Genomic DNA, 288,358 nt, shown 5'->3' with positions numbered 1-288,358 from the left:
GAAGGTCTGATTTGTCCTCTGTTAAGAAAAGTATGTCATCACCATACCTTCTGCTGCTCTGATATCACATGTCTCCCCGTATAAGATATATTTCAAAGGAAGCACTTGATTAATATTAAGTGATAGCCTGCATCCCCTATTTTCTTCCATGTTGCATTGGAAAACGAAAAATGTTATTGTACCCTCTGAGTTTAAGTAATGAACAAACAGATGCAGTTAATCAAGCGTATTATTGCATTTTTCATGCTACTGCAGAATTTTCTAAAGATCATCATCATGCCAAATAGTCAGACTATAAGTTAATAAAATTAGAGCACTTTGTTATTTTCTGTATAATTTTCTTTGATCAAATAGATGATACTTGTGAAGGCTTTGATTGGGAAACGAATTTAAATATTTCCAACCAATGCATGCATGCTGTTTCCTATATTGACTCTGAGTACCTTATTTTTATGCTAGGATGCGCTGTTAGTTTCATTTTCTATTTTATTATAGGTCATCAGTGAAACCTGTTTTAAAGTATTCACTTCAGTATAAAACCAGATTAGACAATATCCTTTAACTGTATTCTACACGTGTTGTATTTGAATAAGTATAATCTGTTCATTGTCATCCTACATTTGTCGGATGTCATTAAAATATTCATAAAATGCTAAATGTGAAAAGTTGTTTGTCAAGTTTTACTGATCATATACTTATATCTTACATAGACTTTTGCAACGATTGCAGTGAAATGTTGACGATTTGACTAGTGAATTGGTTTCCAAATTCACCAGTCAAAGATATATATCAATGATAGCTACTCTGGACTTCATTTACTGTACAGTTTCTAAATATAAACTGCTGCTTATGAATAAGGATGTCATAACAGTAGTTAATTCGTTTAGTAACTTTAAGACTGATAGATATAATTTGCTTCATATTTCATGAACTGACTTACCGTTTAAGGACTTTATTGTGTGTGCATATAATTTCAGGACAAACATAAGTTATAGTTTGCATTTTACGTGGGTAAATTGGAGAATAAAAGACCACGAAATACATTATAATTAATCAAATGATCTCTGCCACCCACAGCCCAAAAATGATTCGACAGCAAGTGACAGACAATTACCACAAAACTCGTCCATTATCGGGGCTGGTAGTCAGCAATTAATTATCTCTTGTGTAACATCTCTTTGAGATAAAATGGTTCCTTGTAAATAGCCAACTAATTTCCTTCTCCTTACCCCAAGCGTTATGAAGGTTCGTGTGCTGCACCTCACAGCCGACAAACAGGCAATCAAGCACCGTGTCTAGAGAGAGAGATTTGCCGAAGAACAGGCCATTAATTACTGCTGATCGAGCCATTATTCATTCCTGTCGACTGAAGCAGACACAAACAGGTTAAAGTTCGAACAAAACGTGCGTTCTTTCTTTTCACTCTTACATTATGTACGGAAAAGGAATAAAAATCACCTCGACTTTTAACTTCGTCTCTACAGTTGAACGCTAACCTACCCGGTGATATAAAAATGCAAGATTGAACATTTACGAATTTGGTGGGCGGTTAAAAGTAATGCTCGACGCAGGGTGTGTAAAAAGAGTTTACCCCGTAAGAGTTAGGAATAAATTAAAGGACAGGCAAAACGTGCAGAAAGGTACAGACTCAGTCACTTATCTTAATCCAATACGTTTACGGAGTAATAGAGTAGAAGAGTTAATGCTAATACCTCCCTGTTAGGTGGAGCTGATCAAGGAATAGTTTGTGCTCGTTTTTTCCATTAAAGCATTTTAATGCTATTATACAAAGCAAAGTGCGACCCATCACTATCCAGTACCTTCCCGATAAATGATCACCATTCATTTTGTAAATTTCTTTACTCTTTTACCCAATTCAGTATCAATGTTTTCAATAAAATTATTACTTCATTTCAAATCAGGTATTCATACTTTCATGAAAATGACGCAATTATATCATTCAGTATTAATCTTCCAGAAAAATGATGGGTTCTCTCAACACAGTGTTGTTTTTTCTGAAATTTTACACCATCACTTAAATATTAATGTCTCCAGGAAAACTAGGTCATGATATCATTTCTATAAGTCAGGAAACTGATGTGTTCTCTCAACTCAGTATCATACTTTCAGCAAAAACGACACCGCCCCTTTCTTAAAATAAAACGTCTCTCGAGAAACCTGGCACTTAGATTAGCTATTAAGACGCTTCTAAGATATATTGACCTATAAAATTATTTCTGTGTAAACTGCCTCCAAGAGCTGGACACTGAACTAGAACTTAACATAAGTAAAAGCCACTAAGCGATATCAGTTTTAAATTACTGTTTGCTTAGAGTGCGTAGCAAATGACATTAGTATTTGTGTCATGGAGCGTGCTGCAGCTTTTTAGTCCAAAATGCGCTTAGCAAAATAAAAAATCTGTTTGCCACAAGTTTATTTATTAACGGCACGCATTTCGACCCGACATGATCAGGTTTTTAATTGATGACGGGAGATGATGCTGTCTCTTACGAATAACAAAACGTTAACTCTAGTGATGATTTCGAAATTTAAGGCTAAGCTAATGAAAAATGTCTTGTAGATCTATGGATAACATTCAGTTTTAAGACACGAGTGTATCAGCAGCCATTATTTTGATAATTTCTACAGATAACTGTTTTCTGTCAAATTTCATCTTAACGAAACAATTAAAGACAAGAATCATTCCCAATGGAATTTTTATAAACACGTCGAAGTAAACGTAAGTAAACTCAAAATACACACAGTGTGTGTGTGTAAAAAATTAAATAAAATACAACAGAAAACTTTGACATATTTATAAAAATCCCATTGGGAATGATTCTCGTCTTTAATTGTTTCTTTAAGATGAGAAAAAAAAAATTATTTTTTTAGTATTCAAACATTAAAGTGCTAACCAACATGATTTGGTTTCAGGATATCGATTACAAGTATTGTCAACAACATGAATAATAACATAGAATCACGTTTCAGTAAATGTATAATTTATTATCAGGAGTTTCTAAATTACTCACTGCATTTTGCCTTATTTCAATTTACTTTTATCTGTATTCTTTAAACTTATTTCCATTTCTCTTTCCTTCTGCTGTATTCTTTTTCATATACACATCTTATTTATATATAACAAAAATATTTGTGTGATTTTAAAATTTTCCTGTTTTTAAAATGAACTTGGGAATTTCTGAATAAGATTACATCTCTCCCCACTTTCAATAATAATTTTGTTTAGAAATAAAAAAAAAGAACCGCAAGGTAAAAATTTAGATCAAGTACAATTCATCAAGTACAATAAATCTCTTTTAGTGGGAGACTCTGATTAGTAGAGGTCAGGAGTGACATGAAGTTCGGTTTACGGATTATTATTAATATACGGTTGCCTCATGGAGACCGAAGACTCATCGCGGGAGATCCAATCTAGCCACACAATCTAATCTATCATACCTGACTCACTCTGGCAATTCCACTCATTCACAATTCTCCAAGCAAAAAATATAGTACTCGCACTCCTACTAACCATACAACTTCCAGAGATGACCCCTTGTTCTGGCCCCTCTAATCAAATGCTGAAACATTTCCCCTGCATCTGTCCTATAAAACCCTTTAAGCAACTTAAATGTTTTTGTCATATCCGCTCCTTTTCTCCTATCAACCAACTAATGCAATCCGCACGCCTTCAATCTCTCCTCATGGGGAACATTTCACAGGCCACTCACCATCTTGGTCCCTCACCTCTGAATCCTCTCCACTGCTTCTATATCCTCAAGAAACCCAGTGGACCAGATTTGAGTACAGTAATGTAGATGAGGGCGTATCAACGCCTTATAAGGAGGAATTACAACGCCCATATCTCTACTCGTTAATGTGTTCTTCATTACCCAAGTTATCTTACGTGCTACCTTAGCAATATATCCTCTAAACTCTAACTCTCTGTCTTCCACCATCTCTAAATCTCTATCTTCATCTATTTCCAGGAGTATAGTGCCATCAAACTAATTTACATTTCTCGACATTAAACTGACACCCATTATTTTTGCCCATACTGACAGCCTATTTAAATCGTCCAGCAAGCTATCCACATTGCCTTGATTAACTATTACTCTACCCAATTTCACATTATCAGCAAACAACTGAATATTTCCTTTCAGGTTATTTCCTATATCATTTATGTACAAATTAAACAGCAATGGTCCCAACACTGAACCTTGTGGCACGCCACTAGTCACCTGTTTTTGTCTCGATGCTACTCCATATACCATTTTTTATATCTGTCCAGCAGCCACCCTCTTATCCACTTAATCGGTTTCATATCCATCCTCATTTGTTCTAATTTGCGTAACAGCTCCATGTGGTATTCTGTTTCTGTCAAATTCCTTTGCAAAATCCAGCAAAATCATCGTTACTCTACCAAAGTTGATGTATCTGTTAATGTATTAATGCTAATGTATCTGTGCCCGTTAATGTATTTGTGTTGGTACCAACATAAATACATTAACGGGTATAGCCTTTCGTGGGTTTTATTCCCATAATAAAAATAATGTTTGTTTTTATTTCTCTTTGTGACAGATATAGGTAATAATTTAACTGTAAATTATTATCTAAACATATCTCCTCCCCTTTATGATTTCATTGTCGATGTTATGTTGTTCAATTCTCCCGAAATCAAAGGCTAGTTGAATTTCTTATCAGATATTACTAAAGAATCTCATTATGACTGAAGCCTCTGCTTGCAACATCTCATTTTTGCTTTAACGTGATGTATCTTCACTTCAGGCAGTCTGTCCATTTCTCAAAACTGGTCTTTTGGTATATGGTTTCAAGTCTCTTGCTAGTGTAACGATTCTTTTTGGTCTTTTTTTTGTCCATTCTATTAATATGTTGATTCCATTATCTTCTATTTTTTATCTATTCGATTATGGGTTTTAACTAATATTCTTCACAGATATTTGTTTTTAATCTGTCAAATTTTATTTTATTTCATTTACCGCCTTCGTCGTTTCATTTCACATGCATAAAATAGTATTGGTTGGATTATTGATTTATATAATCTTATTCTTGTTTCTTCTATTAGATCTTTATTTTTCCATATAGTTGAATTTAGACATCATATTTTATTAGCTTTTAAGGATTGTTTTTATTACTTCATTCTGTGTTATTTTTTCACTGCCAAATCAGTTCTGTTTCCACTGCTATTCCTATGTATTTAAATTTTATAACTTGTTCCTGTTTTTCCATTTAGTTCAATTTTGAATTTTATTGGCTCTTTTGAAATTGTTTCTGATTTCTCTGTTAAATTTCCACATTAAAATTTAATTTCTGTTTGTTAAATTCTGTTATTATTTCATCCTCATTTTTTTAGTATTTTTTTGTTATTTCGTTAAATAAACATGGAATTAAAGGATGGTTTTGTATGATCCTTACGGGAATTTTTTTTTGTGTGTGTATTTGTGTTTTAATAGCCTCCGTAGCTCAGTCGATATAGGCCTTTGACTCGGAAACTCGGGTTATTTCGTCCACCAGAACAGGCAAACCGACCTCTTGAACACAGACATCTACAGACATAGGACACACCGGGAGGCATATAGCTAATCATCTTATACTCGAGTTGCGGTTGCAAAGTTCAAGAACAGTTGGAAGGTCTTCGGCGCTTAAGTGCCTATTAGGTCCACTGACGATGATGATTTGTATGATATTTTATTACATTCATTTTTGTACACACATCCTTGATTATTTCGGTAACTTGCTGTGGTATATTCTTGATGTTGAATATCTAGAATACACCTTTGAATATACTTTCAGGACATTCTGCTATTTGATTCTCTCAGAAGCATTCTTTACGTCAATTTTATTTCTATTTTCGTTATTCTTTCAAATACATATTCCAATTCTTTTATTTCATTTTGAAAATCCTTATGTATTATTATTCTTAGATCTGCCTTAGATTTATATTGTTTCCCAACTCCAATGAAAAATATATGATTTATTTAATGATTGATTAAATAAATAATTTAAAATGATTTATTTAATTTGTATAATCATTCTCATTCCATGTTTTTATGTATCTGATATGCAAGCTACTTTTATATTTGGTTAATCCAGTTCTTCAAATAGTTCTGCTTGTTTTTGATTTAAGGGACGAAGGTTCCAGCTTCCAATCCTCAATTTGTTTCGCTTCAAAGACTTTTCGGTTAATCATTTCTTGTCGAATCCGTCTCGACACTTTAGCTATATTTTGTTCCGTTTTTATAAGTGTCTAGATTTCATATCATACAAGAGATTACTAGTCCTACTTGATAATGCTTCTCCACCCTGCTTTAACCAAGCATGGTGATGTATCCTTCGTACTTAGGGAGGTACTTTCGATAGGTTACATTACTGGCATACATCGTTCACATCGCCCGTTCACCTTCTTGCTACTTTGATAGCAGGTAGACTGTTGCTTGCAAGATATTTCTCATAATTATTAATTTTATCTGTATTCAGTATTGACAAACATATTCGGGAAAAGGACTCATTTTTTGGTAAGCCATGACTATTAAATTCTATACTATATTATAGTATACAACATATTATATTATACTACGGATATTATCCAAAGCACAATAGACCTAATGTGACCACAATAGATGAAAAAACTAGAAACAACTGAACGAAAACAGTTAACGTATTCGTTAGGAGTTCTTTCCATTTTGAAGAAGACTGCTAATCTCACATTTTTTATGGATTAAATCCAGTTGTTCACTTCATATGCTTCATACAAATATATGTTATGCATTCATAAAGATCAAACTTTCTATTACTATTTTTAAAATACAAATACTTAGAGTACTAAAAATCTCTCTCATCTCCGCTGATTTGGACAGACCTGTGGCAACGCCAATAAATGAACATTAGCTAAGAGGCAGGTTCGAATACTTAAGACCCAAACAATCTTCACGACATAATAAAAGTGCTCACTCAAAATATCTGTAATTGTTTATCACATATTACAAATTTATAAATCATCTCTGAATTACTATTACTAGAATCGCGAAAAATACAAGATGGTGAAACACAAAACCAACAAAATACAACTTGCGCTGCCTACTTATTTATTTACTGTAATGCTTCAGCGAAGAATTATCGTATTGGAATTTTATCCAAAACATTATTGGATAAAGAAAGCATGAATATAATGTGTTCTACTGATTTTGAATTGCTATATCGACTGTTAGAAATATCACAATTGTATGCTATTTTATGGTAAAAACTTGCAGTTTTTGTATTAAAATATTTATTCCGAAAAGCAATATCAGGTGCTGTTATTGACTCAAATTCATATTAGAATGAAACATGAAAGAAAATCTGTTGACAGATTTTACATAAAACCAATCAAATATATCGCCGAGTTCCATGTTAGGGAAAGAAAAAAGAAACTTTGGACTTTCCGTTTTGGTGTTTACAAGCAACAAATGATTTGTGCACAAAGAATATCTTTCTGAACAACAGGAATATGCCATTCAGATTGGTGATGCATTCAAAAACATCGAAATACTGAAGAGAAAAAAAAAAAGAATGTGTAAGGTTTAGAGTATTCAAAAAATATTCAAAAATATAGAATATGGAAAAGGAATCACATATACCAAAAACTTTTATTACTGCTCTCAAAGGATAAGAGAAAAATATTTCCGTTAACCCGAGACACAGTAAATGAATTCGAAAATAACAGAAAGAAAATAAAATAAAACCTACTGTTCTTCAACTCCGTCTAAATCTTAGCATCCCATGTTTTTCTGCTGGTAGATTGTCTGCCGATTTAGGCAATTTTGTTTTCGTCGTGCTGCCTTTCCTTTTAGCCTCAGACAGAGCAATATGATACTCTTAGAGAAAGAAGATAGAATGCATCATTTGGTCAAAGTGCATTTGATGGATATAATCCAAGAAAAGACAGTCGGACGAAGCTGCTCTGCACGACATTTGATGTCTTAGTCTATTTACATATTATGGTTGCTAGAAAAGTACTCTCGCCTTTTATTTCGGTAATGAGTTTGTGACGCACTAAAAACCTGAAGGAAAGTAACATTTTCTTTACCTCTGAAAGAAAAAGAGTGAACAAAAAAGGGAATTTGTGATGTTATTTACATTTCAAAAGACAATATCCAATTATTGCAGTAAAGTGAAATAATATTCAGCTGTTATCTTTCCGTGTTCATTTTAGTTAGAATTTTTTTTAATCACCAGAAATTCGATAAGAAAACTATTACTTGATGATGTCGTGTACTCTTGCCTTACTTGATGCGCAGATATATTTTAGGAGAATTATTTTAACGTTGATTTAGCCTTTTTAATAATCTTCCCCTAACTTTTAGTTTTATCCCCGACCACACAGAGGTCGGTTCATGAGAAAGGACTCCCAACGGATAATTTCAGTCGCATTCCTTTAGTTCCACAACAGTCAAACGCTTGAAGGAGGTCTTTTTCCCCCCCGTTCGCGTTCAATCTTTTTCCTTTGGTATTTGTTAAACTAACAACATAGTTACAGACTTATGTCCTAAACCTATTATTAGCTGTTATTGGCTATCGTTGAGTGCACTTTGGAGACACACTAAAGCACTTTTTTCTTTTCCGTCTGTCTCGTTCTTCGCCCACAAAGCAATCTGTTTTACTATTTAAATATAATGAAAATGCAGTGATAGACACTGCTGACATTGATAGCAAGCAAATCATGGGTCAGTCATGCTATTCTTTTAGATGACCTCCTGAGTTCATTTGATGTTATCCTCATGCCGACTAAAGAATACTAACAGAATAAAAAGTTTCTCGGTTGGTGATTTATCTTCGCCATTTCTCTAGAGGTCAAGAAGTAACACATGAGTCTTGTCTGCTGGTTATTATGTGCAACCTAAATGGACTCTAAGTTAAATCTAATGCTTTCTGCAATTATGAAGAAATGTGTGCAATAAGCCGTTGTATTGCAAGTCACCGAGAATTTGAGATAAAAATATTTATCCCGAGTGAAAGTAGCAGTTCAACTATAAAACGGTTGCGGGCATCGCCAAGTAGATATAAACAGTTTTAAGTTTAATCAAGCATGATAGGACAGTATGAATGATTTTATTTGCTCTTCTAGAAGGATGTCACATAATATTTCAATGATGATAATAAATACTAAAGTATGCTAACATTAATCACATAACTAAAACACCATTTGCTCTTTGAATATTATGGTAATCTACCACCATAAAACTCCATAACACCATTCAACAAATTCGTGTGAAGATGTAAATTACAGATAATTTGCTCTGATTATCAGAGATAATCTGTCTCTGATTATCAGAGATAATCAGAGAGATAATAAAAGATATTGAAGGCTTAATAATCGTGAATGTAAACAGGTGCCTGCTGAATTCAACGACTATTTTCTTTCTTGTCAGTGCACAGACCTTTCGTTCGTTCTATGAAATACAGAGTCCTATCATAAAACACTCGGAAGTTAGTGCCTTCTTCCTGATCTGCAACCGAATAGTTAACTATAGCACTTCTTGATTTCGCATCGGAGTGGCCCGTGATCAGACACAGTTGTTATGCTTTGTTTTACTGAGATTGTGGATAAAAATAAAAAACGATTCGCATCCAGTTGGTTAAATTCCCATTGTTTACATTGCTATACGGGCCAATCAATAAAAAATTTGTGCTATCGTATAACAGATTTATCAGATGAGCGCAGCTTTTTATATCGATCAAACTAGATCACTTTTAAACATTACGATAGCAACAGCTGTTTCAATCCCAAGCATTGTGTTGCAGTAGGAGTAGTGTTTCTAGTTCAGTGATTCATGCCACTAGGGATGAAGGGATGATTGCTAACTGCTACGTAAACACACTACACCCGTTCCACGAATGCATCATAGAAAGCAATGACTGCTATTTGCATGCTAGAGCCAAATTAGGGAATCTTTTCCCTGTCTTTAATCGAACTCCAGCCCAAATTCGGATTTAAAGGGGCAGAATATGTTCTTTTTTTTTTACTTGTATTCTCAAGGATGTTCTCAGTATGTTGACCGTAATTTGCAGTTTTCGTGCTTGGACTACCGCGCAATTTGACCAAGATTATCAGTCAACGTAATCTTCGTTAGAGTTGCACAAACCCACGATTAAAAAAAAAAAAAAAAGAGTTGTCAAAGGGAAGGCGATTGGTAGAAAACCTCTTCTCCTCCCTCTTTAAACTTGACATAATACTCTCAATTTCAAACATCCGTTTCTTGTCTAGATGGAATTTTAATTGCTTGAACAAAGTAAATGTTCGCTTGTATTCCTGATATATCTGCAACTTTGGTTCATGTCCGCAAAAAGGAAAAAAAAAAATAATAATAATAATTAAATAAATAGAAAAGTGCAGCTCCTTTAATTAGTTTCTTGTTATTTTTTTAAATTCGAATTTGTATTATATTTGTATTCTCCTATAAGTGTAATGTTCCCCATCGATGTTATTGATACCTGCCTTCAAACGCGTACAGGTTGGATGTTAATATATTTCCATATTACGTCGAAGTCTGAACAGCTTAGCAGAAAATCTCTGTTTTTATTTATTTTTTCTGTAATTTGCTGATCTCTGACTTTCTAATGGATTAAGTTAATTAGCTTTCTCCGTTTTGTAATGGGATGGGAAGAGGCACTTGCATTAACGTATCTTTTGAGCCGGAATGTCATCCCTTCCTTTTCGCTTTGTACCGGTACTTCCAGTACAGCTATAAGAGAAAGCAATTTGTTTACTTTTGCCGACGATATCTGAATGCTGAACAATAGAACTAGTCGAAGTACAATGGTCCAGAAGGTTTGTGGGTGGCCTGATCTCAAAGGAGGTTTGGAAGGAGGCGATGTCACGGAAACCTGCGCTCGAGATAATGGAGTAGCTAATGCCATTTTCTTATAAGGCAGCTGCGCATCGTCGTTGACCTGCAGACACAGTTCAAAAACATCACGTTGGACTTTGGTGTTGTTTCAGACATTTTCCCACAGGCGTCTGCTGGACGGAGAAACGCAGGTATCAAAGATCCGCCTTTGTGGAAAAGAATTTCAGTAATTATCAGTGGTATATTTTTTGCACTGGAAAAATTTTGGGATTTTCTTTTTCTTATTAAAGCAAAATATATATTTTAAGCTTGACGTTTCTTGAATTATTTTCCTTCATTTCTAAATGATATTTTTTTTCGTACGAAAAAAAAATTCTGTGAATTTTATGTATATGCTAGGGGGCTCTTCCCCCCCCCCCGGTGCCTACGGAGCTCAATCCCCCCCGTGTTACGGACTGGTTGGCCTGTTCTCCTTGAATTCCGATGATACGAATTTTGAAGACTCGATACCTAGGGTAGCCCCTGACTTTCAAAACGTTTCAAATAACTTGAAAAAACGTTACATAAAACGTTGCACAAAAACGTTACAGCCTATATCTGTTTCAAGCCGACGTCACATCCGTTTCCAATTTCAACTTATTTTATAGTATAGAGTAGATTTTTAGAATAATTATATCTTTAATATCGCCAGGCAGTTAAGCTTTACTTCATATTTTATTTCCATCTTCAGTCCTTGCCAAGTTAAAAATGACGAAGCGAAAAAAAAAAAACTCACTATACTTCTAAGCTATAGACTTAATCATTTTCCCTTTGAAATATCTCTGAAGGGAAGAGAATTAAAATATTATGTTCTGGCATAATCAACAATCAATTATATTTATATTTTTAATATCGCTTCCGCCCTTGAAATGTTGTAATCCTATTCCACACTAGTATCACAGGCAGGCTAAGAATGTTTTTCTATTTTTATTAATTTTTTTCAATTTCTTGTATTTTTAATAAATTTTACCTTCGCTATTTTTTTACCTGCTGTAGACACTGCATGCACACGTGGAACATCTTCAAGCTGCCATTAACAGGACAGTGGTCTCACACCGGGTCACTAAATTAATTTAAATGGCACTCAATTCAGAATTTCATGATGGTGAATTGGGAGGAAGGCAACTGCAAAGCAAATTGTAAACTGGATATACATTCGTTTTCATGTTTCTTGTTACCTTAAGACATGATTTGGATATTCTCATCTAAATCTTACCTTACGGTTTAGATTAGAATATCTATTATTGAAGTAGGTACGCTTTCTCAAGAGCATAGTCCGATAAATTTTGATTTTATCATCGGGGTGGGGGACTAGACGTGAATAGGAAGGCAACCACTTAGATTAGATATTTATCTATTCAGATTTGTAATATAATGTTAAAGTATAAAACACGATTGGGAAAAAAAAAAAAACACTAATGAAATTAGTTTGGATTAGCGGTATCACCACGAACAAGAAAACGAAAAATTAGAGGTAGAAAAATAGTTTTTTCTATAGATTTGGCGTAGCATTTTCGAACAGTGAATGAGTCTTCTATATACATTTTTTTCATCTCAGTGTCTCAATTTTTAAAAAAATTTCATAATCTTAACGTCTAAGAAATCAACTAACTGTTTAATTTCTCACTCTCTATGCTGTCTTTTCAGTTCCACAAACAGATCAAAGAACAAGAAACATTACAAAATAAAAGAAATTCTATTACAGACTTCCATCGTCTTATTTCGGTTCACTATCTTATATTAATGATATTTTGCCATCTCCTCTTGGACGTTACAAGATATAATTACTTTTCTTTTAGAGGGCTATGCTTTCATTCCCAACATTTACTTAGGGTTAATTTTTTTAAAAAAATCTTCATTATTATTATGAGGTGGGTTATTATTTAATTCCCTTATATAAGTAACTGACATCTCCACTACTTGGACAACTCCATATATCAACCCTTCTTGTGCAGTCCACCCAAACGTGATGATATCAGTGAGAGCAGCAACTTTTATTCACGTTAGAAACCAGATATATAAGGGTCATATTCTACATATGATCGTGATTGTTTTATCTATAAGGGGAAGTCAAAGAAAGAAAAAAAGTGATAAACAGAATATCTAAGATGATCTTTATAGAATGTACTTTGCACAAACAATGCTGGAAAAGACGATATCTCTTTTAATCAAGAAATCTTTAATTCAGGATTATTTACTGTTCTGTAATTCCAATGTTCATTTCGTTCTAAATGAGCACTAGGATTAAACCCCTCTTTTAACTGTTCACTAACGATGCAAGCGGAAATTCTTAGAGGTAGAATTTTTCAATATTCCAGTTTTGTTCCTTTTTCTCCCTAAACCTCTCATGATGTCAAAGAACTCTCTGGAGCGAATGGAACTTTGTGAATTAGTCATTGTGTTTATGAAATTTGACTTAGGTACTATGAAAGTACTTTTATTTGGCGTGATTCGTCCAGGACTAAAAATGATACAACTGAAGCAAAAATTGAAATTACTCAAAAGTGTCATTTCTCTCTATGTTCACTGGGCATCAACAGATGTCGTATGGTTACTCCGATGCTCGGTAATGCGCCACACCAGTCCTGTTTGCTTTTCTGCCGGTCTCTACTCTATGAACATTAGTCACTCCACACACCATCCATCTATCTCATTGATGGTCTACCCCTGTCTCTTTTTCGAGGAACTTTACCTTCTATTATTCTGAGAAGTTCCCCTTCCATCCTTTCTGTGTCCAAAATATTTTAACTTTCTTCTGTCAATATCCTTAAGGAGCCTTAAAGTTCTACTGATCTCTTTTAACACCCATTCATTTGTACCCCTTTCAGTATACGATATCCTATACAACCTTCTGTAACACCACATCTCAAAAGCAGATATCCGCTTCTTATCTGACTTTTTTAGGTTCCAAGTCTCGCATCCATAAGTTGCTGTTGGAAAAATAACTGCATCCAAAATCCTTAACTTTGTTTCCATGGAGTTAGATCCATCCTTTCAGATTTTTAGATAAAAAAATTGTTATAGAGATCATAAATTCTAAACAAAAATGGTGATTTTTTGAATCTGTTTACTGTCTGTATTTTCTTGATTCGTATGCTAGTCTTTTCGAAAGCTAAATTAATCTTGACCGTGTTTTAACGCAATCTAATTGCCGATCTAGAAGTTAGTCAAAATAAATTTAAAAATATATTCTAAAACCGGCTGCCTTCGCCATTAATAACCGTTTTGTGCGTGTTCAAGTTACGCGAAGTGTATACGACAAATAGTTTTAAAAGAATTCTGAATGATGTAAATAAATAAATATTAAACTACAGGAGTTTTTACCTCCCTTGGATTATTAACTGATGTTTTCTGGACGTTATTTCATTTGTCTGGCTAGGAAGATTTTGGTTTTGTTCAATTCAGTTACAATAAACGGTAGCTTCTATATTTTATTTAATGCATAATACAGTTTTAAGTGAATTCGTTATATACAAATATAAATAATAATTAACTTAAATAATAAAAATAATTTAGTAATTAAAGCCTTCTGAACTTGGATAAATTGTTGTTGCCGCTATTTTCATATGGAAAGTGTAAAAACATTTTCCCCCTCTCTCTATTTTCATATGGGAAGTGTAAAAACATTTCCCTCTCTCTCTTTTCAAATTTCGGTTAAAAACCAGAAATATAAATTTATTTAGTTGTATATTTATTAATTATTGAGAATCTAATACTATTCATTGAAAGAAAGTAAATTATTTTCACTGCAGAAAGCTGCTAAACTCCTCACGATGATCACGAGTGCCGGTCTTAGGTCTGTCTATCTCTGAATAGTCGATCCGTATAGGAACTACGCTCATATTACTTTCACGGTGCTCATAGTATATAAAAAGCACCAGGTGAATCTAGAGCGTCAGAAGGAGCTCTTGAGATGTTTTTCTCAGGATGCCATTTGTTCCAATTCCAACACTGGCTCTATCGGGAGCTGTACCGTATCTAATGAAATGGTCAGCACTGAGCTGGAAGTTATCTCAGAAGTGATTTTTCTCATGCATTTGACACATTAAGAGGATTATGGCTTGCTGAAGTATAGCAGATGAACTTTGAGAAATATTCAAAGCTCACTCTAGATGTTTCTATTATAGCAAGACAAGAACATCCAAGAAAGAAAACTCTTCTTCAAGAGTAGCTAGTCTCGACAGCTTTTGCCAGCAAAAAAGTGATTTTCATGGCGTCACATATTTGTTTTCTGTTTCTTTGTTTTCGTCACATATTTGTTTTCTGGTATACCATCTATTTCCTTCTAGTTTTTCGATAATTAATATTAAATTATTAATATTTAAATATCCTAATATTAAAATAGTGTTGTTGTTTTTTTGAATATTTTGTCTGCTTTATTCTCATGGCTGAATTTAATTTTGGTTCATGTTCCAATTGGCTTTCAATACCTTTTATGTTTAAGTGATTGTTCCCATAATTTTTAAAAATTCTCTGACTTCTTAATTCTTGAAACGTCACCTCAAAAGTTTTAAAAATCAACATTCTCAATAAACATTCTCAACGATGGTAGCTGGAGAGATGGCGAGACGCCTAACTATAAAATATTCTGTTCTATTTTTTTTAATGATCAAAACAGAATTGATGAATAAGTTATTGCTTTTATTAACGGTTTTAAAGAGAGAAAAAAAATCCGTAATATTTTATAGTTCATTTGGCAGACTAAGTGTGGACTTATTCTAGGTGGCTGTGTTAATGGATTGTGGCACTTTAGGCTGAGAGGTAAATTACACTTAAGACCGTAGTCAATCTAGTGACAACTACGCTTCTTTTATTGAATTTGTTCGGAACACTCGTGATAGACAAGGGTGGTCTTCTCTTCTTTTCACTTCAGATTTTAACTGACCCAAATGAAAAGGGTTGAAGCACATTTGTGGCTCCCTAACCTGCTGTTTTAAGTGTTCTTAATCTTCTGGTTTTTGTGTTGCCTGAAATAAACTGGAATAAACTTAGATTGGCAGTAGTATGTAGCTTCTATTAGACTGCCTCTTCTACTCATTTATCTATAAGTGATGCTGTTATTTATTCAGATTTGTCTGGCTAAACTGATTTTGATGAAATTTAGCATGAGATATGTCTGGTTTCATTTATCATTCTAACTGGATTAATATTGGGAATTTTAGCCGAAGGTAAAATACGCTTTGGAGTATTTTTCTTAATTTTAAATTTTCAACGGATTCTGTTTTCGCTAATATTTTTAGATTATCAAAACACAACTTTTAGGTTTCACACAAATTAAATAAGATTAATTATTTTAATTATTTTAGTAGATTTGTATATGCTAGCTCAATCAGTTTTCCCGAATCCCTTTGGTTGAAAGAGACCTATTTCTGAATCTATCTGGAATTCAGATTTTTTTAAGACTCCAACTGTGTATGAGATCTGAAAGCAAGTTATCAAATTCCATACACAGGGGTAAAGATTTCTTCTACTGGTAAATCTGGTTTTTGTCATGTAACTTGGCATACCGGCCAATCAAACAGACACAGTTTTTCAACAGAAAGATATATTTAGGACATAAGACTAAGCCAAAGATACTTGTCGTATTTTGAGCCTTCAAGACCTGCAAATATCATGATTTATTCTCATATTAATGCATCAAACAAAAAATCTTGTCAGTACATTTGAAAATGCACACTTCTATAAAAAAAATTAGTATACGCATAAATGTAGATAAAAGGGCAGATAATGCTAAACAAAAATCTTTCTGACCTATTTTGGATAATTGCAGATATTAATGCTCAAATTTATCTAGAGAAAGAGAGAGAGAGAGAGAGAGAGACCTGGCTGGCCACCTTTCCATGCCAAAATCTTCCCTGTTTCCGTTTCCTCCAAGTAAAGCTAATTGTACACCTCCGAATCAAAAATTAGAATAATCAAAGAAGATGTGTTGAATTAATTGTATACAAAATAATTATTAACAAATATGAATTAGCATCATACAAATCTAGATTGTAGATTGTATAACCATGCAAACACATAAAATTAATGCAATTTATAAGAAAAATGTTATATGAAAATATTCACAAAATTAGAATAATTTTTAACGTGGTTCAAAATATTAGAATAATGCGAAAATAAATGCACAAAACTTACAGTCAAAGGGGAACAACATGATAATTAATATTTTGTTGCATCCCCGTTAGCTTTTATGACCGTTCGTAAATGGTTGGACATACTATTTACCATCGGTTCGCAAGTCTTGTTTTCCTATCAAAACATGTCCATATGGTCTGCAGAATAGAAACGGGTTTATTTTTGTCTCTTGGAGCAACTTCCTGAAGATGTTCCTTCATAATTTCCCACAAATTCTCAGTGAGTAATGATGAGTTTGCCGTTCAAGGAATTACGTTGATTTGCCTTTTTTTGAGCCATCTACTAGTGTTCTTGGTAGTGCGACAAGAAACTGAATCTTGCTGAAAAAAAGAAATCAACATCACATAAATCTTCCGATGCCGTTAACATAGTGTTCAAGAATTAAGTGCTGAAGTGCCTTTGATGACCATGGGACACAAAACATACTTTTCTCGCTAAGAGGTACCTTTTTCTAGTCCTCTTGACCCCACAACAGTCTTTGTGTACGCCACGTCTTATGCACACGTGATTTTTAAATCACGTGTGCATAAGTTTTAATCACCCAATTTGTGAAGTTTGTTCAAATGTTGCAGATTTAGACATTCTGTTGAGTTCGCCTTGTTTGTATAGAGACACCATAGGAAACTTCGTAGCTTCCGATATGTCACTCTTTCGACCCATGTTTATCAAATGATTAACTGAAATCCACGCGTAAACGATTCCTCACACACGAGTCAGTCCCGCAGTTACTGAAATATGTGCTCTTTCTATGCCCTCCTCAAAACCAATTCGAAAAATTTGGAATATTCTAATATCTTGAACCACGTTCAAATTATTCTAATTTTATGAATGATTACAAATAGCAGTTTTCTTATAATTTATATTACATTTTCATGCGTTTACATGGTTATATAATCTACAGAGTACGTAGATTTAAATGATGCTAATTCATATTTCGTAATAACTATTTTCTATGCAATAATTTAGAATGGCGTGTAATTCAACACATTTTCTTTGATTATTCTAATTTTTTTTGATTCAGAGATGTATTTGTTAATTTTGATCTATAGAGACAAAACGTTTCTCTTATGGTTGGTATCCAGCTAGCTCATGCATGACAGACTACAACTCAATCAAGCCGACAAAAGATAATGACAACCATAATTGAATTAGCGAGCCACAGAAGGTGATTAATAAATTAGTATAATTACGTTAGTCATCAACCTTAGTTAGAATCCCATCTTCAGGACAGCTCTGAGATATAAATTACATCCTGATTAAGAGCATTCTAACATGGCGTAAGGGTCAATAACAGGAGACTTTCACATCTCATTTTGAATTTTACTGGATATTCTTGTTTTCTTATATATTGTATATATATTATTATATATTGAGAATCAAGATTAAAGGGAGATGCCATTAATGGTGTTCCTACTTTGCGAATTTATCTTAGTCTCATTTCGACAGTTCCGACAGTGTTGAGCATTTCTTAGGGTACCGTGAATAGGACTATGGAAAGTAGAAGAGAAAGTTTTAAGTCACTCAGTTTGTTAATCTAAATGACTTGTAGACTGCTCATATCTGTGTTGAAGCGGATGAAACGGTTCTGTTTTCGGCTGTAAGCGAAGATGGAAAACCACTCCTGAACAAGCACCTTAACAGGACTACGTTCCATCAGAAAAGCAGCTTCGTATATTAGAGATTTGATTTCAAATGAATTTTTAAGAAAATAAGCGTCTAATAGCTACTGCTTTTTTAAGGTTAATAGAAACACAAAGAGAAATGTTTTAATGTTTTCTACATTCTGAGACATAATTACGAACTCCCAGATAACACCTTTTTTTATCTATAAAAACAGAACTCTAGAAAATTAATTAACTGTTTGATTAATCAAGGTTTAAGCCGCTAAGGGGAAAGTATGGCGTTTAGTATTCCGGATGGATTTTTCAAATATTGTCTTGCTTCAATTAAAAACATTAATCATGAAGGTAAGAATGTTATTTGGCTTAATGAATGACTTAATTGACTCGTAGAATTCTTATATTTTTCATTTCTCGTGCTCAGTTCAATTTTTTTAAAGTAATTAAACTTAATTAAATTCAAGCTCTTTCTGGAAATCAGCGAGAAGGGAATGATTTCAATGTGCTCTTTTTGGTGGTTCTATTTAACTGTTTTATTTAACAATTATATTTAGTCAACAATACAGCCTGTGTAGTCTTGAACAATCAGCTTCTCTTTTCATCAGTTCAATAGTTTCCACTGGTAATAAACAATGCATATTATATTTATATTTCACTAGCCAATGCGTCAACTTTTTTGAATGTACAAGTTAAGTTTTATCAATTAAAACGAACTAATGCATCTTAAAAGGAAATTATATAAAAAAAAGTAATTCAATAATTTTCAAAACAGTCCAGTGTAATTAATGGCTAGCAGCTTATCCGGACTATGCTCTCTGTGAAAGAGTTTAGTTCATTGTTTCTTCCATGGTTATTGAGGTTTAAGGTGTCATAAAAATACTAAACTCTCAAAGACTAAAGTAACACTGAGAACCCGAATCAAAGTTTTAATATCTTTTAACATCCTACCTTGAATGAAAACCCTAGACCTTTCAGGTAACTTTTCAGTGGGAGTATTATTAATTGCTAATAAAAAGTAAAATAAAAAATAAAAAAACTCTTAAGAAATTTAATCACAAAAAACTATTTTTATTTTTTCAACAAGTACAGTTTATTTTAAAGCTGTCAATAACTTCATTTAAAAAAAATGTGTCACAATTTTCGTTTTAAAAACGTTAAGAAATTCATTTCAATATAAAATACAAAGTTTAATTTAAAGAATGTCGGCAATCACAAGGATAGAGAGAAGACTCCAAACACTTTTTTATTCTCTCTCTCTCTCTCTGTTTGTAGGCATATTTTATGATTATAATATATTAAGGGAATGAAACTTCTGGACTCTTTTAATATTAGTTTTGTGCGGAACTTCGAACTTTGTAATCCGATTCCGATACCAGAGGGTAAAACTCATCACTTCGCTATTCCACAACAAAGTTTTAGAAATATGGATTACGCTGCAGAAAACTCAAGTATTCTCCAAAGTATATATACTGAATATATTTTAAACGTAACCACCATTCCCTCCCCCTCTCAAAACACTTTCTTACATTGAAGTTCTTGTTTATCAGCCTTATTCCTCGAGATCAATGGACCGAAACGCTACTCTGTTTTCTCCTTCAAAGATAGAAGATTAAAGGCGAACGTAATTAACCCTGAACTCTCTCATTAGGCAGTCTTTGAAGCATGCTGTACACCTTTATCGGTATGTTTCCGAACTTATTAGGTGATACGAAATACAAACCCCTAGTCCCCAGTGCTAAAATCTTATTACGTGGGGTCGTATAGCAGCTGGTAGTCACTATGGAAACGGAAATTGTACAGTTACGACAGAGACCTGTACGGGGAAATGAACACGTTTGAGGAACGCTGGAGAACATCCCATTACACCTGAGCATTCCAATGGGTGATAGCGGGAAAGGACGCGGTGTGTTGATGTGGCTAAGGGTGTCCTGTGACACGATTGAATCGGTGCGTTCACTTTGAAGTGCAACATGTTTTGAAGTGGAGCGTGAAGTTGAACGATTCGATGCCTAAGATTCGATGACATTGCCGTCGAATTGATTTACGGCATCAAGGTGAATCGAAGAAGATATTGCTTTCAAAGTATGTGAAAGATTCATCTTTTTAAAATGAAATTTCTCTGTCCCAGTAAATTTAATAGCGCCAGACGAACTAATTTTTTAATTGTTTTCAGAAAACTTATCATTTCGTGCAAACACACAAAAAGTAGATTTATTTTAAGTCTTCACTGAGAAACGCATTCCGCTTGTTGACTTTACATTTCCGCTCGGGAGAGTCTGCATCTTAAGGTTCGAAAAGTGGCAAAATCATCACCAATTTGACGAGATGCTATACTTGTTCGATCGCTCTTTTCATTTCTTTGTCATTATTTTCTTCTCTCTCTCTTTATTGAAGAACTGGTTTGCAGAGTGAGTTGCGCACTCCAGCCAACAGGCTACTGGTTTTAATCGCGCCGATAAGGCACAGATATGTGTCGATAACCCTTCGGGAGGGAGAGGATATTTAATGCCGATATGAGACCACCACTACGCTTATTAGAGGTCTGAAGTGGCTTGAAAATAGTTGCATGATTAGTCTCTAGAGTAAGGTCTCCGGACCATTTTACATGTAATCCTATAGCAGAGACAACGGCACATGTGCTTGTCTCTGGATTATTGTCCATCACATGCAACACCTCCTCTTCCATGGCAGGATTTCGCGTCGATAGTGGTCGTCCACTACATGCCTGCGAACCCTGAATGATCCATAGTCACACAAATTCTGTGTGACTATGGATCATTCTTTCGGGTGGCATTTCCAGTCATGCTTTCCTATGTGAATATGGTTGATTTTGATGTTCGCCACCTCCCCTCAAAAGTTTTAAGTGGAATTTTCAACCACCCTACATATATATATATATATATATATATATATATATATATATATATATATATATTAAAGAAATAGGTTTTATCAATTTTCCCCTGGAGTACTGTTGTGCCAAAACGTCTTTAGTTTATATCTTGAGTTAAGGGTGGCCGTCATATTCCTCGACAAAGGAACGAAATATACATTGATATGAAACCTAAGAAGCAGTCAAGCAAAAATTCATCATCACAATTGGCTCGACATCCTTATGTGTGTGTGCTGCTCTTCTTCAGAAACTTGTGCCAGGTTCGTTCTCTTTTTGAATCCTAATGCTTTAATATCCTGAAACACTCCGTCTTCCAATCTCAGTTTAGCTCTTCCAATTTTCGTTTTTCTTCTGGCCTCACATTGACATTTTAACTACTCCATTATTATCCATGCCTATAATATGATCTGATCTGCCCAAATTCATCTGTTGATTTATTGTACTTCATAATGTTTTACATAATCATGGAGAAGACATTCGTCCAGCAGTGGGCAGAACCAAAACGTTGAAGAAGAAGAATGTTTTACTCATTAAACAATCTGTATAGTTCATATTTTTCTCCATATCCCGTTCTCTTTTACTGCTCCTGAAATATGTCTAAGAATCCTTCTTTCAAACAGATTTGACAATCTTTTATCGCCATTAATAATATCCAGTTTAAAGAGGAATAAATTAATACTAGCAGAATAAGCGTTTTGTACATCGTTATTTTGTTTTTATTAAGATCAAATGTGACTTTAAGAAGTCAATAGCAACATCTATTTGCAGAAAGTTTCTGAATCTTGCCACTGATATCATATTTCTAATCAACTTCTGACCCCAAGTATGTAAAGCTACTTACGGTTTCAAATTTACAGGAATCAATTTAAATTTGAAAAGGATCCTCATCACAATCTTTTCTTATTTTCTTATTATATATACATATTTGGTTAATCTGTAGATTCATCTGTTTTGCTGCCTTTTCTAAACTGACAATGTTTCTTTTCTAAACTGACAATGTTTTTGTGTTCTTCCTATAATATCGATATCATTCGCTAGAACTTATATTGACTTATAGAAGATAGGCCCCCTTGTATTAATACCAGTCTCTCTTAAAACGTTTTCAAGCGCTATATACAATAAGTAAAGTCATCCACTTATTGAATACCATTTTATATGATTTGCATCTGATATTGGGTGTTTCTGATTGCAGTCTTAGCTTAACTAAGGCTATAAGTTTCCGTTTTCAGTCATATGCATCTCTAAAATATATGAACACATGGTATGTTTCATTGAATTTTCATACGTAGTAAACTGATTCCTATAGATTGAGCAGATTATTACATAATCTTTCTTATGAATAGGACATATGATGCTCAGATTTCGCTCGTTTGAGACTGCCTAAATCCAGATTTTGGCAATAAGTTGACACAGCTGCCTAAAATATCTGTACCTGCATTTTTATTAATTCTGTTTGTATTATATTTATTACTGAGGACTTTTTGTTAAGTTTTGCAATAGTTGCTTCCACTTAAGCAATTATTGATATTGGTTCAACTACTACTAAATCTTCTGTTTGGCTCTCTATTTTATTCACGTCATCAAATATTACCGATCAGATATATTACTATTCAATGGGTCATCAAACTTCTCTGCTCATATTTCTAGTTTAATTTTATTCCCACTGAGGATTAGACTGTTCTTATTCCTACATAACGTTGTTCTTGGCTAGACGTCTTTTCGGCGCTATTTAACTTTTTGATAGAAGATCCTACTCTCATTTAGGTTTCAGAAATGTTCCAGTTTCCTAAGTTCGTCGTCATAGTAGTATTTCTTCTTTTTATTACTGTGCTCTCTTTTGTCTACCTTTCTGACAATAGATGTATGCCCTTTTTTTTTTTTTTTTAAAGTCGCACATTTACATTCTGCATCGAATAAGTGGTTGTATTCAGCTCAACCTACTTTCCCTTAACGCCATATCAGCTACTGCGGCTGTGACATCATTAAGAGTTTCCCCAAGAATTACTAATATTATCACTGTCAGCTAGTGGACATGCTTTCATTAATTTTTTCACTACCTGTGGCTTTGACTTCAGATTCCTCCATTCATGTATTATTAAACTGTCTAGCATGGGGTCTATAGAACTTCCTGGCATTTGATATTCGAAGATTTCATATAATTAGACAGCGGCCAGAGTCCATATTTATCCCTCTATGGATCTAACATACATTACAATAGACAAGTGTCGTGCATTTATTAGGAGGTGATCAACTTGGTTTCCATCGGATACTCTTCCGTCATTTCATGAACGTTTTTGTTAGTAAACATTGTACTACTAATAACCATGTTTCTTTAAGAAACAAAGTTGATCTACTTTATTCTATAATCACCGGACTCATAATGTAAGCTATATATCCCAATGGTTAGCCTGCATATGTATCTACCATCTTCTCATTCCGATATCTCACTATAGTAATTTTAATATTCCTTCTTGGGCATTCCCCATAGGTATTATCTAATTCTTTATAAAAGATTATTATTTTGTTCATTTGTAGCATGCCCGCAAATAAAACTGTAGTTATAAACTTTTTGATTTGTAATCACTGCAAAGCAAAATCACATTCTAGGTGATTTTGCATTGCAGTGCATACGATGTTTTATCCTCTTGTGTACAATGCTCCAAACGTGATCTTTCTTTTGGCAGCTATAAAATATATGATTATTCTTTTCAACGATCCTCTGCCCTGTCCATCTCATTTCTTCTTTAGTTGTACTAGCTACCTTGTATTTATCCAATTCCCCTAGTAGCATTCTATGATCCAGTCCGTTAAAGAGAAAGTACGTTCCATGATCCAATTCTCAAATCTTTAAAACATTTTCCATTTTGTCGTCGTTTTATCCTTCTGGCAGTTATTGTTTCCTCAAATTTCGTGACAAGGTAATTTTTCCATGGTAGGGTATTTCACGTATTAAAAGGATAGTTCCATGCCCTTATAATACTTAGGTAAGGCCATGGAACTACTCCAAATACGTAGAAATCTCCTCCAGGAGCCAAGACATGAACATGCATGCTATCAGACTTAGTATATGACATTCTCTGAATTTTAAAAGCATACATCTGTCAGAAATGTGTGTGCCCTCAAGACCACATGCAGCCTTCGATTCCGCAGGCAAATATTACCTCTAAATAATGCTGGGTTTCGATACTCTTGATGTAGAGCTCGCCGTATTTGGAGAGTAGATCGTTGAAATTCTTAATACTGGGTGAGCATGTTTGGGTATGGCGACTGTAAGGAAAACCTTACTATTGTCTATTTCATCAAGTGTCAGAAAGGTGGTTAAGATGCTTGAGATTTTACACCTGGTTGGCCAAGTAGACAGCCTACCTTTTCTCCACCAAGCTATGAACTAGCTTGAAAAAAAAAAATATATATATATGTCTAGCTTTAGAGGAGGGAACCTGCTATTCAAACCTTAGCGCGCTCATGTTTAAAATGCATCATGGGTTACAACTTTCAGTTGTGTGATTCGAACGGCAAAAAGGTTGGTGGAAGGTGGTTTTATGGCGAATCTTTTCTATTTTGGAATAGATAATTTTACCGTGATTCCAGTAAAAATGAAGACTGCGTTCTGGATAATTCTATGTACATTGAAAACGATAGAGACCCATAAGCCAAATTTACTCAAGAAATTAATTGCTGTAATAATGTTTTGGACTAATATACACACGCGCCACCACCACCACCAAAAGGAGAATTATCTAGTACTTGGGACAGTGCATCCTACAGTCCAATTTTGAAACCACATAGACTAATTATTTGTGTGTGCCCGTGCGTATTTTCGTCTACTGGTTTCATTTCTGTTATCGTATAGATAATTAAGGAAGAAGTGTTTAAGAAATTGAGTTCCGGATCTACTCAGTTGAGTGTCTTAGATCATTGCCTTGTTTTCTTTCTTCTTATTCATCCTATCATACGATTCGCTCAATTTCTCCCGACTTAGTTTAGCTAATGGCCTTTTGATGTTTACCACAAAGAATTCAGGAGGTGATTTAAGAGTGGCGTCACAACTGAGGTATTTGAACTTACCTTGTGTTAAGACGAGGACGTTTTGGAGGTGACTGTGTTAATTCGATCATTGTCATTTGTGATTGCCTTTCTCGCTTGGTCAATTGAAACAAATATGTAGCTTACCTTTTATTAAAGAAACAGTAGCTGACTTTTAAGGTGCGACATTCCATCAAAGGTTGAGTCACACACGTTGAAGAAACTTAATATTTTGATGTTTGAACATATGTACAATATAAAGTCATATTGGAAGACATCTACAATATACAGTATAAAAACTCAAATATGCGTTAATTGGATGACCTCTAGGCATCGTTTTATAAAATAAAAGTTACTTTTCTTATTAGATTTTCTTTTTAGAACTTCAAATGGATTCTGCTGAAAAATAATACCAACAAGAAAATATCCCTAAAATTCGTAACCAACCTTGTATATTTTCCCACTTTTTTTAAGCGCTACCTAACGTTAAGGCCGTTTAATTTTTTGTTTGCGGAAGGCAAATGGGCCATGAATACCTGTTAAGACAAGAAGACTTCGAAGAGAGGTAATAAATGAGTGTGCATTTTTTGTATCGTTTATATCCGAAAACTTAAAGAAATCTTTAAAAAAAATTACATTAAAATAATTTAAAGTAGCCTGTAATCTTTAAATCATGTAATGAATAATTAATAGTATTATTGGCATATATTTAAAGTCCATGTGCTTGTGTCATTATAGATTAGTAACATGAGGATTTCTCCTTATGTTAAAAGCCGGAGATTCAGATAGTTCGATCGAAGGGAGGTAAGGTACATCCTAAAAATTTCATGGAAATCAATATTTATTATTGACTTAATTTATTTAGTTTTACACTTACTTTCAAAACTTTAAACGAGTGTTTGGAATTCCAATAATATTTAGCATTGTTTTAATCAAAATTAATTAAAACAAACTGCCCAAGTTACTCTAGCTGTCTTTATTTTCTTCAGCTTTTCAAAGTGTATGTCTACTGTTAATTATGAACTTTAATGGCTAATTTATTACAAATCCACGCGCGTGCAATGATGTCGTTTGCAGCTGCACAACAATGAAATAATGAGTCTGCAGTCCTGGTAATTGTTTTCAAAAATAGCTTTAGTTTTGATTTTAGCAATAATCGCATTAAACTTTCAAAATTTAAAGAGTGCTTGCATTTGCAATTAATAAAGATTAAATATTACTGCGGTTTATCGGAGTGAATTCATCCAAATAAATATTTCACAATCGTAACGTTAAGTTCCAGTTCTCTTATAAGAACAGGAAAACAATAAATTCATTCTCAAGCGAAAAGTAGAAAGGTATAAGGATTCGACGCGTGTAATGTGCTTTCTCCCCCCCTCCCTTAGTAAAAATATACGAGATTTAAATCAACATCATAGATTCTTTAATGACATAAGTTGAAGTCGGGACTATGAGACGACACCATTCGACTTATAGTTTTAATAACTATGCTCTAACACGAGGAAGGGGGGAAAGCCAAATTTCTTTACGTGTCAAACACATTATAACTGTTTCACTACAACCGACAGGGAGATAATTCAAGCACACGAGCTCATTATCGTCTCCACGTCATTTCCTAGTTCACAGATAATTTATTACTACCGTAAACGATATTTCCGGTTGCATTCTTCTGTGTAACAATTGCACGCTGTATGTTTTACATCCCTAATTTGGTCAATTAATAAATAAAAAAAAGTTATAGCTAACTACGTCAAAGACGCAGATTGCAGTTAGGTCCTACACCATTCACGAAATATACAGGAGTTCATTATTTGAGTGTGCTTGTTTTAATTTGGCTCGTTATTATGTATCTTGGTGTGTTTAGGATTGATGCTTTTACCTACACAGTGCGGATAATCATTAATATAAAAGGCTTCAAGACAAAGTTAAGTGTAGAATGAGTAGGTTTGGTCGGAGACTATCCACGTGAATCTCCCGTCCAATTGTTTTCTTTGTAAGTTCTTTTGCCTGAGTGCACACTATGTTTCCACCTTGTTTAAAAGTTTCTTTCATTTTTTTTGTGAGGGCGAGATGAGAATTTTTACACAGAGTTTGAATTTTAATGACTGCATCTGCTTTTAAGCTTAAGACTAATTACACAACAGAATCAAGCAACCGTCTTTAATCAGCTTATCAACAACAAACAAACGCTTTATGTAGAGAACGAAAAAATAGATAATTACAAAAGTCTTTATGCATGACAGAAGAAAAATAAAGACACTTAATGACACATCCTCCGCAAGGTGAATGCTGAAGGATATTCAAATATCTTCAAGATGTGGTAAACAAGTAAAGGTAAACAAGGGAACGATCTCTTGATTTCATTGTCAGGCATGACTCTGATCTTCAACCTAATATCATGGATGACATGCTTCAATGACAGAGTCAAGTAAGAAACCATAAGTAAGGCATTGCATTTAAAAAAAAAAGGTGGGGATGAGGGGGTGTTTGCATTCAAAGAACTATTCAGAGGAGCACCTACAGTCGAACATTGTTTTACCAGGTTAAATCGTTGCGCTTTGATTTCGAACACTGTATACCATAGTATCGAACCAAATATATCAAAAAAAAAAATACTGTTATAAAAATAGCTTCGAAAGCTTTCATCGGTGTACAACTGTTTCAGGTATACGACTGAGAATTTTTTTCTAGAGCAGTTATTTATATTATTTAAAAACGTCAGTCCGAAATTTTTTATAGCCCTTGCTGACATTTGTAGCCAAAATTTTTCATATTGAAAACAACTTCATTTAAAATTCAAAATAATTTCTTTTAAAGATACCAAGCTATTTTAAACCGTGTTTTACTCCATTTCCCAAGTAAGCAAACAGACAAACAAGTCAAGTCTGCGCCTGCAAGTGTTGCAAGTCTAGCTGACCCCTGCACATAGTGCAAGACCAAGGCAACTCATAGTAAAAGTAGAATAAGTTCTGATCACTTATCGTAATATTTCCCCTTAATGCAAAGCACATCTCCTGGAGGAGATGTATTAAAGGCAAGGGGACACAACCCAGACCGGTTTCGACCTTAATTGAGGTTTCATCAGTGGGAGCCAGGCTAGAAATACCAAGATTTTAGTAATACAGAGCTTTTAAGTATTTTACCAGAACAAGTTACCATAAGGTGTTTTAACCTTATTAAATAAAAATCTCAGGAGGAGATATAAAGGTAGAAAGTATTTTACGTTGGGTATAATAAATGTTAAAGATACCAAGCTATTTTAAACCTGGTTTTACTCCATTTCCCAAGTAAACAAACAGACAAACAAGTCAAGTTTGCTCCTGCAAGTCTAGCTGGCCCTGCACGTAGTGCAAGACCAATGCAACTCATGGTAAAAGTAGAATAAGCTCTGATCACTAATCTTAATATTTCCCCTTAATGCAAAGCACATCTCCTGGAGGAGATGTATGATGCTTTGCATTAAAAGCAAGGGGCCACTACCCAGACCGGTTTCGACCTTGGTATCTTTAACATTTATTATACCCAAGGTAAAATACTTTCTACTCAAAATAATTTCATTCGAAATAACTTCAGTCATTACTTCTCTATGAAAAATATTTAAGCTACTTCGCCCATGTATTAAGTTAGTTCAAGGTAAATATTTTGTATCTATTAACTCTCTTTCTGCTGTACTAATATCAATGTCTTCTTTCAGATCATTGCGAAATCGCAAATTGAGCTATACTTCAAGTGTACCAGCATGATTTCGAAAATTTACAGCAGCATCTAGAGCGGAATTTTTTAAAGGTTAAACCGTTGAGGTTTACTTTCGAAAATTTGAGGTATGTTTACTTTTCCATTTATTGCTAGTGTCTGTATATTTAATAGTCACAAAGAAGGCCATAAAACCTATTTCGTTTATTATTAACAGAATTCTGAATAAACAATGGATAAGACTTGAGACCATGGAAACAAAAGTTGCTACTTTAAAATATCGAAACGCACGTCCTCTTCACAGGTGATACTCTGCAGGGCTGAGTTAATTTCTATGTTAGAAAACCATTAAACTGAATTGTACTTGTTACTACCATTCTCCTTATGTTGATTATTAATAAGAGAATCAGAATCAATTAAACTAATTAAATCAAATCTAAGAAAACTATTTTCTCAGACTAAGATAATGTAGTATATTATACCCCAGCTTTTAGTGCAATGACAGAAAAATCAATGACTACACCGAATAATACGTGTTTGAAATGTTTTTAAGAGTTTTTCAGCGCTTTGATCTACACATTTTGAACATTGCTGCGTGGAGTGTCGAACTAAACGGTATTCTTCTTAATTTGAAGATTTAGGGAAGAAGGAAAGTAAAAAATAAATTTAAAGATATTATTAGGAGAAATTAAATTTTAGAGACAAATCAAGCCCAGCAGCCACAGGCGAAAGCAAGTATAACACATTCATTAAACCATCTTCTTTATATACCCTCCATCCCCTAAAGAAAAAAAAAAACCTTAAAGTAAAGACGCAGAGCAAGCAATTACTACTTAAGTTTGATTTATATATTTATACTTGACTGAAATAGTGTTTAAATAAGTGCGATGAGGTCGTCCTTTCGAAAAATAAATGCATTCAATTCCTGTAATCGAAATGACTACAAATGAAAATTTTCAAGCTGTCGCTGTCACCATCTTTCTTTTAAATGGATTATTAATTTGGCTTATTAAGGGAATTTTGTTGTAGGCGTACTTTGAGGGAGGTAGGGATTACATTACATCTGATGTGCTACTGTTACAATCATTCAGCATGTGAAAGAATTTTCAACATAACTGAAAACAAATATTTCGGTGTTCGTGGTCTGTAAACAGGAATTTCAAGTGCCAAGTTGAATTCGTAATCTTAAATAAGCTTGGTATGCAAAATGTTTTTCGTACCTAGGAACATTTTTCCATCTTACTACGCAGAATTATATTGTTCCTAAGATCTCATCAGTATATCTCGGTTTTAACTTAATAAACTATACATGGGGTCAATTTATGTATTATAAGGTTTTTCAGAAATATTTGTAAAAATTCGAATTCATTTTAACGAATTTCTATATTTTTTCCGTATATTATATGATCGTTCCCTTTTTGCGTAGGAGAAAAAGTTTCATTATTACATTTCTGTTTCCATGGCAATGATTTCTGCTCAGTATCAGGGTTTAACTAATCAGCTAGTTTTTCGTTGTTAAATGTTGTTGTAAATTATGAATATATATGAAAATATTCAATTTCATTATTGTAATTTATGGCTTAAATTCCATCCGATGTTAAGCCATGTTAGTAAATTAGGCGTCAGGTTTGAAGCTCTCAGGATTTTCATTCACGCGAAAAAAAAAAAAAAAAAAAAAAAAAAAAACAGGTTTTTGTCATGCAAAAAGTCTAGGCATTTTTGCATGACGGCAGAAGATTACGCAATTATATTCTTCTTCAGCAATTATTCAAATCGGATTATCTTATGGTGAGTTATACATTACAGTTCAGTCAAATAATAACCCTATTCCCGTTATTTCGCAATCAGCTACACCTCACCAATTGTTGTATGGGTAGACATCTGTTAAATGATAGCAGTATCCAGGAAACGACCAGTATTGTAAAGTATTCAGAATAGCAGCCGACGGGCTACAAGGGCTCTTCATTGCTTGTGGTGAACGCACGTTATCATAACTGGTTGTTGTTGTTGTATTGTCCTTTGAAGAGTCTTCGATGTTTCCATGTGTCCTTGAGCTGCATTGGCAATGTCGATGATTTTGTTTGTATAGAGCTATTGTTCAGGGTTGGGATCTATTTCTTGCAAGGCTGCTGTAATTGCTGGACAAATAAAGATGTGAGTGGGAGTAAGTTCAGTATTGGGGCAGTTGTTGCAGTTTCTATGTTCTCGTATCATCTGTATTGATCTTGATTCCTCAATAATGTCCTGTTCGTAGTCTTGCTATCGTGGTGGAGGTCTTTCTGTCAGCATTTATTTCAGGAATTTGATGTTGTATCACTGATTTCAGTCGAATTATTTTAGCTTTTGCTAGGGCGTTAGCATCAGCAAGAGTTATGTGAGTTTCTTGGTTGAGTTGTCTGGCCTCTTTTGCTAATTTATCAGCTGCTTCATTGTAATCAATACCTACATGAGCAGGAATCCATTGTAAAATGCAATATTTTCCTAAACACTTTAGTTGATTTAAGAGTTTATGGATGTCATGTGAGAGCTTGGTATTGCCATTTTTGATTGTCTCCATAGCATAGCTGATCTTGAGTCACTGTAAATTATAATTCCCTCAGATTGTTGAGATGATGATAATTTTAAATAGGATTCGAGTGCTTTATATATTACATAAAGTTCGCTGGTAAAATTGGAAGCAATTCTCGCTCTTTTTTGGGTCAGTGAACCCAAAACCCACACATCCTCTCCATAAAAAACACTACACTAAAGCAAACCCTATTCCATATATCCAAGGCACATCTGATAAACTAACAAAAATCCTAAAAATATATAACCTTTCCACCACTTACAGATAATTAAAAAAAATTAGCAAGTGTGGATACGAATGATGTCTTCCTGGAAATCATTTCCTTATACTTCTCATGGTATAAGATGATTAATAAACCCTCGACAATAAACCCTGGAGACCGCAAGGTGTCGAGGGTTTATTAATCATCTGACCTCAATCCGTTCACAGGATAAGGTGGTCAGCCTTACACCCTGGTGTATCCTATATCAGTAGTGTTGAGATCTCAAGGCCAGTTTGCCTGCTTTGTGGGATGAAAAACCCCAGGATAAACTGGAGAAAAAACCCTACTGTCCACGCCCAAGAACGGCTAACTTGGCTATGGCTGAGGAAGATCCCTCAGCTCCTCACGTCACAGACGGGAATCGAACCTAGGACACATCTTCCCCAGGCATATGGTTGCGAAGCGCAAAGCCACTAGGCTAATCACGCGGACTTTCCTTCTACTTATAAATCGTATTCTGAATGCCACAGAGTACGTATCTATTGTGGCCGATCAGGCATATCCCATCATGGTGACTGTATTCCCTGATGCCACAGGAGTGTTCCAGTAGGAAAATAAGCTGCTTTCGTTCGATACTGGTTTGTTGACAACGATAGCAACTTCCAGGTAGTACCGTGGTTGCTATTTGAATCCCATTGCCCATCTTTTGGAATACGGGGATCTAGCGATCTGGTTGCCCTCCACACCGAAACGCGTAGCCGACATTAAAGAGATTATCCAACTAAATAGATCCTTTGTTAAATACCTTCAGTCCACGCCCATTCTTCAAGTAATTATTCCTTTTCATCTTCTCTCTCTCTCTCTTAGGATAAACGGTAAAAAAAATTTCCATTGTTACGTTGATATGCAAACCGTAATTTAAAGAAAGGATTGGTGTTCTATTATAAACATTTTTATAAAAAGTGAAATTTCTTTTGTGCTACTACCTTCCCTAGTATATAAATAAAATGTTTATTTACCTCGTTCTCACTATTTACCAACGAGAGAGAGAGAATATAAGTTAATGGAACTCAAACATATACATTTCAAACGAAGAGTAGTAAAAATCTACCTTATTTCATATTCCCAGCAGGAAATATGGTTTTTGCTAAATTCGACCTAAGACAACTCTGGAACGGAAATTGTATGCAGAAATACACCAAGTAATAATCAGAGAAATCTTTCTAATATCTTACGCCTTATCATTTGGTGTTTCAGTGTACCCTATAATTTATCAACGTCATAAGTTTTCACGAGGTGAAGTGGATTGGTGATGGAGTGGATATGAGAAAGGCTGAAGAGAACGAAGTAGTATATGGTTCATCGCATGTCCATTCCGGGAAAGAAATTGATGGCCGTGATAAATCCACAAGAAATTCTTTGGCTACACTGTTGATCACATTCATGAACCATAAAACCCATGCCACACTACTAAAGAAAAAAAAAAAAAAGTCGTTGTTTCATAATTGTTTGACATTAACAGTGAAAAAACTTTGAGCATATAAATTCAATTCTGTTATTAGTTTATTTTGTTTTCTTTAATCGTTTTTTGGTGGTTAGGAAAATTGGACCTCTATTCTCCTCGCAACAAAACATTTTTTTAAGTTGCTTAAGTGTTCAAAATTAAATCTAGAAACGCTTGCGTACTTGACAAGTATGATCACTGTAAACGCACTGGGATTGAAATTGAGATTCTGTGGCTGAAGGTTCGGAATCAATTTTCATTTTCGCTAAAACCCTCTTAGTGGAAAGAGTCATGTAGTGATCTGTGTAACACATTGAACTGCTAACCTTGGGGAGTAACAAAAGGAGGGAAAAAACACATCAAACTAATATTTCAAATCAACATTTGAAAACTGTACGTCGAATCTCATCTTTAGTAAGCACACATCTGAACCAATTATTCCACTGAATGAAATATTGCTACTCAGTTTTCATAAACTAAAGAGCGACCAGTTGTTCCAAAAACAAAACAACAAAAATAATAATAATTAAAATGATTTACCACGGGGATTTGAATCCGTTTTACTCGTTCTAATTAAATATTTTATATATAATAGAAAGGAAGGAAGGTATTTCCAAATTACTTTATTTAAATATTAATGAAAATTTTAAAATAGTTAATACATTCTAAAATTATATCAATTTATAAATTTCAATGACAATGTAGAACATTTTTTAAGCAATTTTAACGTATTTTTCTTTGCAGAATAAATATCACAGTGATGAGTTAAAACGCAGGAAATGTTACTATTGAAGAGGGATAAATTAATTTGTAATTATGAATGTTTATTGTATAATTAGTAAGAAAATTTAGAATGCTAGTTAGAAAAGAGTATTACTGCTTTTAATGTTTATATGGATATATGTCTTATAATCTAAGGACATGAATATTTATTTTCTAATATGACCTAATTGAATACACGGATACAATGGGCTTTGGAATAAACAACGCTGTAACCACCAACAAAGGAAAGTTTGGGAAATATCATCTGAATTAAGTGCATAGACAGCCATCTCTATAAGGCGGTGGATATCCATTACAAGTCCTTTCGCTAAAATAGCGTTCGTCGTCCATTCAGGAAGAAAGGGACAAACAATTCTTTCATGAGATTGAGAAGTTTCTAAAGCGATTTTTCGAACTGAATCAGTGAGTATAAAGGAATTTCTAGGTGCTCCTTTCTACTCTAATGTAAGACCTTTTTAAAGAGAAATTGGAACCTATATATTAACCACTAACGAATTTCAGTCAGGATAAGGTGTTTGGAAATTAACTTAGAGAATTGCGAGAGAAGATGCGAGATAAACTCCAAATCCCTTAAGGTTCAAACGAAGTGTCAGCTTAGCCTTATCGTCTATTGTCTCCAATTCCTTTTTCTGATTTTAGCACTTACTTTACAATGAAGTATAGAGAGTCTATGGGCTGTTTGCAATATTCTGTAATACCTCCCTGTAAAGTAACAATAATAATAAAACTCCTTATGTTCAGTTTAACTATGGTATGTCGATGTTTGGATGCCATTTGTTTTACATTTCACTATATTTTCGCATTTTGTCGTAATAAAGTTTTTTTTTCTCTTCTATGAATTTCGCTCAAAAATTAATAGCAATCTTTCCAAAGTTACATCATCCATCGTGTATACAATCGTAATGTAAAATTGTTTATCTACTCTGTTGAGCATTTGGATCTAGTATTCCCCACATTCCATAAATACACACGTCATAGTTATTCTGAAACGTTGTCAAGAATGTTACTAGTTGTTGATTATAAGTATTGACTGTTTTAAAGGAACTGCTCTGTGTGTGAGCGTGCACATCCACGTACGCAATTAAGTTTAACCCCCCCACATTATCTATCATCATTCTGGGATGCATTTTCTTTCTATGGTTATTTTGATCGTGGGATTGTAATTCCAGTTTGTTCCTCTGTTCGGGCATAGCGAACCTTTGATTTCTAGTAAGCAATGTAGATGTCATGAATTTCTTAATAATTATAACAGTTTCTATTAAGATGTACATAAAACTTAGTATTTAAAATCTTGGAAAATGCTACAAGATCATATAAATGTTATGAATGTGATGAATGTGATGAATAACTTTTAATTTGAAAATAGACAATTATGAACAGGTTACCTAGCCTCACGAATTAGTCTCCTAATTGCATGAAATGAGACATTCGGGCCTTAGAACCTATTTTATAAGTAAATTGTGGGGTGAATTGCTGGTTTGATTAGATTTGTATGCAATCCTCAACTCACATCCTCTCTTGTCACAAATATGTCGCATCAGTAGCTTCCTCAGCCTCTAAAATAACCAAGCATTATTTTCCGCCCAAGAAACTATTTTACATCTAGATAGTGACTAGTACTTTATAAATTACAAATCCGCTCATCCTTAGAGTACTAATCACACATTTGGAGTAGTGCATCTAAAAACTGAAAAGTTCTTGATGCTGTGCAGAGGAGAGCAACTATAGATGATACCTCACTCACAGGCTCACTTCACCTTCTATCTCACAGATTCTATGTTTCTGAGTCTCTCCTACAGATTATTAAACGGTCATTGCTAAATTGAACTAGCAATCATCATTCCATCACTCACTGATGGAACAGTTATAACTAGAGGGCAGCTTCCCTTTTTTTCATTTGTTCCATCTATCTCTGCCCTATGGAACAGCCTTCCTCATTTTTTTTTCCAAAATTTTCAACTTCCAGCTCTTTAAGAATGTCAAGAAATTTCTTCTTTCCCAATCCTTATCCACACTTCACACACAGCATTGATGTCTTGTAGGTTCTTGAACTTCTCACGTGTTGGATAAATATAAAAAACGATACTTAGAAATAGTTTTGTTTGTTCGAATAATGTATTTGACGTCTGAATTTCTTTCATATCCACGTAAATATTGTAGGCCACGTTCATTCTGCATGCCTTGTTGAATTGTATGGTCGCATATTTTTTACTACAGTCTTATCATAGGACCGAGTATCCAGTTATGTCCAGAACACGAAGAAGCTTTATAAGAACTTTAAAACCGAGGAATAGTTAACCAATCTTATAAGGAGGTGGCATAGCACTGTTTCAACGAACATGAAAAACGTTATATTCCTTTTCCGTTGTCTTCATGGAACCGAAGATATAAGGGCAAATTGTAAGAGGTATTATAATTTTTTTTTCTTTAACTTTTCCGATTGCTTATGAGTTCTCTTTGTACGCATTATAGCCTTGGGATTATGAGCAGACATAGCTTTCTTTATGACTAATTCACCAAGCGATACTGAATGTTTATTTGATAATGATTTGTTAGTCTCTAATGCGCTGTTTTGATATGTGTTATCAATTAGTATTCTTTTTCTCTGAACCCGATGGGAAATCAAAAATAGGAATTGACAGCATCACTGGGGATCCATTTCAGTTAATAATGTGTAATTTAAGATGCAAATATTCATTGTTTTCGCAGCTTTGAATGCACTTAGGTGTCATTAAGGCAAACAACATGTCTGATTACCCCAATACACAAATAAAAAAGCAAAAAAGCTTGTAAATGTGAGCTTGCGGTATTGAATAATTTTGCTTCTTTCAAAATGACTGTTATTTTAATTCGAGGTCAGAAAGGGAGATATCATCTTTCCCAAGAAAACGTATTCTTAAAACTTGTAATTTTGTTTATTGTACATCAGTGCTGTGTAAGCGATTATCTGAGTATGCATTATATTCTTATTAGAGAAAACAGCCTACGGAATAATTATATTTTATTTTGCGATTGTGTTATCCAGTTGATATTTTCTGCAGCAGACCTACCTGCCAACAAAACTAACCTGCATAGTGATCATTAAATTGAAACAGTCATCAAGTATATAGCGTAACTCATCACAGTAAAATGAAATTGCACAGACATTGTGCTGAAGTCGCCATCAGATGGCGCTACTGTATATTTGTTTCTTGTTCCCCATCATGTACAAAAGGGTAGCTACTGAATTAAAGAAGCATCATCATTTATGAATGACATAATAAAGGATTACTAGAAATTTGCTAGCAGTACACTGGTAGGCAAATTATAAACACAGATATCTCAGTATATGATTTGAACGGTTTCAAAAGGTTAATGAAAAACCATAAATCTCAGAGAAATCGTATGCACTGTTTATGTTATAATCACTGAGTGGAGTGTTATTGTTTGGCTTGAAAAGGCTTCGACATGGATCCAATAAGACTCAATTGGATTAGGTAGCTCATAGGCAAGTTCCTTAATCGCTATCACGTTTTGTTGTTCCTGTACACTAGTGGTGTTTTTAAAGGTCTATCTACTTTTTTTTTTTTTTTTTTTGAAAAAACACATTCTTCAAAGCACTCATTTCTGCTATTTTCCATGAATGTAAAAGGCAATTCGTTTCCACCTAGGAGTGTTAATTTCAAATTCTGCACAGAGCAGTTATGAAAAAAAAAGAAGAAATTACTATTCTGTGCGATGTAAAGAGAATCGTTGTTCTGTATAACCATTAAGAGAAATATTACAAACTCGCACTGTGCCCGATACGCAGCTGTTATATGGAGATGTCCATTCATCTCTTGTCAAGGCTCCAATATAGTTTATCCTTGTCTAGACACTTAGTTAAGCAAAGTTAATGACCTACGCCGAGTTGTTACCAAGATAGGGGATGCGATAGCACAAGAGAATCATCCAAACAGGATTTTGGTAATTTCTTTACCTTTCCGTTAGGTATTAAAATGAATAGAAGTACGTCTGGAAGTTGTTCCGTGCACTTTACATGAGGGACTTGTTCGAAGCAAAGTTGAAACGGAAACTGACTTTTACATTTATTAGAAGTGTGGGCGTCCTTTTTATCTTAAGATAAATTCACAGCTCCACTATTAAGCTGCAACTGACAGCGATATAACATTTATTACCATCGCCTGAGAACTGTGTGATTTCTTATTATACGTAATTAATGCTGAAGTAAAGTTAAGGAGATAATTCTAGTCTTAAGATGACAGAATAATGATAATAGAAATTATGACACATTCAGATGTTTTTTTTCCTCATCCATGGAGAAAAATTTATACAAAAAATTACGATAACAAGTTCCGATAGAAGTACTTTCTAATTAATGATGATATGCATGGAAAACGAGGGTATTAACATTGCTTGGAATGAGAAAACAGATTAATCTTAAATGCAGAATGCGATATAATACATCTCAGATATCAAATAAACGAAACGTGTCTCTATAGCAACACGCACTAACTAGAATTGTTAGAATTGTCACTGACAAGAACTTCGCGCGGTACGTACATATGTGAAAGGCGAGACTGTAGGAAATTTCAACCTTCATTTGATAATAAGGATTTTTATTTATTATTATTTACACTAGAAATTTTCATTGCAATAACAATGTGCTTCAATTTTCTTATCAAATGCATTTTAACATCATACGTATGATGTTAATTCACGTTCCTCTACATAAATAGCATGTTTCTATTTTAGCATGCGAAAAACATTTCGGAGGAGGGTGGTACGAACTATCTTTCAGCATTAGAAAGGTAATTTAAAATATGACCTTTTCATAATACCTTCGTCATTTAACAAAATAAAATCATTGTCATGATACATGACAATGGTCAATTAAGGGTCAAAGCTGTATAACTGAGAGGAGACCTCCACATAGCCTTTAAAGGAATGCGGAGAACCGACCAGGGCTTCTGACCTAATGTCCAATCCTCACCTTCTCGTGGTGCACCCTGTTGGGTATCTACTTTGATACTGAACGAACGAGGATGGGCTGGCAATTTGGGATTTAGCCAACCAAATTGTATTCTTATTGGTTAAACCAAAATAGAAAATGATGGTACAACATGACAAAATTTCATGCCGGCTGGGGCGTCGCCCGGTTAAACAAGGCCCCCGTTGTTTTCGCCAGGGAACCAGGGCGAACAGCGAAAAGTCAGCTACTGGAACAAATCTGAAAACAAACCCCAACTCAACATCACCAGAGTTAAAGATCGGTACTATCAACATAAGAAGCCTGAATGGCAAAGAAATGGAGCTAGCTGAGGAATTAGATAAGTACCAGATCGACATAATAGGGTTGACTGAAACAAAAAAGACCAAAACTGGTGAGATCTTTCTGAGCAATAAATACATAATGTTATATTCAGGCAATGACAATCAAGGAAAAGAAGGAGTAGCCATAGTATTCAACACAAAATACGAGGCTAATCTTCTTGAATGGCAGTCAGTCAGTCTCAAGTAGAGTAATGTGGGCAAATATGAGAATGGAGAACTGGACAATGAGACTTATTTGTGCCTATGGTCCCACAGAAGGTTCTACTAAGGTAGAAGTGGAGGAAGTTTTTGATGCTTTAGAAAAAGCAACTGACACAATGAAAAAGAAAAAGTTGGTCCTTGTTGGGGATCTAAATAGCAGAGTAGGAAATGATTGTGAGACATACAAAAATATTTTGGGAAAATTTGGAGAAAAGAGCAAAGCTAATAATAATGGCAAATATCTGTTGGATTTCTGCTCAGGACATGGACTTGTTATTACTAACACTATGTTCCAACATAAAAATGTGCACAAATTCACATGGAGAGAAGAGGCTAGGAATAAGAAAAGTCTCATTGACTATGTTATTGTTGATAGTGATGTTTTCTCCCTGGTGCAGGACACCCGAGTGTACAGAGGATTTGAAATTGGAAGTGATCACTATTTAGTCTTGAGCAGGATAAAATTGAATTTCATATTGAAAAGAAAAACATGTAAGAAAGTTTTAAAGCGAATACAAGTTGAGCATCTCTCAGATGTGAACTGTAGACTAAAATACACAAAGATTATTGAAGAAAAAATGAAAGAGTTTGAGAACAGGAATCAAACCTTGGAGATTCAGTGGCAAACTCTGAAGAAAACATTGATTGATTCTGCCAGAGAGGCATGTAGTGAGGTTGTGTGCAAGGATAAAAAAATCAGAACTCCCTGGTGGACACAGGAAGTTAAAGAGGCAGTGAAGGAAAAGAAGAAAGCATATCAAAAGTTCCTGGCAAATAAGTCAGCTTTTACTCTTACAGAATACAGAGACAAATGTAAGAAAGCTAAACAGTGTGTAAAACTAGCTAAACAAAAGTCATGGGAGGACTTTGGCAAGAATATAGAAAATAAATATCAAGAAGGTGGCAAAATATTCTGGAGGTTGTTGAAGAAGCTTAGGAATGGAGGAAAGAGTGCTGTAAAAGGAATTAGAGATTGATAAAGGTGACATGAAAACAGGAGGAAAAGATATCCTTGAAGTATGGAGTAATTACTTTGAAAAACTGCTAAATGAAACAAGCAGTGATGACAGCACAGTGATAAAAAACACTAACCAGGCATGCAGTCAGGAATACATATCCATACTTGAACTAGAAAAAGCCATCAAAGGCTTGAAATGTGGAAAGGCAGCAGGAGTAGATGATATTCGAACAGAAATGCTGAAGTATGGTGGTATAAGAGTCTTACAGTGGCTGCACTGCATAGTTCAGAAAGCCTGGACAGAGGGACGAATTCCTGATGATTGGAGTAGAGCTCTCATAGTACCCATATATAAAAAGGGAAATAAAACTGAATGTGAGAATTAGGGGTATTTCCCTACTGAGTGTTCCTGGCAAGATCTATGCAAGTATACTTGAGAAACGGTTGAGAAGAATTGTGGAAGAAAAGCTTGGTGAAGAACAAGCTGGATTCAGGCCAAATAGAGGCTGTCAGGATCAGATCTTCACTTTACGACAAATAGTCGAGAAAGCATGGGAATATAACAAAGATCTGTATTTAAGTTTTGTCGATTTGGAAAAGGCATATGACAAGGTGCCAAGAGAGAAGCTATTCAATACGCTGCAGTTATATGGTGTCAATGGGGCATTATATCAAGCAATACTTAGTCTTTATTTGAGTTGTAAGTCAGCAGTTAGAATTGAAGGAAGTACAGGAAGATGGTTTAATGTTAAATCTGGTGTGAGACAAGGATGTACATTATCCCCTCTGTTATTAATTATCTATATGGATCACATTATGAAGGAATGTGGTATTAAACCTGATATCAAAATTGGAGATGTTAATGTCAGCTCTTTGCTTTATGCGGATGATGTTATACTTCTAAATAAATCCGCTACAAGTCTGCAAGATTCTCTGACTAAATTGAATAGCTGTTATAATAGATATGGTATGAAGGTCAGCAATAAAAAGACAAAGACAATGAAATTAGGCAGAATCATTGAAAATGTCAACTGTGTTGTGAATGGAGAACCTGTGGAACAAGTAAAACATTTCAGCTACTTAGGCACGATTTTTACTGAAGATGGTAAATTAAATATAGAAATAGACAACAGAATCAGCAAAGCTGGTATGGTGGGAAGTCAATTGAATAAATTCATATGGAATAAAAAAGAAATTAGTCGGAACTCTAAATTAGCTGTATACAAGACAGTGTTCAAACCAGTTTTAACTTATGGATCTGAGAGCTGGGTCAGAAGTAAAACACTTAACCAAAGACTAGAGACCGCAGATATGAGAGTCCTGAGAAAGATTAGAGGCGTGAACAGATGGCATCAATGGCAATATCATATTAAAAATGAGGATATTAGGAAAGAACTTGACATTGTCAGCATCCAGGAATGTGTTAGCAGAGCTAATCTCAGGTGGTATGGTCACTTAAATAGAATGGGAGAGGAAAGATTAGCAAAACAAGTGTTCTCTGCCAGGTTGGCAGGAAAACGACCCAGAGGAAGACCAAGATATAGGTGGATTGATACGGTACAAAATGCCTTAGACGATAGAAATATAAGATCTGATAATATTGGAGTCTTGACAAGTAACAGACTGATTTGGAGGAAAATTGTAGATAGGAAGTTAGTAATGATGTAGTTTTATCATGTAGTACTGTCATATCCTGTACACCCCTTGAGGGTACATGACAGGAATTTGATGATGATGATGATACATATAGGTGATTTAATTGTTCTAAGATTCATTGTTGGCAATACGAGAAATGCAGAAGACGGAAAAAACTACAATGTAATCTCGCGAGTGGCGATCACGATTGAATTACAATGCAAAACACACAAAAAGAAACATTCCTTGTCGAGCAGTGTTTTCATTATTGCTTAGAAAGGGCTGTTTTAATTAAAATGCACACTAATATTTGGTTAAAACAGATATATTTTTTAAAAATTTAATATTAGAACGGAGAGGTATGACGTCATATTTTAAATATAATATGAAACAGAAGTCGGGGGTCCTAAAGTGTGCACCTCCTTGCCCATATATATTGTGAAAACAAACAAAAAAAACTATAAAAATATTTAAGAATAAACTTGACTTAAAATAGGCTACTAGAATGCTTAACATCATGTAACCAATTAAATACATAGATGCATAGGGAAACATTTTCTTAGTTTAATGCAGTCAAACCATATAAATTGTAAAACATTACCTTAAATTTTTTATCAGTCTTAACTCAATATAAACTATCAATATTATGGTTTAGTAAAATTTGCAATTTCTTATCTTGTGATAATATTCCTATAAATTAAAAAAAAGCCTATTTTCGTGAAATTTCCCTTTTAATTTACAACTGGGGTGTAGTCCCAAAATATTTATATACTACAGCCTTCGCTATTTTGGTAACACCTTTAAAACGTTAATTGAAATAAGTTTTATTTATCTAGGGTTTTTTTTAATAGAACCACGTTTTATAGTAAATAATGCATTAGACATTCATATTGTAAACGTATTAGAATTATTTATTCTAATGTTTTATCAATGCACATTCTATTTTTTTAACTCAAATAGCTTACAAAAGTCACGAACATCTGAATCAAATATAATCTTTTGTTTCCTCAACCAGTCTATTTAAATTTTTAAAATGTCCTCGCTTATTTAAAGCAATGTAAATATAATGGAAATCATTTAACCCAAACTCATTGTGTTCTTTACCGTCAGGCATTTAATACCCTTTTGTGCTGCTACTTCAAAAGCTCCTTTAGGCACCTGGAAAGAGGGAAAAAAATCGCTAAGAAACGAACGGGGTCGGATGACAAATATCATTCCGAATTCTTCATGAGAAAGAAACGCCTAGCGTTCATTTATTCTTCTTTTTACCATTCTGTGCGGAAATATCTTCTATCATAGGCGTCCCTATTTTATAGCTCGATCTCTCCCGGGGTTCTCTTGTGACTGCATACAAAACGATCTAGAAATAGAAGTCAGAAATACTGAGTTGCCTATCTTTGTCCGTTCCGAGAAAAAGTAGTTATTGTTTCAAAGATCACAATGACAAAAAAGAAAAGTGACATTTTGAAGTGACTGTCAGTTTGTTATCAAATTCAATTTATTATTATTTTTTTTTGAAATTGGAATCATCTTCCTAATTAAAAAAAAAACAAAAAAACTGAAAGATATGCAGACATTCATAAAAAGTTCATACTGTAATAGCATGAATGTATACGGAGGGGTACCGTTAATTCTAACCAGTAGCTGAAAGTAAAGCAGTTTTTAGCGACCACGCTCTAACCTAGAAATGAGTTAACAGCAAAAGAAGTATCCTACTTTAGAGAAACCACGTGACTGAATACACTTGGCGCCAACACTCGTTTAATTGTTTACATAAAAATATAGCTTCGGTTGCAAAGTTTTCATGAGTGAATTTCGATTGTCGTTTTTTAGTTCGATTTTGCAAATACTATTATGACATCGTTGACAAAGTTACGTCATTGGATTATTATTCATAGCACTAAATTCCTCATGGAATTTGCTCTTAATTTTCACTCCTCTCCCAATTGTGTTTTTCAAATTAATAATAGTGAATTTTAATCAACATGAAATGAACAATTATTATTGAAATTATTGAAATAAAGGCAGCCGCTATTTAAAATAATGTAATTTAGGATCACTGATCGTAATTTAAAGTATTTTCATATTTAACTTCGTTTCGTTCTTAAAATTTAAAAGAAATTCACCTTCGAATTTTTAGTTTTGAATTTTGTTAATTTATGTTAAATATGATATCCAAGAGGCCATGAACTGCATTTTGTTCTACTGAATAAATGTAAATAAACTTTAACTTCTCGGTCATTTATGTTCTGTTATTAGCGTCTAACTTATAAATGTCTCCGGACAATTGTTCGCACAGTAAAAAAAAATAATAATAATGAGTACAACAAGAAACATTGAACATAAAGCACAAGTGGTACGTTCCTCTCTACGAAACTTTGACTCAGCAAAACAGGCCAACCTATAGGAGAACAAATGCAATTAATAGAAATAATATGGTTGCTTAAGCAGTAATTCTAATCAATCAGGCTACCTAAACCTTTAGTATATGGATGACAAACCCGGAATTCTGCATTTCAGGAAAAGACAGAATGAACAAGTAAATGCCTTAACCGCAATTATAGCTAGTAAGCAAATACAACTTTAGAAATGTGTACACCACTTTAGAATAAACTAATTTTGAAGTTGTTTAACCTGACTGGCCGAGTAATTAGTGAATTCGTTCACGAGCCGATATGTCGGTTCTAATTTCACTGTGGCCACAGTTGGTAACACGGGGTGTAGGTTTTATTTTCTCATGGGCGAGATTCATATTAAGACAAATTAATACATTGAAAGTGACTATTCGGTAAGAAACTGACTGGGATGATTTAGATTTAAATTCAGTCCATTTCTTTAATGTAAATAAAACTCAATTTAAATCTAATTCTCAATTTTAAGCAAAATTCAGATGATCAAAAGTTCTATACTATTTTACCTCACATTAGAAGCTAAGCTAAATCATCGAAAATATTTTATCACAACGCGATAACTTATTTTCTTTCTGATTATTTACTCCGAAATAAATTTTACTGTTCATATCTAATAATTTCAACATAGCAAGTAGTTATTTCAGTTGTATATTATTAATACCATCCTGGAACATGCACTGTAATTCTAGAACTCCAACAGACATTATTAAGCAATACTGATGTTGTCTTCCAAAGTTCACGTACCTGTTTAATGACAGGAATTCCCTATTCCTATTACTCCAGCGAAATTAAACTTCGTTGTTGCTGATACCAGCTTCGGTTGCATCGCACGGTAATATCCTTAGAGGGACAAAAAATACTTCCATGCGATAAAATTCCATCTTCAATGGAACAGAAGTTAGTTCACACAGTCATCTTAACACGAATACCTGTGGAGCGGTAATGAGCACGTATAGCAAATTACCTCAAATGAGATATGATAATATTGGGGAAATTGCGTATTTTCATTTAATGGCTACTTAAAATGCACTAATGTGGTTAATTGGAACCATTTCCAAGGAGAGAACCAGTGTGAAAATTAGCCCTAATTACCTAGTAACTTGTGAGCGTTAATTAGATACTAATTGTTGAAAGTTGGTATCGTTCATAATCCATATGATCATTTAATGTAACACTGGCTGATGAAATGTGCTAATCTGTTGCGTTTTGTGCGAGAGAACCAACAGAGTATTACATTTAAACTGCATATCTTTGTGTTTTATATCCATTCATACTAACCGTTTATTCGCACATTTAATGTGGATCTGAATTAAACGTGCAGGTAGCCAACAGTGAGAAGGATTAAACTCGTTTAGTTAGTTCAGGAATAACATTAGAAAATAATACGGAAAAAAAGAAATTGGATTGCTACTTAAGAATATTGCAGAAACTTGATATATCTACTAATATATTTTATAAAACATTATACAAGTTAGTCTTTTTACTTTAAGTTAACATAAATAGTGAAATATTCTCTTAGTTTTTAATATAAATGAAAGACACCTTTTCAGAGTAAATATAAGGCTAGTAAACATAATGAATTAGCTTAGAGCAATAACAAGGGCCCTCGAATGCTCATCTAGAGCATAATAATACCATACCCTTGGAGGGTAATGGATAGCAATGCTGTAGCCAATGAAGTTCTAACTGAGGCTCGGCTATTGCTGTTACCCTCCTGCCATGATCAGAGTTTTAATAGCTCAATAACGCCTTATCACTACACTGTTCTATACAGATAACGGGGAAGATGAAAAGCATCTTTGTTTTGCCCCTTTAAGCCAGTCCTTATAAGGACTAAGCAATAACAAGAACCACAGTGGCACAGTATAAGAACTGTGTAAATTAGAAATCTATAATAAGGAATACAATGCATTGATATACATTATATAGTACATTAAAATTACCATTTCAATGTAATTTTTTACTATATGTATTGCTATTTAAAATAAAACTAAGGAATATGATTAAGGAAACTAGAAACTAGAAAATTCCCTTAATATTGCTATTAAGGGAGTTTTCTAGCCACTGACGCAATCATTCATTATTACCTTTTCTGTTTTTTATCCGAGTGCGATCAGGGCTTTGATTCGGACACACGTATTTCAAATGCTATTTCTCGTGCTATTTCCATTACGCGATCTTTTAAAGCGATAAAAGGCTAATATAAGTGTTAGCGAAAGGGATGCCCGTTCTGATACGTCAGAATGTCATGAGCCGCGTTGCATCACGACATGCAAGTTAAGAGTGTCGCCATGTTAGTTGGTTGAAATGACCTTCTAAAGGTTCACTGATCGTGGAGTCACACAAAACAACGCGGAGGTATTGTTGCTCAGGTTTTTTTACTAATTACTACCGATGTCGAGAGATTTCGGTCAGTTGGAGAGTGTAAGAAAAATCTGATAGGGAAAAACAAGTAAAGGAGACATGTTGCAGCGAACCATTCAACCCATAACAAGAAAAAATAGGTGTTCATCTTGGATTTATCTGAACATGGTAAACCCTTCCGAATACTCAAAAGGAATGTGGTGAATATATATGGGGTAAATGAATCGTGTTCCAACCCGAATACCAAACAACGAGTTCGTGCAAGAAAAGTGGTCCCAAGTCTCAGGATTAGTAACACCGGTGGTTACTTCCTGAAAGGTGATTAATCTTTCTGGTGCACAGAATGCTAATCTCTTAGAGGCAAAATACTTAAATAGGTGGCACTGATGTTGCTTCCAAAAGCTGAATTGCATATTACATTGTAGTACATGCATGTTTAAGTTACCTTTGCCCACGACTTTTTTTTATCCACGACTGTTGATGGTAAAAGTTGTTTCGTACTATAAAAATGTTTCACAAACTGTTCAAAACATTTACATAAAAATGTCTAACTTCATTAAATCGTATATGATTTCTTGGAAATGGCGTAGATTCCCAATCCTCTTAACCCTTTTTTATTTATTATAATAAGAAGAGAATAATTTTCAGTTTCTAATTTCTCTCAATTTGTACAGGGAACATTATATAATCATGTTTGTGTAATCATTCATGGTCTGCTTAAAATGCGGGGATAATGTTTTTCTTCGTACTAAATTGTTTCATTGTTTAGTCCCTCTGTAACGATATCGTTATATAAATCTTTTAGAACGATATCTGATCCACGCGATAAAAAGTCTCCTTCCCCTAATACCCAAATCCATAATTTTGGTGAATGATTGCATTACTTTGTGCAGCTGACATGATTAATGAAATTTCACAGAAGTACAGATGTGCCTTTGAAGTACTGGACAGCATTTGATCAAATTTACTTTGATCGGATACTATCAATTCTGTTGGAAAATGTGTCTGGAGGACGAGCAAAAAGGATTTGCCCTCTGATAAATGGTTTCCGCGTTAGAAATAGAAAGCCCTCGTTGAAGGCGACTCTTGGTGTCAGCTATGAAGCTGCAAAAGATATTGGAGATAAGCGATAGGTCGGTTCAGTAGGAAAATAGCTATGATATGCGAGAGAAATAGTACAGCTTCAAATTCAATACTATTAATACCAAAATACTAAAGAACTCTAAAGATGAGAAATTACTTTCGGATATATTGCATATTAAATTGTGATTATTTATTATCCTTTCTTTTAGTGTTGCACGGTGATCAGCATTCATTTTAGAAATTATGGACTTTACAACCGTGTTATAACTATTTTAATTTCTCGACGTTTCGACCTTCATATGAAGGTCATCATCTGGAGTATATACAAGAACAAGCTGAGTTACATTTCCCATAGTAAGCTAAACAATGATTTGATCACCGGTTATTCTACAGTCATGACCTCTAGTGAAAAAAAATACAGATAAAATTACAAATTAATTATTTAGAAACTACATCAAAGCTAAATTCTGTTTACGATGCCATGAGAGAAACATTCTTTCTTATAGATAGTTTTCTTACAGTAACAATGATGTCCTATTTTTAACATTACAATCATTATATTAGATTTAGGATTCTGGATTATCTACAGTCCTGTTTATAGTTAACTATTAGGAAGAAAGGTTCTGTGGGTAGAATACGTGCCCTCTATATGCTTTGGATTTTTAGGCCATCATTATTGTTCAGATTGGATTGGTTGATAAGAATCTCACAGGCTTCCTTAAATTTGCGTTTATACCATGTTTTGTTGTGATGCAAACAACTGGTGCTTTTCCAGTCAATTCCATGTAAAGTGTTCAGGGCATGATCAGAAAGGCCAGCTATTATATAAGTTATTATATTTAATGTATCATTTATTTTCCTTTTGTCTGATAGGAATTGTGCGTCCTGTTTCCCTTATATATGGCAGATTACAGATGCAATAAATGCGGTATACTCCAGGTGGGCCAGCGGAGGGAGTGGGTCTTTGGATGAGTTGAGTAAGCTTTTTAATTTTGCAGGAAGTTTAAGGTTCGCTCTGAGGTTGTATTTCTGTAGTATTCTGTTTATTTTATCTGATGTCCCTTTAAGTTAAGAAACGGTTATAGTCTTTAGAGAATCTGGAATGATTTTGTTTTACTTTACATCAGAGAGTGCAGATAAAATGGACTGTGTTTGCTATAAAATATATTCGTGGTACTTAGTGATGGATTTGAATTATTAAAATTCTGCAGCATATGTGCAAGATAAAAGGTGATGACTGCTGTTAAGTTTGAATGTGGATTACGCAGATTCTAGTCTTGGACCGTTTTTTTTTTGGAGCGGGCCACGTTGGCATATGTCGTTCGATGTTGAAGGTTCATCTTCTTTTTTTTGGGGGGGGGGCTCAGTTAATGGTGGGTGAGCACCTGGTTCCCTGTTTGAACTAGTGGTGGTGTGTGTGTGTGGGGGGGGGAAACTGAGGAGCTTGAATTTCAGGAGCTCTCGTTTTAGATCATTAGGTAGATTGACTGTTTGGCTCACTCCGTCTGTTTTTGGGGTGATAAATACATTCTCTATAGTTAGTAGGTGAGGGCCGCCGCAGTTAACACACTTAGCCGGGTGGTTCAAATATTTGTGGGATGGGTCTCGCCCCATTTTATGCATCTGTGCTAAGCTTTGCACAACTTCTGGCCATGGACAAACTTGTGGCACTGCCCAGAAGAAGCTGCTATTTTCAGTGCTTCGGGCGTAATTTTAAGCCCACAGATTGACTTTAAATTGTATATCTTTTTATAAATATTATGGATCTCCACAAGGACTAGAGGATTAGGGGTCTTGTTTGATCTATACTTTCTGCTAACCTTGATAGGAGGTAGATCTTGTAAGTTGAGGTCAATAGCTATTTTATCTGGGTCAATATCATCGGAAACTCCTCGTAGCACCACTTTCAAATATTTTCCCGACGTAAGTGAGAAGGTTTGATACTGAATACCTCTGCCGTCCATTTCCTTTGTTCAATTTCTGTAGTCTGTCTCCGTGGTGGGCTGAATTTTGATGCCCTCGTCTACATTTTTGGCCTTGGAATAGTTTATCTGCAGGTTAGCCATGGTGGTTCTTAAGGCTGTCCATCTCTGCTTTTCCCTTAGGATGATTGGGGAAGATAACTGAAGATAACTTACAGAAAGCTATTTTAAATCTAAATGAGATATCCAAAGATTATGGTATGATAATATCAACGCAAAAATCAAAAAACTATGGCCTTTAAAGGACAAGATCCAGCAAGAACTAAAATAGTAATAGATAACAAGATCTTAGAACAGGTGAACTTCATTTAACTACCTAGGATCTATGATCACATATAAAAAAGATATAAATCTAAAAATTGCAAAATATTTAAAACTAACAGGTGTAATTAACTCTATATTTAAACTAAACCTAGTTCAAAAACAAACCAGGCTAAAAGTATACAATACATTAGCCTTACCGGTCTTAATGTATGGAAGCGAAATCTGGACAATAAAACAAAAAGACAAAGATTAACAACAGCAGAAATGAAGTTTATGAGAAAAACTGCAAAGTATACCCTATTTGATCACAAAAGAAACGAAGATATTATGAAAGAATTAAACCAAGAACTGGTAATAGAAAAAATTAAAAAATATAAACATAAATGGATGGAACATGTTCAAAGAATGAAAACAGAAAGATTACCAAAACAAGCCTTAAAGTACAAGCCAGTAGGAAAAAGAAAACCAGGAACTCCTCTGAAACGATTCAACGATGACCTCTAATGCCGGAACAGGCCATACTAGGCCTAAATCCTTGATACGTATGATGATGATGATTGGGGGAGGCAGAAGAGTCTAAATTGGAAGTCTTCATCCATTCTAAACATCATTTGTTGGCTCCTAGGCAAGAGTTTTGGACTTCTTGCGTACGTGGATCTCTCCTTGATCAGAGGGTGTAGAGGTGGAGACCACTAGGTTAAGTTTTTCCTCCATTTGAGGAGTGTCCTCTTTCTCATAATCATCAGCTCAGGATAAGGGATATAAATTTAGGAAGCCGGCCATTCAAGCTCGAATTTTTTAAGAAGCTTTTTAAAAAAGCTAAATGCTAGCACTTGATCGAACGAGTCGATTATGTCTGGATCGATCACACTTGCAGGCCATTTAAGCTTGAACTTTTTTAATAGTTTGTTTAAGAAAATAAATGTCAGCTCTTGATCGAGCGAGTGTATGATGATGTTTGGGTCCGGCACGCTCATATTGATTGTTTTACGAATAAACTGAAGTAAAATCCCTCAGGTCTAGGTGCCTGCCAGCAAAGATTTTGTAGACTGAGGTAGTCTACTAGCAAAATTTGTGAGAAAGGATTAATACGTGTTGTGGGAAGAGACCGTGAACTTGTTTGGTTCAACTCGAATTACCCACCTCCCTAAACACCATACATCCACCACTGGTCCTCATCCCGGGTGAGGCCTACGCGGCCATTGACCTCATGCACGTTTCGGGGAGATAGTAGAAATTCGGGCAGGGTTAGGGCCAGTGCAATGCAAGATTCACGGAATGCCTCCGTAAGTGGTAAAATACAGCCTAAAAAAAGTGCAGTTTCTAGCAGTAGAAAGTAAACACGTCTCTCATTCTCCGTAATCATTATCGTCGAAAACCTTTTTTCCCCCATAAAGCTACAGTTTTATGAACTTTACTTATCATATAAAAATATGAACATATTAAAGGTGTATTGTGTTTTTTATAATTTTGAAAACATTTCAAAAGAGTTTAGAAAAGTATAAGATAATTTGCATGTTTATTAATAGTTTAAACTAAACTTTATATTTAGCAGTAAATTACATGTATGTGAAATATTGAATCATAAGACACCCATCTCCTAATAATAAAAAACTATTTTTAGATATGGGAAGTTTATCATCGTTATCCACATTGGAATGCATAAAATGAAGTTTCTTGCTCCATCACATCGTTATTCTCAAGTACTATGGTAAGTATTTCCGTTACATTTATTTTATGACATACAGAAACATCGTTTCTGTTTACACACTATGTAAATGTGTAAAAGTTGATACAAAAGAAAACCTTACATAAAGATGAAAAACACTTAGCCATTAAGAGAATTAAAATGGCCAATATTAGGAATAAAAGATGAAGTATCACTGACGCCTGCGCACATGTTTGTCAGTCTGTTACTCAGCCTGTTTTCAACAGCAAGTAAAGCGAATGTGGAACGTGAGGGACATTTGTGAAAAATGCCAATTGCTTTGTTTCCCCGCTGACACGATAAACCATTTGTTGAATTTTTCCAAGCAATTTTTATTTATTTTATTTTTTGTTTCTCGCGGTCTGCATTATTTCCATTGCTCTAAGGAGCAAGTTGCACATCATCTTTGAAAACGGACTAAATTGGGCATAAACTTTTCACGCCCAATTTAGTTTCTGCCTGGTTATGTGTTTTCTAAATGAGATATTTAGCTGAGTTATGTTGTGGTTCAAATAAAGGAAATAGAAGCTTAACTTGATTAAGAAAACTGAATTCAATGAATCCTCTTAGCTACTTTTACCCAAAGTAAACAATGAAAGGGAAAGCTAATTTAAATGTAACTAAGCCTCGCGTTTTAACAAATTTATTTCTATTATTGCTTAGTGATAAAGCTTATTTTGCTAGATATTTTAATGAGGTTGCTATCTAATATCTAATTGCTAATTATACCCTAATAATTAGGCATCAGCATTTTTGAAGGAGCTAATTAAATTGACAAATTTCCATTTGCTTTGGATTTTCTTTGGTCTTTCAAGGACATATGACAATTATTTATTCCTGAATGTTTTCTCAATCTCCTTTCAAAGATTTTAATAGAAATGGATTGCTTATTGGAGCAATATATTCCCTCTAATCCGTATAGATGACAGGAGATACTTTTAGTCGCTGTTCTCCGTGTTCACGACAGAACGATAGTACGCCTGGATGGGTTGAAATAATCGACGATGATGAATAGAAGGGAAAAATGAAATGAAAGGATAAGCGTTTGTGGATACAAATGTGATTGTGTGCTACCATGCATCGAAAGATAAGAATAAAAGGCATCGCTTAACGACCAAATTCGAATGATATTTCCAGGGTGTCTTTCATGCACGTTCTATAATCTTTATTGGAGTAGGCGGACTCTTATCATATTAGAGATCTGTTGCGTTAATTCTCCCTCTTATCCATAAACTCCCATCTGGAAACAACTGATCGGGTAACTAATTACATTAGGATTAAAGTAAAAATAACCATACAACTGTAAAGTCGGTTATTGGAGAATAAATGTTGTTTTCCCTTTATGAGCATTGTGGATAAAAGTTTCGTATACTGTGAATGACGCTCTCATTTATTTCGCCTTGTTTCAAAGGACCGCTTGAAAATCAACTGCCAATAGCATGCTCCGTTGATACCCCCATTGAAGTGGGACATTCTGATTAATTACTGGTTTAATCATGCCGTGGGCTGTAATGAGTAGACTAAAATCTACTTCGTGATATTGGGTTTCTTTATCGGATATTCCCGCCGTATTTAGACTAATCAATGTGCATCAGATGTTCATTACTTTATCTCAACAATTTAGTTTATCACAACTTATCGTATCCAAAATTCTAGTTTATCACAACTTATCGTACCCAAAATTTATTCATACAATATTTATTGTATGAATAAATTGTCAGTTTAGTAAGCTCTTCTGCCATCTTTGAACCGCTGATGATTATTATTTCTGATTTATATAATAAAAAAGAAATCACATTGCCTCCAACAAGCACTTATGATCTTAGCAAAAACTGTGATCGTATCTGGAGTTTTACAAAACATTGTGTTATGTCATTCTTGTAGAATACTTTTCGATGACATTGCGTATTTCTCTTATATTAATCAAGCATATTAGATTACAAATTCTACTGCGCATCCATACCATATATGGGTAAATTGTTAATACAGAAGCCTTGATGAATTCCTTAAAAATTTGAGGTTGTAACTTTTATAAAATACAGTGACAATATTCTAGATAGGTAGATGGAATTAAAAGAGCGGTTGTGGTAATATCTTGACTGTGGATATATCAGTCATAAGTATCTGCCCTTTCTACCCTTTATAACTTGATACATTTAGTCCAACAATGTTTCAAGACTTCAGGTATCCTGTTATATTTATTTGTATTAAATACGTGTGTATCAATTTCCTTACAGTCGGAATTTTGAAATTGTTATTTCATTTTCATCATACACTCTATCAATTTAAATTTCAGAAACTAGGACAACTGGAGATCTAATAAGACTAACAAGACATAACTTTTTTTTTGTCATTATGTCGTTTTGGGATCATGGTTGGTGTTTAATTTATTTTAAAATATTGGCATCCTTCAAACTGTTTTAATACTACAAACGTTTGAAAATGATTTATATATTTAGATATCCTAACATTGTAAATGAGAATATTTGAGATTTTTTTTTTCAGCTGAGTTGTGCCGTTTTCATTCAAAGGTTTATCATTCGGACAAAATCTAACATCAAAGGCCATTGAAAAATTCTCTGAATGACTGTGGGCTGTTGCATCCTGCAGACGAAACAGGTCAGCTATTTCACACTAATATAACAAAAGTCATTGAAGACAATTATTTCAGTTCTTCTAGCGTTAAAACGAGGAAGAAAAACCATTTAGGAAACTATTTCCAATAATTTTTTTAAGGAGACCAAATCATTAGTTTTTATATCAGCGTGTAAAAAAAAGGAGCTTAACAATATATTGTAAAAGAGGGATCGTTTCGCTGGTGATGCAAAGAAAAATACAGTTGTGTGTTTTACGTATAAGATAGCCAAGAGTGGGAGAAATGGGGAATTGTTATCTAGAAACCACCCAGTTTTAGAGGTTACTGAACCATGTGCATGCCTTCCATATATGAAAGGCACTGGTAGCGCCATCTAGTGAGAAAGCATTTTGACTTCTTTCTTTTAACATGGGAAAAGGCTATGCATTTCTTGTTAAATTTGATCATAGATTATTAAAGAAAAAACGACAGGTGTTACCTTCATGCGACTGATTCAAATCGCGTCTTCGCGAATAGAAATGTGTTCTCATTATCGGTAATCAGTAACGCTTTATTTAGGTGAATTACTACGACCCTGATTCATTAAAAAGATAAAGAGAAAGCCGTCTCTTCGGTGCGAAGAATAGCAAATAACACGATAAACAATGATTTTAAAAATTCCCTTCAAAATCTTGATATTTGCACTAGCTAAATGCATTTTAAGTACACTTCGGAAATCTTTGAATTCTCCTTGAATACAGAAAAACCCAACAGAGGCTATAAGATTAATTATGCTAATTAATGTCCATTAATTAGCATAATTAATCTAGTACAACTCTAGTGTTTTGCAATTTATTTTTAAATGCGAGGTTAGGTGCAGCTCGTTTAAAAAGACAACCGATTCGATCCATTTATGAAATGGCCTTTTTTAAAATATTATAGGCAGTAAGAGATTTCCCATGGTCGGTTTGAGACAAACGTTATGATCTAAAGAATCAACTGGCCTCTAGATCACGGTTACTGGAGATAATGTTCCTCGGTAATGTACTATAGATTTACGATATTTTGTAGGTAAGACTGATATAAAAAAGCTGAGAAATCCCATTCACAAAACTAAAAACTTTTCTCAGATGACAAAAAAAAAAAAAAAAATATTGAATGTATAAATAAATTAAAAACAGCGTCCAAAAAACATTAGTTTGCCATTCTCTTTAATTATATAGATTACATTTAATTAAAAACTTATTAAATTAATGGATAATGACGAAGATAGTTTCAAGTATCATAAACCGGAATTTTCGGGTATCAGCGATGCAAAACTAAAATATTTTATAGCTTTGTAAATAAAACAACTGGTAAAAATTAGGCTATCTAGAATGAGATTATTAATTTTTCTAGAATAATTTCGGAAACGCCTTAGAAAACAAAAGAAAGAAATTGCGATTGAAATTAGCAGAACTTGACACGAAGTTAAAAAGTGTTGTAACTGAACGAAACGAAACTTCGAAGACATTCTGCATTTAATTTTAATTAATTGTACGATTAAACATCGTCTATGACCTCATTAAAGCATTTCTGAAATCATTCGATGGCAATAATTCGATTTAACATCAACACCTCAATTCTAACAAACAAATATTCATTTTATATCCACTCTGACCATCAGAGCAATCATTAAAAACGTAGTACTTGCAAATTAACACATTTGGTCTGCACAGTTAAAGTAAGCAAACGAAATAGTACTAATTTCCACAACGACTTCCTTGGTCACGAACAGATACTAGCATGAAGTCGCTACTTCAAACGCTGCAAATTAACGGCTGTAATTATGAGTAGTTGAGAAAGAAAACAGTTTATTCTTAAAACTTACTTCTTCACAAGGCATAACTTACATGTTTTAAGGTCAGAAATAGTCTCTCTAAGAGTTTATTTTTTCTTCTACCGTTCGCGAAACCCTTTTGAAGATGAGTATATCCTTGCAGACTCTCTAATGACAACTCATTATCATGACTGTATATCCTTTACATTTAAGGTCAAAAGTATATACGAAACTTTTCACGTAAACGTCGAAGGATTGGGTGAGACAATATGAGTTTGCTTGACCTAATTAGATAAAAAAAATGACAAATATACTCCTTTTATTGCACGCTTTCATGTGTCCACTTGTTTTAACAGTGATGAAAACTACCTTCTGAATGCTATGCTGAAGGCGAAAAATTGATGAGTGATGAACATTGAGTGGATATATTTAAATGAGTTTCCATTAAAATATCCTTTCAAACCCCTATCCGTTCATTGGAAATTCTTTGTTTTGAGAACAGCATCCTACGCACTAAACTTGTTTTAGTGCGTAGGATGCACTAAAACGACTTGTTTTATGTCTGACATCTCAGTTATGTCCATAATTCAAGCTCATCTATTAGGTGAATTGAAGTTCATCTTTCTGTGCATCTTTTCGGTTCTTCTGGTTCCACCTTCTGATGTTCAGCATAATTGACCACAGTATATGTCATATATTGAAATGCGGTAGGAAGCCATTTATGTGCAATGGATATGATCGTCATCCCAATAGACGTTGCCACTGCTCAACGTGGTCTCAGAAAATCATAGTACATTCTTATTATAGAAATCAGGAAAGCGTATATGTCTTTAGTATTAAATGCAATTTAGTTCTAAAACGAGGCCTTTTATGTCTAATTTTGTTCTGTTCTCTGCCACTCCAACGCTTTAGTCTGTTTAGTTTGTACTGGCAGAAATGCCGACTCACTTGCACTTCCCTTATGAGCATTGCTCCATCTAACATGAGAGCTATTTCTTATACTTCATAACCATCTAATCCTCTAGATTCTGCGTAACTGAACATCTAAAAATGGAAGGAAATTACTCCTTATCTAATGAAATAACAAAAAAAAACCCATAAGTAGGAACTTGTTTATAATCCCCGTGCTGAGGAACTTGGGGGCTTCCACGACCTTTTGTCCACCGAACAGCTTTATCCAAGCAGGAGCCGGTTTGTTATACCTGAAGATATAACACAGAGTCGGTGTTAAGGTTCCGAACACGTGAGGCCTTTCGAGGGAAACACACAAGAGGTCACTTACCTTACTAAGGTACCTCAAGAGACACGTAAAAGAAAATGGTTGTTGGAGGAATCGGGATCCTTGTCCATGTGACACTTCAGTGCAAACTAAGTTGACCGAAGTGGTAGAAGTCACGACACTGAAAACAGATTGAACTCCATAGGAGATATTGTGAGATGAACGTCTCATTTTCTTAGAACGTCTTTGTGTAATAAGTAATAACCCTTCACTTAAATGTCCTGTTTTGTGTTCTCAATTGCTTGCCTGTATAAATACGAAGTCATTTCTTACAATAAAAATAGTTGTGGACACCTGCAGAAATTACTAAGTACATGGCGACAGAGGTGTTCGAATTTAAAGTAGTTCCACTGTAATAGTAGTAAAATATATTAAAATAAAACTTGAATCTAGAAGTTATCGTACTAGCCATTTGTTAAATTTGCTTTGTAGAAAGTAGTGAACACTATCCTTTTTAAAATATGTTTTAAAATATTCAGAAAATAATCCGTTTTCTTTGAAATCTCAGCGCACTCTCAAAAAGAATTATATGACAAATCATACTTGTCGCGTATTTTATTTCGTAATTTATCGAATGTCGCCATTCCAATATTACTCTAACCCATTCCTACTTAAAACACTCTAATTACGTACTTTAGCCAGAGCCGTTTCAGCCAAATAATGCTAGTTGCATAGGCATATTTGTTTACAGCATCCACTGTATAGATCAGGGTTGAAAAACCGGGTTCTGCTGAATCAAATGCATAAACATAAAGATATAATAATGTTTATGCAGGGGTTCGCCGAGACCTGAAAATTATTTCAAGAGTTCCAACAGGGTAAAAAGATTGAGAAAGGCTGATCTGAATAATAGATTCACTTAAATTCCTGCAAACGGTGTGGATTTTTGTCGAAGTAATTGGGGATTAGCTGCTAGTGACTCGCTATTATGAGTCACAAGCAGCATACATAGACCTTGTTGAGTCACCAAACATGCACCCAAAATTTCTCATTTGCATATGGGATGGCAAAAATTAGAGGGATAATGTTGTATTTTATATATAAAATTTCTTTTTGAAGCATATTAACATTACTGTTAGTTCAGCAGGTTTTTAGCGCATGAGCCGCTTCTGTTGTAGCAATCTCTGTAATTTGAATAGATCCTAGTTCAAATCTCAGAGACTGTACCCGGAAGCTGCTTATGTGTTGCAAAACTCGTTGGATCTAACAGAAAGGTGTAATGCTACATGCATTTTGAGTCACCATCCTATCCACCAGTCAACAATAAGCGCGAAACATCACAACAGAGTGTGCCACTGTCGCCTTTTATGCACGTGACTGGCCTTGTTCAAGTCTTTTTAATTCAGTCCTACGTTGAGCGTGTATCTTAAAAATGCCTTTTGATAATGTTAGCTTGAGCTGGCGAAACGTTATGTTGTAAATACTTAATTTAGTTATTAAATTAGTTATTTTCTTCCTGCTTATACTTAGTTTATTCCAGAAATTGTAACATGAATCTCTCTCTCTACCTCAACGAACAAGAGTCACCGGAAAGACCAGGTAGTAAGGAGTGATAACTCAAACCTTTAACTTTCAGTAAGGTAACTGCCTATTATTGATTGATACATTCACTCATTTCGTATCAGTATCGAGAGGGCACTTTATAAGCACTGAAAAGTTTAATATCTGATATTATGTAAATAGGAAAATATTTGATGAAATATTTTATTTCTACCGAGAACACCCACCGTCCGCGGTAGAAGTAATTCCTACAGAGGAATTACAGCCCATGAACTCTTGCGGTCCATATTTTTTCTTCATCATCAATGACTACGTTTTGAAACCTACTAACTTAACATTACTGCGAGTTTCCATAGCGGTCAGTTATGAAAACAGTTAGTTGTGAAGTCGTAAATGTTGTTTAGGTGATAGTTCATAAAGATGCTGTATGATTTTGAGCAGCATTGAAATCCTTAGTGAGTAGCACAGAAGGAAGAAGAAATTGTTTGAATTAAATACGAGGGATAAACTATTTTCCAGCACTGATAAATATGCATCAGGAGAGAGAGAGTGTTTGTGTGTGCTTTCGGTTTCTTTACCAGTGGGCAAAAGAATTACTGATTTCGTGGCATTAATTCTAAATCATGACTCTATGGAAAGGTATTTGATCTTCTCTTTAATAATATAAGAAATCATTTATTATTCGAACAGGGAACCCCCTTTATTTTCAATTATTCATTTAAGAAAGAAAATCATTTCGGGAATTAATCGAAAAGTTTATAAGACTTTCTAAATGCTAAACAAACAATGATATAAAAGTTTGAAGGAAAGAGTTCTTTCTTTTTTTTTTTTTTTTTCAGGAAAACAAAGTACTTCAACATTTGGAAAATCACAAGGCAAGAAGAAAATGTACCAATCTTCTTGTACCAAAATGTACTTCACCCCCCCCCTCATTCTTTTTTTCCAGCTGTGCTAATGAGCGTCTGCAAGCAACCAAGTTTAAAGCTATCTGGGCTATCACTTATTGTAGAATTAATTATAGTTTCCCACTGAAATCATAGTTGAGCTTTTTTTTTTCTGTTCATGCAGGATATTCACTGCACGCAACGAGAAGAAAAAACCAATATCAAGTCATTAATATTGTTTAAGCAAAGTTAAGTTACTTTGAATCTAATTCAAAGTAACTTAAGAAAGCTTTAGATTCACCATTCCGCGGAACAGACGAGATTAAATTCCATTGCTTTGGCGTAAGCCAAACAACCAAATTAGTTTCAGTTAATTTTAATTTCTTTGCTCTTAGATTTTAAAACATTCAGGCCTCGTCTGCGTTTCAAAAAGTTCCAGCATCAACTTGGACTGATGTACACGAAAATGGATATAGCAAATCAAATAATAAAGAAGCAGGCAGTAACATAAAATGATTACTAGTCTGACACCTAGGTGGCGCTAACATGAAAAAAGTAACAAATGCTTCTGCAAAATTATTTTAGCAGCTTAGTGACGCAGACAGTAAAGTTCAAGTGGGCAATAAAAAGAACCATTCTTTTCGAGAGTAAAGAATCAAACGATTCTTTAATCCCGAAAATGCTGTATTGATTTTGACTCAAGCTGAAAAATTAAGCCGAAGATGTAGAATACGAAGCAGCATAGGATTGTGCGTTGCCAGGGGAACGAATTACTTGAAATACTAAACTGAATTCTAAGATTTTGTTTTTTATTTTTCCAAACGAGAGAAATCATTCCTTTTAATAAGCTTACCGATTAAATGCCACTTACTGAGTTTTAGTTGTTTTTGTAGCCTATGATAACATCGACGTGACTTCCATAGATATTTTCCTTTAGTGAAGCGCCATCTATAGTCAATAATGGTAATAGCCATAATTGCAAATAATCAAAGCAATTGTTTGAAAATTACTGATAACTGCCCTACTGAAATATATATATATATATATATATATATATATATATAACCTTCTATACAGAATTCACAACGTAATTTTCCATATATGAACTGCAAACAATGATTTGCGAGCGTGACAGATGCCATCAACAATTGCAACCATTCCGAATAATACTTTGCACATTCGCAATCTCGTATAACTATACATCAGGAAGGAGAAAAAGAAGACGCACACAATGTATTATAAAACATTCCCTTAACTTATGCTACGTACGACACGATTTCCTCTTTTTAATATTTATTGCATAATTGAGATATTCTTGAATGATTTGTACCTTTAATTAGGAATAGCTCACTAAAATGATTTATTGTATTTGAATTTGATTAATATGTGCATATTTATGCAAAGTGGACTTGCTATGCTGACAAACTGAAAACAGATCAGCGTGATCTTTAAGGAAAAAGCTGGAGAACTCGGAGAACATTCTTATTTGTAATGAATTTAATATAAATATTTCGAATAAAATGGAATAATTCCCCTCATATATTGTTATTCAATTATCAAATTCCTGTAAGTCTTGAATACTCCATATTTGTTGGCTCTGTGGCATGGGCATTGTCATATTCTTAGTAACACGGGTCCGTTCCATAAAAACTCAATAGTGTAGGCAGCTCCTGGTTATCTAGAATATCAAGGTACTGAGCTGCCTTCATGGAAATGGACAACGACCAGTGGTCTCACTCCAAACCAATTGAATGCACCCCACACCATTACTCCTCCACCACCAAATTTTACTGTGGGTAAAATTTGTTCCTTAGGCTGCCTCCACACCCTGCCATCAGACTGGAAACAGGTGAACCTTGATTCATTGCTCCAGAGTACCGTTTTTCACTGGTCAATTGTCCCGTTCACACGCTCTTTGCACCAAAACAGAGCCGCTTTGTTAGTTGTTGTGAAGGTCGGCATGTGTGCCGATGCTCTTCGGTGGACACCCAGTAAATGGAGTTATTTTCATACAGTATTAGCGCTCACTAGGGTGCTACTAGCGCTCTGGATCTCATCACGGATTATCTGTGCTGCTTGTAGCCGAGTTTTGCTTGCCATCCGTCTTAACACCCTCCTGTCCCTGTGAGTCATATTTGGCTGCTGCACTGGTTGTTTTCCTGCACTAATGATGCCAGAACGTCTCCATTTGTTGATCACATCGCCAGCCATTGATTTTGGATGCTCCATTTGAACGGAAATCTCACATTTAGACATGTCACCAATGTGATAGCACACGATGACATCTCTTTCGAAGTCAATGAGTTAACTTCGTATTGCCATACCACCTGTATTTTACTGCTACGAGGAAATACTGCTTCCTGCTATCTGTACACTGGTTTTTATATTGTTAATAAACCTGAAATGTTCTTCCGAAACTTCAAATAACAGGGGTGTCCAGAAAATTATTGGTAGATAGTGCATATAATTGATAAAACGTCCTTGTTAAACATTCTAATAAAAATCCTTAGACCACTCACAGTACGAATGTGGTAGATATTTACAGAAAATCTTAAGTTAGTGGAAGTTGCATAAAAACAAAACTTGAAAAATTTATTCCTGAAACAACTTTTGATTTAATAACTCCGTTTGATAAGCGGATTAATAAGTGCAAACATTCTTTTCGTTTGCATAGCCTTGGTACAATCCTTCAAAACATTTGAGTATCTTAATTACATCCGTCCTTAAGAAAATTAATAATCGCTAATTGCTAATTAATTATTGTACTTAATCTTCATTTTATTCCTCTTTTTGTTTTAAGTGTGGTCGGGTCTCATATAAGATTGCATCCTGTGTGTGTGTGTGTGTGTGTGTGTGTTAATGCTCCGAACTGCAATAGATAGAAGATACATTGTCTGATATGCTACACTCAGCATATCAGAAAATGTCTTTTGTCACTTTGTTACCTCCTTAAATTAATAGAATGTTTGCTTTCTAGAAGTTCACTGACCGTGTTTTCTTAAGAGGATCCCCGTACGTTGGATGTGAACTGATGTTAACACCGAAATCTAATACTTTTCATTGCTGGTATACTTGCATGCAATGCAGGCTCTGGTGACCGGAAGACTCCTTTTCGATTTCACGCTAGTGGATAATAGCTGGTGAACTGGAGAAATCATAGTCATTATCTGTTTTCAGTGGTCTTTTGTTTCTTTATTCTTTTATCTTTGTGTTGGCATCTGTAAAATTGCGGAAAGATAAAATGAAAAAAAGACACGCTTTATTCTTCAGTGAAATATCTCGCATGTTAAACAATACCCGAGTTTCCATTTCAGCAAATCACACGTGAACGAGTCACGAGGCAACGATGTAACAGTGACACCGACCTCTGGATATATTATTTACTGTCAACTGCTCACATCACTTTGATCTCGATATTAGAAATAAAATGCAAGAAAGCATGATTATAGTTGAAATTATTTTTTCATTGTTATGTTGATTTCCAACAGGAGGATATCGATTGCACTTTCTCTAAGATTAGTGTCTTGAGAATTGACCTTGATCCGTAACTTCACCGAGTTATCAGGGAAAGTTGTATGATATTTCTGTGCTGTTGAATATTCTGATTATAAATTATCCCTGATGAAGAACGCAGTACTTCACAATCAGTGTCTGAAAGCCCTTTTTGCATAGTTTATCGTTGTATAATAATCATTGTTGTGGTTGAGCAGTTTATTCTTCTGAATTTTTCTGTAACCCAGAAATTTTCGGATAAATTTAAAAGTAGATCAGTTGTATGTTTCTGAAAGTAATATCTTTTCCCTCACAAATCGGATGAATCCCTAAGGACACGCAGTTACAATTAACTGCTGATATAAGAAATCTGACAACCCATGTAGTCTTGTACGGTACGCGGGTGAGTTTTGGGAAAAGGTTCATAATAAATGATAGACATCACAGTTTAAAAAGCATTTCTAACTTGGATACTTAATAAATTGAACTTTGGGATATTTGTTTATCATTAATGATCTGAATAATTTGGTCAACAATGAGAGTAGTGAGGGAGAAAACTGGAGTCTGACCAAAGGCACTCAATTTCTTCAATTAAGTTTTTCAAAAAAAAAACACTTGTTTTTAGATACATTTTTTGAAAGAAAATTGAGATTTGTCTATCGTTCCATATTGAATTTTCCAAACAAGATCATCAGAACTACCTTCGCATTGTTAAACTCTTTCAATACAGAATTAGTCAATTATTAACTAAAATATAAAAATATCCAACGTTTTTAGTTTATACAAATTTTTTGGATAAACTAAAACAATAAGCCCATAATATTATCAGTTAAAATATTAAATTGTAATATTTCATTGTATATTTTTACAATTAATCAACGTAAGTTTGATTCTGTTTAAAATTTCCAGGGTTCACTGACTGACTTAAATAAAGTATAAAGAAGTAATTAATTTTTCCACACGGCACAAGGTTATTAAATTAATCATAAAGGAATGATGCCGCAGTTAAGATTAATGTTTGTTTTGTGCACTTATGCGATATTTCTTCGTATCAGTTCAACAGTTGCTTCAGGGTTTATATTAAGATGAAAATGAAGGAACATTTGTTAATTCTGCGTGCTAGGAAGTGATATTTCATGCCATATAATATCAAAAACTATGTGACAGCATCCATTTACCTGACCATAGCGCGAGAATATTTGATTTCATCCTTTTCTCTCCCCCTTGCCCATTTATTTTCACTGTGAATCATCTGAAAAGTGTGATTCATAGTTGACATCCGGTATTGTGTAAACATGTCTAAGTGTAGAATACTGTAATTGGCTTTCCTAACAGTTCTTCGCATTGGATTAACAATGATCTATAAAAAGAATTTATTCACTTAGATAATTAAATCCTTGTTCCCCTTTAGTAAGTCAGGAATGTTTTTTCCCAAAGTTTTAGTTCATCTTAGGATTAATAGCATGTTATTAAGTGGAAACTGGTTTCATTCTTGCTTTTATTACTAACTATTGAAAGGGGGAAAAGGGAAGGGATTTCGTTGCTTTTCCGATGAGAGTGAAAACGCCTTTGATTACTCTAGTTGGAAATTTAAAACACAGACTTATAAAACTGTTCATCGTCTTAATTGTTGTTCCGTAAAGATGAATTAATACGTAAGGGAAAATAATCTTCAATAATCTTCTGAGCACGTTTGCGTGGGCGACTCGACGTTTGTCTTTCTGTTATAAATACTTGGATCGAATCCCTTTAGGTAGAATTATTTGTTAGGGTTTTATCGGCTGAAAGCAACAGGTAGGTTAGCTAGTCTCGTGAAAATTGCAGAATATTAAATGAAACTTGTTTTTCATCTACGAAAAAATACATAAATTACCCAGAAGAAAATGCGCAATTAACATACATAACGCACTGACTTTGGTTTGAAATTATGGAAGAAGCAATAAACTGAAATGAAATTAGGGAAATGAATAGTAGATGGCATTGTTGTTCACAATGTCAAACAACAGACTCGAATGTTTTCACTATGCATCTATTCACGGCTGTGAGCACACATTGCAGCAACAGCTTGCTGACTACTTGTCTCACTTTCCGGTCCATCCTGTGCGTATAAGCAATTCTACAAATTACTTATACACCTAGACACTTGTATCAGTACCAGCTAGTAGATCCAAAAATCTTATCTGCATTCCATAGCATATCTGGTAGCAACGATTGATGTCCTAGTACGAGTGGGACATTTATAAAGACGTTCGACTGTTAGCGTGAGTTATTCATGCTCATGTAGATAGTACCTAACCAGAGATGCATTCCCGAATTTGGAAGATAAAATATTAACATATTTCTTATATTACCATATACAAGGCTTATTTCTGGAAGAAGTACAGTAACCAAACATCTTTCGATACGCTCTTTTTAATTAATAAAAACACACTGTAATGTAACAGATGTAAGTTCTGTTAACTCTAATTTAGAAATTCTGGATAAAAAGTACTTCAGTCACCAGAGGATCTTGCCAATATCACACAATAACAGCAGTAACTACGACGCCGTACCCATTTCGTTTGCACAGCTTGTGAACTGCCCTTCTATTTATATCGGCTTGTTTTTAGTACTTTTAACAATCCAATATTTTTGCTCCGTCTTTACGAACATCAATGCACAGATGAAGCGGAGTTCTTCTCTTCCGCGTATTAACATGGTGGAAGAAATTTAATTTGTATACGGAAGCGCAGAAATTGCTGACAAGCAATTTTGTAACAGTACCAACCAAAGGAAGCAAATAAATCTTGTTCTGGGAGACGGATGAAAATGTTCAAGCAGCGCGAAATTAAACTACCAGGACACAATAGATTAGAAAGAGTATTTATTTAAACCTGAAAATGAATATTTTTAAAAACTTTCTTTTTTTTGCGTATTTGAATAATCTAGCTATTCAGTTACATTTTACTTCGCCGTCCGTTTCTGGCTAGTGAAACTTGTATTTTATACGTGGAATTGCTTTAAAAACAAATATTTTTGTAAAAACTTGTTACAGTAATCTAATAAATATTCAATATATAAAGCTACAAGGTTTTTTCTTTCTTTTTGGTTGGATATTTACTTGGATGGAAGAAATTGCCAACCCGATAGAAAATTAGAAAATATTTTAAAAATGACACAAGAAAGTGTCACAAAATTCCCTTTCTTAATTCGATTTCTGTATCGCAGTAAAATATAAGGGGTTTTATGGAGTTCTTCAGCAATGTTGATGACCAATATTTTGGGACATCTCTGAGCATAGTCAGAGAGGGCGAACGTGCTATCCAAGATAATCGTAAATATTCAAATATATCTGATAAAAATACGAGCTGGACAAATAATTGATAAAACAGAATCAAACGATTATTCAAACAAGTCATTTTAGTTGTTTTGTGATTATTTTATGTAACTCTCCCTCAGGGAAGGAGGATTTCAATTAAAAAATATTCTATATCCCTCCTTCTTTCAATATAATTTCAAAGTTTAAGCAGAATCTCAGTATTAGACTCGCATCAGTTGATGAAATTCATTTCCCACTTAAAACCATGCACAAACTTCCATGCTGACAGTGGGATGTGAATCCATGTTGGAGAATGGGGCGTCTGGATAGAGGGGGATATTTCATTTAGAATAATTTAGCCAAAACATCTAAAAGATGGTCTTTTAAACCGTCCCCTTTCTTTTAATTTTGACGTTCTGGTTTTCGTGCATGGTGAAATTGACGTAGCGATGACAGTGCGCTACAATTTTGTAAAAATTAAAAACGGGCAAGAAACAAGTAACTCCAAAAAGATGCATTTCCGTAATCAATTTTCGTGTTCTGTTGCAAAAACATCATTGTATATAGAAACAACTGAATTTGCTTCGCTGGTGGATATAATTTTGTTTTGTATATTTTTGAATTCGAAATGTAGTTTGGTTTATGACAGCTGTCTGAAACAAAAGTGTTTTCTGTATCCCTTGAAATGGATAAAATTGAGTATCGTGCGCTTATAAAATTCTTTGTAAAAGAAAGTTTAACGCCAAAAGAAATTCATTCAAAGTTCATTAAAGTTTATGGGCACTCTTCTCCTTCCTTTTCGACAATTAAGAAATGGGTTGTCGAGTTTACACGTGTCCGTACCAGCCTTGAAGATGATCCACGTGAAGGACGTCCAAAAAGTGTAACAACACCAGAAATCGTTGATCAGTGGACGATATGGTATTGGATGACTGGAGAGTCAAAGTGAGTGAAATTGCTAAGACTGTAGGCATTTCAAAATAACGTGTAGGATATACCGTATTTTCCGGTGTATAAGACGCACTTTTTTACCTTAAAATTCATCTTAAAAATGGGGTGCGTCTTATATAACGAAGGTAAAGATTGTTTCCTCTTTTCAAAGTCATACGCACTCCCTTTTATGTTCCAAGATCTTTGTAGGCGGTTAATGGTGCAATCAAACTGATGTATGACCTTCACGTGACTCTAGCGCGTCATTGGCTAAGAACGGGGAGTTCCTATTCAAGTTTCATAATATCTTATCCGATTAATCAGTTACCGATGTTTATCAGTATTGAGTTGACGTGTTGAGATATTTTGTGTTCAGTTTGATATTTCTCTTTAGATTTTAGTGAAGAAAAAAAAAAACAGGAGACATTCATGTACTTCAAGTTACAAATTGCAGGTTGTAAAATATGCGGAAGAACACGGAATAGGGAAGCTGAAAGACATTTTGGACCTCCGCCTACAGAAAATCATACTTTAAAGTTTAGGTTTTTTCCAGAAAATTGTATTAAATTTCTTGGGTGGGTGCGTCTTATACATAGGAGCGTCTTATACACTGGAAAATACGGTATTTTGCATGAAGAACTGCAAATGAAAAAGCCTTGCGCAAGATGGGTGCCGCGCTTGCTCACAGCAGATCAAAAACGCACTCGCATGAAAATCTCTGAACAGTGCTTGGAGCGTTTTAACAAGAATAAAAATTATTTTGTGCGTCGATTTATTACTATGGATGAGACTTGGATTCACCATTATACACTATAATCCAAAGAGCAGTCAAAACAGTGGACAGAAGCCGGTTGTTCAACGACAAAGAACATTTTCCATCAGCAGGAAAGATCATGACATCGGTGTTTTGGGATGCCAAAGGCATTTTGTTTATTAATTATCTTGAAAAGGGTAAAACAATAACCGGGGAATATTATTCTAATCTACCAGACTAGACAAAAAAATTCGTGAGAAAAAAACCGGTTTGCAGAAGAAGAAATCATCTTTCATCAGGACAATGCACCTGTCCACAACAGTGTATTGGCAACGGGAAAATTAGGGGATCAGCACTAAGAATTATTGGAAGATCCACCCTATTCCCCAGATTTGGCTCTCTCTGACTTCTAACTCTTCCCAAAACTAAAAGTCTTCCTCGCTGGTCCGCATTTTTCTTTGAATCAAGAGGTGATTGCAACTGTAGAGGGGTATTTTGCAGATCTTACTGAGAACTACTACAGGGACCAGATAATGGTGCTGGAGCATCGTTTGAATAAATTTATTAGTCTTAAGGGAGATTTCGTTGAAAAATAAAAATAATTTTGAAATTATAAATTCGTTTTTTCATTGTTAGGCCGAGAACCTTTCATACCACCCTCGTATTTATGTTTTCTTTTCATTCCTACCTGATATGCTTTGTGTTAAAAAAAATGGAAAACTATTCAAATTGGCAGTAATAAGCCAGCGCTGGATGGATAGAATTTAATGAAATTGGATATTCAGTACCACTATTAAAATTTATCGAGTCATTTCGATTTTTATTTCAAATTTAATAGTATTACTTGGGGACATTAAATAAACGTTCTCTCCAGGGTAACTATTTTGAAAATAATAGTGTCACTATACAAGAATGCTGTTACAAAATGTACTGTTTTTATTATTGCCATCCACGATACATTGCCTGCTTGTGTCCATTAATGACATCCACGTCGCTGAGAATTTGTCATTAGATAAAAGGTAGTATCTGTGTTTATTTATTCTAACATGATAGAGAGTAACAAAGATGAGTACAGGTTGAGGGTTGATGACCCTACCTTCACTTTTTAACGAATATGGAGGTTTTCTTCTGAGTTGAAAAATTTCAGTTAAATGTTGTTTAGCTTCTACCACTATCATAATTATCAAACAATTGTCGTGATGATAATATCTCTAGAAACTTCAATTCTTTATTAAATCACTGTTTATTATCATCATCAGATACTTTCAGGGAGTCAGACTTATCGAGAGAGCCAAATATCATCTCAAGATGTCGCACTTTTTTTTTAATTATCCACATAACATGTCTAAATGAATGCAAGAAAAGCAAAAAACATAACTCATTAATAAACATAACTCATTTATAAATAAATAAATAAACTCACGTTATTTATATTAATAAATAGTGTTTTTCATCCCACATACAGAAAAATCGGTTACATAATGCATACAATTTACAGATTAGAAATCGGTAAGCATCGTTGTGTGTTATCAGTTAGTGAAACGTTGAGTTGTGTGGACTGCTTTCTCACAATAATCCCTTGATGATGTCATGCAATAATACTTCGAATTTATTATAGTTTATCAAAACACGGCTGTAATGTCAAGTTATAGGATCTACTTCAAACAACGCATTTCACTTCGCAGTTAATTCACCTACTCTTTCCTATTTTGAATCTGTTTTATTTCCTGCATATTTCTGTTTCTAATGCCATTTATATTTGTAGTGTGACCAATTAGAAGTCAGAGAATGACTTATATTTTGCTGAAAGCCAAATGTATTACGAAATTTCTTATACCTCATTAAAGACAAGAAATCGAATTTGTTTGGCTAACAGTCACCGCGGGCAAACCTAGCACGATAAACGGAAAACAGCTGAAATCTCCCAGCTTCTCTTTCACTGTTATTGTCATAGACAATTATTTCATGACATGTATTTATCAACCTAATATTGCAAGAAAAAAAAAAGATGGGGAATTCTTTGTGAGCTGAACGTTGCATCCTTGGTGAATTACAATGAACGTTTTTCTGCAGTTTGCGTAGCCAAAGAGCCTCACACAATCTGAATTACCAAGCTTGTAATATAACACTGTTTCGGAATCCAGTAATGTTAAAATAACTATTAGAATTGCTGGATTGATTTCTACAAGTGCATGTGTTCGAAGCTATTTGCAACAGCCAATAAATTATCAGCATTTCTTGCAGCTCCAATAGTAACTATAGCAGTGGTTCAAGGTATGTTAATAGTGGATCTAAATTCTAATAATACAGCTGAAGTGGATTTCTAACATTTCATTCAGCCGCCTTCTACATTATTTTCTCTTTCGCACTCTTATCAGTATCATCGTAGCCTCGATTGCGAATCTCTCTTTCTTACAGTCCTCATATTTTTCCTTTCCTTTCGCAATTCCATTTTCTTTTTTTTCCCTTTTCTTTTTTTAAATTCACTAACCGACTTCCCCGGAAACCGTGTACGACGATCGGATTACGTTGCTTCGAGACCATATTAGCAATGAGTGTGTGACAAATGGTACCATAACGCTCGGCGTTCTCCTTTCGGAAAAAGTAGTATGAGAATTTTGACATTAATATAACATATGGCAAAGATACGAATGTTAAAGAAAATGTTCACCGATGAAGTCAAGAATAAATGCTAGACTTTGCAATGCACTCAATATCGTTTGGCTTCATTTGAATGTAGACTAACGTGCACGTAATATATAACAGTAGTCGTTGGCATTCGAAATTCCCATAGCTTTGTGCAGTTTATTCATCTTCCCCATTTTGCCTTCATTTTTATTCTTAGATAGCTTAGGAAAATGACGTACCAAATTCTACATCTTGATTATTTTATAGTGCTACACAAGGGACATAAGAGGTATCTCACACGAGAAGGAGATTGTTTGAAATATATTGAAATGTATATAAACATACCTTTCATTATTCATATAAATAGTAGTACTATTGATTTATGAAGCGAACACAGCTCGTGGCTTTTGTAAACAATTAATACTGAATCATGCCTATCTCAGAAACATTTCAAATTAATTGTTGTTAGTATTATCAGATATGATATATGCTACGTTATTGAAGGAGGTCGCTATTTTAGTAGACGAAGATTAAGAATTAAAATATGCATTCTATGTTATATTGAACAGATCATTATTTATAACGTTACTTATCTGAAATATTTCTTTTCATCCTTATCAAGATTATTTATTGTTACCGGCCTGATTGGCCGAATGGTTAGCGTCTCCGCTGTCCAGCCAAAAGGTTGCGGTTCCATCCTACCTAAATCATGGATGTTTGTGATTGTCTGTTAAAATACTAGTGGTGGTGGGCAATAGATGGCGTTGTTGGATTCAGTACAGATGGAGACTTGTAAAGTAGGTACCCTCCCACAAATTGTTTCACCGAATAGTTTATTAATTAAAAGGCGGAGAGTCTGCAAAAAGAGGAACCCATCAACTGTCACGTAGATACGCCAACAAGCTCAATTAGTTAAGTAATATAAATCGCTCACAATCTAATGAGACGTCTACTAAAACTAAGAAATCTTTACAGGTTCTATACACATTTTAAGTTGACCAATAAAGTAATTTTATTTTATCCATACTTTGTAAATGATGCTCGTATATAATATATTATTGATGCTAGGATAGCAATAAAATGGGTTAATAATGGCATTTGGTGCATCTGTAAGGTTGCGAAACTGAAAGAGTTCAAGTGAGCAGGCTTTATTGATGGTGAAGTTATCAAATTATAAAATAAATCACACAGAAAATCGTACAATGTAAGAACTTGTTCAACAACTCACTCTAATTATTATAATACATACATATACAAAATTATTACATCACTAAATAATTCATATTTTATTGGTTAACGTTATTTAAACTCTTGGGCTTAATGTACAGTGGATATTTTCTTTGCGTTTTCAAAACGAAAATCCTGATGCTCGTAAAAGTATTAGATTTTCTTCCTCTGGTGTGAGACCACCACCACTAATAACTTTCTTTTTAATACTAAGGAAAACTATCTCCAGGAAAACAAAAAGCTGCCACTGAAATGTCTTCCCTAAGCGATTGATGAAACTATATCATAAATTGTTACTCAGATATGTAAAAAATATTATATATATATATATATAGGACAAATTTGGAATTAGTTTGTAATATTTGTTACGAATTAATCATTTAATTAGCCAGCTGTTTTTATTTTTTTTTCACTTAACATGATTTAAAAAATTATATAATTAGTCAAGATTTTCTAGCCATGGAAGGTTGTACAAAAAGTACCATGTCATCGGTTAACAGTCGGCTCTTGGCGCATTTGTATAGTTGCCCAGTTGAAACATTACAGGCGACCGACCTTTACAGGGGCAAATGGCAGCAAATTTTAAATAACACATAAATCGTACCGTGTTTGCTTAGGAACTCACTCGAATTATTTGGACAGTGTCACATTAAACAGTACATAATATATCTTATATATAATAAAATTTTATATAAAAGTATAAATGTATTTGCATTACTTACTTTTCCAGACCTTTTCAATGGTATGTTTGGTACAGGTCTTTCAAATTCACATTAAGAATGAGAGAACTTTCTTTTGTATGACAAGAAAAGTCACATTCTTTTGTGCTAGAGTGAATATTTCTCTGGATGTTTCTGCTAGAGGCTAGGGATTAACTTTGGTAAAGCAGAAAAGGATCTGCGTATACGAGCAACTGAGACGTCGCGTCTTGATATAAGGTTAACCTCCTTATTCTTTTAAATTATTCATTATGAGACCTAAAGAAAAATTTGTGAGAAACCTTTTAAAATACCAAACTCTTTTCTCAATGAATTAATAGAATTACATATTTATAGATCAATGTGCGGGACCATTTGGAATAGGCTTTTTAATGATAAGTGGAAAAATATTTTAAATAGTCACTGTTTAAATATTAATTCTGTTGAGTAATTTTTTTAAATTAGTATAGTTAGAATTCTTCGTTTCAGTGTGACGAATACGGAAAGAAACTTAAGAAATCGGGGATCCATATTCTTGTGTACCAGAGAGGAGGAAGGAAAGGGGAAACTACAGCAATGAGGTAAATAAGTTTAATAATACGATACTACGATAGCAGGAGACACGAGTAGAAATATATAGTCGCTTATTAAATTCAGAAATATACAAGAAAAGGAGTAACAGAAAAAAAATTCAAAAATTATGTGTTTGCGAGCGCGAGATATTAATTCGGAAAGAACGAGCAAAGAAAATGCACTTGTGGCTATTAACAAAAGGAACGTAAGAAATATCGTCCGAGTATCATTTTTAAGAACATTTCTTTACGGTGTTGCATTTTTATACTCCTTTTTGTATCTAATATTCATACGCCATCCTTTTGTACAGTATTTCGTCCACTTCGTTCCCACACTGAAACATTGCTGAACCAAAACCTTTCTCGCTATCCCACTCCATCTCTGAAGATTCCCTTGACTATATCTTCATGCAGAACAAAGAAATATCTCTAACACGATTAAAGGATTTCGTCATGGTACAACAACTCACCTAGTATGGCCTTGCGCATACTAGTTGAAAAACAAGTCAAAGAACTGGTTTGAAGATTTGTTCTTTAACTTCTGTTGTAAATATGGGACCACCGACGCAACGAATCCTTAACGTACAAGCACGTAGTTGTTCAGAGTCTCACAAGCGATTATTGAATTCATCACTGTCAAGAGAGAGAGAGAGAGAGAGAGAGTAAAAACAAAACTAAAATGACCTCTTCTTTTTTTTATCCTATTGTAGATGGCCCCTTTTACATATATAGTTTAAAAATCCCCCATCTCTCTTCAATCCAGCAAATTCATGAAGGTGAAAATTCCCGATTATCGGAGTTTCTAAATTTGTGGAAATGAGAGGATATGTGACAATCACCAAATCAGCCTACGTATTGTCATCTACAGCAGTCAATATTTCTGAAGATTTTATCTTTCTATAATGTGCGTTATTGGATCTATGTCCTCCTCCTTTCCACTGACAATTAGGATTTCAAATTTTCTAGCAGCACATTCCATACCTCATCTTCTCAGCGATGATAGTTGCATTACTCAAAAAATTTACATATTGTCATTTATTTAGTTATTCTATTGTATGTTATTTCATTTTTTTCTAGTTCACATTTCTAATTTTGTCATTCGTTTATCCCAATTGGAGACAACGTGATAATATCTTTTATTTAAGTGTGATGAATATCAGAAACATTGCTGTCCATTAGTACATGAATAACGCATCTTTCTGTTATTTAAGAGTAAAATAGTAAAAGGAAAATTTTGAACCATTTATAGGCCTAGATATCACGGGATCTCATTCTATTTAATCATTTTATGCATTTGTCGTTCCCATTTCTGCTCTGTCATGGCAAACTGTTAAGAAACTTTAGCGCTTCTTTATACTCTAAATTTTATAAACTCCCAAAGCAGTAGCAGCAGCAGAACCTACTTTTAACACCTTTATTAGCAGTATTATCATGATTAACTTAATTTTACCGCTGTTGACTTCAGTGGTTGATAGATCGAGTCCTAGAATCTCTGTCCCTTCACCTCTGATGTAGTAATGAGAGTGAAGAGCGTTAGAGTTCATTTGTTCCGCTCTTTGTGAATCTGATATAGTAATTAGGCTGTTTTCCTTGTTTTGTATAAAACAATTTATTTATATAGTATTTGATACCTCAGATGGAAATTCACGGCTTCATTAAGTTATATGAAGACGTTTACATATATGACATAAAACTGCTATACGTTCTTCATTAACTCTAGTAGTTGGGAATTTTTTCATAAGTGGACATTATTTGCGTCAATTATCTTAGACAATATTTACAACACTTTCTTTTAAAATAATACATAAAGTAAGTATTAAAAGAAATATTTGTAAAATCAGTTTTAATAATTTAATCAGGACATAAAGATAAAAAAAAGTATTGGAGTAAAATATGCGCAGCAGATTGGTCTGTCTTTTCTCTCATGACAACTTTATTTGTCGTGTGTCCTCTACTCGCAAACTATTCTTCTTCAAGCAATCAACACGGCATAATTACCTCTGTTAACTGGCATTCATATTAAAGATCCAATTGACACGATTAAAATTAAAAAAAAGAACTCAAACTTTACGAAGGCAAGCCATATCACCTATTTAGTACGCAAATGAAAATATTTTTATTTCCATCAGGAGTTTCCTGTCTGTATTATGTCCATTAACTATTCGTGTTTCTTCATGCTGGAATTCGGTCGCGACCGGGTCAGCCAGCAGCTCGTTGTACCAATCACGTTAATTGACCTTCCCTACCCTCCTCCAATTTAGAAATGGGCGAGGATGGACATATTCTCGTAGAAAATAGTAAAAGTTTTTAATTATTGCAGTTGTAAATAGCCCACTTGGTCTTCTGACCTGATTTTCGGTCCTCCCCTTGATGTGGTGCACACCGTTAACAGATATCCATTGGGTACCGCACGGAATGGCAAGTTTAGGAATTATTCGACTATTGTACTCTATTAACTTAAACCAGAAGCAAACACGATGGTGCAACATTATGAGATTTCATGCTGGCTGTTGCCTAGTTAAATAAGGCCACCATTGTTTTCATATCAGAGCCAGAGCGAACAGTGAGAATTTAGCTAGTGAAACAACTGCATCTGACCATTTTGAAGAACAACAAACCCAACGTAAGAAGAATTGAAAAAAAAAAAAAGAATTACCAACATAAATTTCTTTTCATCGCTATCCAAGTAAAGAAAATTTAACCTCCAGTAGAACTGGAAAATAACCACGTAGTCAAAATTGGAGTTCGTGAGACAAAGAAGATGATCAAAGTGACATATTAATAAATATTAAGTATAGGATGTTATATTCGATGAATGACAATTAATAGAAAAAAAAACGTTCACCACCAAACATGAAGGTAACAGACAACTGGATGTTATATTCGAGGAATGACAAACAGACAACTTTAGTGGAAGGCAATCTCAAATACAGTTATGTAAACAAACTGAAATGGGCAAATGGAGAACAAAAATTATTTGTACCTATGTACCTTCTTCCTATTGTCCACCATAGGAAGAAGGGGATGAATGTTTGAGTCATAAGAGCATGCAGCTGATACAAACAAAATGGAAAAGGTGGGCTTCGTTGGATATCTAAACGGCATAACGCGATATTCCAACAAAACGTACTAAATTCACATGGAGACAAGAAATAAAAGCTTCATTAACCATGTCAGTGTTGATAGTGATATCTTCATTCTCGCTTTTCATTCAAAAGTGTATAGTGCGTTGGTGCTTGGAAGTGATCATCACTTTAATTGCGATTAAAAAACGAATCACATGGATAGTAGCAGCATGTAAGAAAGTTTAAAAAATAATAAAGTTGAGTATCCTTTAAGGGGAAACTGTAGATTCATCTATATGGACATTATTGGATTAAAAATGATACACTTCTAGAACAAGAACCAAACCTTGGAGTGTCAGTCCAAATTCTGAATTAATTGATTCAGCTAGGAATGCATGAGATGAAGTTGCAAAGAAAGAAAATATCGCAGTGAACGGGCATAGAAAGCAAAAGAAGCCGTCGTGGGGAAAAAAAAAAAAAAAAAAAAACATGCAGAAAGTTCCAAGCAAATACGCCATCAGATTGGCCTTGGCCTAAGATAATTCACAGAAATATGTAAACGAACTCAGACGGTCTAATTGCAGATCACTTGAGCAGAGATCATATTTCCCATCTATAAAATTGGAAAAACATGAATGTGAGAATTCCATTAATTTCTCTATGTTAGTGTTGCAGGTGAAATGCATGCAAGAATAATTGCTTGTTTATTTAGAAAAAGCATATGAATGGTTCCCAGAATTTGAAAATTTTAAGAGCAATACATAATCTATATATAAATTGTAAGTTAGCAGATAGAACTGAAGGAAATACGAAATGGTTTGATATAAAATCAGGGGTTGAACACTATTTCCATTCTCATTCCTCTGTAAGGTTCACATTATAGAGGCATTGAGCCTGATATTAGAATAATATAATCAAATCTCACTCATTATTTTATGCGGATGTTTGTGTACTTCTTAACCCAGGCCAGTGGAAGTCCACATGATTTTCAAACTAAGCTGAATAACCAATATCATATTTTGTGAAAACGAGCATTCTCAAAGGAGAACCTATATAACAAGGGGTAATATTTCAGCTATTTAGGCATCGTTTTTATTGAAAATGTCCTTTTAAATATGAAATAGACAACAGTCTAAGCAATGCTACTATGGTTGGTAGTATGCTGAATATATATATATATATATATATATATATATATATGACGAGAGGAAGACCAATTTCTAGGTGAATTCGGTGGTTTAGTAAACCGAAATTGTTAGATGGCACAATACTTGGCTATTGACAACTGATAGACAAATTGTATCAAACTTAATATGAGATTAATCGTGTATGGTTGTCATAATAGCCTGAATACTCCTTACTGTTACATATCAGGAAAATGATGATGATGAAAGCAAAAGGAAAAAAATATACGGTAGAGCTCAAAACTTTGTTCGCTTAACGAACGAGATCAAAATAAATCAAAAGGTTTATATTCCTAAGATGTTGTTATGATGTAATATACAGTATGTATTAAATTATCGACGTTATTGAATTATTACAATGATTTAGAATCAAAATTCGACTCCGTAATCATTGTAATATTCCTGATTGTTCAATTCAAATTGAGGAAGGCTTCAACAAGAAGACTTTTAAGCGTCAAATCCGAAAATATCCCTTCTGAAATGTTAAATTTTTTTTTCTTATATTTTAGCGTTAAATATAGGTATGATCGAATAATCGATACCATATATGTTTACCCAGAATCCTTATAATCAATAAAAAACGCAATATCTGATATGTTTGCTGTAATATGGAAACTGTTGCAGGATTTATGAATGAAATTCAGTGTGCTGTTTTTATTATTAATAACAAAACAAATCTGTCGCTCACTGTCATAGAACACAATAGGACTATTCCCTGATGCAAGTACCGCTCACTACTGTGATTTTTCTGAAAGGATATGAAACCATCCATAATTCACCAGCATCTAGTTTACTATGACTGAACAGCGACCCAAAAATAAGAAAGAAAAAAAGCTCTTATGTATATAAGAGAACCCAACAGCATTACCGAATACAGTATATTATTAATGACAGGAGAGACGCATTATCTAGGGACAATAACTGCATCGACATTAATCATTAATGAATTTAAGAGAACGTCTAGTAGCAGAGAAGGACACACAAAGAGAGAAAATACACGATACGACACATTAATCGATCTTTTAGTTCGTCTTCGATTATCCAACCGCATGATTGAATGGAGGGAGGTAAAATCGTGGCATGTTTTATTAATTCAAAAAAAGGACAAATGTTGCCAGCTTTACATGCATGCAACTCTTCGTCATTGTTGTATAAATTTCCCTATTTCATAACAACGAAGAAGTTATGAAACAGGGAAAGTTATACAACAATGACGAAGAGTTGCATGCATGTAAAGCTGGCAACATTTGAAGGATATGAAATGATGATCAGATGTATAAATTCATGCGTCTTACAGACTAAAAATCTCGTTAGGTATATTGAAAATTTGCTTAGGCGGTTAGTGACTGGAATTTCTCTGTGTGAACGTAATAATCAGGAGTCTCAGTTTATAACTGTTGGACTTTTACACGGTAGCCACATAATCTACAGGAAAATATTTCTGAAATCGAAAGAAATATGGATGGAAGGCGAGACCGAATAGTTCGAAAGATTAGAGATGACAGAGTTAGATATGTTTGAAGTTTTACGTAATCACAATGTTAATGAACGTCCTCCCTGTTTTAAAGTAATTACTATAGAATGCTAGTCTTACAAGACTGTTCCAAATGGTTTCTAAGAGAAGTATAGCAAGAGAGTCTTGGAAGTGATCATTATTAATATTTTGGAAGGTTCACACAAATGATTCATATGTAAATAAAGGAAAAGATTTTCCATCGAGAATAAGTGAATTAATTAAAGCGAAACTTGCTTTACCATTCAATTACATTTTATGACAAGTAAACGATTGTAGACATTTGTAATAGCATTCTTGAATAGTGACACCGTTCTTTATCGTACCACAATTTTGTTAGGCCATTAAAATAGTTCCGCAGAAATAACACATTTTAACAGTGAATCGTGATAAAATTTAATGGAACTGCTTTAATTTAATTCAGTATGCCTAATCATTTAGAATCGTTTTAACATTAAAAGCCGTCCAAATGTAGTGGCAATAAAAAATATTCTAGCACTCAAGTCATGAACCCGGCAACAGTGTATATAACATGGAAATATACGCATATGGTCAATCAGATATGGAGTTTGACAACTTATAATGCTTTACATACAAAATACTGCAAGTTGTTCAGAATTTAATTGCCAGTCTTCAATATTTATATTGGCATCCCTTGAATGAACATATCTGCGGCACTTTAATTTTAATCACTCTTTCTTTTGTGTTTATACTTGGAAATAGGACGAGCGTAATTTAATAGAACGAATTTATAGCATTAGTTTCGTATTCCTTTTATATATTCTCGACATGAAATCTTGATTTAATTATCACTATTCGTTGACAGATTTTAACTTTATACAAACATGAACGCGTATTCCAACTGATGACGAATATTTTTGTTTTAGCAATCGTTACGTTGTTTCCGGTATGGAGACTACACGCTTCTGATCAGAATTAGTTAATGTTCTGTGACACCTGTTTTATTTGTTGTTTTTTTTTCTAATTTATTTTCTCTACATGTACTGATAATGTAGTTCCGACGACTCATGAAGCTTCTCAGGTTATGTTGTGTGTTTGAATGAAATCTCTCGATGTTTAAAAACATGTGATTTCCATATTTGAATAAGAATTCGGCAAGAGGGACCGATTGGATATTAGCACGAATGCTAAAAAAAACTTCATGCAAACTGGCTGACTCTTCTACTAGCTATAGAATTTGAGCCTCAGAACAGGAAAGATTCCACAGGCGTGGAAAAAAAATATGACAATATTTTTTTTTCCACGCAACACAGCAGATGTGTGCAAAGACTGCATCTATCTTTCGACTTGGTATTTCTGGAGTGGTAGTGAAGATTTCAGAAATTTAGTAAAAGTTCTTATACAGAAATGGGTTGTAAGACAATCTGTACTTGCAATGAACAGCATGGGTTTATTAAACGAAGGTGATGTTTTTATAACTTGTAACATTCTATAATAAGGTTACCATGGGGAAAGATAACATTAATGGATATACTATAGCACTTTTAGACTTTATATGCTTTTGACAAGTTACAGAATAGGAGATTGTTGCATAATTTGGAAAAATTTGACTGGATTATATAATATTAGCATGCATAAGAGGGTGGCTGACCGACAGATATCAAAAAGTAATATTTGGAGGATATCAGGCTGAGATTTAAAGTGACCAGTGGTGTATCAGAGGGATTCCCTAGTCCATTGTTATTCGGTCGTTACATTATAATATCAAAGTTATATCACATTGCAACACGGGGCATGTGGGTGGGGGTCCTGTACTGGCTGAATCCTTCGGTGAAGTACAAGGAGCAGCAGCGATGCTATTAACTTTCAGAGAAGCTCAGCTGTAGGTCATCCGCATTTAGGGAATAAAAATAAAATGCCTTTATTGGTGATCTTCCTAAATGTGGTTACATGTGATCTTCCTTACCAAGAAGCTCTAGTTTGGCCTGCAATAGACAATAAATTGGCTGTCAATCTGCAGCAGCAAAAACTGTTCTGACCTAAGGAAAAACAAGAGAGAATTACCAATCGTAATTGCAAATATTTCTGAATTGTGCATTTGAGTGGTAAAGAATTCACCTTTGTGATTTCAAATATCAGTGAAAAGGCTATGTTACCGACAGGGGAGAATTTGCCGTGCTTGCTGCGCAAGCTCATTAATTGTGAAAGAAATAAAATTTATTTGTTAATAAATGCATGCATTTATAAGCATTCCATTTAGGCTTTTATTATTGCAGACAGATGGCATAAGCTTGCGCGGCAGTAATTGAGCTTTTTGCGTTGTGTACCGAAGGCCGATGCTTGCTTGTCTAGTCAAAGCTACTTTTGGCTTGCTCGGTTGTAGGAGCTTCCAGGTCCTGGCAGCAGCATTGTGATTTCATGCTCGCGCATATCCATTTCACGTCGTCTGACTTTGTTGTTTAAACACAGGCCATACGCCGTCAACGTAGCACTAGACAGTGAGCTTCAGCCAGCCTTTACAAGTGCGCGTGTTCTTGGGAAAATTAAGTTGCAACCAACTTTTTATGACGATGTTATTGACCAGTTCATAAAGAAGAACCGTAGGGTAGAATTTGTATTCAAGTAGCTAAACTGAAAAAGATAGAATATCATTTGTAAAATAAATGTTGTATTTTTATGATTAAATGTACATACTTTCTAAATATATGATTTTAAACAGTAAGTAATGCATTATTCCGCTAAACAGACTTCAATCACACCTCTCACTCCCTAAATGATAACAGGAGCAAGCGTGAATTTCAAGATTAGCATTCGCCCCTGGTTATCGATAACATAACCTTTTCGAAACTCACTTTGACATGGATGTCGGTGAAGGCTTTGAGCGAATTAAAGGAAGGTTATGTTCTTCAAACATGACCTTCCTTTAATAAACCCACATGGTTCATTGCAAAGATGATTTTCCTTATGGAAGCATGAAATTACTTGAGAAGCACGATATTTGGCATTTTGAGAGAAGTGTCTGGATTATCTAATTTCCATGAATTTCATGGTTTCTTTTTTCTTTCCATTGAGAATTCTGTAATAACAATTACCTAAGGAAATATATTATAACTGTGCTGAAAACACCATGTTCATCTCAAATTCTAAGAAATGCTTTCGAAAACTATGTCAGAGCGCAATTTAGATTACTGGCCATAGATATAAAATCATTTGAACGGAAAATTCTTGTTTATTCATTGGTTATTAAAGTCTACTGTTTGGAGACAACCAAATCAGAGTTTGAATAAAACATGCATTTTTCTGATTTACTGAGCAATCCTTTTCAGTACCCTCTGATGGTCTTAGAACCATGAGATTAAATGCGACTCCAGTCTGGCTCGTCCGGCCAATGATAACCAACAAAATATCACACAGGTGATGTCTACTACAACATTAGAGCTGTTGTGTATTGAACCGCAAAGGGAATGATTCAAATAGTTAAGAGTGAATTTCAACAAAGACTGGTCCACGCAATACCTAAACCTGAATCCTGCCGATTATAACTGGATAGGTGTACACGCGAGCTCTCAACTGTATTATAGTCGATCTGCTTGGGAGGGTATACTGTGAAGGTACTACACAGTATATTGTGTATGCTGTGTAGTGCCTTCATAGTGACAACCGTTCGATTGATAAGACCCGAATTCGAATGTAATGTAGTAGGTCAGAAACTGGGTCTCGTAAATGCTTTTCAGATGGTGGTATGTTATCTGGGCACATAGACAGCTGGCAGAGGTTTTCTTCCCATAAAGTTCATGTCTGGTCTAGAAAAACAGATAAGCTAGTTATTTAAAAGAAAATGCGTAGATAATGAAGATATTACTGTCTGCCCAACCATTAATAAAATTAAGTTTATAGGAAGTGTAGTTGCTTAGTCCAAACGCACACTGAGCGTAATACATTAAAAAAAAAGCAAGAAATGCGCAATGTATATTCAGTAAAAGCATTTGAGACCTTTAAAAAATTTGGATAAAAAAAAAAACACGAGCTATAATTTATTATTGAACAATAAAAAAATTCTCTTTTCGCTGTTATTTTTCCTCGTATCAAAATAAAATTAATAAACATTGAATAAATAGCGATGGACCTAATTGATTATACTGGATATTTAAGAAACAGACAAAGCTAACATGAGATTTAAGAAATTTCTTTACATTTGAGTTTTGTCAAATGTAGATAAAAATTGGAATTAATGGACAGACAACACCCCATCTCCTTTACTTGTTTACTCAAGGCAAAAACATTTCTCCATTCGCATAAATGTGTTTCCCTTTCAGCTTGTAACGATCGACTAATTGAAGTCATAAGTGGTGCCATTTATCGTCTCTACAAAGCTAGTATGCATGAATGGTTCAAATAGATTGCTGCAAAATATGCCGAAAATATCTTTACAGATGAATTCAAAAGCTGAAAATCAATAAGGAAAATTAACGTAGAAACAAATCGATTTATTTTATGTTTCTACTAAAGCGTTCTACAATCTAAAATACATAGCGTGGCGATTTCCACTTTACGAACAAAAATAATGAGTAGTCAAAGGAAGATAGGGTTCTCTATAACCCGATTAGTATGCCCTCACCTTTAAGTGTGATTTGTTTCCTCTTTACAAACTAAATAATAATAATAAATATACGAAGGGCAGCGCAAACTGTATAATGGAATTCAGAAGTTAGATTAAATCAGTGAATCTCCTTCCTATTTAGTTAGGATACAGACAAAAATAAGTGAAATTTTAATTCCGGGATAAATAGTGTTTGAATTCAGGAAGAAGTGCTTAATATATTTACGTTGAAACAGAATATACGTGATAAACTGTTAAAGTAATCATAATTTACTTTTTTTTTTTTTTTTGAAACCCACCCACCAAACATTTGTGCACTTTTTACACATTGATTAGAGTACCATGATATATATGAGTAGACTGAGAAGGTAGATAATTTTGATTTTACCTTAATAGGTTAAAAATACCACGTCTCTTGCATTTTAAAGCAATTTCCGACCCCAATGACGCCCAGTGAAATTCATCTCTCTGAAGGCATTATCTTGATGAGGAAGAATGGAAAATTCCAGTGTATTTAACATTCATTCTTTAACCTCCTTGCCTAATTGATAACGACAATCACATCGATTATCCTCTAAAGCTTTGATTATTCATAAAATTAAAATGTGAAGTAAGTTTCTTTAATTAGTAAATGAGAGATTTTTTAAATTCTAATTGAATAATCAATACCTTCCTCGCCATTCCCTAGATTGTCTGTATGCCGTTTCAGGTGTTAGACGTTTATAAAACTTATCAAAACAGAACGAAGATGTCATTTTTTTAAAAAATTAATCCCCTCCCCTGTTTGTTTGCCGTGAAGACATTAATAATGTGTGTTCTTGATATTTTTCTATATCTGATGCCGAGAATTCCGTAGAACATTTTGTTCTGCGATTGTTTACATTCTGCTATTTCCTGCAAGATTTACGGGAATATGCCAAGCTGTTACTAACAGTGAAGCCAACTGCAAATTTGTGAGATGTTTACTTTTAACCAGGCAGTGCATATTCATATTTATCACAGGTATGCCTTTACTTTGCATGCATAAATATATATATACAAAGAGAAGGCCCTAATCATAGTCTCTTCATTTATCTGCAACTCACATTAAACAGAAAATGTCAAAGATAAACTCGAACATACAGAAGTGATCTTTAGCTTAGCCGAAATGGTGAGGTGCATTCAATAACGAAATTTGCAGCATTCTAAGTATCTCCATTTATTTTAGAGATTCCCATACTTCCTTGGTTCCCGGCATCCTCAGTGTCTGAGTAATCCATCATGGCGCGCACCTAGGCCATAAGAAATACCTAACAGTTCTGTTTATAATGTAGTTAGGTCCAAACTGCTTAATAAGCATTTCTGTCCTAAAAACTTAGTAGTTTGGGAAAATAATACTGTTTTATTTCATCGGTTTGTAGAAATCATCATCATATATATATGGTGTGTGTGTGTGTATATACCATATGAAATCAGAATTAATAGCTATTGGAAGTATTGGTTTATTACTATTTTTAGTTCCTTTCATAGCAACTTAGTATTTTGTTGTATCATCCCACAATCCATCAGGTTTATGAAGAAAACAAGTTAGTAAATATTCCAAATAAAAACGATATACTTTACAAATCGTTAAAATATATATTTTACAAAATCGTTTTAATGAAGCCATCTTTACTTCCTTGGTACCGGCCGGTTGCATTTTCATTCTTGAAATTCAGGGAAAAAGAGCATATGCTCTTGTTAAACAAATAGCCGCTAATGCCACAGTGTGAAAAACAAAAAAAGTACATTTTTATGTTTGCGAAAATTGAAGTAAATGGTTTTAAAGAGATATATAACAACAAGAAAAAAGTCCACAAGAGGGCAGTACACGTTGTAGCCTACGAGCCCCATGAGGCCTTCAGTCTCTTATCTACTGTTGACAGACGATTGTAAATTTACAATCTAAAGCTGTAGATTTAGCTATATAACTACGTTCGATAGTGGCCAAATGTTTTAGTGACATTCTCTCTCTCTCTTACTGTGTGTGTGAGAGAGAGAGTGAATACATATCTGCTCAAAGGATTAGAACAGTTGCAAAGATTTAAATAGCAATGAGAAAATAGCATAAAGAAAGGAAATTTATTCTACTGGAAGCAGAAATATAATAAAATACTCACAATCTAATGTCGTTTGGTGAATTTGGTGTTTCAGGACAGTGACTTACACACATGCTATATTTCTACACTAAGATTTACACCACACATAAACATCATCAAATTGCATATTTATCAGAAAACATCGTTCAGATGGATTCCTTTCTTTTCTCTCCAACTGTGGTAGAATAATAGAAAGTCTTACAAAAAACAGAGAGATCAGTGATATATGCAGCTCAATTGCTATATCAAATAACTTGCATGCTTATGTGTAGACTAATTAAGATTATTGTCCTCGTATTAGCCAATACAGAGGAATATACGGAAATATTACGATCATTTACCTAATAGCGTAATCGCTTGCTTGTCGAGATAACCGCTTGCACCAACCATGGCATTGCGAAACTAGATTATATAAGGTATTCTACACCAACTAAATGGAATAATATCCAGGAAGTTAGCGACCGAGCAAGGCACTGGTGTACCAGGGGATGCTATATCCCGCATGATATTCAAATACTCGATGATATTCAAATCAGGAGAAATACGCAGACAGTAAAGCACACGGATTGCTTACATATGCACTTACAACCGTATTTGTACAATGCGAGCCTTGTGACACACACACCAGGCGTTGAATACATCCTGGGGCATCGGAAACATTGTCACTATGCAAAGCAATATCTGGTCAGAAACAATCTCCAGGAAGAATTAGTGGTAGAAGTGTGTTCAGTGGGAACAAGGAGAACCAGTGATGTCATGTGAACTATACCCATACCAGGATCCTCAAGCATATCACTCTTACTTAAATATACTGAGAGTAACGAGAACGATCGTGACACCTTCTGGGGGTGAAGTATCTTCCCACAAGTTCGGCAATTTCCCTTGAAGAAAGGCTATCCGAGAAGTTTGAAATGAGAGAAAAGTTACAATCCAAATAACTGAAATATTCTTCACTTCTTCCTCTGCGCGTTTATCTCACTTCCAATACAGGATTCGCGTGTTACATGCGATGTAACTTTTGTTAGCACAATCCCCCAGCCGGCCTCTCGCCGAGCCTGCCGCTACAGGGGAAGGATGTTTTTTTTTTTCTGTAAGTAGCGTGTGTTTACAGGGATAATTTTACCTGTTTGAGGGACGAAAAAACCGACCTTTCGCGAGGAAAAAAAAATCCTACCTCCGTAAGAGACCGACTAACTCACCTTTCGCCGAAAGAGACCAGACAAAGTTCCTTACGTCGTGGTCGGGAATCGAACCCAGGTCTTTCCGACAAAAGGGCATCGTCTATACAGACTGAGCTATGTAGGCTCTAGGAAATATTTTTCACCGTCAAATTATTATTCTATATTTCGGAATTCTCACATAAAATTCTGAACAGTTCTCTTTCTAAAATAATTAAAAATTCATAAATAACTGTAGAGAGCACCATGTGAAAACCCATTCTTTATTGACCTAAGGGAACGCAATGTATTTTTTAGAATGATTTCTCAAAATGAGGGATGAAAAAGGATTAAAATGATATAAAAATATTCTATTTGAAATGGGTTCAATAAATTTAGTATATTCATGATTTTTTGTGTGCTCAACGTAACACAGTATAAAAATCCATTTACGTTTTCCTTTACACACTCAATCATCTTACATCCACTTTGAACATTTTCTTAAGAAATCAATAAACGGTTATTTGATGTGCAGTTTTGTTGGTTCTTTCGATTTGCGTATTCTCAATACAGGAAGTACATGATATATCTCGAAAAATAAATAAAATGTTTTCATTTGGAAATGCATTGAGGTAACAACTAAAATACTTCCACTTACAAATATTGGTTTCAAATTTTGATAATTCACTTTAAGCAAAGAATCCTGAAATCAGGTTTCTTCACGTCATATTGGATTCTACACTTGCGTATAGTATGTGAGTGATAACCATACAAAGATTACTGATTGTTGCTATCGATAGCATAGCAAGTGAATTAGTGAAACAAAAAAGTTAGTTTCAAAAACGTTTATACGCACGCACACACCGTGTGAAGTCCTTAATTGTGCTTCTCGAAGCGTTTATAAAACGTATAGCGTTTCAGTTGTCTTCTTCGAACAAAATGGATGAGATGAGATGAGATTACGGCACTGTAAATGGGTTGAAGGTACATAATAAAAAATTTGTTCGGATTTGAATATTTCGAATTTTAAATTTGAGTAGCACTGAGACTTCTTCCAAAGAACAGAAAATAATAGGCCGGATGACTAAAACAGAAAGAACAACTAATTCCATTACTTTTGTATTAAACTAGAAATGATGGTGACATTTGTAAAACGCATTCCGATCAGCTTAAAATATTTTGAAGACCAATCTTTTGAAACTGATTGGAATACCAACAAAGGCCATAAATAATCCATGTTCTCAAAATACTTTTTTGGCAAAAAATATTTTTCTTAGATTAACAAAAAAAAAAATTAAAGAGAAAGATCTAGCGTTGGTCGCTTCGTGTATAGTTCCAAACTGTGAATTTTTTCTGAGAAAGGCTTCACGACTTATCAATCATTGGGGAAAATATATCAGTTTTATATATAAAAATCTGATATGACCCTGTACACCCCTTGTGGGTACATGGCAGGAATTTGATGATGATGAAATCTGATATGAGTAGAGATGACCTTTCGGATGAACAGAACGCTTGAAAGATTATAAAACGTTTTCTGACGAAAGAAAAAAAAGTTAATTATATTTTGTTTTTTGATTTCCTGAATTTTTTTCACGTGATAAGTATCTTTTCGAATATGACATTTGGTCAAATAACTTGTTCTGACATCAAAATAACGTGTCTTGTAGTTTGAAATATGATATGCAGTTGGTGTAGAAGTTCCCACCAAGTTGTTCTGCAAAACATTCCTTTTTAATACCGCAATTGTTAGCAGTTTTAATAGCGAAAAATTTAAGGTTGAGAGAACAACTATGCAAAAAAAAAAAAAAATATATATATATATATATTTTTTTTTTTTCCTTATATTTAAACATCAAAAGTTGTTTGGTTCTTTTCACTTGACACTCTTCAGACATTAATCCATGCACTGTTATGGCTCTTTATTTCGCCTGATAACTTTAATGTAAGATAGGGGGGGGGGAGTCGCCTCTCACCTGTCGATTAATATTAATGGTCCTCTTAGAATAAGCCCAAGGCAGTAGCTTAAAATATTTCTGTCCATTATCTCATGTAATTACATACATACAGGCATATAATTAGTGGAGCCCAGAGTCATCCTCAAGCAACCATGTAATAGACAGTCAAACTTAATAATGCTTATTTGCGATTTCTTTATTGAATGCAGAATAAGGGTTACTGGTGGAGCATGTGTAGCCGGACTACACAAATCACTTACGAATAGGCATTACACTGAAGAGTATTTTAATATTCCATTGCTCAATTAGAGAATGGGAGGGCAGAAGTAGGGTAAGTCCGTCTTGAGGGATAATGCAACCGATACAAATTACATAGCAGTTCTTTCTTTTTTGGTTGAATGTACGATTCTTGTATCCCTGTAAGAACGTTGGTCTCATTGAGCATTGTTTGATAGTCTCGCTGACGCTTCGAACGCGCTGTCTCTCTCTCTCTCTCTCTCTCTGTCTATATATATATATATATATACTAGGGGCTCCCCCTGACGCATACGCCCCCCGCCCCGAGTTCTGGACTGGTAGGCCGGTTCTCCTTGAATTCTGATGATTCGAATTTTGAAGACTCGAAAGGGGGGTTCCCCTTACAGCGTCCAACTCCCCGAGTTCTGGACTGGTAGGCCGGTTCTCCTTGAATGACTCGAATTTTGAAAACTCGAAAGGGGGGGATTCCGGCGCCCAACCCCCCGAGTTCCGGAGTGGTAGGCCGGTTCTCCTTGAATTTTGAAGACTCGACACTCAGTGTAGTCCCTGAGTTTCAAATAACCTGGCAAGAAACGTGACACAAAAACGTTACAAAAAAAGCTTATAATTTTATATTATAGGGTATATATATATATATATATATATATATATATATATATATATTTATTTATTTATTTATTTATTCATTTGCCTCTGCGTGCGTGCGTGTGTGTGTGTATATATCTTTATTTCGAAAATATGATTCACTGTTTTCCGATGAACTTGTTTTATGGTGGAAGCTTGACATTCTGGCTGAACTAATGCTTCTTCAGCAACCTCAATCGTATCGGGACACACATTATATTAAAAATAGAAGGACTGAGGTTCCTCACTTCTTTATGGAGACAGAAATACTAGAAATAAAAATAAAAAGGGTAGCATAAGATACGAGTATAACTAATGAAGTGATTCTGTAGCTCTCTCTTTTTTTTAATCAGAAACGCATTAAGTAAAGACAACCATGCCTCCTGAGGATGTTGATTGTAGCCATATTTGGTGGGAAGGGTGTTTAAAACACTTCGGCTATTCCATTGATGGACACAAAACACCAGTTTGTTATATACAAAAATGCCTTAGATCCATCAGCTTCCTTAGGAATATTATACGGCACTAAGTTCGGCAAATCCACCCCTAAATCCGAAATCCTGTTATAGAAGTTGGAACTGCTCGTGTTTATTGTAGACTAATAGTTATTGAGAGAGCGGTAAGGACATTTTGATGCGAATTCCTGAACTCAATAATAAGAGATTTTATGTAGCTATACATTGACGTCCAAAATGGGCAGGAATGCTCATCTGTGCATGTTATTTAGTCTTGTAGAGATACTTTAATTAACTAACAAAACAGAAAGGAGAGCACATTTATTAGACAAGTCACTGCTCGTAATCATCCGCCGTAGCCTGTTCTTTGACCTTCATGGGTACGCTGGAAAATTCCTGTTTAAGAATAGAGGTTGGGAAAGTAAATCCCTGTTTCTTATTCACGGATTGCGCGAGTTTACAGCACACTCAGTTGTGCTGTAAACTCACTCATTTATGGATGGTTATAGATGTTAGTTTTTTTATTGAATAATAACCCTGACATTGGCCCGATTATTAATAATAGCATTATTCAATAAAAAATAAACTAACATCTATAACCATCCATAAATGAGTTTACAGCACACTCAGTGTGCTGTAAACTCACGCAATCCGTGAGCTTACAGCACCTCTCTGACAATAGTGGAGAGGCTGAAGAAAAAAATTAATTCCACGTACCCTTAGATCTACCATTGGAGTGTGTATGTTTTTATACTAATTACATACATTTACAGGAATTGAAGAATCTTTATAAATGGTTCTGGTATCTTACATGGAATTCAATTCCATGTGGCTTTCAAGCGGGAACGCAATTTTGTATTATCAATACCGCTACGACTAACGTTCCAAGTTTAAATAGTCCAGTAAAACATTCAATGCATGTAAAATATTATAATAAAATATATATGGCATATTTCAGTCAGTGACAACACGTTAATTGAATGGATTAAGAGCAGACACCATGAGTTGGGAACAATTTCAAGACCGAAAAGAGAATTAACAGGCTACTGGCAAGCACAACAGTTGGTGAAGAATGCCTCGCGGTTCAGTGGGAGTCGAGGTCATGTATGTTCCTTAAAGTCCTTAAAAGGACTGGCTTAAAGGGGCAAAGCAAGCATGCTTTTCATATTTCCCGTTATCTGTAGAGGACAGTGTAGGGATAAGGTGTTATTGAGCTATATAAAGCTCTGATCATGCCAGGAGGATAACAGCAATAGCCGAGCCTCAGTTAGAACTTCATTAGCTACAGCATTGCCATCCATTACCCTCCAAGGGTATTGGATTGAATGAATCAATCACCACATCTCACGGTCGATTAATTCCTCATGTATGTTGCTAACGTCATTCCAATTTTAATATCATGAAACAATTATTTAAAGGTGTATGGTTTAATTTTAGAATTTTGCAATCTATTTTAATATTTTAAAAGTATTTTGTAAGAAATTATTATTAATATTTGAAGTGAATTATTAATTCTATTGAAAAATCAACTATTATCTTTCCATTTAAAAATGATTTCGCATCCCTTTTGAAACTATCGTATGCTAGTAATTAAGTATAATATTTCAGTGTTTAGAAATTTTCACTGTTTTTATTAGTTTGCCTTCCACAATCACAGCCAGCTGCACAAGACAAATGCTTCATACCAGTCTGATGGATTAAAGTGCGAGTGCCTGATTTTAGGGTTTTGGGGGGAGGGAGATAAGCACACTCACAGAATTAGTAATAGTACAAGGTGATTACAATTATGATTACCATAATGAATGACAATAAAAATTCCAATATCTAGACCTACTGCCGATTACCAAGGAGGGAAAAATGGATGCGCGTGACGTCGCATGTAATTTTCCTATTTCCCTACGGAGATAAACTATAACTGGGTATACAACTATAAATTAGCTTCCTACAGTCACCGGAAAGAGATGGTGTATGTTGCTTTATTAGCAACTCCGTCACAAATGTCACTCCGCAGTAGCAATTTTTTTTTTCTTTTGCAATTACATACTAAAACGAGCAATTTAACAAACGAAGCACGGCACTAAATTTGTATGAGTAATAAGTTCTGACATGCCGAACATTTAGATGCGATGGACAGTCGGTTTCGTAAATAAAAACCACTTAGATGCCAAATGGGAATGAAAAAAGAAGAAACAGAATATATACGTACTCTGAGATGAAAAATTCTCGCTACATTAAACTTATGCAGATGAAAGGAATGTTTCGCATAGTTTACTGCACTTTTCAGTGACCCTTGTCTACGTCAATTAACTGGAAACAATTATTTGCAAATACTGCATTCCGATAAGTTGTTGACGGGAGGAAAACCGAAGTGATCCAACGATATAAAACGACTTGCATTAATGCAGCTAGAAACAAATACCCTCCTTAATTGGCAGTAATGTTTGGAAGAGAAAATTACTTTTGCGATATAAATGCCATTTTTATTTGTCGCAGTATATGTACAGAATCCTGCTAGGATTATTGCAACTTCAGTGCAAGATAATTTTGCATTGTTAAGTAGAGGGTTGAGAAGAGCTTCCGTAACTCAGTAGGTATATCGAAGAAGTCCTTTGGTCGGAAAGACCTGGGTTCATATTGCAACCTGAGAAACTCTTCTCTTTCGACGAAAGGTGAGTTAGTCGGTCTCATACGGAGGTAGTGGGATTTTCGTCTCCCAGAACAAACAAATCGACCCAGTGAACAATTATATAATACTTACCCCTAGGTGATGCAGCAGAGTAATTACGAACGGGCTGCATTAATTCGTCATAAGCTTCTCATTAGGAGAGGCGCCACCTGTCTAAGGTACGGATGAGAAGGATAGAAGTAGAGGGTTGTCTAATGTGGTATACCTATTCCTGTGAAACGATTGCGTATATGAAATCGCCGAAATCATCTCAGATGAGATTGTCAGAGCAGAAAGGTTCTGAATTCAAGCAAATGTTAGTGTTTACCCTTCAATAATATCACCGTATGAAATAAATGAATTAAAAAAGTATCTGCACAAATGAGGTCTCTGAAAATCAATGAAGTGTAACAAAACTGATAACATATAGTTATCTTATATGTTATCTATGTAATAAATCATAATATCTTATTTACTGCAATTTTCAATAGCATTTATTTCAATTTTTTCCATAATTAAAATATTGTTTATTTAGATGAAAAACCAGAATATTTTTACGTTCTGATTTCAAAACACGGAAGGCGATTGTTTCTTATCGGAATTCTCCCCTGTCCGAAGAATATGATGCACTCCCATTACAATGCTTGTTAACCACCTTTGACGCAGTCATTAATTATTGTATAGTATTTAGGCTCAACGCTACATATTTCGCAGTAGTATAAATTAATAACCAAGCAATTCGCATCTGGAGCTTCTTTAAATTGGAGAGCAGGGTTCTATATGTTAATTTTGTAAAGCCATCTCAACTGAGTATTCTCGAAGATCAGTATTTATATACTTTCACTTATTTGTGCTTTTTAATTTCCGAGTTGTCAACAACATATGTTAGTCATTATTTCTGGGTCCCAACAAGAAATTAATCTGGGACCATTCCTTTCTTCTTTTAGCAAATCGTTTAAAGTACATGTGCTAGTGCGGATTTGTCAAGTTTTTTTTTCTTTAAGTCCCAGATCCAAACCTGGGACTCGTCTGTTCCTGTACCCAGTGGCTTAGTTAGAGCTTTTGCCGCCCGAGGCAATCCCTGAGTTTGCCGGCCCTTTCAATAAACACCAAAAAATTACCAAAAGTCAAAACGACGTAGGGAAAGAAATTAAAACACTATGCTTATGTTTATTTTAGAAGTATAGTTGTTGAAAACTAAAGTAATAAAATTACTAAGTTAACATAAATAGAAGAATCGTCGAAAAATAAAATTGTGTCTCATGTGAAAAGTGCCCGCCAGGGCGGGCCCCCCCCCCCCCCAGCTACGCCACTGCCTGTACTCCATTAGTAAGAGCGTGAGACGAACTGTGTGCTCCGAGATGACGTTGTAGTGAGCTGATTCGACTGGTTGTGGCCCTCCTGTTACATCTCACAATCCTTGCCATTCTGCTCTGGCCTCGTGTATTAATGAGCTGTTTCTTTTCAAAGGATTGCCGTTGGCTTGAGTTATCTGGATATTACACCACCCTGGCTCACCCGAAACAGCGGTGTGCGTGGAAAATGAGTAGATGTTTCTGAGATAGTGGCAGCAGTAGCATGTCCGCACGAACAATCATACCACGCTGAAAGCACACGTTTTACTTTTCTGGAGCATCCAAACAAACTAAACGGGCTGATTTTTATAGAAAACTGCAGCCACGTGACTTCAGGAACGGTGTATTTTCCTAAATGGAGAGGTGTTCCTAATAAAGTGGCTACTCAGTGTACATATCCTCATTAGAATCCTGGCAAGAACTCTCAGAAGGATATCATAAAAGTATATAAAACCCTACATCATTACTAACCTCCTATAAACAAATCAATTTTCCCAGAAATTGATCTATCTGTGTCTGTTTAATTATCTCTCTGAAGTAAAATAAATGAAACCATAACAACAGACTACACACCATTAAAATCGACTGCAAAAACTCACGGGCGTGTGAGACATCCTAAGTAATTTTAACTCTACGAAATAGAAGATCAGAGAAAGGCACGTAAAAAAAACATTGTCTTATTACCATACCAACGCCACATGAGGAGATATATTGCCAATTACGAAGCCTCGACGAAGAGGAAATGCAACAATAAACGACAGTAATTGAGCGAGGGAAAGAAAATTCCAGTGTCACGACAAATCCTCACACAGCTCTCTCCAAACATTGAGATGCCACAATTGTGGCCTAAGTGTTGGTTTTATGACTCCCACAACTTACAAGATGAAGATTTAATTGCACAAGTTAATAAGATCTGCAGATAGCAAAGACAGTGGCAGCACTGAGGGCAGGAACGCATAGTAGTTTGAGGGCAAAGATTAAATACCTCTTGGACGTACTGTCTTTATAATTAATGCATCGGCAGTTTTTTCTCTTCACCCCCATGAACTAATGAGTCCGTCTCCATGCAGTGCTGAGGGTGGTAGATGTGGTAAAGAAGAAAGCAAATTGCTTCGATTAGAAGTTTTCTATCTTTGTTTGTAATGCGCTACCAAGTATAAACAGAAGAAGGAAAATACAAACATAAATTTCGATAACGAACGGAAAGAAACGCTAGTGTGCAAATAATAATCCGTACAGATTTCAAATCGAGGCTACAGACTTTAATGCAAGGTTGTAGACTTTGATATTGAGTTAGATCTCGGTTTATGTAGAATTTAACACGCAAATACGGTTCTTAAAATTTTCATTTAGTGTTGGCATCGGCATACTTTCTCTAGTTTTAAAAAACAAATCTTTCATGTGAAATGGTAAAATGTATTTCCCTATGGAACTAATAATCCACTCTAAATTCCAGTAGTATATTCCGCTAATAGATGTTGCAGTTCTGTCAAAATAATAATCATTGCTCATTTAATTTGATAATCAGAGCAATCTGTATGTTTGACCAATTAAATTTAGTTTCCTGTTCATTTCAACAATCAGTGACGTGACGATCGATTTGGGCATGAAATTCCAGCAATTCATTTTTTACACGCGTATTCAAAATTGTTTAAATGATGACAAAATATTCAACAGTACGTGAACTTGTAGAACGACAACACGAAATTTTGGATCTAATCCAAATACTAGAAGAGAGTAAGTTCTTGCTGTAAATTTTGTGACGTGCGTGGTGCCTTTCGGTGCACGGAACGTAAAATCTCTCGTCTCCGGTTAACAACGTTTTTCCGGAGTTCGTTTAACACATTCATTGCCAACCACGCGATATCGCGCGACCCGAGTTCTCACCAAACGGCCGATCACGCGTTATCGCGTGGACGTCGCTAACTCAATAAAAAAATTGGCCACCACACGAAATTCCAATTTTCAGCTTGGCAATGAAAGTGTTAAGAGAGCAAGGACACTGAAGATTGACGTAAAGTTGGAATTCCTAGGTGATTGGATAGAAAGTTGAAGATAAAAAAGACTGGAAGTTCCGAATACAACCTAAATAAACCGAAAGTAATTTTGTTGGCGGACCTCGGACGATGCACCACCAAAGTTCCCTCGAAGACTCATTGAAATGCATCAAGAGAAGCGAATTTGGTAATCATTGTAAAATAAAATTTTACATGTGAAGTTTGTTGTTAAAGGACGTGAATAGAGTACAATACTTGCAACAATATTCAGATATATAATACACCTGCTAGCCTTAGTTGCTTAAGCCGTAAATTAAGTAAAACATTGTATTATTCTTAATTGTACTAGCAAAGAGTTCAAAAAAAAAAAAAAAAAACGTTCAACAGTAAGTTTGAAAGTTAATACTTTTATATCGGCGGCAGACTTTTACATGTTTTCTATCTCATCTACTTTACTACCGATTTTTTATATATGCAGTACATCATATTACGAGATAAATCGGAAATTTAGCATCGTATATCAATATCGTTTATCTCTGAAACTCTTTGTTTTGTTGAAGAAAAGAGTTGCTAAATGAATAATTATTTGAAATCAGTTCTGAAGGCATATTATACCTTTTGTACAATATGGTTTTAGGATGGAAGAATGGTTTAGGACAGATTTCTGCAAAATTGTTTGTATGTGTAATGCAAGTTTTATGAACCGTCTTACTTATGTCAATCGTAACTTACGAAAACATTTCAGACCACCCTCGTAATAAATCGTAATTCTTTGATGATATGTTTATAAGGCTACAGCTGTTGCCATGGAAATAAAGGGTTGATTTGTCTTCAATTAAATTAATAAAAATACAACTGGTATAATAAATATAGTCTTTAATTAATGATCCGAAAGTTTTTCAATTAATGCTTCGGAATAATGTTACCTAACTGAATTTGTTATGTTGGTTGCGAATCTAAAAGCTACTTGAAAGTACGTGTAATGTACTTTTGAAACGAAATAAAAATAAATAACACGCCTAACATTTATCTTGGATCGTGACAATGTCTTCAGCTGCTGCGAATCTTAGTGGCACAAAAATATTACAATTACTCATGATTACATGACTTACTCATAATGATCCTATGACTCCTTGTAATGATTATAAACGTTATAAATATTATTCTATACTTACTCTATATTCATACAATAAATGCATGCATCTTGTACTTTTCATAATTGTACTTCTTAATGATTATCCTCATAATAATATGGTTTATGTTGTTGATATGCTGCTGTTTTTTCGCTCACAGTGAGGTGAAAGGTTTTGCTGCTTAGTCAAGTAAGCAATAGCCCGGAGGCATCCTTCACTTGATGATATATCCCTGCAGAAATACAAGGATTATGCACATACACGAGCAGCTTATGGGAATTCTGCTTTGTGTCTTCTATTTCCTGCTACCCCCCCCCTCAGCCACACACACACACGCACATTGTCTCCGCAGGTTGATTTATTCATTACATGGGTGTCTGGGTATGCTTACAACCGACGTGTTCAGAAGGAGCAGCAATCTTGTCTCTTGTCTTTTAACCATCTAAGGAAATGTCCTTAGATGGAAAAGATGCAGTAGATTTTCTTCGCTCAGTTCCATAAGAGAACATTGTCTAAGGGAAGAAAACTCGAAGCACAATTTCTCTCGTTAGCTGTCTGCAAGAAGATAAATGGTTGGACGCCCGAGTAAGATTAACCAGCTCGACACGAGAGATACGAGTCAGACCATGCTACAACCGCTGCGATTATCAGTTAATGGCCAACATTTCGGTGACACTGACGACTATACTGAACTGAGAAAGGTGGATAAAATGTGCGTCTTCAAACTACCACTTCGAACAAAAAATTCGCGAAGCAACGAAAAACACGTTTTCAGGGGTCAGAAGAAGGAAGGAAGGAAGAACTGAGTTGGATTATATGGCGGACAACAATATAGAGGTATCAATAAATGTTTAATGTATTTATCTATTTATTGCTCTGTATTTCCTTTAAAAAACCGAAAATTAATATTCATTTTGAAACATTAACTTTCGAAATACGAAAATATTTATCAAGTTCAAGGCACAGTCTAAATATATGGTTTTGGCATACATTTAATAATAGATAAATTCCCCTCTTTTTAGTAATTAAAATGCTGCCGCCGTAAAATTGTATAGTAAAATTAACAGGCACTCTTCTGTTGAAATTGCTTGAGTTGAATGCAAATAATAACAAGGATGGGAATTAGATTTATAGCCGATATCTAACGTGTGGTTAAAATACTTAAAAACGCCACAGAGTAAAAAGTGATCTAAGAATTCTCGTAATTGGTAGACCTAATAATTTTATGAGGCAAATGGATGAGCTGTCATTTAAATATCAATCCCTATGTCACCGTTATAAGAATAAAGAAGAAATAGGTGAACTAAAGGTTATACTGTGGCATTCTATATCTGAATTTAGAGTTATGTGGTAACCTACTTATTTGCGGTATTCTACTTCCTCTGTTTGCAAATACATTTAATGTTTCTGTGAGCAATGAAAATAAATGAGTACTGAAATGATATATCGGCTTTGGCCATTACTAAAGGTACTAAGAATAGGAAACTAGAAAAAAAAAAAAGAATGAGTAAATTCCAGCAATAATTTCAAAGGCTATTTTATTGTTTTCCTTAACTACCATCATTTCTATACTTTCATATCCCCTCAGCTACAAATCTCACCCTAGAGATCTATCATTTTTACCTATTGTATATACAGTCTGAATGGCTCAAAATCCAACACAAATGTGTTTGGTTTTGAGCCACATTTCCGACTTTTTATTTATTTATTTTTTTAATATTTATTTATTTGTTGAGTAAATGTAAGGTTTGTCGTAAAATCCACTGGTGCACAAAGAGAAATTTTTACTCTTCCTATCTGAACCTTCAGTCTACTTAAGTTCAGTAACGTCATAATTGAAAAACAAGTTTTTTTTTTATCTTCTTCTTTGGCAATAAAATAAGAACAGGCATTGAGGATATAACTGCAAAATATGTTTTGTAAATATTGTTCCCATATCATCATAGATTGATCCGGAGTCAACTATAGTTCATTAGTATCTGACACATGAAAAGCTGTATAAAAGACGACGCCATTCAATAAACAACTCTTTTTAATTAAAAATGATTTTTATCCAAAAAAGTAAACGAGGAGATAAACTGCTTGCCTTAACAAATCAAATCTGATAGTATACGTATTTATCATCACGAGTGGTGTTGATATTTTAAAACCCGATAGGGATTATAAAAATTTTAAAAAGGATTCTAGTGTCGCGTTATAAATTAATCCTAAATGTTTGTTTTTATCTCAAGTCAGAGCTTTGGCCAAGAAAAATGCATCAACATGTTAATCTGCTGAGTAATAAACTTAATTCTTATTTTACTAAAGAATGTTATGGGGAAGAAAAGAGACACTCGGATTACAAAAAGAAACAACGAGGTTGGGATAGAGGCTAGACAGAGAGAAATATATTCAAACAGAATAAAATCTAATTTGTTAATTTAAATCTCTGGCAGGAAAATCCATCATACACCCACAGAAATAATTTAATTAAGCCTCTGATAGTCCGAAATGGTGAGAATAGTAGTCACTGATTGATTATCGAGAATCTAGTGGAGTTTTGCCAGAGAGAGATTAAACAAAAAGGGGGGGAAAAAAGATGGAAAAGTTGTTCCTTGAAGAAACAATATAAGCGACTAACGATATTTCTTCGCCTAATTCTGCACAAAAGAGAGGGCAGAGAATCTCGTTCTGTTGTCGTTCATTAAGTTTGTTTCCTCAGAGTAAACATAATTTTCTTTTAGAAAATCAATACCAAGTTTTCAAGAAAAAAAAATCTCTTTTTTCCAAACCAAATGAGATTATGGACCCCGTCAGCTGTTTATGCTTTGTTTTCTTGATCTGCATTATCAGTTAACTGTTATATTCAGTATTAGATATAAACCACTGAAGTTCTGAAAACTCATCCGCCTAATATATATATATATATATTTCAATTCATGATTCACTCATTAAAATGAATTAATACTCATTTTTAGTAACACTGACTTTCGAAATACCTCGCATATTTTAAGCTCAAGGCACACACAGAATCTAAATTGTTTAAAACCCAAAGGACCTGTGTGCTTTGTTAAATTATTATTGACAACCTCATTATATTCGCAGTCTTAACTGCTGTACTCTTTAAGTCATAGCAGTTTATTCACTTCTACTCGAAAATGTGAGTAGGTCTCGTCTTCATTGATGGGCTCTTAATCTCATGAAATATTTCTTAATATTATCTGGTAAAACATCAAACTACTAACATTAAATAAAAGTTTCAGCTTTTAGCATGAGTCAGTGGCGTAAACAAGGTAAAGGTATTCCAGTTTTTTTCCTCAATATCCTTTCCTACTCTATTAACTATTGTTATAATGGAGCAATAATATCCCAAATACTTAGTTTCATTATTTATGTAAAATATTAAAGTAACGTGATTATTTCAAATGTACTTTATTACATTTGAAAGTAATTCCATGAAAATTTTAGCAGCTATTTTTGTTGCTAGTCGCTTTTTGATCAAAAAACGTATTTTATGAAATGAAAAGCTCCTCTTACTAATACACGGATTTTAATATAATTAATCTCCCGCCCCTTTTAAAGTCACGCCAAGCATGAGTTTGTTTTGCTAGTGCCTAGAGCTTATTCTATATTTTTATACATATTTTGTCTATACGTACATCACCGGCAGCTAAAAGCCTACTATTGCATAATTTAAAGCAATAACGGGTCTGGCTGTGACCAGTTGTGATTCCGTATTATTCTATATATCCCGTCACGGACTTCATCTCTGTGAATCGTGAGTTGCAAATCAAGTTTTTCGTTATGCTTTCTTATGGCTATGCATACCACGCGAAATCCACTGATGCAATACGAATTAATTTCTGTTTTTCAATAATTCATTTTAAACAGTATCTCCACGATGTCCATAAGCTGTTTAAGGTCAGTATAAAGTTATCTAATACTGTGGTTATTCTTGTTTGAATAGTGGCTTTCGATCAATTGCCTGTTAATTGAACAGCATATAGTAATTCGGAAAAATGTGCACTTTTGTAAAAAGTAACGTAAAATCAAGTTATAATGCAAGTGTTATTATGCGCTCATATCTTTTGTATCTAATGCTACTGTATTGATAAACCTCTCTTATCCCCTTGTAGGGGGGAAAAAGCGCAAAACTAATTTCACATTCTTCATGTTACATAAAATCGTATTATAAGTTCTGGTTAGAGAGTTTATTTTGCTATGAAACACTGAAATGGTAATTTGAATAACACATTATGTAAAGATACGTGTTTTACTTTTGTCCTTACCTATTAAAAAAAAATAAATGCACCATCCCTGGATGCTGTTGGTCATTTTAATGAGATCATAAGATAATCGAATAAATGATTAATATGCGATCGTTCACGTTAGGTGGGGGGATAATTTTATACATTAATCGTAGTAATTGAACCCAATTTGTCTTTGTTTGATGAGCAGTGCAGTTTGATTTGGCGTCGTGTAACAATGGAAGTAAAATAGTGGTCTGAGACGTTAGCCTTCGACCAGTGAAAATTTTAAGTGGGGGTGTCGCATATACAAAATAAGAAAAATTATTCAATTTTTCCTAATCAGTAACCGATTTATTAATAAGTAAATTTACATACTTAGAGAATTTTGAGACTCGTCGATATTCGTTCGCACTTGTCACTGCACTTAAAAATGAATCCGACAGTGTCCGTTGAGCAGTGTAGCTATAGGTAAATTGTATGCTTGAGCGAGTTATTTCTGTGAGACACGAAACTTTTATTTGTGCGTGTTCGTGGCGAGGGTGAAATATTTTTCACAAATATTTCATTGTAATATTTTTTGCACTCGAAGAAAATCTTTTAGAATGGCAGATCTTAAAAAAGATCTCTCATGAGGTGAACTTTCCATAAAGCAGTCGAAGACATATCGAAATTACAAAAGAAAAAAAAAGATACTAAATATCTGTATAGTTCGCCCACCGATTAGAGATCCTTCGACACTTCTGCGCATCTCAGAAAAAGGAGAATCCATTCCGATAATAGGGTAATCAGTCCGTATAGTGGGATGAGTTGTTTATTATTACCGGTCGGAAAATTAACTTCTCTTTTATGATTATTGTAATTAACTATGTTACTTGTATAACAGTTGGAAAATTTTACCTATAAAGCACGTGATTTCGCGTGTGGGCGACCAATTCGGACGTCCTTCATTTCTTTCTCCCCTTCAGCATGAATCGACTATTCTTGGAAAGACGCAAAGCAGGGACCTACAAACGGTGGGCGAACTTTTTTTTTTTGTATAATTTTACAGAGTTTCATTGCACTAGCAGGTCATGAAGTGGAAATAAATCGCGGTGATTTTGCAGGAAACAATTTGGTAAAATTTCCATTGGCAGCATATAGTAGGGTGCGATCTGTTGGCACCTACCAATCATATATATATATGCTTACCTATCTAAATCAGTGAGTAAGCCACTGAAGTTATCATTTAATTATTAATTAAATTTTTAAGGTTTTCAATGTGTGATTTCAATATTAATAACATAATTATTCTTAAGCCCTATGTAGTGCTTATCGATACAGGGGAAAAATACCCCCATCACACCCTCGAAGGAAATCCTCAGATCCAAGATCGACTAACTTGGTACTGAGAGAAAAAAACTCAGAAATATGCGAGGGGATTCGATCCCAGTATTGTAACTCCAAATATATTGCTGTTTAAAACTCCTATAATATATTTTTATGCTGCGTCTATAGCTAACGGATCATAAGGTTATACAATGATTAGTTCCCCATCTCTTTCTGACTTGGAGGCAGACTTTAAAGTAATTGTAAATAAATATATATAACAGGGATTGTTGGAGAATGCGTGTCTGTAATTGTGTGTGTTCAAGGTCGATTTGTCTGTGTGTGAGGGGGGAAAACACCCCCCTCACAGCCTCGGTCCAAGATCGGCTAACTTGGTACTAAGAGAAAAAACTGTAATAATCGAGGGGATTCGATCCCAGGTTGTTTCTCTTAGCAAGCGCACGCCACAGACGCTATGCTACCGAGGCATAACGTAAGCCTATCTAAACTTGGTTATCTATAGTTGCGCAGACAATATTTAATCATACGTGACAATGCATTGAACGGAAGAGCTACTATAACTTGTCTTTTCTTTTTCTGAGAAAAGAGTGGTGTTAATAATTGATTAACATATCATTTATATAATTCTTTTGAAATCTGTGTTTGCAGCTGCAGGATATGATGTATAATAACCATTTTCGAAATCTGAAATTCTCGTGACATTCTTCAACAATTTTATTACTCATTTAGCATTAAAAAAACAGTTTAAACAATTCTAATTCATTTTTTTTTCATTATTTTAACATTGCTAATTTGATTGTTTTTCAAATCACGTTTATTGTACAATCAGACTCGCCCACATGAACAGGTTAGAAACTGGGTGCTATTTTTTGTAAGTTGAGGGACACGTGAAGTGAATGTCGAAATAACTATTTGTCACACTGTAATGGTCATTATTTGTGTTGTATAAACATAGTTTATACTACGAACCTTGTACAAATCTTTTTTTTTAATGTTAACCCCTATTATCAAAATGTGCATTATTTAAATGCTTAATATCAATTACAATATTTTTAATTTTAATATAAAGGCCTGGCTGCATTTACAAAGTATTTTTTGTTGATATGGGTGAGAATGCAATTTAAAATATTTTGAAACTAAGCAGTTTCGAATTACTTGAGAGACAATGGCTAACAGCACCCTAAATTATTATTTATTGGCTATTGTTAAAAGAGGGTTCAAAATCCACCGCTTTTTCTAATCGTGTGTGTACTGAATTCACCTGGTTTGGCATCCAAGTAAAGTCTGTTGGACTTTATTTAAAAGTCTAGAGTAAATTAACTTTTAGCCAACAACAAGTATTCGTATTGGGTTATGACCCCCCCCCCTCCACCACCACTGATTCAAAACTTGTGTTCGGCATTAAATCCAGTTTATTTGCACATTTCTAAGAAGAAAGAAATTAGTAACACTAAATATCTGCAGATTTTATTTTTTACATAATTACGTAATCTTTGTCAGTTTGTTCTAGTTCAGTGGTAGCGAAACCTTTTTCTGTGCGCGTGCCAAAAATTCACAAATCGAGTTGCTGACGGGCAGTTTTTAATAGGAAAAAAATTAATTTAACAAATATAAAAGTATGTTTAAATTAGTTATCAATCGCTGGTCTATTGAAATCTTGTTAGATATTGTAGTTTTCTCAGGCCAACATCAGTAAATTAATTTGTGCTAATTTTCGTTCACATATCCCATTCTCATCACCAAAAATTCATATTATTCAGTGTAAAATTGATTATGTATTATGAAATTGATTTTAATGATGTTGGTTTGGGGAAAAAAAACGGTAGTGAAAAAAATATTTATACATTGTCACTCACCATAGAAGTCAGCTTAGCAGGGGAAGCATGTCAACTTGTCGGCGAAATGCTTACCGTATTTACTGGCGTATAGATCGCACCCCTGATTTTACTTTACGAAAAAAGACATCAAAAAGTTTTGTATATACCTCGCACACGAAAAATGTTTAAACATGTTCACGTCGAGGCGATAGTAACTTGCTCCCCAACAGCCATTATACTGCTTATATGCAAGAAAAACAAGTAGTTTTATTGTATCCCTGAATAAGGTACAGATGCTTTTGCAGTCTGTGTAATATATTTCTGTACAAACAGTGCAATTAAGAGACAGCTGGAATGAAAACGGCGTTAACTAATGAATCAGATGTCTCCTCTCACAGAAATCATGCTAATACACTCAAGCAAAACCATATCTTCCACCAAAAACAGAGTATCTAATTAAAAACTATTGTCTAATTTTTCAATTACATAAACGTTTATTTTATTGCATTTGAAATTCTCGATGTCATTATGACGGATCGCAATGGATAACTTAAAATAAAATTCTACCTAGAATTGAAACATGCCATATAATGAGTGCGAGAGGTTCGCCTGCCAGCTCAAACGCAAACAAGCAGCAATAAAATTCAACCAAGGATTGAGAGTTGAGCCCATCGGTAATGAGGAGTTCAGAACGATAAACGACACCCCGTCATGAATGTGTTAAAACTAGGAAATATATAGTGAATGTTGTTATGACAGTTTAAGATGTTATGGAAATCGGTTGAATAGAATTAGCATTTCAACTCAAAAATTGTCGGTTTGCCTTTATCTTTAGGTAGTGCGATCTTTTGTTAATACTGCACCAATCATATGCACGTCTTTATAGCTGCTCTCGCGTATAAAACAAAATTTAACATGTGCGTATTGTAACAATTAAAAAAAAAAAAGTTGAATCATTTATCTACTCTATACTATAAAATGATAAGCTGTAATCGGAAACGGATGTAGGCTGTAACGTTTTTGTCAAGTTATTTGAAATTGAAACTCAGAGGCTACCCTGAGTGTCGAGTCTTCAAAATTGGAGTCATTGGAATTCAAAGAGAACCGGCCTACCAGTCCGGAACACCGTTGGGCACCGTAGGCTTCAGGGGAAGGAGCCCCCTAGTAAGCGTATAAAAGTATATCACCCGTAAATCGTTGACGTGCTATAGGTTTGTCATCTAGTTAAATTAGTTAGTATCGATCAAAATCTGCATCTGCGTTATGACACATCAGCAGATGGCTGTTGATTATTATATAACGATAGGGTGGATAAGCAACGTTGCCATAGGATTTAACCATAATGCTATTGTTAGTACACAAAACAAAGCGAACTTCAGTAAAACATATCCTCGGACATGAAATTATTTCTTTACTATAAAAGTGGGGTTTTCTTGCTGTATCAGCTCATCGCAGTTAATTCACTTGAAATGATCTTAAGATGATCCGTTTAGAATTTTGTCAAGTTCTATGAAATTGAGTTGCAGACTGGGTTCATCTATGAATGATGTTGAACAGGCATGGATCAGCATTATACTCTCATAATAAAATAACGATATCTACGGTCCCTAGTTTAGTTAATGATTGTTCGGATGCTCATGCAGTCTTCCTCATTCGCTTCCTGATCAGAATGATTAATTTCTTCTTAAAGAGTAGCGTACACTGCATGTTTATCAAGATATTACAGGGTATCCCAAAATTCACGCAAGAAGTAATTTTGATAGAAAACACAGGTTTTTAATTAAAAATTGTAATTTCTTATTGATAAAGTATACAGTATAGGGTTGTGCATGAAATAGCATATCGGGTAAATGGCCTCCATGGCTTTGCTGGCACATACGCACTCTTATGTCGAAATTTTCCATGACCGTTTTGCATAAATGTGGCTGAATTTCGTTGATACAGCGCTCAATTTCCTTCTTCAAGGCGTGGGTGGTCGTGGGCTTGTTGGCATAAACCTTAGACTTCAAAAAACCCCAACGGCGTTAAGTCACATGATCTGGGTGGCCAATTGTGATCACCAAGACGGGAAATTACACGACCAGGAAATGACTCATGCAGTAATTGAATTGTTTCTCGGGCTGTATGGCATGTGGCACCGTCTTCTTGAAACCACATGTCGTCCACATCCATATCTTGCAATTTAGGCACAAAAAACTGGATTATCATGTCGCGATAGCGAGCACCATTAACTGTTATTGCCTTACCAGCCGCATTTGCGAAGAAGAATGGACCGATGATGCCTCCAGCCCAAAATCCGCACCAAACAGTGAAACGTTGTGGATGCATTTGTTTCTCAACAATCACTCGTGGATTTTCTGAACCCCAAATGCGACAATTTTGCCGATTAACGAAGCCATCAAGATGAAAATGAGCCTCATCGCTGAAGATGATTTTGTTCGAAAAATAAGCATCCACTTGTTGTTGTTCCATAATCCATTAAACGAACTCTCTTCGCTGCGTGTGATCATTTTAATGACCCTGAACTGTCAGCTGTCACGCTGTCTTTTTTTTCTCGTTGGCAACACTTTACCGCACAAATGGCGCTAAATTTAAATCTTGCGTGAATTTTGGGACACCCTGTAGAACATCTTAAATAAGTTTTATCAATAAAATTTCAGCATTTCAGGAGATTGCAATGTTTGCATCAGTAAACTCGCAAGAACTTTTCATTATTAAGGTTTAAGAAATGCAACTATTTTTAGATTTACAATGAAGATGGCCTACACATGAATGATTTGTTTAGTTCCAGCATTAGAGAAGAAAGAAATAAGATATGATGCAGAGGGTGACCTTTTGTATTCCTTCAGAAGTAGTCTTTACAGGTCTTGCTTCACAGATAGAAACTTAAATTTCTCAGCTTTGCAGTTAATCTCTAGGATGTACTGCTTTACCGGCAGTGGTGGATGAAATAGTGAGACCAGACTGTACTTCTTATGCATGTTATTCAATATTTTTTACAGAATCGTATCCATATTTTGCTGGACGTGTATAGACGTCATGGCGAGTTGGGGTTTAACCCAAAATTTCTGTTTTGGGTACTGCATACACAGGAATTTCTGAGTTCATATTAACATCTAATTAAACGAGGTATAAAACTGAATTTAACTACCAATTTAGGTGTGAAATCTAAAAGAAATAATGAAATGAGAGTAACACAAGTTTTTCTGTAAAATGTACAATATACGGTTGATAGAAAGGTTTTACGATTAGTGTGGAGTAAATCGCGTTGCGAAGGTTATGCATGCCTTCTTACATAACTGTGTATATGTGATGTGTTTCCCAACTTTGACGTTCACTTTCTTGAAATGTGTTCATTGTGGTAAAACAGCTCGATGTACATTAGTGGTCCTAGTTTACTAATCAAATTTCTAATAGCATGTCTAATAAATTAAAATATCTCTAATCGTTAAGAGACAAATGCAAAAAAGTGAGGGAGGAAACTGCATTTAGCAGCAAAATGGACTTGTGATAGAAAAAGCGGGATATCTAGACCGCCTGTTGCTATTGAGTAGTATTATAATCAAATTAATCCTGTAATGCCATTTATTCCCAAAGAGTGTATGCGAGGTACTTTTAAACCAAAGTAACTTTTTTGCAGAATAATGGGCGTCTTAGTGTTTGGCCTTAATAATCTCTGATGACAAGTGGTGATTTATTGAGGTGAACTTCAACAAATCGCACTTCTAAGCACGACAGCCGGACCATGTCGTCTGCGTACGACGTTGAGCTCGCACGTCACACCTGAATGGGCCGCCATAGAATCTCAACGGCTACTTGAATACTTCCGTTTTAGTGTCATCATCGTCAGTGCAATCGCATTGTAACAGTAAATAACTTAGAGGACAAAGTTAGGGATTCTGAATTGGAGGGATTTAGTCATCGTCCCACATTAAGAAACGAAACTAAAGGCTTCAAGTTCATGCACCTAACCACTTCAGGACATTGGCACACTCAGGATTTAATCTTGGGGGGGGGGGGGGGGGAGTTGAACGGATTAAAATATATTTAATGCAATGAATTTGCATTAAAAATATTTTTATCCGTTCAACTAAAATTCGTTAAATTTCATTCATTAAATAAAATCCATTAGGTGATTATAAAAATTTATTTAATGAATAAAATCCAGTTTTCTTTTTACAAAGCTCTTGAATTCTTTCAGTCGTGGTTATATTAATCTGTGTGTGTGTATATATAAAACCAGTCCGTTCAATCGTGATTGTGTCATGGTAGATCTTAAATAGGTTTTAAAAGGCGTAAGATAGAAAATGACCTTTTACTGACGCATGTTGTTACTGGAAGCGTTGCAAATATTTTTAATAAGTTATAGATGCTAGGATATATCGTTTTGTCACACTTTGAAACTGCATCAACGTTTTTGCATGGCGCTGTTGCAAACAGTTTTTCAAATTTCTTATACAACTTGAATTCGGCGTTCAAAATAAGGCAAATCACCGGCATAAAATTCACACAACTGACGAAAATCTTCCATTGCACTTGCTGTTGGAGCAGCTGCAGCTTTTCCATTTGGTAGAAGAGAAAAAAAATATATTTCAAAATGTTGCCGTACAGAGTGAAACGTTCATGAAGTTGAGGCAATATTTGGTCAATAAATGGAATGAAATAGTTCTCCTGAAAATCGGCTGGAACATTGGACCTTAATGTTTGTTTTGATGAAGTCCTTGGCTTTTTAATGTCAATATTCAAATTATTGGCTTTTATACATGCTTCATCGTAAATATCTTTAAATGAAGAATCTGGTGTTTTACGAACAGTATTTAATTGAGACACATCATCATCAACAAAATTTAAGGCAATTAAGAGGTCAATAAGACTTTTGCATTATTTTAGACAATGGCAAGGTCTAAAGTTTCAAAATTACAAATGCTCAATGTACAATTACAATTTTCGAATATACAATTTTCAAATCGGACATTCTGTTTGAAACACCCTGTATTATAAACAACAAGCATGTCCTGTCTTTTAGGGGTATTGAAGAAATGGTGTACCTTTTCAATTATGCCAGTGCAATTTATTATTTGCCACAGATACAGCATTACCAAGTGCCAAATTCAAACTTTGTGATGCACAATGAACATATAAAGCTTGTGGATATTATTATTACATAACATCTCCAGGTAGTCCAAAGACACATCGAGGAAGGACGCCTACTCTACAACTCTCCGTCTTCACACCACAATCATCATCTACACCAACGCTATCTACCGCCGACCACTACCACTAGTATTTTCACAGACAATCACAAACATCCATGCCCACGGTGGAATTCGAACCCGCAGCCTTTTGGCTGGAGAGTCGGCCAACCAGGCCGTGTATATAGATAAAAAATTAAATTTTGTGGATAAAAATTAAAACAGTTTTAATTTTTATTAAACAAATAAATGATATAATTATGTTACGAATTACTTTTTAATGAGATGGATGAGCTTCTCGGCTTTGCAGAGTTGCTGGATATCTGGCTCAATATTGATCAACTTCAGTCGAAGATCGGCACACACAAAGACGATTTCTGTAGTTTGTTTTTTATTTGAAGGAGTGATGAAAATCGTTTCTCTCAAAGATACGTTGTAGAAAACTGCATGATGATTTTCGACTTCTTCGGGAAATTCACTTCTCACTGAACGTGAGATCCAGAATCGAGCCAAACCACGATCACGGAATTGATTTTAAGTCCACTGTCACTTGAAAGCTCAAGTAGCTGCTCTTTTTTCGATAACGAAAGGTCGTTCTCGTGACTGCGATCGTGAAATGAAACCACAGAAATTTCTTATAAAAAATTATTCAGAAAATGTTTCCAAATTCTGTTTCAGAGTTTTGAGGTGGACACAAACCCTTTCCCAGTGGCTAAATTCTAAACTAATAAGTTTCAGGGCCCTATACAAAATAACCAATTGTATTTACCTTTTAAATACTATCCGGGAAAGCTCCAAACCTCCCCGTCCCTTTCATCACGCATTCGCAATCAGGCGACTGTTGATATTGACTTTAAATATACATTCAAAACTGTAAACAACTGTTGAATAATAACACACTAAAGTAGGAATAATTACCGTAAAGGGAGGAAAGTCACAAAACAGAAAAATGTTCCTACAAACTAACCAATTGTATTTACCTTTGAATGCGATCCGCTGGTCGAGTGTCCAGCAAGTCAGCAAATCTTTCCTTTCGTTAAGCGTATTAATATTATCGCATTGCAACTGATGGGAATTCCGCGTGTCTGTGGATTCGTTGCAAACCTCGTTCTCTTCAGAAACTACACACAAACTCGATTTGTATTATCACTGTCATCCAAGCTATTTTTCCTTTTAAAGAAGGTACCAATGTACTTAACCATAATTGAAATACCGTACTTACTCGCATATAACTCTCACCCCTGATTTTACTTTTCGAAAAAAAGAAATTAAAAAGTTTCGCATATACCTCACAAATGAAAACAGCTTAAACACGTTCAGAGCTGGGGGGGGGGGGAATAATAGTAACTTGCTCCCGCGGTAAACAACAAGCACTCCCCAATGGCCACTATATATTACAGAGGCAAGAAAAACAACTACTTTTATTATGTCAGTGAATATGGTATAAGCAGTCTGTGTAATATATTTCTCAACAAACAGTGCAATTAGAGACAACTGGGATAAAAACGACACTAATTAATAAATCACATGTCCCCTCATACAGAAACTATGCTGTATATATAGACTCAAGCAAAACCATATGTTGCACCGACAAACACAGTATCTAACCAGGAGTGTAGTTGGGCCAGGGCGCGATAGGCGACGCCTGGTACTTTTTTTAAAACTATCAAAATTTTAAAATCATTATAACAAATTATAATAATGAGACTTATAATGCATTTCCAGCTTTCGGTCAAAAAAATACAGCTTGCTGCTCTTGTCATTTTCGTTTCAGAAAACAAGGCAATCTCTTTGCCATATAGCCATCGCGATAATAATAATGCCACACTTCGTGCTCTGGATTTTTGTTTTCCCTGGGGCTATTTCTTTTAGGACTACACCCCTGTATCTAACTAAAAACTATTGTTATTAATTAGATTGTGTGAGTTCGCTCGGTAGCAATAAAATTCGACGAAAGTGTTAAAACTAAGATATATATATATATAGTGAATGCTGTTATGGCATTTTCACATATTATTGGAATTCGGTTGAAGAGAGTTAGCATTTCAACTCATTTGTCAGCTTGCTTTTATCTCTCCTTCGCGCAATTTTCGAAAAAAATATATAAATATTGGGGTTAACTCACAACACATTTTGTCCAAGTATTACTTAGCACTTCTGAAGATATATTGAGCCTTGGTTGAAGGAAGAAAACCTTCAACAATAAAAATCAATAAACAACAAGCAATTTGTTGAAAGGTGGATAACATATGTTCACTTCAAATCTGACAGGAAAGGTGGAAGCAATAAAACTATATTGTTTTTCACTTCACCTCTCTTTTATTAATTGTCATTCTGCCGCTGCAAATATAAAATAGCGGCAGCATGTTAATTCCATGAACATGCTGCTGCTATTTTCTTTTAAGTATTCATTTTATTTTAATAATTTTTACTTATCAATTTTAATTTGTTTTGCTTGGATAATTAAAATATATAGATTTATTTGGTAAATTTAAGCCGGTGAACCACATGTCCCATCGTCGCGGACCACAGGTTGAGAAACACTGCTATAGGGTTTTCTCACCTTATTGTGACCACTAATTCATAAGTAGTATAAAAATAGAAGACATGACACAACATAAATAAAAAATGAATTTTAATTAGGAAAAGTATTTTGGAAAATTTTCTAGTGTTTTTTAAGTTTTTCGGGAGAGGGGCCCCTTGGCCCCCCTCCCTGGGTGCGCCACTGCTTCAGGATAATCAGCAATATGTTTTGCAGCGATGGACCCCAAAACTTCGCTAACGCCAGGTTAGCGCAGCTGTGGATTCGGTCAGTCAAACGCTCACCTTAATCTGATCCCATCTTAACTTAATTAATATTACTTTAATATCTTGTAGTACAAGATATAATGACCTCAGACTTCTGTTTATATTCGCATGTATTCTGGTCAAGTCACTACCTATAGTCTCTGGTATTGAGACCACAAGTAGTAATTGCTTGTGATTGGCGCACACAGGGCTAGATGAAGAACCAACTCTACATTTCTTGGAGTAGCCATTTTCTTAGTGTAGATTGATTTACCGATATGTGTGGATCGGGATTTCAGACAGGAATTTAATTTGGGCTAAAATATTTCACATCAAAACCACTGCTTCATCTGATGCCTATTTGCGCCCGCCCTCAAAGAGAGGCAAATACTCCCGCCGAATACCCATGTCTTTCATTATACATTCATAAAAATCGACAAGATCAGTGTGTGGCAACATCTCTCAACCTTCCACCGCATTGCGAATGGATGAAACCTAAGGTATCACAAAAAACGTGTACTTAATGTTACTGAAATGCTTCTATAATCCATCCGTTTATGAGAACAGCGGTTCATTGCTACTGTACCAACACGCCGTGAAGTCAAGATTAAATAGAAGTAATTCATAGAAAAAAAAACTAAATAGCGCTTTTTATAAATTTCTATAAAAAGTAGTGATTCATATCATTGGAGATTGGACAAAATACGACGGTGCCATCTGCCAGTCAACCTGCGAACTATCGTTCTTAAATCTACTTCGTTATATATAAACTACATGTCTAAATCATTGTTCAGCGGGTTTGAGTAAGCCATCATTGGAATATATATATTTAAATTCTCGTAGGTGATAGTAAAACGAATAATTTATGTGCTTATCAATACTTAACCGTTTTTCATGTTTATGCTTTGTAGGTTTCTCACTAGAATAATATTTGTTAAGAGCTAATGTAGTGAACTGGAACGTAAACTATTTTTTCTTATCAGAAAAGGAAGGCCATTTCATTGTGTTCCAGTATTGTAAGCTACAAATACATTACTGTCTAAAACTGCTATAATATATATTTTTTTATACTGCTATATATATATGTTAAAGATACCAAGCTGTTTTAAATCTGGATTTACTCCATTTCCCAAGTAAGCAAACAGTCAAGTTTGCGCCTGCAAGTATTGCAAGTCAAGGTGATTCCACACGTAGTGCAAGATCAAGGCATCTCATGGTAAAAGGTGGATAAGCTGATCACTATTCTTAATATTTACCCTTAATGCAAAGCACATCTCCTAGAGGAGATGTATGATGCTATGTATTAAAGGCAAGGGGCCACTACCCAGACCGGTTTCGACCTTTGTTGAGGTATATTTAAGTAAAGACCTTTCTAAAAAAATTAGGACGATCCCTAGACCACTCCATAGTGGCCGAAAAACCGTCCAACTGAGCGTTGTTCCACTCAGTGACAGACTCACCCCGTCACCAAGAACTTCTTAGCTTTGGCTCTACCCAGTGGCAGGCTCACCCCACCACCAGCCAGAGCCATAATCTCAGCGGTGGCCCTACTCAGAGACTGGCAAAAACCTATCCCCAAGCAGAGCCTCGCAAAGCCAACCCCCACCAGTTCCGACCCCTGTCGAGGTGGGTGAGAGTAAAGAATAAACCCATCATCGGCCTATTGAAAAATAAAGGGGTCAGAGTGCCCCCGAAGAGAAGTAAAAGAGGGGTAAGGAAGTGACAGAGAGGTCAAGGTGGGGTGCTGGGGGGGGGGGTAGGGAAAAAGAAGAAAAATAGGTCTCAGCTCATTATTCGCATCTTGCTAGCTTAAGGCTATCAAGTGATATTTCCTCACCATCCTCAGAGATCTGCCTCAAGAAATCAAAAGGACCACGGAGGTAGCCGGTGCCCAGGTGACCCGCCCCTTAAGGGCAGCCCGCCTCGAGTAGGCCTGCGCTGCCTGGGTTTTTCCTCCGAACTACCTCAGTGGGAGAACAGGAAACAAAACAGACCTTGGGGGGGGGGACGCAGAGACCAAGAAGATGACCTGGAGTGGAGCTGCTGCTGCAGATGGAGATCTTAAAGCAGCAGCAGGCAGCTTGATGGTGTTTGCTGACAGTACACAGGATTGGAGGTGAACACCACTTGTTGTTAAATTTGGTGTCACCCAGAGCCTCTCTCTCGAGATGTAAAAACCTCCTTAAGGAGCCATAGAACATGTAGAGGACGATCCGAGAGAGATCCAACAGACTGGGAGGATTAGCATAGTTGGAAAATTTTTTCCTAACCTTCCAGATGTGATATTTAAATTCATTAATGATAAATACAAGTAACTTCTGCCTGTTGTTGGCTGGTGGAGCGAACTGGAGGAAGATCACTTGCTCCTGCAGTAGGAGGGGGATGCGGAGCACGTCGCTTAGCCTCCTCCAGATGAAGATGGAAATGGGACACCCATAGAAAGCGTGCTCTACGGTGTCTGGGCTCCGGCAGAAGCTACATAATGGGTTCCTGTTGTTGTTGAACCACCACTTATTCACATTGACTGGAAGGTGTCCATAGGCTATCCTCCAGGCCAGGTCCTTTCTCGACGGGTAACCTCGATGTTTAAAGAGGTGGCCGAAGAGGATGTCATTGTTGTTGATTCCTAGATCCGGAACGTCAGTATGAAGGATGTTAAGGAGATGATCATACCACATCTTGCTGTTCCGGATCCCGGCAGCGTTGACATCCGACGAGCGGAGTTGTACTAGCTGGCAAAGTCTATTGTAATCCTCTGGAACAATATCCGCCTGGTGGGCTGGGATCCAAAAAGGGGAAATACCGCACAGGATAGCTACAGGGATGGTTGGTCTGTAGTATCCTGCTAAGATGGAAGGCAGTATTGCTCAGGTAGTATTTGATGTTAAGGACGAGGAGGCCAAAGCCCCACAGCTTCTCCGGAAGTTGAAGGATCTTCATGTCATCCTCCTGGCGTAGACTGCCCTAGAAGAACTTCAAGGGTTTCCTGTAAAGCTGAAGTTCTTGATCCTCGCTGATGTTTGTTATATTCACGACATGCTGGTACATTAGCACAAGATGGTCTTGATGACAGTAGCCCTAGAGGAGAGCGACAGCTGTCCGTTTGTCCAGTCCTTGAGACGCTCAGCTGTGGTGTTGATAAGTTGTTGAACGTCGAGCATGGGCTCTGCTCCAAATGGGACCCCCAAGATGGTGAGGGGGTCTCCTGTAGGGACGAGACCCATGGGGATGTTGTTTAGGTCCCAGACTCCATACGTCTTGATCTTAGTTTTGTCGGGGTTGAGTGTTAACCCCGACAAGATGTTGAAGAAGCTCTGTATGGAATCGTTGTCCCTGAGGGTGCCCACCACGTCGCCCGCATATGCAATTACTTTGGAGTCATCTGGTGAGTGGTAGTGGAATCCCTCTCACAGCACGTGAGCTGTTGACTGCCCGTAGAAATGGCTCAAGGGCTAGTGCAAAGAGCAGTGGACTGAGGGGACACCCTTGTTTGATCCCTTTCTGGATGTTAATGGGGTCCGAAAGGTGTTCGTTGACGAGGAAGCAGGTGGAGCTGTTCATGTAGCTTCCTCTGATGATGGAAAGCAGTCCGCTGCTGACCCCGACTTTCTGCAGGATGTTAAACAGAAAGGAGCGCCGGACGCTGTCGAAGGGACACCTTTCGGACCCCATTAACAGCATACACTTGTGTGCTGTTGATGATGTACCTCATCCCCAGCTTCAGTCTGTCATTGAGAACACGGGCGAGGATCTTGTAGTCTGTGTTCGACAGGCTGATAGGCCTCCAGTTTTTGATGTTGGATGGATCCCTGTTGGCTTTGGGGATGAATACTGTATGGCATTCCACGAATTCTCGCGGCACGTTCCCTGTGTTGAGAAAGTTGTTGAATAGTGCCACGAGAATGGGGAGGATGTAGTCTCAGGCTTCTCGATAGTTCTGTGCTTAGTCCGTCTGGCCCAGGCGCTTTCTTCGTACGGCACTGCTTGAAGGCTGATGTTATTTCGGCCGCTGTGATTGGTGCACCCAACCCTGCTTGGATGTGCACAAGGAAGGGGTCAATATTCCAACAGGAGTAATCTTGGGGGGTACTGTTGTCCTGGTAGAGGGTGTTGTAGTAACCCCTGAAGGCCTTCAGGATGTCGGGTGTAAGTACATCCGCCTTCAGTGATGGTGGTGATGGTTCTCTCCTGTCGAAAATTGACATAGCGCCTGTTGTAGAAAGCAGCCGATTGCCTGTCTTCCGAGCGGAGGTGGAGTCGGATCTTGGTGTTCTTGTCTTCCACCTGCTTCTGTCTCTCCGCTTCAATGTCACGGATCGCATTGTGACATGGAAAGCCTTGGCGTTGGCTGGCCACGAACCAGCTTCTTTCTTTGTATAGATCACGAAGCCGAGACATTCTGAGAAAGGCACGTTCTAGGCCCCATTTTATCATGTTTACTTTGATGTTAGATTTTAGTTGTGCCCACACGTCCCAGTCCCAGCCAGCGGTGCTCCAAGTGGAGCACAGTTGGTTAAGCTTAGCCGAGAACAAGGACGGGAAGTCTGGTGGTAACTTCCAGGGGCCCGGACCAGCTTCTAGTGGATGATATGTCAGCACAACCATTTTGTGGTCCGAGATGGTATAATTAATTTGAACGTGCCTTATGGCTTCGGATCTGGAGACAAGGGAGGGTGACAGGTAGAACCGGTCGAGCCGTGTGCCGATACCTTGGCCTGTCCACGTATAATCCCGACAGTAGGGGTTGTGAGCCCTGGAGATTCCTGAGGTGAATTCCCAATTGCCTGTAGCCAGCAGTACCTGTATTGGGATTACCTCCCACACACACACACTTTATCGTAGGCCGGGTCCGCCACGCAGTTCAAGCTCCCCATCAGGATGACGTTATGGGCTCCATATAAGTAAGTGTAAAGTGACTGGAAGAAAGTCGATCTTGATGTTGGATCTGCCGGGGCATAGATGTTAATGTACATGGTGGTACAGCCCCGGTACTTCCTGTCAATGGCGAGAACTCTCCCTTCTGCGTCCCTCTAGATGTTATGGAAGGCTCCCAGGAGAGGGGGGGGGAGCTAGCATAAGTACCTCGACCCCGGCGCTGTTTCTGTTGCCAAAGCTCCAAAACGATGTTACGGGGTACTTATGGCTTAGTTCCTGCATGTCCTTGTAGTGGAAAAAGTGTGTTTCCTGCAGGAACAAAAGCCGGATGTTGAACGCTAGCATGAGCTTCCACACCTCCTCTTGTTTTGATGGTGAGCGGAGCCCTCTGATGTTGAGCGAGGCAACGCAAAAAGGGGGTGGAGGCATTATGATGTTTTACGTTGTTATACCCGGCCTCGGTCCTTGATTCGCAATTGCTTGACATATTTTATTAAGGCTTCAATTTGTGGGGGGGGAGTATATCCCGCACCCTGCAGACCGGCTACCAGTTCTGCATACGAGCTCGAGAGGACCTCGAACTCGTGACGACTGTTCTTAATCTTGAAACTTGCTAATTTATTGTTCACTATTTGATGGTCAAAGCAGTTGAACTGGGAGCCGGTGTGTCTACTAATTTTAGAGTTAATGCTCTCTTGATGGCGGGAAGGGGTTTCCACCTCCATTTCGGACTCAGATGTTGTTGAGTCTGTGCTTTTTCTGGAGCGGCTTCGATGTTTTTTCCCCATTTTAGGGGAAGCCTGCTCCTTCCTCTTCTTAGGGGGTTCTTTGGGGGGGGGGGGAGTTGATGTTTCCCTTCCTCTGTCTTCTGTAGGGTGGACGCTGACTACTATAGGGGAAATATTAGAAGCGTCTACAGACGAAGCCTCCTCCGATGTTGTTGAGGGGGGGGGGGGATAGCTGGTGAAGTGTTATCCTTAGCTTCATCTGTCTCCTGTTGTTCGTTATTCCTCCGTCGCTGGTAGTGGTACGGTTGAAACGACCGAGGGGGGGGGGGGGAAACAGTACCTTCTGCTGTTGATGGTGCAGGACGTTTCGTAATTTTCCCTAGAACTGTTTGAGAGAATGTTTTCTCCCCGATGGTGTTGGGGAGTACCGGAAATTCACCGGAGTCTCTAGCAGGCTGCGGGTTCAACGGTTCAATCGGTGCCCCTGCCCGCTCTGCAAATGTGCGCAGAGGACACGATGTTATTTTGTGCTCTGTATTGGAGCACTGGCTGGAGATGTGCCCGACGCAGTTCAAGATATACAGTATATATTACTTTTATCTGGTGGTTTGTATACTTAAATGAACTGGTATTACATTCCTAACATTGCCGTATGATTTAATTCTAATGTTGTTATTAGCAAATACTACAACATCGGACATGAAATGACTTATTTACTGTATGAAGTATGGTTTTCTTGCGGTATCTACTCATCACGGGTTTTGAGAGATTGTGCTGTAGATTTGGATTCCTTGATGAATGATGTTGCAAGGCAGGGATCGATATTACACTGTCATCATGAAATAACATATCTCAATTGGTCCTTTGAATAAAAAAAAAAAAAAAAGGTAGTTTGCATGTACATCTCAACATTCATTGATTAGTCTTCCTCATTCGTTTGCTATTCAGAATCATTACTTATTTAAGAATGAATTAGTGTAAGGTGCATTTTCATTAAAGGATTTCAACATCCATCTGAAAAAAAGGTTTGAATTAGTTTTATCAATGAAATTCGAAATATAACGTTTTAATTTTGAATTATTTTTTTATTGTACATGATCATTCCCGTATTATTAAGCATCAGATTAATTCTGCCATTGGAGAAAAAAGTTAGGATGCAAAGAGAGTAACTTTTTGGTATTTACATCCTTCTGAAGTAGACTGTACAGGTCTTACTTGACACCTGAAAAGTAAAGTCGTTTTGCAGTGGAGTATTTCTTTTTCGGATACAACGCACGCAGGAATTGCTCTGAATTCAGCTGGTTCATGTTAGACATCTAATTAAACGACCAGTTTAAGTGTGAATCTAAAAAAATCATCAAATGAAAGTAAAACCAGTCTTTCTCTAAAATATGCAATATACATTTTATAGAAACGTTCTTCGAGTTCTAGAATTGTGCAATAAATTGGATTGCGAACGTTCTGCGACCTTCCCAAGGCTTATTTTCACCTGCAGTTAATATATGCGTGGTGCGTTCCATAACTATGACTGATATTTTCTCATGTTTTTCAGCAATTACACAGATCAACGTACGTGTCAGTAACAGGCAACGATATTAGTTCTATCTTATAAAATTTCTGATAAGCATGTCGAAAAGTATCACTAATACAGACATTTTTTTTCTGCAGAAAGTGGTTGGAGGAAATTTATATTCTGTGTCATAAGCCGCTCCAACCATAGTGCATACCTATGACACCTAGTAGAAAATGGACTCCTGATAGAAAAGTGGGATATTGAAACCAATAAATTATGCCGATATCAATGTTATGATAAAAACAAGTCCCAGACATCACTTAGGTTTAAAAATTGTTACTCTTTGGAAACTACTTTTTTGAAGATTAGCGAGCAGACCAATCTTTGGCCTTAATCATCCCTGATAACAGGCTCAAGGATATGTCTCAATAGATCCCTGTATGGTGACAACTAGTTTATGTCCCCTGCATGCGAATTTTTTTTTGTCCTCACGTAGTAAGCAGCTGCTAGATTCTCAACGGCTTAATACTTCCGTTCTCGTGTCTTCATTCAAAGAGCGATCACATCGTAATAACAATACAAGCAAACCTCGCTTAAGGTGATTAATTAATCCATGAAATGAAGCGCGCTAAGTGAAAACAATAGGAATAATTATAATTCATCCATCAGTTAGCGTAAATTTGGGGGAAAAAATACAGTATACAAGGTATATTAAAGGGAAAAAATCAAATGCTTAAATTTTTATTTAATGTCTAGACATTTGATTTAACTACTTTTTCACAGAAAAATGAAGTGAAAATGTTTCAATCGTGCTCTACCTTTTCATCCTGTCATGTAATTTGGGATAGCTGGCGATCGCTTTATCAAGATTTCGGAGTTTCGTTCCATATCAGGATCAAACAAAATTTCCTTAGCATAACAAATGTGATTGAAAAGTAGCTCAAGTTTTTTTTTGCAGTTAGTTTCTTAGTAGTAACAATCTCTTCTTGTTCGCACTCCTCATCTTCTTCAAATATACGCTGTTCTTCTTTATTGATATTAAAATTTCTCGCTTAACTGTTCTGAATGGGAATCGATCAAGTTTCTCACATCTTCATTATCCAGTTCTTTTCCAAATGTGTTGATTTCTTCAATAATGTTAGATCTTGGATTTTGCGCACGATAAACTAACTTAGGCTTGAATTTAAAGTCGCCTTCTGTATTGCCTCCTAATGAAAGCGAAAGACGATCTTTAGATAATCTGTATCCTGGTTGAGATGCTTCAGTTTTAGCTAAGAAAGTTTTTGTTGGCATACGCTTCCAAAAGAGATCAATTTCGTTGACGTTGAATATTTGCCGGTCGTCATAATCACCCTCCTGAATTATCCTTCGCAATTCTTCAGGAAACTTGTCCGCAGAATCTTTATCAGCACTAGCAAATTCCCCACTTAGTCTTACGTTATGCAGTCCAGTTAAAATTTTGATTTTTAAAATGCTTAAAGAAGCAGTAGCAACTTTTTTTTGTTCTTAGTCAATATAGTTCAAACGGTAGACTTGCTGCGTCCCAGGTCTCGCACAATCATTGCATAACTAGCGTTATTTTCATGTTCTTAATGATTTCCAGCTTTTCCGCTCGTTGCAGTTTGGCAACAAAAAATTTCGCATAATATTACAAAATCGCGTTAACTGATTAATCGCCCGCATAAAGTGAGAAATACAGCAATCCTTCGATTAAAGTGCTCTTAAAAACAGGCGCATTAATCGAATATAATAAGCTATGGGAAAATGTATAATTCATTCCTCAGATTTCTTTTTTGACCCTTAATTTATTTCAATAAAATAATTAGGGTATGGCTCAGGGTCTAGTTAAAGGAAAACCATGAAGCTGAAAGACAATAAAACATATTCAGAATATAAATTTATTATTCTGCTTCTTCACAAAGAATTGAGCTAACGTAGTTTGGCGGGCATTCTGTTTATTTTTTTCATACAACTGACGGTATGGCAGTATTGCCTCTTCTGCAAATTTTACTGGTTCTCTCTTCACTAAGGTCAGTCTCTAAACATCGTTGCTTAAAAACTTCGATTGTACGAAAAATATTTTCAAATTGTTTCTGTGAAACCACTTTGGGCTTGTCAGTGATTAAATGTTCTTCAGGTTCTTCCCGCAGTGCATCTAAATTTAGTAGGTCGGAATCACTCAACTTCTCAGAATAAGATTTAATTAACTTAGATTCATTTGAAAAGCCTCTAAAATCATTTGCACAATGTGAAAGAATGTACTTCCAAACGGCTCGCATATTGCTAGCAGTGATTTCATTCGCCTTTGCGACTTTATAACCAGGCTGATATTTTTCTGATTTGGCTAGAAAAGTCTTGGAAGGCATTAGCTTCCAAAAAAAAAAAGGCCGGTTTCATCGACATTAAATATTTGTAGATTACACAATTTTCTTCAAAATTTCTGGATATCTCTATCTGCACTTGCAGCTTCGCCTGCGATTAGAACATTATGTAGGAGATTTCTTTTTTTGAAACGCTCAAATCACCCAGCACTAACCTGGAATTCTTCTTCTTTTCCATCCCACCATTGATAGCCCTTTCTTTCCAGGTTATAAAGAGACTATGCTTTTGATTTAATATTAGTGTATAGCGGGATCCGTTTTTGGTTACAGTCTTCGATCCATTTAAAAAGAAGTCTCTCTAATTCAATCATTTTAATACTTCGATTTTCAGTGCATGCATGATGAACTTGAAGCAGCCTTACCTTTCTCTTTGTATTCAACAGTTGATTCACCCATTTTTGTGTTCTTGTCCTATCTTTGCTCCGGACTCGCCTTGTTCATGTTTCTTTATTATTTCAAGTTTTCCTTCGAATCATTTTCACACTAATTCTTTTACTCACGATTAAAGGTTAGGAAATTAATTTAAAATAAATAAATTTTAGCAGTAAATTTGGAACATAGTGTACATGGAAATAGTGTAATATGCAATTAAAAAAATAACTTTGTAAAATGTTTCAAATCGGTAACTAAATTATTTCATCCTGGTGAGTGATTTTTTAAAATAGTTAGCCATAAAAAATGTATAGATCGAAAATTTTTAAAATCTCTAAAACCCAGTTCCCTATTAGTAATAGAAATTGACCTACTATCTGTAAACGATGGGTTTGTAAAAATATTATATTATTCACTTTTTTTATACTTGATTCTATGAATCTTTATTCAAAATTTTACTTTACTTCAATTTTTTATTATTAAATTCTTGTAGTAATGCGTAGGTTTTAATCCGTTGCCTGATTTACTCTACTCCAGTTAATCCTATCTGGTAACCTTTGACTTCCCCCCTTTCTCAAGGTTGTAGCTATGCTTATTCAAGTGCACGTAATTTAATAACTTGAGAATTGGCCTCTAGCTAGAGCCGAATTCCTTCGTTATAACAGCAAGCGTATTTTTTCAATATTGATTTCTGAATTTTTTTTTTTTCCCACTGCGCCATCAGAAATCGCAGATAAGATTTAAATATCCTTCAAAAAAAAAAAATACTTTGCTAAGCACAGAAATACTATTAATTCTTATCACTATATCAAGCAACGTAAAACTGTATTCTTCAGTCGTGGCTAACTATCTCCTTAGGACACACAATTTTTTTTTATGAGCAGTGCAGTGGTATAAGAATCAGGCAAGTTACTTGACAAACAATTTATTCATACTAATTGAATGTACAATAAAAGTTAACACCAAGCACACAAGTTATTTCAGGCTCTATACTTCTATAGCAAAATATGCATGGAATTATACATATCCTCCTAGTTTAACAATTGAGCCATCACTTAGTCATACACAGAGCAAACTTACACATGCTATACATCAGTCAGCGTAGCTAATAAACAATATTAAGCATATTAAAATTTCATCTTATACTAATGCTATCCTATCTCACACAACTGAGCAAGTTAATTCACAATGGTTAGCTAAATGCCTTTAGTCCTGAAGTAATACTAACATTTAGGACTTTAGAGAAATCTCTGTCACAATTTCCGCTCCTAGTAAAATACAACATATTCGATCCTACTTGGTATATAGTCGTCTAGTCCAGTGCTTCCCAAACTTCTGGATGTCAGGGCCCCCTTTGCAAAAATTAAAATATTTCACGCCCCCCCCTCGAAAAAAAATCGTAATAGAGATATATTATATTTATATTCAATACAAAACATACACAGCGAATATTGCAAAAATCAAATGCATATATATTACATTTTTTGCCTCTTACCGTTTGGTTCTGAAGACGATACGGTCTGTTCTGGTAAAATATGAAATACTGTCCTTTTTTTTTTTAGTCTGTTTCTGCTTCTTCTGATTGTTCGCGGGATTTTTTATTTTTAATCAACCACTTATCCATCTCAGGGTTAAATTTTTTTAACGTAGAATAGATCAAATAATATCACCACTTACCAATACTGGCACACCACAGACTGATAACATGAAATTAGTGAATATTACCTGAATACGGGACCAGGAACATTTTTCACTTTTGTGACTTTTCTCCTTTTACGGTAATTAAGCCTAACGCGAAACAGACAGCAAAGGCAGTCTGTTTATTAAAACGTGCATATGATTGGTGCGGTATTAACAAAAGATCGCGCAACCGAAAGATAAAAGCATAGCTGACAATTGAGTTGAAATGCTAACTCTCTTCAACCGAATTCCATATGTGAAATTGCCATAACATTCATTATATATATATTAATTAGTTTTAACAATTTTACGAATTTTAACACGTTCGGTTGAATTTTATTGCTGCCTTGGGAAATCGAACTCATATACACCTAATTAATAACAATAGTTTTAGTTAGATACTGTGTTTGCCCGTGCAACATATGGTTTTGTTTCAGTCTATACAGTATAGTTTCTGTATGAGGGGACATGTGATACATTAATTAGTGTGTTTTTATCCCAGTTGTCTCTAATTGCACTATTTGTTGAGAAATATATTACACAGACTCCTCATACCTTATTCACTGGCATAATAAAAGTACTTATTTTTATTGCCTCTGCAGTATAGTGGCTCTTGGAGAGGGCGTGTTGTTTACCACTGCAAGCGAGTTACTATATCCCCACATGAACTTGTTTAAGATTTTTTTCATGTGTGAAGTATATGCGAAACTTTTATTGGTAACAGAAAACTAGCTCGAATGACAGTGATAATATAAAACGAGTTTTGATATGTATATAAAGTCAATATCAACAGTCCCTGATTACCAACGCGTTATGAAAGGGACAGAAAGATTTGGAACTTCCCTGGAGAGCATTCGAAGTAAATACAATTAACCACTGCTTTGAAATGAAACATATGAATAAGCAATGTTTACTAATATTCGTTAAGCGCCGAAATACGCAGGAAGCAAAGTTTGTGAACCAACACCAATGTGTGAATTTTTCCATTAAAATAAAAAATAACAAAAGTTAAATACGTTTCTTTTAAAATAAAAAAATATATACTTAGTCTTAAAACATTTTAAATTTGTTTTCATTATTTCACGGCCCACAGTTTGGGAAGCGCTGGTCTAGTCCACATTAGTAGGATCTTTAAATCACTATGCACTGCTACGTTCCGATCTTGACTACACACACGGGTACCTTTTTCCGAGATCGTCAGGAAACTTGGTGGCTGAAAATCAGGAACTGACTTTCTTCAATCAAACGGGTTATCTCGCACTTCGGGCATCTGTTGGCTGGAAAGTGGGTCCCCGACCTTGAATTGGCATGACATTCTCGAACCTGGAACCAGAACAGAACTTGGGCGAAAGCGAACCTGCCACGAACATCGATACAACCTCTCTTTCTATGTGGCCATCTACCAGAAGACGACTGACCTCTACAATGGCAAGAACCACTTTCTGACGATGAATACCAAGACCCCGACTTTCTTGATGTCTCTTCCTTTTATCTTGCTCAGTCGACTTTGGGTACTGCTACGATTTTATTCCCTTGGGTATTTAATAGAGGCCTATTACCCCCACAGTTTGGTCACTGCGATAAGGCGGTAAACCCCGTACATTCTTGACTTTCACCAGAGTGATAGCCTTAGGTCATATCTTAATCCGTCTGGGATATTAATTTGTTTTAACAATCTTTTATTACAATTTCATTTATACATATTTTTTTCTTTGTCTTTTGGCACAGAAAAATTTAAGTTAATATAATATTTAACTAAAATTACCAGTATTTTGGATTAATTTTATTTCCCAAGTAAAATCGGTATAGAAGAAATTTTATTCAAAAATCCTTCTATACAAGATTTTCCAGGTTGCTAGCAGCGAAATGATAATACATTTTTATATCTAATGGTATGAAACTTGTATTTTATTTTATGAGGAATTTTCTCTTCGTAGGCTCGTACACTGCAGTCACCATTGATTCTTGTTCTTCATGTCACTATTCATAGAGCACGCCACGCTAGCGGTCCTGTCCGTAGCGGACAGGAACGATCTGTTGTTAAATGTGATTACTATCGGATTTCTTTAAGAACTCTATCGCTTATTCTGACATCGTGCAGTTTTCATATTTTATAAACAAGTAACAGATCAATTATTTAACTGATTAACTGCAATATACATAAGCAAATTCTATATAATGAGAATGTCATATTTTGTGTGTTTTTAAAATAGATTTGAATCATGTAATTTTTTTTTTTTTTTTGATGCTTCTGATTAACACACAGTACCAATATTCCTTGCCTAATAGTTCAGTCTTTTTACTTTTTAAGGATTATGTATTTTCCTGTTTCGGCTTCACTCGTGTTCCTCTCCACCCCTATGGTCTATATATCTAACCACCTCTTTTAGTAGGCGATATATTTCCATTTATGACATAAATATCTAGTTCTTTTCTAATGTTTTAATTTCACATATATATGGTTCAATTTTGTGCATATTTTAATTACTCTTAAAATCTCATCTCTGCAGTATAACATAATTATATAGTATATAATTATGTTATATTTCTTTTCAACAGTTAATGTTTCTGAGCCCTATAATATAATAGAGTGGCCATTGCTTTGCAAAATTTGAATAAAACCAACAAGACGATAAACTCAATGTCCTTATGCCGCAGATTTTCTGAAATTTCTTTATTTTTCATCCACATATATATTATCTGTGTAGCCTGTGAAATTTTTTTAATCCAATATATCTATATAACTCAATAATAAATAATCTGTTTTGTAGTAATAAGTTATTCTGGTTAACTTGATACCTTGTTTTCGATATTTTAATAATCTGATCAATAGAGTTGGAGATAAGCTATGAAACCATGATTTGTTTAAATCTCTTCTATTAATTCATTATCTAACTGTATTTTCATCATAAAGCTTTTACCAAATGTAAGGGATAGTCCATAGTTTTTTTGTGTATTTTATCAAAGCTTTCTCATAATAAAGGCCCTGTGAGTCTCTAAATTAAATTCTCGTCTTTTTTTAATAGTTTAATAACCAATCTGATGGAATCTCACATTTTTTCCAACAGTTGTTTATTAATTTTAAGAATGTGTGATGTAAATATTCTCCGCCATATTTCCAAAGTGCCATCTAATCCGGTTGATTTTCTATTACTTCTATATCAGTAGTGATTTTTTTCGTTAAATTTGCATCATACCATAAATTCTTATATATTCTGCCAGTTGTTCATCTTTTATCTCCCGTCAGTGTTTAATTTCCTCAATATTTTGCAAGCTATGTCTTGTTCAAGGAATCGTTGTGGGCTTTCTGTACTATGGTTTTAGCTACATTTCTTCTTTCCTTTGTATGTTTTTGAAGAAGTGATTTTATGTAATTTTCTATATCCGTGTTCCAGATTTTGAACGTTTTACTTTTTAGTATTTTATTTTCTTTCTAAGTACTTCAGAGGCTGCTTTATGCATTAAAGTTTTTTTTTTTTTTTAATTCTTCTATATCTTCACTTATTTGGGCAATCCGTTAATCGTGATTCATATAGAATTCTAATGCTTCCTTCTGGTGATAGGTATACTTCTTATTTCCTTCCTTCCTCCATTTTGCTACTACTAAAAAATAGCACTTCCTTCGTAAACATGTACATTTATTTATATTCTTATAATTTAAAATTACTTCAAGTACAGAAGACTGAAATAACAATGGTCAAGAAGTTCTTGACCATTGTTGTTTATGCAAATTTTTCCATATTTTCCTAAGACATTTGGGATTGGATTATTTCCAACTCCAACATTAAGATCTCCTGTTATTAATATAATCATTTTTGTAGTTCCTCATAAATTGTTCGGATATTTGCTACCATCTTCAGGTGCATTACTCCTATGATATTTAAGTGGCTTCTAGTTTTTTAAATTTAAACTGTCATAATTCGGTCGTTTAGAAAATTGTACTTTCGTATCCTATTTTTCCTTTTGTCAGTTAAAATGACCACACCACTAGAAGTTCTGTATGTTGGTCCACTCCACTGTATAGCATAGTAAAATCATCGATATCTTTTGTTCCCTTTTATTTCTGTTTTTGCTATGTTTTGCACATTCCCCGTGACAACTTTTAAAATGTCCTAGATTCATAATCAGTTAACTTTACTTGGTCGTTTTCAGTTAGTTTCGGACCGATGAATTTTCCAGTTCAAGCGTCTGAGTTTCAGCAATTTTTTACCTTACACAAAACCCCAACCTGGAGAACCAGGGTATCTCTCCTATGTACCGCCTCATACCTATCGAAATGTCCAGCTAGGGAGGCTTAGCTCTTGAGGTCATCGTTAGGCGCAAACCTCTTCCTGCGTCAAGGTGGAGAAACCATTAAGCAGATCCATTTTTTGACCAATCTTATGAGTCGTGCCCTAGTTATCATTTTTAAATAAGTTCTGTATGGCAAAAAAATGGTTTCCGAAAAGGCCGATCCTGTATAGATCCGATTTTTACTTTAAAATTATTAAAAGAGAAGAGAATTTCAAAAAGAAATACACGTGGCCTTTATTGATTATGAAAAAGCCATAAATTGTTTAAAATATTAACCGATTTAAACATACCAAACCAACTTTTACAATCCATTAAAGAAATATATACAGGAAATGAAATAGCAGTTAAATTAGAACACATCTTTTCATTCTGAGATGTGTTCTAATTTAACTGCTATATATCACGAGGAGTACGACAAGGATGTACCCTCTTACCTCTGCTTTTCAATATACATATAAATAAAATTATAACAATCTGGAAACAGCATAACACATTTGGTATAAAAATGACCCTGCAAATGAAAATAGATACACTACTATTTGTAGATGATCAAATAGTATTAGCTACATCAGAAGATGATTTACAAAGATCATCAAAACAATTTAATATGACAATATCTAAAGAAGAAATAATGGCATTCAAAAGATAAAATCCAATAAAAAGTAAAATAGTGATAGATAATAAAATACTAGAACAAGTAAACACTTTCAGATATTTGGGATGTGATCTATCATACGAAGAAGAAAAAGACATACGCACTAAAATATCAAACTTTGTCAAAGTAAAAGGCATAATAAATAATATATTTAAGCCATCTCTAGTACAAAAACACACTAGAATCAGACTATATAATGTCTTGTCAAAACCAACTCTACTATATGGAATCGAAACATGGATCATAGAAAGGAAAGATGAAAAACAAATTTAAACAGCCGGAATGAATTTCCTCAGAAAAACAGCTGGATATACTAAGTGGGACCACAAAAATTAAGAAATCTTACAATCGTTGAAAATAAAACAAATTAATTACTACATAAGACAGTATAAACAAAAATGGCTAGAACATTTAAATCGAATGGACAACAGCAGACTACCAAATATACTATACATACAAACACAAAATAAGTGGAAAAAGAAGAAAATCGGAAGACCAAGAAAGAGATAGCATGAGACCCGAACAGGCCACTTGGCCTAAATTCCATGTTACGAAGAAGAAGAAATAACTTCTATAGTTAGGAATGCTTGTTAGAGTATAAACTACTGCTGTTGTCCTGTTTCTCTTATCTTTTTACATGATACAGACGTCTTTCAATTTTCAGTAATGAAATATACTTCCCACTGAATTGCTCCTTAATATTTGAATTCCTTTATTTATCACTTGTTCAATGTTTAATAACCACTCTAGTCTTCTTGATTATCCTTATCTCATATATAATAGACCTGACAATCTTATTTTTTTGTGGCTTTTGTATTAAAATTCCACAAGATTAAATCAGATAATTACCACGCCATCGAAAACTCTATATATAAAGTACATATTGTGTAACATAACAAATTTATAGAAGCCACAAGAACAGTTTGCTGTTCTAAGGAAATTTATTCGGTACTTTTACTATATATTATGTGCTTGATTATAGCAAAGCTGAAGGTAGTTTTCTTTGCTGTACATTCCCCATACATTTTAATGTGTTCCTTTCATTTTGCTTCGCAATCTTCTGGCATTTGCTGATTTGCCAAGAACTTTTTTTGTGTGTGATTTCTTGTTTTGCTAACTTTCTTTAACTTCTCTAGTCAAGTATCTATTCTTCTATCTTTAAGTTATATGGAGGTCATTTGTGAGGACTGCTGTAAAAATCTCAAATTTAAATAATATGTGCAGAAAACCTTTTTAATTTTTAGATTAGATTAGAAAGATTGCATCACAAAATTTTTAACATGTATAACCTCAAGGGATGTACAGGTTATTATAATAATGGCGTATCTTTTCATTTGGTACTAACTCAAACCAAATCAGTCTATTACCTGCAAAGACTCAGCTATCATCAGACCTTACAAGACAGAACTATGAGGCACTTTCTAATGTATCAATACACCTAGATTTTCCGGTATTGTTTTTCCCTGCCAAACTGGTAAAGGACACTTGTTTTGCTAATCTTCCATTCTGCTTACCATTTTCTCAGTTTAATTTAATATGATACTAGTAGTAGGGTGGTCACTAGTGACCAGATCAAGATAAGATAAGGAATCGTGACGTGATTGGTTGATGACGGCATTGTGTGGATGGCTTCATGGGTGTAGAATGTTTGGAATTTTTCTGTGGGCAAGTGTGTCACTGGCTTCTGTTGTTGTGTTTTGGTTCGCGTATGGGATTATGGGTGATGATACATAAGGATTCGTGTTGTGATTGGTGGTGCACTAGTGACAAGATGAAGATCAACATAAGAAAAGGAATGGTGACGTGGGTGTGTGTTATTTTCAGATGTAGATAAGTGACGTCATTTGTTATTTGTAAATAAGTGACGTTGTTGTTTTGAATGGAAAGGATGATATTAGTGGATAAGAAATCGTGTCGTGATTGGTGGGACACTTCTATCAAGATCAAGATAAGATAAGGAATCGTGACGTGAATGTTTGTTGTTAGTTGTAAATAAGTGACGTTATTGTTTTGAATGGGAAGGATGATTTTAGTGGTTAAGTAATCGTCTCGTGATTGGTGGGACACTTTTAACCAGATCAAGATAAGATAAGAATCGTGACGTGAATGTTTGTTGTTATTGAGTTTGGAATGATAATTTAATTTAACTATATTCTATGTCACACAAACATACAGTTTTTTTTCTTCTCTAGATGGTTGTACTAATTTTCCAATACATTTTGGGTATTTCTTTCCTGTTAAAGTGTGGGAATTCTTAGAGAAAGTCGTGATGGCTCTCGTGTTTCGATCTTTTCTGAATAATTAATTATATTCTTAAAGTACCTGTCCTTAAACACACACACACATTAGACATAAAAAATCGCAATGTGTCCATGTTGATACTCTAATATATAACCTATGATTATTCTTATGGAAAAAAAAACTATTCAGTATTAGAATTACGCTTACCAAACAACATGCGATCAGTTATGTTTAAGTTAAAAAAGTACTTACAGCTTTCCAGATGACTCTTCGAAATTCGATTATTCCAAAATAGTTCAATTTTATATCCACAACACAACACAAAAACCACAAAGAATGAAATTTCTGTAAATACTGTAACCTGAACTAGTTACTTCGTCCTTTAGATTACGGAGCGTAGATGGTGAGGTTTCGTCATTGCAATATCCCCCAGCGAGCGCTTTTCTTCAAAGGGGATGACATGAGTCACATCCGTAAATTGTGAATTTATTTTCCAACACTGAATATTTCTCATTAAGTCTTTTACAGTAGGTTTTCTGAATATTCCAATTGTTGATTAACATGTATTCACAGAACACAAACCTGAAAAGAACATTTCAGTTTTTCATTATAGCTTACTGTGGCTAACATATATTCACACCACAAAACACAGGAGTTGATAGATATTTCTGTAAATAACCAGAAAAGCTAGTGGACTACTTAATTTACTTTAGTATCCGTTTGGTTCTCTGTATTAATCTTTCCCACGGGTGTCCATCCTCGGTAGGAAGCTCTATGCGCTGTTTTGTTTAGGGTAAGTGTTATTTCCGGTTTCGAATTCCGATTGCTGTTAGAGTATGGAATTCAGACAAGTGAAATTATTATTTTTTTTTTCAAATTGATTGGTTATTTTCTGTATTTTACTTTTACAGGTCATATTCTAACAGCATAACTGAGCAGAATTAATAAATATATAAAGTATATGAGACTTAGTTGAATATTTAATTTAGATTACTATCCGATTGGTTCGTTCTCTGTTTAATTCCTTCCCACAGTTGCTCATGCTATGTTTCCTAAGCTTGGTAGGAAAGTCTATGCGCCTTTTTGTTTAGGGTAAGTGTAATTTCCTGTTTCGAATTCCGAGTGCTGTTAAGGTATGGAATTCTGACAAGTGAAATTATTTTTTTTTTTTTTTTCAAATTGAATGGCTATTTTCTGTATTTTACTTTTAAAAATCAGTTTAATTACATATTCTAACAGAATAACTGAGCAAAATTAACGAATAAATAAAATATGAATTTATTTTCCAACACTGTAGATTTCTCACGAATTTCAGATTTCAGAAGTAGATTTAGTAGAAGTAGACGTAGATTTCAGAAGTTGTATCTTAAAGATATCTCTCTCTTATCCGGTCGCCAACTTGTTGTACCTAGGTGAAAAATAGTGTGTGTGTGTAGTAACCTGTTGGTTTAAAATATCTAATGGCTCTGTAAAATAACCAAATTCTAGCAGTATTGTAATTTCAGATGAAATCTTCTGCACTAAAATTCTGGTTATTAAAATAATACTCGATTTTTTTTTTTTTTTTTTGCTTCCAAGAGTTGACAGATTCTTGATATATTTGAGGGCTTGCATGAACAAATAAGACTTTTAACTCACTGAGTCAAAAAAAAAAAAAATAAATAAAATAAAATAACAAAAATCTAGTTAGTTTGTAGCATTAAATTTTACAAGGAGAAAAAAAAAAAAATGTTGTGGTCTTACTTAAATTTGTATTTTGACTTTGTCCTCTCAGTCCGACTCTTTTTTTTTTTCACAGTAGGGATATTTATATATTTTAACACAATTATTATATTAGATATTCTTTCCAACACAAATAAATAATTATGTATTCTTATTTCAAATAAATATTAGCTCAGAAAGAAAGAAAGAAAATTGTAAAGAAAAAAAAAAAAACGTTCACCTTCAAATAACTATTTTGGAATCACAGCAAACAAGAAATTCATCACCTTTTCAAAGTTTTAATTTCCTACCCATATTGTTTTCATCATTTGGTATCGTTTAAATGAAGAACGGTTCTGGCTATAAGGTTTGTTAATGTTATTGATTTTTCTCTTCCATTGGCTGTAATTTTTTTTTTTTTTGATACATTCATGCTGATTCCTTATTATCTGCACACTACGATACCTTTTTATTTTCTACAACAAACGTTTTTAGAGTTTAAGTAACGTGATTGGCTAAAATATCAGCTGTTTGTCTCTGTAAAATAAGCAAATTCTAACAGTCGTATTGTTAGAATTTGGTACGACTGTTTTTTCTAGTCTGGTGAAGGTATCTACTTCAGATGTAGTAACAAATTGTCACTTATCACTTCATTTTTACTTTATTCACAAAACTACAAATCCGTTATTTGGTATGGTCTCTGTTTTTAATTCCCCCATTACTAGAATGTACGGGTGGTAAAGTTTTGAAATAAGTTTCGACTCGCAAGAAAAATAAAATGTTTACATTCAAATAACTATTTATGATCACAGCAAGCAAGAAAATCATCAGCTTTTCAAAGTTTGGAAATTCATACCCATTTTGTTTTCATCATTTGGTATCATTTAAATGAAGAACGGGTATGGGTATTAAGTTTGTTAATGATTTTGATTTTTCTCTTCCAAAGGCGATTATTATTTGATATATACATGTTGATTCATTTTTTATCTGCATGCTACGATATCATTTTTATTTTCTTCAATAAACTTTTTTAGAGTTTAAGTAACGTGATAGACTAAAATATCAGTTGTCTCTCTGTAAATAACCAAATTCTAACAGTCGTATTGTTTGAATTTGGTACGATTGTTTTTCTAGTCTGGTGAAGGTATCTACAGATGTAGTAACAAAATTGTCACTTTTCAATTCATTTGTACTTTATTCACCAAACTACAAATATGTGTTGTCAAGTTTTGAAAAAAAAAAAAGAAAGAAAAAAAAAAGTTTCGACTGGCAGTGATATGTTTTTAAACTTTTATCATGTACAAATATCTTAAAAGAAAAGAAAAATGTACCTTCTTTTCTTTTTTACATCAAGCTTTTTTAAGAGTTTGGTAACGTGATGAGTTAAAATATCTGCACTCTGTAAAATAACCAAATTTTTATCTTACTTTGTGTTGGGAAAGGTAAAATTTATATTTGTGTTATCTGGAGAGTATAAACCTTTTTTCTATACTAAACTTTAAGAGTTTAAGTTATGTTTTGGGTAAAATTATCTGCTTTCTCTCTGTAAAATCACCAAATTCTAACAGGTAGGATTTTCGAGTATGCGAACGAAATGTTTACAGATAACTCAAAAAAAAAAAAAATGTCAATAGGTAGCATTAGACAAATTTCTAAATACTTAATTACAGGATATCAGGTTTCCCATGGTCCTTGCATTAATTTCACATTAGTGATTTTTTTACAATAATTAAACAGAATTGCATTAAGGTATAAAGTTATGGATTTTATTATCAAATTCTAAACTGAATAACTGAGTAAAAATTTCACTGTGGAAAACACAACAGCAACACACATCTTTTGTTCATTTAAGTTTTACAAATGCTTATTTTATTTTGCTGAAATATTACTTACAACGAAAAAAAAAATCGAAACTTGTAATTACCTACAAATATTTCATAATATTTAGTTTACACTATTTTCCTGAAGAAAGAAAATTTCAAAGACTTTTGTAGTTCACTCATTATTTTACTTTACTGGACCTAAACACCACAACACAACACAATACGATAGCTGCACTGGATGAATGAATTGCAGTAACTGAAAAGACACTCGACTCGATTGTTTTTCTTTATAGTACTGTTTACCTGACCGTTCCTTCCAAATGAAACTTTCGCGCAGGTGACTCACAGACATGTTTTCGCATGCTGGTGGATTGATGTTGATGTGCGTTTATCTTACTTTGTGACATTATGGTACAAACTTTATCTCTGTGGCTCGAATTCATCCAAAGGAAGATGAGCGAGCTACCCATTTGTAGATATCTTTTAGTGATGTCACCTCAAACTGATAACCAATGAGATGAACGATCTCGCCATTGCAGATGTCCGAAATTGTTTGGATGGAAAAAAAAAATAGCATTATGTGTTCAAGGCTCCCCCACCCTCCCTATCCTCCAGAAGATGTCTGCTCATCTAAGGGAGATGAGCTAGTTTGCCGTTGTCGGATTTCTTTTAGTCATGTCACTTCCAACTGATGCTAAATGCTCCCCCATCCCATACTCTAACCCATCATCCCTCTCTCCTCCAGCAGATGTCTGCTCAGGCTAGCGGAGATTAGCGAGATTTTTATTCGCGGATATCTTTTAGTGATGTTACCTCCAACTGATAACTTTGGAGGAAAAAAAATAGCATCAGGTTGTGGAAGTGAAAAGATAGTCAAGAGGGTGACTGAGGTCTTCCCTACAATACTCCACTAACCCCTCTCCTCCAGAAAATGTCTGCTCAGCCTCGTGGAGATGAGCGAGCTCATCGTTTGCATCACTAAAAGATATCCGCAAACGATGAGCTCCCTCATATCCACTAGGCTGAGCAGACATCTTCTGGAGGAGAGGGGATGGTGAGAGACTAGGGTGATGGGGTTAGGTTGGGGGTGCATTGCAGGGAAGACATCTGTCACCCTCTGTGATATCACAGTATGAGAGACATATGTTCCCCAGAAATATCCAAACACATAACGACATTGTTGTCATGTTTTGTTTGGCTATGGAATTGTGGGTGATGTTTTTGAGATAAGATATCTTGGAATTTTCCCAGGGTGACACACATCCGTCATTGTCGTCATGGTTTATCCAACACCATGTAGAAACATGTCCGTGAATTATCTGCGCAAAAGTTTCATTTTGGAAGGAACGGTCAGGGTTAAGGGTCAGGTAAACAGTACTATAAGGAAAAATAAACGAGTCAAGTGTCTTTGCAGTTACGACAATTCGTTCATCCTGTGAAGTCATTGTGTTGTGGTGATTGGTATCCAGGAAAGTAAAGTAAAGTAAAATAATGGGTGAGCCACAAAAGTCATTGAAATTTTCTTTCTTCAGGAAAATACCACGAGACAAAACTCTTCACCTAGCTCTAAAAGGATGGAAACCGATTATTATTTTAGAAGACACGTACATTGTGATGTATTTATCCCGGACCACTTGGGAAAAATTACGCAGGAAGTGGTCTGATATCCTCGGCTACTTGCAAAGAAGAGTTGACTACGAAATGGACCTCGGTGATTGTTATATTCTGAAATGCCAAGATGGGGAACTAATACTTGATGATACAGGAGCTGATGGAAGTAAGGTTTTTTCTATTAGTTGTGAAGAAGCTGAGAGATTTTCAACAAAAATGTACGACATTGATAATCATTTACTATTTTTGGAAACTGAATTACCATCTGTCCGATTAATGGGAAAAATTATCGCTCAACATTTAAATTCATCAATGGTAAAATTAGACTTTCAAGATTTTATCCAATTCGATAAAGATTCTTTATTTTGGGACATTTACGAACATTTTACAAAAACTGTTTGTGTATATTTGCTGACAAAAGAATACACAGAATGTTTAGTGAGGCATGGTGTCATTTCCAGACTGACACAATATCAAACGTATGGAAGTGTGGTTACCATGGTATCTGATTTAAAAATTCTTTTGCGTGACCAGCTATTTTGATGTAATGTAACCAAGAAACAGTGAGTAACAAAAATTTTATTCATTGAACTCTTTGGAAAATGTTAAGAGTCTAACTAAATATTGTGAAATATTTTTAGGTAATTACATGTTTCGAATTTTTCTCAGTGAATATACTTGTAAATAGTATTTCAGCAAAATAAAATGTGCATTTGTAAACTTAAATGAACAAAGATGTGTTTTTGTTGTTGTGTTTTTCCACAGTGAATTTTTACTCAGTTATTCTGATTAGATCTTGATATTTAAATCCACAACTTTATATCTTAATGCAATTCTGTTTAATTATTTAAAAAAATCACAACTGTGAAATTAATGCCAGGACAGGAAAAAAAAAAAAAAGTGTTGAAAACGAAAATCCATGTATTGATTATTTTAGAAATTGTCTAATGCTATCTATTGACATTATTTGAGTTATCTGAAAACAAATCGTTCACATAATCGAAAATCCGAACTGTTAGAATTTGGTTATTTTACAGAGAGAGAAAGAGAGAAGCATCTAATTAAACCAACAAAACGTGACTTTAACACTTCTTTAAAGTTTGGCATAGAGAAAATGTTTGTACTCTACAGATAACACATATACAAATTTTACCTTTCCCTACACAAAGTAAGATAAAAACACACCAACAGTATATCCAACAGCATGTGAAAACATGTCGTTGAGTCATCTGCGCAAAAGTTCATTTTTGAAGGAACGGTCAGGGTAGGGGATGGTAAGTGTAAACAGTACTATAAGAAAATACCAGAGAGTCGAGTGAGTTTGGACTTAAGGTAATCGTTCATCCACTGCAGCTACTGTTTTGTGATTTGTGTTTGGTAATGCAAAAATAATGGGTGAGCCACAAATTCATTGAAAGTTTCTTTGTGAAAAGATCTAATTGTTTAGAATTTTGTAAACGAAAGTTACCATAAAGTATACGATCAGAGCTAATAATCAGTGAAATAATAATAAATAACTATTTATTTGTGGTGCCATATGAAGTAATCGAAGAAGAAGAATGAAGGAAAACGATTATGAAAAATCGACAGTGGGTGAAAAATACGAATTTTCACTTATCATTGGGATAATTGATGTACAATTTTTGTTGAATAGCAGTTCAAATTTATTTCCTAAAGAAATTTGTATTTCTGATGGATTTAGTGTAAGATATGCAGTGACAAAATCACCTTGTAGTTGGAAAGAATTACCTGAAAGAGTTAAAAAACAGAATTCTTGGTTAATAAAATATAACCATCAGCTGAAGTGGGAAATTGGTTCACTAGCTTTGGACAAACTAAGAGATTGGATGATAGAATCAACATGCAAATATCATATATTACTTGCCAAAGGAAGAGAAAAATCAAAAACATTAACGAAGTTAATAGGGAGGCCTGTTCTTGTTTAAATGAAATTGGATGCCCAAAACGTGAAAACATAATGTGTAATTTTAAATGCTTTTGGAAACATAACGAAAGATTCTGTGCTTTTAATAATTCTCTGAAGTATATGTATTGGATTCGAAAATATAAATATGCAACCCTTAATTTTACTACTACAGTAATAAATTCCCAACAAACAACCACCAAATGAAAATCAACTTTCAGATGATAATCACATTGTCAAAACCATACGATGGTAATTCCACAACCATGGAAGAACCTTTGATGTATTTTTCAATTTATTTATTTTCTGTATTGTTAGATTCAGTAAATACAATTTGTAAATAATATTTCGTTCAATAAAATGTGTAAATTAAATGAACAAATTGGGTGTCGTAGATGTGTTATACAAATTTAAGAAAGAAGATAACTTTTTTTTTTTTTCCCTTGTGAAATTTCATGCCACAAAGTAACCAGAGAATTTTTTTTTTGATTCATTGAAGTAAAAGTCTTATTTGTTCGTTATCTACAAACAAGGTTAATGAATGAAAACTAACAGTGTTGGAAAATAATTCATAAATAAAGTCTACTTACAGAAATAGGTTAAGAGCACAAGGAATCGAAGGTAAAATTAATAGTTATATTGGTAATTTCCCAGCGGAAACCAAAAGTTCGAAACAAAACACACGATTTCTCACCTACGTACAACAAAAGGCGACCGGATAAGGCTTAATGAGAAATATACAGTGTTGGAAAATAAATTCTCATATACTTTATATATTTATTAATTCTGCTCAGTTATTCTGTTAGAATATGACCTGTAAAAGTAAAATACGAAAATAACCAATCAATTTGAAAAAAAAAATAAATAAAAATTTCACTTGTCTGAATTCCATACTCTAACAGCAATCAGAATTCGAAAGCGGAAATAACACTTACCCTAAACAAAACGGCGCATAGAGCTTCCTACCGAGGAAGGACACCCGTGGGAAAGATTAATACAGAGAACCAAACGGATACTAAAGTAAATTAAGTAGTCCACTAGCTTTTCTGGTTATTTACAGAAATATCTATCAACTCCTATGTTTTGTGTGTTTTGTGGTGTGAATATATGTTAGCCACAGTAAGCTATAATGAAAAAGTGAAATGTTCTTTTCAGATTTGTGTTTGTGTTCTGTGAATACATGTTAATCAACAATTGGAATATTCAGAAAACCTACTGTAAAAGACTTAATGAGAAATATTCAGTGTTGGAAAATAAATTCACAATTTACGGTTGGAAAAGCGCTCGCTGGGGGATATTGCAATGACGAAACCTCACCATCTACGCTCTGTAATCTAAAGGACGAAGTAACTAGTTCAGGTTACAGTATTTACAGAAATTTCATTCTTTGTGGTTTTTGTGTTTGTGTTGTGGATATAAAATTGAACTATTTTGGAATAATCGAATTTCGAAGAGTCATCTGGAAAGCTGTAAGTACTTTTTTTAACTTAAACATAACTGATCGCATGTTGTTTGGTAAGCGTAATTCTAATACTGAATAGTTTTTTTTTTTTTTCCATAAGAATAATCATAGGTTATATATTAGAGTATCAACATGGACACATTAGCGATTTTTTATGTCTAATGTGTGTGTGTGTTTAAGGACAGGTACTTTAAGTATATAATTAATTATTCAGAAAAGATCGAAACATGAGAGCCATCACGACTTTCTCTAAGAATTCCCACACTTTAATAGGAAAGAAATACCCAAAATGTATTGGAAAATTAGTACAACCATCTAGAGAAAAAAAAAACTGTATGTTTGTCACGATTTCTTATACACTAATATATTTCCCTTTCCATTCAAAACAATAACGTCACTTATTTACAACTAACAAATGACGTCACTTATCTACATCTCATAACAAACATTCGCGTCACGATTCCTTATCTTACTTTTAGACAAATCAAAATATCCGGATGAATTATGAATAAAATATTAACTTGATTAGAATATGTATATAGAAGAAAATACAGATGAGGTATGGAAAAAAAAAAAAGTGTGTTGAGTGACATCAGTATATAATTAATTATTCAGAAAAGCTCGAAAGTCTGCCGCCATCACGACTTACTCTAAGAATTCCCACCCTTTAACAGGAAACAAATACCCCAAATGTATTGGAAAATTAGTACAAACATCTATATAAAATAATAATAAATAAAAATAAAAAAAAAAACCGTATGTTTGAGTGACACTAGTATATAATTAATTATTCAGAAAAATCTAATCACACCCGCCATCACGACATACTCTAAGAATTCCCATAGACGACAATGACGGATGTGTGCCACTCTGGGAAAATTCAAAGATATCTTATCATCACACCACGTGATATTTCTGATAGAAGGGGGGCCCAGCGAAATTCCAAACTCAATAACAACAAACATTCGCGTCACGATTCCTTATCTTATCTTGATCTGGTCAGAAGTGTTCCACCAATCACAACACGATTTCTTATCCACTAATATCATCCTTTCCATTCAAAACAACAACGTCACTTATTTACAAATAACAAATGACGTCACTTATCTACATCTGAAAACAACACACACCCACGTCACCATTCCTTATCTTATCTTGATCTTCATCTTGTCAGAATGGCACCACCAATCACAACACGAATCCTTATCTCTACCATCACCCATAATCCCATACGCGAACCAAAACACAAGAGCTGAAGCCAGTGACACAGTTGCCCACACGGAAATTCCAAACATCCCACACCCATGAAGCCATGCACATAATGACGTCATCAACCAATCACGTCACGATTCCTTATCTTATCTTGATCTTGTCAGAAGAGCATCCCATACTACTGATACTGCCAGCAGTCTACTATTGTATTTTTTCTCAGAACTCCCATATCTGTATTTCCAGTCTTTGCAGAAGTGTTTTGTTTTTAAACCAGCTCTAAGATCCATAAATTAAAATGGGTTTCAACATTGTCTGGTATACAGCTAATTTTTAATGATTTCTCTCCTCTTCCATATAAATTTATTCAGTTGCCTTCCTACGATACTAGCTATTCTAATTCTGTTGCCTATTTCCATATTTAATTTAATATGCCAACTTGACAAATGTATTACATGGCTTCCATTCACGATGCAGTTATTTCTGTATGTTTACTTTATTTAAGTTTTTGTTGTTGCTTTTCATATCAAATGTATTATTACAAGTTATTCAGTTTATCTTACAAACTTATACTGGATTAATTAAAACTATAACATCTTCATAAAATAAAGAGCTAAGATTAACGTCTCCAATTTTTGTGCCAATTTCCTTCATAGCTTCGCTTTCTTACATTTGTGTCACCGCTATGCTCTAAGAGCACTAGTTGATTGATTTGATTTCTTCTTTTCTCCTCTGCCTCCATTCTCGTACTTACATTTATGCAGTTGTTCTCTTTCCTATTGAGGCTTCTTATGTTGATAGTACCAATCTTGAACTTTGTTGACGTGGAGATAGGATGTGATTTGTTCCAGGATTTGATTATTATGCTAATAATACTAGTTTTTTTTTGTTAATGTTAGAAACATAAACTACATAAAAGTACCAATAGCATCTTTTTCCCCATCACAATGCTATTCTAAAGAAATTTACTACAGCAAACTACTTTGTGTTTTCTGAGTTTGCTACATCGAGGACTGAATATTATGCTAGACGTTTATATAGATTACTTTACTAGTTATATATATGGTATATGTTACTGATTTTCATTCCATTTTCTAAAGGTCTATATAATAAAAATAGTGTGGTAGGTCATCCTAATTTCCTTGATGCGAAAAATGGATTTCCCAAAGATAAAGAAAGGAAACTTATGGGAAAGTTAAGATAATTTCTTTCTTCTGCCTTCCTTGTTTTAGAATTTTATTTGCATTTCTATTATTCTTAGAACCTGTAAAACCTTATTGTCAATCAATGTACGCTGCACCAAACCACTACCAAGAGAATTAAATTGCAAAATTAATCGTCTTTAGCGTTATTAATTCATATACAAACTACAATAACTGAATATCAGATTACCATAAATGTTCAGCAATTGTTTCTTCCTATTACAAAAATCAACTCAGTAATACAAGTTTGATACATGCTGCTTTCAAGCTACTTCATGAAGCAATCAATAATAATGATGCAAAAAAAACTTGGGATGAACATTTACCAGTCCACTGAAAAATTATGTAATTCTCTACAATTAAATTACTTTAATGAAATCATAAATATCACTAACTGCAGTAAAATGAAATCTGGAATGAAGGGCCATAGTCTGCGGTTAAGCTCAATTGTGTGAGGTGTATATCAATTACAAAGAAATAAGCTCAATGATCTGTCAAGAAATGTAATCTTATTAGATTTAAATGTCAGAGTCAAGGCAAGTTTACCTATATAAAATGTACAGCACATGAATAGTTGGGTTTAATATTCATAATAAATTTTGCGATAGTCTTCAAAATTTTGCAATGAATCTTATGTCTATATCACAAGATGGTTGTAATGTAGACACTACATTCATCTTGTTTCTTATGAGCATTTCGTTTTTAAATTATCCCAAGGCAGAGTATTTCTAGACAGTAATATTAGTCACGCATGGCCAAATGGTTTAAAAGGAAAGACGAGTCAACTAATTTATGTTTCAAATTTAGTTTTTATGAAAAAACTAGTCACCATTATTATCAATATTGAACAAATGAAAAGGAACACAAAAGGCACTGGTATTTACATCAATACAAGGTACCTTACAGATGCAATATTTGTCGCATTTAATGATAATTCCCCCCCCCATAAGAATCCCAATTACAAAATAAGAAACATGCAGTATTCTCTATTGTAGAAGATGAATTTATAAATAAGGAATAAAATCGGACTTCGGTATTACATTAGTAAGTTGTTACAGTTAGAATGAATATATCAGAATCATAAATATTATCAAAATTTGCTCTTTGCATATAATATTGTACACTAGACAAAAATACTGCATACTCTCTACATTTCTTTAACTAAACTGAATAAAATCGTAACAAATTTGGTATGAAATTCGGAAACAAAGTGACGAAAATTTTCATTTGTATTTTCAGTACAAAACCTATAGCACAAGTAAAATATTTAATTTAATAATGCACAATTCTATGTGAGCATGACAAATTAAACACACGGTATAGAACAAAAGAATTAAAGGTGGTATTGTGTCGAGCCAGTTGAATAAGAGAGAAATTAGCCACAATTCTAAACTAAAAAAAAAGAATAAAAATGAGGATATTAGGTAAGAATTGTATATTATCATCATGGCGGAATGTGTTAGCACAATCAATCTCAGGTGGTACTGTCACTAAACGAAGTGGGATGTTAGAAAACATTTTTTTTTTTTTTTGCCAGGATAGAAAAAATTAAAAACATGTAGGTGAATTGATATAGCAAGATATACCCTTTAGAAGATTTAAATAAAAGGTCAGATAATATTACAGACTTTAGAGATTGTCCATAGGCAATTAGTAATGATGTAACCTTTTCATGACACACTATTATGTAATATACTGTACATCCCTCAGAGTAAACATCAGGAATTTAATGGTGACATTATAGACAGTCATATAAATCAAAGGAAAGTATTAAGTCATGTTTCAAAGAGAGGCCCTTATATAACAGTTATGAAAGTGGGGCTAAATAAATGCAAGAGCCCAAACTGGTGGCCAAAGCTACATTAAGTAAATGGAAGGAGACTGATTGATAACTAAATCTCAGGTACAATTTTTCCAATAATTAAGCATCAAAATTTACTAATCAGAGACTGGGAAATGACAAAAGAAAATAAAAATGGGGTGGAGAGTAGTTAATAGTAGTTAAGCGGAATGTGACAAATGCTTCCAGAAGTCACTAATGATATGCATTAAGGAAGGGTCACTACCTAGACCGGTTTCGAACTTTATAGTGGTCTCATCAGAAGGAGCCAGATCAAGTAAGATACCAAGGTTGAATTTATGCATTAGTCGGCATTATGCATTTGTAGAAGGTACTTTTTATTCTAGAGAAACAATGAAAAATAGGTTCATAAATAATTGGCAAATGTTATAGTCGAAGGCTATAACACTCTGAAGCTATTAAAGTAATTTACAGCCTATTTTTTGAAGGAATTCTTTTTTTTTTTTGTACAGATGGAATCATTTTAGAGCATTTATTTTTTACTATTTCAATTGAAATTTCTCCTTCTTGATATTTGAAGATAGCAACCTTTCTACAAAACCAGATAACTACAGAAAGAAAGTTGCAGTAAAATTATTAACCATTCCCAAATGCTGCCGGTATTGGTTATCGATTTAGATAACGGCTAGAGCATTTGTTGTGTTGTTACAATGCGTCTAACTTCATGCAAACCGCTAGTTATATACGACATAAAATTAGCTTTCTAAACTATTTTATCTCGCAGAGTTTCCCATTCATAGAGCCACCATACAAACCCAATATATTGGCAAAACTATTTGATTTTACAAGTAAGTTATTTTGTTGATAGAAATGGTATTTTTTTTTGTTTAAACAGTGCATCTGCTGCAATTTATGAGCATCTCTGTTTGCTTCCCGCTGCCTCTTCATCATCCATCACCACTCAAAGTGGAGCCTCGGCATAGTCATAAATCTGTTTTTTCTTGGAAAGAATAGGAATGTATATGTAGTGGTGTAAGAATGAATATCTGTAAATAAAATAATCACAACCACAGAGTTAAAATAAATATACAATTTTTATTGTTAACAGTGCATTAATTACAAAGATGTAGTTTTTTTCTTCCAAATAGCTGACCTGCATTCATATATTAAGTATTATATATTACAATGTCCAGTTTTAGTGCGATAGTTAGAAGAAATCATAGTTGATTCCGGTGAAGGTTCTAATATTAAACTTATAATTAAGGCTACTATTCCGTTTTTTTTTAATAGATAGTAGATGCCCCTCACTGAGGAGAAACTATTAATCATGATGCTCATGAATGAGATTTTAGATTCCAAAGTTTACAACAAAACTTTCTTTCATAACGCTCCCGATCAGGGTAAAGCGGATTTCAGATATACTTGAGGTTAGCATAATACTCCAATGTGGAGTCATTTTGAAATATTATCTTACTGTTATTCATCTGAAGTCTTCTTGTGTTATTATTCGTCAACGTACAATGTCCAGTATATTCTAGGAAAATGCTACGTCTCGTGTTTGCGAGTCAAAAAAACCTGAATAATACACTACTCACACAAAATATAACGAGTGGAACTAATAGAAGCTGATCAAATTCGACCACAGAAACTTGATGTAAACTCCATTATTTAACTTCGGCCAGCATGCATGCGGGTCGAAGTTAAATACCTGCCACAAAACTGTCCATGCAATCACAAACAGGGTGGCATATGAATATTGTTCAGGTTTAAAATTATCCCAGTTGAGTAAATGAGGGTATTTCCCTTTCAACAGTTAAATAAAATTAAAATTCAAGATAAACACAATTCCATTGATTTTGATCTAATAAAAAAAAAACACTTAAAATTTATAGTTTGTATTTTTGAAAAAACAAACTGCATGAAAGAAATGGGAGATCGAATGTTAAATATTGTTAGAAGGAAAAGACTTAAAGTAGAATACAGAGTGATGGATGGATAAAAATGGACAGCAGATGATAAGGGTGTTAAAAAGTAAGCATCTGGGGTACAAAAAGTAAAATATACTACCTTAGAAATGAAAAAAAAAATGTATTAATTGATGTTTTTATAGTATAAAGGCAAACTTCCTTATATACAAAAACAAACTGACTGCCTTGCGACTAATTAAATCCAATTCAACTTTTGAGCAGTCCCTTTAAACTTATGAACTACACAACCAAAAAGGCGTAAAAATTAAGAAATAAAAAAATAATAAAAAACCTCAGTTGTCTGAATGGTCTTCGTAAGGAAAAAAAAATTAATGCTCATTCATCATTGCTCCTTAAATGTTGGATAGTTATCTTGGGGAACACAGTTTGTCGCTCATAGCAGCTTGCCCAGTAAAGTTAGGAGCTACAGGTACGTGCACTGTCAGTCGGCCATCGTGTTAATCATTCTCTCCGCAAGCAAAGGCCTTCGCCTTACCGATTTGCAGGAGACAAAGCAGAGAAAAGCTCACTCTGCTTCTTTGTTCTCGGTCAATAACGCACTGAGTTTTAAAACCATTACCTCAGAATATCTACAGGCTTCCATGTCACAAGACTGCTCTTGCATGGTTGCGCCATAGAACTGGTTAATATCTCCCTGTAAATAAAAAATGAACATTTTTACCACAAAATCGTAATGCTTAAAAAAGGTGTATAAAATTGTATCTGGCTCTTAAACTTTTAAAGAAAATGTCATTATATACATCTGTTTCCACCCTAAGTTGTTTTCTATTTTTAACATATTTTCGAACCCCTACTTTTGGAAACAATCATGAAACATTAAAACAGTTGAAGGCCCTCAATATATGGGGTAGTGATCCCACACCAGAAATCTTAAATGTCATGTTTAGTCTCAAACTAACCATGACATTTTTAGTCTGATCATGTTAAGTGATCTGTCCTAAACAAGGTCTCCTCACTGTTTACCTTTATATTTTGTTGCGTCTGTTTTATTATCTTTTCATTTGTAATACTTATTCAGTGTGTTACACATCCAATTATATTAAGAGCAATTACTCACTGAATTTCACTAAATCCTAATAAAGTGTTTGATCCTAAAACATATTTCATCACAAGAATATAGAATCATTGCAATACACTGTTTACATAAGAGAAGTGATTCATGTATCACAGTAAATGTGTATGCTTTTTTTTTTCCCATCAGGTGCAATACCACCACTGATCATGTTAAGTTTCTAGAGAGGTATTCCCAGTTCACCGAAACTAACCTACTGACTGTGATATCGGGATTATCACAGAAAAGAGCTTCTTTCATTACCACCTATAGTACTATTACATTTATTGTATAAAAGTTCGCAGTTATTTTTTTTGATACACAGGAACCAACAACGTTTTTAATGTGTACGTTTAATTAAAATTTCGAAATCAGATCTGTAGGAATGGTATTATGTACTTCATTTTGTGGAAAACCAGACATACATGCATGCATACAGTTTTATGTAATTTTAAAAAAATAAGCACGATTTTTAATGTTTAGTTAGTTTATTTTTCTTCTTAAAGAAAACTGCTAATATTAATAATGCAATAGCGACATCAGTAATTTAGTGACAACTCGCATTCTGTGGGGATACTTCATCGCTTTTCCTATAATTCTCTTGTATTTTTTTTATTTATTCTTATATATAATATGGAAACTACTCTAGAGACAATTGAATTCATGTAGTTTATCATAACAGATAAATATCTGTTAACCTATTTAATTTATTTGACATACGTTAAACTATTTTGTAACATATTCTCATTATAATCTGTCCTAAACAAGGTCTCCTCATTGTTTATCTTTTGCTGTATCTGTTTTATTATCTTTTCATTTGTAATAGTTATTCAGTGTGTTAATACTAATAAGGTAAAAAGTCTACACTTTCATTCCAAATCAAAGATTAAACTCAAACTAGAGGAACATCAAAAATACTAGTATTAATGAAAGCTAATGATTAACCTCAAAAACTTTTATTCTAAGTGATATTTAATTTTTATGATAAAATAGAAAAGGTTATTGTATTTAAAAGATTAAAAAAAAAATAGTATTAAGGCAGCAAGTATTTTTCATACTGAAGAGGCATTCTTAATAAAAACAGAAATAAATGAACACAGATTCAAATTTTATCAATGTAAAGATAGATATATAAATACTAATACAACAACAAATCTCATATAATTCTCTGACGTCATCAGTAAAAAGTGTCCAGCGATTTTTCTGAGACAGCATGCCAATTGGTTAGCTATAATGACAACACGCTCAGCGAAATTTGGTCTTTTGTGTTGAATCAGTGGCAATTACACCTGCATTTCGAGTTAGGTTTGACCGTAATGAAATAGAACAGAACAAGGAGAGAAAAATGCTAAATTTGAATAAAGATGTATATACAATAAATTTTTTAAAATTTAATTATACATTCGGTAGAATGTATAATTAAATTGCAAGAATAAAATACTAATGCGCTTACTAGATATTTTAACTAATGAAAAATAATTCTCTCTTCCTTTTTATTACATTGTTTCGAATTATTAATTTCAAACAACCTAGTGATGTATAAAAAACTACTACACAACTGATGAGCTCGCTAAGTTGCACGTAGATCTCTTTCTCATCGTAAACCTTAAATACGCTTATTCAGAATTTAATTTTAGCAACTGAAATTGTAAGCTATTTAGTGACAACTGAAGTTAATACACGAGAACACTAAGATTTTACTTAGGAAGACTCAATGCAAATCTCAAATTAAAGATAAAATCTATACCTTTAACAACACATATCCATTTCATATAAACAGGTATCTTGAAATTTCTGTTATAGAAATAACAGGATCGACATACACTACAATTTCCATTGACTTAATGGGTTGAAATTCGAGATGCACGTGTTTTATTCCATTAAGAGTTAATGGAAATTTTGCTGAAAGGAGTTCTCTTATTCTCTTGGGATCGACAAAGTCATTCACAGTGTGACAACTATCTGTTCTGAAAGCTTGGAATAACATTCTCATATTACAATATCCACGATATGAAATAGATTTTATAATAATTGCCTTAGTACCAGTATCCATTAGTTCTGCTTTACATTTAAAAAAGAAAGATGTCAAAGACTTGCGTTTCTTCAGTATTGAATACAATAAATCGATAATGAAATTCAATATCTAGTTAATTACCAAGTAGGCAAACGTTTCGTTTGAATAGTGTAATGACATGGTAACTCATTCTAAATTAATTTCATCAGTTGTGATCACTTTCAAAACATAATACTTTAAAAAAAAATGTTTCAGCGTACAACACAAACCGAAACCAATATTCAAGAAAGATGGGAATGCCTTTTTAGAAGATTCTTCGACCCATCCTCCCCATTCCTTCTTAAGGAATGGGGAGGATGGGTCAAAGAATCTCCTTTGAAGAAGAATCAAACTGGATATCCCAAAACGGCATAACCACAAGGAAATATTCCAAAGTTGGTCAAAAGTGCCTGGGGGGGGGAGAAATCCTGCTTATTTTTCTCTGATTTCAACGTTTTTTGCAAAATAGCAAACGTCCTTTCATTAACTGTGCCGCAAAATTTGTTGATTATCAGGTTGAACACTTCTGTTGAAAAAAAAAAAAAATGATGGAATGTTAATATTCAACTGGAGTTACACGAATTCGAACCCTAATGACATAATTAAAACTGGAAATCAGCAGCTCCCATAGAGTATTTTGCTGAAATGTCTGCTCCGATTTTACATCTTTCAAAAAGCAAACAATGTCTTACTTGATAAATAAAATCAATGATATTTGTAATCCTTCGTTTTAAGAAGTATTTTATACATCCTTGTAACGACACTAATAATGGTTAAAAGGGTTTCAACTGAAAACATCTCGGAAACTAAGGTTTTCTCCAAAAAGACAAGTAATCAGACACTCTTTTTATAGTACATTACAATATCGTGAATGTACAGTTATTTTATTTTCAGGTTATTTATTTTGTACTTTATTTTATTCATTACGTAGTTCCGATATCCTGATCTGTAGACCATAAATAGAATTTCCCCATTCATCTCGGGTCAATGATAGGACGGGTTGAGTCACAAATTCATCTCTGACCATGATATAATCACAGATCTCAATACTCCAGCAGGATTCAAATCTTTATCCAGCTGGTTAGAGAGTATGTTATTCGCGTGTCCAACTAATCCAGCAATATACTGTACGTGTTGTCTGTATATTGACGAATATAATCACTGTATTAAAAATAACTTTATTTTATGAACATATAAAAATTAAATTGGCGTTCTTTTAGGAGGTTTTCATAAACAACAATCAAAGTATTGTTGCATAGCAGTAGGTTTTAACTTCTTTTGCTGTAATTATTGCGATGTCTGCTGTGTAGTTTTATCAAAGTTAATTTTCTAAGAATTGGAATTTCCACATACAGGAGAAGGATGAAATAATCCACTTACTACTTGAAAGCTCTGTTTCGTTACTTCAGAATTGGCGAGATGCTGGCCTGGGAATATTATACGCGACATCATAAATGGGCGATTCCAGTGGGTTATCGTAGTAATACTGGTCAGGATGCCTGCTGTCACCTATGAAATATATGGTACGATTATAATGAGGAAGAATAAAAAGTTCAAATTATAATTAAGGACTATAATTAATAGTAATCCTAATGTCCCACTGCACAGTGTGAATTCATTACCATAAGTTATCCTAAGACAGCGATTTCTTTGATGAGTATCCCATTACATTTCGGGATTTATGCTAAGATTATTAAAAACGCTCTCTAATCATATTTATAGTCCTTCATCACCACTTTGGTCTTGTCGTTAAAGAAAATACTAAGACGCTCCACTAATGTCGCACAAAAATCGGTCTGCAGGAATAGTCGTATTTGGATTTTACTGTTTGCGAACGGTCATTTCCTCGATCTCATAAAAATTAAGTGAAGTAAAGTTCGAGTTTGTTTTTTCTCCTAAGAGTGAACATTTTTGTTAGCTCTGGGATGTATTATTGGTCTGTGAGGATGAGAAATTTGAACACGTCCTTTGACCTTTCACTGAATTAGTTCCAGGAAGACCTGCAAGTAAGTATTTGGAGAAGAAAACCATTGAAGAACACTCTGGTGAAGGTTCAGACTCCTTCCCGAAACATGCGTCGATCAGTAAGCTGTGGTTCATGTATCGTTCATAGTTAACTTCACCAACTAACCATTAATTTCAAAAACAATAACTCCTACAGGTGTAACTGATATTTAAAGTTGTATTTTATGCGTTTTTCACCGTAGACAGACTGACAAAATTTGCTGAAATTGGGTGTCATAATACACTGGTGTCAATTCTTTCATTATTGGTTTAAATCAGACAACGTTTATTGTCGTACAGAATTACGAGTATTAAAGATCCAAATCAATTATGAATGTCATAACATAAAAATTCCTCAACAGCACTGATGGTCTCATGCACCAGGCAAATTGGGCATAATCAGTATAATATCCATGCGATTTATGTACGGCTTTTATGATAAACACTGCACAACGAATTTAAAATTTTGTTTTCTCTTTTAAGCAGTTTTATAAATTCTGGTGCGTGGAAGTCGAACTAAAACTTTATACAAATAAAAAGGAAAATAATTAAGACCTAAGCATCAAATATCCCAATTATATAATAATCAAGATTTTTGATGTTTAAGTATTTCATTGAGCACATTTTCGAGTCTACCTAATAATAAACCAAATTTTAGAAAACAAAATGGTCAGTTGATGGAACCTCTTTTAGGATTCAATGCTGGCAGTGTCTAATTTAGTTGGAAAGATGCGAATCCCTGAAATGGATCTTTAATGGCATAATGATGCATGGATTTATAACTCCTTAACATCTCCTTCATATTATCAACAGTTCGAACAAACCGAATTAAAGGGTAAACTACTGGACATTGATTCTTTTGATTTATAATCAATAGACTAAATACGCTAGCGTGAAACCTCTTATTTTATATATAAAAGTGATTGGCTTGGACCACACTACTCAGCACATGATCCACTAAGTAAGGAACTCTATAAAGTTGTCCTTATTAAGAATAACTGGATTAATTGTCGTTGATGGACTAGTCATTTTTGAAATATTACAGCTCTGATTCTAGCTAACTAGATTCTGTTCAAAAGGTAATGATTAATTTTCTTAAAGTAATCATTAAATGATAAAATCTAATAAAGCATTAATTTATTACAATTCTGAACAAGTAAAAATATTCTTTATTTAGGAGAATTTAATAATTGCAAGCATAGCAGTCACATATTTGCAAAACAACGTAAATAAAAATTTATTTACGTCAAACACACAAACGAAAGAAATTGATAAAAATTTTCGCAAACGTAAAAGTTATTCTGAATAACTTCGTTTAGGGAAAATAGGCTTGTTTGGTCATCTATCCATTAAAAGTTTTTCAATTTAGGCAATAAGATTTCCTCGTTAAAAGATAACTAGTATTTATTAGTGTAGCATTTTCTTTTCACTAAGAACTTTATTAAAGTTCTTAATGAAAAGAAAGTGTTTTTAGCAAAAAAAAAAGAGCAGTGCGAGAGTATGCTTAGTCTGCAGTAGTGTCTCCGTGTTCGTAAGGCCATCCGCCATCTTCACTACAATTAACAATTTTAGTCTTAGCGTGTGATGTAACAGGATAACGCGTCATTGGAAGCAACATCTCCTTAATTTGATTATTAACAATAAATAGACAGTTATAATTCATAGCGAAACACCAAAAACAAAGATGTAGCAAGCAATAAAGTCGTAAACAGATCACGAAAATGCTTAGGCATAGGTTGATTAACGTGAGCGTTAAATCGCTAAAACAGTTATATGAGCGAATGCAACGTATTATGAACGGGTATGGTCATAACAGAAAAGCATCGTATGAGCGGATCGTCGTAAGGGTGGTAGGAGATAGTGTATTCCTAATAATAGCACTTTTATACTTTATTTAAATCTGTCCATTTGCATCTATTGTTTTGTTTAAATGATTTGTGTATATTTCATTTCTCTAACAAAGTACGTGTATTTGTTTATTTCATTTCCATAACGTTTTGTCAATTTTGTCTTTCATTATTGAGAGCGAGCTACAACATTTACGTGTTTGATTATGCAACAAAGTTTTGTGCGTGACTTAATAGCAAGCACCTGAAACAAATTAAATTAAAGCCGCGCTGACTTGGCGAAATTATTAACTTTTGCTTTGATATTCCAGTATAGTTTAAGAGTTTCCTAAATAAAAGCACCGCGTGCCGATGTTTATAAATTCGGTGATGTTGTTGTTGTTGTCTTGTCCTTTGAAGAGTCTTAGATGTTTCCGTGTGCTGCTTGTACTGCTTTGGCTATGTCGATGATTTTGTTTGTATACAGCTGTTGTTCAGGATTAGGATCTATTTCTTGCAAGGCTGCTGTAATTGCTGGACAGGTAAAGATGTGAGTGTCAGTTCAGTATTGGGGCAGTTGTTGCAGTTTCTATATGTTCTCGTATCATCTATATTAATCTTGATTCCTCTATAATGTCCTGTTCGTAGTCTTGCTATCGTGGTGGAGGTCTTTCTGTCAGCACTGATTTCGGGAATTTGATGTTGTATCACTGATTTCAGTGGAATTAGTTTGGCATTTGCATCAGCAAGAGTCGTCATGCGAATTTCTTGGTTGAGTTCTCTGGTCTCTTTTGCTAATTTATCAGCTGCTTCATTGTAATCAATGCCTACATAAGCAGGAATCCATTGTAAAATGCAACAGTTTCCTAAACACTTTAGTTGATATGAGTTTATGGATGTCTTGTGTGAGCTTGGTATTGCCATTTTTGATTGCCTCCATAGCTGATCTTGAGTCACTGTAAATTATAATTCCTTCAGATTGTTGAGATGATGATAGTTTTAAGTAGGCTTCGAGTGCTTTATTTATTGCATAGAGTTCGCTGGTAAAATTGGAAGCGATTCTCCCAGATCCAACTATTATTGAAACTGTTTCACCTTTCGAGAGTAGAAGGAGAACACCAGCGCCTCCATTAATCATATTGGTGTCTGACGATCCATCAGTATAACCTGTTTGGAGGTTGAATTAAGGTTGATAGTATTTACGCCTTTTTGTTTTTAGCATTTCTTTTGGTTCTTTTTTTGTACAGAGTTTGGTAAGGCTTAGATTTATGGAGGTATTTGAAGGTAAAGGACTGGAAAATAGAAGTTCTTTGTTTATTTAGCTGATCAAGACCTATTTCTTTCCTGATAGTGCCATCATATTGTAAAGTCGATGATCTGTAAAGTCTGCATTTTTGGTTCCAATATTCATAAGTTTTTAGGGAGACATGATCACTTTGGTAGCTTCCGATATTATTTATGAATTTTATGGTGGCAAATTTTCGCCTGTCCTCCAGCAGGTCAAGCCCACATTCCTGTTGGGCTCTGATATTGTTAGTGGATGAGACTACAATGATAATCTTGGATGCTTTTGCTTGTATTTTGTCTAATTTGTTCTTTACCGATGAGGTCGAAGGTTACCAGATAGGTACTGCATATTCCATTATTGGTCTTATTAGTGTAGTGTAAGTAGTTTTGAGGATTTTTGGCTTTGCGCTCCAATTTGTTCCACATAGTCTTTTCAGTATATTTAATTTTTTTAGAGCTCTTTGGACTTTGGAAGTGTTAGAGATGTGTTGTGCAAAATGTAATTCCTGACCAAGGTATTTTGGATTTGTGACTTTTTCAATTAGCTTGTTGTTGATCATGACTTTGGGATTGCAGGAATGTCTATTTTTCCTGTCTGTACTAAAGGTGCTTAGTTTTGTTTGGGTTGATTTTGAGTTTAAGTTCATCTGACCATCCTCTCAAGGATTTGTTTAGAAACTCCTCTGATTCTTTGATTTTAGCACTAGTATGCCAGATGGCTATATCATCTGCATAGCAAGTTACTTTTGTGTCTTCTGTGAGATAGGGTTGAATGTTATTGACATATAGAAGGAACATGTAAGGGACTGAGTACTGAGCCCTGGGGAACACCAGCCCAGGTTCTCTGCTCTTTTGATATTACTGCATTGATTCTGACTTTGATCTTTCTTCCTCTTATGAAATCAGCAATCCAGATTAAAGCGTTTCCTCTAATTCCAATATCATGTACTGTTTGTATTAATTTTTTGATCCAAACACGATCGAAAGCAGCAGTCATATCAAGGAATATGGCGGTTGTCCTTTTTGTTGGTTTTTCCTGAAATGAGTCTTGTTTGACAAAAGTGGAATAATTGATCTATTGTCGAATGGCGGGTTCTATAGGCAATTTGGTAGTAGTTGATTTTCTTAATTTTTGTCAGCCAGTGCATAAGCCTGGAGTGTATGATTCTTTCAGTAATTTTACAAAGTATGCTAGTTAATGCGATAGGTCTATAACTTTGACATTCTGCAGCATTTCTGTCAGGTTTCAGGATGGGTACAATAACTGATTTTTTCCATTATTTTGGAAGTTTGCCAAGAGGTATTGAGAATGTCCAGAAGTTATTCTTTTGCATTTTTGCCAAGGTATTTGACCATATGCCCAAAGATAAGATCATTACCAGGAGATTTATTAGGTGCAGTTTTCTCGATTGCAGAATTCTGCGATTCATTACGGATAACAACAGTTGGAAATTTATACTAGCGATTTAATTATGTATTTCAATGAAATATTACTCCAATATTTCATTGAAATACTGGAGTAATTTTTCCAATAATGAAAGGATAGAGAACTCTTCGTTTTCAATGTTAACTGTTACACTTCTTATTAGTCATGACACCAGCATCGACTATGGTCGTCAGCTTAACTACTAGCATTAAACGGAAATAGGACTTCCTTTATTCGCATGAATGAGCAAATAAATTGCATCAAATTAGTGCGTAAGGGATAATTTCTGGCAAAATGGTTATTATGTCTCACTTTCGGAAAATTCGTCCTTTTTTTATACGGTGGGGATAGATTTATCCATCCTCCCTTTTCATGCATAGAAAAAAAAAACATTGAATACTTTAAAGATGGTTTTCATCTATCCATTCGTCTTTTTCATGATATGTAGGACTAGAAAGTGCATATAAGCAAACGGAAAGGCTTTGGATCTCTTTTTGCCGATAGGAATCACGTGACCGTTTATTCATTAAGTTTATTTTAAATGCAATGTTCGCCTATTGAACCCTAAACAAAAAGCACCATTCAGATAATGGGTTAGCAAATGGAACGAAACCATTTGCAATTAAGGTCAACCTGGATTATGGATTACAAGGTAATAGCAACTTTGAGTGTCTTCCGTCACGCTATCTTGCATGTCATGAAGACATGAGCTGTAACAAAGCTGTCGTATCTGTGTTTGGCGGTTACAGTGATAGAGAGAACACTTACTTCGAGTCGAGTACAACATATCAATGCTGTGACTGGTGGCTTTCTTCAGTTTATTCTTCTTTTTTCTCCTCCACACAGATGACCAAGCGACCAGCACCACCAACTGAGTGAAGAGGAAGATGGAACAAGCCACTATTAGACCTATCATGTTTCCGCAGCTCGATTGGTCTAATCCACTTCCTAAAACGAGAGGAGAAAGTAATATTTTAGCTGTGAAATGATAAGTATTATTCTAAACCTAAAAAGTAGCCATCAGTTTGCAAGGAAAAACATCAAACCTTTGGAATTTCTTCCCGTATTCGCGTTGGCCTCCCTACTCAATTTCCGTTCGCTTCTGTCGAAATCGAATTTGTCAGTAATCCTAACTGTTTGGATCACGATCACATCTTCTTCCTCTTCTGTTTCTCTCCTGTTTCTGAGGGCTCTCTTTTTACGTCCCACAGAGTTTGCTTTACGATGACGACTGTCGTATGACTTTAGGGTACATTCAGCCTAAGTCAAACAAAAGGAAATAATTATGTACGCGAATTCTACTCTAAATTCAAACGGATATGCAAAGCGTTTATTGAAAATTCGGATCAGAAAAATGCATTTATACGAAATCCATCTTCAAAGTAAAAAAAAAAGAAAACAACCATTAATATTAGAGATCAGTTTAGCCTCAACTAAATTGAACTTGATGTGCTATTTAAATTACTTTGTTTTAATTTACTTATTTCTCGGTTTCGTTAGTATCAGACATATAATCCTTAATACTTGTTTTAACAGCATTAAATTAATGTGTTAACAGCATTTATCTATGGCTCTAGAGCAAGGTGTCGAGATTATCTGATCCTTAGCCCACCTTCTGTGGATGAGGTACAATATTATTGTATACTGCAAAGTACTTTACAAAGTTTTTCGATGCAATTGTGTCACAGAGTAAGGATTTTTTTTTTTTTTGTTTATATTTAACCGCTACTACAAGTTGCATTTTTTTTGGGGGGGAGGGGAATATATTGGCATGTTTTCAAATTGCAAAGCATCTCATGAATACAATAAAATGTCTCTCCGTAATACACAGATTTTTATAGCGAACTCGCCTAGCATGAAATTTGTTCCGTATGATGGCACGTATAGGCTGCACTCAAGTCGATTGGGTTTGATTTAAGTTCTATTGATTTCCCAGAATTGAACAGTACGTTAAGACAAAAAAAGTAAATATACAAATTCCTTGAAAAATCAAAAGGGAAAAACAACTTACGGGGTCTATTTCGTTAAGGACAATGGCCTAAAATTGATTTTTGCTATCCGCAGCCGACATTTATTTGGCGGCGTTCCAATCTAAGTAGCTGTCATTCTTTCAGAAAAGTATAAGAAAGGACACAGGCATTTGGACTTTTCAGTGAGTTTCTTAGAAACGAATAAATAATCTGTTTTTTCCTCAAAAGAAAATTTCCATTATGTTTTTCAATATATACCAACGTTTTAAATTCCAGATTTTTCTCCCTTCACTAATTTAATTTAAAAATAATTTTTTTTTTTAGTTAATTATAAAAGAACAACTTTAATATACCTCCTCACACATAATATTAGAATGAAATCTTAATAATATGAGCACCAATCTTAGTATTGTTGTTACATTTTAAATTTTCATTATACGTTTATGACTCGGGTTATAAACACAATTTATATATTCCAGTTGCATTTAATCAATTGTTTCATTTTAGTCTTGCACACGCTAGATAGCGTCAAGCTTAGCGTACTGAGCAACACCAATGAAAACGCAATTGGTAAATCTAGTAGGCAATAAACGTGATCGGATAGACTATCATCACGTCACTGTGGACAGCGTTTATCTTTTTCTTGCTTTAAATTTCAGCTTGTTGCGTCTACAATACTTCAATGCAGGTAGTTAGGCTTTCGTTTTAAGTTGGTCTGTCAACTGGATTTTACATATTTCGTTTCTGATTCTTCTGGGTTCCATTTTTGTTAATATGTTTATTCTAAACTTTTATCCATTCGTTAATCAGTTGTAACTGACATTATCCATAAATGTTTATCTTTTACCCTATCAAATTTTATTTTATGCTTTCATTTCACTTATATTTTAATGTTTCTGCTCAGGTTTTATGTAAACATTGGTCGAACTACTGCTTTATTTATTCTTATATTTACTTCTTTTCTTAGATCTTTATTTTTTCATACAGTTGAGTTTAGACATCCCGATTTATAATAATGATACATTTGAGTTGGATTAGGGGAATGGTTACACAATGATACTTTGCGTAAGTTACGCTGTCGTGGAAAGTATGAGATCGAAATAAAACCTATTGACTTGAATAAATGGGTAGAGACGGATTGGTATCAGAAAGTGGCATATGGTAGATATGAATCTACCAGATTAAATTTGAACCCCCCCCCCTCAATGATCACTCCTTGGACTATTGTTGTTCAAACTATAAATTAATGGTATTGGAAAGACTTGATAGAAGATGATGCGATGATCGGCAGGGATGCTACTGATATACAGCGGTTACAAAATAATTTGAATACGTTGGAAAGGTCAAATGACAATTACTATCGATTCAGTATTAGTAAGTGTAAAGTTATGCATTTTAGCATGATGAGATATCCAACGACGTATATTATACTGGTGAGATTATGCTTGAAGAAACTGATAAGGCTGGCTCTTCGATTTGTGGTGAATATCAAACCAAAGTTCAAAAGACAAATTATAAAAAATAAAAATACAATTGAGAAGGTAACTGCGATATAGACATGAACAGTGATATGTAAGAATAAGGAAGTTATTTCGCCTGTTTAAAAAGCCTTGATCAGCAGCACCTGGACCACTTTGCTTAAATTTGGTCTCTTGGATTCAGAGGGGATAAAGAAGCTGTCGAAAGAACAGTTACAAAGTTTATATCGGTATTATGTAATGTTGATTAGGGGGGGGGATAGACACTGGTAAACAGCGAACAACAGATGATATTTTAGAGGTGATACACTTCTGAAAAGTTGTTATAGATAATCAACTGATGAAATGTTTTGTTATACGGAAGGTGGGAAAGAGGAAAACATCCGTGGAAGTGAAGTTTGTATGTTATAAAATAAGGGATGAGAACTAGATTTTTCTCTCACAGTAAGTAGAGGAACAATTTTTCTGTTGAAGTAGTGAGTGCATCCAGTGTGAATGAGTTTAACAGAAAGTATGACACCTGGTGTGTGTGATGTATGGTTTCCATTGACAAGTCGACTCCCTGGAAGTCTCGGAAAATAATAAAATCATTTACCTGCGTCTTGCTGTATAGAAATTAAGTAAAAACTGCCGTCTAGTATATAGAAATGAATCCATTATGAATATTAATGACGCAGAGTATTTTCTTTAATTCGGAAATTTACATTTAGAAGCTGATAACTGGAGCAACAGATGAGAACAGTTATGATGCATGACAAAACAAACAAAGTACAGGTTTTTTAGGATGGAGTCAATTTTTATATTGTTCAGAGAGCATTTATGAGGATGTTACATTTTCCGTCTCTGTTGTGAAGGCAGAATTTTTAAAAGTTGGCATATTTCACTAAAATATTACTTACGTGACTATATCATCCTTTCTAATTCAAAATTTATAATTTTCCTGTATTGTCTAAAATAAAAATTATTGGATACTTTCGGCTTTGTAACTCGTCTATCAGCGTGGTCCACTATATATGAATTCCGGCTTCAGAATGTGTGGGCGTAATAGAAAGCAACTTAACCGAGTTATAAGCGCTTGCTTCAATACTCACGAAGAAACTTTTGTTAGCCTAGAAACAGAAGCGTGAATTGGCATCTGTCTTGATCTGAAAAGCAACTATTTTCTTTGTAAAGAAATAATCTTTAGGAAGGTGTAAATGCTTTGGTTTGTGGAAATAGTCAAATGCCATCAATCATAACTAACAGGATCCAACGTAGATACGGGATCAAAATCGTTTACATGGATTTAATAATCATTCATAAATTAATAAACTTAATAGAGAATAGGTCTATGATTAAGGTATGAGATGCCAAAGTACAGGGAAAACGTTTATTTTATGACAGGAACAGAGATTATATTTAGAACAATGTCATGCGAACAATAAAATAAACATAAAGTCAAAATATTTTCTTTAAAAAAAATGCTTTAAAGAAATTAGGAACAGTACTTTAACATTTAATATTAGCGGAAGGAAAAGTCTTTATTATCAAAGATATCAAAGAAAATGACACGTGATCTAAGAGGGTGGGGTCAAAAAGTACCGAATAGGAAGGTGAATCATTTAAGGAAGATTCCTGATTCAATTTACATCCTCAACTTACAGCAGTTACACCTGATGCTTGTGACGAATTCAGTTCCTACTGATAGTAGAATTGTCACGTACAGAAAGCGACAATGAGTGGATTAACAAAAAGTTGCGTCTACCACAAAGAGAACAACGCAAACAACGATACTCACCGGTTCGCATTTCGGCAAACATGGAGTTACCAGGGCTTTGAATTGTACAATTTCGGATGTCGGAAATTTGAAGGCGTCGAACGATGCTTGAAGCTCCTGAACATTATTGGTACTTCTAGCTAACGGTCCCATAATGGATCCGTCAGTGGGGCATCTGAAGAAAGCGTCACAGTCAATAATATGAAGTAATAAATATTTCAAATAAAAATATAAAATTTTCATAAAATAAAAAAAAATTAAAACTTGGAAATAATAAAAAAAATCTTGAGAACTGATTTTGAAATACAAATTTTAGTATTTCTACTTATAAAGTTCGTATTTCAATTCAAGTTCAGTAAATACCCTTCTCTTGTTCAGTATTATTTTCCCCCACAAGAAAGAACAGATTAATGACTGAATTCTTGAGAAGATTGAGGATCGAACTCTTTAATATCATACTTTAAGACCCAATAACATTTGCAGGAGGCGGTCATTAAAAGCGTTTTAATTAAGGCTAAGTTTTTTATTTATTTATTAGTTTCTTTTGATAAGTGAATATTTGACATTTTACGATGGAATGTAAATGGCGTCACTCAGACATGCATTCGGTGACGTATTTTTACTTTTCCTCAATTTCATAATAAATCATGTTTAGAGTACTCTTAATGACGTCTGTAGCCATTCTTAGTCATGTTCTTCGCGAAACATGGAGCAAGAAAATTTGTAAATATTTTATGTTTTATTATTAACATCACTGTTATTTTTATGCAGAAATGTTCCAAGCTAAGCAAATCATAATAATAATAAATAAATAAAAACAAACTTACCCAAGACTGTCAATTAGCATCATTTCATTGATATCTACCCCATCCATTGCGATAAGTTCTCGGACAAAAATGTCAAACGGACCTAAAATTAATTAAATAATTAAAATAATTTTAATTAATTTAAATATTTTCCCGAAATTATATTCATAACTGAAAATTATTTAGAATATACAGGCATATGGTTGATCATTGAAAGTTGTCAAACTCTTAGAGGTAGGTAAGGGATTCTACTTCACATTTAGCTTTATTTTACCGAAGCAATCTTAAATTGTGTGTTCATGGACTTTTGTTTCTTCTCAGAGGAGAAAAAGCCTTGGTTTACTGGAAAATAAAATCTTATCACCTTATGAAATAGGCTAACTCAGTCATTTGGACATTCTTTATAATAGTTTTCCATATCCGGGATTCCAGCACACATGCGTTTCCATCTAAAACTTCCATGTATCTTGGAAGCTTTAATGAAAACTTCCATCATGTGTGCTCGGGAGGCTCAGAATTGCACGCAATGAAAATATAGAAATGGGATATATTAAATCATGCAACACAAATTACGAGTTCTTGTAATTAAAAACAGTGACTTAACGTATTTAAAAAATCATGGTCGCCTGGTTATTTTTGTGATTCTGATATATTGGAGAGAGTACAAAAGGAGAGTGTTAAAATGATAACAGGATTGGAATACGGATTTATGCAGACAATAGCAAACAGGAGAAAGGGGGAGAGATGATTGAGTCGTACAAACTTCTGAAAGGGTCATATAGGATTTCAATTGATGGAATTTTTCAATTTATGGAGGGTGGGGAAAGGACGAGAGGGCATCCTTGTAAGCTAAGAATGAAAGCCGCTAAGAAGGGGGTGAGGACTAGGTTTTTCTCTTAGAGGGTGGTAAGTGATTGGAATGCATTTCCATTGGATGTTGTGAGTGCAAGGAATGTGAATGGATTCAAAAATAAATATGATAGCTGGTGTGTGTAGTATATGGTCTCCTTTGATAAGTCTCTGACTTCCTGGAGATCTCTCTCTCTCTCTCTCTCTCTCTTAATAATAATGTAGGAGAGGAACATTCATAATTACAGGTCTAAGAAAGTCATTAAAAAACGTGTAATTTAATGAAAGGATGTAATAGAAATCCGTCAGTTACATCCTTTCATTATGCTGGAATCATGTGAGCGCCCTCATTCGTTCAACTACAAAAAACCACACTTTATCATGGCATTTTACGACACGGGAACAAAAGATGTAATTCTGTTGACTTACTGTTAGCGTCCACTATTTGAAACCTGAGCGACAAAGGATCTCCAACTTGCGCCGTAAACACATCGTTGCCTAGATGGTTGGTAATTTTCATGGTGACATTCGGCGATGCGACAGTGGCCGACTTGGTGCCTGCCATGTCGACTTCCCTGTTAATAGAAATATGTTTGTTACACAAATAATCATTTTTAATTGGACATTATTCAAACATTATTTTTCCTAAATGAAACAGCGTCACAAGCAATGCCTTAATTCTATTTTCTCAGTTTTAGAACTGAGAATCGCTCTTTGTAATATAAATATTTGAAACGATAATTTTTAATAATGAAATGAATATTTGATTATCAGAAATATTTCCACACTAAGGGCAAGCTGATAATCATAATAATTTTTTTTTTTTTAAACTCCAACTTGAAATTTGTGATTCAAACTACTGAATGTAAAAAGAGGCGGCGTATAACAAATACTGATTAGCCGCGTAGATAGCCTAAACAGTCCAACAAATATTTGCCAATGTTGATTGGGTGTAGTTGGGAATGTCTTCAAGACAAACCACAATCACCTTACTTAGTAAATACTTAAAAAAATTAATATTTCTCCCCTAGAGAATGATCTAATTCCATCCATGGTACCAATTTTAATGTACCCTGCATGCCCAGTCTGTCGTAGGTGGAATTAGCATAAACCATACGCTGTTAAATATTAGAACTTTAAATAAGTTTCCCCATTCCCGTTTCTTTATTCTCTTCTCTTTAATATCTGGGTAGGATTTAATTTTTTTTATAGCGCCCAAAAATCAAAGGTCATACTGCACCAGGCAATAGTAATACATATGGTAAAACGGTTAGTACAATAGCCACAAATATCCATGTCCTTGGTGAGATCCGAACCCGTAGTCTCTTGGCTGTAGAGCGGATACTCTCAACCAATCAGGCCGAGAGTATCTCATTACGAATTGCGTAGGCATCTGATCCTACTCTGGGTAGGATCAGATGCCTACGCAATGCGTAAATATGGCGAATCGCAGCCTTTTGGAATTATATATCTTTTATGGCATATATCGCATAAGTTGAAAGAAATGGGATTAGATTATAAATTCCTAGTTCAGTTAAGAGGATGACTAAGTGACAGAAAAGGATTGGTGTAAGGGGGATGTGAGTCTAGAAGATTTAAGGTGACCAATGTGTACCCCAGGAATTGTTAGTCCATTGTAATTAAAAATCTTTACATCAATGATATCGGGAAGGCTATAACAGAGAACATACAACTATTTGCTGCTGATGCAAATATGTGCTGGTTAATCAGAAATGCAACACATGCACTACTCGCAGAATGATTTCAATAAGTTAGAATTGCATACATGTAAAAATGGTTGTCATTTCAATATTAGCAAATGTACAGCAGTTGGAGGTACAGGAAGATTGCTTGATGTTAAATCAGGTGTAAGACTAGGATGTACATTGTATCCACTCTTATTCATCATCTATGTGGATCACATTATGAAAGAAAGTGGTATTAAAACTGATATCAAAATTGGAGATAGCTGTTATTACAGCTATTTACTTTATGCAGATATTACACTTCTATGCAAATCCAGTATAAATATGCAGGATTCTCTGAATCGAGCAAATAACTACTGTGATAAATTTAGTATGAAAATCAGATAGCAAATTAAATATAGAAATGGATAAAGGAATTACTAGTGTTGGTATGGTAGAAGTCAACTAAAGAGAAAATAATCAAAATACTAAACAAGATGTGTATAAGACAATATACAAACCAAAGACTGGAGGCCACAGATATGAGAGTTCTGAGAAAGATTAGTGGAGTGAACAGATGGCATCAATGGCAGTATCACATTAAAAATTAGGATACTAAGAAAGAACTCGACAATTTAGTATTCCGAAATATGTTAGTATAGCTAATCCCAGATGATATGGACACTTAATGAAATTGGAAGAGGATAGGTTAGAGAAAAGTGGTCGCTCCCAGAATGGCAGGGAAAAACACCCAGAGGAAGACCAAGATCTAGGTAAACTGATAAAGTGACATACAAGAGAGAAATATACGATATGATAATATATTAGTTTGTAGGAAAATTCTATAGGAAGTACTAAATGATGTAAGTTTTACGTGTATTATTATCATGATATTGTGTACACCCTTGAATGTACATGTCATGAATTTGATTATGTAGTTATGCGCTATGGTATAATCAGATATCCAGTAGTATATTATATTCTCAGGATATATCTTGGAGTTTTAATAGACAGCCGTTTTAATTTAATTCCTGTTTACACATTTTCAGTAGTATAAATGCATCTTTTTTTCAGTTTTTGTTATATTAATAATATAAATGTTCTTTTATATTTTATTGTAATAGAAAAATGCGGAGGAAACTATACAGCTTGGCTTAGTACCCATTGGACAAGACCAACAAAATCCAAATAAAAAAAAAAATCAGTTACTGATATTCCATCATAATATTATTCTACTTATTATTATAGAACATCAAATTTACATATCACATGCACTTTTATTGAATGAAGCCTAACAGATGCTAACTTGTTTGCTTTACTAATTTTCAGGGGATTCCTTCATTTTGATCTGGAAACTGAAGACGATAAAAAAATTATAAACTTCTGTGGTTAACTGCATCAACATGACTGACTTACTGAATCATGTAATAGAAGTGAGAAAATGGTATGTAGAAGATGAGGGGAAGATAAAAAACTGCTTAAGAATTTTAGATATTTCTTTCGTTTCTGGCATCAATTAGTTTTCTCTGTAGATTTCAATTAAATCATGAAAAAGAAAAATAATATATATTTAGTTCACTAAATTAATTCAAAAACTTAGTGTAAGGATTTTTGTCACGAAGACTTGCGAATTCTCTTTAAACTGTGTACTGGTGGCGAGGAGGCGCGGCAGTCGTAACAACGGAAGCAGACGACGCTTAGGACTTCTTTTAGAAAAATCCGTCGAGTGGTATCCATTTTTTTTAAAATGTGCCCGAAGTGAGAGAACAAGTACAACTTTCGTGTTTGAAAGCAAATATAATTTTCTAGTTAGATCATATACTACAGTATAATAGGTCATTGGCATTGCAAAAAAGAGCTATGAGTTAATTTCAGCGAGCATTCATTCTGCGTAATGATCAAGACTTTCAACCAGCTTTACCATTCATCACGAGTCCGAGTTTTACTCTTAGCAAACATACTGACTCATAAAATGCGAAATTTTATTGAATTAATCTTTCTCCTTCTGGTTGAGAAAGCACCTGCCAATGTATTAAACGAAGGCGGTCAAGACCTGAAATTTTGGGAAATAAACCATGATTTATATAAACTATAAGCCAATTACTGGGATAAACTTATTAATATAAATTTAATTATCTTAAAATAGTTTATATATTCTTCTTAATTAATATAAACTATTAAACTACTAAAATTAATATAAACTATTAAGACGATTTCTAGTAATTGTATTCCTATAGTGGTGTTTTCGCATCCTTAATACTGCACATCTTACTACAAACGTGGCGTTTGTGGCGGTTTTGCACATTAGCTCATTGACTTGGCTTTCATCATGCCACCCGCCCATCTCTTTCTCCGACAGGAGAATATCTTCCATTTCTAAGAGAAGCAAAATAGTTAGTTAAAAAAAAAAAAGAATTGACATTCTACGTATAAAGGTGGGGGTTAACAGAAAGTAATGGTGTGGTTGAAATCAAAATCATATTTGAGATTTTGTGCCTGTTTGAATATTTGTTACAGCCGTGTGATGGCTTTTGGAGAGAAAAACGTTTTAAACTAAAGAATGCCCTAAGGAATAAATCAGAATGTGGAATGTCAAAAATAAATAAGGTTGGTTAGCTGAAGGCTTTGACCAAATTTTATATATAGTAGCTTATTTTAAAGCAACAAAAAAAATTCAAACAAAGAAAAATTATGCGGTATTTATGTTTATCCCATTTTCTATCCGTTCATCCTGCTTTCCACAATTTATTCATTTATTGGAATTTAAGTGTATTTCGATGCGCATTTCCAGAAAACTGTTCATTAAAAGCAAAGCAATAACAATTGATCTTTTCCATCGCTTTATGAGAATGTCAGTTAAAAACGTGTACCCTTCCTATTTATTTTACCACATAAATAAAGCAGGACTGACGTTCAACAAAATGCGTTTTTTGGCCAAGAAACATTCCAAGCCTGTCTGCACCGTACTTCAAAACACTACTATTTTGCTTGCCAAAACTAATGAACTTATGCAGCCTCGCTTTTACATGATTTCTCTGCCTTCTCGAACTTACCCAGCCCTCTGATTGTGTTGGCTGTAGTAAGGGGAAAAGAACTACGGGTACATTTAGTTTTAAGTTCTCTAAGCTATTTCTTGTTGGATTCGAGTGAGGCATTATCATAACCATTGAGAAACTGTAAACTTGGTTTTTTTTTTTAGCTTTTCTCATCTTTTAGTTAACGAAAGTTACTCCTTACTATTGTGATTCTTATTATTTAACATCCTAAGAAGTTAGTAAGACTGACTTCGGTGTGACTATCGTCGTGTATGGTACGTATGAATGACAATCTTTTTCAAGGTCAGTTATTTCATAAAGGTGAGACGTAACCTCAACTTGTGCTTCCACTTCAGCCACTTATGAATATGCTGCACATGGAAAAGCAATCTTTTGCTTCCTTCTCTCTCACTTCCCACCGACCTTACATTACAGGTTAGAAGGTGGAGTGGAGGCGTTCCGCAATTTTTCTTCCGTGTTTATCTGCCCAAGAAATGCCCTTTAGCTCGCTCAATGTCAGTGTGGGGGTGATGTCAACAGGAGGAATTTGGATATTGAAATGGGAAATTCAGAAAACACAAATATCTCCAAAACATTAAGTAATAGTTGGCAATCTTTTCGTTATCCTTCTCGTATTAGTCGTCATCTACTTGAAATGTAGTCTATAATCGCATAAAAGTTTTGTAAGATTGTACACTTACGACCTTCTTCTTCACGCTTAGATGTAATATCTGTTGTGACCAAGACTTCTTCTTTAATAATATCTTAGTCTTCTTCTAGGCTTACTATTCTTATTCTTTGGTTTCCAACTGTTGTCTTGTTTTATTATTATATCCTCAATTACGATAACAGTATATATTAACATTATTATATAAAACTCCTCGAATTATTGAGAGCTCAGGTCATGAAGTTTTCCTCAGAGCTCTTAGGTTTCTGTTCTATAAACAGGTCATTTGGCTTTAGTGCAAAGAAAATAATGAACAAACCTAACAGTACGAGACGGGAGTTGCGATTTCTCTATTGAATTAGATTAGATGTGCACTCTTAACTGTATTATACTTTATGACAAAGCAGTAATCTTACATGTTTGATCAGAATAGGAATCCATTTCCTTGCATTATTGGATTCTCATTTCGCAGCATTTTTTAAAATTATTTCGTATTATTGCAAGAAAGGTTTTGTTAAGCATGAATTGTATAATTTTTAAGCTTAAATCTTACTCACGTGTTATTTATTTTGATTTAAAAAAATTATACTTACCCATTAACATCGAGCTTCACTCCATGCGCAATACTTCTGTTGGTCAAATCATACTGACAATGCAATGACACCCCTAAGTCCTGATTAGTGATGATCATGTCGTGGTGCTGTATGACTATATCATTAGAAAACTGACTGGCTCCCTAAACACATGAAAAGAAATGCACAATCAACAATCATGAATACGTAAGGAACGAAAGCTATGTTCTTAACATTCTTATGAAATTTTTCATTAAACGGCCTATCTAGTAGTCTGCAATGTGTTGACAACTACGCCTTGACAAGGAGACAAACTTACTCTAGCTTAAATGTTTCGTTCAAAAGTATTCAATAGAAGGAGTTGTAAAAGTCATAACTCATTTGGGATCTCCAAACTTTTTTCTGTCCCAATATCGATATGAAGTTTACAGCCAAGAAAACTCCTTAGTCTGTGACAGAATTGCAAAATTTAACGACCATCAAGAGGAGCTTCTTAAACACATCGTGATCTCCAACGAAAAGGTGTTTAGATAATTCAAATTAATTAAGTTAACTAACAAATTAATTAAGATAAACAAATTAAGTTAACTTATATCAGAGCCGAAGATGCGTCTGCGGTCTCGAATCTTTTAGACCTACAATTTTTGGAGTATAAGAAGGCAGTACAAATCTCAAGTGTCGTGAGGAACCTAAAGTGTAGTCGATATTTTCTACCCCTATACAAGATAATGGATTGCCTAAATATCTGATTTATTCAGTTCCCTTTGCAATGCACCCTTCCCAGTAGCTTCCTTTTTTGCTGACATAATTCGGGTAGAACTTAAGTTTCTAGGGCCAACGTTTACTACTTTCACATATTCTTCCCCAAAGTAGAAATTTCTTATTATTTAAATACAAAAATTTGAAAATATCTAACATCGATTTTCTCTTTCCGTGCATGTGGCTTCCACACTCGTTCATTCATAACCAGACCAATGTGCGATATGCAAGTTAGCGATTTTAACACATATTGGAGGCTATACGAGGTCGCTAATTTTACATATTTTGTCAGGCATTATATTTTGTAACTTAATGACCTCTTTACCAACCAAAAGTGTAATTAGAAAAAATGAATGTAAAAGAGAAAGCATTAAAAACTATATTACTCTGTCACAGTGCCTTATTTAACGCTGCAGCTGAACTTGACTGGTACATAACATAAATACCATAAAATTACATCAATACCTATAGCTCACCGACAACGTAGTATTCTGGCCCATTAAATTGCTTGTTCTAGACATCACAACGTTTCCAACATTTGAAGTTGCAGAAGTCCTGCAATGTGTTCTCTCACTGTTCATATATCCAAACTTGTTAACTGCTATGCTATTACAATGCGCTCCGCTAGCTTTAATACGACAATCACGCACCATCGATATTTTAAGCCAGTCATTCATAACCTCTTCAACTGCACTCAGTTGCTCCCGTATATTTGGGAGACTTTGGTCACACAAGACACTTTAGTACATCTTGAGAATTAGTGTTCTTACTTCTGTTAATTACGCGTGTTGTTTTTTTGCATAATTAAGCGAAGGAAGTTGCTGTTATTTGTTACTGGATTAATCTCCAAATGATATGGCTGCGAAACTCTTTGGCATTAGTTTCTCCTGGAGGAAATGCTGCTAAATTTAAACTAATAAATAACTTAAATTTCCCAGTTTAAATGCAAAAGAAATAACAGTTATACTAATATCTAACATCACCATTAAATATTATCAGAATTGCCAAATTAAAACAGCTGTCAGGCCAGTAAAAACTAATCAATGCACCGATGAAAGACGAATACAAACCCATGTACAAAGTTTATCTTTTAATTCGTGCTATCTATGACAACTTCTATGCAGAAGCTTTATAATCATTAACTCGGGTTAAATTCTAAATCTATATTTCTTTCATTTGGATATAAAATGATGGATGTCTAATGTATGCATTTAGGTTCTATACTTACCATGCTCATAGCAGGATTTGAATCTGCAGCTTGTTGATTGGAGAAGTGGACTAATCAATAATTAAAGCGATCCCGTTTTATCCATTTATGAAATGTTTTCACCTATATTTTATTACTAAGGATATTTTCGCATTTATCCTTTGTGGGTTAATCAGCATCTTCCACTTTCACCTTCTAAACATCACCAACCTGATTTACTGACCACTTGAAACGTTATCGAGACTTGCCAGTCATTGGCGATTCCAAGAAGTGTGTTTTTCAGAGCCTGCAATCTTTTTTTAAAGAGGATTTCTAGTATTTTATGTTCAGGTATTCAAAATGTGATCTAACGCAGTTATTTTCATCTAAGGATCATCTGATTGAAGCGCAGAATAATTAAACCCATTCATTTATAATGTCCCAAATCGTCGCATTACTACCGAGCTCTCACCACCATGCTTAGCTGACGAATAAGTAATACCAAACTTGAACTTTATCTTCCAAACATTTAACTAAATAACTTGGTTTATACCTATTGTCTATTTAAAGTGTTGGATTTAACTGGAAATGCACTGATAATCAAAGGTACTTGTTCAGAACCATATTGTAATTTGGGAGCAAAGCAGCATTTACTAAGAATAAATGATTCGCTGTGTGCTTCTTAAAATCGACATATTCAGTATCATAGATTTTAAGGGTCTTGGTACGTGCAATGGAACAGCCATTTATGGCCCTCGGCTATGGCTGTTTCAAATTTCAAATAGCTATGGCCTACAAAGGCCATAGCTATTTGAAAATGTTACTTGGGTGCTATAAAATGTTCACGTGATTTGGTTGCTGCACGTTTGAGCTTATAATGACTTACAGTCTTTAAAGCATTGTTTTCAAAGTTATATTCCTGAAATGTTTTAATATATGACTGCTGTAAACTTATTCGCATAAATAGCACAAGCAGCTAACTTTAGTGATTAACGCCCAGTTCTCTATATACAGTGACGTGATATTATGAGCGTTCACATAGTTTAAATACCATTTGGTTTTTCACAGTATTATTTGAAATTTCACTAGGGCTCAAACGTTTGGGAGCTAAATATGAATATATAAAAAATCATATAACACTCGTTTTGAATAATCTATTGCTCAAGTCACATGACTTCAGATTTTAACAGTATTTTCAAGAAATTAGCTTTAAATATACTTATCTTATGTAGAATACAAAAGACATCTATTATAAGACGTACATGAAGTGTTAAATTCTCAAACATTATTTTAAAAAATACCATTTCTATTATCAGGTAATACACTACAAAGAATATATTAATAAAAATATATGTGTACTCAATATAGAGCTACAAGAATCGAATTATTTTTTTTCAAATAATGTTTTGAGATAATTTAATATATATAAGCTCTTTTTAATGTGACTATTTCATACAACGATATTAAATTATCTTAAATTCCACTAGCGCATAAGTTGCGCATTATGATGAAAAAATTAGACAATGTGTTTCGTTATTAAAATATTTGAAGAAATACAGATTGAATTATGAGTTTCAAACCTTTAACAGCTCCCCTTTTATGAAAACTTACAGTTCGACGTGCCCTTCCACCACATTCATTAATTAGTATTGCGACAAATATTATAATATATATCTTATCATAGATAGCAGCCTGAGTAATATTAAAAAAGTAGGTAAATTTCAATGAATTTTTCTGTTGTAATGCATTTTCTAATTTATGTTCATATCACCATATTTATAGACATTTTAGAGCAATTTTTAAACTTTTTCATGTTTAGTTTTGGATTTAATGATTTTCTAAAAGATATTTAATTTTATAGTACGTTATTATTATGGCCCATGAAAAGTTCTCTGAAATCTAAAAAAAGATTTCAGCTATAAGGGCTGAAAGATCTATAAGATCTTTCAGCCCTTATAGCTGAATTTGAAGATGATCTTCAAAATTTAGTCACAGAAATCTACAACAGAATCATAAACATGAATTAGTCATTTGCCTAAAGAAAACAAAGTGCATGATTATTATCAAAAGAACCAATAAATAAGAAACTGAACATAACTATTAAAAAAAAGAAAATTGAACACGTTCAGTCTTTTATATATTTGGGACAAATGCTTACAGACAGAGGAAATTCCCTTAAAAAATATAACGAAGATAGAGATAGCAAAAAAAGCCTTTATTGATAGGAAAACTGTTCTAACATCCAGAGACATTAACATAGACACAAGAAAAAGATTAATAAAATGCTATATCTGGTCAGGCCTTCTCTACAACAGTGAAACTTGGACCCTAATAAAGAAGCAGAGAAAAAAATTAGAAGCTTTCGAAATGTGGACCATTAGAAGAATGTTTAAAATAGCATAGACAGAGAAAATGAAAAACGAAGATGTTTTAAAGAAAGCAAAAATGAAATGAACATTAATGAAAATAATTAAAGAACGAAAACTTAAATCTTTTGGACATCTAACTAGACAAGAAGGCAGGCATTAATATTAGAAGGGAAACTGGATGGAAAAAAAGCGGGAGAGGTAGATCCAGGAGAATGTGGTTTGAAGACATTAAGGACTGGACTGGCTTGAATTACCATAAATGTTCCAGAGCAGTTAAAGAAAAAAACAAATTCCGTGACATGGTTGCCAACCTCCTCCTACGTGGGGGACACTTGAAGTTTGCTAAGCAATTGAGGAGTGCGAAGTGATTCCGATAATTCAAATAAAAAATTAATAAAGTTGAATTCTTACAACGTTTACAGTGATTTTTTATTGCTTCATTAAACATTGATTGAATTAAAGCAGATGAGCGTGCATATGCGCTTAAAATTTATTCATATTCTTTATTTTTTCTTTCTTCCGGACATAATTTCTGGTCATTGCTCTCCTGCCACACCACGAACCTTAGTCATTCTGCACAAAATTAATTTTGTTTGCGTTAAAAGTTTTTAATCTTTTCATTCCTTCCCATGGCTTGTCTTCTCCAAGTCGATGAATTGAAAGGGGGGGGGGGGGAATCCATCTGCCGAAGCTCATTTCGATGTTGACTCGCCCCCCTTGAAAAATCGTTGCCTGACACTAAAGCCCACCACGTTCCACTAAGCGTTTTACTTGGCTGACTGTGAATGCTGTTAACAGTGGCTTGAAGTCATTTCTGTTCTGGTAGTGTGAAATTGACAGATGTTAAGTTCATGCAATAATTCTCAGCGGGAATGTATTCGCTGACCAATTTATTCCAGGAAATCTCGTCCTCGACCAGAGACTACATGAGGAAAAATGGAGTAGGGGGAATCATGGGAAAAAAGGTGTGAACAGAGTGTAAGAATGTTTTTTTTTTTTTTTTAAACTTCCTGAAGAGCTGCGTAGTCATAAAAGGAGGGAAAATGCTATGAGAATATGGTTTATTCGCAGGATTAATTCCTCCATCCAGTGATGAAGCAACACAATACCTTACAGGAAATTGCCTTCCATAACTGTCCTGTATCAAATGATATTATCCTCAGTAGTCCATTCTTACTTTTAAAGAACTTGCACTCGCCTTCTTTTCCCTAGGTATAATAACATATGCTGAGAATAAGGTGCCTAATGTGCTTTTATATGAACGTGTCAACGAAGAAATATCCAAATGTTCTTCATCAGGACTTCACAAGTAATGAATTTTTTACCATCACTCATCTTTAAAAGAATATCTAGAGATCAAGGGGAAAAACTTGAGGAATATTAATCAAGGGATATCGGGGGATATGCCTTCATCAATGGTCTCCAACTTGAGGGGGTTGGAAACTGGACAGTTTATGTGAAACGCGTGTTACTCTCTTATTCTGACGCTGGCAAAAAAGTGTCAGTATGCACTGAATCAATAAAAATCTCCCTTTTATTTATGCTTTGAATATTACTTCTATGATCTTATAAAGCTTTTATTTTATATCAGAGAGCTTTGTGTATTCTCTGCCGGAGCCTTTTTCGGAACGGAAAAAACAACATTTCACTTCCGTATAACACCGTCGATTAGATGGAAGGTTCTTCACTGGATTGCTAAAAGAGACTCACTGAGTTCTCAACACATTAAAAACTTTTAATGTGTTGAGAAGAACCTATTAAAAACTTACCTCTTGTTTCACATCGCAGTTTAAATCGTGGTAGGCCATTTTGATTTCAAATTCTAAGCTGTTAATTACATCAGTCACACAGGAATTAGGTCGAGATTTTACATAGACTTTGCCGTTAAAAATATTGCTTGTCTTCACTCGGGCAACCATCTCTCTGGATCGGCACTGAATCGTCACTATACCAAAAAAAAAAAAAAAAAAAATTATATCTAAATTTGACTGTTTACTTATAAAAAGGATTAAAAATAATCCGCATAAACTTCTATGGACTGTTTTACGTGGCTGAAATGATCAATATTTCAACTTAACATTGTCTCAACTCACCGTTGTAGCACGAGGTTATTTCATAGGTAGCAGCATCAGGAATCTCCAAATATGGTTCTTGGATGTGAGTCAGGGAGGCTTCAGCATGATGACTGATGCGACAAACGCTTGATGATGAATCCCCGAAATCAAATGAATGACACCGATAGTTCGCACTAAGACATGTTTTACGACATTCTTCTAAGGAAGAGACGTCTTGGTAAACAGCATCCACGGTCTTAAGGATTTTGCCATTAACTTTACGGAATTCACACAGTCGAACAGGTTCTGAAAATTTAGCATTAATTTAAGAAAACAGAAACGGAACTAAAATTTTAGTTCCGTTTCTGTTTTCTATTTTTCTTATATGGGATAGAAAGGAGCAAAATATCTATTAAATACAGAAAGTAATATTTATTACAATATGAATATTGTAATAAAGAACTTTCTTTACTGTTAAATGCAAGGTCTTTTATTGTGAAATCATCCAGTGAATATGATAGTTCAAAACATTTTTAACTCATATTTTCTCTTTTTTGCTCTAAGCATGCTAAAGCACATTTTGCACCGCTTGCAAACGACTTCATTTTTTTACAAATCTTTTAACGTATTTGGGTTTCCAACTCTTTTTCAACCTGCGAACTCTCTCAGTTTAATTTAGCTTCCACCCAGTTGCTCGTGTTTCATTTCTTGACCAAATTTGCCAAGCAGTGAAGCACAAAATGCGAATCTACGTTTCTGGTAATCATTTTCATCAGTTAGTTTCGTTTAGTTTGTACGAAACTATTTTTTTCACATAAATACAGCATATGTTTAAAAAAACATAAATAAAATAAAAATGACAAAGTGGACGTGAATAGTTAGTCGTTGATTAATTATGTCTAACTTGTAATTACATCCGGGACTGCTTTTTCTGTTTAGAAAAATACGCTAGTGATTACTGTATCGTAAATTACCGAATAAAGTAAACAAAAACCACTACCTTTCATCCAAACAAAGCCTGTTTTTTAATTCTTAAGTACACAAAAAATATATATAAAACATTCAAACTTTAAATATCAGAGATTACACGGCTTACGGGGAAGTTGTAAAAAACTTTCCAAACAAAGAGGAAAGGTATTTGTGGTATATTAGTTGTGTGCCTATGTTGTATCAACACACGTGTGCTTTGTCTGTGATGTGTTGACATTAACGAGTTTTCATTGTTGAAATTTATGCAGACAATTTTGAAGGGAAAATTCAAAAGGAGTACTTAGCTATCAGATAGCTTCTGGGGAAGCTCATAAATTAGCAAAAAAAAAAAAAAAACTCACAGAACCAAACCAATTACAGAGGTGATGTATTTACTTCAAAATGAAAACAAACCGGAACTGTCTACAAGGTGAAATATGTTTTTTAGAACAAGGAAGGAAAAAACTTTGCATATTGTGTGTAAAGAAAAGAATGGTGGTTATGGGACTACGTACATTTTTAGCATGCACGTCACGACAGTAACGAGAAGTAGAGGGAAGAATGGCTTATCTTACATATGTACGACTGCACCAATGACTTTTTTTTTTTTTTTTAACCTTCTCTGAAACTACCATTTTTCGGTTTTCGTCTGGAGAGGGAAGGAGCTCATTATGCCCCGAAAAAGTGACCCACTCGATGTACTCGAAGCAACGATTGCATCCAAATATCCCAATTTCTGTCGCCATTGTGGTTGATAAATGCTTTCGTATTTCTTCCCTTGCTTTTTCTTTTATGCCTGAATAGTAGAAGAGTAAACAAATTTGCAGTAGATCAGAAGTCCCGAGAGCTTCTGTAGTGGTGGTAGTAGTGAGGAGACCAAATTGGCAAGTAGCCACATCTCTTCAAGACTGAATTGAGAATTACAATATTGATTAAGATATGGTTACTTAAAAATAAAAAAAAAATGATCGTTATTATTTTGCTTAATTCTGTTGTTGATAAAACCTTTCCAACGTTTCATAACTAACTTGGCTGTTTACAATAAACTCGTCGCAGTGTTCTCATTGCCGAGAAATATCTAAACATTTTATTCAATTGGCACAGAGAAGCAAGTACAGCTGGGATTTGTATCATGTCTGTTATCTGTGTGGTCTCCACTGAGGTGGACATTTTGCAGAGAGGAGATCGAGTTCTTGATAGAACAAAACTCTACTTCCTCCGTATGAGACAGTAATTCGCTTTCAGGTAAAGTCCGTGATCAGAAGTAAAGTTTAAAAATAAAACTTTACATGCGCTTTTGTTGAGTTCAAACCCAGGTATTTTCAACGAAAGCGCATGTATTACTCTTCTAACTTCTTCGAAGGGATTAAGTTTGATCATGCACAAACTTAGCTGAAAGCTACTGGTTTTCAAGATCACTGAGAAAGGATGACATCGTGGATAGGTTACGGGTAGTGGAGTAAGAATTTTTTTTTATTAGGATTTAAATAACAGCCAATTCTTTTTTTTAGAAAGAAAGATGAAATAAACTTGTTTCAATGGAAAAATTAATGGAGTCAGAAAAAGTGTAATCATTTCTTAATCCTACCAGATGTCTTCTGTTTGAAATGTTCTTCTGGATTTCGGATGTGGAAAGAGTTTCGTAAGCGTATCTTTGCAATTGGAATAGATTAAGGATATTTAACAGTACTAAAGTGAAAGTCGTCGTTTCTGTAAGATGACACGGTTATGCCCAATCTGACAGCCTCGGTATTTCTGTACATTATTATAAGGCTGTATGCCCGAGGGAGGGAAAATAAGCGTTTGTTTATTACGAGAAATGACATTGAAATAACCTGAAGCATCGAACTTAACACCTCTTGTTGGTGGATATAGTGATCAGTAGAGCTTTCTTACAATGTGTTCAAATTTGCATCTCAATTGAGGAGTAAGCAATAAATAAAATTCGTTGTGTATACCTGCATACTGCAGTTGAGAGTACTACTTCGATTTAAAAAACTTGGTTGAAATTCCGTCCAGGACGCGATGAATATTTGTGCTTTCCAACTTTCAGCAGAGAATCAGTTTGTCTCATACGGGGGTAACAGGATTTTTTTTCTCTTCCGAAAACTGACATTCATCTTTTATGATGGACAAACCGTTCACATAATACATGCATCGATTGATATACACAAAAACTCACAGCGACAACCAGCAAATTCACTTTCTAGTTCGATTTATGAACATGCAAGTAGCAAAATAAAAAAAAATGGCATATAGCTTCGAATCATTCTTTCAGTGACTTTATTATTTAATTATATACTTTGTTACCATATTTGCATTACAATCCAGAAAGAGACCCCCCCCCTCCTCTTGCACAAAGTTCTTTTCAAAAATAACTCTAGGCATGAGTAATGTATCGATCCTGTTAACTGGATGTAAACATAAAAAAACGTTCACATGGCAAGAGGTAAGAAGTTTGCTTACCAATCCAAATGGCTGACTATAAAATAGAGGGTATTTGGTTACTTTGGATTAACAGCCGAAACAACTAAGCCTACGAGAGCCAATGCAGTATCTCTGTTAATTGCGTGTGTTTTTTGGGCTGGTTTGTTATAGAGAGAATTCGGCTTGAAGTATAGCAGATTCGAATGAAGATAAAAATCGAAAACAATAGTTTCTATTGTTCGCGTTTAATTTGAATGTTAAAATCCTACGGTTCTCTAAGTTTGGCCTTATGCATGCACGTAAAAATATTTTTAAAATCATATTTACGGTCAACGCAGTTGTTTTCCAGGTAGTCCACGTCTTCGTTGGAGGGAGCAAAATATCTTCTTCCTGGGATGGAGTGTCTGTCCACGTCGCTAAGAAAACACTCCTTAGTTAACTGGTGGAAATTAGCCGACCTGCACTCAAAGTCTCGCTGGGACAAACACGCCACCATACACTCCTCTAGGGATTTGGTGTTTTGTTTCATTCTAGCACGGTCCACTAACTCGTAACCTTTAACCCTCTCAAACTGCCAGGCTCGATCACAAATCTGTCTTCCTGGAAAAAACAAAGCAACTTTGAATACGAAGTGCGAATTGAATTTAACAAGAATTAGGCTAAATCAATTAATCTGCATTATTATTTTTAATTACATCTACATCATCCCTTACTGAAATACCGCCTGTGCACTGCAGTGTCTCCTCCTCCCCAAATTCTTTGGAATCCCAAGAACCCAGGAATCAGTGTTTATACTACATGCACAGCTGATTATATTTCAAATTTGGGTCCCTCTTCATATCTACTTTCACCTTACAGATCAGTCCTGATTATGCTTAAGGGACCGTTCATAAATTGCATTGCGTGTTGGGAGGCCATATATTTATGACCAGTGTAGTGGGATGACAAATAATATTGCATGCAGTAGATTTATAACATGAGGTATATTTTTAATGTACCACAGCGACATGAATGAATTTAGTGTCACAGAACAAGTGAAAGCGAAGAGTTTATACTGTTACGTAATAATTCCTCTGCATCTGGTATAACACAAAACACGACATCTTATTTGCAAAACTACTACAAATCATTCTATGATGCCAGTTCAATGAAACATTAGCATTTAATATTACAGTGTTTTTTCTTGATGACAGACATACATGGCGTCATGTTTGTACGACGTGAACACTAACAGTTCTCGGCATACCTACCTAAAAAATCATTATTCTATTAATTAAACTCGTATACTAGATGACCCAGTGTTATCTGATTTCATAAAGTTAAATGAGATCGCGCGAACTTATCTGATAAGATGAGAAATATTTATTTCGACTTATCAATACGGGGACAATTGATCTGTTTCATTTTCACAGTAATTTATTGCCATCTCCAATGTGAGTATGTTGAGTAATAGCTTTCTTCGGACATTGAAAACTTGATTTGTGTTGCTTCATGGATTAATAAGAATGTCGTTTGCAATCAAAACGCTTTATCATCATGACTAGTAAGTGTAGAGTATAGGCATCCTAACATAGAGAGGGATACTTTTTTTCCCCTCTTATCCTGACAGTTCAGTCTAGTCTTTACTGTAATCACTTCTTCACGATATTCACCGTCAAAGGCGAGAACTGGGAGATTACAGGAGAGATAATTTCAGTACTGGACGAAAGCCAAATTCACAATGCACAGAATACATGAGTAGAGATGGCATCATAGATTAGCCTGGAGATTACAAAAAATGCTACGGCATGAACTACCGTTCGTGATCATTCATGATGTACAAGTCTAAGTGAGGGGAGGAAGGCATTTCCAATAATGACTGCAAATATAATACGCTAGTTACTGAAGACATTTAGAAATAAGAATTTGGATTTTCCAGAGGGACTTAAGTTTTCATGAACTTCATTATTATAAAGGAGGTCCTTTTTTTTATTTTTCCTTCCTGCTAAGGCTTTTGACTACTCTGCTGTACTTATATTCTTAGAAATAAAAAAAGTTCCAACTGCCTAAGAAATCTAACTGCTTCTGTAATAAGTACTTTTAGCCCATTTCGTATCCCCCCACCCTCTTCTCCCCATTCGCCATCAAAACTTGCGGTTGAACGATGACAAGAATCCCATAAGATTTTTCTCACCATTTCTTATGTTTATTTATGCGCCCGGAAGAAATATGCCTGATAGGTATGCTTACCGATGAGGAAGTTACTATTACTGAGAAGTAATGAAAAAGCGATCCATGCTTGAATGATTTTTAGACATTCGATAAAATTGCTGTTGCTTTGCTCTGTTCCGAAGTTACTGGAATTATGTTGTTGCCTAGCAGAAAAAGTTGACATATGGTGTTTGTACTCAAACAAGATAATCAACTTTTTTTCTTTTATTATACAAAAGTAATTTTTCTAATGACAAGTATCTTTCTACCAGGAAATTGTTTTTCATCAGCAAGTATTTTTATCTGTCTTCGGTCGTTCGTTTTCCTTGTTATAAGAATTACATCCATATCCAATGGATGTTTAAAAAAAGAATTCTCATCTAGAGTCATTTCAGGTTTTATAGTTGATGTTTGCAAACTAAGTTGTTGTCGTTTTATTAGTGAATTCAATGTTAAGTTAATGCATAAACAATGTGAAAACTTGTAATAGGCGACCAGTGTGATATTGAAGAAATTTTCGATACTGTTCACCTCTTAATATTTTACTTCTTTGAATCTCTCTCTCTTTCAGGTGTCCATGTAACGCTGCTTTTGAAGAAAATTAATTATTACGTCCTAATTCCGAGTAGTTTTTTTTTTTTTCCCCTTGAATCTACATGAAGGAGATGAGAAGGTATTCCTAAATTTATTTTAAATTACAAATTATGTTGAATATCATTTTCGATGAAGCTGACGCAAGTGAATTCCGAAGGGTTTGACAATAAAAAGTATTAGGAAATGAAAAAATCTGTTACAAAATTCATGAACTTGACACTTAGGTTATTCTTTAGGATCTTCAAGATGTGCTTCAGAATTGTCTGAAAAAATCGCTGTTATGGAATTTTTTTTTCATATTTAAAATCTTCAATTCTAAAGAATTTCTGTCTGCAACTGTGAGGGGAAATAACATTACATTTTTTGTTACCGTATACTCGAATATAACTCGCCTTCGGGTATATCTCGCACCCCTGATTTTACCTCACGAAAAAAGAAATTAAAAGGTTTCGCATATAGTTCGCACACGACAACGGTTTAGGCCTTTAAAAAAATAGTGAATGTTGTTATGGCAGTTTCCGGTATTTTGGAATTCGCTTTAAGAGAATCAGCATTAAAACTCAACACTCGTCGGTTTGTCTTTTTCGTTGAGTAGTTCGATCTTCTGTTAATACTACATCAATCAGATGTATAGAGATGGAATGAACCAGTAGAGGTTCCTTCCATCTTAATTAAGATTAAGAGACCATCATTAGAATTCTTATGCAAATAGATTTTGTGAGCTTGGGAAATTATTTCGCTAGCAATAATTTAATTACAGATGCGTTGTCGCTAAAAAAAATTCAAATTTATCGTTCGATGAAGGTGAGCAGCTGATCGCGTAAATAACGTTGATAATTAAAATTTAAATGCATTCATTTTATAAATAATATGAGCAATTATAAATTATAATGAATACTGAAGATTTAAATATAAACGTCAATTTTGTATTTTTCCTGCAACACATTAGTTTCAGAAAATCCCCGGATATATCTCGAACCACATTTTTTTTTTTTAATTTGGTGAAAAAGTTGAGTTATATACGAATAAATACAGTAATTAAAATAGTTTCTTATTGATTCTTATGGAATAACTGGGACTGCGTGGAATTAGAAAATAAGTAATTAAGGATAGTATATTATGTATACCAACTGATTTTTTTTTATTTTACTTTTAGGCTGTGAATCTGTTTTGAATCAGCAACGAGTCTTGCTTCCATGACACTCACATACACTTGAAAAGTTTGATAACAGTTCCTCTCAGTCTAAAACGGGTGATTTCCAGTCAGAATATCCGTATGTAACAATGTATCGACTGCGCTAAGCAAGAGCTGAATAATTCGGGTTAAGAAATATTTTTAAACAAGATTTGCTTTTAGACTGATTTAAGCACTTTTCATTTTCAAACAATTCAAAATATGTGCAAGACGCAATGTTTGAAGACTTGAGACAAGCGAAGTAAAAGATAAATTTTAATATAAAAATATAGTTTGTGGTAATTTGAATACGAGACGATATGATGGATTCCTTTATGAGATTTGACATTTCCAAGATGTGTTTTTTGTCAAGATAGCCAGCACTTGACTTGCTACAAAAGTTATTTCCACCATAATTAACATTTGATGATCATGGTATATACTGAAGTCACGGACTTTGACTTATCGAGCTTTTGGAAACTGAACAAATACGGACGCTAATTTCTGATAAATCAGCCCACAGCAAGGTCCCGACTTCGAGAAGCCAGTCTAGTGGACTCCACATACGTAACAATCTGTCCAGTGTCATCAGAGTTCAGCAAAGCCCTGGACATAATGATTGTATTACGTCCCATATAACTTTGCCAAGACCTTTAATTTATTATTTAATTTTCCTTGAGCAACTGCAATAACAGCAGTTCTATTAATATGTATGGCTGCAAAGTACAGACTGCTACTACAGTTCCAAATATCATTACTTAACAGATCGATAGTCCAGGTGAGTAAGTTTCGCCCCACGCGTACATCCAGAGAGAGAGAGAGAGAGAGAGAGAGAGAGAGAGAGATGGTGGAAACAGCGATGCACTGTTAACTAGTTCACGCTTTCAGCCGACAGAATTCTCGAGCAAAATGCATAGCAACATCCCTCTAGACACTGTAATGATGCATCACTGGCTAAGCAGCTGTACATTTAACAAACCCAGCAATCATCAGCTAACTAATTATAACTCCAAACTACTACTTCGTAATATTGATTACATAAGCTAACATTGCAGTAAAATTGATTTAATTTTCGACATGAAATCTTAGTTGGGAAAAAAAAAGTCTAATAAAATTTAAGAAAGGCGTGCTTTTGGAGATTTGTGGGATTAATTGTAGTATTTAAGCTATTCCATGTTACTTTATCTAGTGGAACTAATCTGATTCGTTTAGTTTAACTATTACAATCTGCATAAGAATTATTCAAATTCTGAATGACGTTAAAAGTTTCTTCAGTTTGTCATCTTGTGTAAATTACTGTTCAGCCAAAAACCATATTCAGTACTTTTGCTCATTAAAGTTGTATTTCGCTCAAGGGATTATAAGTCAATGAGCTACCTACTAGATATCAATATCGTATGTTTTTTCTTGTTATTCCCCCCCCCTTTCCCCCACTTAATGGAAGTTGTCTTCAGGCCACTAGTATTATTGCACTGTCTGTTCTAAGTGATTGATATTCACTCATTATCGTCTACCATCTGCTCTGTTATTACACTTACACCGATTCGCGAACTATATATTGCTATTACTGGGACAGGTGAAGAGGTGAGCAATGTTAAGGGGAGGTACCAGTCCCTTAGGATTACCCTCATCAGCGACAGTGATCTCTCACAGCTGTGTGCGAGTTCACTTTTTTTTTTTCGTCCGAAAGAGACTTCTGTTCATTACACTCCAACGAAGTGATCTTTGTGATAATAACAAGCAAACATAAAGAAACTAAGCCCGTATAAAGCCTTGAACAAGCCTCTTACCTCTCTCTCCCAGTCAAGTGAGAAAGACAAAAGCCATTGTCTCGAGACAGGATGACTTTCGACAGTTCCCAGTAGGTTCCGTTCAGTTTTAATTTGATTATAAAGCCTTGCGTACATGTTGAAAATTCTCCGTTCAATTATTCTCGTTTCCAGGTTTGACTAATTAAGTTGATTCACCGTTCCTATTTATTCTGTTCAAGTTCCATTTTAGCTTGAAACAGCAAAAATTCGACTCGTACAATTTTATTTATTTATTTATGGAGTTTCCTCCCTTTTTCTCCCCCGTCCCTATTGGGGCGAGTTGACCCCCCCCCCATGGGGGGTTAAGTATTTATGGCTGTAGATCCGTGTGTGTGTTCACGGGACCGGTTTGCCTGCTTTCGGGATGAAAAACGCCAGATAAACTGGCGGAAAAAACCCTACTGCCCGCGCCCAAGACCGGCTAACTTGGCTATGGCAGATCCTCAAATTCCTCACGTCTTCGACGGGAATCGAACCTAGGACTCCTTTCCCAGTCATATGGTTGCGAAGCGCACAGTCACTAAGCTAACCGCGCGGACACTTGTACAATAAAAAGAGGAGAATCTTGGATTAAGAGTAATCGAGGTCATTTGACTAAGACAATCTGAAAGTACTCTTGGAAAACTGATTTATACAATGAAGGTAGAGAGGAAAAATCCTGGACTACCTCAAAGAATGGGATGCACATCATAGCGAAGCTAGCATGTCGCAATACTTGCTCTGTGATTCGAAAACATTTCTCTTGGAAAGATTTTTCCGACATCAAAACGGACACAATTAACAGGCAATGGTGGATATATTGTACTGACCTTAAAGAATAGAAAACGAAATTTATATTCTTTATAACAAGAAATGCTATTAGACGAATAGATAAGTAACATGTTTTTCACCTTCTTGATACAATCATAGAGCACCTCTTGTGGCAAAACTAAACCTTTATAATAATTTAGTCGCAGCTTCTGTTTGTACTAAAAGCTTATTCCTTTTGATAAGTGAAGTTAGAAAGGCTTAAATTTCAGCTGTGCTTTCTCAGGATAATCGAAGGTGACTTGCAGTAATAGTTCTCTTGTTATAATATTAGATTCGGTCGCCCATAATTCCAACATCCCTTTAAAAAGAGAATGGATGGAATTATCCATGAAGCTTTCCTCTTCCAGTGATGTGAACTTTTAAGCACAAGATACAGCAATCGAAGGATAAACACTGTTCTAGGAAATTAATACGAAAATAAAATACTGAAAGCCCAAATGAATGATCTGAAATAGGAAGTTAATGAAATTCAACAGTGCTCCAGGATGAACAATATCTTAGTAAATGGTCTACCAGAAACTCAGAATAAAATTTGCATACTATTACTGAAAGACTGGTAAATCTACTTGGATTAAAAAAAGAAGTTATCATACACGTCCACAGAATACCCACTAACAGAAAAACCGACATTAAGCCAGTTATTATTCAATTAGAAAGCAAGATTACTAAAAATAAATGGATGATGGAGGCAAGAAAACTCAAGATTACAGCTCAACAAATTGATGAACAGTTAAAACCCGTCTACATAAATGGACACTTGACTAAACTTAATAAGCAACTTGTTTATGAAGCAAAACAAATGAGAGCAAGTGGTGCAGTTAAATATGTATGGGTAAGAGATGGCAAACTATTCATGAGAAAGAATGACAACATTAAAGTGATACGAATAAAAACACCGGACGATCTCGACGAACTCAAACAAAGAAGGCAGTAAATCTAAATGTTACCCATGAATAATTGGAGCGATATAAACCTAATGGATTTAGGATTTAGCATGAATAATTTAGATTCTTATACACCTGTAAACTGTAAAAATCTATATAATTTAACTTCTGCTAAGAAATATTTTGATACTACTATAAATTCATCCAAGAATTTCAATATATATGACGTTAATATTAGATCTATAAGGTCAAAATTTGATATTTAATGTTACTTTTTACAGAGATCCAATCATATATAGATGTACTAGTCTTAAGTGAAATATGGATCAAACAGCTTGAGGTTGATCCTTAATCTCGCAGATTACGATATGTATTATGATTGTCGCGATTATAATCGTTCAGGTGGATTAATTTTATATGCCAAAAAAATTTATAAATTTCACAGAGTGAAATTAAAATTGCAAAGTGCTGAAACTGTAATGATTTACGACACAGCAATGAATATACTTAGAGCTAAATAATGTCTTAAAAACTTTAATGTCTTAAAAACTTTAAAATATGACAATATCATACTAGTAGGGGATATAAATTTGGACCTTTATAAGAGTAATAGTAAAACTGGAGAATATAAAAATATATTATCTATTCATGGGTTTCTTGCTTACATCGATGGCAATACGAGAGAAGTGTACAACTCGACTGGTTGCATTGATCACATATTCATAAGAAACAGAATGGTGGCCTATGAGGTATCCACTGCAATCTACATTAGTAATATAAGAGATCACCATTCTATACTTTTGAAACTATCTATACCTGATAGTGTTAACATGAGCTGCACAGGTAGTCAGAATAAATTTGTAATTGGCACCAATTATAAAAAATTTGAAAGATACATAAAACATTATCAACTGCCACAAACTGACTTATTAGACACAAATCAGTTTCAGTTATATGATGAATTTATCAAAATGATTAAATATGCAGACAGTAAATAGAAATATCATAAAACAGTTACTACAAAAAAGGACGTTCACACACACACACACACACACTGGATAACAGATGAACTAAAAAATATGATAAAGACAAAAGAGAAGCTCTACTATAAGAATTAAAAAAAATCCATACAATTTAAATATTGAATGTGACTAAAAATTTCGTTAAAAATCTAAAGGAAAAAATAAAACATTATCTGCTATCGAAATTTCTTTCTTGTTGTAATGATAAAAGTAAAGAATGGAGGTTGGTCAGTATGATAATAGGTAACACAAAACAGAAAACGCGAATTCCCAGAGGGCAATGACATCACTGATATACTTAACAAAATGAACAAACCACTTTACCAACTATGGCAGTTGCGTTTTCGACCCTGCAGAAAGGGCCAAGTATGTCAGTCACCTTCCGTGAATTAAGAATTCTCTGTATCTACATGCAGTAAACGAAGATGAAGTGAAGAGTGTAGTAATCGGATTAAAAAAAAGGGAAAAAAGTCGGATGTGACAACAAATGTTAAAAAGTTAAACATTACATTAGGCATAAATTACAATTCTTTACAAATATCATTAATAAATCCTTTGAACATGATAAATTTACAGAACATCTAAAGACTGTTTCAGTTGTACCGTTATTTATAGGAGAAAATAGAAATGAAATCAAAAATTATAGACCAATATCTATACTATCCACAATCTCAAAGGGTATTGAAATTCTGATACAAAAACGCTTAAATAGCTATTTAAATACAATATTCTTTTACACAACTAATCAATATGGGTTTAGATCCGGATGCAATACTGAAAAAGCGCTATTGGAGTTTCATAAAAAGGTCTATAGTGGAATAAATGAAGGAATGCACACAGCAGCTGTTTTTCTTGAAATATCTAAAGGTTCGACTGTGTTCATCATGATCTATTGCTATTGAAAATGTTCAAATACGGCATTAGGGGGATTACTAATGACTGGTTCAGATCCTATCCGAATAATAGAAAACAATATACCAGCTATGATATATTTAAAAGCACAACATACAATACGGAGTCCCACAAGAATCGGTACTAGGACCCATCCTATTCATAATATATGTTAATGATCTATGTAAATACAAACTTTTTGGCAAAATGATATCCTTTGCTGACGATACGGCTTTAGTATACACCGAAACAATCCTTGAAGATCTAAAAAATCGGATTAATAGAGATATGTTAAAACTAAGTATATGGTTTAGCAACAACGGATTTAACATTAATACCGACAAAACGAGATATATGTACTTTACATTAACAGACAAATTAGACCATAGTATAACTATAAAATGGCATGAAAGGAAATGTAGTGATACTCTAAATTGTAAATGTAGCTTAATCACAAAAAACAAAAACCGTCAAGTATTTCGGCCTCCATATCGATAGCAATTTGAAGTGGAACTCCCACACCACTTTCTTAACAAATAAGTTTAGGTTCATAATTAACAGAATATATTATGTTAAAAAATTTGTGAATGCAGCATTCTTTAGATGTTTATACTATTCCTGGGTAAATTCTTCACTGCAATGTGGCATTACCTGTTGGGAAGGAGACTATTATAACAATCTGCTTCCATTAATAAGAATACAAAACAGAATAATTAGAGCTATAACTACTACCGACTTCGCACATTCAAACAATGATCTGTATATCGTTCATAATATTCTACCATTTCAGAAAGTATATCTCTATGGTTGTCTGTTATATGTAAAAAGAAACACTGAAAGTTTCTTGGTATATAATGTAGACTGGATTGCGCTGCGGTCGAAAAACGCTGGAAGTACTTGAGGCTAACAAAGAAATTTTTCATAAATTTTTCGAGTACATTGCGACGAGTAGCTATAATAAACTTCCGAATGAAATTAAATCTATAACCTCAGAATATGTATTCAGAAAAAGATTGAGAAACTACCTTATGGGATTAAAGAATGTTGACAATTATTTTAAACATGTAGTATAAGAGATCATTAAAACTCATATATCATAACCAAGGTATTGATTTCCAAATTGGTTCATTCAATTAGAAATTAAAATATCAACGTGTACATTATTATAATTGGTAAGGGAACCCTCTTAGATGCGGTCCCCGCACTCTCAGTGTCTGTTTTGAGCTAATTACTTTTCTAGTAACCACTATGGCTACGGCCCTTGGTTAGTTAATGCAAATACGGCCCACGTATTTGCATTAACTAACTTACATTACTCTAAACCAGTTACTTATCATAACTATGAAACCATTCGAAATATATTATTAACCATAATAAAATAATAGCCAAAATAAGTATTAGTACCAACAGAATATGATAGTAATACTTGAATTTTATTTTGTAACATTGTATTGTGCATTGAATTGTATTTTGAAATAGTCATAATTATACAAGTTGAATAGTCTAATATGTAGAATTTGTATACGTGATGTGAATAATAATAAAAAAAATTGGTGAGTGAAAATAGCTATCCATCGTTGCCTATTAGAGGTGGCAAAAATATTAGAAGCGTGTTCAAATCGTAGAGTGATGTTGTTTTCTCATACCATAACGACAGAATCTCAAACGGCTGCGATTCCAGCCCAACTAAAACGTTATCAGACTAATTCCAGAAGCAAACTGATTGAGTATCTACCTAGCGTTAGATTATTGTAGAAATTATCTTTTTCGAGGATCGGCAATAATTGTTCATTTTTGTGCAATACGCCATTATAATGCGTTGTTATTTGAACATCATTGTCAATTGAGGCACGTAGAGAGAGAACCCTGAAGTGGAAGACTTGGATAAGTTCAGAGAAATAAATTAAACTGCAAATGAATTACTCAAACAGGTTGTTGGGATTGCATCCGAGCTTGGATTGATATAAGCGGACCAATTAAATATTTAGAGGTAATATGAAATATTACTTCTAAATATTTAAATGCGAGTTTCCATTGAGTATTTAATATCGAATGTTGTTTAAGTGCTCTCAGTTACAACTGATTTGTGTCCTCGTTTCGTTTCGTACATCTCTTCTGGATCTTGGTTCCATTACTTCGTCGAATGCAAGTGCGTTCACGAAGATGTCCCGCTACTCTGAGTTCAGCAGCGGAGCACAAAATAGCAACTGTCAAGTAGCGAAGGCCTTCCGATAACATGAAATGCTTAATTCAAGTTAGTCTCGAAATAAAGTCTTTGTTAAATTTACAGCTATCTATTTTGCGTAGAGTATCGGAACCACAAAGAAAATATTTAGGTGCTGTGCAGTAATCCTACTTCATTAGTATTGATCTGTACATGGGGATGGGGGAACACCAACAAGAAATAAACAAGTTGCCTCATTTTGTAGCCAGGCCATTAAAAATGACAAATGTACTTGGTTGGTAGTCTTACTCAGGACTCAGCAGACAGATTAGATGGTTCAGCTTCCAGAAGAGGGTTGGGGATCTAAACTATACGGAAATGTTTCAGGGGCTTTTTTCGTTGCTATCTGTTTCTTTGAACGGGTTCGTATTCGAACCCTTATGAGACTGGATCGAAAAATAGAACAAAATGCAACATAATAAATAATAGGAAATGACGATAATATACGTTAAACATTAACAACCCTATTCCTTGTTTAATTATAAGGTTATTTTTCTTTGAAATTATTTAATCAAGAGAACGGAATTTTAAACAAGGTGTCGTTGTGTAGTTTATTGTATGTTATTTTTTTATTCCTCTATTTCCTAGTCCAATCGTAAAATTTTTATGAAAGCAAATACGTTAGGTTCAAACTGAACGACAGAAAATAAAACTCTCTTCACGGAAAATAGAATGAATCAAGAGCTAAACGTTTAAGAAAAGCATCAGAAATCCATATGAATTGCTTTTTCATTCAGTACGGGGTTCAATTTTCTTATCCTATGGTAAGAATTGACTAATAAATTAAAACAGTTACATTGGGTATTAAATAATCTAGGAAATGAAAATCTCAGCTATTCACTTTCTCAAATAACAAACTTAAGATCAAACTTAAAGCATAGTTAAGGAAAACAGGTTTGTGATCATGGTGGACCAAACTCGTTTATATATTTTCTGCGTTTTTTTTTTTTTTCCCAGAGTATAAGCGCACATTGTTGTTGATATTTCTTCACATTCTCTTTTTTTTTATTTTTATTACCGAAGAAATGTATATCGTTGATATTTTTCTGTACTTTCCTCCTCCTCAAAAAATAGGTATTAGTTGGCTGTTCGTATTTTTATAACATCTTAACTGCTTCGCATCGTCTTCTGAGAGAATGATTAAAATTTAAAGACTGCTTGTAGTCAAGTACATACATTTTCTCTCTTTTTACTTTTCTCTTATTTTTGATATATTATGTGTATACAAAATTTGAACTTTCAATTTTGCACCAAATCGAAATTACTCTCAGCAAAGATAAGCATCTAACACGGTAATAGGAGCACTAAAAATAAAAAATAAAAACACCTTTATTCAATTTAACACAGTTCTTTCAAACAACATTATAAATACCTCATTAGCTTAATTCCAGTTATTTTTACCTTATCTAATATGTATCATAAATTTGTAGTTCAGACACTTCCTTGGATTCTTTCGATTTCTTTAGTCCTTCAAAGACCTTTTGGTTTGCATGCATGAGGAGTTTCTACTTTTGTTATCAACAGCCGGAAGAGAACTTCGGAAATGAAACGGGCCGCCAAAGAAGTTCTCCTGCCTTACAGGAATTTCTCTTATTATATTCCTTTCCCCCTCTTCCTACTTTTCTTTACTTAAAAGCTTATGAGTCTCTTCTTAAGGACTGGAGCAATGGCCGACTGTTACCTACAAGAGAAAGGAAGGAAGCGAAGGGAACATCTTTACTACACCTTCGTAGGGTCTAAGGTAGACAGATAACTTGTCTTGCGACGATGCCCTTGAATGACTGGTTTTATAAATTACCGTACGAAAGCTGACGCGAAGTGTGGTGACCCTATGAACAGCATACCGTTATGGCATTCGAGCCTCTTTGGGTAATCCCAGGATAATCTTTGGCGAAACATGTTTCGTCTTTGTGTATTGAATAAAAAGAAAAGTCATTCAGCTGGGAGAACAAATCCTTAAACAGCAAAGAAATCCTGACTTGGATTTTGAGATAGTCAATGTAACTCTGTCTACTTCTAAGATTACACATTAAAAGTTTTTACTTTTCTGGACTTTGTTGCGCTTCTTTAAATCCTACTACTTTCACAAAGAATCCCAGCATTTTATAAATAATATCGAAATAGTACTGCTTCCTGCATCTTGCTAGTCAGATATTCAACAGCAGACATATGTTACAGAATGGAAGAGTAGATATTGTGATGACTTAGTTTAAGTTATTGGGAGTGAGTCATTGGATTCTGAAATTTACAGAAAATTTGAGGAAATAACCGATATTATCAATGCATTTTTTTTTAATTTATTACAAACTTCGTTTAATTGGCGAAATTAAAAATTCTAACGAATCTGGGAAGAGTAGATACATTTTATTCTAAATATTAACTGGCTTGACAAATAAAACAATTATTCAATCTCGCTGTAATATGGTTTATTATGAGACGAACGAAACGCAACGAAATTAACGAGTAATAATAGTCGCAGTACTACTTTCAAGTGATTTTTCTTAAATATTACAAATTAATAGTTTATTATCGAATACGTTACCGAAGATGTGCGCTTCCCATGATTGCTAAAATTAACAACGGCATGAAAAAGTCTCGTCTTCTGTCAGTGTGTAATACTGATTCTATGTAATATTAACAGAAAGGGAGGAAGAGGGAGACCAACCTGAAACTCTAAGAAAGAGCAGCGGTATTTCGAACTAAATAATATATTTTTTTAAATATTGATCCCATACTGGAGAGGTCGAGAGACGTATAAGCACATTAGCTGGAGTACAAATGAGGAATGAGATAGAATTTTACACTTTTTTTTTTTTTTTTTTTTTTTTTTTAAGAGTTGCTAGTTGTTGTTTGAGAATACTTCTTGAGGAAGGCTGTTCGAGAGGAGAGGTGAATTAGATAAAAGAGGATGAATAGAAGCCAGTTCGATATGTTTGCAGTTGCTTTGTAAACGGGTGCTGGGCAACCGCAGCTCCTGTATTAACACATGCAACAGAAAGTGGAACAAGGATGGTTAACAATTCGCTGGAGCCTTATATTAAGGTTTTTTAAGTTAGTTTCTGTATTAAACTGACCTCCATAAAAAAAAAAACCAGACAGTTGTAAATAATATAATTCAATCTGAATTCCTCGACCCCCTCTCAGAAACAGATTTTTTCCAACATGATCATTTCAAACATGAGTAACTGATAGGATCCCTCCCTACTACACCTTACCCAGAATCATCGTAAGAAATCTTGAAAATGTCTGGTGTGGATCTAATAGTTTTGGAAGTGGCGATTGAGGCTATCAATGACATAACACTGCTGATCACTGCAACAATTTAATGTATTTAGATTATACTATACTACTAATATAACAGAAAATATACGTGTTTCAGTTTAATTGTATTAAGTGCATTAATGCAAATATTTCCGCTTGTCTTTTCCCAAATAATTTATCAAATAGATATTCTACGGATGATCAGAACGGAATGTACCGATGTAGGCTTAGCAAGAGAATGCTAGTGAAGAATTTTAAAATCACTTAATTTGTTTCACGCTGCTAACTGGAAGTACCATTTTTTTGTTGATAATTAAGGCTCAGTACTTTTCCTCTAATGACCACGATACACAACCCGGCATGCTCAAAACTTGAAAACAGATCAAGATGTCAGTTATTATATCCTCTGAAATTGCTCTTTTCGGTGTGAACGGAGAGAGCCCCGTTAACATCTGCAGCGTCCTTAATGACAGGCGCCAGCAGTGGTTCCTACATGATCATTTAGCTTACTGAATGGCCGTCATCATTACAGCTAGGCAAGTGTTATTTAATCCGTGTGTTTGGCGCCGATAAATGCTTTCTGGAATACAATGACGAGTTTCATAACTTTCTTCCTTAGAAATATTGCAGACTGGACAGAGGAAGTTAGAAAAACTCGTCAAAACTTATCAGTCTAATGACTATGACGTACCGTATATTGCTAACAGTGGATGGAACTCTGAATATTTTAAAAATAATATTCATAGTAGTAATATTACTATACTATTACTACCACCATTACAGTAATAGTAGCAAATACTCCAACTTTGTCTATTTCATTTTGTTGCTAGGTGGCTGTAATTGTTTTACTCTGTAAGTTGGCATGTATATATACCATTGACATTCATTTTTGGACTAATGGCGTTAACTAAATGGTTTTCACCCCCTTCTTGAATTTCAAGAAGAGGCATTTTAAATTACCCTCGACTTCTGTAGTATGAAGGCACTTAACTTTTGTTATTGTGGGAGTGTCACAAGGATTAATCGTAAGTGTTACATGAAGTTCGCTGACCAGGAAGAGCGTCATCCTTGATTTTATTTTGTTTTTCTAAATCTATCCTTCAAGAAGCCATGAAACAGTTTTTCATCTCCACAGCCTAATAAGGGGCTCGCATTTCGGTTATTTCCTATGAGAAACAGGGAGTGGAGACTGAGGAGAGCCACTTATCTTACACTTTGCTTACTTGATGCACGATATGAAGGGAAAAAAAACAAGAGACGGGAAAAGTGGCTTCATTCGGACAGTAATTATAAGAGAACTTGAATGCTGCCAGTGAGATTTTGGTGACATGGATGTGCAAATTGGTCACAAGAATGGGGGCTCACACCCATCAGCGAATGCTTAGTCATAAAATAAAAATATGAAGCCTGAAAGTGACGGATTACTTCTTATTTTCTCGCTATGTTTAAGCTCTCAGGTGAATTCCCCATCACTGATCAAACCCAGGAAGGTGTCAACATATTCGTAATATCTATGCGGAAGTGAGATATTAGTTGATGAGTTTCTCTCTCTTTTACACAAACCAAATTTAACACGCATTTAGTTATTCCCATATGACATCACTGGGCGTATGGTCATTCCCGCACCCTAGGGTTTTGGGAGTGAAGCTTTCTACCAGAAGTGGTAGGGTCGCAAATGTCTTTTCCACACATGGGACAAATCACAAACATCCATACCCAAGGCTGGACTCGCACCCACGACCTGTTGGTCGGAGAGAGGATACGCTAACCACTAGGCCAACCAGTCAGGCTAGCACACATTAACAATTTTTTTAAAGTATCTATGTGGCATTTCATTAATTCTGGATTACGTTCTTAATAATAACCTCCTCTCATGGGGAAAGCTCAAGAAAATAGATGTGGACACCCACTACGAATTACTTACCGCCCGCCAAAATAAATATCAACTTTGTCAAGAAGAAAATAGCATCTTGAAGTGAAACTGATAGACATCAACCTACTTAAAAACTAAGCATCACTGTGAAGAAATGGTTACAGGGAAACTTGGGCAATTAGAGAAGACATGGACAACTGCTTCGGATCCTGGGTTATTTCAGAAGCAGCAACCATGTATGGATCATTGAAGACATTTTAGCGCTATTAAAGAGGGAGAGAGAGAGAGAGAGAGAGATGGGAAGAGAGAATGAAAAACAAGCCATCAGTAAAAATACTCCTGGAAACAGAACCTCTTATAATTTACTTAAGAATCAAGTAGACAAATAATGCAGAGAAAAATAGACAGCGTGGTTGACTGAAAAAGGAAAATGATACCAGAGCCCTGTACACAACAAAATTGTATAAAGCTACACCTCTTACCCCATATCTATGATCAATTGTGACAAGGTGACAGAGATGGAAGAATAGACCAGTGATGCAATCTTCGTTTTACAGAAAAAGAAAAAAAAATCTAGCAGAATTGCTTTTCGTAATTACTCAAAAATAAAAGTATACACCATCAGGCCCATGACACTGCACAGATGGATAAAACAGAATCCAAACCAAATATTCTACAAAGTGAAATTATCACGGTAATAAAATCAATGAAGAGGCACCTGGACTGGACAGTCCTAAAAGAACTGTGGGGGGGGGGGAGTAAGAGAAGGGAATAAATAATACCTGAATTATTTATAAAACCTAATATTAGAGAAAGAGGAAATTACTGATGAATGGAAGCTTAGTAAAATCATTCCAATATATAAAAAAGGAGATAAAGAAAATTCGACAACATTAGACCTTGTAATTATCTTGTAAGCATGGCTCATTTCTGAGCCATGCTTACAAGATATTAGAATAAGTCAAAACAGAATGAATAAAAAGGGTATGATAAAGTAATGCAAGAAAACAAATGAGATTCAGAGGTGGAAGAAGGGACCAGTGATACAATCTTCGTTTTAGACTAGTCGATTTAAATTGAGAAAAGTAAAACACAATCTTCGACTAAGCAAGCCCTTGATTCAGTAGATACAAACTGTATGATAGAAACACTCATTATACTGTAAATGACGGAAACCATATACCTAATGAGTTTAATTAGAAATTGCTATAAACGCACATAGACATTAGCAAAATTCGAGCTGACCTTCTCCCTAATTGTTCAACCTGGCAACAGAAGAACCATCACTCGCTAAAAATATGTGGATGATATTCTGACAGCCGATAAATTACAGAACCTAAATTTTCTGATTCTATGATTTCTAATATAAATCTAACAAGCAATGAGTACAACGTATGGATGAATCTGGATAAGACCAAATTATGGTAATGAGCACATTGAAAATATATCAATTTAAAATAAATGATAATAGACTAGAATAAATGAACAGTTTCAATTATCTCGGTTCATTAATCACTGAAGATCCAAGTCATACGAAAACTAGACAGACTTCCATGATGGTCAGCAATTAACAAATTTGATAAAATAAGGAGAAACAAACAAACAAAAAAAATTAGCCATAGCCTCAATACTTAACTCTACCTCGATAATCCTTCCTGTGGTACTGTATTCAGCAGAGTTGGATCACTAGCAAACAAGAAGACAGATTAAAAAGGTGTTGAAGGAAAGTGCTTAAGAAGAATCGATGGCACAATGAAGACTAAAAAATACAAATGATGAAGTAAGGGAAGAGTTGGGTTACACTGATAACATTTCTAAATATGCTACACCAAAGACAGTTACGGTGGTTTAGACACATGACCAGGATGCGCAAAGGAAGACTGCCTTATGTCCTTCTCTACGAAAGAGTTCGGGGCGACTGAGGTAGTGGAAGACTGAGATGATGGCGTGAAGCCTTAAAGATCCACTTAGGATTGAGCTCATTCCAAGTAGATGGCAATGCTGGCAGAGGACAGAACTGAATGGAGAAAAAGAATCCATGGAACCGAAACCGTCTTGGATGAGAATGGTGAAAATAACCTCCAAATTAGTTCAATTCCAAATACTTACACTAATTTGGAGTTACCATCTAAAACTCAATTAAATCGATATCATTTGTTAGGTCCACTTTAGAACCACTGCATACGTACTACCTTTGTTCGCCCTGTGTTCGCTCTGAACCGTGTACCAGCAAGTTATATTAAAAAGTATTGAATGACGTTCGTTCCTCCTATATTGCTAAATCAAATAAATGGTTTGTCTTTTGTAAAAGCCACTGCAGCTAATCATTAATTATCTAAAACTATATGAGAATCGTTTCTTAAGTATCAATTAACATTTAAACAAACCTAAATGGATTTCATAACTCGTCGACGCTCTGTTTCGTTACTTAGTGTTTTAATGTGCTATCTTTTAATTATTTTAAAGCATTTTAAGTTAAATCTTTGTCAAGGTGGACAGGATTTCATCTTTTTTTAATGACATGCATAATGAGTGAGTGAATCTAATGAAAATAAATTAGCATTTAGCTGTTGTTCTGGAGGAAAATAATATAAATATGTGTTCAAGAATATGTTCAGGTATATGTATCGCCTGTCAAATATCTGCGTATTTCTGTTATGGGGAATGAAAACCCCTGACAACCATTATGAGACTTGCTAACTCACTTACAGTTGAAAATCCTTATGATGGTTTTCTTCGCTTTCTAAGATGGAATTCGAACTAAGATCTTACCAAAGGAATGGGGTATCGTCGATATCGGAGGAGCAAAGGAAGCTGCATCCCAATGATATTCCTCTCCATCAATGCTTTTGAAATTAGATGCAGTTATAATGAAATCGAGCTGGTAAACGAAAAACATTATTATTAAGAGAGGCCTCCAGGAATTCAGGGACTTATCGAGGGACGCCACATACTACACACAACAGCTATCGTATCTATACTTGAATTCATTCAGACTGCTTGCACTCAAAAACATCCAATGGCATCCATTCCAATCACACAATATCCTTTGAGAGAAAAATCTAGCCCTCATCCCACCCCCCGTTCTTAGCGTTCATTCTCAAATTCCAAGGATACATTCTTGTCCTTTCCCCAACCTCCATTAATTGAAAATTTTCAATTGAAATCCCCTATGACCCTTTTCGAAGTTCATGTCTCAAATCATATCACCTCTCTTTCTCCTGTTTCCTAGTGTCTGCAGTCTAGAAATTCTCAATCTGTCTTCTTCATAATCAGCATCCCACAATCCTGATATCATTTTAACACTATCCTTTGCACACACTCTCTCCAACATATCCGAATCACACAGAATCATATCAGAATCACACACAGATTCATTAGTTGAACAACCTCTTCTGCATCTGTATTTGGAAGAGTTATTCTTTCATATTCATTCTTTCTTTTATTTGCAACATATCAATAGATTTCTTGTGGGTTATCTTTAGCACGCAGAGCCTTTGTTTTCTTTCCAACAGTTGTGATTATTCTAGCTTGCTTCTTATAATTTTCGTAACTGACGTCATCCTTATGCAAATGGTATTCCTTCAACATCATCCTTTTCTTACGAATCCTTTGCTTAATAAGATCACACATCCATTTGATTCCTACCCTATTTATTCTTCTAGCTCTCGGGACACATTCTGATATCGCATCGTTTAAGTATTACTTTCCATGCACTGTCGATATTCTTCCGATCCAGCTACCGATCCCATTCCAGTGAACTCAGGATACTCATCAGTAGTTCATAATTACCTGCTCTGTAGTTCATCATGTAACCTTTTCTGAATGGAACATTCGTAAACTTAGTCACTTCCCGAGTGAGTACCGTATGATCACTGTCATCAACCGAAGGCAGAATAGTTACATCGTTAACTGAAATGCCCTCTGACAATATAATCAAATCTAATACTCTTTGACCTCGAGTTCCTTCTCTTACATGCTGCTTGAGGAAGTTGTCCTGCAACAACTCAATAAATACATTTTCATTCTTCTCAAGAGAATCTACTGCTACCGAAATAAATATTTGGATAATTGAAGTCACTCATTATAATTACTGTTTTCGCGCTCATCGTTTTCTATTTGGTGATGCAATTCTTCATTACTAGCAACCAATCCACCAGATCTGTGACAAAACCCCCACCATGTAATTGATCTTGTTAGATTCCACATCACATCAGTTGGCTTTAAACTCACTGCCATATGAAATACTCTTAGTAGTACTACAATAATAGGCTGCAACTTTAACTGTATTCAAGTCATCCCATATCATAAGCAGCACTCCTACTAACTTACAACTAATTATGCTTATTTCAAGATGGTTTCCTGTACAGCATTTATTATACAGTCGAATAGAATCCGGCAACCGGAAAAGAATTGATACCGCGCTATTCTTTTAAAATTCAAAACTTCTCTTTCTCTGCTTTCAAAAATGTGCGGATGTATTTATATACCCAAGTCGTTCGAAGCACTGAATAATTTGTAATCCGGTTCATAATCACAGTGATGCATCTTCTCCATTTCCCGACACCATATTCTCCTTTTGACATATTTGGTGAAATCTCTGGCATCTGTCTTCCTTTGAATTCAGGGGCCAAGTTAAGTAAATAGATAGAAAAAGGAGGAAGGAGAAAAAAGAATCAGGACAAATAAGTCGAACATATAAGTATGAGTGTTGCGATAATCTATCTTCTCATCTAGTTACTATTATAAACACAGAACCTAAAACTATTTGGTTCTGTGTTTATTTGAAATATAATAATAGACTTGCTGGAAAGATTTTTTGTTGACGTGGTCGATTTCTGAGTTCTAATGTCTGCTGTCAACAGCATTAACGCTTGCAATAATGATTATTTAAAGCATTGCCCGTAACTAAAATATCGATTTATTTTGGTAGAAAAAAGTTTTTTTTTGCCTCAAGAGAAGGGAAAATCAGATTGTTCAGATTGCTCTGTTTTGTTTCTAAATCACCCGAGTGTAATATGAACAATTTTTTATTATTATTATTACGTAACACCTCCAGGGAGTCCAAAGACTCATCAAGGGAGGGCACCTACTTTAAAACTCTCCATCTCCACCAATCGCAACTACCTTCATCATCTACACTGTAGATTCCACAGCAACGCCAACCATCACCACTATTATTTTCACAGACAATCACAAACATCCATGTCCACGGGGGATTCGAAACCGCAGCCTTTTGGCTGGAGAGCGGATACACTAACCACTCGGCCAACCAGGCTGGCATTGTATAGTGGATATAGTATAGTATAGGGGATATGTTTGTATATAAAAAGTGGCTTTGTTGCCATATAATTAACAATTATAAAACAAAATTAATCACATTGCTATGTGGAAATTTACCCCCATTTCCCCTATCATTATTTCTTGTATTTCATTGATCGTATTAGTCGAGACTAATGAAATTTTAGGCAATTTGCATCCGGGCAACATTAAATAGTCATTAGAGAAAGAGTAGAGATAATAGATATTCTGAATATTTTTTATACGAAAAAAAATACAAAACACACGCTTTTTTTTTATTATTTTTATTATTTTTTATTATTATTTTTTATTTTATTTTATTTTTTTTTTTAGGTAACCTAATTACTCCTGAAGGATGTTGCACATTAGGGCTATAATGGTACCTTCGTTTTCTTCACTTTTGATCCATGACAACAGAAAATTTGTTTTATTTCGCCGTTCATGAACTACTCATAAAAGACACTGTGCAAACATTATGCCAAACAAGCGCAATTAATTTGTGCGTTAGGCAATCTAAGATCTACTTGCTGTTACATGTTAGACTGTATTTATAAATCCGGTAAAAAAAAAAGTAGTAAAATGCTGTTATAAGTTGTTTATGTTTTTTAAATCTTAATTAAACTGCAAGTAAATGTCCAAAACTGTAATTTAATATAGCTATCCTTTTTTGTTTATCCAAATAAGCATACATTAAATTTCAAATATTATCATACAAAGAATGTTGTATTTGCTAATTGTTGGATTGTTATCCAATTACAAAAATAGTGAATGATAAACGAACATTGTTATCATGCACTTCTGCATTTGAATTCTGATGGTTCGAAAGACATTTCACGTATACTGAAACTAGTTGTAATATGATTAAATACTGTAAAAATAAAAGAAAGTTCCAGAAAACATTACACCTAATAAATGTGAAATGTCGTTTGTAGATATGCACGGAGGAAAAGCAGTATATGAGCTATACATTCAAATCGTAAGTAGATATGTATATTCAACACGTGCCTTTGTTTTTAAAAACCAGCGGAAATGGAAAATTATTTTCTTCTCTCCGAGATTTAAGATGCAACTGAATTAAGATATGTATAATCATTTCGTAAACAGGACAGAGTGCTGTTTATATTTACTGGAGATGTTTCTCGGTAACTGCTTATTTCCGAATGGATAACCTGAGCATAAAATTATTACCACAGCAACAAAAGTTCGGATACGAATGGATTCACTATCAACGAACAAGAAAATAAATCTCGCTTAAAGAATGCGATATTTACAACCGCAATGCTGATTTAAAAGCGGTGCCATCATTTAATTCTCGACTATCCTCTTCCAAATAAGTTCCAATGTTGTAAACTGTTCTACAGTTCATAGAGAATTATACATTTCAGGAGAAATTCAGTGTCCTCTTCACTGGCTTATGGGCATTTTTGCCAACTTAAAAACACTATGATTATTCTTCTATGGTCACTTGAAACAGGAAAGATAAATGATGTTAGTATTGCTCAGAATAAATATTTTACCCACGGTATAATTACAAGCCTCTCGTGGATAAGAGTTGTAAATTAGTTACATAAGCTCGTTGCTGATTAATGTTTTGGGAAATGTTTTCAGCATGGTTTTAGTTGAAATATAACCTTTGATAATAAATTATGTGCAACTATTGTTTAATGAAAAATATTATTGTTAAAGAAATTTCATTAACAGTAAGTTGCGAAGAGTTGAAACTTTTCTCCAAAGGTTTTCGATTTGTTGATTCCATTATTTTTATTTTGATCGATTAGATTTTTCTCTCAACTCAGAATGCATTACATACAAAAAGGAAAGGGGAAAGTGTTTCATGATTTAACATACATACAGTTTCTCGACCCAGCTAAGAAAACCATTTTACGAACATCAGAACAGTGAAGTTGTAATGAGGTTATCTGAGGATTAAACCCACTGCTCAAATCAGTTACTATAAGTTACCAATTCCCGTAATCCAAACGATCTTGACCTTGTCCTTTCCACACTAAACTTTCTCGTCTTCTTTAACTAATAGATGATAATTTGCAACATTGTATGCTCTTTCGTGGAATCAAAAGTGTCTCAGTCGGTCATCACCACCACAAGCTAACCGTGTCGTGATATTTTAAGAGATGCTTTGACCTTTGTAAAAAAGGAAGAGTGCTTTAAGTGGAATCAATTAGGTGTAGGCGCTCATCACCACAGAAACAATCCGGAAGAACATTAAATATCCAGCCAAGCAATATATTAAATGAATGAGCAAAATTTCTCCGTATATGGGCTATGTTAAAATGGACTTTAGAAAATTAATTGTAGCTACCTGTTAATGCCTAAAAGTGAAGTTCTTTTCAGTTTAGACCTGTTGCGAAGATGTTTCTTGGAATAGTTTTTCCACTTATTCAAGTAAAGAATATTAAATCCATTAAAATTGTCAGAATTAAATTTGCTTGAGTCTGTGAGAATATAACTTTCGGCAATTCAGCTGCATTGGTTTGTACTTAAAAGACATTAAGTCCGCTCGTATATTCGCCTTTCATTGGTGCATTTCGGCTTCACTGGCCTAGCACCTGTTCGAACTGTTTGATTTTCATCAGAGACCAGCGAGGAACGAAAATTTTAATTCCCCCTACCCCAAGTTTCAAAAGCTTGGAACAAGTGACCTTCGAACGAACCACCGTCCAGTAATCTACAGACTTGTCAGTACCCTACGTGCCACTGCCTCATGCAGCTGACCGAAAGGGTCTGAAAACCACCAGAAAACTGAACCACATCTTAGACTGGCACAACCACAGGCAAATATCGCTACTGCGCCAAATCTATGCCCAACAGAAATAAGCCACCATTGCACGGACTGATTGTTCTCAGACTGACTAGTTCTTCAAATCTTCTTACAGATGAAGACAAGAAAGTACAGGGCCTTTAAAATCTCTTGGAATTCAAGAACATTTTGTTAGGTTATATTTAAAATGACTGTTACACATTCTAGTTTTTTTTAGACATGAATATCATTAAATCCTGATCCGGATCTTCACATTAACAGATGTAAGGACCACTTAATGTTCCATTTTTATAATAAGCATTGAGAAATAATAGTATAAAATTCTAGTAGATCCTGTTGAATAGATGTTTAACTAGAGAGGGAATTGGATATGATCTTAAAGAATTCGCTCAAATCATAGGGAAATTTCAGCCAGCAACCAGATAAATGCCAAATTGGAGTGGGTTACTATTCACCGTAAATTGTCTCCATTGAGTAGGCCATATAATGTAATTTCCGAATAGTCTTATTTGACTCTTTACTTTAAATGTTTTTCCTTGGCTTTGTTGCAAAGATTTATGCAGATGGTAGTTTTTTGTGAAAACCCGATAACGAACCCCCTGAAATCTTTATAGCATATTGAGTGCTGATGATAGGCCAAAGTTTAAATTAAACTAGGAACTCTACCCCAAAGATAAAACAGAGATATTTAAGCTGTGCACAATTGAGTTGCGTATTTGCGGGAATGCTCATCTACTGAGCAAGGAATTCTGTCATGTACACCTGTACAAATGTAGCATATGAACTGTACTTTATGGAAAACATATCTTAGCAACTAGTCTACTTACCTATCATCTTTTTTAGTCCACTAACATTCTAATATATGCTATTCGGGGTGTAGTAAGCGACGTTTCCTAAATTACTTATATGCACATATACTTGCGTCTTTCAATATTACTTGAAGGTTTAATTCTGATTGTGAGGTGCCTCTTTATTTTTCTGATTTTGTCATTGAAATGAATCATGCATTTTCGTTGTAGTGTTGTTTTTCTTTTACGATATCCCCATCCCCTCTCTCCTCTTATTTCGGAAGTGGTTTCATTTCTTTGCAAAGAGAAATATAAGAAGTAATCTGCTATTATCTTAAGGATCTCTCCCTAAGTTTTCTATTTAAACTATATCGATTCAACAACTATAAACCGTTGACTTACACGATGCTTGCTTTACTTCAGAAAATGAATGTCATTCAGTACAGTTCTTCGTTTCTGAGCTTGGTAACGGAAGAAATGAAAATTTGAATTCTTCGGTGATGATGACTGACGCTAGAATTGATTTTCCAAAAAAAAAAAAAAAAAAAAAAAAGCACGTTTGTAATATGCAATTCTACAGTGAGATGACTGCGTACCTGTCTTGCTTTTCAATTTAAATCATGTCTAATTTTAGAAACTGTCATAGCAATTAATTTAAAGTTAATTTACCTACATAAGTTAACATACCAGTCAGAAGATTGGATTTTGGAATGGCTGGCGAAGTAATATTGTCGCAAAAAATTTGTTTATATTCCAACGTGTTTAATTTTGGAAACTTATATGGTATTTGTTTTATTTTCTTATTTTTAGTGCTTTGTCATAATCAAATTATCTTTTCATTCATACTATAAGAAATTATTCTGCTTACAGACTCTCGAATCCTTAGTCGTGGTCTTTGAATTCTCCCACATCCACATACTTTTACCTGATACATGCAATGTATCTTTATTTATGTTTTTGGTGCTTAACGAAAGAAAAACATCTGTTTATGATGATAATAACTGAATACACACAAATACTAGTCAAAACACGACAATTTTCGTTTTAATCGAGCTACTGGCAGGAGCATGAAATGAGACGAAATTATGTTACACCCTCGCTCTAGAAAGACCATAAAACTGCTATTTATGTTCTTTTAAATGTATTCAGTGCTTAATTTTGGCACCAGTCGGATTATTTGCATTGCAAAGTTAAGAAAAATAAATTTGGGTAGTTTGTCAAAACGCATTTTTCCAATTTGTGATCGATTGCATCGTTAACCTATTTGTATGTCTTTTTATATATATAAATAATGCAATGTATATTATTTCGCTACAGATCACCTTATTGCACTTGGGAGGTTCACGAATTAAGTTACTGAAGTCTTTTCTACAGTTTTTATTTTATTTAATTTTTTAATAGAAAATGCTTTCACTATGTAAGAAGCGCATTTGTGTCTGTTCGGTGGGGAAAAAAGTTTCTAATGAAATCTTCCCTTTACATTATTTTGATTTCATTCTGTTTGAAAAAAAAAGATAATAAAAGTCCACAAAACATCGCCTGATGAAGGAGATTCCAATTAATGTTTCTTTCTCCAACAATCGGAAAGTAATTAAAATGCCGCCCGAAGTCTTAAATTATCATGTTCAGTTTTGAGAATTAGCATCTAACGACAGCTGATCATTAGAGTAATTATGTTTCTTTAATGTTGGCTGAAATGAACGAAATATTTTGAAGTAGTGAGAAGTTAGGAGCCACTTGTTTCGAACAAGTGTTCAGAGGATTTCTTATATTTCAAATATAAGAAATCCTCTTAAAAAGAACTGTTGTTCTAATAGCCAGAAGAATAAATTTTCAGCAGAAGGTTTGTTCTTCTTATCAGCAACCACTACACTCGACTGACAAAACCTGAAAGAGCAAATTGAAAACTCTCAGAAAATTAATGACTACAGAGATGGATCAGAAAGCCAAATTCAATGCGCATCTGCTAAACTGGTATCTTTTGGATTACTTCGATAGGCGGAAGTTTAACAGTTTTATAAAATGTTTTAGGGATTTTTTAATGATATATCAAACACTAAAGGGTTTTCCAATTTGTCTATATCTGTGTTAATTCGATACTGAATTTGAGTTAACGCCCAATAGGAAAACAAAATTAACATATCTGAAACTATACAATTGATAAATAACTTATAGTAGCTCCCGAAAATCCGCGCGGTTAGCCTAGTGGCTATGCTCTTTGCAACCATATGCCTAGGGAACGAGTATCCTAGGCTCGATTCCCGTCGACGACGTGAGGAGCTTAAGGATCTTCCTCAGCCATAGACAAGTTAGCCGATCTTGGGCGTGAACAGCAGGGTTTTTCTCCCAAGTTTATCTGGGGTTTTTCATCCCGCAAGCAGGCAAACTGGCCCCGTGAACACACACAGTTTACAATGATAAATATTGCCCTTAGGGGATGCAGCAGAGGAGTGGCGAACCAGCTGCATTAATACGCTAGTAAACTCTCATTAGGAGGGGACTCAACCCGTCCTAGGACGGACGAGAGGGATAGGATAGTTCCCGTTTAATAATTGTTTAAAAATACAAATTCACTATATGACCGTTTTATATTATGTATGAAATATCTAATTTCAATTTGTAATTTTAATATCATTTGTTTCATTTTTTTTTTTTTTTTTAACTCTTCGGAATCAAAGAAAAAATGGCTAGAAATGGTTGAAGCAGCTTATTTTATAGCGTTATATTTATAAATAATATTTAACAACAAATGGCCATATTACATTGTTTAAAGTATAAACATTTATATATTTAAGATAATCACTTAATGACATTACCTGGTAAACAGATCTTATGGGCGTAGATGGTGAATACCGGAAACTGAGAAACAGTTAAGGCTCCTGGTCGTTGGGTGGCGCTGGAAGTAAACAATACGCAGAGTCCAGTCTCAAAATTAACAGACTGACAGGAATCATTGTTCCGGCAATGTGCAAGGCAGTCCGTTAGATGCAGAGTTCCAGGTAACAAACCAAATGTATCGTCTGGTGCAGTATATACATATCCGGTAACCAGTTCGAAGGTCACATAACCGTCATGGCACTCTAAAAAATGAACAATATAAATTAGTTATGAAGCTTGTTTTAAGTGAAAAATTATATTTTATGCTTTGAAATGTAATTAAATTAATCTCAAAATAAGCTCTACACTTGAAAACTTTGGCATGGAACGACCATGTACACAATTGTTTCATGATAAATAAAAATAGTCTCACGAACAATAACAGGGTGCACAGGATTGGATATGTATTGGTATTTAAAAGATGCGGTGCATCATTCATAACATTACATACAAATCCAGGAGGATTTATGGTTAAAACATTGACCTTGTCTACGGTCTTATATTCCAGAAAACAAGCAAAAAGTAAAAGAATTGTTAACCACTCATTGGCCAAACAGAAGCAAGGAAAGAGATGGGAATCAAAATTTCATCAAAATTTTAATTTTGAGGCAATCAAAATTTTAAAATCGAATAGGTTGACTTTGAAATTTCCATCCAGACGAAAAAAGAAAAAAAATGAGTTAAGAAAACCAAAAAGCAATGTACTATTTCAGGTCATTGAATCAGTGGATAAAATAGCATTAATAGGAAATGTGAGCAACGTGCACTGAAAAATTCGTACAAAAAATAAAATTGAATGTAAATCCAGATAGGCAGTTATTAAGAGCGAACCGGATTTAAATGCGACTGCGAAACTTGACAATCTTCGTTTAACAAAAATGTAGTCTTCATAAGAAAATCCAGTACACTTTCTTCGACCTGCAATGATTTATTGTAGTAAGATCACAAAATATTAATTGCCTGCTTTAAAGTTGACCTGTCTCATATTAATTAATGAATCAACGCGGACAATGCTGATTAATCTTCATAAAAGAAGATTAATTTTGTGGGAATAATACGGAATAAAATCGACTCGTTACTAAATTATAAGTAAACATCGGTTGCGAATTGGAAAAGTAATTTTCTCTTAGTGAAAACGCTAATTAAAGTATTGTCATTTTTGTAATTTGTATATAGATAGTGGAAACACATTTGAACAGATGCTTTAATCCTTTGTATACATGCGCTCTAATCGTTTATTCTAATTATCCTATGTTTTATTTATTTTGGAACAATAGCTACTTATATGGATGTACCAATTACGACATATTACAGTATATGCTAACTACGAAACAAGAAATTATGAACAATTCAGAATAACACTATTTGTGGTTTAATTGTATTGGAAATATTTGAAAAGGTGCTTAAATGATGCGGTATCTGAATGGTAAAGTTCGAAGACCCTATTAGGATGAGAGTGAAATGGGTGGTCAACCTCATTAAGCAAGAAATTCATAAGATTATGTGGAAGGAACATCGTGAAACTCACATAGAGAAGCGTTATGGAATATATAAAAGCACAAGCAAGAAATTTTGAAAAAAAAAAAAATAATAAAGAACAAATGTGGAAGAATAGCAATGAAGATGGGACTTTTGTGTCAGAATCTGAGAGGATTATTCAATTAACGAATGCTCACTTTGCTAAGATATATTAACCAGCTTTATGTAGCACAGTACAAATGCTACTTCAGATGAGAAGATAGTGATGCATAAGAATAAGGTTAAAGAGCATAATCTGGATAAGAATTCGGCAAAGAGGACAGATGACATATCAACACGTTAAATGAATGTTCAGCCGAACTGTCATGGACTTCGACATACTTGTATAACTTGCATCTCAACTTGGGAAAGATACCACAGGGATTAAAAATAATACATAATGCTCCTATTGCATTTCATCTCATACCGGGAAATTTTCATTTAGCCGGATGAAAATTGGAGGTGTCTCTAAAGCAGAGTTTCCAGACTATGTAAAAAATAAATAAAATTGTGATTTAATAGGGAAAGAAGCAAACACGGCCAACCACAATACGAATATGCTATGAGCCACAACATAAAAACAAAAAAATCTATTAGTACTCTTAGATTTTGTTGATATTTGAACTTTCCATTAACCTGATAAAGCAAATCTGTTTTGACCCTGGATCAGAAAAAGATAGTTGTCAAGTAATACATTGAAACCACAAAAAACATGAACATAATGGTTTGAACAGGCACTGGCCGATATCGAGAAATCTGAAGTGTATGCCCACTCATAACTGAAGAATGACAAAGCCTTCAAAATAGCTGAACTTTGCTTAATAGTAGCTGGGCAAAGTTCTGCTGTTTTCGTTCAATAAATCTTAGTTTCTATTAATTTTGGTGATTAAAGTTAATATTCATTCATCTCACAACGGTAAACGACACACACGAATCCTTTAACGTAAGGATATGTTAATGATTTCAGAATAATATATATATATATATATATATCGTCGTCTTTGAGCTTTGTTATCGCTTAATATACATTAGGTATAATAAAAGACTTCGTATACTTCATTGGCCCATGCGGACAATTTAAGATGCTCTTATTTCTTTTTTGCGCTGTTCACTTTAAATTTGTCTCGAGTTTAAAATTCGGCGCGAACAAGAAATTACAGACGGCTTTCCGAGTAGTTCTTTAACTCGTAAAACTTCGAATTACTTTTTTTTTGTGTTAAAAGGGAAGAAGGCACTTTTTTTATACTTTTTTTTCTCCCCTTTTTTCGTCCTTGAGGAATCGATAGTAACTCATTAAGACAAACTACTGGTATGAAAAAGAAAATCCTGAAAGTTATATACACCGTTTTTTTAAAAGGAAAGGAACTATCCACATTTTATAAAGACATTAAGACTAACTTTTATTACCTAAAATTCTTGGAGAACAAATTGTTTCTAGAATTGCCAAAAAATAAAATAAAGAACAGAACATAAAGTGAAATTATTCACAGTATACATCGCGACTTACGCTGCATCAATGTAGCAATTAGAATAGGGCAATCATGATTTCCTGATTTCTATCCTATCCTTCTCGTCCGTCCTAGGACGGGTTGAGTCTCCTCCTAATGAGGGGTTACTGATTTATCAATACAGCCAGTTCGCCGCCACCTCTGCTGCATCCCCTAAGGGCGATATTCATGACTGTAAGCCGTGTGGGTTCAAGGGGCCGGTTTGCCTGCTTTTGTGAAGAAAAATTCCAGATAAACTGGGAGGATCCCTGCTGCCCACGCCCGGCTAACTTGGCTATGGCTGAGGAAGACCCTTGAGCTCCTTACGTCGTCGACAGGAATCGAACCCTAGGACACTCCGTCCCAAGGCTGCGAAGCGCACAGCCATTAGGCTAACCGCGCGGACGATTTCCTGATTTATGCTTCTATAAACGATAGAAATTTGTCGTACATCTGTCAGTGGGGTGCATCACACTTCAAGGTGTAAGATTAATAGTACTATTATACTCGTGTATAATTTTCTATCTCTGATGGTGTTAATTTTGAAACCCCATCCCTGCCCCAACGATCCGTGTAGGGTATGGTCAGGAAGTGCAGCGGTTTGCTTTGAGTTAAAAAAAAAAAAAAGTCACCTCAAGTAGATTAATGAGATTCATTTTAAGCTCTGAACTCGGGGCGCTAAAACATTTGCGATTAATATTTACTATAACAATGCTGTAGTTATCAGTCATAAAGAGAAGTATCATAGAGATATAAAATAAAACATTCATATAATATAAAATTGAGAATTTTATATTATATGAATTTTAATATAAATTTGAGAATTTATTTTTTAATTTTATTAACAAAGTATATTATTCAAATAGCAAATTTTGATGCTTAAAGGAAGCTTTTTTTTATATTGATTATCTTGTCAAGACGATCAGAGCGCCATCTCACTTTAATTACATATATATTTTTTTATTGTACTTTTTATATGTGAATTCCAACTGCGAAAGCTTGTGAATGTATGGTACTCGATTATAGCATGTTCTTAAGAGCAGTGCGTGGCTAAACATATTACAACGCGGAGTATGACTTGTCGGCAGTTGAATTCGCACTACTGTTGCAACTTACACGGATTTCATTTATGGATATGCAGCAGTATCTTATATTGACAATAACTGACGAACGCGGAATAAAAGAATTCTATGTTAGTACAAAATCACTTGAAATTAGGTTAAAACTATTGAGAAGGTGTATACCATAATAAATGGGAAAAAAATACTGGAGGGTTTTATTTGTTCTATTTAAGGCCACTCTAGCGATTCTCCTGATAGGAAAGCTTAATGGCAGTGGCAAACAGGCTTTACGGTGAAATTTATCTTGAGAAAACTTTCTCCCGAGGTTTTGCTGACAATTCGCCATCTATGTTTAGTGTTTTTCTTCTTCGGTACAACTATAGTCTGTTATTCAGATGTCTACGGTATCAAAACAGTGTTGAATACTGAAGATCACTGCAAATATCTATTTTAGACAATCAATCTTTTACTCCAACCTTCTGAAACGCCATTTCCTTTTATTTTAATTCCAAGATTTTAATCAATCTCATGTACTTATTGTGATAAACAAACCAGTTGCCGGCCACTGATTCATTTTCATTCATTAACATTGAATGCAGAAAATGTTTTTTGTTAAAAATAAAATAATTACTCTCATTTTAACAGTTCCCAGTTGTACGTCCGAGCAATGTTGGGTGCAGTTATGGTTTTTGACTTTGTTGTGCACCGCTTGCTCTTTTTTTTTTTTTCCTGTTCTCTTTCAATACTACTTGGTATTTCCTCTTGGAGACCTCGCACGGGCCGCCCTGTACAAGGAAATATCTCAAACAGTGTGCGAGATATTTTTCGTAAGTCAAGAAGGGGTTTAAACATTTAACATCTTTTTATTTATTAAGTATTTTTATTCTTTTTTTATTATAATGAAATACAGAACATTTAAATTCTTTTACAAAGTAGGGCCCTTTCTTCGGCATATTCCATGATAGCTGTTAATGTTTCTGGCTGCAGCTTGTTCTCATATACCTCTTCTTTCAGGATAATCCCATAGGAATCTGGAGAACGTGATGAACCAATTAATTGCAGATCGCAAAATGTCTGACATTAAAATGGCAACGCTTGATTTTGGTTCTTTGTTGGATTGTGAACGTTCCCAAGATTAATTTTCCAAGTGTTCCTTAGAATACCCCAAAAAATATAATGAAAAACTTAATGACGTTATTCACATTTTAAACTTCATGACTTATGAGCCACACTTTACATTCTAGAAAGAAACGATGCAAATAATAACTGGAATTTGTTTTCCTGAAGATCGAAACCTTTTCGCTTTAGACCAAGAAGGATGGTTCTGCACTTTAAAGCTAAACAGTTATACAGCCTGGACAAATTGTGAAAAGTGGCTGTAGAGGAAGAATGACAACCATATTCTATGAAGTGTGTGTTGGCAAATTAGTTCTAATCCGGTTCCTGAAGGGAGAAGGAAACTACAAGTGATTTTAAAACAACTGATGTCATTCAATGACATTATCCTCATATTTACAATCTCAAGTGGAATGGTTATACCATGCGGAGGAAATATAAAAGCAAGCACATATTTCCACCTCACGGTCCATGGAGCACTCTGCCATTACTAACAGAGATTAAAAACAACAGAAATTTGTATTATTCTAAGAAAAGCAAATCCACATCTAAATAAATGTCAGTTAAGAAAAATGTCTCATTAATTAATCAGCCTTTAACGTTATTTGCATACTTTTTAGCATGGCCAATCAGTTTTTCCATATATACTATCATTCTCATATTGGATACAAAAGTGAATACTTCAAGATATGGCTGTTGTCCTAGAAAAGCAATTTCCTGTTACTAGCGGATCTAATAGCGTAAAGGTTTATTTCTTTCACGTGCAAATAAATGAAGGACTTGCTTGTGCCAACCTTTGTACATAAGAAATGAAAGCGGAAAGGTGAGGACGTGGGAGATGTATGACGCAAGTCCCGCTCATTAATTTTTTTGACGAAAGATAGGAAAATTGTAATTTTCAGCAGTTTCGTAGGATCAACAATAACCGTTCATGTCCTATTACTTATTTTTAACCAGAGTACTACTGTAGTTGGAACTGTAAGACTAGTCACAGAACAGTTCATTGGCTTAAATACTTCTGGGTCGTATTTCTTAATTTGAAATCGGACAATGCTAAAGCCTTTATCTTGCATTTATAACAAGATATAACTTATTTTAATAGAAGAGATATCTTCATTGCGCGTGCGCACATAGATGCACATCATTTATTAAAGTCAGTTTAAGTTTGATAATGGAGTTGGGATGGGTTTTGAATTAATCAAACTATATAACTTCAACATTATGATTAATTGAAAACCCTCGATTGGTTGGTTGTTTACAAAGGTCAAATAAACGGGGGTAACAAGTCAAAATTAATTCTTCAGATTTGTACGTACGGTTGGCAAGACAACGGATGAAGGTGCGATAAAAATAGTAACCAAATTCCCCATCTGAAATAAACTTTGTACACACTGGTTTTGGGGAAAGCTAGGGTGGAGCGACACGTTAACAAGCATACATTAACAGAAAGTAGCAGAAAAATGCGATAGCTCGATTGTAATCGAGATTGTTTCTTTCTTAATGATGGTGAAATGCTGAATCGTTTAAATATCCTTATTTTTTTTATATTAACCGTAAACCCACTGTTCCTGCTTACAATCAGTTCATAAATAAGGCTAAGATCTGTAAAGACGTACACAAATCGAAGATACTACAATCAGTCAGGTATAATTAGGCCTTCATCCCTCGAAATAAACCTTACGCTTTTTTTTTATGTTAGCAAAAAGAGCGAAATTTGTGTGGATTCTACTTAGTTACTTACAAATCATTATGTTAATTCAAACAACGTTAAACTTCGCATTCCATATATTTAATATTCTTAATTTTTTCAGCAAACTGGAAATTAAATGAAATTACTGGAGAAACAGATAAACAAGAATGCGTGTTCGATAGGAATTTCCATGTTGGGTTATATTATTTAAGGCTAAATAGTAACTCCTGAGTTACTATCATAACAGCTCCCTCCTTCGACTAACTGTGCGAACAGTGATCTGTGGAGTTGTGATATGATGGTTAATATCATTGGAGAGGCTCATATCTAATATATATGAAAATGCTTTTGTGTATTAAACACACACACACACACAAAAACTGTACTACCTTCCTTGATTTGGCTTCAGTCTTGCACCTAGATGCGGGGGAAGGGAACGAAGTATCTGATTAATGTAAAAAGGTAAATTCACTTAGTTACCTACTCCAAAATTTAGTCTAAATGAATGCTCTTGATGAATAACCCTCCGTTTTACTGTACTACGCACACACGATCCTGACTATTATCTTGATATACCATTGCAAAAGATAGAGTACCGATACTGTCATATCAAAAAGCTGATATTTCAAAGAGTTTATAAAAACATTTCGTCTAAAATAAACAGTGTTGATCTGTCTTTCTAATTTTAATAAGATAAACTAGCAGCTTTGCAGCAATATACATACGATTTCTCTTTTTGTAATAAACTACCTTGATTATTTTAAGTAAATCTCACACAATTGACTATTTGAAATGAGTTGCTAAAATACGACGACTTACCGTTAGTGTTAAAATATACAGAATTCAACTGCTACTGAAGCATAAATAACAGAAGTTATTTGATAACAATTCTAACAGATATTTAGAAATTGCGATTTGTGATCCGTTTATTGAATACAATACAGCTTATTTCCGATCTTTTATCTGCTTATATTAAAGAAAATATTGTGATTTCCTGTTGATTCTAAGTATAAAACTGAAATGATGGCCGATAGACTTTTAAAACAGATGAATAGCCAAAGGAAATAACATCTTTATCATGGAAATAACATCTTGGCGCGAACGCCAGCCAAGATGTTATTTCCATGATAAAGCAATATATTAGATATACGACGAAGCCTTAAAGGTTTCTACCTTATAGGATTAAATGATACGTTTGAATGTCCAGAAAAGCAGCGGCAAGAATTGGAAACTCTGAAAAGAGACATCTCACATCAATAAATATGCAAATGACGTTGAGAAAAGACGTAAGCTCTGCAAAGCTCATTCTGTCTAAGGCCGTTATATCTAACTTTCTCGCAGAATGAACAAAATAGAGAAACTGTTGCAAATAAAACTTCAACTTTTCAAGGAGGAGTTCGTAACAAATATGGGAATCAACTAGAATTATTTCAACATCATTTTATTAATAAGAATTGACTTGCATATAAAATAAAAATAAAATAAAAATTCAGTAATCCAGTATTAACTTCACTTTCAGCTAATTTCCTCGTTTCCTTTGTAACTATCACTTTTAATCTTCTAACCCGAATGAAAGTTTTAAAAAGTTTTAAATGTTGTATTTCATAATTTTGTCAAGATGATGGTTTAAGATTTCAGTTTGCAAACTCTCCAACCCCATTTTTTCCCGGCTCCAGCTCTGATTGATAAGGTAGGACTGTGGAACTTTCTGAACACGTTTGAAAACATACCAAATAATATATATATATGTTAAAAATACCAGCAATTTTAAACCTGGTTTTACTCCATTTGCCAAGTAAGCAAACAGACAATAAGTCAAGTTTGCGCCTGCAAATGATGCACGTCTAGCCGATCCTACAGAATGGAATAAAACCAGGTTTAAAATTGCTTGGTATTTTTAACATTTAGTATACCCAAGGTAAAATACTTTCTACATTTATATCTCCTCCAGAGATTTTTATTTAATAAGGTTAAAATACCTTATGGCAACTTGTTCTGGTAAAATACTTAAGCTCTGTATTACTAAATCTTGGTATTTCTAGCCTAGCTCCCACTGATGAGGCTTCAATAAAGGTCGAAACCGGTCTGGGTAGTGGCCCCTTGCCTTTAATACAAAACATCATGCATCCCCTTCTCGGTGATGTGTTTTGGCATTAAGGGTAAATATTAAGATTAGTGATCAGAGCTTATGCCACCTTTACCACGAGTTGCCTTGGTCTTGCACTACCTGTAGGATCAGCTAGACTTGCATCATTTGCAGGCGCAAACTTGACTTATTGTCTGTTTGCTTACTTGGGAAATGGAGTAAAACCACGTTTAAAATTGCTTGGTATTTTTAACATAAACTTATGTCGACTTTTATTTACATTTAATTAAGTTTTGGGAAAGATCCAACGTATGTAACCTGGACAGAAACAGCAAGAACACACGCTTTCTTACTATTAATAACGGAAATTCATGTATAAAATATAAAATAAGTTAATTTGCATATATTAATTCATTTCATTAATTGATGTAAATAATTTGATTTATTACAAATTTGGATAATCTAATACGAAACATACAGTGAAAAAAAATACAGTGAAAAATTGATTAAAATGTAACAATTTCGATCTTTCCAGAGAGGTTATTGGCTATCCCTGTTTAAAATATGAATTCTTTGAATATAATCCCTTCCTCCTAGAATTCCGTATCCTTTGCGTAGCAGAAAATAAGAGGAATGTTACTGTAATTAGAAATTGTGCGCAACTGCTTACTTGAGTCCATGATCCTTAATAATATTTACTCAACTTTGACCACACTTCTCAAAGCGAGATGACTGCTTTATCTGTTATAATAATAGCTATGCAGGGAAAGAGGAATAGGGAAAGTAAGAAATTAGCAACTAATGACATTTTCGAATCTATAATAAGACGCTGTTAAGAGTGCGAATAAAATGTAATCTCCGAAGTCGGTGAAACTCTTCATATCGCTTCAACGAGTTGAAACAACCCTAAGGGGTCGCAGCATCCTCTGCAGTAATTCTGATGAGTAGTTCGAGCAAAAGGTTACAATTCTCATTTCTATCTTCAATGCATTGTTAATTTACTCGAAAGATGCTGCTTCAGATATTTTTAGATGACCCCAGTGACCCCCATCAAGTTCTAAATTTGCTGGCGGCTTATAGTTCAAATATTCGCGAAATCACTGTCTTTCAGCAAAACATTTAAAAGATGTCCCGCTAAACATGTAATTCGCATAATTGTATTTATAATATAATGGTAGAAATTTTAAAGGAAATGCGTAGTTTAACACATTGTTTATCAACTATTTTACTGCTCATCATGGCCATTAATTTTAACTACTGACTGCTGAAAATATTTCTGTTAATTTATCTGAATGCAGGAATAATTTTAATTAAAATATATTAAATTAAAGTTTAATTTAATCGTATTAAATTAAATGTTAAATATTAAGAAATGAAAGTAGACAAAAAGTAAAAAATCTGATTGTTAATAATACACCATCCAACATATGTAATATGGTTGCATTATTTGGAATAATGGCTAGGGAATTCGGCCTATTGAGGGTCTGTTAGCTGACTGAAAATCCGAAGTTTTAGGAAGTACCCCTTCCACCCTCCCCCTCTATATGTTAGACCAGCCTTGCTCCCTCATTCAGTTGAAGCTTTCTCGCATTGCAGACTGGTTTCGAATCCAGTTCCTTCCAGTACTAATTATATACTCTGAGAAATTAAACTACTTAGTTAATATCACTATACAAGAAAAATAATGGAATCGCATTTCATAGTCCTTTAAATATTAATATAAAATAAATATAAACAATATTTAAATTAGACTGATGTCCTAATTTAAAGTGAGCAATATTTAGCATCATTTATTTACATCAAACAGTCTTAATCCTCTAAAATGTAACAAAAATTTCTCGTTAAGGAGTTAGTGTTATGATTCCGAGAATGTAAATGACGCTGGAGGATTTATTTTATTTTATTTTTTTTCTGGATAAAGGGGATGAACCAGTCTAAGATTATTTACTTTGGAAGGGAAAAATATTATAAACAGAACTGCCTGCTGCTAAAAAGGAGTGACGTACTAGATTTAGAGGTATTGCTTACAGTACGGTATATAATTAAGGCATAAAATTCCCTTTAAATATATTTATTATGGCCAGCAAGGGAAGATAAATGGAAGTAGCAACTCCAGTATACCTTTTCATATTTATAACAAATATGAAAGCATATCATTGTCATCACGCTTTTCAAGGATTTAGGACTGGAGTGGCCTGTGAAGGCCCTATAAATCATCGTTGAATCTTTTTAGAAGTTGTCCTGGTTTTCTTTGCCCTAATGGTTTGTAATTTAATACTTCTTTTATAATCAAGAACTACAACACATTATTTTAAAATTTTATTTCGATTCCACAAATGGTTGTGTGGATGGGAAGGTACAATACAATCCTGTGAGCAAAAAGACAGTGCTACCAGGAATGAACAGGATATCGAAATGCAAATAGTTTCGACTATTCTCCCACGTCTTTTGGGAGATTGACTTTTACGGGAGCACTGACCATCTTTAGGCACAAGTTTACTTCCTTAGCTATATTAAGTAAACTTCTTGCTGTTGGTTGATATTCTGCTAATTCTTTGGTAGTAAAAATCTATTTCCGCAGAATTTCATAAAAACAAGTCATCTCGGTACGACGTTGAGTGTAGAGATTCAAATTCATCTAAATTGTACAAAACACGAGAAACAATGCGCTAGACAGAGACATCCCTTTTAAATTATAAGATCTCGATATCTGTACACTCTTATTGACAATCCTCTATACCAATTTAAAGATGTTTCAGCGTTTGTCAGTCAATTCCAATTTTCAGCGCAGCATGATCATGAATACTCTTCCCCGATCAGGAGACTATAAAGGTGGCTTTAGAATTTGTTTCATACTACCGAAGAGGATCCAAGTAATCTCTTGGTTCTTAAAACTTCGGCATATTTTGGAGCCCAATAAACGGCATTTTCTATATGATTTTCGTAGTGTTTGGAAAGAAATTATTTTTAATGATTACTAAATTCTTGTGTAATAATCTCATATGATAATAAGAAAACAGGTAAAAAAACAAACAAACATTTCGTGCATAATTCTAATTTTTAATTGTCATTAAAGATTAGAATTATGGCAAGAAAAAATATCAGAAGCGAAAAAACAATCTAATAAACAATGAGCAGTAGAAGTAATTGAAGTCAATGCTTTAATTGCATTAAACGTTTTGCATCGACCTTTTCGGGATGATGTCGTAGGATTTTTTACCGATATAAACATAAATTCTGGTTTGTCGGAAGTAAAACACACACTAAAGAAAATAGATCAATTAAGAGTATTAGTGTCATATCCGAGGTCTTCAATAACCACTGTGCATTGCTACTGATCATGAAAAAATTAGCACGAAGTAATATGTTCTAATATAATGGTCTACCGGTGTCAAAGATCCAAACTTTGTTGTCCTTTGTTAAGTAAAATGCAAGATATATTGACATTGAATAACAACGTATGATCAACTATCCCACTCAGAATAGCCAGTGCTCACTTCTCAGGACTATGGGATTAAATATATGAGGACCGAAGTCCAGCAGCTGGTAACAACCTAAATTTTGTTGATGGGGGAATGCCAGAAACTAAATATCGATACTCCTGCAGCTCACAAAATTTATTCACTGATAAAAGATAGAATACGAAAGGGGGAGGGTTTAAGTTACGGAAACTCCAGTTGCGTTTGAAATATAGGAGTGGGAAAAATTATTAAAGTTTGATAAGTTATGATGGATTCCTGATGTCTTAAGTTATTTACATGGTTCGAACGAACTTTCTGATGTTGTAGCATGAGAGAATTATTCAGTTCCAAACGTTAGAAATATTTGGGAAATTGATATCCTGACTTTGCTATTACTATTTTTAGTATGCGATAAAATGAAATCCATCTTAAAAATACATTTTTAACGTCACTGAAACTAACAATGTTTGCCATCCACCAGAGTAGTTTGTTGAAATCTACTCCGGTTGAAATTTGGAAATGTGGACTATTATTTTTTCTTAACTTGACTCATGTTCTATTCTCATTGTATTTAAAGTGCTGAAATATAAATAAGGAATAATTATAACTTTTAAATAAATACACTGAGAAGAAAAGAAGAGTGTAGGAGATTGTTAAGAATAAAGTGTTTCAAATTGCAGATGTTAAGGTAATTTTGGATTACTCAGCAAACGTCTAAAACCAGTCAGTCGCCTGACCTGTTTAGACATAATTAAACAACTAGGACCGTATTTTATAGCGTTGATACTTTACCGAAGTTTCAGATTCTTGCGAGGGTGACTTGGCAACATAACTTACTGTTTTATTTATTTTTCATCTCCATTGTCTGCATTTCTAGTTAATTATCTGGAACAGACGGAGTTGTGTTCTTTATAGTTCATACAAAAACACACTAAGGATTTCTAGGGAAGGATGATGGACAAGTTTGAATTCCAAATAGGAACAATATTTGCAGTAACGCTTTCAAATTGTTGCATACTTAAAATAGGAAAATAGTTCTTGTTCCGCAACAAAGTAAAATCTACATTGTGCGCATGCCCAAATGAAACTAACTTTTTCACATCAGTTACGTGTTCAATTGTTTAATTACAGCACAGATCAGCTATTAAATAGCACCATAAAATTGTTTTCACATTTAATTCTAAAAGTAACATAGGCACTAAACGCAGTTTTTATCCATTTAATGCAGTAAAGAAATTTTAAAACTTTCAGGTATTTCATTCATATTAGTGAAACGGATGGTATGTGATTGTGAAATGATTCGGAAGCAGTGACAAAATGAAGCTATTGCTGATGTTTATTTCGCTCATTTCATAAAATATGATTTAAAAGACGTCAGATGGGACTGATATGCTCCAAGGAGCTGGTAAGGAGATTCGGATGATCAATAGTTGTGGCCTTCAGTGTGCTGGCCTGTGTGCAGCACCTGTAGCTGATACAGCCATAGAACATTGTATGCAGCGTGACCCAATTGATCTGTCGAAAGGTTTCGCACATGATGCGAAATGATCGTCTTTTAAATCTGCTAAGTGAAGAACTTTGCCACAAAACGACATGCCCTGGAGGTAATCCCAAAGGAAAAACTCGCAAGAATTAAGGTCGAGTGGCCATTTCACAGAGGATTGAGTGATCAACTGATCACTCAATCCTCTGTGAAATGTCGGCGTAATAATTATTGAACTTCACGTTCAATAATTATTACGCCTATCCATATATATTATACATAGGCATAATTTTTTTTTGAAGAATTTTTATTGGTAAAATATCTCCATGATCTGGTTAGGGTTTCGACCAACTTTGAGGCTATTTCGTCTGTGAGTTCTCTCCACAGATTGCTCTGAATAGGGACACTTTATTTGAAACATCCTATACTTTATAGCAAATATATAGAATCCCGAAGAGGTAAAGAGAATACAAGATAAACCAAACTCAGAAGAATAAAACTTCCACAGACTCTTTCTGTGTGAAGTGGAAACACACAAGACGATAAAATTCAATGTGAAAATACTCGATTTAAATTATTAGATGGTTAAATCGAATATTAATTATCATGCTGCGTTTCACATACAAAGCAAAGTGCTACTAAATTATAACTTGTATTAAACTGTTCTGATTAATGACAAGAAAGTATTATTACATCAAACATGTAAATTTCCAACACACAAATATTCCCTTGACAGAGAGTGGTAGCAAAATACCCACGCTCATCGCTTACGAGTTACTTTAATTAAGAGACCTCACCTCAGCATTTTATGAAATTGATCCTTAGGGATTGCAAAAACTTATCTTTTAGGGTTATGTTGATGTAATTTATAACTGCTTTTTAAAATTATTTTTGAAATAGTGAGAGCAAAGAGTTTTTATTTCAATTCTTTATCGACCATGAACAGTATGCTCATAAATCAATATGTCCAAGTCGAGGAGTTTAAAATTCAATCTGATTTTTTCCTTTCTTTTTTGTTCCTCTTATTTGTAAGTTCGCGCGCGGAAATTTGCAAGCAGTTCGGAGGATTGTCCGATTAAAAAGGAGTGATTCTGTTATCTATTTCCTTAAAATGAGATTTAAGCTTTTAGCATTTTCTTTTTTTTAATAAGAAATGCGCTTTTATCTGCCTGGAAGTTGACAAGTCTGTAAACCTCAAACGTTAAACCGTGATGTGTTGAAGGGTATTTGTTTGGCGATCAGAAACTATCTTCTTGTGGCAAAAAAAATCATTTACTATTCTTGTTAGCCGGAGGACATACAATCATACTTAACGTAGATATTCACTTAATATAAGTAAACAGAATTGAAGGAGAATCAGTAACTCATGCAAAAAAGATAAATGGTCCTCAAGAGAATATCGTACATGGTTCATCACTTAAACCATAATCCTTAGCTTAATTTTTTTCTTCTCTCCACCCTGAGTTTAAATGTAGTCACTTAGATATTAGGTAAGCACCTTTACTCCAACATAAGAATCTACGGAGATAAATGAATTTATTTCAGAACGTGGGGAGGTGAAAGTAACCATTCTGTTAGTATCTAGTACTTAAGTTACTTTCAGACAATAAATCAAACTAATAAACTCCTTAATTGTTGAGCAATCGGTGTGCCCGAGAGAATAAACGACCCGAATCGCTCACTTATCCCTCATAACTGTTGACAAATTTGGAATAAAAAAAAAATGTCTTATTCAAATACCATAATACTTGTCATTATTTCGCTATGTCAGGTATAATTTTGATCTACGACACATATTTATACAATATAATAGCTGTTGATGAAATTATTTTGTAGGAATAGAGAAATCAAAACACAAACAACTGCAATGCTCTCAAATTTTCTCAAGAATATACGTCTGAGTATGCTTTTTATTGCATATCGATCTAAGTGAAAAAGGTTGTTTAGATATTCAGTTATTGGTGGGTTCAAAATGTTAGAAGGCCAGAAAAAATACCTGTATTAGATTAAAACATTCATTATAATTCAGTGTTTTACGTGTAACTTATTTTGAAATTTTAATTTATATTATAACTAGCTTCATCGCGCACCAAACGAAGAATTAAACAAAACGTTTATTAATGATCTTTGCTGCTCACAGCGGAAAACACATCGTTTTCTGCTATTGGCAGCATTTCTCCCGATAATCTTAGTCCATGTGATTGCCCTTGTTTCCCAAATTGAGAGGTGAAGGTGGAATTCTAAAGGACGGAGATTTCTGGCCGTTTCCAAATCACAGACAGTTGTTGAATGCGATTTTAAAGATAAACTATTAATGGTGTTTACATAAACGCTGGATTCCTTTTATAAACTTGGAATAAGATTTCTTTGAAGGAAAGAAAAAAGGATTTGTAATTATGTTAAAGATACATTTTGATTTTCAGCCAGCCAATCTGAGCACTACTGCGTAGCACATCGCACGAAGCAGATAAGATAATGCACAACTGGGATGGCGTAGAACGATGTGCTTCTCAAGCCCTTCGATCTTCTACTCATTCCTTTGAATTAATCTGTTATATGTGTTTATCTTTCAATAAATAAACCCTTTTATGATTAGAGACAGTTGATAATGCAACGTCCAGTAAAATATACCACATCCATCATTGTGCGCAATTAATTAAAATAGCTACTATGTACTCATATTCAAAGCAACGAGGAGAGAGGTTGCAAAACAGAAATAAATCGCTTTAAACATCGAAACATAGGATGTGCTAAAAGCAAAGAAACAGTTTCAGTACTGTAGTTTTAAGGATGATATTTTTTTGACTTACTTCAGGCGTGAACATTATTTGGAACCACTCTTCCCACAGTATGATTATACAGTCGACCTATCTGTGTGTGTCAACAGCCTTAAAATGGAATTTTCTAGGTATACAATGCAGGTCTCTTATAAATATCATTGCCTTAGATGAAAATATGTGCAGCAAGGGAATATATATATATATATATATATATATATATATATATATAGTCAATTCTTTCTTGCTATTATACATGAGAATCTGTTTTGACAACGAAAGCATTATTTGACTCCAGTACAGAATATTAAAATTAATTCGCTTGCATAATAAGAAGGCCATCAATAATTAAAATAATCAATGTCGGCTTCTCAAAATTCTTTCGCGCTAGAATTCTCATGTATTATTCGAGTGGCAGTTTGGAGAGACTGCTTTTCAAGAAAAAAAAATAGTTCTATCAGGTTCATCCTTAATTTGTATCCAAGTACGGGACCAGGTAAATTTTTTGTTATGATTCTAATCTTTATTGTGTAGGTGTCTGGGTAACGGAGCTGCGTGCCACTTCATGGTCCTGTATTCTATATATTACGTACACGTTAGAAAGACTCATTCTCTTTGCAGCTCCATGCAGAGAGCATCAAATGCAAACAAAAAAATAACCTAAATTCCGCGCGCGTGCACTGGCTTTTTAATAAGAGCATTCCTTGTCTACTCGAAGACAGTTGGTAGTAGAGACGGCAGCTTAGTCCTAAAGAGTCGAAGTTGTTTGACACAAAACATTTTGTAACTACTTTAAAATGTAAACATACCAGACAGACAGGCTATCTCAGGGACTCAATGTCTAGTAGCTTGATAGTACTGCGTATTACATAACCTACTTCAGCGCTGCTTGTACAGATGGAGACTATTCTGTCAACCTGTCAATTCGATTGATTGATTGATAACTCAGTTATTCTCTCAGCGAATATGGGCTACTATCAGACAAAGTACTGTTAGCAGTTGCGTCGTAAAATTCCTTTGGATTACCTATCGACTCAATAAACTTCGAATCTTCAGAGCTCAAATTAGTATAGAGCTCTTTGATTGGAAAGAATCAAGTTCGAATTCTGTCCACAAAGTGAGAATCTTTATCAAGTATTTTGAATCAAATTGTGAGTTAGCCGGTTTCATATGGAGGTAGAAAGTTTCGTCCAGGAAACTCGCATTTTTCGTTCCTCAGAACAGGCAAACCAGCTACGTCTTAAGAATACAATTATTTCCATCTTTTGTTTTAGTATATTTAACTTACCAATTTATTCTTATCCTTTTTTAATATTTTACGGGAAAACTACTTTTTTCACATAACAGAAAAACAGACCTGATTACACTTAATTTATTAACAAACGTATTCGTGGCCTTATCTGCCATAAACTAAACCGAACCATTAAACCTTCTTAATCACTATCAAGGATTCAATATTGTACAATCGATCGACTATGTGCACGAGGTAAACAACTGCCCTTTTCTTCACCTCGGTGCACATACAACTATAATTAGCTAAAGCTGTTAGTTGTTTAGTTAGTTTTTTTTTTTACAATTTGGTACCAAGTTCAATATCCTCTAGATTTTACTTTTGGTAGATTTTATAACAAAAAAAAAAAAAAAAACTATATCTTAAGGAAACAGTTTCTTTCAAAAAAGTTTGTGCATTCTCGTATAAATAAAAATCAAAATTTAACTTAAAACATTAAGAAAATTGTAATTAAGAATAAGATAATATACTACAATATATATTTTTTTTTCCAGAGTAATGAATACTACATTTTATAATAATGCAGTAGTGCACATTGCTGTAATAAATTTCAAACAGATTTTTAATTACACACTAGATTAATACGAATCCAATGGAAACAGTGGAAATCCTTTTCAGTAAATAAAAATAAAATAAAATAAAATAAATAAATACGCTTAATTAGTGATAGCCTTGAACCAGCTATCTCTAATTGGGTATTATCAGTGGAAATTGAACTGCCTACTCAGTCTCCAAAAGTTAGATGGGGCTAAACGACCTCGCCTACTCCCTATATACAATAAAAAGGCGTTAGCTGATTATTATAATAATAAATAAAACATTATGCGTGATTTTTACAAGACATAACTAGCATATTACAATGAAAATACTATTTTTTTTTTATTAAGAATAATGTCATTTTAAATAATATGTTACGAAGCTCATCAGAATTCTAGGAAGGCAAGAACTCAAATATACTTTATTGCTCACCAATAGTACTGGGTAGTTAATCTAAACAAAAAGGTATTACCGAACGCAATTCTGCTAAAATCTACTATTGGTTAAACTACACGAAAAAAATAATAAAAAATTGCGAAGTTCATATCCTTGCTCATTTCCCAGTAAGTTTTGCTTGTAAATCGTTTAGTCACAAACGAATTTATCTTCAACTTGCTTTCCCACATCGCATTAACCTGAAAATTTATCAGTTTCTTAAATGAAATTTCATTTGTGTAACACAGTGCGCACAGGTAAGAACGGAACATATTTATAGAAACGCGAGAAAAATGATAAAGTTCCACGGATGAATGGAGACGAAGGGGAAAGTGATACAACTAGTACATACAACGTAAGGTTTAACTGAATTTATTCCTCGACATTGAATTTATGTCTCACAAGTAAGGCCTTATAATTGGAGAAATGACCCGAAAAAAAAACCTCAGTCAACGTGTAATTCCTGATAGAGACTCGAGCTCCATTTTTTTTAACGTTACATGAACTCCAGGCACGTGCTTATGTCAGTTGGATTACCATTATTAAAAAAATAAATTTAAGAAAATAGATAGTAAAGCTAAAGATACGTTTACGAAATCTCAGGGAAATGAAACTTAATTCATATGGTGTTGTAAATAAGTAAACGAATAAAAACTATTTGACGCGCTCACTGCAGTGTCTTAAGCGTCCCAACTATTCACCAGAAATAAAATCATCTGATTCATTAAACAAATATTAGAGTCATTTCAAAGTCATATCTCTGAATGCAGATTACACTGTTCTTCAAGCACTAGGAATACTTTTGTTCCTTCCTCCATCTGCCAACGCCATTCAAAATAAAGATATATTTCCGTCATTAATTCCAAATTTGAATCTCGAGATAGCAGCTGCCATTAGTAAACAACAAATGACTGGAGGCATTGATTAAATTCTCATTCTTTTCTACTGCAAATCAGCAAAGCGAACGCGTTGTGACCAAACCTTAGTAATCTGAGAAACTAAAATTGCAATTAACTACATTACAATCTCTGAACTCTTTATATTTGTCGCAAACCTCGCTGAATTATTATCTATCCGAATCATTTTGTTAGTGTTCTCTCGTTTGTTTTCAATTAACTAGCTAAAATCAATTATTCATTGCAGAATCTGTTTTCTCTGAGCCCGTTAACAGTATATCGATTTGCACCAACAGGCCACACAATGAAATGCAATATTATAATCGAAGTATTTCTCTCATCGCTTCCCATTTGGTTCTGGGACTATAATGTTAACAGCTTTCCTATTCAAAGACTAGTTATAAAGAGGTTGGCAGCAGGATTGGTGGACTAGGTTGTTCGAAGTAAATGGCGAAGCAGTCAGAATATGTTTTGAAAGTTGAAAAAAAAAAATAAAGACTCATATATAATTAAAAAGTACGGGTAAACGTTTCTTTCGTATTATGGTAGCGAGTATGATATATAATTCGCTTAACTATTTTTAGGCTACAAAAAAAAAAACGCACACGTGATATACAGATTTAGAATAAGGACTAACCACCCTATTCCATCTGGTTTCGAAAGCCTGCATTGTGTGGGTGATGACGTAAACGTAAGGAAAGACGGGATTAAAATTAAAAATTTGTTGAATTTTAATTTTATATTGTATAAATATTAATTTAATGTTCTGTATGATATTATCTAGCATAAATTCCAGTGTATATCAATTAGTGTATTTAACTGCATGTCAACAAATTAAATAAAATGCTGGAGTTTGTTAAATCAAATTGCGCAATGGTTTCATTTCTTTGGGAAAACTTTAACATCCAAAAAAAGAAATTGGAGAAAACTTTTAAGGGATTTTTTTTAACATAATTTTTTTTGTTTAGAATCCTTTGAAGATAAAACAAATGACGTGTTCTGTCGAGGCTTTACTCAGACAAATAGCTCCATCCATTTCAAGTAATTGGAAGTAACATGTTACCTCCATCCCATGTAACATTACTCAGCCTCCAACCTTTTTTCTCCTCCCTGCCCCATAGCTGACGGGAGTTCAAGGTGTTTCGTTTCCACTTCAGATAGTTTTAAAAGAACAGTCAAAAAAGAATTAAAAAATGGCTTTAATTAAAAGTTCGTTTCCCGGAAGTATTTCCGCACATGATAGAAAGAGCGGAACATGCAAAAGCACCTTCACGGAAACTTTCACCTTTTGCCGTAAGTATCAAAGACGTGAATGTTTTGTCTTTTTTTTTATTTTTTTTATTTATTTATTTCATTCACTTTCTCCCCGGGCAGCACCGGGCTTATTTAATTTCTCTTACTACGAATCCACTCGCACGTGCATGGAAACAACACCGAAACGCTGGACTGTGTTACGCAAGCTTGTGTGTCGGCTTCGACTTCCACAGAGGTGAACTACCTCAAACTGCTTGGCGACTGGAAGGAAGAACCGAGTGATTGATACTCTTTCAGGAGATACACACTTTTTTTTTTCCTTTTAATCGTTAAAAGTTTCACGTAAAGGTCGCTGTTTGATCCTCCTATATGATTCATGGAAATTTAGCTTCCTGTTAGAAAATCGGCTGCAGGTCGCTTGAGTATGATCATGGGCGCGCAGGCCATATGTGCAATGTGTGTGACGCACATAGGCGCCAGGATAGTAAAGGCGCCAAAGAGAAGGAAATACTTAAAAAAAAAAACGTTTTTTTAAAAAGATTTTTTTATTGCAGTGGGGGGGGCGCCAGGTAAAGTTTTGCACACAGGCGCCCTGAGTATGATGCAAGTTTTTTTTTCAAAGATAAAGTAAAAATCATTAGGATCATATCCCATATTATTCAGGTAGATAGCGCCAGAAACCACACTGTTGACTGTGTATCACAGATAACTCCGCCAAATCTTCCTTGTTTGACCGACGTTTTCCCAGATTCATGGGTGGACAGGAAATATCAAAGGAGACAAAATTATTCACGTTTGTATACTTTCCACATTTCAAAGAATATTTTAACCACATTCTAGTACATAATGCTATTAATAATCTAACAGAAGAATACTCTGAGTATATTATTTACACTTGGGAAAGCATTAAGCTTGATAATTCCTTTTCCTTTCAAGAATTCTAATTAACCTAGTGTCCCGAAATTGGCACCTAGGAGTAAAGATGTCCAACAATCCCACTTTTCACCTTACGAACACAAATCACGGATTCTTAAACTTACACAATAACTCATACCTTAATTATCACATGAAATACTGTTTATTATAATCATACTAAATGATGGGTAAATTGCTTACATTAGCACCATGGTCGGATTGAGTATTTTTTATAATTATTTTTATTCATTTTATATATATTTTGTAGTTTAAATTCTATACCTAATCAGTAAACCCTGGTCTAAAGACCAAATATGGAACATTTTCGAGTCCATCCGGGTCCATGAATTATTCCATAATAAACTGGAAACTAGGGAATCTTTGTACTGCTGAATTAAAATCTGTTGCCTCCTATAAAACAAATTCAGGCTTGGTAGTAGAGACGCTAATGAACTCTTCCGACTTTAGAGACTCAATAAAAGGCGTTCGAATATCCCATAATTCTCGGAGCGTCCTTCCTTAATGTGGTAGTGGCAATTTTATTTCCCAAAAGTGCCTCGACTTTTAAATGTCACGAGCGTATTTCAGTCGCCTTTATAAGATACGCAAACAACCTGCTGGTGTTATACGAATGCAACAATTTAAATTTCATAATACGAAATGCGAGATATTGAACGCTAACTGAGCAATCGAGGTCTGTTTCTCTAGCTCGCATGGGCTTTATAATGCGTTACCTAACGTGCATGTTCATATTTCAAGGGATAACTAGATAAGAGGCCAGCCAGCGCTGTAACTTATATGTCACGAAGCCAGACCAGTTTGTCCAAGTTATTGTCAGAATTGAATAACGGGAACGTGTCGCTATAATCTTCCCACTTTCTGGATACATTGAGTTAATTATAACCCATCATATATATTTTTAATCTATTGCGAACTCCTACAGCAGGCAGTGCGGAAGCCATCCCTATGTTTTTATTTTTTTAAGAAAAGAATTAATTTTAAAGTACTCAGTCTCTGGAGTAAACTCAAACATTTGTAGTTTGTTCTTAGGTATATGTTTATTCTTATTTTAAGACATTTTAGGTATTCACCTAAGTGCTAAAGAAATGTCTTGAAAATATTAAGCGCAGAAGAAATAAATATTGACAATAAAATGAAATAAAAACTGGAAATACATGTTAATCGCTTTCCCGTTGAAGAAAATATATATTTAGTCCAATTATTTGCAACAACATTAACGAAACATTTTTAAGTTATACCCATTTAGAATATGTTGTTATTTATATTACCTTCTTTATTCGAAGATGTAATATTTCCAAAATATCTGATTGAATGTTTATATCTACTTAATATATTTATGTCCAGTCCCATTCAATAAGGATACTGAATTCTTCTCCTTGGATAATTACAAACTTTCATACGAATTTGCCACTGATGCCCTTCATCTTGTTTCCCCAAAATTAGAAACCTCATACAGTTCAATACTTCTTAAGTACGCAGCGCCATCTATATGTTTTAATTAAATATCACTTTAAATATTCCTTAACCGGAAAATATTTTATGATGTTTCATTAAGTTTACTATTTTAAATAACTTATTAAAATTTAGATGTTTCTATCTCGGTATGGTTTTTACTGCGCCTCACTTGATTATCTAACAGACCTAGGTAGAGTCTTATTTGTAAGAAAATGTTTTGTCAAATTAAAAAGGTTTATTTAACCAGTTTTGAACAGATTTAAGCTTTAAAAACCTTATAAAGTCGAAACAGCGTTAAAAGGCGTAATATACAGAAATTGGTAGAATAAGGGATAAAGATTATCCCTTATAATGCATTTAAAAAAAAAAATTCCCTCATTCGCAATCCTATATGGCGAGTTACTTAGCAAATAAGTGTAATTTCCGTGTCATTCCGATGACACACAGATGGAAAATATATGAGATGAGACATCACTAAAATTTAATTTACTTTGTTGTTTAATATCAGGACAAATAGTTTGTACTTATTACATCTTCAGGTATATATCAAAACGCATAGTTAGTTCAAACAGTCAAGGTTTGATATGATGCCAACAAATACGCTATTATGTAAGCATTTTAGTTATTCAAAAATATTCACCTGTGTGTGTGCTTTCTTTGCATAGCAGGTAGACCATAGATTGGGATCATTTAGACTGATTATGTGCTTTCTTTGCATAGCAGGTAGACCATAGATTGGGATCATTTAGACTGATTATGTGCTTTCTTTGCATAGCAGGTAGACCATAGATTGGGTTCATTTAGACTGATTAATTACAAGATTGATATTTCAAGTGCATCAAGTCTAGCATAATCTCAATCTTCTAACAATGTACAATTTCTAATGCACTGCAGATAACTTGATGTCTCTTAGTAGTAGAGTTATTACTTTTTTTTTGCGGAGTTTTGTTTTTTGTCACTGTAAATGGTTAAAGGGATACTAGAACTGGGGGTGAACGACTAATTCTATTATGATTTTATAGACGGTTATTACTGGTGAGTATTGAAAAATCCATTCAATAGTTAAAAGAATGTTAACGTGGGTAGAATTTGTTCATTGCAGAATACCCTTTCAAAACAATGTGGGCCCTCCTAAACTGAACTTCAGGCATGGTTGCAGTAACATTAGGCTGTGGTACAATTATCTCTGTCGAGTAAATGGTATGCAGCTTCAAGGAATCCGGTATTACTAAACCAGGTTTCATTTACATTGAGGGCATTCAACATGCCTACTTTTGAAAAGTAAAAAAAATAATTTCGCTACATAAGGAAAAAAAATCCGAAAATTACCGAGTAGTTTGGATAAAATGTGACACTTTAAGCAACTAAACGAGGTGTCGATTTGCTTGTATATCAGTCTGTTCAACCCAATGTGTTTTAATCTCGGAAGTCAGAGCTATCCCTAATGGAAACACCACTCAGGGTTTCCGTGTAAATATATAAAGGAGACAATCGATAGAAGAGCATAGAAATAAGGCTAACAAAGGATTCGCTGTAAAAGTACATTGCGAATTCTGACATTACAGATGGAAAAACTGTCCGCATCAGGAGTGACTGTTGATTAATAATAAAAGAATTCGTCTACAGGATATTTTCTTAGACGATGAAAATAATGTTCTTTCGGTATTTATTGTTAAATCAGCAGTTAGAAAACTGAAGGAAATGACAATGATAGACAATTCAGAGAGAGGAGGAACATTATAAAATAGGTTTAACTGCAATAAATCGAAAAAATTGCCAGTAAGTAACAAATTAAAGAATGAAGTGAAATAATGAAAATTTTTTTTGTTTAAAAAAATATTTTAAACAACAGTAAGGGGGAAAAAAATATATTTTACATCTTGGAGTGTTCGCTTTATTTATCAATATAGATGACGGGCGTTTATTTCCCCATTTATTAAGAACAGTGTATTAAACGTCAGCTGTGCGAATTAAAAACATACACAACACATTCAGATTATTTTATTACATGTATGGAATTACAGGTTTTCGAATATTTTCACGTCGAACCACCCGTGGTTTATAAAGTGATGTTCAGAATGCGCACTTCTTTCGATCTTTTGGCTTGGTGCTGCCAGGTACACATTTTTCCTGCTGAGAATAGCACATTTGACTTAGGCACGACATTAAGTCATATAATTGCTTCAGCAGTTATGCGAGCCGTATTCTGTCAGCAAGTTGCTAGCAATAAATTTAGAAATCAAACACCTCAAATTGTCACTAAGCTCACAGCTTGCTACAGTTGCCAATATTTAATGTAAAACTTTAAAATCATGTTGGTTGAATAAATTAAAAGTTGAAATTCTGGATTCTTTTATAGCTTCAAAATTTAAAAGCCCTAAATTCGGATTCCAAATATTCCAAATATGAGATTTCTTTTAGTTCCAAGATTCGGAATTTCAGCATGGAATACAAGATACTTATTTCGAATTTCTATTAAGAAAATCAGTGTAGCTGTGGTTTCATAATTATTTATGAAACCACAGCCCTGTGTAATTGTGTCGACCTCGTTTCTTTCTTCTGTCGTAAAGGTGACATTTTATGATAATACCTGGGAAGTTAATAAATATTCGTTGCAAATAAAGGATACCAGACAAAATCTGAACAGTTCTCCGACCATTCATCACCCTTAGCTTTCATGGTAAGACGGAAGTGTGCAGAGATAAGGCAACCGAAAAGATAGCATAATAGTTCTTTGTATCAATGGAATGCACTTGAATTTATTAGAAGGTTGAAAATGGAACCGCGAAGAAGATTTGGTGATTTTTTTGCTTCCAGATCTGTCGTAGTTTATAACGAGGAATAAAAGCGTGCGAGAAATACTCTCTGCGTTTCTACTTTAGATTAACTGCATCGTATACTCTAATTACTGCTTACAGAACAGCACACACTCGTCGAATTGCACCACTCGAGGAACTACATAAACGCAATTTTTGTATAACGATCCTCTAGCAGGCTGTGTTTAAAACTACAGTTCTAGGTTTGTCTGACAAAGAGCAGACACGAAATTTTTGTCATTTTTATTCAAGTTTTCAGTTAATTACTATGGTAACCACGCAACAATACAGCTATTCAGTTTGATTTCAGCTACACATTTAAGAATACGCGCAATCGAATTGTTTTCAATGCGTTGTAAGCACACTAGTTTTCATTGTTTGAAAAAAAAAAAAAAAAAAGTGTTTTAATTCTATAATCTTTTTGTTTAGATAACTTTATTCTTTTCATATAAAGTATTAATTTAATTTTTTTCTTACATTTCAAGAAATTAAAAATGGTTCACGAGTATCAAAGCTTTTACATTATTCAGTAATTTAATTTTTTTCGCTCTTTGATTGGTTAAAGAAGTATCGTTTAATATGCCACCTTAAGACATGCATAATAAACTTGATTATATTTAGTCTATTTCAGATGATCATTAAGGCTTAAAAAATATTTTCTGCTGGGAGGGGAATTACGAATTTATAAGCATCGAGAGTATTTAAATACTTTGTACTTTAAGATATCGATCTTAATTCCTGATGCTTTCTCTTTAATTAATTTTATTAAATTACTGTGAACACTAATAAAAATTAATGAATTAGTTAATGAAAAACCAAGTGTAACTCCTAATACTGATAATGAACTGAAACGGGATAAAAATCTGCACTTTAATTAATGAGGATTCAGAGTGAAACAAAACAAGATTAAACATTGAAGAGAAAAAGGCCACTGCTAAAATAAAAAAAAAGTTTCAGAGAATCATGAAAGTGATGCTTTTTGTAATGGATTTCTTGTATTTAGTTATTCCAGCAAATTGAATCTAGAGTTACTTTTTTAGGTGTTATTTACCATTTTATGTTATTTTTGCAATCAGTTATTCTCCCCTTCTGATTTTGACACAAAACTGGCTGATTTTAACCGGAGTTCTTACATGCATACACAACTCTGGTTTAATTTTATTTTATATGGCTCCAGCCAACAAAAGATTAGTAACCTATAATACCATGATGATTAGTTTTATTACATTAGTACTGTGAGGGTTGTTTTCTTCTATCTTAACGTATTCTGGAAATCCTGCTCTAGACAAACATTAAACTTTTTTCAAGTCCTTTAAAGGCCTCCAATAAGCTCAGACCGGCCATCTATATAATCATTACTTCGTTCGTACGATGTCCAGCTTTTCGAAGCGGATTTAGAGGCAGAATTAAAAAGGTAATGGTTTGTGTATTAAATTTTGGCTATGTATGTGACGCGTATATTTTTTCCCCAGAGCGAGTGTTTCCAAACGTTTTTCGAATTAAAAGAGTTTTCGCCGGAGGAGTTATCTCCATGTGTTTTTAAATTGACGTTTCCTTTGCAGATAGAAAATCGAAATCTCAACCGGGACTAACAAACTTACCCTAGTTAAATAAAGCTTAGAAATGTTCTTGTATACTTTAAGATATGAAACTCAGTGTTGTGAAAAATGAAGCGTGTAGATCGATTGTGAAAGTTCCACTTGAATCAACAGTTTTCACTCCTGTTATTTCCCGATTCTCCTTTTAGTGGATAAAATAGGGCATTTACATTAGTAACCGTTAACGATATTCTCATACACACAAGAGAAAGGATGAAAAAGTTCAAAAGATTCTGCAAGCACGTAAGTGAGATTTTATAAACTTCGTTTTCTTTATCAGGTTAATCTGAAAATTGAAGAAGGGAGGTTATCACAAAGAATGGATTTTTTAAAATAAAGTAATACCAATTTAAAGAAATGAGCGGTTGTCTATCAACAAGAAATACCAAACTTCTCACTGAGATGTTTGTGCTTTTCGTGCCAATCAGAACACAGAAGATGTTCTGATGGGCACCTTTTAAAGGACCAAAATACTGCATTAAAACCATTCATCTTTTATGTTTCACAGACATGAGCGACTTTGGAACAAGTTAGACTAAGCCTTGGAAATATGATTACATCCCAATAAAGAGGGTGCGCGTAGTAATGATCTAATTAGGACATTTATTGGCCAATAGGGAAGAAAGTCCCATAAAATGGTGTATTTACTACCCTCCAGTGTCGTTACAGCCGTTCAATAAAGCACAGCGGTATTGCAGTTAAGAGACTGGAGCAAAGAAAATGATCTCATCGGAATCCTCTTTCCCCCTCCATCTTTGCTAATGAAAGGAGGATTTACTGAGGCAAAGTAACCATAGAAACCTAGAAAAATCAGGGCTCTAGTCAATGACTATCCTCTATTCAAACGATGTCGAGTGCTTGCTAGAACAGCGTGGACAAGATTGAAGGAAATTAAAAGTTTGTTTAATCTTAAAACTTTTCCTATTTGGAGTCATGCTTTTACTGTTCAATCTCGGAGAATGGATGCGCTCACACAGGAGTGGTAATAGCAAGATGGCACGATTGCTTTTTATTTAATGTCCGATAGCACATTGTATTCTGCTCGGCGTTATTTATTGTTTCTTGTTTGGTAAAGAAAACAACAATCTCAACATGTTTGAAGCATATTTTAATCTCCCTTTCTGTGTGATGCTACGCTTGCCTCCCTCTCATTAGAATTTCGTGTTATTAATCGTGGAGAGTTGGCTGGTAAGATAGGTTATGCTTGTAGCAGATTTGTTTTGATGTTTAAGATGTTGACGTTATGAAAATGGAAGCGACATCCCACCCCTTAAGAGTGTTCTCTGAAAATAAAGAAATTTATTAGTGAATAAAAAAAAATCTGGTCCACTTCTTTACATGCTGATTTTCAGGAAAATACGAGCCCCATGATTTCTTTTTTTTTATTTTTTTTATTTATTAAAGTAACACTTATTAGCATTAAAAAGTCGAAAAATAAGTTTCACTGGAAACATGGAAAATAAAGGACAACTGCAGCTTAACAGTAGAAGTATTTCTCATTACCAAAACTTAATTTCAATCCAACAGGAATAGAATTCGAGATCTTCCTAGAGCGAAATATAAAGATCAGTTTGAGGAAGAAAGTTGTCTTCTCCGATTTGCATGCCATGGGAAAAGTAAAAAACAGTTTTCCAGAGGGGCAGTAGGAATCCTGCCACCTCACTATGAAACTAATTAGCTTAGCATCATTTGAAAACTTCTTATAAACAACATCAGGCCCTTCCATTCGGAATTCGAAGTTGAAACTTGCCAACAAGAGGCCGTCGCCGTATGGAAATTATGCATTTCACAAATACGGAATGCGTCCATTAGATTCGTTTTAAAAGTTCGTACACGTCGTTTCGAATAGCTGGCCGTCTGGATTTATTATTTTAATATTGAAATTCCGTATTTCGAATTACCAGCAAAATCATTGAGTCATTTGAATTTTTATTATTTCAACAGAACCAACCACAGGAGCGCTAAGGCACACATATTACTGAAACTCTATAGTGCGCTAACTCAGCTGTGAAATTTAATAAACTTTTGCAATAAAAAAAAAAAGATACAGGAAAAGTGTTTTTACGCAAAATATATTTTTAAGAATGAGATGCAAGCAAAGTGGCCTGTATTTTTTGAGGTTCAGGATGATGATTCGTATTATTCCTATGTTACCTTTATTACAAAGCTTTGTCGGTGAGAATACTAGTGTATTAAATTATTTAATAGATGTGAACTATTTTCTACTATCGTTTGATATTTTTGCGTTATGTGTTTGATTTCCTGTGATTTTTCATGAGTTTTGATGTTTAATCTCAGCAATACGCAAAACCTTATAAAAAATAGCGCCATGCGAATGATTTTACCATGAAAATCATTCGTAACTTTTGTAATTTTCATAAAATGAAAGTTACAAAAATAACCGAACATTTATTTTTCGCAAAGAGAAGAAGGTAAAATGACTTTGCACTTACAGGCAACTGCAAGTCGAGAACAGATAATGGCTGTTCAATAAAAGGATTGTTAAGTTTATGATAAGTATTCCATCTAAATAATACTTTACCTTCTATTGCACGGAAGTTACAAGACTGACAACACTTCTTATCCTCCTCCCTTAATATAAAATCTCTTTTATCTTACATAGGAGACCTGTTACTAATGATAAATCGCATGGAACAGTAGATGGGAAGCAGTTTCACCACTGTTTATATTAAATTTTACTTTTAGTTATTTTATTATTCACTTAAGTAAGATCCGCTCTTATAGGTAAATCCAAATCCTGCGTTTCAGAAAGGCCGTCAATCAGAACAAATTAAATAGAAACAAATCTGCTAACAGATGTCCGCTTGTCAACTTCCCACAGACAGATGAAGCCGAATATTTTGTAAGTTCTGCTAACATAAATCTCCCTCGGCCAACTATTTCAGAAACTTTCTAAGTAAGGGGTGGTGCAACTTTCATCTTGAAAGGCTTCTCCGATTCCCTAAAGACGGAGGGTGCTCTGAGCGTTGGAAACACGACTCTTTCACCACAGGAAGTAGACCGTGTATGCCAGCTCCTAGACTGTCAGTTCGTTTCACGCTAGTCGGTCCGGTTTCCTTGACAACCGGCGTGTATTTGTTACACCATCCAACTTTGTGGTTGATAGAGTCGAAGATACGCGTCGGACGAACCGACAAAGGCTCATCTGACGGCAAATGACATGTGACATGCTTTCCTTTCATTTTCCATCGAGACTTGCCACGGAAAGCTTCCATTTCGGTTGGCAACTGAGGAGTATTTGAAGATTGCCGTTCTCTCCCTTACGTTCTTTTCTTTTACATTTCCTGAAGACGAACTCATCATTGAATAGAATAGCATCGCAATTCCTTAGAGCCATCCTTTCATCATTCTGCGATGTCCGATATGGAAACCTCTCGTAGAAGGGTTCGGATAATAACATTAGACAAGCCAGGTGAATCTTAGCTCACACTAAGAAAGCTTCTATTTTATTGTCACCATTCAGAGAGATCGTCTCATTACACATGAAGACTGTGAACCTTTAATGAGTGTGTTAAAAACAAAAAGTGTATTATAAATTTCAGTTGGGTGGAGTGCCGGCCATGAGTCCTTAAGCTTCACGAACCTTCAAGGTTCTTAGCTGTAAGCACCACAGTTCCCCATTTTTTCCTATCCTTAACCAACTCCTTCCAGTTTTGCAGCTTCAGCTCTTTTATGTCCATTTCAATGTTATCCATCCATCTTCTGCAGGGTCTTCCTCTAGGACGTCTTCCATTTGGATGATGTGAAAAGGTTCTCCTCACTAGCCTGTTATCCTCCATTCTTTCCTGGCGACCTAAACATCTCATTCGACTAGCTCTGATTTCATTTATTATTAGTAACTTCTTATAATAGTTCATAGAGTTCTTTATTCGTTCTCCTTCTCCATTCATTTTTCACAAGAGCTTTAACCGAATCAAATATTTTTAAGATTTTGTTCTAACCTACATTGAGCTGTATATCTCAACGTAGATCATGAGTCCTACACTGAGATATATACAGCTTTCAAAACGGCATCGTTTATTATGAAGAAATTTGACTAAGGGATAGACTGGGGGAAATAAGATAAATGTCACTGAAAAGGAAATGTTTTCTCCGCAATCATGAAGACAGATACAAAAGGATTAAGATGCTTATGCTTTCTTAAAGCAAAAATTATTTTAGCCGTTTTTCTCTTATACTAGTTCTTTCTAACTCTGTTAATTGACTATGAATCACTCTCACTAATGAAACAATATTTGCATGCATACTAAATATTTCACCCATTATGGTGTTAGCAAGATCTTAATATGCGGCCCATGTGCAGAATCAAGTAATTTATCTACACTACGCATGTCACTGTTAAGATGGCATTCTTCCAATTACGTTTCCATAATATGTCTGCAGCAGTACACAAACACTGCTTAGAGTACCAAAATTAAATTTGCTATCATGTTGAAAGAACTATTTGTATTAACCATACATACATTTTTGCACAGTTAAAAAATTTTCTTAATTTTAGAACAGTATTTTTCTTTTACAAATTTCCATATATAATTGTCTGAGGGTCGAAATGAAGCATCTGGAAAACGTGAAAAATTTTTTCTTCATCAATAGCGATCAAAAACGACATGCATTTCACATATTTCTCTAAAAATCAAATAAAAGTATACACGCATACTGCTAAAAGAAATTCTAATAGTTATTGTCTAGGGGAAAATGAATATGTAGAATGACCTGTGCGAAGTAGCAAGTTTCTGATTTAGTATAAAAGACGAACTTTGTGTTATCTGTTCAATGCTTAGATGTCAATTTAAATGTTTTACTGACAGATCAAAAAGGTATAATAAAAATTTCAGAAATGTACGCTAATAAAAATATGTATAAATATTTTGTTAATTAACACATATTTAACAGGCATCTTTTCATGACATTAAAGTCAATCCAAAAGATTGGTTTAGTTGAAATAAGGATCCAAACAGCTGAAGGCTATGCTGCAAGAGGAGTATCAGACATATTGTTATCTGACTGGTTCGTCCGTTTATCCAAAATAAAAATAAACTGAATTTCTGATAGAAGGAATCCTGCCAACTTTGTATGAGACCGGCGAACTATTCCCCAGTTTAAAAGCTCTGGTAAATATTCATTTTAGACTGTAACGGACTCGACCCGATAAAATACACCAAGAATTAGTTAATCTAGAACAATTAATTCATTAAAATTAAGAAAATTACTGGTATAATATTGATACGTTTGTAGTAATTGGTTTAACATTATGAAATATCAGTATGTTAAATGAGTATTCCTTTTAAATGAATACTTGTAGTTGAGAGGGGTTAATATTTGCTAAATGTGTTGAATGCAATTTTTTCGTGCGTAGCGGGAAGATAAAAGTGAAGAGATGGCGTTTCGCGGTTTATGCAAGAGTACAAAGAAATCTTCATATATGACATGATCAGAATTAGGTGATATAACTAATAGATATCCTCCTGGTTTAGGGGTTTGGTTACTCTTCCTGTTCTGGTAAGTGGAGCGATGATGGCTTTTCCATAAGCATCTTCGTATAGCTGAATAATCACAGTCAACATGGGGATTTGAATTCCCTCAAAGACGTGAATACAGGTCAATACCAGGTCTTCTTTTAAAAGCAGGAAAACTGGGGACTCAGTCCATTCCGGTACAGGGGAAGTCGGGTTCTTCAGATTTGCCACAATGACTACGACATCTGTAACAGACACCAGCATGAATGCATAGTGTCACTTTTTTGTTTACTTTAAACCCGTTATATCATCAACAGTATATCTGCCATTCTCCAAGAAATGCGTAAATGAAGTGCATACTTAAATGCTTGCTTTAAAGTTATTTTTTTCTATTTGTCTGAAGATTCGTCAAAAATTTTGGTGATCCGATAATATATTATAAGAAACTTAACCAGCTGAACTGGGAAATGCAGTGGGTTTACTGTGGTTCCTTCCGTATAAAAGGTACTATTTGCTAATCCCGAAAAAGCATTGCTGGTTCCATGTAAGTGATGAAATAAAAACTGGAAATAAGACGCAAGCGATTTTACCCAAATATCAGCTACCCAAGTACCAGTCCATGCGTTATTCTGAGGATTTGTGCCATCGTTTTTCATATCTCTTCTATCAAAAACATTTTCTTCAGACACCAATTCCATAAGCTGTCGCAAGGTAATGCTTTCCTGCAAGTCACGTGGTTATGTGATTTGCTAAAATCCGGCGACCTCCGGACCTATAGAGTGCCGGATTTCGGATGGTTATATATGCTGTGTGTGTGTGTGTGTGTGTGTGTATATATATATATTTTTTTTTTAAACAGAAAATGACTACCTGTTTAGTCCTTTAAAGAAAGAAAATTAAACACTAAATGAAATTTTAATGTTCACCAACTAAATAACGGTTCTACAGAATTTTGGTTCAACTGAATAAAATAGTTCCTCAGAATTTTAATTAATAGAATGTTGATGGTGGTGACAACACATCTGGTTGACTTGAAGTTAATGGCAGTGGATTATCAAGTGTGGACACCACTGCTGCTTCTTCCTGCTTCCTAGCTATTTTCTTGAATATATCGTGCAGTGTCTGCTGCTTCATATATTTGAGTCTTTCTCTAATAAGTTTATCTTGGAGCAAATAAACATTCATGATTTCTTGTTCACTTACAAAACTTCGTTGCTCTAGTCCAGCCAGCAGTTCAATTGTCAACGTAATTAACCTGTCAATAGAGATTCTTTCTCTCACATCTTACTCATTTACCTCACTGCTTTCATCTTCATCACTACCTGTAGAGGCATTTCTCTCCAGACTTTTAACCATATCTACAATTTCAGAATCAGTGTAATGATGAACTGTAGGCACATTATTATCGACATTCATCCATTCCGTTAAAACATCTTCATTTATCCTTGATGAAAGCTCCTTGGCATCATGATTAGTTACATCTTTAACATAAGCAAGAAGTTCCTGTATAAGCTGCTTTTCTTTGGGAACCCTAAACCCTGCAATATTATTTTCAGTGTCTTCGTTAGAATGAGAAGTAAACATTAAACCTGGCCACAATTTATGTCATCCATTTTTCAGTGTTCATGTTTTCACAGACTTCCACGCATTGACAACACAGTACACTGCACCCTTAATGTTGAATTCTTTTATGAACTTTTGTACTGGGGTGCCTGAATTAACTGAACTCACTAGGCGCCTCATTAACAGGGATCGATACTTACTCTTCATCGAACGTATAATACCATTGTCCTGTGGTCGAATTAGTGATGTGCAGTTGGGTGGGAAGGTAGACAATAAAAACATTATCTTTCACTAGAAGATCGACTTGTGGATGTGCCGAACAATTGTCTAAAATAAGAAGTATCTTCCAATTAGGGTCTAATCCAACCGAGTTACAGTGAGCCCTAGCCTCAGGAACAAAACAGATTTGAAACCAATCCAATGTAATATCATTGGTAACCCACCCCTTCTTATTGGCACGATAATGGACAGGAAGCTGTGTCATACTCTTGAAGGCCCTCGGATGTAAACTTTTTCCGATAACGAACAACGTACATATATGGGTACCCGCCGCATTAGAGCAGCACATTACCGTGACGCGATCCTTCGAAGATTTAAACCCCGATGGCCATTCTGCATCCACACTTGTTAGAGTTCTTTTTGGCGTACATCTCCAAAACAAGGCAGTCTCGTCAGTATTGTACACTTGTTCAGGACTTATATGTTCATCACTAACTAACTTTGCAAATTCATCCACATACGCACTAGCCACATCTTTGTTTACTGAACGTTTTTTCCCACACCGCACAAAACTGTAAGCCACGTTGCGACTTGAAACGATGCAATCAACCTTCTGAATATTCACATTTGTGTTGCAATCCCAGTTCATGAAAAATTTTGGCTTGTTCCTTTAATAAATCACCAAAAATTTCCACACCTTCACTTACACGAAAATTAAACCAGGTTATAAGAACCTGGTCCAGTTCCGAACTTTTTCCCTCCGTTATTGACTTCCTTACAAATATTTGCTTTTTTGATACACTGTCAGAAAAGAACTAACAGTTTTTTTTTCTGTTTTTTAATATCATACACTGTTGAAGAGCCAATGTCGTATGTTTCACAAATGGTTCGCACAGACACGCCGCTATCAAGTTTTTTTTTAGCACTTCCACTTTCTCTCTGCGATCGACAACGCACGATGTTTACGTTTTACGCCACCGCTTTTCTTTGCTGAATCCATAATGGGGCTATACAGCAGCAAATAAATGATAAAATGAGAAGGAATAAGCAGGTTATCGCAATGCTTATCGACTACAGCGCCATCAAAATAAACAGAAAACAGTGGCGCGCCAACGCGGTAAATTTGAAAATGTGCGCTCCAAAATCCATGCCGGAGATCTGAAGGGACCGGATTATCGAATGCCTACCTGTACTGTATTCCAAAATCTGACAAGAATGCAAACGGGAATGCTGCGCGAGTTTGAAAAACAACATTCGTGTCATTTTGTGAAGTATTCAATCTTTCTCAGTAAGCTCATAAAAATTAAAATTAAATTTAACGCGAATATTAGTTACATTAATTAAAAACTTAAATATAAACATCTGAATAACGGACTGTAAGACTTAATTTTCTTATCTTGCTTATAACTGGCTATACTATAGGCCTAATGTCAAACCAATACGAATAACTAACTGAATTGATGTACTTTAGTATGATAATGGTTTTAGTAGATTTTTAAAGATAATTCTCTGTATTTTCAGTTTTCCTTAAATTGTTTTCAGAATAAAATGTTTCAGAAATTTTACTGGTGAAATGTTTAAATTTTTAAAAATCAAGAAAAAAATAAACGTTTAGGATGTATTTATATATATATATATATATATATATATATATAAATAAAAAAAAACTCAGTACGGAGTATATTTGCGGAGAAAGATTTGTTGCTTGAGTCAGTATAAGATGTTATTTGGAGTGGAATATTTTTCACTATAGAGCGTCATCATTCCAGTACTAAGCTACGAATATATACAGTTGCTGTTCATTATTAGTTGTCTTAAATATTAAATCAAGGGATTTTCAATTAGGAATCTTCCCCCTTCGGTCAAACCGTCAACAGTAAGTTTTACTGTGAGGTTTTGCGGTGGTTTGTGGAGAACGTTAAGTCCAAAATAATGGAAAACCCCCGACTGGGTTTTTCACCATGAATTTTTACAGGTCCTGACTTCCAAAATCATGGTCATTCTCCATCCCTCTATTCGCCTGACCCTTCTCCCATGTGGCTTTTTTTCTTTATTCTCCATGAAATTCCTGTTGAAAGGGGTCATTTTGACACGAGTGGGAAGATCCAGGCAGAATCACAGGAAATACTCAACACAGTCATACTTGAGGACCTACAGGATTGCATGGAATCATTTAGAAAACACTACGATCGTTATATAAATGCCCAAGGGGACTACTTTGGAGGAGACTGAATCCTAGGAAAGTAAATTTTTTAAGGTCAGATTTCCAACTTCTGGATACATAAACCGAGTATTATATTAGGAGACAAGTTTTCATCACAAGTATGAGGACGCTGTGAAGATCAAAATGATCTAATGGGGATTTGTACAGGGAAAAAAAATACCAAAAATAATTACTAAAATAGAATGGCATTTCGAAAATACTGTAAATGATGTACAGTTTTTCATGAATTTAGTTTTCCCCAGAAGTGTTAACATATATAACAAATTTTTCCCTATCACTTTGACACATCTCCCGTAAGACATGCATTATTTATGTTATCAAAGAAGGGGTTATTTTTGTCAAACTTCTGGCACTCTTAAAAGATTTAAATAAAGATTTAAAATCATTATCTTTAACACATGGTCATTATTGGATTAAATATTTTTACATTATTCTATATTGTTAAGAGGAAATTAATGTATTAAAATACTGCAATATAATATGTAATATTATTCTTAAATTATAATTAAGTAATTTTATATTAATTATAATTTAATTTCTCTCTGCTTTACCTTCAGCTAAAATTTCTTTACATGCCTTTGCTTACACGTAAGAGATCAAAGACGTTCTTGCATTGCTCTGTGTTAGTCATACTGGGTTCTATTGGAGTAATATACATTGCAGGTTTCATGGGTAATATTAAACTGAAAATTTGGTTTTAATAAATCTCCAAAAGTTGTTTCCCTATGCTTGGGTTAAGCTTCACTCATTCCAGTGCAATGAGCTGGTTACTGTCGTGTATTCGATGCAATGCAAAAAATAAATTATTACCGTTTAGTTATAACAAAATTCTCTTTTGCACTAATTAGAGATTAAGCACTAATTAAGGATTTTTCATACTTAACATAAAAAGAATCGCGCCTGTTAACAAATTTACCCCGTTATTTCTACTAATACGAGAAGTTGGAACCAGTAATGCTCTTTTACAGCTACCGGATATTTTGATTTTGAGTAGTTTGTTTTACGATTTCACATCTTTTTTGATACCTAATTAAAATCGTTTTAGTTTACACGACACAAAAGGTTACTCCGTAGATCAGTTGGTAAGGGCGGCGTCCTTTAGCGTTGAAAAATATACGCTTGATTTTTATTATAGCATATAGTAACATTTATAGAAGTTTTTCAACTAAGTCACCTTTACGAGAAAAATAGTAACTGCAAACCGGTTTCCTCTCATGAGTCATTTAATTTATTAATTCAGGGGGTGCATTCACTTTTGGGTGTGTTCTTGCTTAAGACACAACGTCTGAGAATGAGTAAGTTGCTCGTTATCAGCTCTCGTTAAAGATCTTAACTGCCGTTAACTCCTCTTGTAAATCATTGGGTTTGGAATTCATCGAACATTGTGAAATGCATTAAGTACCAGTTTACTTTTTACATCCAAAGCAACTTTTTCGCATTGGGGAATATTCTCACTTTAATATAATTAAAGATTAAGATTATATGATTAATACGAATTTCATGTGAACGGAGCAATATTTTATCTTAAAGAAACTGGAGCTTTTCATCCAGAAATCAGCAAATCGCCAGGAAATAGACAAAATACAATTAAACACATAATACAGTAAGATTTTAGTTGATCCTAGAAACTAGGTGCACTTTGATTATTCCAGCACATTCATTGACCAGTTTGTCTAGTGTGGGGTGTGCGAAATACACAAATCTAATACAACAGTTATTTGTAATCCTTTGAGATGACAGTGATTGTCGAAATAAACGCTGCGAGGAATGATCATTCTTCTTTTTTTTATATTTGCTTAGCCACATTAAAAGAGGAATTTCGAGTGCAGCATAAATATAAACGTTCGTAAACATTGGAGGACCGCTTGCTGCTCGTCAGCTTATCGGGCTATGCGGAATGACAAAACCCAATTGTTCGTGAGAAAATACCCTGCTACCCATCTATGAGGCCGGCTAACCTATTTTCAAGTGAAAAAAAAAAAAAGAAATGTTTCTTCGCAATCTAGACGGGATTTGAACCCAGGTCTTTCCAACCCGTCGAACTCCACTGAGCGACAGAGACTCATTTCATACGATAATGGGTTGTGTAACATGAATAGACTGGCTGAAAATGAATTAATTGCTTTCAAAATAGAAGCGACTTAAAACTTATCTCATTGTCGGCTAGCAACGTTATTCACTGGACTTGTTCTCAAACACACATTCATTCCGACTCGCATTCCATTACATTACTCTTTGCGCGTTCAAAGAATAGAACTATCAAAAGAAAGCATCCGAAATAATTGAAGATTCACTATTGTAACCAAAGCTGTTTGAAATTGTCATAAAATATATGACAAAACTTCGAAGACATTCCATTTGGATTTGTGTTAGGATAAGAAATTGGTCAAACCAATACTGTGCAATTCAGAAAATTTCTTCCATTATCTAACCATTAATAGCTTACAATAGACAGATAACTAATATTTTCCAAGACTACGGAGAAAAAAAAATAAAAAAAAAGTTAACCGGAGCGTATCGAAAGAATGACCTGAAAATTGCTATGTTGTGGAATAGGAAAACATCGTAATGGCGTGCGAGAGTGTCTGATCAGTTTGGGAATGTTGAAACCTTTTTCTATCACCTCTACTAACGAGTATTCAATTTATGTAACTGCGTCTGCCAGTATAAAAGGTGTGAAAGATCTTAAAACCAGGAGGTACAGAAAATTTACGAACATAAAATAGACGTAATCGTGCCCAACGTTTCATAAAATTTTCGAAATATATATTTCTGTAAAACCACTTTAATTTTAAATCACTCAAGATGAATTATAAAACGAAATTTTTAATAAAGAATCATCGATTCTCTTCTTCCCTACCCGGCTTGACCTAACTTGATTTCATGGCATTCACACACACATTTTGATGAGCACTAGCATAATATTTACATAGTCGGTAATATAAGTTGGCTGGATCATTTTTAATGTCATTTCAGGCTTTTAATGTGTGGGGAGGAAGCTGTAGGTGATATATCTTTGTTTCTTGTTATGACAATAAAGATCATCTGGCACCTAAACTATTTTCTCCAATAACATGCTAAAATATAGAAAATCATTTTGAATATACTCATAATTCATCCGTAGTTTGATTGGTTTTGAAAAATGAACACTCGCCCAGTGATGTTATGTAGGCAAGCACTTTTTGATAATACAGTAAATATGATACTATAATCGCAATATATTGTAAATAACGGAAATTATTTAAATCTAAACTTTGAGGTGGCAGACTTATAAAAAGAGACAGTGAAAGAAACCAACTCCAGTCAAAAGTGCGATCAGAGAGTCGCAAAAAAAAAAATCCATAAATATCGCCATGTATCAAGAATAATCTACAAAAACATAACTTACTTTGGGAATGAGCTACACACATCACAAGTCCATACATCCACCACGAAAAGTTCCAGCAACATAATTTGCATTTACCTCCCATTTCTTAAACAGTTGGTTGACAGTCTAGTTGTAACACACCACTGGGTAAAGAGGTGCGAGGGAGGGGGAATAAATTGCTCAGATCACCTGCCAGACATTGCACAAATTAACGTTAATTGCACATGAAGAAAGTAGTCGAGGAGAAGGTAATAGCTTAAATTTCCCACGCCAGCATACATGTTACCAATGACCGATCTCCATCGTGTGCTGTTACGGGAAACTACACTAGACGCACTAACGTGGGTTGTTGTGCCATCGACGAAAACACACGCTCGCGCAAATACGCATTCCACTCTCGAGCACCTGCACGTTTTCCTCTCTTTCGCTCACGGTGACGACAGTAAGAGCGATAAGTGTCGCTGCATGTCCAACCGTTCATTCGCCTAGTCGGCAACTACCTGCTTCCACCGCAGTAACCCTGAACTTGGAGTAGCAAAGCTGATCACGTGATGCAAGCTCGGGATAAGCGCTGCGTTTCCTTGCCTGCCGGTGAGAGGCGTTCCAGTTGCTAAGGGTCAACAGCCGAGTGAGAGTGAGAGTCACATCTCGTGGCCTACGGGTGCGGCTAAGCTTAGTTGGTAGACAGGTCTGGTAACATCATTTTCGGATCCGAACGATTCGATCACACCCAATATGCGGACCCCCACGTGACTGCTACTCAGATGATACATTAAGTTTGATTTACACCAAGACGAGGAGGGGCGGGAGGAAGAGAAATGGGGAGTGACATGTTAAGTTGAAAGCCATCAGTCCACACACCGCTTTCTGGTAAGGACAAAAAAAAAAAGAAAAATAAACAAGGTTAAGAGATTTAAGTAGAGGGGCGGAGATAAGTCGCTCTGTTAAAGGTCAGTAAACAACGCTTTCTGTTAACAGGTTTGACTGGGTACCTACAATAGGGTGTAACTACCATAACTATTGCAAACTGGCGTTAAATTGTTATTATATGCTTGAGTGTAAGTTGATATTCATTTATTCTCCAGAAGAACCACAATTTTTGTGACCGAGATTACGTTGCGACTTAAATGATTACTGAATACGTACCAATCCCCCCCTAGAAACAAAACGTCGGTTTCATTAGTAGCGAAATTAGATTTAGTTAATTGAAATTCTGAAATTCGTCTGCATTACGATGATTCGTCACACGTGCAAATGTTAAGCTAATTGACATTTAATTGTTATAAAATGCACTTGGTAGAACGATACAATTCAAATGGAAGAAATTACACTGCAGTGGGTTTAAATAATTCCTGGGAGAGTAATTCCATTAATTAGAACTTGTAATTCATCTTTCGTTAATCTCTGTGCGAAATCAGGAAGAAAATATTAGAGTAAGTCTTGGAATGAATAAAGACGGATAACTGATTCTTAAGGCACACACTAATATATATCGGGGAGGGGAGCTTAAGGTGATGCGTAATCTTGCTTAGCATTTTACAATTATGTTAATGAAAAAAATAAACATTAAACCCAGCGGCGGCTTGTACTAAGCACTGCGACACCGCAGCACCCCTAAGGAAAAAATTAAAATTTGTTTGTGTTTATAAATAATAACAATGCTTACAACATTATATAAATGCAATACAACATGTTAAAGGTTACAGCTTATGTTTCGAAATTAAATTGAATAATTAATAATTGGAATTGTTCGATTAACGCTTTAGATTTCTTGGTAATAGTAATAATAATTTTCGCATAATGACTAAGTTAAATAAACTGGTGACAAAGAAGCTCACGTAATTTCACAACTATTTGGAACAATAATTCGGAGTACCATATTCAAAGAGAATATTAAAAGTTTATGCATTTGACTTTTCAGATTAGACTTAATAAAAAAATTCCTTTACCTTTTGACTTCACAAAAACATCCATGCCTCAACGGTATTCAACCAGAACTGACTGGTTGGCATTAGAGATACTATCCACTCGGCTACCTAAGCGAACATTACTGGAACAAAGAATATTTGACTGCTTCGTTATTTTTCCAATTCATGAATGCACATATTCAATGATCGATTCGCTTCTCTCAGAAGCAATTTTAGGGAAAAAAAACCCGTAAAGGAACAGTATCTCCTGCCAACTTCAACCGCTTCATGAATAGCTAATCTGCTTGATCTATTCACTAGACCTTAATATAAAAGCGAAATGTTAATCTTCACCTTTGCCCCTCGGGGTTTATTTCTTCGCCTGGAGAAAAAAAATATACACTATGCATCATCCTCAGTAATTTTGGACGAGTCACGCCCGCAATGTTTCTCTAGCTTGGGGTAATTTTAAAGCCGCTACCCATACTACCGCCCACAACCATATAACAATTTATAGCCACCCCTGTGTCATTCAGTTCCACTCCTAGCAGCTTCTTTGTGTGAATAGAGTGCCTCAAAACTGACTTAGCATTTCAGAAACCTGAGTGAGTTTTCAGATTTCACCTGTCTTTGAAATGAAGACGAAAACTAAGAGATGTTACTTAAAGAAATAAGGAAAGACAGAGAAGATTATTAAAAGCCGAAAGAACATGCTGAATGATAGAGAAAGCTTTAATTAGACCACTTGGCGGTTCGTTCCTGACATCATCGAGTCTAGACCTACAGAATATCAAAAGGGATAATCTGTGGGTAGCGGAGTAAATTCACAGAACAATCTGATATCGAGATGTAGCTCTAGTTTAGGGCAGCAGAAGACAATACATGTAGCTCAACTCCATTGTGTTGTCTGGGTAATATTAAAAGTCCCGCTGTGGGTTTTATGAGACTAATAAAAAGCAAACCTAAAATAACAATACAAGACAACGATAAAAATAATAATTTCTGTAGTACTGAAACCACGAGGATAAACCACCATTCGTTCTCTACCACACAGAACGTAAAATTTCTTCCTCAGCAACATTTTACTGCATTAAAACAATCACTAGTAAAAATATTTCAAAATGTCTGCTTTAATCCTGAAACTAAATAAAGACTGAAAATTTTAATAAGTGTACAGATGCTTAAGAATAGTTATACGAGGTTTGAGCCTCCATAGCAGAGTTATATATCGGAAAGACCTCGATTCGATTCCCATCAGTGACGTGAGGAACTTTATCTGTTCTCTTTCGACTAAAGGTGAGCTAGCCGATCTCACACAGATGTAGGATTTTTTTTTTTTTTTTCTCACCCGGAAACTCGGGTTTTTCGTCTCCCAAAACAGGCAAACTCGCCACGTGAACACATACGGATTACGGTCGTGAATATGGCCCTTAGGTGATGCAGCAGAAGAGTGACGAGCCGGCTGCATTATTTCGTCTCTAGCCCCTCACTAGGGGTCGACTCAACCTGTCCTAAGGGATGATGGGAAAGATAGGATAGGACACCAATCAATTTTGTTTCAGTACATTTAAATTCTCTACTTAAATTGCCTAAAATTTATTGCTAAAAATTGTCTAATTCAAAATCTAAGATTTCTCATTTGGAAAAATCTTTGGAGCTGAAAGGATTAAAAAAAAAAAAAAAGACGAGCATTTTACTCAAGGGTTAGAGAAGGTGGTCCAGGGCAGCTACAAACATGCATGTTTTACACGAGGTTCGAAGCCATAGTTTTGTGGTAAAGATTTCCAAAGTATAATTTAATAGTTTAAAATATTTCTTAAAATTCTAATATTATATAATCAGTTATATAATACCTTTTTAAATATTCCATAATCATTAATTGTTGACAGATATTAAAAATATTACGGACAAAAAACTGAACGTGCAGTTTAATAATAACCCCAGTCACGCTAAGCGCATGCTTCGTGATAAATGTGAAAATTTCTGCCTAGTTGAGAAATATACATAATAACGATTGTCACATTATGATTTTCACAATTGAGTTCCAACTTGTCAACTTACGAAGGGGCATATTGGTCATCAAATATCAGTAGTAGTAGTAGCCAAAAATAAACAACTTTAGTTCAAGTTATTAAGAACGATGCCATGTAAAAAAAAAAAAAAAAAAGCTTTTGCATCACACAATTCACAAAAAACGCCATAACTTTTTGTTGCACAAATGGTGCATTGACTTTTCTTTCAGTCGTTCACAAAATATTCTCTGTTAAAGCAACAGCTGAATTTAACGTATAATTTTGTACTCTTCGCGAACATAAATCTGATTTGTTCCAACTACATCCCTGAAGCATTTTCTTCAAGATGCTTGCGTTCGAAGAGAACATATTCGAGTTTCTCTAAAAGCTACCTTCTTCCTATAGAAAATCAGAAGAATGGAGCTCTCAGAAGCGAATAAAAAATGTCCGCTACACCTGAGGAAACATGTATTGCGTGCCAAACATACAATGCAGTATACAAATGTATTTCGACATCTAAGATCTATATTTATTTATATCCATGCTGAACGTTTTGCTTTTAGTGATGTACTCAACCGATATAAACAGAAACAAAGTCTATAACATCAACATAAAATAAGATTTAAGCTACAATTCCTACATTTTTACGGGAATCCTGTTTAAGAACAATATGGCAGTAGCTTTTATTTATAATGTCGTCTATAGAGAAGCGTGGCTAACTCAAAAGTTTCTATGCATTATATAAACAGACGAATGTTTAACATCTGCAGTCCTAATTTGATTTAATTGATCTTCTCAATGATCTATCTGCAATAGCAATTCTTATCTAAATCTTTCGTTGTGATTTCCAACATATTCCAATATTGGGAATGTTTATTTTACAGTTATGATTATTAAAACCCTATTTTTATATAACTTCGTTGGTTTTATGCGTTATACCTATGGCGTCCCTAAATTCAAGAAAATCTCTAATTTTTTAAAAGGTGTTTTTAATTGTTGAAGTTCTCCAAGCCCACTCCTAGGCATTGCTAGGTAACAATTCATTATAACAATGTAGTTGCTCATTTTGGTAAAGGTAGAGAGCACTATCTTTAAGAAAGAAAACATCAGCTCACTATGATGTATCGGTATAGTGCACATTTTTATAGTTTCTTTTCATAGCCTAGAAATTTTCAAAGTTTCCTACTAAAAAAAAAAAAAAGAATTGGGTAGAATTGCTGTTACTCGGAGCTCTATCTGCTCCATTTTATCTTCTTCTCCCTATTAAACACCTTGCACTCAAATTTAGTCCAGTATTATGCGGAAATTATCAGGATCAGAAACACAGGATTTGAAAGATTTGAAATTATAAAAACGTTCAAAAATTTCCAGACAACTTAAAAACCAATCTGCTTCGTTGGACATGCATTGGTATTGCACTATTTAAAAGGTAGCAAATCTGTACCATTTTGATTAAACTTTTTACTAGCATGACAGCTGTTTCGCAGTTGACTCTCGTCAGGGACTAGGAGAAGCCTTCATAAAAATCAACAGGACCGTATTTATTCTTGCTACCAAAGGTTTTTTTTCTTATGAAGTTAGTCAAATTTGAAAGTTTCAACCCTGATGTTTAGAATTCAGTTATTTGACAATGAAATAAATTTATGATATTTTTATAATTTTACAATTCGAAATTTATTCCGTGTTCTTTCTTCGTTATCATCTTGGGGCCTAAAGAAATCTACAACCCCGATTGTTCCTTACGTTCACCTTCCACGAAAGAAATAATTATATTTCCTCATTTGAAAATTGCATACCAAATTCATTTTGCTTTCCATCGACTCACCCACATACACGATACAAATTTTTTGTAAGTTTGAGTCCCATCTAGGACATGAAGACCTTTTAAATGGTCATTGCAGCTGAAGGTAATTAGCAATTTCCTGCGGAAGTAGCCTTTTTTATCGCAGAAAACTAGCGTCCCTTTCAAAGATGTTCGCCTGAATACTAAATAAAAGAAGTTCTGCTGGTTGCAATTTGGGATTTAGAACAAATTGTATGCTCCTTAGGCTTAAATCAGAAATAAAACGAATGTACATGGTGAAAATTCAAACTGGCTTGAACGTTGCTCGATGAACTACCACTCAGCCTAGCGATTTTGTCAAGTAACCAGGACAAACGTTGAAAAGTTAGCTGCGGAATAAACTCAAGCTTAACATCAGTAAAACTAAAGTCAAGAATAGTCAGCTAAATGCAGAAAAATACTGCGAAACTTTGCAGGAATACATTGTGCGTCATGTGGAAGAGATATCTGAGAAAAATAAAATTAGTTTAAACATTCCTCACCAGGGGACGTATAATATACCGAATGTAGATGTGTTTTTTTTCTGTGTATGTGGAAGCGATATCTGAGGGGGAAGAGGAAAGTAGTTCCAAAATTCACCACATGGACGTTGTAAACACTAAATGCATGGAATTTGCATATCACGCAACTCGAAAAAGTGCAAGAACGGTTTAAAAATATGGACGCGATTTTCCCATTCATTGAGGTTGTTAATACTATCCACAGTGATAGCACTAACCCTATCTTAACGTGCTTTGCTCTTGAAGTATCAAAACAGTTCCAATGCTGTTGTTGTATTCCGCGAATTTCGTCACCTGAAGCAAATGTCGACGAGGTACACAATCTCCATGTGCTCTGCAACGAATGATTAGTCGTTTTGAAGAAACAGGATCGTTGGAAGTTATACCTGGCAGAGATTGCAAACCAATCAGTTCACAACAAGTGAATGAAGTTGCTACTGCCCTTTTGGAGCAGACCATGAATATCAGCGTTGATTGCTGCAGTGCACGTGATGTATCAAGACACATGGATATGCCGTACACAAATGTCTGGAAAATTCCACAGAAGATTCTGCATATCTACCCATTCAAGATAACCCTGACATGATGGTTATAGGAGAAGGTCCTGTGACCTTCTCAGTTATTGCCGAGAGATATCACGGCAATAACTGAGAATGGTACTGCTATAGCTATGGCACAATTTTGTTGTGCCATAGCTATAGCAGTACCTGTGCATGGATTCATTCGTTTTCCCGCATGATGGGGTCAGTGCATACGTCGGTCGAAACCGTACAAGAGGTTCTTCGAGAATATTTTACGGAAGCTAGAGTGATCAGTCCCACTACATGGTTGACTATTTCACCAAATCGGACCCTCAGTAACTTCTAGCTCTGGGAATTTCTCAAAGACAGGTTTTATCGGGATCATCCTGATAACTTGCGAGCTTTGAAAGACAGCATAATTCAACATGTGCGCAACATCAGTCCCGACCAGCTACGTTCGTTCTGTGCAATGGATGCAGTTTGTGGCATACTGGGAAGGGCAGAACACTTAACAGTTCAACTAGTGAATGCATAATGCAAATGAATAAAAAAGTAATAAAGAAAGTGAGTTATGCTCGTGTCACTTTTCTCCTTCTTACATATAAAATAATACATCTACATTATGTATATCATACAGCGTTCCATGGTGGTGAATTTCGGAACTACTTTAATTTTTCTCTGATAACGCTTCCACATGACGTACAATGTATTCCTGGAAATTATATAAATTAAGTGGATATTAAATCCAACACTATTTCAAAGCCGAATACAGAAACTATAAAAGTTTCGTACGAAATTTGACCAGAGAGTTTACGGAATACATTCGCCGGCATTTACGAGTTGCCCTAATAGGACCTTAGAAGACATGATTGCTTTGACAGAGTCCATATATTCGCCTCCTATTGGTCCATTTTGATTAAGGTTTCAAGAGCCTGACAGCTGTTTCAAACTGGTTGGTTTACGTCAGAGACCAAGCACAAATCTTAGGGAAGCAAAAACTCTCTTTCAATACTAAGGAACTCGAAGTGTCGGAGAGGTGTATTTTTCGTAACCAAACTCTCGGTGCGTAAAGTATTTACTAAAATAAAGAGCCAAAAGGCTTTCCGCAACGTTTGGATCACTGGGTGACGTTCCACAAGGCCTTAAACAGGAATACTTTATTTTGATCCCCCAGTACTATTTCGACAGATGAGTAATTTTATATGGAATAAAAGGAGAAATTAGTGAAAATAAAATACTTAATTAGAAGCATATAACCAGTGTTCAAACCCATTTTAACTTATGGATCTCAGAAGTGTTAGCAATAAACATTTGATCAGAAATTAAATTCTAGAAAAATTAAGTGGGAAAAAAATGGAGAGAGAGAGAACGTATGTTGTCAGTGGCATCACGTTAAAAATGGGATTTCAGGAGGGAACTTGATATTGTTAGCATTCAGAATGTGTGAGCTGATCTCAATTGGAATAGTCACTTAAACAGAATTGTAGAGGAAAGCTTTGAAAAAACAAGTGTTTGATGCTAAGATGGTAGGAGAAAGACCAATTTCTTTACCAAACTGCATCAATCCACCATGCTCGAGGTGGATTGATGTATCTTGGTAAAGAAACTAATTTTTGTCAAGAAAACCTTTTGGATGGGCTGGGCTTTGTAGTTGAAAAGACGGTCTCATATTGAGCTGGCTATCATACTTTTAGATGAAGCGTTTCAAGAAGGAAAAGCACCATTTAATGCATTTGCAAGGACGATATCCTTTTTTTCCAGCTGGAGCGATACTTAGATTCCAATCCCATTCCGACGAGATAAACATTTTATAAAGGCTTTTCATCAATCGCATACGAGGGTCAAAAGTTTTCGTTTTCCAAAACAGACAAACCACCTAAAGGAACACGCAGTTAACACTTAATGTCCTGAGCCTTAAACTGCTTTAGACAGTCATATCTGTTTGGTTCAGTTAGAATTATCATATTGCATGCGAGTTATTCGATTCCCATGGGATTTGGTAATTCTAACTGAATTCGAAGTGGAAGTAATCGAAGTCAATATTAAATAACTACACTTGGTAGGTTGCTTAAAAACATTTCTTACAGAATGTACTGCATATTTCATCTTTTTTGTCGTGAACTCACTGCTACAAGAGTAGTAACCTATTGTCAAAAATTATTTCTTTTTATTTTTATGTATTTACATCTGAAATAATTGCGATGCAAAAGCAAAATTTCAAACTCCTTACACTAATAAAACTGACAACATAATTATTATGTTTATCTAAAATCATATATTGTGAATAAAATTAATAAAGAAGGAAGCGATCATGATTTCATCTCAACTCGTCATCTATTATCCAAAAGAAAACAAAAACGTAATGATAATAAGAGGAAATCGGAGTTATTTATATTAAGCAATATTCAGTGCAAAAATTCTAAAATATATAAACTACACAGTTGTTGCTTTCGAGAAATATATAGCTGAAGAATTAGAAAGGAGAGCCATTATTCCGAACCTGCTAACTGTGTATGTATGCTTCAGAAAACACGAAGCCCTTTCAGTTTGAAATAGAGATAATTAAAACAGTTTGACTATGGGAATTTATGAGTGAAGTAACAAGTTTTGGCGCTACAACTTTCATAACACCTCACGAGGTTGCTTTTTTTTTTTTTTCCATGATTAAGTAGTGCATGACTGGTATAAAAGGAATACCAAATCTACTAGGACCACAGTGACTGTTTCGTTTTATATGTAAGCAGAATATATTTGAAGAGATAATTTTTTTGCCTATTTGCAATTTTTTAATTTCCTCGTGAGACACTTGCAAATTCGCTGACGTGGAAATTATTTGTCGAACGTGCTTACACTGCACGATCTTCTCTAACAATGGGGACGAGGGAAGATGATGAATAAAGTCCCGAATATTTTCACGTGACAAAAATTTATTTTCCTATTACGAATATCAGGGCATGAAAAAGGAAGATACGGACAGATATTTTAACGTAAGCGTGAAAAGAAATATTTTTTTCCATGGATGTATGATGGTTAGCACTCTTCTTCACAGTTGGTATTTAAAAAGTGCTGTGGAGTTTTCTCCTTCACTTCGGTAAACTAATGAATAAAATGAATGCATATTTAAATTAATAAGCTTACTTTTAATACTTAAACTTAATGTAAAGAAGTAAATTGCTGCTATATAAGCCTTAGAATTTAGCTGTTTGTACGCGTCATGATAGTCTTCAAACAAATCATTTATATTTCGTAGGTTTCGCATTACCTCTGAGATCCAGTAAAAAAATAATTATATCTCCACAATCCAAGTGATAAGGATGTACTTTTATATCCAATCTTTAAATCCAAAATATAAATGAAAGAAATCGTATTTTGTACTTTTCAATTTGAAAAATGACATTTTTAAACCTATCTCCCCTCCTCCCAGTCAAGAATAGTGCTATGTTATTTACGGGTATGTTATTATGGTACTGTAAATAATCATGAGAGACGTAGCTCTATGGAGTTTACTCTAAAAATAAATGTAAATTCTAATATTTTAAGGATACTTGTGACATAAAGATTGTATAATATAAGCACGTAAACACAAGAAAGATATTTATTTAAATAAATGTAAATTCTAATATTTTAAGGATACTTGTGACATAAAGATTGTATAATATAAGCACGTAAACACAAGAAAGATATTTATTTAGCCAAATATTTCGGTGTCGGAAAATTGCAGACCATCTTCGGTGGCACTAAAAGAACAGTTTTAAAAAAATACAAGGTAGAATACTAACAATAGATCATTTAAAAATAGAACAAGCCGCATGATGTTATATCACTAAGTATTAAAGGGAATATTTTTAGTCAGAGACATGATTGAAATAAAGATATTAATTAATAATTTCAATAATTTTAAATAACATAAAATTAATATGAATTAATGAGTTATCCTGATTAGACTTTTCCAGGTTTTTGATACAAATATACAGTCATTCCGATTAAGGTTTGGACGATGGAGTAAGGCCTCTACGCTTTTTTTGAATAAACGTTCAAATTTATAGCGGAATCTATGCAAGAGGCGAGTTTTTGACCAAAGGATGTTGTGGTTAGTTTCTATCCCGTGCTGAGCCAATCCAGATTTTTCGGGTTTGTTGTGATGAATGGAGGATTGATGTTCTTGGATGCTTTTTTTCTAGAGAGCGTCCAGTTTGTCCAAAATAGGAGAGATCACAGTTGCAGGGAATTTGATAAACTCCAGGAAGAGACATAGTTGAGCGTTTGTCTTTAGGAGAAGGAAAATGGGAAGATAATTTGTTAATAGGTGAATAAGTAGCTGTTTACTCATATTTCTTCAATATTCTTGAGATAGGTTCTGAAATCCCGGGATGTATGGAATTGGAACTCGACGTATTGAATCTTTGTTGTTTAGTGGTGGATTATAAGAATCGAGAAGATGTTGTGTACTCTTTTCGGAAAAGCCATTGAGTTTTATGTGTTGTTGGATAGTAAAAAGTTCTTTCTGTAGAAAATTAGAAGTAGAACAATTAGTTTTGGCTCTTCTGATTAGACATTTTATAATTCCTGTTTTTTGACAATGATGATGGGCTGATTCTTTAAGAATATAACGACCTGTGAACGTTGGTTACCTGTAAACTGTAATTGTAAGAGTATTTGAAGGTGACCGGATGAGGAGAACGTCTAAAAATGATAACTAGTTGTTGTTTTCCATTTCCATAGTAAATTTGATACGATGACGTAAGGAATTCAAACAATTCAAGCCATTCAAAACTCCAGATAATTGGATTGTCAATATATCCGGACGTCCTCTAACTAATAGCGAACCCTCATCCTGTCAAAAGGACATGCTTTTTCTATTGTCCCTAATAAGATATCATATCTAGATTTCCTAGTTAACATTGAACGGAACCCAAGTCACCTTACTAGTGATGGAGCTAATGCTCTTCGTCTAGAAGTCGCTTCTTTACTTAGGGCCAAACTTCCTCCTTCCAACATAACTCTTTCTGAAATGAAATATTTACAGTCCTTGAGAAAAAACAATCACCTCATTATCACCAAAGCTGACAAGGGGAAAGCAACAGTAGTTGTGGATTCTGCAAATTACAGAAGAAAACTTTCTCTTTTGCTTTTACTTTTTCTGTTTTAAAAAAACAACCAGTTATCATTTTTAGACGTTCCCCTCATCCTGTCACCTTCAAATACTCTTACAACTACAGGAAACCAACGTTCACAGGTCGTTATATTCTTAAAGAATCAGCCCATCATCATTGTCAAAAAACAGGAATTATAAAATGTCTAATCAGAAGAGCCAAAACTAATTGTTCTACTTCTAATTTTCTACAGAAAGAACTTTTTACTATCCAACAACACATAAAACTCAATGGCTTTTCGGAAAGAGTACACAACATCTTCTCGATTCTTATAATCCACCACTAAACAACAAAGATTCAATACGTCGAGTTCCAATTCCATACATCCCGGGATTTCAGAACCTATCTCAAGAATACTGAAGAAATATGAGTAAACAGCTACTTATTCACCTATTAACAAATTATCTTCCCATTTTCCTTCTCCTAAAGACAAACGCTCAACTATGTCTCTTCCTGGAGTTTATCAAATTCCCTGCAACTGTGATCTCTCCTATTTTGGACAAACTGGACGTTCTCTTGAAAAATGAATCCAAGAACATCAATCCTCCATTCATCACAACAAACCTGAAAAATCTGGATTGACTCAGCACGGGATAGAAACTAACTACAACATCCTTTGGTCAAAAACTCGCCTCTTGCATAGATTCCGCTATAAATTTGAACGTTTATTCAAAGAAAGCGTAGAGGCATTACTCTATCGTTCTAACTTGAATCGGAATGACTGTATATCTGTATCAACAATCTGGGAAAGTCTAATCAGGATAACTCATTAATTCATATTAATTTTATGTTATTTAAAATTATTGAAATTATTAATTAATATCTTTATTTCAATCATGTCTCTGCTTAAAAATATTCCCTATAATACTTAGTGATATAACATCACGCGGTTTGTTCTATTTTTAAATGATCTATTGTTAGTATTCCACCTGGTATTTTTTAAAACTGTTTTGTAGTGCCACTGAAGAAAGATATTTAATTAGACCGAAATATTTGTCTAAGTAAATATCTTTCTTGTGTTTACGTGCTTATATTATACAAATGTAAATTCCATTTTATATACTCTTTTGATTTTTGAATATATTTTCATTATTCAATATTGCTCTTGCTAAATATTTGTGGAATTTGTACGAAGTTTTCTAAGAATTAATCAGGAAAGTTAGTTGTTAAATTTTTTTGAAAAAAAAATCTCAATTCGGAAAACTTCTTGGAAGTAATGAATCTTGCCCCTTCTTCACATCCTTTGCACTTATTATTATTATTATTTTTGCATTATTAAATTACCCCACCATTAAAGTGTCCTTGGTCTTCTTGGGTGGGGACACAAAATATCATCTAGCACAAATTGAGTTCATAATTATTTCATTATATTCTGCTTTATTTCTTCTCTTTCTTTCTCTCTCTCTCTCTCTCGCATAACGTATTTAGAAATGATATATGTTATTACACTAATAATCATTAAATGAAAATTTATTTTATTTCTACAATAAATAATATTGTAACTGATACGTTACTTTTAAATTAAAAACAATGTTTAAAATTTCTTGAATATTTTCTAGTTTTTAAAAAATATTTCTCACATTTTTTTCAATTTTAAAGATTTTCTTATTACCATGTTCCATGATAAAGTATGTAACTAGTGGATGGTAGGTGGAATGAGTCATTTTAAAGACTTCCAGAGTAAAGGATGGCAATGCTGTAGCCAGTGAAGTTTTAACTGAGGCTCGGCTATTGCCGTTATCCAGCCATGACTAGAGCTTTTAGCTTAACAATACCTCATCCACACAGATTTTATTCATTCAGATGACAGTATTAAGAGTCAAGGACTTACTCCATTTCCCAGTTCTTTTAAGAACTAAGAACTATGTAACTAGTGATACTCATCTTGTAGCAATTATATCACCATCGCAATAAGATTTTGTTTAATATGCAAATTATTTGTCATTGAAGCACATTTAACCTAGAATTAGCTGATTCTTTTTTACTGTTAAATAGACGTCTATTAAACATGGATTTGCATGGTTTCAGTTTTTTCACTGTTGGTCTGTGATCGTTTTCTTGTATGTCTCAATATTAATTCAGCTGTTCTGCATTGTGCTTCCTGTTATTGTGTGAGGATAACAGCAGTTTGATGTTGAGGAGATATTCTGATGGATTGAACTCTCTCTCCTGGTTTACCGTTCCAGTTTTCGAAGCCATCTTATCTCTTCCTGCAATTTTTTAGTGTTTATTTTTGATTATTTAAGATTCAATTGCATATAGCAGAATGATATATAGTAAAAACAAATAAACGGATTCACCTGCATACATGCTTCACATTATTATATATGGAGTATAGGGAAGTATGTACCTTAAATAAGAATTATGAAATTTTCTCAGCAGATCTCCAGTTATGTACATGTAAGCAAAATGCTTCCCTAGTTACAGTTGGAAGATACAACGAAGTTGCTAGAAAAAATTTCCACGTTTCAATAAGTTGTAGTTTGTATGTGTGCAATAACCGCGTTAATGAAAAGGGATGCAGAGAATGCTAACGTTAGATGAGAACATGAGCAACAGCAAGGTAAAACATAAACTGTATGAATGTGATGATTTCCGGCTAAAGCAAAACAAAGAAGCAACAGAAGAATAAATCTGTACAATGTACTGGGTTGTGAACTCGTAAGACACAAAAAAAAATTCACAGAGCGTAGTATCATATATGGTTACTATACAGTCATATGGTCTTATGGTACATTTATCACCACGTAGAATACTGTATTTCGAAGAAATATTCCACGTGGGGAGTTCCCACTTGTTATTTATGCTCCATCTTCACAAGAAGCTCAAATATATACTTAAAGATATTATAATATTAGGAGATCTAATATTTTGCGGTTACCTATCGAAATTTAAATATTGGATCTTTCGGTTATCTTCAATACAAATTGGCCACTTCAAGTTAAGTAGTCTGTTTTTGCATCGGGTACTAATAATACTAGAAAAGGGAACAGCTCTTATGAAAAAAAAGTAATGCATAATCAAAACAAATAATAATAATAAACTTTTAATATGTGGTTATAATAAATTAAAAACAACATCAAGTATTTGTTAGTATGAAGGTTGATGTTGTTTGAGGTTTAATATGCTCCCGTCTGTACAACATAAAAGATAAAAGCGATAAATAGCAATGGTATAACCGATATGTCGCATACACATTGAATGTATATCGGGTACTACAGTGCGTTGTCGTTTTCAACAGTTCGTGTTAATACATCAAGGCTCTACTTAAAATAAAATGTTTGTTCTCAGAAATGAATCTCCACAGGTAGGAATCGAGCAATGGTGACCGCTGATCTTACGCTTCCACGAGAAGCTGGAAGTAATAAAATTCATAATTGTAATCATCCTGTTATATTATTGTAATTACAACTGTAATATAATTGTAATTGTAATATACAATTGTAATCATCCTGTGTTGTTCAGAGTTTATATTAAGTATTTCATTTCTCATATCCTAAAAGCTAATACTTTTTAAGATGATAATTTCCCTATTTAATGTTCTAGTCTGTTCTCTCTTCTCTCGTTCAGGTCCGTTCTTTACTCAATGTTGATAATGCCATTTCTTTTCTAAACACCAGGAATCAAAAAAGGTAGGGAACTTTTTTTTTTAAGTCTGTTCAAATTGATGAAGAGTTAGCCATTCCTCTTAAACTAGGGAATAGTTTATCAAATCACCCTACCATCCAGAAAAAATCCGAGAGTTGATTGTGCATAGCTGATAGCCAAGACTCTTGGGATGCCTGAATCCAAGATTCTTTAGATTAAAAGTTTACTAGAGTGCTAACTCTTACTTAATGAGGTACATTTCCTTTTATTAAAGTTCTGTAATGAGCCTAATAATATTCTGTTTTTTTTTTTTTTTAATTTATTTACGAGGGTGGTCTGAACAATTCTCGGCCTCGATCGTAGATGGCAACATTATCGGCACGATTTTTTTTCTAACTTGATACACCTGTCATAAGCATCCATGTGAAGTCATTCTATCAAATAGTTTGTTGTATAAAGCTGACTGAAGCAAAAGTGTTGTCTCTACCCCATGAAATGGATAAAATTGAGTATCGTGCGCTTATAAAATTCTTTGTAAAAAAAAGATATAATGCCAAAGGAAATTCATTAGAAGTTCATAAAAGTTTATGGACAGCGCTCTTCTTCGTTTTCGATAATTAAGAAATGGGCTGTCGAGTTTAAGCGTGGCCGTACCAGCCTTGAAGATGATCCACGTGAAGGACGTCCAAAAAGTGTAACAGCACCAGAAATCATTGAATAAGTGCACCATGGTATTGGATGACCGGTGAGTCAAAGTGCGTAAAATTGCTGAGACTACAGGCATTTCAAAAGAACGTGTAGGGTATATTTTGCAGGAAGAATTGCAAATGAAAAAGTTTTGCGCAAGATGGGTGCCGCGCTTGCTTACAGCAGATCAAATACGCACTCGCTCGAAAATCTCTGAACTTGGAGCGTTTTAACAAGAATAAAACTGATTTTGTACGTCGATTTATTACTATGGATGAGACAGAGATTCACCATTACACATCAAAATCCAAACAGCAGTCAAAACAGTGGACAGAAGCCGGTTGTTCAGCGCCAAAGAAGACAAAGTCGGTTCCATCAGCAGGAAGGTCATGTCATCGGCGTTTTGGGATGCTAAAGGCAATTTGTTTATCAGTTATCTTGAAAAGGTAAAAACAATAACAGGGGAATATTATTCCGATCTTTTAACCAGACTAGACGACAAAATTCGTCAAAAAAGATCCGGTTTGCGGAAGAAAAAAAATCATCTTTCATCAGGACAATGCACCTGCCCACAAAGATGTTTTGGCAATGGGAAAATTAAGAGATCTACACTATGAATTGTTGGAACATCCACCCTATTCCCCAGATTTGGCTCCCTCTGACTTCTATCTCTTCCCAAAACTAAAACTCTTCCTCGCTGGTCAGAGTTTTTCTTCGAATCAAGAGGTAATTGCAGCTGTAGAAGGGTATTTTGCAGATCTTACTGAGAACCACTACAGGGACGGGATAATGACGCTGGAGCATCGATGGAATAAATGTATTAGTCTTAAGGAAGATTATGTTGAAAAAAAATAATTTTGAAATTATAAATTCATTTATTCATTCTTTGGCCGAGAATTTTTCAGACCAACCTCGTATTTGAGTTTTATGGATTATGCACATAAGCTACTCATTTACCCTTTGCTAACCTTATTCTCTAGAAATCCTTCAGAATCTTCCATAAATATTTAAAATATATTTGTTAATTTCCTTTTAATTAATAATTAAATACTATTAACTACTTCTGTTATTTCTTTGGTTTCTTTATCTTGCATCTGGTCTTCTCTCTTGTTTAAAATTAAATACAACATTCAAAGAATTTTCTTCTTTCGTGACATCGTCTCACTATCTATTTTATAGTGCATCCACGTCTGTTTTTATTTTTCCTGGACTATGATTTTTACTTCGATTCTTATTCATTATATTTCACTTTTTCCGGATCTATTTTCTTGAGAAAATCTAAGTTTCTCAACGTTCTGGTTCATCTCTTTCGAAAGGAAATATTTTAAGTATCCCATTATGGAGTATATCACTCTTTATATTGCCTGTTGTACTCTTCAAAAGTTCGTTATATTCAGCTCTGTTCTCAACATGCTCATCCCCATTTATTTCATATACACCACTTAGTGCTACTTTTCACTTTCTTCAATATTCAGATCGTTATTATTTTATTGACATGTAAATTTAACTAGCCTGGTATATACATCACTTCTTCCCTTGTTTAGTTATTTCCTCTTGGTTTTAACAGGATATTAAATAGCGATCTAGTCATTATTATCGTTTCTACCTTTATCTACAGAAAAATAAATAAATAAAAATAAAATAATAACCATCCTGTGATTGGAATCATAATACGCACTTCCTACTCCATTCACAGGATGTTTAGTTTTTACGCTCGTGTCTTTACATCCTTGTTTTCCACACATTTGATTCCATTTTACTGAGAAATATTATCCACCAGCATTTAGGCCATGTAACGTTTAGTATTCTTGTTTGTCGACCTTCCATGCTTTCTTTTCCATAAACTTAAACAGTCATTTGAAGCGAATATTAGTATTATATCTGCATGTCATGGATGCTGAATAATATGGTTATTCAAAGGTCAGCAAGGCCATTTCAGTGTGTTTTTCATTTTTCCACGTTTGGTGATTTTTCATCCTCAATTCTCCTCCACTTGTTTGTAGGTCGATAGTGAATTGCAAATAGTAGTTTAGAAACTACGGTAAAATCAGAAAGTTAGATCAATTAACATTTACCCATCAGTTGTAAATGTTCGTCTTATCCTAAAAAGAAAACAAAGGACTAATGTATTAAGAAATCATCAATGACTTACTATCGTAAACGAGCGGGCATTACATCCCAAAGAAATCGCCCAGATATGTGAACTGCTACTCTGAAAATATCTTTGAATGTTTTTCTGTTTTCTTCATCTTTTTCTTTCTACTCTCCGGGGATTTCACAAGACCACCATTACTCTTCTGCTTCTTCGGATTCCAGCAAATAAAGGCGTGTTTACTCTCATTTCAGTAAAGTTTAAAATCAACGTTTTTGAGACACGGCTAAATCGAATTTCTGTTTGTTTACACCTCGAAAACCGATTTCCCCTTTTAGGGATTACTGATACTCTAGAAACAGGGAGATTATTTAGACCACTTTAGGATATTGCAGAAGTAATGCGTCTACTTGCTTGTATCCTCTTGTTCAAGGCGCTTTTTATGGCAGTTTCGGAGAGAGAAAATATCTGCAGCGCTCTCCTTTATTTGGGACAGTATAGTGTTCAGAAGCAGAGATATGATCTAAATAAATAGCCATAAATAACAGATTAGAGGAAATCATCGGTTATGTGACAGAATAACACGTTTTACATATTTTTATCGGTTATTTATTGAATTACTTATAGTAATTCAATAAAAATATTTAAAAAACTGTTCTTTTTAAAAATTACTTTGACTTATTTTTCTTTAAATAAACTTAAATATATATCACTCATTCCTTTCATTTTAAATGAACTAAAATTTATATTGAAACCGTTATGAACATTTCTTAAAAATTTTAATAACTACTTGCACCTTCGAAACTGTATTTTAATTATCAAATAATACATTACGTAAACATCAAATAAGCATAATTACAATGGCTTATTTTCTTTAAATAAACTTAAATATATATCATTCACTCCTTTCATTTTAAATGAAAGGAATGAGTGATATATATTTAAGATATACAGGGCAATTTTGAGCAATATATTTAAGATATACATAGCTATAATATACAGAGCAATTCCGAGAATTATTCTTCTACTACGACTAATAACAATACGATTGTTGGCATCATTATCTGGTACAGAAAAGTTTTGGGTATTACTGGCGTAATAATTAAATTTTTAGTACATTACACAGCATGTCTTCAAAGCCCGAAAACACAACAAACACGATGAGGAACAAAAATTGAGTTTGATGATCTAAGTCTCTGCACCTTAGAGAACTATGAGGAGTACCATTAAGCCATATACTCTGATTTTACGTTAACTGAGAAATGTGTATTTTTCAATATATTTGTAAGTTTGGTCATAGTAGACTACCCTAGATTTATTCTTTATTTGTTAGTTTCTTCACAATTTACTTAACCATGATTATATAGCCCTACAATATGTAATAATGCTGGAGGTTAAAGAAACTGAAATAAATTTATAAATAAAGTAAACTGATCTGATTAACGATAAACTGTTGCAATGCTGTGATCTGATTAACGATAAACTGTTGCAATGCTGTGCAGTTGTTTGCCATTATTTTATTTGCCATTGTTTGCCATAAAACGACTGTGTATTGAACTCTGTTGTCTTCAGAAAACATCGAAACGTTAAAGACGTTAGTAAAATGCTTTTTTCTAAACCATCCCATATCACTTCCCCAAAAAATACAGGGAAAAGAATGAAATTTTTATATTTTTCATGTTCTTATAACTGGAAAGTTCATTTTACTGAATTTAGTTTAAAATATTGTACCGTAGTACTTATTTGTAGAATATGTCTATCACAGATCACATTGAAACATTTTTTTGATACCTATATTTATCTCTTTTTCCCGATTGCAATTTCGCCTACACTAAGTTGCACTAACATTTAGCCTGTCCGCTGACATGCATATTATACGCCACGTAAAACTGAATGATTTTTTTTTTTGTTGTTGTTTTTGTTTCCACCCACGAAAGGTTTAATTATAAACCTATAGTGCATTAATACCATACGCAGGCTAAAGATTTTTTTTTCCATTTTTTATTGGTTTTATATATTTTGTTTATATTTTTAACTTATTATTTACAATGTCCGAAAACACTGCTCTAGAGACCAAACATCAAACTTTCTCAAACCGCTTCAAGCCTCCAATAAGCAGGGAAATGAAATTTACCTTCCACCTAAAGACAATCCACGCCCATAGCGGGTTCGAATCAGCAGTACTGTTGGTTGGGGTGCGGATACTCTAACCCCTCGGCCAACGAGGCCTGCAAATGATGAATATAAATCTAGCAGAATTAGTAATTCTTGGAACATACCCTGTAAATTCCCAATTTTGGCGACAGACTCTTGGGTCTCAGATGGCAACGTCTCTTAGTCTTCGTTAATGCCTGTGACTTCTTTTCAATTGAAGTGAGAATGTAATGCCATGCGCTGATCATACAGTCGAGATTCACGTTAAAGATTTTGTAGCAAAGGCGCATTTTTTTATCTGTGTAATTTACTTACACTTATATTAAAATTTTGATGTTAAAGAACACTTATGAACTATTCATGATAGCCTGTTTTGTTAGCATAAAAGTAATTTGTGGACACCGTTTTGCATCCTATAAACTTTGAAGGAAAACCCTAAATATTTCGTAGCAGTAGCGGGATTTCTCGAGCGGCTTAAACTTGAGATTATTCCACACAGCCCACCAATACTATCCACATCTTTGCTGATAATAGTCCCCCCTCTACTCTACTTCATTTGTAACGATCAAATGTTTCAAGCTACAAGCTTACAAGCTCATCATTTTCTACTGAAGTGAGGACAATCTGTTGAAGTTTAATGTTTTCAAAACACAGTCCTGTCTTATTTCTTGCAAGAGAGATAACTTCCCTCCGCTCTTAATTTTTGGTAATGTCCATTTGAGTTAGTGCCAAAAATCCTTCTTAAAATGCTTAAATTGTTTAGAAGGCAATACATTTAATATATGATCCCTTCTTTACACCCTCCCTTCCATAACTGCTCTCTTGTGGGATTGATTTAATAAATTACTACTACTACAGTTATACTATAGCCGTAATGTTTCAAAATATTACGACCATAGTATGATAATCATTTTGAAATAATAATTTCGTAAACTTGAAACCAGATATTTGGTGAGAAATAAAGTAGAATTTGAATATTCCTTCAAACACTTCGTATTTACAGTCTAAATGTTTAAGACTGAAAAAACCAAATTAGTGAACTATAGTCAATTATGACTATAGTGCATAATTTACCTAAGTTACCGGCAGATAACTTAGCTTTCCATAAATTATATTTGCGGAACTTGTCTGTTTTTTAATCGTAAGTAAATTATGACTTTATATAAAATCATTGCAATAAATAATGACTATTCGATTTCTTTGTCTAAATTTTTGTTCTTTGCTTTTTTCCCTTCAGGGCAGAAAAATTTGCTAAGCTCCGTATTCTGTAAAACAATAAACTAATAATTCTTCAATTAATTTTTAACAGCTTTACATTTTATATGCAAATGAGGGATATATTTTATGATAATAAAATTGCGAGTTTTAATAGAAGAGCCACGGAAGATTATTCACAATTAAGATTTTTTTTTTTTTTTTTGTAAAACAACTTATGAGCTATTAACTATATTTAGAGGATATGGAAAAATGTCACCGACATTAGATTGAAATATGAAGATCGACGTCTTAATATGGAAGTATTCATCTTCCACAGAAGTTCGTGTCACGAATTTATTCTATTCTCTCTCTCTCTCTCTCTCTCTCTCTCTTTCTTTCTTTCTTTCTTTCTCTCTCTCTTCTCTCTCTCTCTCTCTCTCTAAGGGACACACACACACAGAGAGACAGAGAGAGAGAGAGAGAGAGAGAGTATCTGAATACTGAAGCCTAAAATTCAAATTTGGAATACTGCAAATACTCACTTTACTGAATAGATGTGTTTTTTAATATTGGCGAAATGTAAATTTTTTAACTTTTGCGAACATTTTCTCCGTTAATCCTATAGGATTAACACTTTCCTTTAATCGCTGCTGTTCAAAGAATCGGAGAGAAAATTTGGCGCAATTTTTTTCTTAAGAAATTTTTAAAAGTACAAACTATCATACTTTTAATTTTTTTTAAGCAAAAAAAAAATATTCCTAAGTCAAGATAATTCAAGTCAAGATTTTTGTTAAGGATGAATAAATTTATAATATAAATAATTATATATGTTAACTTCTAAATGTCCATTCGTTAACTACCTAAATGATCATTTATCTTCTGGTCATAGAAATAATATTTATCTATTAGATCAGTCGGTGCAATTTATGTATAATACTTTAATTTATCTACTTATACTGATAATTTAATTTTTACTATACCCATCTGTGCGTAGCTGTGCAGTATAATTTTAATTTATTTACTGGATATAATATCTATACTGTATTCTGTACTATAGAATTATTTTCGTGACGTTTATGTGTGGTAAAAGAGGGCTGGTAATGGTGAAATTGTTCTGTGAAATAAATTGTATTAGTTTCATTCTCCTATCATTTCTTCTTCCAAATCGATAACGTCCGACCACGTCTTGGTCCTTGTATGGGATTCTTGACATATGCACTTGTTGTATAGCTATAATTGCTGTTTCCCCTTTAATCTCATTACTGTTATTCCTCTGTTCACCGATTTAAACATCATTGTCTATGTCAGTGCTTGGATCAAAAAACCTCCTCCCATTTGTCCTTCTTCAGGAGCCGGAGTAAACAGAGACATTTACTTTGTACCCGTATATTGTTTGTTATCCAATCAGCATGTTCCATTGTTTTTGAATTTTGATTTATAATTATATATTAATCAGACATTAGACTTTTTTTTATTATAAATCTATTTCTCAGCATGATTCATGTTTAAATATCTTCATGTTCTACGATAAGTCACTGCCATTAGTAGCACATTTTTCATCATTTCTCCTGGTGTTTCCAAGAAATGATGGGGTCGTCCTTGTTTGGCAAAGCTAGTATCGAGCCGGCATTATATATAATATGGACGAAAGCTTACACAGTAACGGAACAAGGACAATTGGTGTTCTAGGCAAGGAAAACACGACCATCCGTTCCTGTAATTAGCAGAATTAGGATCCCTGAAAATGGAGCTCGTACCGCATTCATTCTACTCTTGTTATGTCACTGGGTTCGCATGCCTACTGTCTTCCATGTAAGACTTAGCTGGACAAAGGAATAACTTTCAAGCACGATGAGCTGCCCGGATCATATTTATATTATATATACTGTATATTATCTGGCTAAATAGACAAATATATTGTCTTTTTAAGTTAAATAAACAAATATATTTTCAATTTAACTTATGTAACATCGCTAAATTATATAGCATACCAGGAGTATATACTCTTGGTAAGAACCGCCCTAAGAGTAAAGGTGAGTAACATCCACTAGATCAGTAGTCCAAAACTTTTTCGGGTCACCGCCCCCTCGAATCCATAAACTCATCATCAGTGCCCCCGTGTCTTACCTGAATCCACCCTACATTCAGAAAAGCGATTCACACAACCCACAGGAACGGTAATAACATTTTAAAAACAAATATTAATTTATAATTTACATTTATTTTAAATCCAAAAAAAACACATTTAACTTTAATAGCAACTTTACATTAAAATCTAATAAAACATTGTATTATAAAGCTATTCAATAGCAGCTATTGACTTGAATGTTTTTAAAATCGTTAATGTGATGGATGGACTTCATGGAGACATAGTTTCCTATGTCTGGTTTAATATAACTTAGCAGTAGTCTTAAATCTCCACGTTGAGTTATCTGGAGTCTTATTCAAATTAAATGGATATTGAATCCAACATTATTTCAAAGCCGAATAGACAAACTACAAGAGTTTCAGTGAAACTAAAAAAGTTTCATACCGAACATAGAAACTATAAAAGTTTCGGCGGATCAAAGCGTAAACAAACCTTTCATGACAGGAACAACTCGTAGTAAAAGTGGAGTAATACTGATCGCTATCCATAGTATTTCCCATAATGTAAAAGACATCTCCTAGCGGACATGCATAACATCATACATGTCCACTAGGAGATGTGTTTTATATAATGGGAAATCTAAGGATAGTGATCAGAGCTTACTCCATCTTTACTACGAGTTGCTCCTGTCATGAAAGGTTTGCTTACCCTTAGATCCGCCGAAACTTTTATAGTTTCTATATTCGGCATGAAACTCTTGTAGTTTCTCTATTGGGCTTTGCAATCTCTTTGCAGAAAGAGCCGAGTTCTCTTTCTACAACCAAAACTCTTCATAAGATTTCTTAAATTTTGGCATCAGCTCAAAGTCATTTTGAAGCTCATTTAGTTTTTCCTCCATGGCTCCCACTACCTCAGTATCGGAAAATGAATTTATTATCTAATCTGGAACTTCCAACGAAAGTAAATCCTTAATTTACTTGCCTTGTCAGGATGTACCTTCTTCAAATGTTCAATTATTTTGGAAGGCTTTATGGCCTCATTTGAGAAGACCCTTTTACAAATTGGCACATTGACAGATGCTGGTTTGTTGGTGCTGGTATGCATCCATATTTTAGGTATTCAAAGCTATACTGCTTACATTTCTTCTTTGACGTATCTGCATCTGCCATTTCTATTCTGCAACATGCAGAAATAAGCGTACATGCATATTTGAAAGCAGTTTTTATAAATAATAATCTTTATCTTTATATCCTCACAATATAACAGAACCTATAATTTGAGTGTTGTATCACAAGCTGTGACACAACACTTACATAGCTAAACGCTTCACATATTTGAATAAGAATATGGGAAAATAGACTATAACACACTCAATACTATTAAGGTAAAAAAGGACCACTTCAGAAATTATCAACAAAAAACTCGAAAAATGTCTTGGAAACAGTATATGTCTTGGAAAACAACAAAAAATGTCTTCAAAACAACAATAACAATAATAATAATCAAACAGCCGTAATTAATTATTGCACATTTCAGCATTTTGCAGCACACCTTCAGCGCTCCCTGCTGCCTGGTTGCCTCTTAGCGCCCCCTTAAGTAATCAAACCGCCCACTTTGAGAACCACTGCACTAGATAGACATACAAGAAGCATTGGAATGCAGTGAAGTGTCGGTTGTCGCCCTAGCGAACAAGTATCCCGTCAACTCTTGGAGATATTGGAAATATGATGAAAAATTAATATAATTAACGGCTATTTTGGCATGTTTTTGTTTAGGAGTGTCCCTTATATTTAGGAGTGTCCCTTATATATATATATATATATATATATATATATATATATATATTATGGGCGAGTATAGAAGGCAATTATGGCAGAATAAAAAATGTGGAAAAATTTGTACATACCTTGTTTTTGGTTTAAAGATGCCTTCTAAATCCTAGCTGAAAGGTTGTATGTAAACGGGGGGGAAGGAAAAGAACATGGGGATGTGCTTGAGACACGGGAAATAAGTTTGGAAACTCGGGTTACTATATATATATATAGTAACCCGATATATATATATATAGTAACCCGATAGATATATATATATATATATATATATATATATATATATATTATTTTGTTGTGGGGAGAGGGAGGAGAGGGGAGAAAAACGAAGGGGAAGGGTATCCTTATGTGGAAACTGGGGCAAGGGGTTACGGGGTGTGGACCGTTTCGGTCATCGCCTGACCATCGTCGGAACTTTGTGGGAATGACTGTAGGGCTATGTCAAGGCTGCAAGTTGCATCTGCCAAATTTGGGCATTTGTTGTCGCTAAATGGCCGGAGGCGTGTCTTATTTTGTAAGTTTTGGAACGTCCAACATTCGGAAATTAGGTAGGGGCGGTGGACGTTGATAGAATTTCCATCGCATTTTATGGCAATAGTTTCGGATATTCTAAGCATTGTTTCGTTTTCTTGTTTGTCAATGATTATGGCTTTGTCAATTTGGGGGATGTGTTTTAGTTCAAGGGCATGAGCTGCAATTTCTGTCTTCCTCGTATTCTGTGTTTTGTATTTCTTTTTGATGTTGCGATGTTTTATTTTGTGTTCAGATATTCTGGAATGGGAATATTGCAATCCCTGAAGTGCTCTTGTAGTCTAGTCCATAACGACCTAATTGTAGAGCCCGTGTGAGTGACGTCACAGTCTTGTTGACAAGACTGTGATGTTGTGGTGTTCGAATATTTCTTTGTGAGTGAGATATTTAGTAGGTTTTAGGAGAGTTGCTAATTTTTGGTTTGTGGTGAATACTAGCTTATAGTCCGTGTTTCTGAAAATGTATTTGTAAGCCTTGTATGTGTTTTGGATGTATGGCAATTTGATGACCATACGTGTCGGGAAGTCTGCTTTTGTTGTATTATTGTTAAGACGGGATTTTGTCGTATAGGTTCGCGTAATTTATTACATGTGTAGGGTAGTTACGATTTTTGAAACCTCTGTTAAAAAATTGCGTTCTGTGTTAAGAAAATTACTGTTGGTTGAGAATTTGTAAGCACTGATAAATTGTAATAGGATCACTGATTTTTTAACGGAATATTGGTGGTATGAATTGAAATGGAGGTAGTTTCCGACATGTGCGGGTTTGTGGAATATCTTCGTGGCTATTCTGTTATGGCTTCTGATTAATGTAAGATTTAAGAAATTGATGGATTTGTTCTGTTCTGTTTCCATGGTGAATTGTAGTCTGTTGCTAAAATCGTTGAGAGATGTTTATAAGGCGGAGATGTGTGAGGGTTTGCCAATGCATAGAATATCGTCTACGTATCTGCCATAGAAGGTGATGCCGGAGGGGGGGGGGGTGGAATAGAAGTGATTCAATGTGTGCCAGGAATAATTCCGCTAATTGTCCACTGATGTTTTGGCCCATTGGGAGACCGAAATTTGAACATATAAGGAGTTATTGAATTTAAAGAAGTTGGCGGATATTATGAATTTAATCAAACTAATGATGTCATGTTTGATTTGGTGTTAATTTTGTGCGTGTGTGTAGGGTGTGGTGCTAAGAGAGTAGTGTGTGCACGATGTCTAAAGTTTTGAGAACATCCACGTTGGTGTATAATGAAGTTGCATCTAGTGAGGAGAGGATATCATCCTGGGATGGAGTAGTGTTGCTTAATTTCCAGAATAGGTCACTGTATTTTTGATCATACAGATAGACGTTGTTAGTAGTGGTTTGATGAGTTTGGCAACAAATTTTGATAAAGGATCTGTGGTGGTGTTCTTGTAGGAGACTATGGGTCGTATCGGATAACCGTCTTTGTGGGTTTTGATGTTCCCGAACATATAGGGGGTGCGTGTAGTGCGGGGGGTTGTGTGGTTTTATTTATTTTGTTTTGACTTTTTAAGGTGTGTAAGGTGCTGTTTATCTGTTTTATGAGGTCGGGGGTAGGATCATTGTGGATTATTTGGTAGGTGTGTTGGTCGTTTAAGACAGCCATTATTTTGTTGTGGTAATCGGTTTTATTGATGATGACAACGGTGTCTCCTTTGTCAGCTTTTGTGATCATGATATCAGGGTTCTTTTTTAAAGATAAAAGGGCACTTTGTAAGTTGGGAGTGATGTTGGGTTTTACTATTATTTTGCTATTTATAATGTTGTTTATTTTTTGGAATATTGTGTCTCTGTTTGGGTCATTTTCAAGTTTCTCTTGGATTTCGATGATGATGTCTTTTTTTGGTACGAATTTAGGGGATTTCGCGAAGTTAAAACCTTTGTTTAGGATGATGATCTTGTCGGGTGTGAGGATGTGGTGTGACAGATTTTTGATGGAGTTGTCAAGTGTGGGTCGTGAGGCGGAGGTGTCAGAAAGACTGGGAACAGTATGTGTAATGTATTTTGTGCCTGTTAAGGCATACCAGTTTTTTATGTGTCGAGCTTCAGTTAACAGCGCGTAGTCGTTGATGTGTGTTAGGGTGCTTTCAGAGAAAACTGCCCATTCTTTAGGGGACATTAAGGTTTTCAGTCTACGTTTTGTATTGTGGATGTAAGAATAAGCTTGATTTTTCTTTCTGAATCTGCCATGTATGGCCTGCTTGATGAGTGCTCGTGAAGCTCGATAGCAAATTTTTTTGTTCCCGGGAATGGAGTGGCTACCACGTACTGTAGCAAAGTTTGACGTGACGTTGTGATGTAGGCAGTGCTTGACGAATGTTATGTGCATTTTTGCGCGGTGTATGTGAGGATGGTTTTTTGGTAGTTTACTTTTGTGAAGGTTATACATTCGTTGAAAGTATGACGTGAGCCCATGACTTAGCCTAGTGTTTGGAACGAGTGCTAAAATGGTCTTATAATTAAAGTATATTTTGTATCACGGGCATGGGGGGGGGAAAGAGGGTGGTATGAGTAGAGAGATGATTCAAGGGTTTTATGGTTACAAACACAATAAAAATTAAGTATAGTTGATGGGAAATTCCCATGCTACTCCTCTTAAATACTATTAATATAATTAACGGCTATTTTAGCCTGTTTTTGTTTAGGAGTGTCCCTTATATATAATACATTGGCTAACATAACTCAAAAACACAGGCACAAAATACATTACACATACTGTTCCCAATCTTTCTGATACCTCCGCCTCACGACCCACACTTGACAAATCCATCAAAAATCTGTCACACCACATCCTCACACCCGACGAGATCATCATCATCCTAAACAAAGGTCTTAACTTCGCGATATCCCCTAAATTCGTACCGAAAAAAGACATCATCATCGAAATCCAAGAGAAACTTGAAAATGACCCAAACAGAGACACAATATTCCAAAAAATAAACAACATTATAAATAGCAAAATAATAGTAAAACCCAACATCACTCCCAACTTATAAAAGATAAAAGATAATTTTAAAGATAAAAGGGCACTCCCCAAGTGCCCTTTTATCTTTAAAAAAGAACCCTGATATCATGATCACAAAAGCTGACAAAGGAGACACCGTTGTCATCATCAATAAAACCGATTACCACAACAAAATAATGGCCGTCTTAAACGACCAACACACCTACCAAATAATCCACAATGATCCTACCCCCGACCTCATAAAACAGATAAACAGCACCTTACACACCTTAAAAAGTCAAAACAAAATAAATAAAACCACAATGAGACACACAACCTCCCCCCGCACGGAGTAGATACCAGTTTATTCACTTCGTTCCACATTATATATATATATATATTTGTTACTGCGATTTTCTGCGTAAAGACTACTTCTACATCAAAGCAGCTTGATTTCGTTAAATTAGCGACAAGAAACGTCAGTATTTTTTTGGGGGGGGGGGTAAACCATGACGAAATTACAGAGCTTTTTATTACAAGTTATTGATTTATAAATTATTATTGTTCATCCGTTATTTGGACTACTTTTCTTGTTTAAGTAGAGCGACATTATTAACAATAAATTAAGTTCTTCAATTTAACTTCAACTTTAAGTTAAGTTCTTCAATTTAACATCAACTTTAAGTTAAGTTCTTCAACTTAACTTAATTTAAAAAATTAAATTAAGTTTTACTCATTGATATCTATCGATGGTTCTGATCTCTCTTTCTCTCCCTCTTTTCATTATGGCACGTAGAATTTGAAGGAAATTGATCCAATATCATTCACTAGTTGAAGAAAATCAATCTATTGTGTTCGAAAAATCCTTCGATTAAAAAGTAAAGTCTAGAATCTGCAGATTCACTTATAAAATGTAGAGGAAATTTTTCTAAGCCATTTTTCGAGGGTTTTTACTCCCTATACAGGAATAAAAAGGCGTTAGCGGATTTTTTAAGAATTATTTGTTTAGTAAAGACTCAAAGAATGGATTTAGAACTTCCACAAGTATATTTTTAGATATTCAAGCATAATACGTTGTAGCCTATTATAATTTTATTTATTTTATTTATTATTTTTTTGTATTCAATAAAAAATGTCATTATAAATTTAATCATAGTATTAAACTTTTAGCACTCTTCGAGGGAAAGAATACGAAAACTAATTCTAGCAGTTTCAGCAGTTAAAAAAAAAAAAGATTGATAATTTCTGTAACTAGTCTAACTAACAAGATTGTAATTACCATGAAATAAAAATGCATTGGCAGCTACTTTGTTAGAGATTTTTTATTCTCTGAGTGCGGAAAGCGGTATTCGTGAATTATAAGAATTGTACCTAATCCATACAAGTTTGCCGATCACATTTCTCAAATTAGGACTCATTTTAGAAAAAGTGAACCCAACAGTATAGTGTTGATTTATTTTCAATAGCTATTGGTACTTTTGATATTCTAATTCTGTGGGCAAAATATAAATCACGTGTCTGGCATTTAAATTTACATAAGTCTCATTTCTTAATATAGTACAGCGCGTTTCTCATCTTAAGATTGTTCATCCAGGTCTAAGGTGATTAACTTAGTTTCACTTAAAGCCTCTAAAATACCTGTGAAGCTTTCGACGGGATCCAAATTGAAATGTTTACAGCAAGTGAATCATAATGTTTGGCTGAGACTTAGTGGTGACCTTATTTTTATGAGTGGGGGGGGGGGTGCTCCCTTTCAGTTTCATTTTATCTTTGATTATAAATAAGTAACCGATTTCGTTTTATAACAACTATTTAGTTCACGATAAAATAAAGCATGGATTCGACTCCTGTATATCAACGGATATGATGCGTTTATCGTTATCCTTCAGTTAGCGTGTTAACATAAAATGCTTTATAAATAACCGAACATGAATTATTGGTTGGTCTATTGATGCAAAAAAATAAAAATAAAAAAATCTCAGGGACCACTTAACACACTTTGACACACATATCTCGTTTCATATTTGAAGGACCGCTTACATACGGCTGAAGGAGTATTTCTTTATTGCGTTCACATTTTCAGGACAAGTATCCTACTACTATTTACCTAAAACTCACTCGACAATCCCAAAGGAATACATGGTAAAGAGTAGTAGGGTAAAAGTAGGTAGAAAGAATACAAAATACATCGTAATCAGAAAAATTCTCTGTCACCCATTGCCAAATATCATTAAGACAGAAAGAAACGGACAATTACCACAAAACTCGTCCATTATCTAGGCTTGTAATAAGTAATTAATTAGTCTTGAGTAACATCTCCCTCGAGTAAACGGTTCCTTCTAAAATAACCTGTTAATTTCCTTCTCTCTGCCCCCAAATGTAAACACATAAAAATGGTGATCGTTATTAAGGTTTATGCATCCGCACAGCCGCTACCGATTCACAGACAGGCTATCAAATGCTGCCACTGGACAGAAAGATTTGCAGTAGACAGGTCATTAAAACTACGCTGCTAGCTATTATCCATTTCCGTCGACGGAAACAGACACAAACAGGTTAAAGTTCGAACAAAATCGAGCGTTGTGCGAAAAAGGAATGAAAATCATTTCGGTTTAAGCTATATATTCAGTTGAACGCTTGTAACCTACGCAGCGAAAAAAAAAAAAAAAAGGATCCGAGATTGGATACGTGCTTTTAAGTGCTCAGTGCAAGGGCGTGTAGAACTAGTTTACTCCGTAAAAGTTCGTATTAAATTAAAAGCCAGATAAACGTGCCAAAAAGTACTGATCTAGTAATAGGCTGGAGGTGTTAATGCTAATTAACTCCAAGGTAGGACTAGGAAAGGAATATTTTGGTCATGAATGGTGTTTCCTAATAAAGAATTTTAATCTTCTAGAAATTATGTGTTCTCCATCATTATCCCGTAGCGATTTTTTGTACCAAATGATTACCGGTCATTTTTAAATTTCTCTTACTGCTATTTATAATTCTGAGGACAATGCTATTATTTATTCACTGAAAAATGACGTGCATGATTCCAGTTCCGTATTAACATTCGAAAATATTCATTGGCACTTCAGTATTAATACTTAAGAAAAAGGACGAAAATGCTTTTTTCTCTAAATTTAGTATTAATACTGTACTTAAAAAAAAATTAAAAAAAAAAAAACTACGTCCCTGTTCTCTGAAAGCATAGAACAACCTAGAAAAAGAAAACATAAATGACCCAATAAAAACTTTCCAAGATATATTGACCTGTAAAATTACTTCTGTGTAATCTTATCTACAAGAGCCGGACAATGAGAAGTTAGCTTACGTAAAGGCCACTAAGCGATAACAGTTTTAAATTGCTGTTTGCTTAGAGTTCTTAGCAAATGACATCAGTATTTCTGTCATGGAGCAACCATGCTTGCCGCGGCTTTTATAGTCTCTTATCAAAATAAAATCCGCCGATAAGCGACACCTCTGATTTATATTCTCCTGTTTGTCAGAAGTTTTTCTATTCACTGCATGGATTACGGCCTGGCATGATAAACCTTTTAATCGACAACACGAAATGATGCTATTCTTCTCTCCCGGAAAGCAAAACGTTAACGGTCATGACCTCGAAAACTAAGGCTAATGAAAAGTATCTTGTAGATCTGCGGATAACGTTCAATTTAAGACGTGAGTGTATCAACATCGATTATTTGTAGATTGATATATTCTGATAACAGTTTTCTTTCAAATTCTCAAGTTAAGGAAAACCATTATAGATAAGAATCATTTACAATGATATTTGTTTCTCCGTGTCAAAGTTTTCGTGTGCTTTTTTTTTTTTTTACATTGAAACATCACTAAAACGATTTACCCGCATAAGATAAATCACGTATTGTCGAACTATTAATAACAATGTATATATTGACGTTTTGGTAAATGTTCAATTTGTTCCTCACGAGTTAATAATATTCAATATATTTTTCATTGTTTTAATTTAATTGTTAATCTGTACTTGTTGCTTATTTTTCCCCTCTTTCTTTCTACCACTCCACTTTCAAAAAAGTTATTTATTTGAATATCAAATGGCCTGAAGCGTAAAAACATCATAATTTATAGTTCTGTTTTGTTTACTTCTTTGTTAATTACGTTTCTTGAAAGAAAATCAGTATACATTTAACTCATAATAAAGAACAACAATACTTTGGTCGAGCTACTGGGAATTAATACTAATGCATTAGTCCAAATGCTTATATATTAATAATGGAAAATTCAACTTCAAACATTTGCATAAAAGAAATTATATATTAACTGAGCCTAACTTAGGCATAAAAGGGTTCCCTTTATTTGCATAATGCATTATTTTGGAATGTAGCATCTAATGGTTCATCAATATTAATCTTCTTTACAAATGCAATCATGTAGCACTTACTTTTTTTTTTTTTTAAACATTCGGTGCTTAACATCAAGGAATAAAAATTAAAAACTATTTTTCAAAACATACTCTATCAACTGAGTTTAGTTGATACAGGCGGATTATTGTACGGTACTAACAGAAAATAAATTGCAGGTTTATAAACTAATGCATATTATTACCTAATAATATGCATTAGTTTATAAATTTTATATTGAACTCCGTTTCATTTGCCATTCTGCATTACTGATATTATTATTATTATTACTATTATTATTATTATTATTATTATTGTTGTTGTTGAACAATTCTCCTACGGGCTATTCAACTAGGTCAGTTCCTTAGCACACTCCCTTAAAGCATATGGCGAAATCTCCTTCGCTCCCACCTTCATACCGATATCTACATTACTTGGCATTCTGAATACATCCATATCGCTCACCCCTTCAGAAATAAATTCTGCTTCACCATAATGAAATACCCTAATAAAAGATTTATTAAACTATTCTCCTCCCTCACCTTTCGGTGCACGATTTCTAAGACCTATCTCAGCTCTTTTGTACACTGCCTCTTAGGTCATATGCACCACTTATCACTGTCAACTTATCCATCTTTTATCCTGTCTTTATTGCTATAATCACCCTCTCTTTTGCTTTACCCGCTAAGTAAGAGGGTGAAGCAAATTGTCTGTACACCCTCTCAATTTTCCGTACAAAGCAAAGACTGAGGGAACATATTTGATATATTGTGTTATCCTGCGTAATACAACTACATGCGGTTGATATGATGGCACGGCCAGACAAGGAACCAATGTTTGACTACCTCCACAGGACTCTGAGGCTATGAGTTCTGAATATTGACATTGATCCGATAGTCGTAGGAATGAGTAGCTGACATGATCGGAGTTAATGTAAGATCTTTGAATGCACTATCATAAAATACTGGAACAATATCTGTTTCCAGAGATGGCGCGATTTCGAATTTAGTATCTTCAGCAATTTTGATTCACATACATTCACCGAACCCATACAGGTAGAAATCTTTCAATTATACCAAGGTGTTCACTTGCTTGAAGAATGGGAACGTGTGCTGATAACCTCCCAACAAAAGCAAAATTGGACAAAGACTGTCGTACGTGATATTTTGGTGTCGGTCTAATTATGCATTCGGTACGGTAGAAAAGAACTGTCGTATTTTAATTCGGTAATGGATTTGTGACGTTGTTAAAAACTTGAAGGCCAATAATACTTCCCTTATTCTGAAAAAAAAAAAAAAATGAAATAAGAAAGAAAAAAATAAAAAAATAAAGAAGGGAACTGATACCGTTTATTTGCATTTAGAAAGATAACATGCCATTATCGAAATAAAAATAACTGAAATAATAATCAATTATGATATTTCCGTATCTTCTTCCTTTGCGCGTTTTTTTCTGCTTCCATTGCAGGGTCCCCGTGTTACATAGATACGACTTTGTTAGTGCAACTCTCAGCCGGCTTGTCGCCGAGCGGTATATTTTTGACTGTAGCAGCGTGTATTCACGAAAGGGGGGGGGGGGTTTGCCTGCTTGCGGGATGAAAACCCCCAGAAAAACTGGGGGGAAAATCCTGCTGTCCACGCCCAAGACCAGCTAACTTGGCTATGCCTGAGAAAGATCCTTAAACTCCTCACGTCGGCGACGAGAATCGAACCTAGGACACTCCTTCCCCAGGTATATGGTTGCGAAACGCAAAGTCACTAGGCTAACCGCGCGGACTATGACATTTCCGTATACTTTTTATTGTTTTATTTCTTTTATTATTTCTTTCTTTTTTTCTTTTTTTTTCCAGTTCGATCAGAAAACTATTACTTGATGAGGAAGGGTACTCTGACGCAAACATTATTTTAGGATTCTTTTATAATGAATGAATGCGCCCTTTTCAAGAATCATCATCTAACTTCCATCTTTATCCAAGAATTTTTCATTTTTTCAGATACAAAGACGCCGGTTCATGAGAAAAGAGTCCCGTAGGATAACTACAGTCGCATTCCGTTATTTCCGCGCTAGTCAAATACAACATTAGAATATAGAATTGTCGGGGTCTTTTTTTTTTTTTTCCTCATTTCCCGTCGATTTCAGTCTTTCCCCTGTGGTATTTATTGAGCCACCAACATAGTTTTAGACTTTTGTCGTGAGCCTGTTATTAGGTTTTGTTGGCTATCTTTGAGTGCACAATCTTGAGACGAGCTCACCTCTTTCTCTTCTCTCTCTCTCTCTCTCTCTCTCTCTCTCTTTCTTTCTTTGTGTGTGTGTGTTTCTCCAAAGCAGTTTGTTATGCTATTTAAAGATAATAATAATGATGCGGCGAGACAGACACCTCCGACATTGACAGCAAACAAATCCTGGTTCGTCAAGCTATTCTTTTAGATGACCTCTTGAGTTCAGTTGCTTGTTCTCAGGTTACATACTTACACAGCCATTGGTCATTTCCTGTAGAGGTTACGTAAAGTCGAAGTGTTGTCTGCTTGTTATTATGAAGAAAGTAAAAGGCTTCTCCTTTATGTACATATAACACGTCCTACGCTTATAAAGAAATGCTTTATAAGCGTAGAATTCCAGAAAAAAATTAAATATTTTATCGCGATTAAAATCATTAATTTAACAATAACACGGATGCTGATACAACGCCAGCAAACATAAATACGAGTACAGATGCAATTTTAAGCAGGCAAGATCAGAAACATTTGACTGAAATATAAATTTTATACTTGTGGAAGCTCCCCGCTATAAAAGTAATTACATTCTCCTCTCCTGGGATATAGTTTATGCTTTTGAGAAATCTTTAAAATTTCGGGTTGTTCGGCGCACTTTCAGAAATATGTTTTAGTCTGAATAATGTAAAGCGATTCCCCAAATAATAATTCCTCCCCCCAAATTAGAACCCTTTTAGTTCTAAAGATGGATTCAGATATATTTTGGTTTTGCCGAAATTTAGAGAATAACTCTTACATTTAAGATTTCATTTTCTTATTATGATTCCCTGGCACTCTCCCTATAAAAGTAATCACATTTGCCTCGCCTTGGATTGTTTATGCTTTTGATATACAGATGCAGGCTTTCAAAACTATATCACACGTAATACAGGGTGGTTAATACGGTTAATCCTTGTTCCCGTAGTTTTCTATGTCCGTATATTGTGTGTGTTCTTCTGGCCAGCTTGACTAATGAAAAGAAGGCCAGGTTTCAGGGTGAGGGTAAACCCTTCACACGTATGTAACTGGTTAAAAACACCTTCAGTTTTAAAAACCATGAGAATGGTTTGTTCCTAAGGGTATCGTCAAAAGTAACTCATATAGGAGGCTCTGCCAGCACAAAAATAGTAATTCAAAAATTTTTTTAAATAAAATAAAAATAAAAAATACGTGAGAAATTAAGGAAAAGAGAGAGAGAGAGAGAGAGAGAGAGAGAGAGAGAGAGAATGAATACAAGTATGATGTGAATAACAAATGACAGCCTGTATAATGTGTCACGAGTGAGAGGAATGAATTTTAAATTAAATGTATCGCATTTATCCTAATGCATTGGTGATGGACAGAATGCTGTAATTATTCCTCTTTCGCTGACCAACTTTAATTATTATTTTATATCTTTTATTGAGTTAGACGTACGGTGTAGAACTGGATTTCTCCCAGCCGGATTTCCAGCATTTCCGCTCCCATGAAATTTAAAGCCTGTCATGAACACTTTTTTCTTCTCTCCTAGTGATGTTACTTTTTTTTACAGTACTCTCACCCATAAAAGATTATTTGTTATTTAGGATTTACGTGCCGAAGCAATTCAAGCTATAAGGGCAACGGAATCATCTCTGTTATCTGCGTGTGTTCCAATGGCCATTTTCGGAAGAATAAAATCTGCCGTCTCCATATGAAACCCTTATAAAGGTTGCAAACTTGTTGTAGATTGGTACCATGAATGGGCAAAGGTTTTTTTTTTCCATTAGTTTTGTATATTTTTTTGCTCAATTTTACCTGACCATAATGTATTGAGATATCATCAAATATGATATAATGTAGATATAAATTAATTATATAATTTTGTTTTCTTTTGAGAATTAGTCTGTACTTTAATAATTACATAAAAATAGCTAATAAGTCTAGTGTCCAATCAGAGATATTCATTTGTGATGTTGACTTCTTTCCAATTCATAAAAGGAAATTAAATCTTGATAGATGTGTTGTCCATCAGTTGTGTATACTCATCATGGGTTGTTCTGAGGAGGGGGAGGGGGTTAAAAATTCTGAGCGAAACATTTCGTTATTGTCAGAATTCCCTCTGAAAATTAGGCTGTAGTTTAAAAAGTAAAATAAATAAAAATGACCAAAAAAAAAAGCTCTTCGTAATTTGTGTTTGTAAATTTGCTCGCTCTGTCCTTTCGGATACGATTAGGAAGGTCTTTCTGGTGTTTTAGTATTTATTCATAAATTATTTAGAGAAACTGAATTTAGCAGCAAAGCAATTCTCTCTCACTCTCTCTATTTATATATTGAAAACTTTTCGAGTGTATTTTTGCTGCATTCATTTCTTTTTTTTTTTTCCTTTTTCTATTTCATGTGTTCCAGTCCTTTTAGTTTATTGCAAGCATTTCCATTCTGATTGTAACGTTTTATGATTTCTGTCATTCCTTGTGTTTGCTGTCAACCCAGTGGAAATGACATCAACACAAAATACGAAACAGAAGTTTTTTTATTGACTCTTATTTTGTGTAATTGGATTGTTTTCCGTTATCTTCCACGTATGTGTATGTGTTTATTTATGCGTGCGTGCTTGTTTTAGGACTTTCCTTCAGTGAAAAAAAACCAAAAAAAACCAAGCGATATTGTTTACATCAATAACTCCGTCTTCGAAGAGAGAGAGAGCGAGCGCCAATATTCCGAGAAACACCCGTCGCTTTCTTTAAAATTTGATATTGTCGTATCGACTTCCAGGCACTTTCCTTCGTTTTCAAATAGAAAGCTTGGTTAATCAAAATAGCCTTTCTTTAAACCAGAATTTAATGAAAAACAAAGAAGAATTAACTTATTTACAACACTTGTACATTTTGTTTTGTAATGTAGTGAAAGCTCCTGAAATATATGATCAAATTCAGACTGAGGTCGGAATTCGCCTTGGTTATAGATGTTTGTTTGTGTCTTCACGGGAAACAGAAATTTCATCGCACGTGTGGATCCACTGCCCCATTTAGTGAAGTCTAGTAGTATCTTGATGAATGTTCCATTTTAGTCTCATATAAGTTTCCGAATAATAAATAAATTTAAAAAATAAATAAAATAAATAAATTCCAACAAAAATCTCTTAATACCATTCAGTGTACTAATAACGCACGTGCTATAGAGGTTGGTTCAAAATTCCACGAAATTCCCAAAATTACAAACTTTGAGGGGAAGTAGAGAACATCAAAATCAACCATATTCACATAGGAAAGCATGACCGGAAACACCACCCGAAAGTGATAGGTGGCGCTGTTCGCCAGCGCTCCAGGTGAGCAATTGGCGCTTCCTCATTAAAGCTCGTTTACCATATTATGTATCCATCTACTATTGAACTGATATATACGCCTAATAAAGTTTTTTACACTACTTACTGCCTTGTATTATTTCCGTATCTTTGTGTCCCCGTTAGAACCTTCCGGTCGCGTATCCGGTCATGCTTTTCTATATGAATATGGTTGATTTTGATGTTCTCTACCTCCCCTCAAAGTTTGTACGTGGAATTTTGAACCACCTTTATACCATTCAGTGTGCTAATAATGCACATGCTATATAACCATTTTGAATATCTCAGTTACTTCCCTTTGAACATTCTTCTTCTTATTATTGTGCTGTCTTCTATCGAAGGTCAGCGACCATCTTGGCGAACAAACTGCGGTCTTGTGCTAATCTGAGCAGTTGTGCACTGCTCTTTCCTGTAAACGTCTTGATGTTGTCAAACCATGATATTCTTTTTCTTCCTCTAGTTCCTTTGCCATCAATTCTTCCTATCAAAGTAGTTTGTAGAAGTTGGTATTTGCTGTTTCTCATGATGTGGTCAAGATATGATGTTTTTCGTTTCTTGATTATTTGTACAAGATGTTTAGCTTTTCCAATGGATTTTAAGACCTCTTCATTGGTAATTTTTTCTGTCCATGATATCTTTAGCATTCTTCTGTATAGCCACATCTCAAAGGCTTCGATTTTCTTGATGGTTGTCGCCTTCAATGTCCATGTTTCAACTCGATAGAGCAGAATAAACCACACGTAACATTTCAGCATTCGGCATCTGACTTCCATGTTTAGGTCTTTATTGCAGAATAGTGTTCTCATTTTCATGAAGGACTGCCGTGCAACTTCAATCCTTGTCTTTATATCTATTTCTGGATCCCACCGTTCATTAAGCCAACAACCAAGATATTTATATCTTGACACTTGATCAATATTTTTCCCATTGAGTGTCAGTTTCATTGATGAGGCTGGATGTTTGCTGATGATCATGTATTTTGTCTTGTTGATGTTTATATTTATTCCCGTTCTTTGGCTTTCTATGTATACTCTATCAATGAGTTTTTGGAGATCCATAATATTATCTGCAATTAGCACGGTGTCATCTGCATATCGTAGGTTGTTAACAATCTTTCCATTTATTATGATTCCCTCTGGACATTCTTCCAATGCTTTTTTAAAGATTACCTCTGCGTATATGTT

At 34.5% G+C, this 288,358-nt stretch overlaps 1 protein-coding gene across 1 annotated transcript; it reads right to left on the bottom strand.

Moving 5' to 3' along the window:
• Window positions 1–57,619: 57,619 nt before the first annotated feature.
• On the bottom strand, window positions 57,620–242,403 carry LOC150094405 (uncharacterized). The gene is made up of 14 exons (XM_090412461.1): window positions 242,121–242,403; window positions 207,385–207,648; window positions 179,294–179,566; window positions 175,610–175,876; window positions 175,286–175,461; window positions 169,224–169,366; window positions 168,668–168,670; window positions 163,673–163,818; window positions 162,416–162,497; window positions 161,610–161,763; window positions 147,297–147,371; window positions 64,957–65,138; window positions 57,906–58,023; window positions 57,620–57,667 (listed from the first exon to the last, which is right to left on the bottom strand). The coding sequence occupies exons 1-14, from the start codon at window positions 242,401–242,403 to the stop codon at window positions 57,620–57,622; spliced, it is 2,214 nt and encodes a 737-aa protein (XP_090268587.1).
• Between the last annotated feature and the right edge of the window lie 45,955 nt (window positions 242,404–288,358).

This window comes from Typopeltis vanoorti, chromosome 22 (assembly GCF_054136105.1).
Source record: "Typopeltis vanoorti isolate ZY-2024b chromosome 22, IOZ_Tvanoo_1.0, whole genome shotgun sequence".
Classification (NCBI taxonomy): Eukaryota; Metazoa; Arthropoda; class Arachnida; order Uropygi; family Thelyphonidae; genus Typopeltis; species Typopeltis vanoorti.
The sequence above is the reverse complement of the archived record's forward strand: the minus strand, read 5'-3'. Positions and strand labels throughout refer to the sequence as shown.

Coding starts and splice junctions, on each gene's coding strand:
- LOC150094405 (XM_090412461.1), bottom strand. CDS start 242,403: ATGTTTACTTCTCATTCTAACGAAGACACTGAAAATAATATTGCAGGG. Junction 162,498..163,672: donor TCAAATAGTGGACGCTAACA/GTAAGTCAACAG, acceptor AATTAATTTTAG/GTCCGTTTGACATTTTTGTC. Junction 65,139..147,296: donor AAGCCTGTAGATATTCTGAG/GTAATGGTTTTA, acceptor TTCTTTTTATAG/ATCATTGTTAATCCAATGCG.